We start from the raw sequence: 229305 nt of genomic DNA on the forward strand, positions 1-229305 counted from the left end.
TGAAACCACTGAACAAAAAAATCTGTGATGTATCTCATCAGAACACTTGTAACCTGAGCAAATCCTACAGCCTCCCTTCAGTCAATGGGAAAATGGGCTCTCCAAGCACAAGCAGTGTAACCTGCTGCAGGTTGCTACTTGGGACTGAGGTGACCCTGAGGTGACTGAGGTGGTACAAAAGCAGTTATTCCTCTCACCAATGGGATTTCAGATAGCAGGTATGTACTGTATGTGTTTAAAGACAAGTGAGATGAATCCAAGGTTTTTTGCTAGCAGATCTGCACTAACGGATTTTGGTGGTTGCTTTGGATGAATACGTTAAGAAGTGAGAGGAGTATTGCTGCAAACAAGGGTGGATCTGTTGGGATTTTCAACACGCAGTCTGGGAGGTAGTTTTCACTGCTCTGCTACCCAGGCAAAAAGCATTTTACAAATGTGTTGCTTTTGGCAGCTGGGGAGCTTGCAGGTGTGAGGAGTATGGAGGACTCAGGGTCAGCCTGTCTGTACAGGCCAAGATCTGCCTCCAAAGGAGGGCACTGGAGATAAGCAGCCTGTGGGTGACCCTGGCTGATCAGTCCTGCCTCTGGAGGACCTGGCCTCTTCCTTTATCTCAGTCATTCATGCCTTGTTCTATGCCCTGATGTGTGGAGTGTGAGCCATTCCCTTGTGGCATGGTCAGTGAGGCTATAAATGATGAAATCCATTGTTAAGCGAAGGTGTTAAAATCCAGCAGCAGGTTGGAAGGCATGTGTTTTCATAAGGCCAGGCTAGACAGGCCCTGGGCAGCCTGATCTGGTGGGTGGCAGTCCTGCCCAAGGCAGGGGGTTGGAACTGGGTGGGCTTTGAAGTCCCTCCCAAAACAGTCTAGGCCTCTATGATTCAATAATTGCATGGTTCTGTGATAAACCCCTTTATTTTGTCTGTGTGCAGTCAGGTACCTGCATGTCTGAGAAGAAACCAATGTCTTCTTTCCAACTACACAGCATTTTGGAAAACTACACCATAGAGAAACCTGATTTAGGAAACCTTCCACCACAGAATTACCTTTATATATGCAGTTGCTAACATATAGATCTCCCCAGAAGCTGTACAGGTAGCAATGTGTTTTGAGATATGCAACAGGTCTGGTGGGTCATATTTTGTTTGTTTTCCACTAGAAATAGGATTTCATATAATTTGAGTCAAAGAACATCAACACTTTTGATATTTCCTTGACTTCCAAAAAGCTAAGTCAACATCCTTACACGTGCATCTTATATTAAAACTGCAAGTATTTTATCTTGCGTTGGATGTGTTGTGCTGCCCTCATTTCCCTGCCTGATTAGAAATGGGCTTTTATTTCCAGAAAATATCCTTCTCCAGGAGGGAAATTAATATATTTGTATCCGAGATACAGTCCTTGATCAAGATAAGCTACAATCAGAAGCTACGTAAATTGCAGGACCCTCCAACACTTCATGATAGCAGGCAAATACAGTTATCCTATGGCACAGACAAATGCATGAGGGAAAAGAGAGCTACTGACTTGCCCAAAAGGTAGTCAATGGAAGAGGTGAAAATTACACCTTTTAAAAAATACTGTGATGTTCAGGCAATTTGGAAAATATTTCTCTGGCCTAAAAAAAAAAAAAAAAAAAGGTATTGCTCAAGCTGAAATCAAATGTGGTAGGAGCAGTGTGAAAGGCTGCCACTGGTTCTAAGAATAATGATGCCACGCATCCTGAAGATTGCTGCGTTCTTCCCTCCCTGCTTTTATCTCTATGGCCATGCCCCAGAGTTAGAAAGTGGCACCCTTCAAATCAGAACTCTGGATTTTGCAGTCTGTAGAATTCATTCATTTTTGCTTCCTGGTACAAAAGGAGGGCTGGGGTGTTTTCCTGTAAGTTGCACTGAACCCAGCTAGAAGTTAAGGAATGTCAAGGCAGCATGCACCAGATTCATAACTGGTCATGGTGCTGGGGTAGGGTGATGTGAGTCCTGCTCTGGCCTATGGGTCTCCAGGCTCCTCCAGGACTCCACTGGAAGGATCACTGTTGCTAAAACAATTCCTTCCTTTTTTTTTTTTTTTTTTTTTGTGTGTGTGTGTGTGTGTGTGTTATTGCAGTAATAAAGATTTTACATGTTGCAGTCTCCTTAAAATGGGGAAATGATCTGCAAAGTGAAGATGAATGTCCAAAGATTTTACTAATTAATTGAGAATTTACTTCATAGTTGATAATAATGATTTACTGGATATTAGACTATCGTATGTCACTTCAAGTGCTGCTAATACCTTGCTAATAAATTAGCAAGTTGTCTGCAAAACTGTTGCACTGTTTGTTTGTTTTTCAGATGCAATGCTATGGCGGGCGCCCCCCCCCCCAGACTAAAACCTGTGTGCTTTCAATGATAGTAAATACAGAATTTTAAAAAGGCTGGACATGAGTTAATAATTGTCTCATTATTAATGGAAAGTTTTGTGATTACATTGTACAAGGTGTTAAATGTTTGCTTTTTTTTCCCTCCATCTTCATTACATAGCTTTCTAAGGTTAAAAGTTGAGAAGACTGCAGGAAGCCAATTCTGCTACCCAAACTGCTTTCATTTGAGTTTCAGCATGTGGGGCTCATTTCAGTGCAGCTGCCTGCATGTTATGCACTGCTGCAGTGGAGCCAGGATTCCACCAATGTTTCAACCGTTTTAAAAAGCACCAGAAAATCTATGGGTCAAAGGAAGCCAAAATGCTTCAGCGGTCTAGTGAGGTTGACTAGAAGCAAAAATTTCAATGAAAACTCCATTTCTGCAGCACACATTGCTGTGAGTTGCCTACCTATATGATAGAACTCAGCGAATTTCTCAGGTTCAGTAGGAAATTCAGAATTAAAATGAATACGATAAAAACTGGAATAGTCTAATTGTATGCACCAAAGTCCCTGAAGCAGAGACGATCAGAAAGTTGACAGTGTAGAAGTATGGGCTAATTACTCCAAGCAGTAGAGGACTGAGCAGTCAAGGAGCCAGTAGATGTAAGTATTTCTTTCCTCCCTAGCTGCAACTCTGCACCAGGTTTAGAGCTTTGATCTTTTCCCATACTTTCACTGAGCAGAAAGGAAGTTTATCTATATCTTTATGGGACAGGACAATAATAAAAAATATTGCAATACAATGGAGTTATTTCAAAATACAGTTCCTCTCAGTAGTGAGTGGTTTCTTGCTAGAATATAAATAAGGTGTTAAATATAAATATAAATGTTCAAGAGAAAGCATTGTCTACAAATGAACATGCTATCTTGCACCTTGAGAGTGATTTAAAGCAAGCAATCTTAGTAATAGGATTCTAGCAGTAGCCTATACTACAAGCTTTTACCACTGTCTTTATGTGACAATTTGACATCATAAACACAATATTATTTATTGTAATTTGCTTTTATCATGCAGGTGTCCCTCTTCAGACCAGGGACCTTTGTTCCTGGCACTGTAAAAAATCATTAGAAATATGCTCGGAGAGATTAAGATGAGTATCTGGCTACATCTTGGCCTTGATTACAAAGAAACACACTATCAAGCCTCCTAATAACATATTTACTGATGTTCAACAGGATGCTAGAGGACAAAATTGATCACTGTGCTTAAAAATGCTTGCTGCCACTGTACAGTGGTTAAAAATGCTAGCATTCATCATACATACAGCTAACCTGTTGGCAGAACACTGGTTCCATCATCTCTCCCTGTGTTTCAAGAAGGCTCTGCTCAGCATGCCCATCCCTGCTTCTCACTGGTGCCTGAGCAGCAAGGGAGAGGAAAGCTATGAGAGGGAGAGCCCGTTGGGGCAAAGGGGGAGAAAGGTTTGGATTGCAACCCTAAGTAGCGCAGAACAAAACGTGAAGATCACCCCTGGGACAGACAACCAGGTCAGATAATCCCATTCATTAACTTAGTCTTGATTTAAAAGCAATTTCTTTTAACGTTACTCCTATTGAAAAGCAGTTCTTAAAGCTTTCTCCTTCACAGAACTGAAAAGTGTCTACTTTCAATTTTAGTCATGCTTATGCTTTTTAAGTACCAGCTTTTCCTGTCTTTAATTTTTTCACTTGTATTGAAAACATCCCCCTTCCCCTCCCACCCCATGTCCTTCTTTTCCTGGGTTGATGACCAAAGCCCTTTTTAATTAGTTTTTCTATGACAAGCTCTGTGTTGTCCTGAACAGCTCTTTCTGCGTTTGGTTGTTTGACATTTCCTGAGTTCAGGTGACCAGAACAACAAATGCTGCTGCAGATGAGATCTGGTACTGAAGATCTCTCATCCGCACTTGTTATATCCAAAAACTTTGTTTCTTTTCCATCTATATCCCACTGGTGGCCTGTGGGTCACCGTGTGACCTTCTCAGATTCTCATGTCTGTCTGTAGAGCCTAGTGTGTAAGCTCCCAGCTGGTGATGAAACTCTTCATAGCTCCCTTGTGTGCAGGCAGCCTCTTTAAATATGAGGGCTGCTCTGAAAGTAATGTCTCTTATGTTGACACACGATGGCAGAGGTAGATGTTGGAGATGTGGCAGTAGAGGTGCTGATTTTTATGAGTGCAGCATGCAAGCTCTTGTTCATCACTGGCAGAAATGCACAGCAAATGGTAGTGACTATGTTGAAAAATAAGGTGTTGAAGCTGAGAATTTGCTTTATCGAGTAATGTCACTGTGCTCTTAGTTGTAGTTTCCAGGGAAATACACAGAAGACGTTATTTTAAGAATAACCTACGTACGTTTTTATCTGCTTTTCATTACCACAACTGTCCCCTTAAAAAGACAGTTTGGTCTTCTTCTGTAGCGACTGTGACTCAAAACTTGTGCTGTTAGCATGTTTCACCAGTACAGTTGAGACAGAGGTACTGATCACAGGGGTCAGTAAAGAAAGACATGGAGAGTTGTTGGAGTGGGACCAGAGAAGGAACACAGAGATGCCCAGAGGGCTGGAAAACGTCTCCCATGAAGACAGGCTAAGGGAGCTGAGCTTTTTCAGCTTGGAAAAGAGAAGGTTCTGGGAACACCTCACAGCAGACTTCCAGTACTTGAAGGGTGTTTATATACACTAAGGAGGGGGACTGACTTTTTACACGTTCTGATAGTGATAGGGCAAGGGGGAATGGTTTTAAACTGAAAGAGGGGAGATTTAGCTTAGGTATTGGGAAGCAGCTCTTTACTCAGAAGGCAGCGAGGTGCTGGCACAGCTGCCCAGAGAAGCTGTGGGTGCCCCGTCCCTGGAGGCACTCAAGGCCAGAATGGATGGGGCCCAGGGTAGCTGAGCTGGGGGGTGGCAGCCCTGGCTGCAGCAAGGGGTTGGAACTGCATGAGCTCTAAGGTCCCTCCTAAACCAAGTCATTCTGTGATGATTCTCTGACACTGTGATTAATCACAAGATTAATCCTGGCCATCAAGGTACTCCCAATTGCCTCATCTGTGAAACTACAGTAGCAAAGCCTGCTGCCACTTCTTTTTCACCCCAAGTTTTGCATGTGTGAGTTACAATTCTGGCGATAAAGCTCTTCCCTGCTGACTAACAATTTTCAGTATGCTATTGCAACTACTTTACAATTATTAGTAGATTTGATCTAAGAGGATAATAGGGGGGAAGACATTCACAGGTCAAAGCATAAGCATGCTGTTCTACAGTCCACCTTCATTACCGCATAGCATGTTTTCAGGGATGCCTTCTCTCACGTTGTTTTTTTTCCTCTTGGCCCTTCTGAAGCCTGGGGAGAAGGCTGTGGAGCAAAGTGTTGTTTTCACCTGGTACGGCAGGTTCTGAAGTTAGCTTTCTAGCTTTGATTGTCCTATGTTTTTAAACATGCCCACTGCTACGCATGTATGCTAAAGGCAGAAACACACCTAGTGCTTAGAAAGTGCTTAGAAAAGATTTACATAGCACTGTGACCATGCTTTTGTTTGTTTATTTTTAAATTTGTTCCCTTTCTTTGTAATTCTGGGCAGCACAGGGATGTTTTCAAGGCAACGCTTATCATATCTCCACCTTCCTCTGGCCTTTGTGATGTCTGTAAACTTTGCAGCTTTTATTAATGCCCCTTTCCCAAATATTTTTGAGAATGCTGCTTAACAGCAGGCAAGGAGTCTGCTAGCTGTCTGCCATCACTGTGAAAAGAGAGCAATTGTTTATGTCCTATACTTGCTGTCTTTTCATGTGTCTCTTGTGCACATGAGAGCATGCACTCATCAATGAGAACTTCACTCATTTCTTTGGGATGATTTACTAAAAGATGTTGAACATCTTATTTTAATTCCCTGTAGGTGTTTGAACCAGATCTCCTCTCCCCATACAGAGGAACTTTTGGGGGCACTGTTTCCATTTTACGAAAGCTGCTTGTTTCTTTCCCAGAGTTACACTTACTCATTTGTACAGTGATTTTGTGCAAGTCTAAAAGTGTAGTTACCTTTAACTTTCTCTAGAGCCATGGCTAAACTATGTACCATGTTGGCTAATGAAAGTTTTCTCAAGCCCATCTTTCGATGCATTTCATCCTGTTTTTACATACATGTATATATAGCCCATCAGATAGATGTTTTTTTCTGTTTTCTTCTCTTGGATGTAACTGAAGGTTTTTATAAAATGTTTTATTTTTAACTTGATGCAATCTTACAGCCATGTAGCCATGCTCACTTTCTTTTGAAGACTTATAAAATCTCCAACATATGACCAGCCCTTGGTTGGACTAGAAGTGCAGTACAAAAATCCCAGCATAGCAAACCGCAGGATTTAGAGGCCTTCATTTTTGTTGGCCTTTTCAGCTACATGCTAAAATTTCCAAGCAAATCCATATTTCACCACCATCTCTGTGAGTGAGCATCTCTGTGAATCCTTCAGATAGAGGTGAAACCACAAAAAATTAGTCCTATTCCCACTTTCTTAATTTCTGAGTGGGAAAACTTGCATAGATAAGTCTTCGCATCCAAGTAGAAAAGCAGCCATCTCAAATAGCATTTTAGATGTAACCAAAGCTACTAATTTACAATATTAGGGAAAAGCAAAACAAAACCAGAAAAACTGAGACTGCCCATCAAGAAATTGGATCAAGGAAGCATAGGATAAAAGAGAATCGATGTAAAATAAGAAAAATGTCACAAAGCTTTCCTAAGAATTGATTATGCCACATTAGCCAAACATTAAAAAATAAAAATAAAAAAAATAAATAACCTACCTTTCCACATCAAGGCAATAAGTTGACCTAATCTGACCAGATTTCAGGGAAATATTTTTAGTATATTAGTTTGAAAAAAAATAATCAGCCACGGAAGATAGCAACTACTAAATGAACCCTAATAACGAATGGAAGTCTGTCAAGTGGTTTTGAAGAACTATCAAGGTAATGGCAGGCTTCTATTGGACTTCCTTAGAGAACGATCCTAGATAGACTATTAACTATTTTCACTGAGTACCTTAACGTAGGAATTAAGTGTATGATCAGGTGGTGACATAAATCTCAGGCACTGTTAGCAAAGGGGGAATTTCATACATCTAAGAGCACAAAACCTAATTCTGTTTGATATATTTCTGTGCATGCACTGCAGCTAAGAAAACTTGACCATTGGGGTTTATCTTTACAATGGAAATAACACGCTTAGGAGCTTTTGCTGGGTTTGGTGTGTGCCAAGTTCCAGGACACTGAATCAGGCTTATAATATGAGTTTTCTGCCCTTTGTTTTATGAACAACAGACAAAATTTTCTAGCGTAATATAATTCATGTTTTTACAAGTTATTCAAGAGTGCCGCTTAACTCTTGTGCATCCTGATCCACCTTCACTCTTACAGGCATAACCTGTAAACTGGAGATCAAAGTACAAGTTCAACAGGAAAAATACAATGCGAAATAAAGTCCATCTCTGTCGATTCTGGAGGAAAAACCTTCAAAATTTGGTCTCTTGCTCCCAGAGCTGTCAAATGAAGCCAGGGTATGGCACTGAGTCAGAAGTACTGCACGACTTTCTGAAGACTTACCTGAAATAACATACTGTGATGTGCCTGAGGTAATGTAATACTAGAGGCAACTCTGCTTCATGAGCCAAGCTAGCTCGTCTGCAAGGCCCTGCGCTATATCAGGTGCGTGTACTATCTCACGTCCATAGTTGTGCAAAGGGTAGAGAACAAATCTGGACGTGCTAGAAAACTCACAGGAAGCCTGAGGCCTGGATGAAACTGATGACACCCTTCTTATAAAAAGTCTTTTGACACCCTTGTCATGCAATACCAGTAATGGTGTAAAGTTCAAGGTTGTAAACTAGGAATGAATAACAAGAATTTTGCTATCAGTATCCATAAAAAGAAAAAAAAATAAAAGGTAAAGCAGGTGTCTCAATCAGTCCTTAAGGCCTTTGAGACACTGATAGCATGCAGGTCTGCAAAGAATAACTTGAGTTTTTAAATATCAAAATATTAGTTCCAGCAGGGATAGGAAGGTGTTAATGCTACTCAAAAGACCCTGAGAAGATTTTCTATGGAGTACTATGCATACTTCTAATCTTGTTATCTTAAAAAAGATTTATTGCAAGTGTAAAAGGTGCAAAGAAAGGTTAAAAGATTGGCTGGGGAAAGGCATCCTCTTCTGTGTCAGGTGTAGCACTGCTGTTTGGGCAGAGTTGAGGCTGACAAGGTTATGGCAGTCAACAGTGAAAATAAAGCAATCTATGAATGCCCAAGGAGTGACAGATTGAAGGGGCTTTATCCTTAGGGAGAGAGAAAGGTTATTTAAACTGAATTCAAAGATGTTTACAGAACACAAGGGCATCAGCTGATTTTGTCTACTTGTTATCAGAACTCTGTAACCATTTAGAGGAATGGAAATTAGGAGCAACGTTATGACAAAGGTACTTTCAAGATGGAGTTTGATACCTCTGCAGATAACTGGCACAGTACAACATGGCTGTCTGCAATAGCTGGGATCAGAATTGATGGCTGAGGAGTTCTTCACCCGTCTTTTCCATGTCAAGATCAGCACTGAGTATGAAAGCTTTGATTTTCAAAATGCATATCAAATTTACACATTTGCCACCAGCCAGTTTATCACCACCTGCTATCTTGTATTCAATTCTGTTACACAAGAGTGTAAATTAGCGTGGAGTGCAATCCTCATAATTATTGTAGTTGGGGGAGCAAATGGGGCTGTGCATATGCAAGTATCTAATTAGCCATGTAATGGTTGCATACACTTCAAAATACCCTGTTCAACTATGAAATCAGACCGACTGCTTCAGCTTATACAACAGTGTGTATAGTTGCCTTCCTTGCAAAAGGAGAATTAGGCCTTCTGTTTTAATAATACTGCACCATTCTGTTCAATTCTGAGCCCTTAATCTTGCATAGCAGTAGAACACTCTGGTAGCAACAAATAATTGTATATTTTTCACACTTCTCTTTTTTTAAAATGCTACCTCCTGACCTCTGTGAAATGCATACAGTGGGCTACCTTGACGTATAATTAGATTAATCTTTAAGAAGTACCCTAGTGTAGCTGTAACAGTAAAAAGAATATGATTTTACCTCCTCAGGAATTTTAATTTTCAGCCTTCCTTTCGCATGAGAGCTCTGTTGTCTTAGTATGTCACACGTAGTTTCACCAGTTCTGTTTGGTTTAAACTGAGACCTTATTAGCTTCTTCTATCCCCTTCAGTTTTGGTGGGGTCTCAAGTGCCTCTTTAGTTCCATTGCAAAAGGAAATACTCATAAACCATGTAAAGCCCTAAAAAAGCTGAGTGCAAAATTGAGTGGGTCTTTGCTCTTGTTGGCAGCATCTTCCCCTTGTGCAGTGCTGCCACGGGTGTCTAAGGAAGCTCTGCAAAGGGAAAGAGAATTGCAGGCTGCTGGCTCTCCATGTCAGAGAGGATGCATTCGCTCCCAGTATCTTTTCTGGATCTGCCAAATGTATTGCTGGGATTTCTGGAATACAACATCATCATTCCAGCACTTCTGTAATTTACAGACAAAGAACTATGAAATAGGAACGTAGCTTGGAGGACTGGGTATAGCATGAGGTCATGCTGTCTAAGGCTGGCCACATACTTGCCTTTCCACTCAATTTGCAGAGGCAAGTTTGCTCATTTCTGAGTGTTCTTTACTTCTTTTAGGTGAGTACCAGCAAGACTGATAAAAAATTGTGTGTTTTTGCTTGGAACTTCTCTCAAAAAAATGAGAATTTACTTTGCTTGTATATAGTATAAGAATACTCATACTCAATAATTAATCTGGGGGTTAATTTTACCTCTCCCCACTCTCCCAATGCAGAGATCTGCATACTTCTGTACACACACATATGCATGCTCCATTAAAATTACATCAGCATAAGTATGAATATCATGAACCAAAAGTTTGGCATCTCTACTATAGTGAAAGCTGACTGCCACCTATGGGCAGGAGTTCATGTTAACATATTTAGCTAAAATTTTAATATTGTTCTTTGTAATTAATTCAATTTGTAATTGTTCTAGTAGGACAGAGCTTCAATTCATTTGCTATATATTTGTCCACAGCAATTGCTTCTCATCCTCTGAAAACTGAATAATAAAACCAGCTTCTTTATGAAGGAGAATCAGCTTTGTGACGATTAAAAAAAAAAATGGGGTAGGACGTTCTTATTTCTGTTATCTTGAAGAAGGAATAAATAGAAGCACCCTTCTTCTCCAAGGGAAGAAAAATGACTCAGTGGTACACAGACAGGCACATCAACAAGATAATGCTGTATTTAATGATTACTGTAATTTTAAAGTTTAGCCATCTCAAGGTTGTAATATTTTGTTGACGGCCTTCTTTTACTAAATACATACAAATAGCCTGGTTATGCAGTCCCATGAAAATGTGTATACAATTAGTATGTCAGAGTAATTCTCTATTCAAAAATTTTCATTTTTCAGAGGGAAATGATGGCTAAAGCGGAGGAAGAGAAAGAAGAGCAGAAAAATGTATGGCATGATTATGTAAGCCTCGATTTTTCTGATAATCAGCGCTCATTTAGAAAAGAAAAAAGCAAGCGCAGACTGAAATGTCAAATTCATTGTATTAAAAATCCTGTTTCTAATTCAGCTTCCAAGTACTTAAAAGCAAATACGCTGACAATTCTGTATATTTGATTACAAATAAGAAAAATGCTCGACTACAGTTACTACATCGTAGTATGCTGCAGTAAGTCGGGCATCCCTCATCATTTCTCAGAAATAACATACGTAAACATAGCTGGAAAAGTTTAGCAAATTCATACATATATATTCATTTGGGAAAAGAAAAAAAATCATTCTGCTTCAATCAACAGAAGGCATTTGTAACCATAGCATGCTTCCCCTTTTGGGAAAAGGGTGCAGAATTTTTGACCGAATAGAGACAGAAATGAACTTCAAAAAGGGGAAAATATGTTAAAAGAGATAGAAACTAGTAAGAACTAAGAAAGAGTTTGACATGGTGAATTTTTCAAAATCCCCTTTTTAAAGTGCTTTTATTTCTGGGCCTTCTCATTTGTGTTCTACTCTATTAAATACGATAACCAGCCTATCTAAAAAATAAAAACCAACAACGTATTACATTCATGCTTATCTCATGCATTTTCACTAAGTTTTATTACTGAAGTTCCGTTGTAAACTTAGGAAATACTGCAAAAGCAGCATACACCATTTGGGTATCAGACGTTATCACGTCGGCATTTCATGCTTACCCTCTGACAGCATAAGCACCCTTTATCATCTATGGAATTCTGACAGTTATGGTAAAATATTTGTACTTAGTACACAAAGGGATTTTGTAACTAATGTAACTACATTACACAGCAATTTAATTCCGATACATTTTGCTTCTTACTATTGAATTAAGATTGTAAAAACAGCCCGACTTTCCTGTGTCTGACTGGTAACATTTCCTTACATTTTCAAATCACAGTTTAAACTGAACCCACTTGGTCTCCTTGGATAGAAACTTCATATCAGGCAAAAATTACTCTTTAGCACGTTTGATGAATCCAGCTTAAAACCAAAAACAGGACTGCATAAACATCTGCGACAAACGAATTGCCTCGGCCATTCTCTTCTTTCTTATTTAATCTCCCACTGAGTACAGTTTAGTAGGTTTGCTATTTTATAGTGCAGACCTCTCTCTCACCACCCTACTGCTTGCAAAAAGAATATAAAAATTTTCCATGTGTCAGAACACAACCTGAGCAGAATAGACCTGAGCCTTTTAAAATGGGTGCTAGTAGGAGAAGGGAAAGCAACAAATAAGCTAGCACCCCAAATTTCCAAGAGTAACAAAAAGGAAAAAAAAAATAGGGAAAATGACACAGAGGATTGTTAAACTAATAGATCAGTTACTAGAATATGAAAGAAGTGTCCTTTCCTGGTGATGCTTGACTGAATTGCTACTTGCATACCCACACGAGTATAAACTGAGAGCAAAATTTTTCTTAATGTAGGCAGTATTATGAATGTTGAGATATTCCTGTTTCAGTATCTTTAAATCTGAGGCCTTGTTAAAGAAGAGGCTACTTGGAAATATCTCCAAGACACTGGCAAACCCTTCTCGGTTTCTCCTGATTTTCTTCTGCAAATGATCTGTTCAACAGAGGGGAAAAATAAAAGAGCAAATAGCAGGCAAAGCACCTGATTCTTTAAAGTGCTTGTTATTAATTCTGTGCCTTTACAAAAGGACAAGGAAAATTCCACTTCCCAAGTAAAGAAATACAGAAAATTGTAACATCATAGCTGTAAAAATTATTTTTTTCTGTTCTTTACACATTGCCTGAATTTCACTTGAATGCTGCTTATACTGTGTAACACAGATTTCACTTTACATAATATTGCTTAGTGCCTATATGGATTATTTGTTACCTAATAACTGTTAGACTGGTCATGAATTTTTACTGTGCTAGGTATTTTTCAGAACTTAGTTATACGTCTGCATTTTTTTAATTATTTTTATTTTTTACAAACTTTCAAAATATTACTGTATTCTGGTCTATTTCACTGCAATTTAACACTGCAGAAGTGCATCCAGATACTCATAACACAATACACTTATAGGCACAACTAAACAAAAAGCAGATTAGCTTGTGATGCAGTGGAATGAATGGGACTTTCTTCTAATGGAGAAAAACCTGTTTGCTCATAATAATTCAATTTATAGCTGAGAAAGGGAACAAAGCACCTGGAACTGAGTCAGTGTGAATTCCAGCAATGCAATGAGCTTCACAAAAACTGTGGTTACCTTGTTTTTTAACTAACCACGCTGAGCTGACAGCTATTAACAGTAGCAAGGACTTGCATAACAAGGACTTGAAGGAAGGCTTAGCACTATCCATGCCAGAGCGATTTAAAGAGAATGAAGGCATGTATTTCTTTATGGCGCATTATGTAACAACATAGAGGGCAATTTGAGACATTTAAAAAGATATGGGGACCCACATATGATTTTACACTTGTTATTTCAGAGTGCTTATAACCTAATGCTTATGAAACACCTAACTTAGGAATGTGATCCTGTAAAATGAGTTTAAAATGTTTTCGAGGACGTGTTTTACGTTTTGTACGTGCTTAGAAAAACATAGTAGGTCCTACAATTCATTTTCTTCAAAATTCTGCAATGTATGCAATCTCAGATAAAATTGTCAAAATCTACGATAGCTGGACCTTCTGGTTCACATTAGTGTGAAGAGAAAACTGCTGTTGAGCTGACACATTGATAGATTACGAGTTCTGCTGAAGAATAGCTAAAAATGGTGATTCAATCTCGTTGCTACTATATAAAAAAAATAACAGAAGTGGAGATGTTACTCGTGATATCATGCCTTTTATCAAAACCCTAAAAGGGTTCTGGTGCATTGAACACGTTCTCCTTCTGAGAGCTTTTTGCTGTATAAAATATCGGCGTAAGTAAATGAAACTAAATTGGCCTATTAAAAAAAAAAAAACAAAACAAAACAGGATGAGCTTTTGTGCCCTAAGTTTATTTAAACAAGGAAATAAAGATTGGAATATAAAAGGACTGCCTTTTATGGTGGTGGGTTTTTTTTCCCTGTTCACAGGAAAATAGAGATTCTGGTCTTGTAAAGATGAAATGGAGAGCTGCAGGATTATGAAACAACTAAACACGAAGGGCAAATCTGACTGAAAGAGACAGAGAATATTATTGCAATTATTTAAAACTTAGCTGGGTTAGTTCCTTCACTAATTTAAATCAATTCAGTTCCCCTGATATCAATAGGGTGATAGAGATTCATCCAAAACACACTTGGTATGTAAGATAATGCGTCACTTTCTGTTAGGACATGTAAACACACGTGAAGAGGACTCTTTTCTATCTATCTCATTAACCTTAAATACTCGAAACTGCACTTTTAGAAGAGGCATTTATGTACTTCTGCAATTTTACTCCTATATCTTCATTGGTATGAATCTCATGTGGTCATTTATACTAAAATAAAGTCAGGTCCAAATGCTGACTTCAGTCCTCAGTGCTCCGTACTTATCTGTGCTGCTGCAAATCACCAGGAAGGGCTCAAGATGGCAGGGAGCCGGGGCCTTGCTGGCTGCTGTCTTCCTCCTGTGAAAATCACCAAGCGCTCCCACTGCTCATTTCTGAATCACCCAAGGCATCCTGCAACAACAGAAGGGAAACAAGACTTCATAATCCTCATCCTCACCGATTGGGAGAGCAGGTAAGGGGGAAACAGAAATATGGGGGGGAGGAGGGAGAGGGATACGGGGGGGATGCAGGGGGGAAAGGAAGATTTCTCATTGCACTCTCCCCTTTCCCACAGTAAAAGAAACCCTAACACAAACTTCATTATATCACCAAGACATAAATGGCATGCACTTCAGATTTCCTATTTCAAGGTTTTTTTGGGGGGTGTTCTTCAGATTTTTATTTTATTTTATTTTACCAGGGCCTCTCCAGTGTATTCACAGCTTCTCCTACAATAATGTTTCTGGTCGCATAGAAATTTTTATCTCAGAAAAACATCTCCCCACATAACTGTGACGTAAGCCCTGCGCTGGGTTTGGGGATGAAGGGGGAGATGAGCAGCGAGGAGGCACAAAGTTCAGCATCTCCTCCCACAGCACAGCACAGCCAGAATCCATGATGAAATCCCCAAATGCCTCAGCCCCGCTCTGCTCGCTGCCTTATGAGGTGCGCACTGAGGAATGTGGGATGTTTAGGCAGTGTGTGAAGACACCGTTGGTAGGGGGACGAGACAAGCCACAGAAATGCGCAGGGAGAAGCAGGAAGGAGAAATGTTTTACGCACTGCTGTGCCGGCAGGGCAGACACTCTCTCTGGGAGCCCGCTACCAGCCAGGCGGGCGGGATCCTCTCCACAGCCCTCAGCTCGGGGCCCGGCGCAGCGCTCGGCCCTCAGGGCGGGCTCCGCGGGCGCTCCTCTCACGGCGGCGGGAAGGGCGGGAAGCGGCCGCTGTGCCTCCCGCTTCCGGCAGCTCCCACAGCGGCGTTACCTCCTCGGCTGCGGCGGCCGGGCAGCCCGTCCCGGCCCGCTCCGGCTCAGGGCGGCGGAGCTCCCCGGCGGCCGCAGGCGTCCTCCGTGGCCGCTCGTCAGCCCCGCGGCTCCCCTCGGCGCGGGGTGAGGCGTGGGGGGGAAGCCACGGGCGCGGCTGCCGTGGCCCCACGCGCAAAATCTCCGCTGTCAGCAGACCCCCTCCCTCCCTCAGCGAGCAGGAAAAACAAAAAAAAAAAAAGTTAAACGGAAAAAAAAAAAGCGGAGGGTGGGAGGGGAGGGGAGGACATGCGGAAGGATTAAGGGAAAGAAGGAAAAAAAAACAACCAACAAAACAACCATCTCCCCGCTTCCCGCCCGCGGCTGCCGCACCGGCGGGCGGGCGGCGTGCCGGGCGCACCTGACAGCCCGCGCCCCGCGCTGTATTTCCCTCCCTTAGCGACAGGGGAGGCGCGCGGCGGCCATTGGCGGAGAGCGCGTCGCGAAGCGGTGCCATTGGCTGCCCGCTCCGCCAATGGGGAGCGCTGTATCCGGGAGGCACGGGGCTGTGGAGCTATTTAAATCCAGCTCGGTGATGTCAGCGGGGGCGGCGGTTGGCGGAGCAGGGGGGCTGCTGGGGGCCGCGCCTGTCAGGCCGCGTTCGTCAGTGGGCGGCCGGTGTTGAGAGGAGGTGAGCGGCTCCCCGCACCTGCCGGAGTGGCCCCGCGTGAGGAAAAGCGGTCAGCCTCCCACCGCTCCTTCCCGCGCTCCCGCTGAGCCGCGGCGGCGTTGGCTCGCTTGGGGGGACGCTGGAGCGCGGGGGTTAAGCGTGGGGCGTTGGCGCAGTGAGCGTTGAGGCCTGAGGCGGTGGGCTCGCCGACTGTAGGAGTTCTGTGATAAGACACGTCGGAAAACCTCTTAGACGGAGGGCGAAAGGGCTGCAGCTTGCGTTGCAACTACTCGTGCGACTGTTTGGGGGAGGGGTTACCTTAAAGTACCTTTGCGTTGCTCTGAGTGACATCCAGTGCCTCCCCATGGCCTCCGTGGTGTAGCGCATGGACCTTCGTGGAGTGACAGAAGGCCCCAAGTTGAAAGGGACCCACAGGCAGCATCGAGTCTAGCTCTTGGCTCCGCACAAGACCACGCAGAAGTCAAATGTGTGTCTGAGAGCTTTGTCCAAACGCTTCTTGAACTCCAACACTCGGGGTTGTGCCCACTGCCCAGGGCAGCCTGTTTCTGTGCCCGCTGCCTTCTTCTGAAGAACCTCTTCCTAACCCCTTCCCCTGACAGCTCCATGCTGCTTTTTTCCTGAGCTCTGCCTCATGTAACACATCCCGTCAGCTGGAGATTTGTCTGGTTTTGATCCTGAAGGACTGCTGTGAATGGAAGTGTGAATCTCAAGTGATCATGGTGGTTTAAAGAAAGGTGCATGCTTGGTACTCTTAGGCCACAAAGTGTACCAGTGTGGTATGCCCACCCGGCCAACTTCTTTGCATTTCTGACTCCTGTTACTGACAGACCCTGCTCTGTGGGTTGCAAAGAGGACTTGTGGAAGCTAAAACTTGGATGATTCTAGCTGCAAGTGTTCTGCTTTCCATTGTTCTCTCAGCACTGCAGTCACAGATGGAGTTGAAACTGTGTGATGTTACAACAAGAAAATAAGCAAAAACAAAATCCAAATGCACTGGTCTGTCTTGGCAGAAAACGTCTTGTAATTTGTTCTGCACTTCAGTATGCTCAGGGACATGATTTAGCAGAGGGTTGTTAGTTAGGGTTAGTATGGTTAGGTAATGGTTGGACTTGATGATCTTTAAGGTCTTTTCCAACCTGAGGATTCTATGATTCTATGCTGGAGACCTGTCCTGGAGCTCATTTTGTTCAGCCTAAAAAAGGCTGAGAAGTTGAATTAAAACAGCTATCTCACCTGATGCCTGTAATCCTCCTTGCAGCCTAATGCTCAATCCCTGATTGTTGCACAGTTTTTTCTCTTTTGTGTAACCCAAACTGAACCATGATGTGACCAAATTGCAAGCATCTCCCACCCTGCACTGTCATGTCCCTCATGCTAGAAGCATGCATAAACAGCAGGTGACAGGCTGCAAACGTTTCTGAATCTGTAGGTGCACATACACAGGGAGCATAGATTTTGGCTTGTGTGTGCAGGCATTTTGGTTGCTTGAAAATGGCAGTGATGTGGCTGCAGACAGACACATGGTCTGGTGACCAGTGGAAATGGTTGCATAAAAGCAGTGCTCTGGTGCAGTGGGCTGAACACATGGCAGTACTAAGCTGAACAGTGTTAGTGCCAGGGATCTGTCATAAAGAAATGATTCCTGGTTTTGATTGATTTTTTTTTTTCCTGTAGTAACGCTGATTATTTCTAGAGTGATTTGGAAGTGTCACCTTTCTCTAGAATGTCAGATCAGTGCTAGCAAGAAATGGGCAGCGTATTCATGGTGGTCCTGCAGACTCATCTAGACTCTTGGTTCCTGCATCTTTCTGACATGTGTGCAATTAATCTCATGATCAGATATGAATTGGAAAGAATTTCTTTACTAACCTTATGGACAGAGCATTTCAGGGGAAGAAAAGAAAGGGGAGGCATTTACCCTTAGCTGCCATGCAGAACATGATTCATTTTTCAAAATCACATTTATACACTTCTGTGGCATAGTCCTAGGGGACAGAAAGAAATGTGAAGAGTTCATCTGCTTGGTCCTTTGATTTTGCTACCATGTAGTAAGACCCAGTCTCCCCATCTCTTTCCTCATGAATATTCAAAGAAGATTTCCAGGAGGGAACCTCCCTGGATATCTCTTACTGTATTCAACTTAGTACACTTCTGCCTCCTTAGGTGAAAGTTTGACTCAATTTTTTTCTTTTTGTATCAACATACTGAACAGTTGTTCCCTTCCTTTTACAGTAGCTTTTTCATATTTTGAAGAATGGCACGTGTGCCATCAGTTCTCCTTTTTAAGCTAAACAAAGTCTTAATGTGTTCAAACTTTGATCAGTATTTTTTTTTTTTTTTTTCTAGATCTTGTCACATAACTCTAAAGAAGAGCAAGGGTTGCAGCAGTCTCCAACTTTCACTCCTACACTGCCAGTTCAAGAAGGGTCTGGAGAGAAAAGGCCTAAATAACATGATGAATAAAAAAGGAAAAAATAATTGCAGACACGATTGCCGTCTCCTAGGTAAGAGGAAGCAAATACTGGAAGGAAGGTGGATGATGCAGAAGTGCTTACTTCAGTTCAAAGAGGGCCATAGGGACAGTTGACTGATAACCTGACTGAATGTGGAGCGTCATTAAAAAAAATAAAATATATGCTTAAAAAAGGGCATACAGAATGATAAACAGTACTATGTCACTGTGTAAAGCAGACTCACTGGAAGTTGTGTTACAGCAGCTCACCTCTGGAGTTTCACAGGACATACAGAAGTTGCAATTAGGGCTGAGTAAACAGGGACATGGGGAAGCGAAGGTGCACACAAGCAGTTAAATTTCAGACTAGGCAAATTTGGAAAACATAACTCTTGACACTGCTTCCTTCTGACTACTCTTTAGAAATCATTCCTTCTCTAGACCATCAATACATGATGCTGTATTTATTTATTTTTTCTTTAAGAAAATGTTTTCCAGAAGGGCCATATGCAATGCTGTGCAGGATTCAGATGAATTCAGGCTGCAGGTGGGGTCAGTTGCAGTCTTCTGTCTTAAAATATCAATAAAATTCTATTTTAAACGTTTTGATCAGAAATAGTGAAGCTTTTAAATTTTAAATGAGATTTTCAATGTTAAACATTTTTTGTGGAAATCCCCTTGTTACATTATTAGCAAGTACTCTAATAATCATTGTGTATCTTGCACTTCATCTGCCTGGAAGAAATGGACAATTCTTTTGCTGCAGATTAACCACAATTTATTTTGTGATTCTGTGGTTGTTGAAAGAGAGAATCATGGTTTGTTAGTTTTTCATCCAGTTATTCAAGGAATGGACAGAAGGGTTTAACCACAACTTCCCTTCTATTCTCAGTCCCCGCAGACATTTGAGTTTGCAAAGAAAAACTGAAAATATGAAAACCAGGGAGTGAGTGTCTCAACAGTACAAAAGATTGCAGTATTGGATCTTATTTTCTGGGCTGACAGTGACTAGAATGGTTTGTTTATTTTACCTTTAGCATAGCCTGGTTCCACACTTCAATGTTAATTTTTCTTAAATGGGGAAAAAGCCATCACTAGAGTTGCTGTTGGATGAATTAGTTTTAGGCACCACTGGACACTAATTGTATTAAAACAGAATTTGGCACAAAAATCTGTTTGGTTTTAACTATTTCCTCATAGAAATGGAGTCACTAATGAGTCTTTTTATTGAGTGAAGGATGAAATTATCTGTTAGTTCATTTGGATAAGCAGGTTTTTTGTTCTTGTTGAGACTCTTTAAATAGGAGGTTGTATGAGAAGCATGTTCACAGCTCTGCTGCAGACAATTCTGTACATCTCAGTGACTCAGAAACCAGCAAGCTACATCAGCAGGCCTCCAAAAGCAACACAAAATGGTAACTGTTATGTCTGTTTTGCTTGAAAGCTGTTCTGTTCTGTCTTTGAGACAAGTTTTGAGTTCTGAGATGGTTTTGTATTTCTAGCAAATGCAACACTATTCCTGGAGGAATAAAATGCTTCAATCTTTGTGTGTTGGACCTGATGGCCTTTCTGGCAGTCACTGGGAGGCTTTAATATGCCAAAAATGCAGACGTGGACTTCTCTGCCTGAAGAAATTGGCTTAGATTAGAGAGTAGAGACAAGTATTAATTAACCAAACATATCTACAACATACAAAAGTTCTCTTAGAGTATAAGTCAACATCTAAGTACCTCCTTTGGTGTAGTATCAGTAGGTCAAAGCTGTAAACAGTCATCTGCTTAATTTCACACCTGTTATTTTGAAAGCTAATACAGTTTTTCTTATCTCTGTTACACATAAAGCCATTATTTGTGCACAATATTTTTTGAACACTCTGTGGCTCAGCTGTATATTTTGTCCACATCAGCTTCCTCTACAGTATTGCCTGGTTAGCTCTAGCAACAAGCATCTTTTGGAACCTTTAGAAAAGCTTCTTCCAGTTTGCTAGAGACAAACATGTAGGGACTGATGACTGTCTGGGATTATAAAGAGGGTGGTTGCAGTGGTACTCAGTAGAAGGGCCAGGTCACCAGTTAGGCCATCTGGGATTGCAGGGAAGAGATAAGGATTTGAATAAAGCAGATTCTCCATTCTGGCAGTCAAACTGTTGAAACACTTGTTTTCTTGCAGCCCCATTGTGGCTTGCAAAAGCTATTCCATCTCCAGAATGTTGCTGAGATTGATGCCGATGAAAATGACATGCAGACACGCTTCACCATTATGCATCTCAGTCACTATAAGGGGGCAGAATAAAATAGACCAACCTATCTGTGAAGAATGCAATGGTTATTTTTCATCACTAAGATTTAGAGGACTTATAAAATTTATTGATCACTGTTTCTAAAACTGTCTTGAATTGTAGCTTTCCTGTTGCAGCAAAGCTGTATGACTAATATTTTGCTATTCTGTTTTCTAGTAGCTTGGAACCACATATCAAAAGTAGGAATACCAAAGAATGCTATAAGAATGTTTTCAAAGTAGCACAAGGAGGAATTCTTTGTGATTTTCCCTATTTACAGGTTTCCTAAAGCAGTGTAAAATTTTACTTTCTTCTTTAATGGAAGATATCTACACATATATAACAAAGTCCGTTTCTTAACTATTGGCCTGTTTCGAAAAATTCTGTTATATTTGGAACTAAGACTATCATGGTGTGTCATCATGTCAGTAGGTAGTATTAATCTGCATAATTTTCAAAAAAGGGTAGAGATTGTTTTTAAGTTTTAAATTCTTTAAGTCTTTAACATCTTCCTTCTCTCCAAAGGCCCAAACGACAGCATCCTCAATAGCTAGAATAGAATGTAAGTTCAGAGATGATTGCTACAGTAAATTTCAACGTGACATCTAATATAGATTCTTTCCTAAAACTTCTGCTATTAAACCTACATGTTGTAGTATGCTTATGTATCTGTTGTTATTAGAGTATAATCTTTGTTGGGTTTAAGCACCACATTCCAACCAAGAAAGCAAATTCACGTAAACCACTCATCGCCTCTTTATCCTATGAGCATATCAGCCATATCATAGAACAGCTTGGGATCTTAAAGCCCATCCAGTTCCAACCCCCTGCTGTTGGCAGTTTGCCACCTGCTACCCAGAGCCCCATCCAACCTAGCCTTGAAATGCCTCCAGGGATGGGGCATCTGCAGTTTTTCTGGGCAACCCATTCCAGCGCCTCACCTGAAAAATTTCCCCCTAATATCTAATCCAAATCTCGCCTCTTATAGCTTAAAACCATTCCTGCTTGTATGCAGATACTTCTCTTATTTGTGACACTGTTCTAATCCTACATGGAATGACTTTATGGAGACAGATGCATTTTTAGCATGCATGGAGATTAACGAGTTCAAAACAGAGCTTTTCTCAGTCAAGAATGTAAGCCAGCAGAGACAGTTATTGTCCAGCTCTTGCATAATGGTCAGCCAGTATAACACTTGCCACCAAAATGAGACTTTCAGAGCTCTCAGGCAATTATCATTTACTGGGTGAGAGATATCACTCAATGGCATGAGTGGAACCATGGCATAGCTTTTTCCATGGCCTTCAGAGCTGATGTTTACCTCTGCCATGCTTGCAGGGGAATGTTTTTATGTCTCCAAGTGCTTAAAATGCTAAATTCTACTAGTTTCTATGGAATTCCTGTTTTGGTGTAAGGTATAATTTTGACACAAGAACCACAGTTGTGCTTGACTCCTGAGCAGACAGAAAGAGGAAAATCTCTCCTATATCCTTATCATAGAATCATAGAATCGCATGGTTGGAAACGACCTGCAAGACCATCTGGTCCAACCATTCTCCCATTGCCATTGCTACCACAAGCAATGAACCACATCTCGTAGCTCCTCATCCAGACGCCTCTTGAACACTGCCAGGGACGGCGACTCCACCACCTCCCTGGGCAGCCATTCCAGTGCCTGACCACTCTCTTGAAACGAGAAGTTCTTCCTTATGTCTAACCTAAACCTCTGGTACAACTTGTGGCCATTTCCTCGGGTCCTGTTTGTTGCATGGGAGAAGAGGCCAAACCTCTCCTCATCACAACCTCCCTTTAGGAAGTTGTAAAGTGCAACGATGTCTCCCCTGAGCCTTCTCTTCTCCAGACTAAAAGACTTAGATTCTCTTTAACTTCTGAGATAAAAATGTACATCTGTGCTCTAGTACACACATTCTACCACATCTTCTTTTGCATCTTTTGAATAATTTTTCTGCCACTAGTTGTAAGTCAATTGGCACTTTTTGATTTATTTAGTTCAGCATGCAAGGGAAGTGCATATCAAGTTTATGGGCTAAAGTGGAATTGTCAGCTATTCATGAAGCAACACCTCCAAGAAAGATTGCTCATGGCTTCCTGTCCTGAGCAATACAGAACTTAAAGCATCTACTGGGTTAACTTGCCCTTACGCAGAGCAAAAACCCTTGGGGGAATCCAGCACTACTTATTTGTTTAAGAGATGTGTCTATGCATTTGAGTGATGTCTTGATTTGTTTTTGTTTTTCCAAGGAGATCATAACTCATTTGCATAAACAGTTCCTAGTCCATAATGAATACGCATAACAGTATTTATGATAGATAAGTTGAGGGAGATTTTACAAGACAGCAAAGCATGCAGTAGTAGAAGGGAGAAGTACCCTTTTCATGCTGTCTGGCAAGAATGATGACTTAGAGCAGAAAGTAATTTTAATATCTTATCTAAGTACCCACATCAAAAAAAGAAAACAGGGAAAACAGGTATTCATGGGCATGTTGGTGTTACAAATGCCGTGATACTCTGTTTTAATACACTGCATTCAATATCTGATATATAACATACAAATTAAAGAATATGCCAGTTAAGACTGCAGGAGTCCTATTTAGTCATCTGTGTGGATCTCGTATGACTTCTTCTAACTTAACAAGAAGGAGGTCTCTTAAGCAAGAGCTGCGTGGAGATAGGGCAGCTGCTGCTCAAAAACAAAATGAAACTCTGGCATCTTCAGGAAAAAGAAGAGCCAAGAAGAAGCCATAGTCTGCTGCAGAGATCTAAGGGCACATGTTACTCTTTAAACTAGTTTATCAGTAAATCAGCTATAAAATGTTGGACAGGTTGTACGTGTGGGTGGAAACAATATGCACAGTAAAACAAGCTGGCTGGGTATGCAGAGAAATGTGCTGCTAGAAAATCTTGTGAGGAACTTTGAACTAGCTGAAGTATTGTAAATAAGCTTGTGTTACATGCTGTTGATTGAGCAAAATTCAAATGTTGAAGACAGCAGTCGTGAAGTCTCTGCCTTTGTGTGACTGCTGAACAGCTCAGTGTGGAACACTTAATCTCGTATTAACTTTTACTTTCTGTTTGTTGTGACAACTTAGTGCTGTTTCATGGCAATTTTGAAGTTTTTTGAAGGACTCTGGGGAAGGGGATCATAATGGCATAGAAGATTGGAGTGGACACTGCAACAAGTGGAAGACAGAAGAGGATTCTTAAGGAGAAGGGCAGAGGGATATGGAGAGAGGCAGAAATGAATGAGCATGCAAAGATGGTACAGGGGTGTACCATTATGGCATAGTGTGAGAAACTGAGGAGTGTATCAGTGCTGTTTGCTTAGCATGGCAGACCCGCTTATCTAATTATTTTATCTGTAATATTTCTAAAACACAAGTAACGTGCAAGCTGTACTGTAACATAGAAACAAGCACTAAAAGCAGTTCAGCTGCTGTGGTCTGCAGGTGCTGATGTCTGTAGTCCCTCATAATCTTGTATGTGGCTAGTAGGAGGGGATGAAGTTTACTAAAGATGATGAGAGTTTCAATACTCTTGGCTCTGTGGTTCGAACAGATATAGCTGTCAACAATGATGTTTCTGGTTTCAGAGTTACCTTTGGTTTGAGTTCTTGAGACCTACCGCCTAGGGCAAGCATCCAGGTGAGAATGCTGATAGGAATTTGCAACTTAAAGCTCCTTGGCAGCAGATGCCTTTTTTCAGTTTTTGTGGCAGTGAAGCAGGTTCCAGAGAATGGGAGGGGAAATCTCAGGGGGTGTTTGTGAGGTGCCTGAGAGAGGCATGTAGGGATGGGGAAGGAATCTGGGAAAAGCCAGAGGGGTGTCATGGGTCTTTCTCTTCTCAGTGTCTTTGTGTCAGTGTCTTTCTCTCAGCCTGCCCCATCTCTTCCTCCCCAGGGGTGGCTGCTCAAGTTCTTGTAACTTGTTTCCGAAGCCCACAGATATCTCCTCCCTGCCCCCCCGCCTCACATCTGTCTTCCTCTATCAACTCAACTCTGCCTGGAAAAAAAATCTCCTCATGGCTTTGCTGTAACTTCTAATTATTCTCTGCCTAAAAGAGCAGGATGCCAGGGGCAACTCCTGTTACAAAGCAAAGAGGAGACAGAAGGTGGGTAAGGGTCATTTAGGCCAGAACAACAAGCTCTGTCTCCCAAGATGAAGGCAATGTATCTTGCATTCTTCAGCTGCTCTTGCCTTGTCTTGGCCTACTGAATTTATGTCACTCAAGTAGCCAAGCTGACGGCAGATGCCCACAGATTGACCTTCATTTTGTTGTTTTGTAGGTTTTAAGGATGTGTTATGAAGAAAACTGGTAGAAGTAGCAGAACTAACCTTATGGGAAAATATTTGCCCAGTGATTTGCTAAACCAATCAACAAGCAACACTTCAGAGTTGCTCGCAGGGGACCTCAGGTGCATGCAGTGCACAACAAAACATTGCTGGGAAGCAATTGATGGGAAGGTGTAGAGCCAGGATCCACTCCCTCACAGACCTCATATAAGGGTTTGCAGTGGAGGTGAGGGTATATTGTTGGAGATCCTCATCTATATGAGGCCTTCTGAAGGTAAGCAGCTTTTCTGCTTTTGTTTCTGCTTCTGCGGCTGCTGTGCTTGGGCTTATCCTCGTTCTCTGCAGCCTGGGACTCTGCTGTCCTGCTGTCATTGCTGTGTTTTCCATCACATTATAGTGTTATGTGTAGTAACAAATGCGTGGTTAGTCCCTCCTGACCTAAACCACAACCTGTGTCTTTTGAGTCACTTCAAACCTGTTTTGGTTTCCAAACCAATGATTAGTTTATGGTAGGTATTTCCTGCACACACCTTCCAAAAACACTTCTCCCCCTTTCTGCTGTTTCCCCCTTAAGTATGATTTCTACCACAGTGGTCACCAGGAAAGGGTGACTGTAGGATACACAACAATCATGGATCAGTGGGAGGAGAACTGGTGGAAACAGTAGCCTTATCTCTGTATTTTTGAGTTTATGTAGAGGCTGTATGTATGCATTTTCATGCTAATGAAGAACTGAAGTAATACTAACTAAATGTACACTAGTGGAATTAAATTGAGATCTGTTTCTTATCCTGGCCAAAGTCTTGGCCAGCTTACCTTTCCATCTCCTCAATAATGATGTTCGATCTACTATCATGATTAAAACAGAGCTCTATATTTTCTCTGCAAGCTCCCTTGACTTAAGATACTATACCTCATCTCTTTCATTCAGGGGTTACCTTTGATTAGTCTCCTCAGGGTACTCATATGCATGTAAAAGTGGCTGATTGTTCCTGGGAATTATCCCCCAAATTATTCTGTTTCTTGAACAATTGAAACTTAACTGGATGTTTTCCCATTTCATAGATTTATTAGTGAAAAATAAATCTCACTGCTTTGAAGTTTTCCTAGCCCTTTCCCCTGTCTCCTAGTTTTTAAGGAGGCTGTTTTCTATCTTTGTTCAGCCAATGCTTCCATTCTGCTTTTCCTTTCTGAGTTCCAACTTGCATTTCAAAATATTTTCCTTTTCAGTGATCTTGAAAGAGAGAAACACTTTGTACAGTTGGCTTATCATTCATGTCTGGAATTCCTAGGTGTTACAGAAATCCAAATGTTTTAATATTCAGTATTCATTTTAATATAGCATGTGACTTTAGCGAGTACTTTAAATCATTTTGGTGAAATTTTCCTGAAAAGAACATAGAAAACATCAGTGACTTAGGCTTGTATCCACAAAATGTTTTTCCTTCTCTCAAATTGCCATGGGGTTCCTCATCTTACCTCCTTTGTCAAGTTTCAAGACTTTAGTGCTTAACTGCACCCCCACCAAAAGATTACAAATTGGACCAACCTTCACTGTATAAACGCTGGGATATCAGGACAGTGTAGTTTCAAAGTCTCACCTACAGTGTATTTTTTTAGGTACTTAAAATTAATAGATTTTCTAAGCTGTGTAATCTCACCAGATTCTATAAAGATGCCATCTGGCTGCACCATAAGTGTCCAAGTATACCCTCTCCCTCCCCAAAAATACAAGATTTTTTTCAAGTATAACTGTTGAATATCTTTTCACAATTAAAACAAATTTAACATTGCATTTAAAGAAGAAAAAGCATCAATAAAACGAGGAAAGCGGATTGTGTGACTTCCTCCCAGCAAATTATTTGAAAATCCCAGATCTCATAGGAATGTGGAATTTGAGAAATATTTGTCCTTTGTTCCCCCACCCCAGAGGAGTGCTCTTTTTCCTGCATTAGGGTGTTTTGGCAGTTGACAGATTCAGTGGGAAGGACACCAACAAAAGTAATAATCTTATTTTACTGTCTCTTTCAAAATAATACAAAAAATAAAGTGCCTACAGTAAGAAGACAAGGTTTACAGTAAAGAAAATGAACGAGGTAATGCTCATTACTACATGAGGTTAGCGGTAGTGATTAAGAAAGCTACATCACCAATTGCCCTAATATGTTAGGGCAAATCATTCTAATCTGCAGTTACTGGGGAGCCTCACTTACAGCAAGGATCTGGAGAACCTGTCTCAGCATCTGGGACGTTCTGTGTTGGTGCATCCACCCTGTAGGTGAGGTCTCCAAAAACTCTGCAAGCAGAGTTTATACCTTTATACCATTGGATAAAAAAATAAATGTAACAGCCAGGTGGGTTATCTGGTTTCCTCGTTCTCCTGTTGGTTTTTTCCCCCCAAACCTGGCCAGGGTTCAAGGAGCCAAGGAAGTTGTGCTATCTGTTTTGGTGTACCACAGGCCTCTTTGGCAAGACTAACTGTCTGCCCAGGATCGTGCATACATGCTTAGTCAGGTAACAAAGATTACAGCAAAGTTCTCTTGTGATCAGGAAAGATATCATTTAACCATTATTACTGCTCAAGAAGTGCTGTAACAGAGCTTCTGTAGATAAACACCAGAATATACATACTCCTCCTGCCATGGCAAAATATGGATAAACAGCATTTATATGTACAGTTAATACTACATGTATTAGATATGCTGTTAGGTTGTGAGGTTCATCTGTAGATCAACTTAGATTCAGGGCCTATCTCAGGCCCCAGCATTTCATAGGGACAAAAATCATAATGCAGATTTCTGGAAGTAACATGGAAATAACAGAGCAGGATACAGAAATTAAATATTTACTTGTGACCATGTTCCGCACTGTTCAGTGCTTCACTGAATTAGGACCGTAACTAGAAGTAGATCTGATAATAAAGATGAGTTTTCTCATCAATCTTCTTTCTGCTAAACTGTAGCTTTCCAGTATTCTGCAAGCCCACAAATCATAGCCTAAATTCTATCTGTACTGTATGAAGAGTCTGGCTTATATTAACATCCCTATTTGACATGGAAATAACTCAGTCTGAAGAGCAATCTGGGACTCTATTATAGTCATACTACATGTTACTTGGTATTGAAGATCGTCTGCAGCACTCTTTCATCTGGATGATGACTACATCCAACTTCTATGTAATTAAAAAGTACATATGTATGCAATGTATGCATATATCTATTATAAAGGACAGGTATGCATATGCATGCTTGAGCAAATGTGGGGTGAACTGCTATTTATAGATGGTCCCAGGCCAATGAACAAAATACAGTAAACAGCCCATATATAGGCAGAATTCTTATGTTTTTTTTTTAAATTAAGCGTAGTTTTTATAACCAAAATTACACAAATATTCAAGCAGAAGTCTCATTCTACTATTTTAATACCTGTTCTCAGTATCCATGCAACCCTTGAAAGCTCTGCTAAGGTGGATTTAATTTCTTTCTAAAGAATTCAAGTAGATGGGGGGGAGGAAGGTCCTATTCAGAGTGTCTTGTCTGATCCCATTTGAATGCGTAGATGAACGGACATCGTTCCCACTTCCCTCAGCTGTTAACAAAGTATATTTCTTTTGTGCCTGAGAGAGAGCGAAAGAATACTTTATTTTTTTTTTAAATATATAGTGGTGCTATTCAGGGAGGTATCCCGCACTCTTGGAGGCCATCACTCAATCTCCTTTCTCAACAGCACCACTAAATCTTACACTGGTGTGGGTTTCTTTGGAAATCCCTAATGCACACAGATGACTAAAACTATAATGACAGGAAACTACCTCCAGCTGAAGTATCAGGATGCAGTTTTGCAATTAGCCTAGGCTGACCTCAGTCTATTTTGCTGCATTCTTCTCCTGTGCTAGCTGTAGCCAGCAGTACCAGTGCACCTACATTTACGTGTTCACCTGTGTCAGCTCCCTGACAGAGGTGTTTTTTTGGCAAAAACAGATGCTTTTGGATAGGGTAGGTTTTCAGCTTAATCAGATCACCTCCCTATCCCCACAACTCCATGGGAGTCAGTCTCAACACAAAACAAGGAGAAAAACTTGGGTGGGAGGTAAAGTGGTCCATCTCTTCAGCAGTAATAACTTTAGCTGGTAAAACCTCTCGCTAAAAAAAGGTACTAGAACAAACTGATAAAAATTTGATTTGAGATGTGCAAATTTCCTGGATTTGACAGTATCTATTTTTGAATTCCTGCTAAAATACCAAAGTGCTGTCTTGCTTTTTGTGGTGTACCACTTGAATTTGCATAAGTAAGGCAATGATAGAAAGTGGAGGATCTGGGATTTTTTTTTTTTTTTTTAAGGTTTTTCCATGTGTTTGGTAAGCATAAACCAGTATATCTGATTTCTGTACTAAGAATATGAAGTAAAACTGCTACCAAAACCGAAAAAAGTGTCTGCAATAAGTGGATATAATAAGAAAAGTCAATATGGGTTTTTCAGAGAGAAATTATACTACTTAAACCTACTTGAGTTCTTTATAATGAATGTATAAAGGTGAACAAGGAGTTGAAAGTGATCCACTCTGCTTTTCAAAAGAGTTTTGAGTCCAACAGTAAAGCCTTATAGAAAATTGTGTTGATGGTGGTAAATCATGATGAGGTAGAGGAAAAAATCTTCCATAGACCAGTAATTGTAAAGCAATGAGGGTTTTTTGTTTGTTTGTTTGTTTTTCCTTCACAACAGAGATTTGCTACAGTTTCACTTGGGATTCATGATTTTATTTTATTACTAAGTGGTGTCAAAAAGGTGAAGAACAAAGCCATGAGCTTCAGTAATAATACTGAATTTTTTTAGGGTACTAAAATAAAAAAACCAGCTGTAAAATTATGCAGAAGGATTCCATGAGTAAATTGCATGAGGGGAAAAAAAAAATAATCAACAGAGTTGGGTTAATTTTAGAAAATCTTAACTTTTCAATACAGAATAATGGTTTCTAAATTAGTGTTACTACCAGACCAGACAAACACTTCTTTTTGTTTGAAGAAAGGACAACTGAGGGGGTAGTATGAAAGAGATCTTTGAAGATGATGACTGGTATAGGGAAAGGCAGACAGCGAGCAGTTATGCACAGCTTTGCACTGTAAAAGAACTGAGTGGGAGTCTGTAAAATTCTCATGTGGCAAGCTTGAAACAAAAGGAAGTTTAGTTTTCCCATAATGTAGAACTGAATGTAGAATACACATTCTCTTAGGATAATAAATATGAGTTTAAAAGAAAATAAAATCAAAGAGATCTGGAAGACAAGTACATTGAAGACTATTATACAATGGTCTAGGAAGAGTTTTCTGGCTTGGGAATACTGAGAGCTGAAGGATATGCCTTGGAAGACATCAATTGTTATGTCTAACGAGCTTTTCGTGAGCACGCCCAAGTAGGCCATTGTGGAGAAGTGGGAACTAAGCTTTGAGGACCTTTGGTCTGCTCAGGAATGTTTTAACTTCTAATTTCCAAAGAGAATAAATAGCTTTAATGAGACATCTAATATTAACCATATAGTATGAGGTTAGCACAGGTAAAAGCTATTTCAAACATTACATTTAGCTCCGTATTACCTCAATAATAGCACTGAAATATACAAGTGGCATTATTCATATGGCATTGGTCATATGCTGTGCATTATATGACTCTTTCTCTTGATAAACAGTATGCTGTATGTTTTTATCAGGCCCTAATTTGGGGGGCCTAATAAAAACGTAACCTAACTTCCTGGTTATATCAAAATATAGAACTGGAGTGTTCTTCATTTATACAAATATTACTGAACATTTAAGAGTCTCTGTCTGATAGATAATAATAATAATTAAAAAAAAAAAAGACTACGCACCAAACTTGTAGCATTAAATGGATGCTGTCTTTTTGGCTACTCGTTGGAGAGGGATTACTGTTACTGGAATGGCTTTATTTTTCAGCAGTGTCTCCTTAGAAACAGCTTCCTGTGAACACATATTTCTATTTTATTGAGAAAAGGAAATGCTGTATTAGAAATCAATGTTTTTAAAGGATAATTTAAGGAAGTCTAATCTTGGCCAATGCTAAAATATTTCCAATTTAAAACAAATAGTATTTCTGTCACCCAGTCAGCTTTTCCAAATTAGACTATTACTCCTTGATAAGTTAATTACAAAACAGAAAGAGACTCAACTAATCTAAAAAAGTGTATTATTGAAAGTATAGAGCACGTGTCTAAAAGCTGTTTTTAGAGATTTATTAGTGAAATTTTACTTTTTATATGAAAAACCTTGTCTTCAACTTATTAAATCATAGGGAAAGTACTCAATTTTTCACTCAATCACAACTAATTTCTTTACATTGCTTCAGTGATGGACTATCGTTTTTCTGAAGTACCATCCGTTATAGAAAATGACAGTATCATAATTTAAATTATTTAAAATATGGTACATTTAGGTAATTTTTTACTTCAGTATAAATATTACTGCAGAAGAAATGCTGCTGTTGGAAATAGCTGGGATGAGCTACTAAAATGGAATTGTAGCTCAGTAGGCCGTATTCCTCTGGGGACAGGAAATGAAAGATATTAGAAATTCCTTTGAAATGCAAAAAAATAAGAGAAATGAAGGGAACCTTTTTTGTTGTTTCTGAAATCTGGCCATCTTTAGTCAAATCTTAGTGCTACAGGGCAGATACCCATTATCAAATGTTGCAGAAATTTCGTGCTGCTTAGGCTCCATGCAGATGTGAAAGAGAAATTCATGCTTGTTGGATGTCAGCAATGGGAAAGATTAGGACAGACAATAAAGAGAGGGGTGCAGGAATCTTCCAAAGTATAGATTATATAAGGAGTTGTCACCGCATGTTTAAAACATGAGATGCTATTTGATTGTTGCTTACACAAATAATTTGCAGCTAGTCAACACAGGACAAGAATCCATGTGGAGCTGTGGGCTGTGGTCTTTCTGCTTGTAATGTCACTTAAGTGATGCAGTTTTACTAACTAACCTGACCTCTCTTGTTGCCAGCTACCTCCACAAAAGGCACATTTTATTTTCTGTTTCATAGCATGGAATTTCTCTCCTGTCCCATCACATATATGCTTAATTTTGTTTAAAAAATGAAACCAGATTTTATATGAAATATGTTACGGTTCTGCTGAGTACAATTTGTTGTGGAATGATCGAAAATCACCAGGCCTGAAATTCTGTTTTTGTTATGTTTGTATGTATGCTGGAAAAAAAAGAAAGGTAGTTTTGGAAGCTTGCAACTGCTACAACAGTGTACATCTGGCAGTAGCAAGAGCTAATAGTGAGAAGGGAAGGTTGAAGCATTATTCTGAGCATCAGAACTCTTTGGGGAACTCCCTGACTCCGGGTTTGTGCAAGTGTTGTCTAAGGTGCTTGCTAGCAGAGATAAGTCTTTTCTTGAATATTATTTCCTCCAGCTGTGTATCCTGTAAAGGGCTTTGCAAAAGCTTGGTGTTGGGAGCATGAGGTAATTATCAAAGCATCTTGCATACGGAGGAGGGAAGGAATGGCTCTACTGCCTATACAGTTGGCCATAAGCTAGAGAATCTCCCTCTGACTATGTCATCTTTGCTGGGGGAAGATTTCACTCTTCACATTCAAATGTAATAAAAACAACAAAATGACAACACTTTGTGAATCATTCTGCTGGCTTTGAATTATGGTCCTGGCCTTCAAGAGACGGTCAACAGAATTTCTCTGTCTTCTACTATCAGTCCTAACAAATACTATGTGATGATGATCTGTAAATGGTTAACTTATTTTCTCAAGTTTCACCATTGGAATGATTAAAAAAACTAAACTGTATAAAACAGCTTTTTTTTTTTTTTTTTTTAAGCAAATAATGCTGTGTAAAAATAAGGGCTTTTTTGAAAATAATTCCTGTACATTCTTGTAACTGACTTATATACCCAATGACTCTTTTCTCAGAGTACTAACGTTAGAGCATGATTGCTACTTTTGAAGTTCTTATTTTGTTTATGGGGAAAAACAATTGTCTAGTTAGGTTTCATATTTAATGTGTGGAAACACATGCCCCTAACAAAGGAAATTTATACTTTTTCAGGGATCAGGGTCCCCACAGAACTTTGTGGGACTAGAACAAATATTTTCTTATTAGCATTTGACGTTGCTGCAAGCATATGAAGAGAGAACTTCTTTGTTGGACTTGATGATTTCAGAATTCCTGATTGATAAACTAACCAGTAGTCAGTTTTCAAGGGAAACCCACAACTGTTTCAGAAGTGAAGTGAACTGGTTCTTGATTAATGTCCTTATTTTTGTACCTCTGGACAATAAGGCAGAATCTCATTATTCGAGAAGTTTCCTACAATCACCTTCTAAGAGTCACAAAGTTAGAAAGCTTGCTTTAAGTAAAAAAATAGAATTATTTTTCATTTTGGACCTTTTTTTTCCTGGTTGGACTTCATCTGCTGGGCTTATGCTGTACTTGCAAACAGATAAAACCCTGGAGTCCAGCCATGAGCAGGTTTTCATAATATGAAATGTTGTATAGACACACTGGCAAAAAGCTGCTAAATTCTTAGAGTTAACCTAGATCTGTGGTTAAATATGATCCTGAAGGTAAATAGATATATGAGGAAGTTGGAGGATTATTGGTCAATACCACAATAGTATAAAATGCACCAGGCTGGCTTTAGCTTGGCAGTAACTTATCTTTTGTCACATCTTTGTAGTGTTAGGGTTGCAGCTGTACAAAAAGAGATCCTTACTTGCTCTCACATTAATTAATATTATGTTGTTCTGCTTGTATCACAACAGGAGGATGTTAGAAAGTATTTTGGGGCTTACTGAATAATTTTTTTTTTCTTATGCTGGCTTGCTTCAGAAGTAGTAAGTCAATAGCTGAAGTCTAGAAAAGAGCTGTCTAAAAAATGTGATGTGAAAAAGAAGACTGAAAAAATGAAGGATTTCTTAAAACCACTCCCACCTAGCAATGCTGTTTCTTGTACCTTTAGTACATCTGCTTCTCACAGTCTGTCTTTCCAAATATGCCTACCTTTCAAAATTACTCCAGCTTTGGAATGAAAGTGTCAGCAGTTGCAAGACTCTTGAGAGTTTCATTATCTTATTTCCTGTCTGTCTACTGCATTTAAACATGTGCCAAACTGGAGAGGTCATTTTTCTACCGTGACTCTGGAGTACACTTAATAAGACTCTTGTTACTGACTGACCTCTTGTACCTGGAGAAATTAAACATCTTGGACAAGTTTTCATTGCTTGAATCTGTGCCAAATCCTTTTAACACATGAAAGACTCAATCACTTTTAAACCAGTGGTGTTGAGCAAATAAACTTCGGTCTGATGACAGGAGCCTGCTTGATTTCTGCAGTAAAGGAACAAACTTATAACCACCTTGGTTACAGCAAAAAAAAGTATCTGTGCTGATCTTTGTCAACAGTCTCATCAGATTGCTAGGAACGTCCCTTCTACCAGGTTACTTTGCAGCTGTGAATGAAAGCTCACTATCTGTGCCTAGTACTTGCCATAAGAAGCGTAACCTTAGCTTTCAAAATGAGGGACTTTTTAAGTATTTATGTTGTTGAAATTGAATCAGATCATGTTGCTGTGTTGCTTTTAGCAACTTGCACCTACTTTACTTCCATCATACTTAGTGAGGTTTTTCAGCTGCATTTAAAGACTAGGTCTAGAATAGAGTTCTGTTTATGAAACACTGAAACTATTAATGTTTCACAGCACTTGACAACTCTGGCTTTTCTGATTATATTCAACCTTGCTGAACAGGAATGTTTGCATCATTTAAGAGCAATTTTTTTTTGCACTGTCTGTATTCTGTATCTTCTCTTCAAACAAAGAGATGATGACAGATGATGCCTCAAAGATAAGTAACATTCCACTATACACCCTCTGTCTACAATAAGTTCTCTAAATGCACATGAGTTTCACCACATCATGGCATGTTACCTACTTTATTTATCCATTCCACTTGACATAGCTATTAAAAATAGTCCTTCTTAGTTGAGTCTTTTCCTTTCTCATGTGTCAGTCTTCAGGATCTATTTCTGTAACTACTTTGACAAAATTGAAGACTCACAAGCTGAATGAATGCGCTGTGTTCCCCTACTAACAAAATGTGTATCCTCTGAAAACATTCTGGTTATTTAAAAAATTCTTAGGCTAGATGTCAATTAAAATTACGAGAGGAGGGACTCCATCCACTCTTTCATACTTATTTCCTCTTCTCCACTGTTTCCGTTTCATTTATCAAATCAGCTTTCTGTTGCCAAATTTCTTTCACCCTTTTCTATGTATTGGTTTTTCCTCTTTGTCATGGTTCTATGGTTTTTTTGGACATAGATTGATCTAGTCAACTCTGTGACACTCTTTTTTACTTCACATGTGAGAAAACCTTTCTACTTATTTCCAGGCGTTTTCTGTATATAATATCATCGACGATCGTGTTGCAATCTTATTTAAATGAATATTTAAACTTATTCATCATTCCTATAATTGGAACCAAGTTCAGCATCGATAAGTGGCTTATTAGTGGTCGTAGCGTAAGTGATAGAAAAAGGAAGGCAACAGTCAATTCTTTTGCAATTATTATTACAAAACTTTGTATGCACGCTGTGTTTTTGTTGATACTTGCATGAGAAAAAAGTGACTAAATGTGACCCAGCTTCTCACCACCAGAAATGGTTTTGATTACATCATGACTGAAGACTGCACTGACAGAACCATAAAAATGTTTGCAGAACCTGAGCTTGTGGTCTAACTTTAACAATGCATCTAAGACAGTTGCAAGGTCACACAAATATAACTTGAATATCTCTGAGTATTTAATCTGCACATGCAGCAAAATGATTTATTTTTGCCAATGTCATTCTACAGGTGGTGTTATTTCTGTATATGCCACTCTCCAGATGGTTGTCCTTGTTCTAATACCTTTTTCCTTACTTTACTAATCGTGGTGAAAAAGCGCCTACCTGGGAAGTCTACTTTTTGCCTGATTTTCCCCTAGTTCATTTTTCTAGTGCAGACAAGTCCTAAAAGTATCATTGAGGAAGAGTGGGATGCTAGGATGTTCTGGGGATGCCACCTCTATATGCAGAATCCACTGCTGACTCAAAGCAAATCTGGACTATTACACAAACCATTGTCAGCAATGAAGAACTACGTTCAGCAATTTAGGAAGGATAGGCAAGCAATATAAAAGAATCCAAATAAAGCAACAAAGATGGTTAGACACATGGCTGTGTGTTTCACAAGCAATGAGCTTTCTTAAAATAACGCGGAAGGAAGAAAGAAAGAAAAGCCAGAAAATTATATATCAGCAGTACTATTTCTAAAAATAATGGTTTTCAAACTTTTCCATGTGGCATTAACAGCTCTTTAAGGGATAATCTTTATTGCTTTGTAACATACAAAGCAATAAACAGCTGCTGAGATTGATTAATAGCCAAAGCAAAGTTGAGGCATGTAATCAATCTAAAAAGCCATTTATTGTGAATATGCTACGAAGCAATAGAGATTACTGCTGTTGCACAACAAACCATAACAGAGAAAGCACGCAGACACACACACACACACACAGCAAAAAGAGTTGCTCTCTTTTCAAGGCCCTCTCTGTTATGCTGCTTTTTTCCTGAGCTTGCACATGGCAGTGCCATTGCCTAAGAAAGGCCACTGGCCCTACAGGATATGATCTGCTGGAAAAAAGTAATGCTATAAGAACCTCAGTGTCACCTGAGTGGGAAATAATACTAATGGGTTTTCTTGTTTGGTTTGTTTTCGTTTTTCTGTAACTAGAAGTGTAAAATTCCACATGTATTCAGTGTGTCTTTGGAAATGGTACTGCTATTTGTGTTACAAAAAAAAAACGAATTGGCTTACCAATTGAAAAAAAAAATCTAATTTGTGCTAATGTAGAGCATTTTTTTTAAATGGCTACTAAATGACTGTGAAGTTGATCATAGGAATATTGCATGGAGCTACTTCAGGCAACTACTTCACACCATTCTGTATATACAGCTTTTAATACAGTCACGTTTTTACCTCCTCCTCCAGTCTTCGTGGGAGGCCATTTCAGAGTCTTACTTCTCCAGCCACTTTAAGCTCTTTTAAACCCTTACAAAAAATTCTATTTGGAATGTTGCAGGTCAGCATGCCTTTTTGTTCTTGTATCAACAGTGTCATTTAGAACAAACTGCTCTTCATGTCTTTGAAATGAAGTTATGGAGAGTGCCTCTTACCCTTCATTTTGGTAGAACAAATAAGCCATGCACCATGCAATGGGCGGGTTTTCCTTTTATCAGTCTTGTGACCCTCCTCTGCACCCATCAGGATCCCTCTTGTCTGAATGCACACGTTTTGTGGGGCACCGACATTCAGAGGGTCTCGGCATCCTTCTCTCTCCAGTGACACTCTTACCCTGTCTACTGGAAACATCTTGCCCAGTACATTCAAGGATCAAATCTGCCTTTTTCGTATCCCCGTAGCATCTGAAGCCATTGGTTAACTTGGAAATCTACAAACAATTGGCGTGTCCTTGTTTCTGAACTGATGACCTTGCAACTTATGACAGAAATTTGTATTACTTCGCAAGGGCATGAATTTGTACTTTACAATATGAAATTCCATTCTGTTTCTATTACCCTAGCTCCCAAGATTATTCACGTCTTCCTGTATCATATTGCCATCCCCTTCCATATCAATGATGTCTCTCACTTTTGTGTCGTTAGCAAATGTTATTAACAAACTCCCTATTCTAAGGTAGTGAATAAAAATACAACTGAAGATGTACCCTTGTGGAATTCTTAGTAAAATAATCCCCAAGACTCAATTTCACCATTGTAGGAACTGCTTTCTTCAATTTTATATTTGCAGGAAATACAGTTCAGCCCTAGAAGAACTTATATTCGGATCTTAGAAGTTATAAACTTTTGAAGCTGTTGTCTTCTAAACTCTGAACTATTTAATAGCTACAGTCACCTAAACTTTAATAACAGCCACTTACAATAGTAGCTGATGAATATAGTGATGAATTTGATTGCTTTTTAGCATTTCACTCTCTTTGTTAAGAAAATTATTTGAGTTATTTTTAGCCTGGCAATCAGTTTTACTATTTAGCCAGTCTTTAATTTCTATTTCAGAAGAGCACAGCCTCCCTGGAGGAGATGATATCTATGCCTGAGACAACATTGCTTGTGAATTCTTATCCTGTGTGAATTTCAAAGTTCTAATTTCCCTACTTTGGGCAGCCACATCATTCTTCCTGCAGGAAACATTGGACTGAAATTCATGGCCTTGTTCATGCTTCCCCATGTCTTAACTTTTTCCACTTAAGAGAGTTTGGTGTCAGCAAAATCAAAGAAAATCTCTCAATAATTGTCATTGATATATATATTTTTTCCATCAGTATGCTATTTGCAAAATGACTGTCACTGTAGTACGTAATCTTTTGTAAAAAAAAAAAAAAAAATCCCTGCAGTTAAAAGTTTCATTTATTACACACTGACTGAAGCTTATACCTATCTCAGCTGCATTTAACGCTACATTTGTGTTGCTAATTAATTTGAGAAGAGTGAAGGCAATCTCATTTTTTCCAAAACACTGTAAATGGCCTCTTGTAATCATTTAGCAGAGAATGACCTCCTGCAAGCTCTGTTTGCTGCATCTGCACAATGTTGCTGAGAGGGAACTGCTGGTAGCAAAGAGGAAATACAGCAAAACTGGACATTTGCACTGCAGCCCAGAGAGAAGTGCTGTGTAATGCCAGTGTAACTGGAAAGATGAAGACCTCTGCAGACCAACTGTTGAGTGTCAGCAGTTCATGCTAGCAGAACTTCTGCCAGCAGAACTGCCTTCCTCTCAAATAAGGCCAGCAACAAGAGCATACAGAGAGATAGAGATTTATGGGGATATCTGTAGGGTGCTGGTGAGAAGGGCAACAGGTCTCTCTCCTTGCTTCTTATACTGCTGTTCCTGTACAAACAGCCCCAAGGATGCCTGCCCACCAGGGTCCTCATGCCTGTGCCTGGCCACTGCTGGCCTTGTTTGAACCAGAAAGTTTTACTGGCAGAAGTTCTGCTGGCATGTGCTATAGACATTGCTGTGTTGGCAGGATGCGCTCACATTTGGCTGTTTCTAAAGATGCAAGATGTCCTCAGAGCATCAGGCTTTTATCAGCAGAAGATGGCAGCATTATCAGAGGCTAACCCAGACTACCTTGTGCAATGTTTGGTAGATTGCCTTCTGGTAATTTCTTGCAGCATATTGTGGAGCTGCTGTTGTATACTGTGAGATACCATCAGTTGCATCATAAACTCTGTGTAAATATTGGGTCAGATTTTCAAAAATTTTTTGATCTTGTTCAATAACCTATTTTTACATGTGCTGTTTTCCCATATTGCTGATTTCTCATTGCCAGAAGCCCAGATTGTATCAAACAGCATCGCTCTCTTGTTCATTTAGGGCAGATGTAAGCATTTTTTCTTATCTAAAGAGCAGCCTAAAGTATTGGGTACTGGGGACAAATGGAACATAGAGACAATGAATGGTAGCTAACTATTTGCAGTAAGTGTTTGCTAAACTGCTTTTCAAGAACAACTTGAAGTTTTGAGCCATACTGTGAGGACTGGAAGAGAGGAACATTCAGGGTTGGATATTAAACTCATGCCAACATATCCACTCTGATTTAGGAGCTGCTTAATGAGGAGAAAGAAGCACGAGGTGGTGCCAACTTTTTGGAAAGCTGTGCTGATGTGGGCATTTTGGCATTACTTGGGGAGCTGTCTCCAGTGATGTACAAAAAGTTAAGTATTTCCTGCTGCAAGGTCTCTTCATGCTGGGTAATATACTGGAAATAAGAGGTGAACCTGATATGATGGACTTTGCTAGCTGTGGGGGAACAGTAAATAAGGTTTATATCCAATTCTGTCCTATCTTGTTTTGAGTACAGAAAATGAAAGTGGTGCCTCTCCATGGTGATCTCTCTAGACAGTATTTTACATCAGTGTTGCTTGGGAGAAAGCCCATGCTTGCCTCCCCATCTATCCTGTTCTCATTAATGATGTTACATAGCCAACTCTGGCAACAGAGACAAGGCAGGTTTGGCAAGCTGTAGGTAAAAAACAAAACAATGTAACAGGAAAAAATAACGGAAATATCCACCACAAAACTCTGTAATTTCGTAGTCTCCTGAAACAAACAAACAAACAAACACATAGGGTTTCACAGGGTTCCTTCATTTGCTGAGTGTAATTTTGTCCTTTTCCCAAATTTAGTGCAAAGTCAGTTATAGGGTTTTGGTTTTTCCCATGACATTTTCGGGTATTACAGACAAGTGCATTTCATAAATAGCCCTCATATACGTAGAATATATAAATGGCTGGAAAATACGTAGAGCTTAAAGACCATAGGCATGTGTGGAACCTGCAGATCTGCATAGAAAGCCACACGTAACCAGAGTACCTGCACAGTGACCTTGACGTGGTATGGACATACAGCATCTGTGGTGTGCAGGCAGGCAGCATACATCCAGTAAGTGCAATGTCTTCTGGACACATCCATTTTATGACACGTTCATGGATACTCTGCTTAACACATGCACAGAAGATCTGGCATGTCTATGTATGTGCTAGGCAGCACATGGACTGTTCTGTCTTAGATTTCATGTCTATAATTCAGAAAGTCCTAGCTGAACTATTTATTGGAAACATGCACTCACTCATTTGGAACTGCTGTTCCTAAAAATCATCTGAAGCAACTTGAGTTTGTTCCAAAGATACAGCATTTTATTGGTTTAAAGCAAGTGTGTTTTGCAAATGATGAAACTACTCACTCATTGCTTTGCATTGCTTTTTGTGATCTATGAAGTTCTGTTTTTGCCTTCTTGGACTTTCACCCAGTACTGATATTTCAATATTCTTTATATGCATTTCCCCCACCAGCAGCTGCTAGATACAGTGTAATAGGAGAATGAGTTAGGAGGAAAGACAAGGAATGCTTATTTAGAAACTTTTGATGAAGTAAACCCCATCACTATGTTAGCAGACTGGCCATATTACAGTGAATACCCTTCCTGAATCAGCTACCTGTGTTTGGAGAGCTTCCTAAGGGGCTCTGTTGCTCATTGGTTTTTACTCTAGCCATGTCTTCTTCCCAGAAACTCTTTATCCTTTTCTTAGTATCTTTCACCATGGGCTTATGTTGATGAGAGCAGTATTCCAGCTATTATACTGTCTAATGAATGCATAATCATAATGAGGAGTGCATGACAAGCTGGTCATAAAAGGAACACCTTGGAGGACTAAACTCAGGGAACTTACTGCAGGAAGAGAAACTGCCTTTTCTTCTTCTTCACCTGACATTAGATCTTATCTCTACTTTTAGGTTTTCCATTGGTTGTGGCTTCCACTACCTTACCATTCCCCTTCTTTCTGTACTGATGAAATCCTGCTGAGCCTTCTCTCCTCTAGGCTGAACACTCTCAGCTCTCAACCTTTCCTCATAGAAAAGATGCTCCAGTCCTTTAATCACATTAGTAGTCCTTTGCTGTACTATTATATATGTATGTCTGTATCCAGTATGTCCATTCCTTTCCTATACTGGGGAGCCCATGAGTGGACCTAGTACTTCAAGTGAGGCCTCACCAGTACCAAGCAGAGGGGAAGAAACATCTCCCTCAACTTACTGGCAACACTCTTCCTAATGCAGCCCAAGAGGCTGTTGGCCTTCTCTGTGGCAAGGGTATAATGCTGGCTCGTGTTCAAATTGGTGCTGTCAGAACCCCCACGTTTTTTTCTGCCAAGCTGCTATCCAGCCAGTAGGCCCCCAGCATGCTGTGGTCCACCTGTGTGGGACTTTACATTTCCCTTTGTTGAACTTGTTGAGAACTATTTCAAGCCCATGACTCTAGTTTGTCTGGGTCCCTCTGAACAAGCCAGTTATCTCATCATATAACCAGTGGTCTTTCTGGGATTGTTTAATCTGGAGGAGACTCAGGGGAGACCTTATAGCTCTCTGCAGCTACCTAAAAAGAGGTTGTGATGAGATGGGAGTTGGCCTCTTTTCCCACATAACTAGTGATAGGACTAGGGAATGGTCTCAATTTGCACCAAGGGAGGTTCAGGTTGGATATTAGGAAAAATTTATTTACAGGAGTGGTCAGGTGCTAGAACAAGCTGCCCAGGGTTAAGTCACATCCCTGGAAGGCATTCAAGAAGAATTCAGATGTTGTACTAATGGAAATGGTTCAGTGGGAAAATATTGGTGGTAGGGGGACAGTTGGACTGAATGACGCTGGAGGTCTTTTCTAACCATGGTGTTTCTATAAGTTTGTGATTCTACTCTTGACAGATCTCCCCTGCTGCATGTATAGGAGACCTTCATAAACCTGTTTGATTAAAACTTATTTGGTTACCTAACATTGGGTTTGTTTCTAAGTGCTGTAAAATGAACTGCTTCACCTGCCTTTGAAATGAGGTAGAAGTGATACGAAACACATATTTTATTTAACAGGATATACCAGCTGGTCTATGCAAAACTGCATACAAAAGGAAGATTTTTATCCAGATATGAGGTAGGGTTGTTTTGTTTTGAAAAAAAAGAAGAAAGAAATTAGGGGGAAATGGGGATTGTATTGCTGCTTGTGTTGGTGAAATTGCACTGAGGGCTGCTATTACTGGTCAGCAACAAGAAGTAGCAAGTGTGGTCAGTGAACATTTGATATGCAAAGTTTTTAACACTGTTAAATAACTTCGAATTGCATTGAAATATAGGCCGTGTATATTTAGATACTCAGATAAATTTCTAGATAAATCTAAGTTAGCTGGATTGAAAATGAGACTGGATACCAACACAAAATCCCTTTCATGATTTTCAAACATTGAAAGTAATTTCAGTGAACATGACTCAGTTAGGCAGAACTGCTCAGAACACATTGTTTATACATCGACAGTCTCTTCAGCAAAAACTGACTTTCTTAGACCTACTCAGTATATATGTTCTGTTGACACTTCCATCCTAAAAGGAGGTTACTGCAAACATGAAGATTTAATTAAGTATCTGCATTTAAAAGAGGTGCTGAGAGTTCATTCAATAAAAAGCACATAAAGAAAGGGATTTAAGTGAGAAAGTTGCTACTGAGACATAGCAGAGAAACATCAGGAGAGAAAAATTTGCTATAATTGCCAAAAACAACAACAAAAAAACAACAACCAAACAACTAACCATAAAATTAACTCTTCAATTGTTGACCTAGAAAATAGTGAGGAGAAATAATATGCCTATGCAAAGCATTAAAGAAGTCAAGAAGGATGGCTTAGTTGGTTTAACTGGGTGGATTTAAAAATTGTTTAAAGAATGATGCAATGATAATGGTAAAAAGAGATTCAAACTGACTTTACTAGGAAGCAGATCTACAGATGTTCCTGTGAAACTTCATATCTATTATCTCAATAAAAGAAAGGTTGAGAACAAAATAACATAGAATGAGCTAACTGTGTATAATCTGGAAATAGCATATGCACACACAAATGTACATCCTCATTCTTTGGGTGTTTAAGGAGAGATATAAAAAGAAAAGCAAGTACAGCACTAACAAGGCTTTAGTTAGTTCTGAGGTACTGAACTTCGCTGGAGAAGAAGGATGACTAGATATCTCATAATTGGAGATAAAGTGGAAGCCAGCAGACATGAAGGCATATGTTATGGAAACCTGATAGGATTACATGTGGAGATCTTTTTACTATCATGTTCCTGTCAGGACTGTAAGAAGAGCATTTTTGTTCTAGAAGAAAGGGGTGAAACAAGTTTTTGGCAATACTGAGGAACATGAATTAAATTTAAAATGACAGCAGGGTTTTTTTCTAACAAACATGAGAAAGTAAATGATATCATGCAGAAGCAATTAGCAAAAGAAAGTTTAAGTCAATAAGACATATCGGTATATACTAATTTTAAATATACAGCTTGCTAACTTAAACTTTATGCATAAAATGAGCTTATTTGGAGATACATGCTTTCTGATATATCTTAAGTTTATTCTAAGGGAACCAAGGAAGAACCTTGATCAGATGAAACTATTATTTTTAGATTTTTCTGTTATTCACAGATAATAAGCATTGTCACATAGCAGATTTTATATAAATTCAAAATACATTCAGAGCAAGGTAAAGAAGAGTCACAGAATTGTAGAGGTTGGAAGGGACCTCTGGAGATCACCTAGCCCAACCTCCCCGCTAAAATAGGTTCCCTATAGTAGGTTACACAGGAAGGTGTCCAGGTGGGTCTTGAATGAAAATGAAACTCCACAGCCTCTCTGGGCAGCCTGCTCTGGTGCTGTCTCCCTCACAGTGGATTTTTTAACTGACATTTGCATGGAAGTTCTTGTGTTCCTGTTTGTGCCTGTTGTCCAGTTGCTGGGCACCACCAAAAACAAAGGCTGTTCTTGTCAGTCACAAACAACATGCTTACTGTAACAGGGCTGTCTTTGTTGCTGTTACATGTGTGGAGATCTTCTGATATGGGCCATGATCACATTACCTACCTACGCCAGTACGAGGGGCCCATGAGGAAGATGCCTGGTGCAGCAGGAAAATGGGGTCTCATCAATGGGGTCTGGCTTGGGAGACAGCTTGGGGGGCACACTGCCAGCGACCCCCTCATGCCACCCAACCACACGTGCGCATGTGTGTATGGCAAAGCTATCCAGCCTGTGGGATCCTGAAGAACAGGGTATCACTGCCATATGTGCATGTGCATATGTGTAGCACAGACCCAATATGGAAGAATAGGAAACCAGTCATTTCTCAGTTTCTCAGAGAAAAAGATGTGAGGAGACGTAATAGTGCTAACTAGAAGCTGTTGGAGTTGAGTGACATGCCTAGAGAAGCTGTGGTCCCCCTTCCCTGGAGGCACTCAAGGCCAGGCTGGATGGGGCCCTGAGCAGCTGAGCTGGGGGGTGGCAGCCCTGCCCACAGCAGAGGCTGGGGCTGGTTGGGCTTAAGTCCCCACCCAAACCAAGTCATTCTGAAACTGGTGCATGAGCTGGGTTTTCGCAGATGCAGCTATGCCACGATTTGGTCACCTTGGCATGACCAATGCTTGTAGCTCCTATAGCTTACTGTGTCAAAAAGGTTTAACAACACTCGTTTCAATCAGTACAAATCTGAACTTAGAATGCAATATAAAGGCACACCTCCAACAACTTTACCTGAATGAGTAACTTCTGTCACCACTAAGTAATTTCATTGCCACCTGTTACTAGGTCCTCAGTGGAGGCCAGCACTAAAGAAGCCTAGGGAATAAAGAAGCTAGGGAATAAAGAAGCCAGGGCTAAAGAAGCGCTTCCCATCTGAACCCCCCCGCGGAGTCCTTCCTGAAGCAGGACCCCTATCCCCGCCCCTCTCCCGTGCGCGTCCGCCACAACCAACACCGCGCCGCCAGAGCGATGGCCCCGCACGCCTCAATCCACCGCGGCGTGCTGCGCATGCGCCCGCGCAAGCGTCCCGATGTCTCGGCATTTGCGGCGTCTCCCCTCCACTCCCGCAGGTGCTCTGAGGGAGCGAGTGAGACGTTACGGCTGTGGCGGGGCCGCCGTCCCCTGCCAGCGGTGAGTGAGGGGCCCGTCCGTCAGCGGCGCGCTGCCCGCGGTTCGGCGGCCATGATGTGTGCGGTTGCCATGGGAACAGCCGGCGAGCGGGAGGGGAGCCCGCAGGGCAGCGCCTGTTGCCGGCGGCAGCCGCCCCCCGCTAACTACCCCAGAGTGCTGGTTTGGCAGGCGGGCTGCGGGTTCACTCATCACCCGTGAGGACACTGGTGGCTACAGCACGGACTTTCTCCTCGCTGGTGCGGTGAGGCAGTGTGTGCTGCCTGTAACCGGTGGGGCAAAGCTCGCCGCCATACCTCGTTTTCATCCAGCGTGGTTGTTTAGTAGGCTTTGGAAACATTTTTGGTCTTCCAGATCAGGTTGGTGTCTGCTGAAGGTTATTTCTTTGCTGTGATGATTTGGTGCTTTTTTAAGCCTGAAGCTGGTACTGCTCTGAGGCACAGTGCTGAGCGTAGTGAGCGCCCAGAGCTCTGTGTGTATTTTAGTGGTTAAATGATCCCGTTTCTGAGATCTGAGCTACACGTAGCACGGCGCTGACTGCTGTCCTGATGCACTCAGCCAGGTTTTGCTGATTGACACAGTGAGTGCTGTGAGGGTGCAGCTGTCTCACTGCTAGTGATAGCTGGGTCTGATCTGGGGTTTTCTGAACCATACTCTGAGCTGGGGCTCTCTGATCCTGTACTGTTATCTGCTGCTTTCAAATCTTTCTGTACAGTAAAGACAAGACCTCTGGAGGAAGCAAGTGAGAGGAAAAGGCAAGAGACTGAGTACAGCTTTTCAGAGGCTGATGAGAGACAGAGAGGAGCATCACCTGTGCAAGTTAAAGGCTACCTGGAAAATGGTGACAGCAGCAGGGACAAGATCTGCACATGCCAGTTATGTTGATCTTGAGTCTGCAACATTGCGTTTATGTGTACCTGCTGGACTAGCGAGCAAAATGGGAATGTTGCTGGATTTTCAAAAAGAGGCACAGATAATTAGAATTATTTCTGATTTTTACCTAAGGTATTGTATTTTAAAGAAAGGCATAAGTAGAGTTTTTGAGAAGTGTATATATAGAAAATCTTACCAATAAATAAAAAACCAAATAGAAATAGTCTCATTAAAAACAAAACAAAACCAACAACAAAACAAACAAGAGTAAAACTAGATGGCAATCTAGGCAGCTGATGCTGTCATCCTTCCTTCATCCTGTGTTACTGCTCTCTACTCATTGCTTCCCACACTACTTGGAAGGAAACTGGCATGATATAGCTAGCTTAGACTACTTGCTCAGAGCTTCTGGGGTTTGGGATGGGAGAGAGCAGGTGAAACTTCATCCTGGAGCGCTGCTGCAGCAGAGCAGCTGCTTGATACTTGAATGTTTCAGCCTTAGGCATGATAAAATAGGGAATAATAATCTTTCTGTTGGCCTTTTGAGAAAGAGACAGTGGTTGTATTGTCTGTGATGGCACACCATGTTGGCACAGCAGCCAAATTCAGATAAAGAATTTCCATGGTTCTTAATTGCTTGCAAGAAATAATAACCTTTCTTATCTTATCATGTATATATACATCTAGTTTATGACATTGCTTACTTGTTTCCCTGTGCTTTATTACATTTTCTGGCTAATAATTATGGGATACCAATTAATAATACACTTGTATCCTATCAGTACTACAATTCTGAATGTGCATAATAGTACTATATGCCAAAATTAGGAAGAATTAAGCTGTCATGGGATTGGTGCTAAACTTAAGTTGTGCTCAGGGCTTCCCCTCCTCATGAAAGCTCCCAAGCCCACTGCTGTCCTTCTTGCTGGTTGCCTGAAAGCAGAGACCTGCCAGCTGCCACTCCTACAGCAGCAGAAGGGAAATGTGATACACCAGAGCAGCAGAGTGAGCTCAGTCAGGCATTCAAGATAAATCATAGGTACCCTATGAAATGTTAATTATTAAAACTTAACTCTTAATGAGTTGGAAGCATGATCCAAACAGTGGCCAAATGGTAGAACTTAGTAGTTAAGCTTATAGTTGAAAAGTTCTATTACCAGTTAAATAGATAAGAAGTGAAGACAAATAAAAATTATTATACTGGAAATCTTAATTGCAACTTACAAATGAACGTACTTTTAGGATAGATGATTTGCAGTTGGTAATAGCATTTACAGCTGAAGGTAGTTGTATCAGAGATGGTACTGATTCACAGAAATGCATCGTATCACAGAATTACAGAATCACAGAATTGTAGGGGTTGGAAGGGACCTCCAGAGATCATCGAGTCCAACCCCCCTGCCAAAGCAGGTTCCCTACAGCAGGTTGCACAGGTAGGCATCCAGGCAGGTCTTGAACATCTGCAGAGAAGGAGACTCCACCACCTCCCTGGGCAGCCTGTTCCAGTGCTCTGTCACCTCACTGTAAAGAAGTTCTTGCGCATGTTTGTGCGGAACTTCCTATGCTGCAGTTTCCAGCCGTTTCCCCTTGTCCTGTCTCCACTCACCACTGAAAACAGTCCGGCCTCGCCATTCTTCCCCCCACACCTTAGATATTTATAGACCTGGATCAGGTCCCCTCTCAGTCTCCTTTCCTCAAGGCTGAACAGACCCAGTTCACTCAGCCTTTCTTCATAGGAGAGATGCTCCAGGCCCTTCACCATCTTCGTGGCCCTCCGCTGGACTCTTTCCAAGAGATCCCTGTCTTTTTTGTACTGGGAAGCCCAGAACTGGACGCAGTACTCCAGATGAGGTCTTACCAGGGCAGAGTAGAGGGGGAGGATCACCTCCTTTGACCTGCTGGCCACGCTCTTTTTAATGCACCCCAGTAAGCCATTGGCCTTTTTGGCCACAAGGGCACACTGCTGGCTCATGGCCAACCTGTCGTCCACCAGGACACCCAGGTCTGTCTCTGCAGAGCTCCCCTCCAGCAGGTCATCCCCCAACCTGTACTGGTGCATGGAATTATTCCTCCCCAGATGCAAGACTCTACACTTGCTTTTGTTAAACCTCATCCGGTTTTTTTCTGCCCAGCTCTCCAGCCTATCCAGGTCTTGCTGAATGGCAGCACAGCCTTCAGGCGTGTCAGCCAATCCTCCCAACTTCGTATCATCAGCAAACTTGCTGAGGGTGGCCATTATCCCCTCATCAAGGTCATTGATGAAGATGTTGAACAAGACCGGACCCAGCACAGACCCCTGAGGAACACCGCTAGTTACAGGCCTCCAACCGGACTCTGCACCACCAACAACGACCCTCTGTGCTCTGCCAGTCAGCCAGTTCTCAACCCACCTCACTGTCCACTCATCTATCCCACACTTCCTCAGCTTTGTTATAAGGACGTCATGGGGGACAGTATCAAATGCCTTGCTGAAATCAAGGTAGACTACATCCACTGCTCTCCCCCTATCCACCCAGCCAGAGACAACATCATAGAAGGCTACCAGGTTGGTCAAGCACGACCTCCCCCCTTGTGAACCCGTGCTGACTACTCCTGATAACCTCCTCTTCTTCCAGTTGTCTGGAGATGACATCCAGTACAAGCTGTTCCATCACCTTTCCAGGGACAGAGGTGAGGCTGACTGGCCTATAATTGCCTGGGTCTTCCTTCTTGCCTTTTTTGAAGACTGGGGTGACGTTGGCTATCTTCCAACTGTATCTCTCAGGTGGCTTCTTAATACAACTATGGAGAACATGGGTGTAAATGCAATATAATACACATTTTAGTGGACATATGGGGATGATTGACAGTTGAGCTGGATGATCTTAGATCTTTTCCAACCATTGTGATTTGATGGTGTTCCAATGTCAAAGCTCCGAGACTTCAAGAGCTACAGAACATAGCACTCTTTAGAGATTGAATGTAAGATATTTAATCTTAAAAATTCAGCAGGACATCTAGAAATGCATGGACCAGAAAAAGAAAAAATGTGAATTTCTTCACATTTCTGATGTGTAGAATCACGCTGAATACAGTTTACTATTGTTTCTGTTCCTTTTTTTCACGTGGTTCTCGTTGCCCTTATGTCCTTACACATAAGGCCTGCAATTTGTAGGTCAAAACCTTGACTTGTTAGTAGCTGGGAGAATAGGGAATGGTGGTCTACCTTCCCTGTTCAGTGAGAAATAGCTGTATAATTGTTCCAAACACAATTCCACAGGAATTCCTTACTTAATGCTCTTGAATCATGATAGGAGGAAGAGTATGAATCGTAGCTAAATTACAGTTACAGTGAGGAAAACTAATGTATTAATTGTAATAGGAAAGATTAAAAATACTGACAGGCTCAGGCTCCTGATCTGTTCCTGTGTTTTGCTGTTCTGCATGCTGAAGTGAAAGATGTTGGTGCTGCTTAATTTGACCTTGTGTGGTTAACCTGAGGGGGTTGTATTATGTATTAATTAAAGAGACTGCCAGCATGTGCACATCCTGAAAGAAAGAACAGAAGAGGCAGCTGGAAACTTAAAATTGTGGATAGGAAGAAATGAACTAAGAAACTAGAGAAATAGGGCTTTTTCTCCATGGTTCCTTCCGGTACTTGAGGAAAGCTTATAAGCTGGAGGGGAATGATGTTTTAAGTGGCTCAATAGTGGTGGGACCAGGGGGGGTGGTTTTAAACTAAGAGAGGGGAGATTTAGGTTAGATGTTAGGAAGAACTGTTTTTACTGAGAAGGCAGTGAGCCACAGGCACAGGCTGCCCATAGAAGCTGTGGATGCCCCATCCTTAGAGGTGCTCAGGGCCAGATTGGATGGGACCTAGGCAGCTGAGCTCGGGGGTGGCAGCCCTGACCATGGCAGGGAGTTGGAACTGGGTAGGTTTTAAGGACCCTTTCCACTGCAGCCATTTTATGATAGTTCAGAAATAAACAAGAAAGCAGTTTCTGATCTACTGTTGGCTCTTTAACAAAGCGCGTGGATAGAAGATGGTGCAGAAACAAGTTTATGTTTAGGTAAGTTTGAAACACAAAATGAATTTGAATGAATTTGATCGAGTATTAAATGTGGAGGTTGGTGGCCCTGCATGTGACAGGGGGATTGGAGATTCATGATCTTTGAGGTCCCTTCCAACCCTGGCCGTTCTGTGATTCTGTGAATTTTTGATAGCTTAAAGTTCATGATAGGTTTGCTGCAAAATTACAGGAATGATATCTACAGAAACCTGCACCAGGATAGCCAGTGATTTTTTGGGGAGTTTTGAGAGACTGTTGAAGCAGGTCTTCCATTGCTCACAGCATTTGATGGAAGATGCAGCAGAACAAAAAACTGGTTGAAAGTTTGGGTTGATAATTTATGTTAGTGTTGTCTTTGTTTGGATATGCTTGGGGTCTTTGCTAATCAGTTACTGATAATAACACCTCAGACTTATTATAAAGCTTTCCTTGGTAAAATCAGTAACTTGCATTGTTTTTTTTCCTAAGTTCGTTGGAAATAAAGTTTCTCTAAAAGGCTTATTATTGAATTCCTGTTTGGACTACTATATTTTATAAATATTCAGGTGTTCAGAAACAGATTTTCTGTTGTTTTTGGGAATTCAGCGTTTTGCTGAGAAAACACTATGGTACTAACATGGAACTTTTTAGTTCCCATTGGAAAAATACATGTTCTCCATGTCATGTTGACATAGAGATTTTGGAAGGGGTCCAGAGGAGGGCGACTAAGATGATCAGGGGGCTGGAGCACCTCCCCTATGGGGACAGGCTGAGGGAGTTGGGCTTGTTCAGCCTGGAGAAGAGAAGGCTGCGGGGTGACCTCATTGCAGCCTATCAATACCTGAAGGGAACCTACACCCAGGAGGGGAGTAAACTCTTCAAAAGGGCTGATATTAGCAGGACTAGGGGAAATGGATCCAAGTTGAAGGAGGGAAGATTTAGGTTGGATGTTAGGGGGAAGTTCTTTACTAGGAGAGTGGTTAGGCCCTGGAACGGGCTGCCCAGGGAGGTTGTGGATGCCCCGTCCTTGGACGTGTTTAAGGCCAGGTTGGACGGGGTCCTGGGCAACCTGATCTAAATGTGTATGTTTGGTGGCCCTGCTAGGCAGGGGGGTTGGAACTACATGATCCTTGAGGTCCCTTCCAACCCAGGTGATTCTGTGATTCTGTGATTCTGTCAGATGCTTTCTGCTCTGCTTCTGCATTTTCCTGCAAAACTGAGAATAAAGGAGGAAAACATAGAGCCAATAACTGCTTATTTTCCCTTATTTTTCACCACTTTTTATTCTCTGATGTTTTTTTTTTTTTTTTTGTAATACCTTAAGGTAGAAGAAATATTAATATATATTAATATTTTGTAACTTAAAAGTTCCATTGGATTCTCTGCCTTCACATGTTGTTTTGTCTTCTTCCTGTACATTACTTTACAGACTAAGGCGAGCTTCAAAGAATGAAACATGGAAAAGCCAGAGCCGTTCTACAGACTTCCAGTGTCAAAGCAGAAGACCAGTTCTGAGATTATAAATGAAGCCAGAAGTGTTCTACGAACGCTAAGAACTCAGAGGCCATTTACGCCTGCAGAGGATCAAAGGAAACTTTTTGGATCTGGATCTTCACGGGCTCCTCAAAATAGACCTCCTTCAGTTTTTAGGTACTGTGACTTTAAGATTTTTCAAACATCCTTTAGCAGCATGATTTGAACCTGTAATTATGTTTCTGGTGATTTTTCTCCTGTGTTAATCTGTATTTCTAATCGCATCCTTTGCCTTTTTCTAATGATGCTTACTGTTGGTGTTAATCTGCATGTCCCAGAAGTTCCTGTGGATTAGAGCTACCAGAAGCAGTTGTTAGAATAGTTTTGTATGCAGAGAATAGTGTAAAAAATATGGTCTGTAACACACCTTTCTTTTTAAGACAATATTTTAAAAATTGAATAACCTTTATATTTTTCTCTAGAAACTGAGAAAGCGTGTTTATTTCATCATAAACTGTTTGTGTTTCAGCACTTTCTCAGATCTCTTAAATACAAAATTATAGTTCTTGAAATTAAAAAGTGCTTACCTTTAAACAGAATTTTTTGTACTGAAGTATTTCTTTCAAATCTATGTATGACTTTAGCACCTAACATGATTCACAGAATGCAATAGGTCTCTGTCTTTTTTACAGAAGAAAAAACTCTTGTATGTTGGGCTTTGGATATGATCTTTAATATTTTCTCCCCTTCTTTCTCTCTCTTTTTTTTCTTTAAATCTGTCTCCCCACTCATTTTTTAACTTTCCTTGTATGGCAATTATTTAATAGCTGTATGGAGGATATATCAGCTCTATTTGTAATGTTATGTGTGAGGCATGCCAGAAATGATGCTAAACCATGTCTGAATTGTGATACAAGTCAGTCAGTGGCCATACCGTGTTCAGGCACTCTACATCTTATGTTTCTTGTTACATAGTGTACCCTTACATAAGAACCTGAGAGTGACTTGGCTGTTCATTGATGGTCAAGTAATAAGATAGCTCAGGCTGGCATCCATGCTTGTTCTGCATGTGCTACAGCAAGGCGTGTGCTCATGCCTGTACAAACCTGAGTTTTCTGCCCTGCAGCTTCTGCAGCTTATGTCAGATAGCTTGGGTGCTAACCACAGTCGTGTTTTTACATGAAGTTAGGCATATATTGGAGAACTGTTACAGATATGTATGAAATAAACTGTACTGTGGCAAGCATGCATCTGCTTTATTAATTTATGATTAATTTCTTTATCCTAGTCTTCATACTTCCAGTTTTGATTTGGCTGAATCAAGACCTGCTTCTGGTGTTCGTCTCAGCCCATTGGATTATGTGAGTACTCTGGATGTAACTCTATGCAATGCTGACATAAAATATGTAAGAATTTATGCAGTGCAATGTAATTCTGGAGTTTGATATTGTTGAAATAGATTGGAGAGAAGAAAAGTCTGTTAGAATATTAGTCTGAAACTTAGAAAGTCAGCTTTGTCATTTTTTTTAAAAATGAAGCTGGAAATAATGTCAACTATACCAATATTACTGTATTGCATCAAAATTATAAGTGACATTAACAAGAATTAGAAGATGGAAACTGTAGTCAGCTTTCTCACTTAAGATTACTGAAATACAGAAGGTCACAAGCATCAATATGAGTCAACAATGTGCCCTTGCTGAGTAGCATTCTGGTCTGCTTTAAGAAGGATGTTGCTGGCAGATTGAGGGAGCTGGTCCTTCCCCTCTGTTCAGCGCTAGCAAGACTGCACCTGGAGTGTTTGGTCCAGTTCTAGGCTCCTCAGTAAAACAGTGGTACAGAGCCTCTGAAGAGTTGGTCCAGTTAAACCCACAGATACAATGAAGGGACTGAAGCACCTCTCCTGTAAGAAAAGGTTGAGAGTGATGAAACAGTTCACTGTAGAGAAGGCTCAGCCGGCTTCCATCAATGTGTATAAATAGCTGAAGGGTAGGGTGCAAAGTGGACAGAGCCAGGCTTTTCTCAGCCATGTTCAGTAGCACTGGTGCCAGAACAAGAGGCAGCGGGCACAAACTGAAACACAGAAGGATTCCTCTGAACATCAGAAAGCATTTCTGTGCTGGGCAGGTGACAGAGCGCTGGCAGAGATTGCCCAGAGAGGTAGTGGAGTCTCCTGCTTGGTAAGATTCAAAAGAAATATAGTATTGTCACAATTGTTTGTTCCATGTCCAGAAGAAGAAAGCGTGCTAAAACAATGAAGTATGCTTGCTGTATATATCATTTCTTAGGTGGTATTCTAAATGTGATGTTTCATGGGAAAGTAGGAAAAAAATCCTCAACAATTTCCAAGAAATGTCATCTTAGTAATTTTGATAAATAGAGTGTTTACATCAATAAGATTAAAAATACCATACCTACTTGTAGAAGAAGTGTATTTAAATTCAGATTTAAACACTGGTATTAAATTTTTGTTTAGTTTGTGTGCGAGTGGGTGGAAAAAAGGAAGGCTTTTTGCATTGATCTTATCAGTAGTTAAGCTGTCTTTTTCATACACTGTAAATACAGAGCTTGTTGTAGTTGCGGTGGCTGTGGGGTCTCACCTCTTGGGCTCTCTTCACTTAAGCTCCTGAGGGTTAAACTGAAAACTTTCAAATGGATTCTTTATTGAAGGGAAAAAAAAAGAAAACCCAAGTATTGAATGGTAATATATTTATGTAAAGCATGAAGAAAATTCTAGATGTTTAGAGTGGTGTTCATATACTCTAAGATGCAAGATACTGACCTGAATAAAATGAGAACTTGCACGTTTCTGGATCTATATGACTTGTCACAGTGTGATAGGAAGTGGTATATGGGATAGGAACATGTTTGAAGTGTTTTGGAAATGCTACTTTAGCTCTCAAAAAGAAATCATAAAGAAGGGATTTGTCTCTAGAATTGCACACTGCAGATAATGTTAAATGAGTATTTCTGAGGGAAAGAATTTCAAGTTTTAGTTACTCTACTGAACAGCTTAGGTTAGCTGGTTAGTTTCTGGGTTTTTTTGCATCCCCAGGTGTTTGCTTTTAAATGGCTTTCTGGGGTGATATTAGTAGAAGTGCTCCAGCTTTTTCAGTGCAATGTTATCTTCAGATTTTAGATGAGTTTTCTTCTCGAGTAAACCTGTGTAACTCTTACTATTCTATTCTGAATATACCTCTTTTCATGTATATATATATATATATTTTATGTTTTGCTTAAACAAAAAAAAATGAAATAGTGTTTTTATCAAAAATTTCTTTTATCTTTATGACAGAAGCCAATGCTAGTAATTTCATCTAAGGATGAAGATTCTTCTGTTTCCCTTCCAAAGCCTGCTGTGGATGCTGCAGAGATTAGGAAAATCAGCAACGCTAGGGCACAGTTATTCAGAAGAACTTCTCAGGGAGATGCCTTTCCTGCTAAAATGGCTCCACTGGATCACCGTAAGAATCTTACTTCCTACAAATACAACTATGTGATGTGTTTTGATATCGTATTAATTATCATATTAAAGAACCGTCCACTCCTTTCAGAGTAAATTTTTAAAAATACTGAATGGCTTCAAGCCAGTCCTGAAAATGATTTCCAAAAATGGTACTGGATTTCATTTCTGAAAATAAGTTGGAAGACTCTCAGACGCCTCTTTTTTCCTATAGGTTTTTAAGTAATTGAGGCTTTTTCCTGAAAGTTTTCTTCAGTGGGTTAAATGATGAGTAAATGCTGAAATATTTAAAGAGATAACGAGATGGCGTCTTTAAAGGAGATTCTTTGATGGATTCTTGAGCGTAAAAGGAAGAGTAAATAAGGGTAATAAGTCTTGACAGGTCTCCAGCTACATCATATTTAGTGTTAAGTTTCATTAGCGGAGACTTAATAAAGGTCACTAAACATGTTGCTTAAGTCATTTTCTGTCTGCAAGAAAATTACTTTTGTGATCTTGATTTCCTGCATGCAAACTCATTATGGAATGTGCTAGAGCTCTGTCTTTAATGAAGACTCGTTTACAAAAATGATAATTCTTCCATTGCCTGGGATTGTTACTTTATATGATAAATTGAATATCACTTTTAAAATCTTACTGCAAAATAAGTCTTATGCAAAAAGTATTAAATTTTACTGTGCTACTGTGTACCTCTTTTAGAAGGTCCATTAGCCCTGATATATTGATGAAGAAGTTGAGAACCTAATGTAGCTATACCTCTTATTGCCTCCTTTGGTCATTCTGGTGTCCTGTAAATGTTTATGTAGCATTTGATTTCTTCCGTTTCTTTTCATTACGGGTAGATACTGAGGTACAGGATTGCCAGTTACCTTTTACTTGCCTTCATAGTATTTAGATCCTGAAAAATAATCACTTCTTTTATGAGGTACAATCCTCCAGTCTGTAAAGGGGAAATAAAAAAAGTTGAAAGATTGAAAACATAAAGTAAAAATAAAGTTAAACCTTAAAGGAGTGATGTTCATAAAAATACTTTGAATGCTTTGCTGAAAATAGTCTCAAGTGCTCTCACTTTTCAAAGTGATGCGAGAAAATTTTGATACTATAACATGAGAAACAAGTAGTTCATTTTGAGCTCCCTCCTGTGTATTTATTGTGTAAGAACACTCCTACAAAATATATTTTCTTTGTCTGTTTCAGATGAAGAGAAGCTTGATTGTGAAGAACCAGCTATGATGAGTAGTCTTCATGGAACTAATGATAACTGCTTAGCAGAGCAAAGGGCATACACACCATTTAATTACAAAAGCAGGCAATTAATTTGTAATGAGCATAGTGGTAAACCGGAAAGGGAAGATGTTCTAAAAGGCACAGCAGGAAAACTTTTATTTCAGCTAAAAGGTGAAAGGTCAGTATTGTTTGAGTATGGTAACGTGCTATTTCCACACAACCTTTCTTTCTAGTCACTCTATTGTGTGAGTATCAAAATGTTTAGAATTGATGGAATTTTAAGGTAGCACTAAAACATTAAGACAAAACTTTGTTCACATCACTAGACAAAATATTCTTAAGTTTTTATAGTCAAAAGACTGATTTGTCCAAAAATTGTAGATAGGCAGTTGCTTTATTTACAAAAACTTTTTATTTTTTTCATCATCATCATCATCTCAAAACTAACTCTTCTAGTAATTGCATTTAAAATACTCGAGTTTAAATTCAATTATTTTTTTCCTAGTTCAAGCCTGTTGTTTTAAGATACTACATGTTCTTGCCTCATCTCTGTTGATGAGTAGAGGTAAGATTTCAGTTCTGGCTTTGAGGATATTTGTTCATACATAAAAAATAAGCTTAGACTCATTGGAAATGCAGGCAGATTTTTATATTTTGTGAGCTTTGAATTTTTTTAAAATCTTTTTTTTTTCTGTGATCAAGCAGCTGTAACAGATTAATGAGATTTATGTGCATTTAGTCTGATTTTATTGAACCTAGATTATATCCATTCTGCAATTCAGAAGTCTTTTTTTTTCTTTCTTTAACTCAGATCTGAGCTCTTGCACAGGGTGGAACGTTGCACTTTGTGATCAGTAGATGTATCGATTGCTGCAATAGTAGCTGGGCAGACAGCTGTGAATAATATTGACAGATCTAACAATCTCTAAAGTAAAGAATAAATAACACTTAAACTTTGTAACACGTCCCATAACACATCCCATAAACAATTGTTCACTGTTTCAAATAAATGTTTACCAGTAAATATCTTCTTTCTAGCTCATTATTAGGCTTATGAAGAAATTATTTTTCTGGATATTCTAATGCATCTTCTATATTAAGGAGAATTTTCTTAAAGTTCTAAAAGAAAAAGCCTTTCATTAATTTACTTGATGATGATATCAAATACTTTAGAACGTGTTGTCTGCTGAAGGTGTTTTAGGAACTGATATGTAACAGAGCTATCATAATGCTCTTCTTTTATATTAAATTGAAAGCAAAATTAGAAAAAAAAGATTCTAAAAGAAGGAGCAAACAAGAAGTTTCATGATTGTAAGGGGAGGGAGAAGGATCAAAGCTCAGAGATGGAAAAACCATGAGTGAATAAATGTAAAACTCAAAGAAAGCTTTGGTGTGAAATCATTTTCTCTCATTAAGATCAGTGACCCGAAGGACTTTCTAGCTAAAGACTGTATGAATTATCACACTACATAAGTTACTGTAATTTGACTTTTACTTAGTAAAACCGTGGCATGAAGTAATTTGGTACAGCAGTTGAAACAGATAGTTACTTAATGGTGTCCAAGCATCTCTAATAAGAAAAGGTCATTTGCTACTTTTACAAACTGGAGAGAATGACCTTTCTTCTGAGTCTTAATTTTAAATATTGAATGTCTGCTTAAATAGGTAACTTAGAGCTCATTGTGCGTTCCTTCTATCTGTTCATAAGGTATGCGCTTGTCTCTATAAGCTTGAGAGCTCCACATGTTTTTGGTTTGGATTTTTTGCTATTTGTGCTTTTCACAGTTACCCATTTTGTAGGGCATTGTGTGTCATAATCACTGTTTTCCAGTAACTCGAAGCACAAAACGTTGTGATTTTTACTTTGAAAATAGTTTAAGAGAATTATTGACTTCTGTTTTGAAGTATTTTTGTGAGTTGGCAAAAAAGGCCTGTTGCTGACAAGTTTGCTTATTGCAACATCCAGTCTTATGGCCACTTTCAGTTCAGATTCTCAGTGTAAGAGAATTTTAAGAACACAGAAAAAAATAGAAAGAGGAAAATGCTGTTTTCAGTTCTTCAAATATCCTTATGCGCATTTGAAGGATAGGTTATCAGTGTTCATTTTTCATAAGCTCCACTTGCTTAATTTCCTTATGACTTATTATGTAATTTTCTCACATAATTATAGTTAGGACGCTAATGATTCTAACCATAACAAGTGGACTTCTAATGCTTCTAGCTTGTCATGTATTTGTTCAAACTAGGGAGAATAATACTAAAGGTAGTTGAATCTAAAACATTACTTCAACTACACAGATATCAAATACAGAAAAATGTTTTCGAATCCTGTTCTAAGATTTTTCCAAATCTGTTTTCTTCAAAACAGAAGAATATCGTAACATTCTTCTATCTTTTCTGTGTTGAACACAGGGTCTGTGTTTTGGGTGTGCATGCTATCTGTACTTGAGAAGATAATTTTTGCCAATGCAGCCTAAGAGATCTGCCTGTGCAGCTTATACCCCTGTGCTGGAGGTCACTAAGAATATTTAGGAACCCATATGGTTTTGAATACCAGAATACCTGCAATACTACAGTGTGTGTGAAAATAATACCAGGTGCTTTTCCTTTAGTAAAGTACAGATATCCCTCAGGCTGTTTTCCCAACTATATCAGCCCAAGCAGTTCACGCTGTTGTATGATGGATTGGCTCTAGGTAATCTTAGCTGCTCTCATACATTTGAAGTCATTACTAAGACTTACACCAATAAACGCATTAGTTCAGTACTCACAGGATACTACATGAGCCAGGCAGACTTTGATCTATATCCTTTTCTCAGTTCAGAGATATCATTCTTCATCTGACAGAGCAGTTGAAAGCTATTGCAAATCTGTCCTTCAGTATGTTTCCTGGAGTTTCTTCTGGATACAAATTGTATCGACAAGGTTCCATTACCATAGAGGGATCATTGCAATGGAGTTTTGGTGTTCTTTCTCAATAGAACATTATATCTACGAGATGATAGCTGTGATTAAATTACAGCTATTTCTGTGTCATACATACTTAAATCATCTTGTACGAAGTTAAATGATATATTGCACGTTATATTCAGGAGCAGACTGAACTTACAGAAATGTGAAAACTTTAATATGGATGACTTTAATGTCATCCTTCCTTTTAAGCAGTTGTGTAAGCCACAATTCTATATCCTGGTGATTTACAAACCCTTGCAGGAATTAAGCATGAGGAAATACAGGAAAAGGTGTCTGAGACTCCTCATTAGGCTTTGCCTGCTTCTCCTATATATGTACCAAAATATTTTTTCTAATAGTTGTTTTTGTGTTAATAATGAAACTGTAAAGCATGCACAAATAGTATGGCAGATCCCTTTTATTAGTGCTATTACATTTATTTCAAAGGGAACAAGCAGGAAGTGCTTTGTTCAAGCAAGAGGATTGTTCACTTTCCATCTCAAATTCTTTTGTCCCAAGGGCTGGTGGAAAGAAGCAGCAGCACTGATGAAGTCACTTTATAAAGGGGCTTTAAACAAACAACAATGACAAATGAGTAACCTCAAGACTTCTTAGGGAACAGTTATTTGCCATTTAGTTTACAGTAATGTTTTTTTAAATAAACATCTAGTTATAATAGAAAAGGTATATTAATTTAAGCAGATCTGAATGTTTTGATGTGTTGCCTCTGGAAAGTAAGGAGGAACTTCTGACAATCATAAGGAAGCTGAGTTTTGTTTATATCTTTATCCAGGCATTGTGTCTTGCCATCTATTGTGATTGCTACGGGGATGAAACTTATAAAATGCTTTCTGCATTCAAATATTTCAATGCAAGTGTCACTGGGAATGGCAGATTTGCTGACCAACTGTTTCCATCCTGAGAAAAGACGAATATTTTTTTCCTCCTCCTCCAATTTCTCAATATTCTGAAAGCTTAGATGACATTTCAGGGCTCCTTAGAAACACAGACGCCTTCAGCGAGGAAGAGCTTGGTGACAAACAGTTTACTTCCAAGTGGCCTGATCTGTGCTTCTATTAATTAAAGATTTCTATAAACATCTACAAAAGGATTAGATGGTGCTGTAAGGACGATGTAGTATGCTTTATTTTCTATCAGCATCACTGTCCTTAGTGAGTATGTGTTTGACACAGTCCTAAAGTGTTCAACAACTTCTTCTACATGATTAGTTTCTCTTTTTTGTGCTTTTTAGAGTTCTTGTAAGCTTTAGTAGAAAAACAAACAAACAAACTTGTAGACAAATGAATTTTGGAAGTAATTTCTATCTGATAACTTGAACTGGCTTTAAAATATTCTTTTCTTTTGTCCTCAAGGAAGAGGAATTCTAAGGAGATAGAATGGATGCTTCTTTCAGGAAAGAAATCTGTTTTGCTCTGTTTGAATTTTTTGAATTAACGGCATTGTATGAATATCAGATTGTGGTATAGTTTAGCTGATATTGCTGCAGATTATCTAGACTTCCTTTAGGATTTGTCTTTTCTCATTATGTCTGTCCTCAACTTTTTGTGTTCTTATGAAGACATGGAAACAGGAAACCACTCTACTCCTAGACAGTCTTTTTCTAGTTGTGCTTCAGTTCCATTGGCTGTTAAGACCATTTAAGAAGGAAATAATAAAGTGGTGCAAAAATTTTCACAGGAATTTCTCAAGTGTTTGACAAAGAAAGTGTAATGCTTCCTCCTTCAAGAAGGTGTCTGTTTTTATATAGCTTTAGAAGATGTTGAGAGAAAATTGAAAATGAAAAGCTCTTTTTTTCAGAGTAGAAATTGTATAGACTGCTGAAGAAAAGAGCATGAAGCAGCAGTTACCTGTGATATTGACTCATGAACAAGTGGAGCTGAGGCTTGTTTTTACTGCCTAGTCTTTCCACTCTAGCCCTTAAATTCGGAGTAAGGTTATTAGTCTCCACTTTTGGGAAACCTAGGTCTTGAGAGCCCTTATTACTAATTGAAATTGAGTTGCCAGAGTGGAAGGGTGTGCCATGGAAGGAGTCAAGAAGGAAGGGCAATTCATAGTCTAGGTAAGGTTTTAATAGTAATGAATTTAGATTGACATTTTCTTTAGAATAAGAATGCTTATGCAAGATTCAAGTAAGATAGATGAAGATGCCATGCTTTTCGAACTGAAATATATTTAGGCTTTTATTTTAGGTGTTGTTTTTTTTTTTTTTTTAAGATTGTAATTCATCTATCAGTTATCTGCTTGCCTAAAGATACTCTTCCACAAATAGGTACTGTTAAGGGTATTTTTTATATTAGGTATAAAATGCAAAGACTGTGAAGAATAAGGAAGTCAAGGAGAAAGTGTTTTAATCATCTTCTCTTATTCTTGTAAACCATACTATTTAACACGTACACGAGGTTCTTTAATAGTCTGTATAAACAGAATGCTGTATTCTTTTTATTGCTGGAGCTGTCGTAAGTAATGGACTGTGCTCATGATTGTTTTTATAGAAGAATTGTTATTTGTTCATCTTCAGGATGACTCAGAATATAGTTGGCCTATTTGTTGACACACTCTTGCAAATTATGTTACCTTTGTACTATTATCTTTTATCAATGGTATCAGAATCTCAGTTACAGTTTTCACTCCTTTTCTTCTTTTGTCTTTTCTGGTGGTAAAATAATTTCAGGACATTTGTATCATCAAGTACACTTTTTCAATTATTTATATGCACTTGAAAATCGTAACCAAGAAACAGGACTGATTGGAGATTTATCTAATTGGTTTAATACTCTGAATTATGCTTATTTTAGCTGTCTGCAAGTAGTACATTGTCTCCTTTATGTTTACTAAAAGAAAAGTAGTCTTTAAAAATTGGGCTGTTATTCTTTTTTTCTTCGAGGCATATTGTGTTTCTATCTACAGTGTTTGTCTCCTGAGGTGACATCACAGAAAGTTTAGTAGTTGAGCTAAATAGAAATACGTTCTTATAAGTAGCTCAGTGAAGTAGCACTTTGTATAAAGTCTTTTAGGTACTATGTTATGGGTCAGGAGGAAATCACCTTGTTTAAAATAAAACAAGTTGAAAACCATATTCCCTCTCCAATCAATGAGTGACAAGACGGAAAACTTTTAGCAACATAAAATATCTGGATAGTATAATTAAGTGATAATAAATAGATTGATAGGAAATGCAAATATTAGTTGGCACGTGGGAATTTTTGCTATCAGAATGAACAGTAAAGCAAAATATTTTTTTTTCTGATTCTGCCAAAAGATAAAAACAATTCCTATTAGTTGCTTAGTTTCAAAATATCAATTGGATTTTTTAGTGAACAACATTTGCATAATAACATGCAGGTTTTTTTACATGTATCATCTGAATAGTTTCTTAAGTACCTATGTAACTGGTCTTACCTTTCAGGTTGTTTTATTATTATTTTTTTTTCTTGAATGCTTTTTTAAAACATTGTAAGGCCATCTTTGTGTTAAGACAAGAATTACAGCAGGCTAGATGGCTGGAGAGACAGGCTGAATTTCTGGTCCATTTTTTATCTGTAATATTCACAATGTTTAGATGATTGATCTCACTGTGGAGTACACCTGTTTTTATTAGAAGGCTTCAAGTAGAGTGTGTGTTTGAGTCTTGATCAAGCAAAATTGAGAGCCTTGGTGTGTGGTGCTGTGTTGTCTTGTTTTGTTGTTGTTTGTTTTCCTTTAGTGTGTTTTTGTTTTTGTTTTAATTAATTTATTTATTTTTTCCCCAGGGTGTCAAATTCTGATTGTTTTTCAGCTGGTGTGAAATTTGAGTTGAACTATGGATGTTAATCGGTGCTCTATTGCTGGAATATTGAGTGCCCACATTGGTCCCCTTGTATAATTTTCTGGTCTAGTCCTCCTGACTACTGCTTTTCTATCCGAGTGATTTGAGTAGTTTTGCTTCAAACTCAAAATGTGAAATTTTAGCAGCCATAATTTCCGTTGCAATGGGAAAACTGCATCTTAACCTCTAAGTTACCATTGTCTTCATGAAGCACTCACATTAGAAGTGTCTGGTTGGTATTTTTTGATGTTTTTTTGTTGTTGTTTTTATAGTGGATAGCTTTTCTAATTGTATATCTAAAAGAAGCAAGGATAACGATCTTGAATAGTTGGCTTGCAAACTATAATTACCCCAGTGGAAGTTAGATGTTCAGTATAACTTTAAGTGGTGCATCTTTATTGAATCTTGGGGAAAACACGCAGGACTCAGTACTTAGTTTCCCTATAAACATCAACAGCTCTAAGAGCAGTGTTGGACTGTTCAGTGTCTAACCCATTTCTGCCTTGAGATAACTTTTTGATTTAATGAATATTCTAGCACAGATGGGCTGTATTGTTCATAGCTAGTGTGACTGAGCCGTGTGTGAAATAAACATATAGCACACACAAACGCTTCTGAGTTGCTTGTTTTCTTAATGTTTACTCAGTAAAATTTGTAGCATCTCTTCTGAGTCAAATTTGCGACTGTTGATTTAGTGTTTTGTACAGCTGTAGCCCTTTAATTTTTCCTGACATCCAGAAGCCTTAAAAAAGTTACCCTTCCTCTAGGATAAAGGGGGAACATTTTTGTGTTTTGAAGGCTTAAGCTCCTTATCTGATAGAAGCATTCAGTTTTTCTGTCAGTGTACCGTGGCTAAGCAGGAAATTATGTCAGATATATGCATTGTTTATTTCTAATACTGATAAAAAATACCAGTGCTGTGTTTCATATCTGCAAGTGCTGTGCATGGATAACATAAAGAATTCATTTTTCAGCAGTGTTTTTCTTGGAGGTTTGTACAGTTTGTGGGGGTGGGGAATATCAGGTGTTTAAAATTGGTGGATCGTCTATGGTAGGTCTACAGTGACATTGAAGTATTTTTTTTAGAACCTGAGTATCCTGATATTCTGCTTGTTATACACATCAACAAAGAAGTTCTTGGAGGGAGTTTCCTATTGTCTAGTAAGGGAAACCTGTGTGTGTCTCCTGAATAATTCCAGTTCCTCTTACTCAGTAAATTATTAAAGGTAAGATGTGGCAAGATGTGGTTTACATTTGGTGCTAACATAATCTATCCTGTTGGTTTTTAGGACCTCGTGTATCTTTAAGTTTGGAGACACAGAACCCTTCCCTTGATTCAAGATGTCTTTTCAAAGCACTTGTATGCACCAAGCTCCCTGTCTCTCATTTCTGATTGTGCAGAAGTACTTCGGTCTGCTGTGAACATAGGAGAGCCTTTATTCTTAGCCTGTGCAAGAACGTATGCCTTTATCATTGGATAGGGGAGCAGAAGAGTTTCAGGTTCTTACAGCAGGTCCTTTCGTTTTCTTTAAGGACAAGACTACTTTTTTTTACTGGCTTTGTATTTTTCTATAGGAGAGTATCAAAGAGTTTATTTTTCAGAGAGTTGAGTTTACCAAAGCTATTTGTCTGTGAGGTGTTTCCGTAGGCCATATTTTCCACAATTAGATCTACTTAGCAAGTGTTAGACGTTAGATGTAGCATTATTTCTTCCTATGTAGTCGACACAAACATTTTCAAAAAGACTTTATGGCTGCTGTTGATTTGTACTAGGAAAAATGCTTTTCGACCAGGGAAATTTATTGTTGATTTGTATGATAAGAGCTCTTCCATCTCCCCTCCACCCTCCTGATTTTAGCTAAGTCTTTTCAATCACAGTGCAAGTAACTGCATGCCTGTGGATGAGTTCTGCATGGCTGTCAAGAAGTTCTGTTGTTCTGTTCATATTTTAATAGGCAGTGTGATCTTTCTGAAGCTTCACAGTGTAATGTTGTCCAGCTGAATGAAGACTCAAAGACTGAGATGCTATTCCAGATTGTATTTTTTATGCCTGTGAAAATCATCACAATATGACTCCTTTTATGAAATCACACACAGAATGACAGGCGCTCAAAAGAAGAAAACTAGTTTACTTACCCATGGATGTTCTTATTAATAACTTACTGGTTTTGTATTACTTTCACAGCATATTCTTACAGTTTTTCCATTTATAGCCCATACAGAAATTTGGAATCTTTAGTTGAAAGGGAAATGTAGACTTGCTTAAGTACTTAAATGATCTTTGTCAGTAGAAGATATGTTGTCCTGTATACTGCTAGCATTAAAAATAAACCTAAATTATAGTGTACATGTAATCTCTCCCTGAACAGATAGGTCAGTAACATGTCAAACAGTCTTTCTTAAATGGCATAATTGTTTCAGGATTTCCCATTATTGGGGGAGACAGCTGTGATCTACTCTGGCAGGATTCCCTTTGTGCTTTGTAACCCTTTTGATACCTCTGGCTTGCCTGAATAGTCTGCCAGGATCTGCTTAGCATTGTTCTGAATCTGTTCTTATTACTGAGAACCAAGAATCCTTGATTTTGGATGTAGCTGTATCAAGTCTGACTTCCCAGTGCATTCAACGTATGTTTGTTTAGTGCTTTTACTTATGTATAAACAGTCTGCATCTTATTTCATTGCCTATTCTACTTTCAGAGCTTAAGAAAAGTTTGATTTTCTTCTAGATATTTGAAGACAAGGTTTTGGTTACTGTAAGTTAGCATGGAGGCCAATGAAAGTATGTGGGTGATAAGAGATCTTTCATGTGGCAGCAACATAGACTAGGGCTTATTATCAGGAAAGAACTTCTAAAGAGGTCTACCTGTGAGTGTCCATACTTACAAGTTTTATGATGTCTTTTTGTATACTATAAAAAGTAGTTGAAGATGAGCTTTTGGACAAACTAGACAATGTTTTGTTTCATATTTTTATAACGTGTGTGTAAAATGCATGTAAATTTTAGTGTTACTGTATATTCTGCAGATGGCACCTTCAGCAGACAGTGTAGTGTTTGTCTTTCCAAGCTGTCTTCTAAGTTGCCTTTTCTGGACTAAATGTTGCTGATGTTTGAGATTTACTAATATTTTGAATGTTCTGTATGGAGCTGAGGGAGGGAAAATGTTGTTTTGTTTGTTAGTCTCCAGAAACTCCTTGCATGTTAATTTCTTCAGTTTTTGTCAGTGGAAAGCAGTTCGGTTCTTTTGAAATCTTCACACACCTCCTGCCTCTTAAGAGTTATTCTTATGCAGTCACATAGAATTCATAACAAAAGATGCTTATAAATGCAAAGTTAAAGGGTGCTCTGTGGAATCTAGTTATCTTCCAGATCACGTAAGTTGATAATTCATCTTAATTTCCTTGATTAAAAATGGAAAACAATCATCATAGTTAGAGCAAGCAAATGTATAAAGGTGGTTTCTGAATGAATGCTGCTTTCAATTCAATATATATTGTTCTACAGAGGAAAAATACTGCTGCAGTTCTCACTCATGTTCTTTTTGGAAGTCATCATAGTCTGAGTACATTCAAGAAAGCAATGTCCCTTGTAGGGAATGCTATCATCTCCCTTGTATGAGAGGGATAGAGATGAACCAGTTGTCAAGTTATTTCTCTTCTGTAAATCATCAGAGTCTGTCAGTTGATTTCCTTGATGAGTTCCTTCTCAGCTGATCAGATTTCTGCCAATTGACTTTGTTTCCAAGGCAACCACTCTCTTGACAAGCCAGTTCCCTTCAATATTAGGTAACTTATTTCTTAGAGTAGGTTGATTACATTTTAACTGCAAAGTTCTTAACAAGATCTTGCTACTTAAGTTTCAATCTTACATGAAAGTAGAAAGATAACAAAGAAGCAAAAGTCTCTGACTAAAATGGAGTTGACAGCATGGTAAAGATACATATAAGAGATTTTGTACTCTCACGAAACTCATGAATTGTACATACTCCCTGAAGATAAACAGGCCCACTAGTTTTAATGTATAGCATTTATGTATATATTCAGGGTATTCTCTTTCTGCAAATAATGAGAGTTCCTGGTAATTAATTTATGAGGACATTTCTCAAGAGTATAGACAGGCTGCCCTGGGAGGTGGTGAAGTCACTGTCCCTGGAGATGTTCAAGAAACATTCAGACATAGTTCTAAGGGACATGGTTTTGTGTGGAAATAAAGGTGGTAGGTGGATGGTTGGACTTGATCTTTGAGGTCTTTTCCAATCTTGGTGATTCTGTGAATACCAGCAGTGCAGCAATCTCCTTTTTATGCATGCTATGTCTGTAAACCTATTGATACTACTGTGTAAGGAAGCACAGGTTCCAACCAAACTTTTTTTCCTCATTTTTTTTCGCCCTCCAAAGTTCAAACTTTGATTGATATAGTCTTTCCTGGCATTGCCCATATGTATACTCTGTATCTGGTAATTGTTCAGGTTATCACATCCTTTCCTTCAGTGTCTCTTCTATTCGGCTCTTTTTATATCCTACAAAACTTGTAGGATTGTTTCTGTTAAAGTTTCTTGGATTCTTTCTATGGATTAATGTTTTAGGGGAAGAGACACGGATGGGATAAAGTTTAATAATTATTTTTTTCCTGAGGAAAGCAAACTCAGACATCTGTATTCATATAGGCAGGTAATGTCACCGTGCCTGCATATCATTGTTGTTATTCTGATTTCTGAGTATATCTGTATGAGATGAGTGAAGTAGTTATTATTATCATACTTACTTGGTGTCCTTTGCCAAGGTTATAGTCTTCATTTCAGGGAAAGCAAAACCTCAGAATGGTTTGTAGGACAACTCACGTAAATGGAACCAAGTGTTGATTTGTATTAATACACTAAATTGTATTTAACATGTCCTATAGAACTGTTTCTTAAACTATGTATCTACACATATTAGTCTGTTTTAGGTGTGCAAGTGCTTGTCTTTTTTTTTTTTTTCCCCATCTTTCAAGTGTTGCTTCCTCAGCTGACTATGGACTGCCATACATGAGGTGAAGGAATTTCAGGATAGTTTGTATAAGCATTTGAATTTTAGAGAACTTTAATATTCATGCTCTAAAGGAAAGCATGACTCACCGTTGGCCATAATGAAGTGAACGTTCCTCTGTAATGATTGCTTGGGAAATTTTGACTGATAGCAGTCAGCTTTCCAGTCTCTTTGATGGGGAAGTGATCTTACACGAGCTTTGTGTTTTATTCTGTCTCCATCTGTTGATAGGATGACTTACAGCTCTGTCTGGACTGGCAGACAGGATTTAGGCCGCAATCCAGCAAACCACTTAAAAAACAGTTTAGCTTTAAGCTTTATAGCAACTAAGTTAAAGGGTTAAAAATAAAAATAAAAATAATAACGTTACTAACATGCTTCTATTAGCCTTAGAAGGAAATTTAGGGGATCAGGTTGTGTTGGTACATGGACTATAAATGGAATAAGGAGTGTTAAATTAAACATGTGCTGAAGACAAAAGTCTTCGTCTGTATAACTTAAGGGAGGAAAGATTTCTATTTTAATAGTAAATTAATAATAAATTTACTAATATATGTAGATCAGTATTACTTGGGTGCTTAGGCAAACAGACAATACATTTATCAAAGATGTATGTAGTAGTTTCTTTTGGCCAAAGGCAAATGATATAATCAACTAGAATCATGGTGTTACTAACAAACAAACCAAAAAAGAGATACAACAAAGCATGTTTCTTTTACTAACAAAACCAGTGACCGTTCTACTGTTAGAAACAGCTCACAGGCTGAATTTACATTAAGGTCTATCAAGGAGTTTGTTTCTTTGAAAATTCTTCTAATTGAATTTCTTAGAAGTGTTAATTCTATCAGAAGAAGCAATTGTCCTTGTGAATGAACAAACCTGCAGTTTAAAATTAGTTGAGCTCATATTCAGTTAATGATACTGATGATGAAAAATCGAATCTCTAGAGTTTAGTTTGGTTAGCTTTCGGTGTTACTGTAACAAGTGGAAATGTGTTAGTTTGTATTCCTTAAGGGTGACCTCTTGTGGTGTAAAGCAGTCAGTAATTCTAAAAGAGCTTTCTGTAATACATGCAGGAGAGTGTTGTTTTTATGTGTCATTTTTAATGAGCAGGTAATTAACACATTAGTAAAGATAATGTATATTTTCCAGTTAGCAATACACAGATCTTGTATTGCATGTGAAGTAGGCATTGTATTCTGATGTACTTTCTGTGTACATGTATGTTGTTTCTTTTAGTAACCAGATGAAAAAGCATGGCATAGTTGCATCAAAGCCAAGGAGTATAGACTGGAAGACAAGATTAACAGGTATTTCATATAAAGCATTTCAGTCGCCTCTGGCCAAAAACTTTTTTTTTCTTTGTTACATCCTTTTTTTTTTTTTTTTTTTTTTTTTTTTCCCAGATGTGAACTTCATTCAAACATACATCATCTAAATATTATGATTTGGAGATATATTTTTTTTTCACTGAACAATATATTTGGTTTTCTAAATATATTGCATTTTTAGTGTTGTTGGTGTGCAGGAACAACGTTCAAAAAGTTTTCCATTAACACTTCATCAGCCTATCACTTTGTGTAAGCTGACATAGCTACTTGGAAATTAACAAAGCTTTGTCCTGCTATATTAGCTGAAGATTCTGGATTCCCTTGTAGGGATGCATTTTGCTAATTTTTATAGAACAGATTTTAAATATTTTCTGAGAACTGACATGTTTCATGCATCTCAAGTGTATATTTGAGAGTCTGATATGACAACTTGAAGTTTTCTACTTTACTGTTACTTTATTACTGTTTTACTAGAACTGAGCAGTTGTGTGATTCTGGATCATTCTGACAAAGGCTGTGATGTGCTCTTCTTCCATTTACTTAGAGTGGGAGTTGCTGTTTGAGGCTTTATTTTCTCCATTTACAAGCCTTATAATTTATTTGTACTATTTCATAGGTAGAGGTTAGACAAGAAAAATGGAAATGGTTTGACTTCAAACTTTGTCATGCTTATTGGAGGCAGGGCATATTTCAGATGTCAGGAGTTTGCTATTTATCTCCCAAAATACAAGCTGTGCTAGAAACTGTCTAACATGTAACAAAAGAATAAGAAGTATGTATTTTACTTGAACTTAAGAAGATTTTAAAAACTGGTTGTGTGAGGCGGTTAGAGTTATTAACAGAATGTAATAAGTAGTAAGAATTTTTCCCTTACTTCTCGGTTGAACCCGATCTTGTAGTGGTTGGCAATCCTGGACATAGCAGGAGGGTTGAAACTAGATGATCATTATGGTCCTTTTCAACCCAGGCCATTCTATGATTCTATGAGAACAAAGTATCAGCTAATCAATTTTAGTGTAATATTGTACATGTGGACTAGATAAAATTGTTACACTTAGGGGACTGTCTGTAGTATGGATGTTTTTAACACAGAATAAGCTGTCACATAGATACAAAGCTGAAAAACACAGTGATGTAAATGTAGTTGTTACCTTCCAGTTCATCAGTCAAATGAAACATTGTCAGCAAACAGAAACAAATCTGGATTATAGGGCAGCTTTATATATCAAAACATTTCTCCATCTAATTTTGTGCAAAACTCTTGTTTTTGAGGAATTGTAAACAACAGCAACAACAAAAGCTTGAATTGGTAGAATAACCCAGAGTATAGCAAAATCAGACAATTTTAGCTTGCTTTTTTTTTTTTCCCCTGAGCGATAAATGAAGTGTTTGTAATTATTTACTTGTGTAGAAGTTGAAATCTTCACTGAATATGCACTTCTGTTTTGAATGTGTTTTGAAGGATTAGAGGATGGTACGAGAATAGATGAATCGGAAGAGGAAAAAAGCTTTTGGCATATGAAGGTTCTACCAATTCTGCAAGAACTGGAAAGTGGTGGGTAATACTGTTCTTGAAAGTATGTATTTTCTGTTTTACTTCCTGGAGGAAACACAAGACTCATTTACTCATTTACAGAAGAATAACTGTAGTTGAACTATGTAGTCGTTTATGCTTTAATATGTTCAGTGACTTAGTAGCGTAAAATAAAAAACACTGGCTAAGAGAACATCTTGTGTAATGAAATTAGCTTGTTTTAGAGGCCATAGCTCTACCAATTTAACAGTCAGTGATGAGGTAATAGTTATAAAAATAAAGTACTTCATAGATTCACTATTTTAAGTGTGGGCTGTATTTGAAAGTCTGAACTAAGTTTAGAAAAGTGAGGAATTCTCAATGAAAATTTCCCCTTGTGCTTAAAGTGTTAGATGACTCAGAAAAGTGTACAGTGACCCAGAATACTGAAGCAAAATTGAGTTAATTAAAGAAGGCTTGGAAGACTTAACCCTGAAATCCATCTTTAAGTTTTATTTAAAAGTTGTTTTTTTTTTTTTTTTTTCAGTTTCCCAGTATGAACATTATATAGAATATAGAAGTAATGTTGTTTTTACAAGTAGTGAAAAGTAAATGTCAAATAAAAGTTTGATTCTTTACAGTATTTTGAGCAGCATTCATTGTAGTATGCTACAGACTAGATTTTTTTTTTTGCATAATTTTGCAGATGTAGATAAGTCTGGAACACTTGTACAGTTCTGAGTGATTCCCAATCTATATTGTTATCTTAGAAAGGCAGGATTCCGACACCTGTAACTGATGTGTAGAAAAGGCAGCTGTCAGAGAACATGAAAACAGCTGTGCAATTCAACCTTTCCTTGTTTAGTGCTGATACTGTGAAATGTGAGTTGCTGAACTTTCTTAAACTTTTAAACTTTTTCATAGTGACACGTTCTTTATAGGTAAGCAAAATGTTATTCAGAGGTAAAATCGAATCATGTCCTTCCTGTGAAATGGCTGGAACTAAAGAAAATCATATTTTTGACCCCTTTTCTTTTTGAAAGGCCAACTTACAATTGTTTCTGAGAATTGCGTTATCATCTTTGAAGATTTATTGGTTGCATTATTTTTGTTCTTATGCAACACATTCTTTATCTTGTTCTCCTGTGTTTATGTCTATTAAGATGCTCTGGAAAAGATGACAGTGACTATTATTTTGTGTTTTTCTCTCTTTCCCTACTCCCTTCAATTAGAAGACAACATAGAAAGTCTTTGTTTGGCTTGCACCAAACTCTATCAAGTCTTGAATGAAGGAAATATGCTTGGAAAAAGATGTAAAAGAAGAAGTATGCTTCTGAAGACATTGTATAAACTTGTAGAAATTGATTCAGATCCACTTTGCCTGAAGCTGGCAAAGATTATTCTGTCTGTAAGTTTTTCAAAATGCTATTTGATAGAATGTGAAGCTTAACACTGTGAATTACAACTTATATTTAGCTTTTCATTTCATCCTTATAAAAGGTGTTTAAAACTAACAATATGCTAGTTACAGTTTCTTGCCTTACAAATACAGCCATTCATTCAGATGGGCACCTGTTGGAGCCTATATTTTGCAGGGAAATTGCATCTGGGAAAGGAAATAGGGACTCAAAGTATGGTAGTTGGTGTAGCGTGGTTGGCATATTCCTTGTGCATGGAAAAGAGATGGTGTCCTAAGCTGAGATACATATACTGGGATTTTAGAAACAATTTAAAAAGTTAGATCTGGAATTAAAGTTTAATTTTGAATAATATATTGACTTTAAACACATTTATCTGAAAATATTAAAACTTTTTTTTTTTTTTTTTAATTAAGTAATTATAATTGTCCCTTTCTTTGTGAAAGCTGGAATAGCCAAGGACATTTTCCAAGGTCAGATAATGTTAGTGGCAGCCCTCTTGTTAAATTACACTCCTAAGGACTTTGTTATCATTTTGTATGATATTTGTATAAGCGAGCTAGGGAAACATGGTCTAAATGTAGCTGATAATTAAGGGAGATGAACATAAGCTGAAAAATTATATCCAAAGAGAAGTCATTTAAAATACATAATGAATAGAAGCCTGCAAGTATGTCAGAGATCTGAAAAGCACATTTGATAGAGACCATCAAGTTTGTCTGACATAGAGTAGACTGAAGAAAGGTACATGCTAAATCTCTTCAATTATTTTGGAAAAGAAGGGAAATAAACTGTTTTTCCAGCATGACTGTGGAAGGAGCTGTACACTAGCGTAAGATATCTAGGGTAGATATACTTAGATTCTCACTGGAGTCACAGTGTTTGATTGTGAGACTGTGGATGCCTTAAAATAAGGTTTTTAAGATAGAGCTAGCGATTTTCATTTAAAAAAAAATCAACAAAAAAAGCCAGCCAGCCAACCAACCAACCAAAAAAACTACAGAAAGAACAGGATATATCCAAAGGCACAGTCAAGTGATTTTTTTTTTTATTTTTATTTTTTAAGACAGATGTATTGGGATTGAAATAAGTAATTTTAATTTATGCTAAAACTAAGGCGTAAGATCAGAAGTAATATGAAGGTAAGACTGAATTATTAGTAGAATTTGAAGTAGACAAGTGCTCAGTTTTATAGACGTGCACTCGTGAGTCAGTGGTTTGGTAAGAGATTGTTTTGAATTCATCATTTTTGTTGCTAGCAGTGTCAGTGTGGTGACAAGTCATCTCTGATTTAAGTGTGACACAACAGATGTGTGCTTCTAAAAGCTTTATCTATTTTTCATTCACGGTAAGGTGAGTCACCATGGTGCCATGTCCCAGTAGTTCCATTAATGTAGTTGTACTTAAGAAACTGGATGGTAATATATTTTTCTGCAATATTCCATTCTGTTTAAGATTCCTTTTCTTTTTATAAATTTGTGATTTACAGATTCACAATATTTCTACAAGGAGCAGGTTACTTAGTCGTAGCATCAATACTATACATTGAAATCCCAGTGTTGCTATGTTTTTTTGTATAATCAATAGGTTAGGAGTTTAAAATTATGAAAAAATACTGAAATCAGTGCTTAGCTTTAGCTTGTGTTACGTGTATACCTGTATAGTGTGATCTTGCTTGAATGCATTTCCTTAGGAGCTGTCCTTACATCCCTTACAGACTGCTTTTTCTCCCTCAATAGCAATCTGCATTTGATTATTTGTCTGATTTTTATGAAAGATTATATGTAGAATCTTTAATAATCTATAATTTTAGGCAGATGATTTACCCTAGGAATTAGTTCATCTGTGCTGACTGAGAATTTTTAAGAACTGAATTTAGTTAAAATGTTGATGTGTTTTAAGATTTAACATAACATGCTGGCAATGTTTCCTAATAGAACTCTCACTTAAGTTGGTGCTCTTAAACCTTCTAGTTCAGCTTCTATAAAGTATATATAGATTATTACTACTGAAGTGATACCAAGTGGCATTGCATTGTAGACATATTAGTAATTTTCTTCTTTAAGTTGATATATATTATTTTAATCAGAAAATATATATTCAGATACCGCATAGGTGTTTCATGGTGCTTAAAAGAAATGTTCTGTTACAAACATTTTTTCCTTCATTTTTTCCTGTCTTTTCTTTCCTTTTTCCATCTGTTAAAAATCCTGAGCAGCAGGAACTTGCCCTTCAAACCTTCAAAAGCAGAGACAAGGAAGAGATTGCCATTAGAGATCTAACTCTTGCTTTCCTTTCTTTCAGTAACCTTTAGCATGTTGTAAGATCTTTTCTGATATCTGAGAATTACTTTCGTTATGAAATATATTGTTGCATTGGATTTCCTTGTTGTATGGCCATAGATGCAGAACCAGTGAATCCTGTGTGGAATTTCTTTAGATGAGTGAATTAGGGAAAGAAAGAAAAAAAAAAAAAAAAAAAAAAAAAAAAAAAAGTACAATCATATACTACATGAAAAGCTTATATATAATCTGTTATTTCAAAGTCAGTCTCCACAATTTGCTGAAGAGAGCATAAACTAGCTAGTGCCTTTTATTTTTGCAAACTTTTCAGTGTGGCTGTGTATCCTATCATGGTTTTAGCTGGATTTTAAGAGTTCAGACACTGCATTCTCACAGTAAAACTAGTATGCAGGTATTAGATGAGATTCTTATGATTCTTATGACTTTTATCTTGCAGATGAAAGTGGATGGAAAAAATCTTCTCGGAGCCTGCAAGCTTGCATTTAAAGTTTGCAGGAATGGAAAAAATGACTACCTCATTCAAAATGATACATTACTAGGTACGTATTTTCTTATTATTTATATCTTAGATGTTGAAACATCCACTGTCTTCTGTCTCCTGCCCCTGAGTAGCACAGGGGAATGGAGCAATTCATAACCGGCTTTCTTTCACTCCTTCGTAGTCACCTTTTTCTCCTGTTCCTCGAGCTCCTCCATGTGTCTGCATGTGGACACCTGCTCTGCACAGTGCCTAGTTGCACAGGGACAGGCTGGTCCTCCATGGGCCTCTCCTGGAAACTTAATTTTCATGCCTGGAGCACTTCCTGCCCTGCTGCTCTGACCTTGGTGTCTGCAGGACTGTTTCTCTCACATTCTCCTCTCTCCCACCTGCTGTCACACAGCAATTTTTCTTCAATCTGTTCTCCCTGAGATGCACCCAGCATCACTCGTGGCTCAGATCTGGCAGCAGTGGTTTCTTTTTGGAGAAACTGGAGCTCACTGAGATCTGGAATGGGTCAGTGATGGGTTTTGCACACACAGGCCATTCCTGCAGCATCTCTGCTACCGAAAACTTGCTGTGTAAACCCAATGCAGACAGAAAAACCTTAGAAATCTCTAATATCAAATAAGGTGGGAAAATACTTCTATTCAAGTGGATGGAACATAGGAAGAAGTATATGTAGCTTTCAGTCAGTTACAAGAAATTCAAAAGCATGATATTGGCTAGATTTGCTTATTTAAAATACACCTGCCAAATTCAGAATATCTCCGTTTGAAAAGATACACTAGGTTTGTACTAACAAGCATTCATTTAGCATTTCAGGTGTCTGACAGTGGTGTCATAATGCAAAAGTATACAGTAACTTTATCAGTATAGAGAGTAAAGCTAAGAATTGTACGGACAGACTTCAAGTGTGAGATTTGAATTGCTCATCTGTGCTTTTTAATGCTCCACGTGAGAGTCTCTAACACATTTGATTTTTCAGCAAGTAAAAAGAATAAACCCCTTTGAATGTCTCAAGTCTAATACACAAAATTCCAGGCATACATACTTTTTCAAATCTTGACTGAAGAGTTTAATGATTACCACAGTGTGTTTACAACTGATATTGGTTCTTCAAGTCTGGAGAGAAAGAAGTCAGTTCTGTTATTCATCAATAATTGTTCCTTGGTTTTGATCCAAATACCTAATTTTTCTATCCTATTTATTAGAAAAGTATAGGATTTCAACAAGAGGTTTTTTTTTTTTCTTTTCAGTTGTTAATCTTTGTTGACTGAACTATATCAAACGTTAAATTATTATTCAGAAAGCCTAAAATTAATGATTTTTGTTTTAGATTGTTTGTTGGAGGTCCTGAGAACTGAAGATCTGCAAAAAAACAATGAAGCTATCTTGTATTGCTTGGGAGCTATAAAATTTATGTCTGGAAATGCAGTGCTCCTTAATGAAATGGTCAGCAAAGGAGCTGTTGAAATGTTGCTGCAGTTAATGAAGCAGATTAATAATATAAAAGAAAATGACTCACATTTCTCCAGCTTGGGCCACCTATTAGTCCAGGTTAGCATTTACTTTCATTTCTAAAAGCAAACATTTCACAGGGAAATAAAAAACTTAATCAGAGGAGATAAGCTAACCTTGTGCGCCAGTGACAAGAGTTGTACCTGCATTTGAATAGAATTACTTTTAACAATTTTACATTAAGTTGTTCAGCACCAAAACTGAATTATTGCACATATTTTCAGTAGTTAATTTTAATGGATTTGGACTTATAGTAAATAAATGTGTTCCCTTGTAAATTCTTTAAATTGCAGTAATAAATACAAATGTATTCTGCTATGCCCTAGAAGATTAAGAAAAAAAAAAAAAAAACAAAAACCTTTATGCATTTAAAAAAAAAAGCATTAAAAAAAAAAAAAAGGGTAGGAAAACACATCTCCATTGGTTTGACAAAGTGTTTTTTGCCAGAAATAGAATTTAAGGAAAAGGCCAATAATATAAAAGCCAACAGTAGAGCAACTTTTTAAAGGCAGCAGATTTCTGGTAAGGTAATCTTAGTAAGCGGTGACTATAAAAAAAAAAAAAAAAATAGTCCTTTGCCCTGAAACTGAGTTTAAACTGAGGTGTTTTACAAAAATAAAATAAAATAAAATAAAATAAAAAATTGGTAAGTACATCTTAAGTTATGCATAGCTTGTGGGTTTTTTATGTATTTATTGAAAATTTGCCAGCTGCATTTGTGAAGTATGAGGTAAAGATTAGCCAGTGGGATAACTGTAAGCTACTGGCCCTTCACAGGGAAATGGATTAGGTGATTTTCTGAAGCAATGTTTAGAGAAATCTGTCGTTTAGTATAATCACTTACAAACATGGGATTTGGTACTTGAAATTATATGAGAAAAAGAATAGCTTATACCATCACCTTATTCTTACTTATTTTTTTTGTTTTAGTGGAGCAATGTCTCTCCATAAGTGTGTATAATCTTTATATAAACATAAACAGACCGGGTGAGTTTGCAAACTGCAAATTAATAAAACAAATGAATCACTGTTTTCAGCTGGTTGACCTGCTGTCTGAACTTCCCTGCAACTTTGGAGGATTGCCTTTTCTTCCTTTCTTTGTAATTTGTATTCTGTATGTCTCCTGTAGTAGCACAGTGATTCCTGCTGCTATGGAATTCCTCTGTGACTTTCTCATGCCATTTTCTTTAACAAATCTACATAAAAGTGCACAATTTATTCTGTGTCAATTAAACGTTCAGTCACTGTCATAAATATAGGAACTACTCCATTTTCAGGGATGTTGTATTGAAGACCTCGTCTTCAACGATCATATTTTGAGAATAAAGAAGATTTTGTGCCATACTTAACTTCTAGCAAAAGGTCAAATATGCAGTGTTGTACAGAAATAATGAACAAACATAGGTTTTCAGGAATGGAAGACAATTACAGTGGGGAAGAAAAACATGGTAAATATTCACAGTGATCTCTGAGGGAGTCTCTGCTGGCTCTAAATCCTAAAAACTCAAGTATTTCAGTTAAATGGGACTGACCCTTCGTTCTTTAACTGTATAATTGCACAATCACCAGATGGCAGTGTTATACATAATCTTGCCAGCTTGTTTTTATGGGAATAAACTTTCCCTCAGATGTCTTCATTCTTAACAAAGTATTTGTTATGCAGAAGTTCCAGAATACAAAAATAAAAAATGTTTGTAATAATATGTATTTTTCCATAATAGAAGACAAGAAACCAAGACAATCTCTGACTCATGTTGCTGCAGCTGATCATATTCCTATGAATTATGGTAATGCTTATTCAAAAGCCAAAGCTTTTGAAGTTTCACTGACAAGACTTAACAAGTACTCTGTGTTCCTTAATTGAAAAGCACTTAAAATGTCTTTCCCTTTAAAAATAGCATTTATCTGCTGTTAGATTTCCAGTTTTCATGAATTTGATCTTTCATGTGGCAACATGAGAATTAGAGCTGGTAAGATTTGCTAGAGTCAATTGTTTTGCATTTCTCCCTGAATCGTGTTGTCTGTTTGAAGAAATTAGAATAGCTCTTGAATTTGTTTGGCTGGCTTCTGTTATTTTGTGCTTTGTTACCTTCATATTTCACTTATGTGCTAGTTGTTGTTTTTGTATTACCTGCACCATCTTTCTATGCAGCTGTTGTTTCAGACTGGCCTTTATCATCCTTTCTAAGATTGTTTTATAGTTCTGTCTGAGCTTTCCTGCTGAAGTGTTAGGGGAAATGGGAGTACGTTTTCAGTAACTTTACACATATACTTACTTTTGCATTTTTCATATATTTAGTAGAATTACTCCTGGGCCATGCAGAGACTGCATGATACTGGTCACTAATAGTAAAATTCTTGATAGTTTAAGTTCATCAAGGTATTAGGCTTTGTAAATGCAAAAAGGCAACATGATTTTTTTTAATTTTTTTTAATTTTTTTTTGTTGTAATATCAAGAAATGAGTGAGGCAGAATGCTTGGAAAATATTACTAATGCTCTTTGAAAACAGGGTTTTCCATAAGCAGTAAATCTGAGGTTGTCTGATTCCAAATGGTTTGGGAACCTATGGAAGTTCATAACTTGCATAGTGATCTCTGACCATTTCCAACAGAATATTTCTGGATATTTGTAGAATTTTAGGAATGCTGTATTTGGATATTGCTGTTAAAATGACGTTTTTTCGTTTAAATAACAAAAACCAAGAATTACTCCACTAGAAACTAAAGGAACTGCTCTAATAAAATAATAACAAAATAAATGGTGAGTAAAGGAAGAAATGCAAAGTTGTTCTTGATACTTGAGCTGAGACTGTAAAACTTACAGAATTTGTGCTGCCATTGTGGATCTAGTGTAGATGAGGGCCCTGGTAGTTAAACAGCAGGACTGGAACATAGTGGATGGATGGTTATAATATGCTGATTTTTGTAGAAACCTTCCATGTTAGGTTTAGAGAGTCATTCTCACTGCAGACCGTGTGGGTCTGTTTCTAAGTCTTTTCAATTCTTACGTTTTTCTTTTCCAGAAGGCTTTCAGCCTTGGTCTGAATTGTTGTAGATTTGCATTAATTACTTGAGGTGGTGTTTCACTTCAGCTTTGCAAATCTAGAGATTCAGAAATGGTCCCTTAACAGAAGTAATTACTGTGTATCTTTGTGGAGTTTGATATTTTATTACCTTGATTTTTGTCCTGTGCTAATAAAAATAAATGGCCCATAGGATTTGAAGGGAGTGAAGTACTTTATATGTATCGATCAGTGAAGTCTGTTTTTGAACAGATTAACTTCTTGCATGTCTGAGCAAGCAGTACTTCCAACTTGCTTGCTCAACTTCAGCTACTTCTAGCAGCCCTTGAGCTCTTTCTCATTTTCTGTGCAGTCTGTACAGTTGGTTGTTGTTTCCTAAAACTTGTAGTGATTGCAGACATGCATTTTTCATCAAGTGTATTGAAATTGGACAGAAAATTTAAAAGCAGTTGGAAAATGGTAGTGTTGTGCTTAGTACCATCTGAGGAAAAGCTGCTCAAAAGCAACAATGTAACCTGCTCTTTGACAGATTTTTCTATGAAATGATGTATTACTTATCACCAGACAATCACTGCACCTCAGTGATATATTTCATTTCAAGTTTTGTGTGATTATGAGCAATTGGAGCACTTAATCTTGGCCCCACTTTAATTTTGTAGTTTCTGGTTTTGATTAACTGTTCACTTACCTGTCATTGCTTTTCTAACATTGGTATTTGAATACCCTTGTTATGGAAGAGAACCACAGCATCTCAAAATATGCAAAGCTGATTCATTGTGTATATGTATAGGTGATAGAATATTTCCTGTTTGAAACTCCTTGAAATAGAACAGTATCTTCTGAAAATATTTTGATTTCTCCAAAATAATCTTGGACTTCAGCTTTTCATTTTCTATGCTGATTGTACACTAGATTTCTCCTGGTCTAGATTAACTTTGGACTGTGTTAGTCAAAGTGAGTAAATCATATTGCCTTTTAAAATCAGTTCATCATCATTATAACTCACAGTTAACAAAATATGTGTCAAATGTCAGTATAATTTACAGGACTTACATGTAAATTTACAAGATCAGAATCATAGAATGGCCTGGGTTGACAAGGACCACAATGATCATGTAGTTTCAACCCCCCTGCTATGTGCAGGGTCACCAACCACCAGACCAGGCTGCCCAGAGCCACATCCAGCCTGGTCTTGAATGCCTCCAGGGATGGGGCATCCACAGCCTCCTTGGGCAACCTGTTCCAGTGTATCACCACCCTCTGTGTCAAAAACTTCCTCCTAATATCTTACCTAAACCTCTTCTGTCTCAGTTTAAAACCATTTCCCCTTGTCCTATCACTGTCCGCCCTCATAAACAGCCATTCCCCCTCCTGTTTATATGTTCCCTTCAAAAGCTGGAAGGCCACAATGAGGTCTCCCTGGAGCCTTCTCTTCTCCAAGCTAAACAAGTCCAGTTCCCTCAACCTTTCCTCATAGGAGAGGTGCTCCAGCCCTCTGATCATCTTATACAAAATATCACTTAAACTGTCCATAGCATTTCACTTAATTTTCGATTGCTTTATGATCATATTCATGAATAGAAGATTTTAAAATAAGTGGAAGATGATGTTTTCCTCACAGGAAGAGTCTGCATGCAGGCAAAGACCAGTGTCAATCTTTCATTTTCAAACATTCATTTTAATATGCACTATTTTTTTACTTACATGTTTCTGTTAAGAGTTATTGATAAATACGTACCTGCAGGATGTTAACAGGATATTCAGACTGCCTTTGACATTATAAATGAGACCTGAGCTTTATTACATTTTCAAAACAGTATGGATTCTGTAGTAAATAGCCACGGTTAATGAATCTTTAAATATTCTATATGCAGCTGACAGCTACTTTGCGAAACTTGGCTGACTTACCTCAGACGAGATGCCAGCTCATTTGCAGTGGTGCTGTCTGTGAGCTCTGTGTGGCACTGGAGCAGCACATGATTGATAAGGATGTGTGCACCTACATTGTCAGGATTTTCAGGTGTGTAGTGAATACAGTTCTGTTGACTGCAGCTTGCAATCAAGTCAATGTTTCTGCCTCAAGTGACCTTAACAAAAGCAGGATCAAATGCTAAAATTGGAAAATTTATTTGCATTCATTGGATTAAGTTTGATTGATTTCATATGATAATGATATCTTTATTAATAGCAATAGAATTGTTTTATTGCAGGCATACAACTTGGAGTCATTGTCCCTGGTAAAAATGTTTTGTTGCATTGTGTCACTCTTCATTCACACAGATTCAGATCTTTAAAGTACCATTTCTTAAATTTTAGAACTGCATAAGTGATTAGATACAAATCCTACTTTAGGCCATGTTTTTTAGGAGGACTGTGTAGTATAAAATTCACAAGGGAGAAAATATGATCCATGTTCATTATTTTGAACTTTTTACAGAATGTTTGAGATTAATCTGTAGGATCAAGACTTGAGTGTGCAGGTAGAAATGCTGAAAGAATCTCTGTTTTATGAGGAGCTCAGTGGCTTCTTCCCAGCATGTGCTTTTTAGTGGAAGATTGGGATGAGTGAATCACCCCAAAAGTTTTTGTAATCTGAAGTTGAATAACTCCCAGTTACCAAGCACAAACTTGCAATACCCAGTGCTAAATGGACTTGACAGCAGTCTGAGGATTTTGTGCAAGTAGTGGAATTAGTTGTTGGCTATTTAAGGAGAAGTTGGATTATAAACACAGTTTATGAGTGCCATTCTGGTTGAAATATTTGCCTTTGCTGCTTTACTACCTACTTGAGTCAGATGAGACTGAGCTGCACTTTGAATAGCAGCTGTGTAAGGGTTTCTCATTCCTTCCTATTCACAGATAAAAGCAAGTTAAGTCTGATCCTTTGTCATGTATGCTCCCTGTAAAGCATCCAGATGAGCTTCCCCTTCTTAAGGGGAGTTTACAAACAGGAGGGAGACATGATAGGACAAGGAGAAATGATTTCAATCTAAGGGGAAGTTAAGGTTAGGCATTAGGAGGAAACTTTTTACTTGGAGTGGTGAGGCACTGGAACAGGTTGCCCAGGGAATCTGTGGATGCCCCATGCCTGGTAGCATTTACATTCAAGGCCAGGCTGAGTGGAGCCTTGGGCTGCCCTTGGCAGTGGGTTGGCTTTGGATGAGCTTTAAGGTCCCTTTCAGCCTAGATCATTCTGTGATACTATGAATTGTCTCCCCAGCCCCCTGCCATCTTGTCCACTTATGCTTCTAAATTTGCTCCTAAAAATTAGTTGACTTCTAGCAGGGATCCCAGCACTTTCAGCATATTTCCTTCTAGGGAGAGAGCATTTCTTTTACTTGAGAAAATGCCATGGAAATTGAGGCTGGTTAGGCGATGGTTTTGTAATTGGACTGTAATTCTGACAAGGACATTTACTTGATCTAGAATTCAATGTGGAGCAAAAGTAATTTGTTTTATTTAAAGTTTCCTGCTGCTTCAGTTGTTTTTTGTTTTGTTTTTTTTTTTTTTTCTTCTTATGTTCAGTGAACTGCAGGTTCTCAAGGTAAAAACTTGATTTGATAAAAATCAATTTAATTAGCTTCCTGGAAATTGCAGTCTCAGGAAAAAAAAAAAAAAGTTCTATGCAGTATGGAACACAGATTTAAATTTTCTTCTGTATCATAGCAATACAGAATAATTATTCTTTTTTTCTTTCAGTCGCTTTTACACAGCTTCTCCAAAGAGAATATATTCCAATCTATTCAAATTCTTCATTTCTCCAAGTTTATAAGTCTTGCTGGTAGTTAACATCAGCACAGACGTTTGCTGGTTTTGACTACATGGGAAGTAAGACATTACCATAGTTACTGTAGTATTTCTAGTATGACCAAAGCATGTCTGATTCTTTTTTTTGTAATGATAAAAATGAGCAACGTAGGACTGGAGCAGTTAGGGAAAATGCAGAGGTAATATTGTGACTGCAGAAATATCTGATTTCTGTGTTTGGTAGTGACAGACGTGTTCTGTTGGTGCTGTTGCTAGCATCTATTACCATATGTTAGGAAGGGAGTCTGACTTCGCATTTCACCTTAAGCTTATGATTCTACTATGAGCTTGTTGTGTCATAGTGGCAGGCAGGTTGGGAAGCTCCTTACAGTTCTTTCTTTCCATTATTCACACTCTTACATAACTGCATGTGCCTCTATTAGAAGTCAAAGTATTGGCATTTATTTAACATGTTGGAAAACAGGGCTCTAAGAGTCAAAAGCGGAGTGATTTTTTTTTTAATCTTTTGTGGGGAAAAAAAAAGTGCTTTCATTCATTTGTATGTTGTTTTTGTACCTTTGTAGCAAACTTTCTTCGTACAATGACTTCTGTGCAGCTTTAGCAGACTGCTCCAGATGTTACGTCTTATTTTTAGCCCTACTGAACAAACACCAGAAACAGCAGGTCAGTTTTTTTTTTTTTTATCTCTCCATTTTTATATATTAATCCTCTGATGCGTCTGTGCATTATTGTGTGTAAGCCTGTTTTCAGTGACCTACTTTTAGGCATTTTCCAAATAAAAAATTTTAAGTGGTTGATGGCATTTTAAGTAGTAAATAATTGAAATGAAATCACTTAGATTAAATATTCAAAGCAATACAGAGGATAGACAGTTGATTCATTTATCTGTCGGCCGCATATGTCTTTTAGATACTTAATTGTTTTTTGTAGTTAAAAAAACCAAAAACTTTTAAAAGAAAATAGTTTATTTGTGTATTTGATAGTAGGAAACTGTAGGAATTTCTTCTGCTCTCCTCTCCTACAAAAGGAGGGTGAATTTTCCAGAGCTAAACAATTTCAAAGCAGAGGAAAGCTTGTTCCTTGGTAACTGCATAAGGTATCAGACTATCTCTCTTCTGTTAGAGAAAACCATATGCCTGTAAGGCTGCATTGGAATCTTGCACCTAGAAAAACATGTTTAGAGTTTGTTAAAATGCCTCATCCTACTAGCTAAAATTATACGAGTTTATTTGTTACCAGATTCATTAGAACTCGAAGTCTCTGTTGCTCAATTTTCTTGCTCTATTGTAGGGATCTTTCTTATGTTTACTGGAGCACTAGGCTCTGGGGATTTGGTGTAGGATCATAGTTTGAAAGATTGCCATGCTGGTAACAGCATTGTGCCCCATTTATGGCAAATTACACAGCTGTATTGCCAGGTGAGATTTAAGAAGAAAACTTCTTTGTAGAGCATAAATATTTCAAAAGTGGAATGAGATTTCAGAACATTGAGCATAAAGATTATTTTTAGAAGTAAAGAACTTTCTTAGCTGCTCCAGTGTCTAAACTGACTTGAGCACATTTATCTTGCCTACACAATTTGACACAAGTTTAGTAACGCGTGGTCAATTGTTGGAAGGTCCTTTTTACTGCTGTTGTTAAAGCTAGTTAATGAAGGTAATGATATCAGCTGTGCTATGCAATTTATTCCTTCTGTTGCCAAATACAAAAATATTTTCTCCCTTTCCTGTTTACCTGCCTCTGTTTTCTGTGATAGTGGAAAGAAGGAGATGATTGGAAGAAGGAGAAAGGAGAAAGATTAATTACTTTCATCTGTTGGTTAACATTTCAGCAGCATTCCTGAGTATTTCTGGGTTCAGAGTGCTTTTGCATTGTGTAGTCTATAAGGATATTCAGTGAAGGACTACATAAATAATATGAGAAACCTTGAAGATGTTATGTTTTACTGGATTTGTAGCTATACTTCCTTGTGAGCACTGTATTAAAATCTCAACAAATGTTGGTCCTATGGGAGTAAGGAGCTTAAAGCGAGTAACATCTTCCTTTCAGCCTTCATCTGTAATTGTAAAAGGAAATGTTGACTTGATAGTTTTGTGTCATAATGAATTCTAGGCTCATATATAATTTCAAATTTCTTCAGGTAATTGTCAGAATTTAGCTTCTCATTTGTCTGCTTTCTAAACTAATCACTAGATTAGCTTTAGTTTTTATATTAAACTATCAAAATATAAGTTAGAGAAAAAAGAACTTGTATGTTAGAACAAAGTAGTTATAGTATTACGGTGATTATGTTTGCAATGTCTTCAGAATAGTTATTTCTTAACTGCAGTTTTTAATCGAGCATGCAATTGCCATTTGTCAGCTTAGTGAAGCCCTGCAGAATCAAGAAGAGGGCCGTGGGTAAGGCACCATTTTTTTTCTGTACGGCGTAATAAACACTTGAGCTGTGAGAAGCAGGAGTGCTTTTCCTGGGGTACAGTTGGCACTGCTAATACTGTAAAATGCTGACAGCTAGTGAGTTATAGAATGAGGTGGTGCCTGTTGAAAAGTAAACAGCTAACAGCAGTGTGGGTAAAATTGTTTGCTGTGGGAAGAAGAGGAGAATAAATCAGCATTATTAACTCAAACCATTCAAAATCCTTGGGACTGAAAACTGATATGTTAAGAAAGAGGAAGTGTGTGTGTGTTTTGAATTTTAAGGTTGCAAAGTTCATGTTTTTTATTTACTGGCAATCATGACAGCTAGGAACATACTGGGGAAAAAAAAAAAACACCAAAAAACTTTCTCAAGTGCTGTGACTTTAAAAATAAACATTAAATATCATGCAAACAAAAATGTGAGCACTGGAAATGGGACTAATGACTTGCTCCCACACCATACACTGAATTCCGTAGCTGCCACCCAAATAGTCTCTGTTCTTCTCACCACACTGCAGTTCCAAGTCTTTTTAATTTTTTGTTCAGCTCATGCTCTCTCTTGAGTAAAGGAAGCAGAAGGAACGGGAGAGAAGGAATTTATCTCTGTTGAGAAAGACTTTGAAATTGAGTTGGCAGGACTTGCTTAATTCCATGTGTCATAATCTTAGGTAAGGAGAGGAGTACTGAGGATTGAATAAACTGGATCTGCAAGGTAGCACTCAGAAGTTCAGCAGTGCTTTTCTGGGCGTCTGTAATGTATTTTCTGTTGGACCGACTTGTGGTCAGTTTTGGAGCTTACTTGTGTGAAGTAACAAAAAAATCCTTGGTGGTTGCCAGATTCCATGAAAGCCTATCAGAAATGTTCTCGTAGAGCATCTATGTTGTGGGGTGAGTTTTGCATGCTTCAATTTCTACTCTGCTTTGTAATCTGGTGCTTTACCCATCTCCAGGAATCTTTGAACAAGGTGTTGTTCCCCTTACCCAGATCACTATCATCCATAAGCTTCTCAGATAAGCTAAATAAAGTTTAGTGTTCTCAGTTTGTGGTTGATGTTACAAGTCGTGAAGAGACTGTGCTTTTGGAACAGGGAGATTACCTAACTAGGGCAGTAGCTTCTGTCAGTAGGTCAAACGCTGCCTGAGCTTAGGTGGCCTTGTGGAGGCCTGCCAGCACTTGTTATCTCCTATCAGTATACAGTTAAGAGTCTGTTTTCATTCTTAAGTGCACAAATGCAGGGTGTCATGCTAAAATTTGCATGGAAGGATCTTGTGAAGAAGAGTCTCTTTATACTTCAGTTTAGCCTACTCTTTCTAATTAGAAAACATTTGTGAAGCATCTGCCATTACTAGATGCAGCAATTGCCTGCTAAGTAAAAGAATAATCACACCGAGTCTCATGGAAGGTTCATCCAGCCTAGTATCTATGCTAAATAGTGGAGAAAATCAGATGCCTAGAGAACAGCAAAACCAGAACAAGCCTATACGATACTTCTCATGCAAACTTTCCAAACTTTAAGCTCTTTCCAGATTTGAGAGTTCCTTAGCCAGGTGTGGTTCTCTTGTTCAAAATAAAATTCAGTGGTGTTCTTTTCCACGAAGTTCTAGTCACCCCTGCAGAACTTGTTATGGAACTGTATATCACACATAAACTTCTAAATTCCTCAGCATCCATTGGCAAGGAGTTGCTGTACTAACTGTTGCACAAATAATTTTTTTTAATTTCTTTTGAATTTCATTTTTAGTATCTTTATTTGATACCCTCTGCTTCTTGTTTTGAAAAGCTGATGAAAATTTAGTCCCTAGTCATTCATTTTGCACTACTTCTTACTTTTTTGACTTTTATCATACAGTCTTTGAGTTCCCTCTTTTCCATGCTAAAAATTCCTTGCTTGCTTAAGAGTCCTTACTTGCTTAGTGATTTCTGATATAGATTCCATACTGTTGTGCATCCATATAGTGTTTCTCTGAGCTTTTTACAATTTTTAGTCCTGTATCTTTTTTGAGATGAGGGGACTAGAAGTAGCTGTTGAGATATGGCCAGATCATATTTTTCCATGCTTGCATAAATTTGTTTCTCAGTGAAGCTAAAAATTTGATTTGCTTCTTTGACCTTCTATGAGTACTACAACTCTGAGGAGAATCCAAAAAATCTCCCTCCAGGTGGTTATGGTTGGTTCAAAGGCTGTAATTTTGTCTTGTTCTGTTTCGTTTTTATCCACATTTGAATTTTGTCTGTTATTTTATTATCAATTTATGCTCTTCAGTCAGCCTTTGTCTTTTCTATTTTGAATATCTTGCTGTCATCAACAAAATCTACTGTGTCACTGCTGCCACCCACTTTTCAGTGTTTTCTTATGAATCTGTTGAACAAAACAGGTCCCGTCACAAAACCAGGTGGAATTCTGATGGTGCTCTGCAATTGCAGGAACCATTAATTTATTGTTTCCCATCCTCTGAACATTTAGTGGTACAGAACATTCCCCTTACGGTATGACTGCTTAGTTTCACTAAGATTTTGGTGAGGGACCTTGTCAGAAGTTTTCTGGAAAGCGAAGTAGATTCTGTCAAGTGGGTCTCCTTTATATCTGTTGATCCCTTCAAAGAGCTCAAGAATTGGGTGTCAGAACTCAGGAGTCTTAAAACTGATTGCACGTATCCGACTGTTCACAAATTGGCTGTTCTTTTCAATGGTTTCTTCAAATTCATCAGACTTGAATCTCTTGGATCCCCTTCTAATAGTTGATTTCACGTTTGTTACCTTTCCTGTTCTGAGACATCAAGGCAGTTTTGAGTGAGAGGTTGCTCATCACTGTTAGTCATTAAGCTATTTAGTTAATGAGTTAGAACTCTTGAGTTATTATCTCTTCCTGGTGATTTGTCACTGTTTCATCAGTTTTTTCTTTAGAAGTTTGTGATCACTTTGGTTTTCAGCAGATCCTCCGATGACTCTTCCCTGCAGAAGACTATAGCGTTGAGATCTCAGTTTCTTTCATAGTGGGCAGGAATCAATGCAAGGAACTCATCTAGCTTCTCTGGAATTGCATTTTCTTCACTGCATGCTCCTGATCATCAGTTAGTTCTGCCAGTTCTGGCAAACATCCTGGTCCTGATATGCATGAAATGATTTCTTATTATTTTTGTATCTCTTGTGTCAGCCAGTAGAACTGCACTAACTAACAATTATAATTTGCATGTTGTTTTACTGGTTTGATTTAACAATCAATTTGTCACAATTTACTCTATTAAATGAAGAGTAGATTGAAACTGCTTTGTCATCCTCTTTAACAAGATGTCCACAGTTATGGGGTTCATTCTGCCTGGATCTGCACAGTTTTATTCCCAAGAGCATCTACCAAGTAGCAAGTATCAAATGAGTTTCGTGAGCAAGCAGACTTCAGCTTGTAAGAATTTTTTTTGTCTCCCTCTGAAAAAAAGTTATGCTTTTAGGGCTGTTGAATATTTTTTTTGCTCTTAGGCTTGCTGCAGTGGGAAGATTGCTAAAGATGGCGCCTATAAATGCAGAGAAATTCTCTGCTTTGTTTCTAGCATTATTTATTAGGGAAAGACTTATCTGTATGCCCTGATTGACCTTTCTGAATGGTTTTTTGCCTGGCTTTTGGACAACTTTGTGATGAGCTTCCAAGAACTCCATATCTGTTTCAGTCAGTCATATAACCTAATAATACAGCCAGAGACTCTTAACAAGAATCCAGTGATACAGCCATTTTTATTTCAGATTTTCAAGTTTTTTTTCTTAAATGCTCTGAAAGTATTACTGGCACTCTGCTCAGTGGCATCGTCAGAGATACTGGAGATTTTCCATTTTTTTTCTTAATTATTTCTATATTTTAGGGGCGGGAGATGTTTGTACTTTTGTTTGAATAGCTTTGTCCCTAAAGAATTGGCCATCACTGCTGTGTTTATTGAGCTTCCATGACTCGCTTTCTGTTGCTTTTCTCTTCTGTGCTATCCCTCGTTTGGGATGAGGACAGCTGTTTGTATGGCTGCATGATACATCAGCTCATAGAACCAACACAGCTTCCAATAATCTTAAAAATGGAGGGGAAAAAAGCAACGCTAAAAGGACCCCAGTCCTTTGCTGGGTTATGATCTATATCTCATTTCCCAGTCTAGTTTGATGAACAGCCACACAAATAGTATCTCAATCACAAATAGTGAGGAAACAACATGGGGCGGGAACCAAACTGCACACGGCAAGTAGAGTGGGTGCTGAAATGCTTGCTTGGCAAGGTAATCCTATGAAATGCATTTTGAGATAATGTGGCACTTTTCTGCTGTGTTTACAAATATGTATTTCATATACATATTTCATATGTATATGTAGTGTCCTGGATAATTTAAAAAACAAAACAAAACAAAAAAAAACAGACATGAGAGGGACACAGAAATTAACCACTGGAAGAAGAAAACATAAGAGTTATTTTTCACAGATTTCCTGCATATTTGTAACCAATCATTCATTCTTTCCTGAATATTTTTCCAAGAAAGAAATGTCCATTTTAGAATAAATATTATGGCAACCTGCTGATAAATCTGAATGACCACATAAGGTCTTTCTCTACAGTATAATTTTTGTGATGGTGTGCTGAGTTGATAGTTTATTTGTACCTTCCTAGTACTCTGTGATTTATAGTTCATTTATTTAGATCTGAAAGCAAAAAGAGGGAAGTAGAATGCAGAAAATGTGATATGGTGAGGAATCTAGAACTCTGTAGTCAAGCAGCCTTTTTGGTACGTACTGAATGGAAACCAAATGCTTTGGTGTACCAGAGGATGCAGCAGTGTAAATGTAGTTGCCGGATATGTGAGTGTTAGACTAACAGATGATAAGGAGATATTACTGCTTGGATGACAGATACTCTTAAAATGTGCTGAAAGCTTGCAAGCAACTCTGAAAAGAGCTATAAAAATGATGAATTTATTTGCTTAATTGTGGGGTGTTTTCTTTGGAAATCTAATAAATGCCTAAGATCAGCAATTATTAGCAAGTTGTCTATTTCATTGAATTGTAAAGGAAGACATTTTTGTTTATAAACCGTCCTTTAACTTAGAAATGTGATACCACGAAATAGTTGTTGAAGCAGTGGAAATTCAAAGTAGTAATAAGAAGCAAGATTTTAACCAAGGATACCAGTAATCATTAGAGCAATACTATGGGGGACATAGTTTTCAACTTTTTTCAGTTAGCGATTTCTGAAATATTTTCAATAAAGCATTTACCCTGCTTTTCACCAAAAGTTGTTCTGTTGAGAGAGTGATTGCTTTGTTACCTTTCCTAGATCTCCAGGTGTTGACAAACCTAAGGACATGAGCTCTTCATTGCTAAAAGGCATTAAGTGCAAATGAACCCTTATCAGAAAAGTTACCTTAACAGGTTGTAGGGTATAAAAAACTGTTGGATATTTTCCTGTGGTATGTGGTATAGAGAAACATGCATTTCTGGGCAGCCTGCTCTAGATGCTTCTGCTTGAGCAAGGGTTTGAATGCCTGTCACTGTAGTAAAGCCTTTCCTCTCTGTTCCTTGCGTCAGGTTTCTCAGAATCTTCTTAATTTGCTTTTGATACTTCTGATATATTCTCTCCCACTCCTTTTCTTTTTTCTTTTCTTTTTTTCTTTTTTAAATCAAGTTTCACATTGGGTGGTTTAACCAGGTGTTTTCACAGTCAAAATGTCACTGCAAGATGAATCCTTACTGTGTTAGCTTCAGGAAAGCGTAAGTGCTGCTACTTTGTTTTTAGACTATCAGGCTCTGCAAAGAAAGTCTCCATCTTTCTTTCTAAGGATATGTAAAAAAACAGAAAGATAAACTTGTTAATTCAATTTGAATGAGCAGTAGATGCAGTTTATACAGTACCTGAAGGGGATCTACAGGAAAGTTGGTGGGACTTTTTACTAGGAGCATATAGCAAAAGGACAAGGGGTAATGGTTATGAACTGGAAGAGGGTAGATTTAGACTAGTTACAAGAAAGAAATTCTTCACTGTGAGGGTGGTGAGACACTGCAACAGGTTGCCCAGAAAAGTTGTGGGTGCTCCCTCCTTGGAGATACTCAAGGCCAGTCTGGGTGGGGCTTTGAGCAGCCTGGTGTCCTTGTGCATGAAAGGGAGGTTGGAACAAGGTCACAGAATCACAGGGTTGCATGAGTTGAATGGGACCTCAAGAGATCATCAAATCCAGTGCCCATGCTAAAGCAGGTTCCCTGCAATAGGTCACACAGGTAGGCATCCAGATGGGTCATGAATGTCTCTATGGAAGGAGATTCCACAACCTTTCTGGGCAACCTGTGCCAATGCTCTGTCACCCTTACCATGAAGAAGTTGTACTGCTTGCTTATATGGAACTTCCTGTGTTCAAGTTTTAGGCCATTACTCCTTGTCCTATCACTACATACCACTGAGAAGAGTCTGTCTTCATCCATTTGCCTCTCATCCTCCTTTAGATATTTAAAAACATTAATCAGATCCCTCCTCGGTCATCTTTTTTCCCAGGCTGAACAGATCCAGGTTACTTAGTCCTTCCTCATAAGGGTGATGCTCCAGACCATTTATCATTCTTGTGGCATTCTGCTGGACTTCTAGGAGATTCCTGTCTTTTTTTTAACAGGGAAGAACTGGACACAGATGATCTCTAACGTCCCTTCCAACCCTTCACCATTTTATGATTCTATGATACTTCTGGGCAAATTAGTGGTTGTTTTTTTTTTTTTTTTTACTATTGCTACTGATTTTGTGTAACATGAAAAAGCATAATTCATATACAGCTAGAGATTCAGTAGGAACCCTAATAGGAGCTTCTGGCATCTTGATTTCTTGTTTCATATCACCCCTCCCCTTCTGATGGATCCAGATGGACTAGCAGGTATTTGGCCAACATGTACAGATTCTGGAATGGAGTTCCTTCCCTTGTTTATCTATCTTGTTTTAATTAGAAATTACTGATCTAATGGTTGTCCTTTCTTACTCATTAGCAAACCTGTGCTATTTGTAGGTCTGTTCATCATGATATACGAGGAAAAGCAGATACATTTTAATTGCTCAGATAAACTGCTGTCAAGTTCTGTGACTCAACAGGTACACTGAGTACCTTTGGTATTAGCACAGTACAAGGAATAGATTTTTAGAGTTAGAGAAATAAAGAAATTGTAATACTAGTAATAAAATTGTATGACTCCAGATGTCAGAAAACTAAGAGTTTGATGTTGATGGAGTAAGCGGTGCCTTTCCCCCTTTAAGTATGAAAATATTACAGATTCTTGATAGATGAGAAGAAAAGAAAATCATCACTTCTTCTTCTGGAGCTCTTCTTGACATGTTTCTTCAGAGTTGTTTTTTCCAAGTGAAGCTGTGTGGTTTTATGTATATCTTTCCCATCAAGTTTGGGTCCCTCTATGAGCAGTGCATCTCACATGAATGCCTCTAAATAAAAAGATGAAGTAACTGAGTATAATTCTCACCTGTAATTTGCCTTTCGTGCCATACATACTAATACCTATATATTATATAAATGAATGTAATAAGTAAACAAACGCTGTAAGATGAGCCAGTGGGAATGAAAATCAGCGTGGATCAACAGGGAATTTTTTTCTGAGGCTCTGGGAGAAATAGAGAGTCTCCTTCCTATGGAAGAAGGGATGGGCAACTTAGGGAGAATACAGAGATTTTGTTAGGATATGCAGGGAAAAAATCAGAAAGGCAAAAGCCCAACTTTAACTCAATTTGGTCATTGGGATAAAAGAGAACAAAAAACTTTATAAATATTTTAACAGTAAGAGATGGGCTAAGGAGAATCTCCATTCTTTACTGCATGCAGTGAGGAATGTGATCTCTGAGAATAAGGAAAAGGCTAAGGTTCTCAGCGTCTTCTTTATGTCTGTCTTTAAAAGCCAGACCAATTATTCTTAGGGTACTCTACCCCCCTATACCTGGAAGTCTGGGATGGGGAGCAGAATAAACCTCCCACAATTCATGTGGAAACAGAGAGCTACTACTACACCTGGACTGTCACAAGTCCTTGGAGTCAGATGGGATGCACATGAAGGAGCTGAGGGAGCTAGCAGAGGTGATTACCAAACTGCTTTCCACCATCTATCAGTGTTTCTGTTCAACTGGAGAGTTCTCAAAGGGTTGAAGGCCTGCCAGTGTGGCTCCCACCTACAAGTAGGGTCATAAGGAGGATCTGGGGAACTACAGGCCTGTCAGCCTGACCTTGGTGCTAGGAAAGGTTACGGAGCAGATCATCTTGAGTGCGATCACATGGCACGTGCAGGGCAGCTGGGGGATCAGGCCTAGCCAGCATGAGTTCATGAAAGGCAGGTCCTGCTCGAACAACCTAATCTTTTTCTATGATCTAATGGCCCACGTGATGGATGAGGGAGAGGTTGGTGGATGGTGTTAAATTCAGCTGGTGACTGGTCACAAGTAGAGTTCCCCAGGGATCTATGCTGGGGCCTGTCCTGTTTAATATCTTCGTTGATGATCTGGATGAGGGGACTGAGTGCACCCTCTGTAAGTTTGCAGTTGACACCAAGTTGAGAAAAAGTGTTGATATATCTGAGGGTAGAAATGCTCTTCAAAGGGATGTGGACAGGCTGGATAGCTGCGCTGAGGCCAACGGGATGAGGTTCAACAAGACCAAATGCTGGGTCCTGCACTTTGTCCAAAACAACCTCAGGCAATGCTACTGGCTTGGGGCAGAGCGCTGGAAGACTGTAGAGAAAATGGACCTGGGAGTGTTGATTGACACTCAGTTGAATGTGAGCCAGCAGTGTGCCCTGATGACCAAGAAGGCCAATGGCATTCCTGTCTTGTATCAGAAATAGTGTTGCCAGAAGGAGCAGGGAAGTGATTGTCCCCCTTTACTCAGCACTGTTGAGGCCACACCTCAAATTCTGTGTTCAGTTTTGGGCCTCTCACTAAAGGAAAGACATTGAGGCCCTGAAGCATGTCCAGGGAAGGGCAGTGAAGCTGGTGAGGGGTCTGGAGCACAAGTCTTACGAGGAGCAGCTGAAGGAATTGGGATTGTTCAGTCTGGAGAGGCTCAGGGGAGACCTTATCAATCTCTACAACTCCCTGACAGGAGGTTGTGGTGAGGTAAGCTCATTCTCTTCTCCTGCATAACCAGCCATGGGGTTAGAGGGAATGGCCTCAAGTTGTTCCAGGGGAAGTTCAGGCTGGATATTTAGAAAAATTTATTCTCTGAAAGAGTGCCAAGGTGCTGAAATGGGCTGCACAGGGAAGTGGTGGATTTATAGTCACTGGAGGTGTTCAGTAAATGTTTAGATGTTGTACTGAGGGACATGGTTTAGTGCAGAAACATTGGTGGTAGGTGGACAGTTGGACTAGATGATCTTGGAGGTCTTTTCCAACTCTTGGTGATTCTATGATTCTATGAAATGACTGCTATGTAATTTTTCTGCAAATGTCCAAGAGTCTGAAGTTCCACATGCAGCTAATACTCCAAACATTTAGAGATGCGTAATAACTTTATTTATTATACTGATTTTTTTTTTTTTTCACTGTGTACAGAAAGTCCCCTGGGCCTTCTACAGGCTTAGTCTTGCAAGCAGTTTCAAAATGCCATTCATTTTTACGTGCATTTTTTTACAGAGCAAACCTAAGCTGGTGTTAGCAACTCTTACCCTAAGAGCATTTTAAACACAAAGGGCAAAAAGTAGTATGAACTTTAAAGCCTTATGTTACTTGAGATAAGTTGTATGTACTTTTCTCTTTGTTCTAGTTAAATTGTCACTGGAAGATAAGGAAAGTTCAGTAATATGCTATTAAAACCAGATGTGCGTGGCTAGAAAGAAGTTATATTCTAGAAGTTTGTTTTGCTAGCCTGTAGGTGGAAAGAACAGTTGAGATCACACTTCTCAAAATATCGGTGGATTGCTGTACTATACCTGTTTGTCTGTTTGCTGATTGGGTAGGGCTGTTGCTGGGCTGATACTGTTTTGACCAAAATTAGAAAGTCAATATAAACGAGTCAAACGAGACTGCCTGCTTTTTTTTCAGTTCTCTCTTCTGATTCATCTGTTGTTTGTTTCAAATTCTTACAGCCTTTGTGAAATGGGGGCTGTGCCAGCAAAGGTGAAAGCTCTTAGTGGTTAGTCAGGAAGAACGTGCAGAAAAATTTTGTCTCAATGACATTTAGAAGCTAGCAAAAATATGATGCCTGGTTTAGAGGAAAAAAAAGAAAAAAAGTGGAAGTGGGTCCTGCAGAGTGGTCATATTATACAGAGAGGGGAAGAGAGCTCACGTCTCCATTAGGAGACTGCCTGCCTCTTGAATTCAGAGATAGCATTTGTCTTTACCTTAGGTTGATGTTCTTGTAAGCTTCTGTGGCAGAGGCTTGGGACCTGAAATTTGCTCATGAGGGCATATGTGAAAAAAGGATTGCTGCTTACACATCTGTTTTTCCTTAAGTCTACTTCAGTTGGAGTGTGTCTGGTTAACTTGTATTATTAATACCATCGAGGGTTAGAATGTGATTATAGCTATTGCATCTGAGGAAAATGATCAAAATACTGGGTTAATGCAAGCACAGCAGTCTAACAGGTATAAAATGCTGTCTGCACTATATCTGAAGAAATGCTGTTCTTTTACCTGTGTTGATACAGCTCTTTAAAAATAAGCAGGTTTTGAATAATATGTTCTAGATGTTTTAGTTAGTTTGTACCTGGCTTAGTTCAGATTTTCAGAATCTTTTTTTCTTCTCCCATACAGGTGGGTCAGAAAGAGATGGGGGAGTGTTGAATAGCACTGAATTAAGATCCACTCATTTTGCAGAAAAATAGCTGTAGCTCTGTCTGTCCAAAATGAAGCAGAAAGAGATGCAATTCAGTATCCCACTCAAGGGCAAGGATAGGAAGTGCTTTAAGAGACCAATTTGGTTAAATCATGAGATCTCGAGATATATCTAAAAACAGAAAGTAGGTCTCATTTAGCGATGATAAAAATAAGAGGGTGGCAAGAACATTTAAAATCAAAATCAGAATAAACCAGCACAAGATGAGAAGCATCTAGAAGGGGACATAACAAGAAGCACAAGAACTTACTATAGAATATTAACTGCAAGAAGACAATAAGGAAGTAATTGCTTCTGTGTTCAGAAGATAAGATGAGAATTACTGGCGGATGACATTAAGTAGTGAAGCATGGAATGCTCTTTTTTTCTTTTCTTTTTCTAAAAGATCTAAGTATGATCAAATGATTAATCTCTATTCCAGCCTGAGTTCTTTTATCACTGAATAATGAGCTAGAGTGTATTTAAGTGTCTTCAGACCAGGTGGACCTCAAGAAATTTACTTTCTGGTTCTTACAAGAGGGCAGAAAGGGGTAATGTCTCGAGTTCCTGAGAAGTTATGAGGGATGACAAGGCCATAGGACACCTCTCTGGAAAAGAAGAGAGGGGGAATTGGAGAACAACAGACTGGTCATATTTTTGGTAAAATTCTGGAACAAGTAATTCAGCAATCTCTAGACAATTGAAATTAACAAGGGAATGATACGGATTTAACAGTAGCAGAGTAAGGTCCAGTAGTTTAACCTCTGCAACGGGTAGCAGGCCTAGAGAAGAAGGGAAGTTAGCAGTCTTTGGCCATATAGCAGACATTTGCTTGCTTGTAAGATTAGTAAGATCTAGCTCATAGGATTATTCTGGGCTATAAAATGATGTTTTAAAATTACTATGGACTTGTTAAAAACAGGTTACAAAGCATATTCCATTATTGATTAGTGACCTCAATGCTGTGGTAGATCTGTGAGATGCTTTATAAAATTTTCTTCTGTAAACTGATTTATGAAAGATGGTAGCATAACAGTTGTCTTCTATTTGTTGTATTTGGCATTGTTTCTATGTTTTGGGACCTGCTATTAGATAAATTCTGAAACAAATTATTGCCTTCTATTTAAGCAGCTGATAGCTTCTGATTTTTTTTTATTTAAATACGGTTTGTTTACTTTATTGCAGGACTTGGTTATCCGTATCATCTTTATTCTTGGTAATTTAACAGCAAAGAATAACCAGGCCCGTGAGCAATTTTTTAAAGAAGAAGGAAGTGTTAACACCTTGATGTCATTGTTCCAAACCTACCATGAACTTGATTTGAATGAAGAGAAATGGTACCATGAAAGAGGAAGGGAAGAAAAAAAAAAATCCAAAGCATCCTTCCAAAGCAGAAGATGTTCTGATAAAACTGATACGAGTGCTGGCCAATCTGTCCATTCATCCTAGTGTAGGAGCAGCTCTGGCAGCTGCCCATCGTGTTGTAGAATTACTTGTTACAGTACTAGGTAATAAAATCTATGTTGCATGTGTTAATCTTCATTCGATCTGCAGGAAGAGTTTAGGATTTTTCTGCTTAAGCTTTTTATCTAGATTGAGCCATACCTAAGTGGATTCTGTTGCTAAAATAAGTCAATTTTCTGGTATTCATAAACTGTATTATATAAAATGCTGTTTGAGACAGTGAAAGCATTGGCTTTTCAGTGTTTGTGCAAAGAAGTTGTAGAAGTGCTTCATTCGGTGGTAAGTTTCGCAGACTTGATCACTAAAGAGAAGCAAATTAGAATTTTAAGCATGTCTGCCTGTGAGACTTCACTTATAAGAAGATCCATTGTTCTACTTATTTTTAACATTCACCATTTTTGTCGCTGTTCTGGGGTTGGTTTTACCACTTACTGATCCCTTTGTGAATCTAAATGCAGGCTAGAACTGGGCAGACTGTTCTCCCACTAACATAGTTCAGCAGTGAGGAAATATATTTCAAATAACTCAATATATTTTAGCGTGTGATGAGAACAGTAAGACTACATAAACACAATCAGCCTGTTTATATACTAATTTACCAGTCTTATCTACCACAACTGGCATTTAGAGACAAGAAGACTCACAAATTCATCTGCTCTGTCTTAAATCCTGTAGGAGCTACCAGGGTTGGAACTGTCCTAATAACTGTGTAAGCACCTTTGAGCTTTAAAGCTTCTCTCTGACCCTCTCTTCTTTTCATGAGTGCTCTATCAGTTTACCACAAAATTTTATTTCCTTCACCCTTGGTTTCTGAGGGCAGAAACCTCAGAAAAATTCAGACTTGCTAGCATAAGAGGAAATTGCACATCAGTGATATTGTCAGGAGCTCTTAAAGAGAGAGAATGTCTCAGATACTGTTAAAGACTACTTTTTTAATTTTAATGTGTCATAGTAGCTTAGTAGTAGTCTTTGTTCTCTTTGTCAGCAGTCTGATAACTGTAATACAGGCCTGTTTCTGCATGCAAATCCTCCTCAGCCCCATCTCAATGCAGTAAATAGGATCTGTAATATGTTTTAACTAGATTTTACATAATGTCATGTTAGTCACAATCATTTCTATAGATGAAGTCAGAAAGCGTGACTTTGTATTGCCACTTCTGCATCAGCTATTCCTGTTAGCCTCTACCCTTTTAGTGAAAAATAAAAATGGTCTTTAGTAGTGACCACGTTAACTGCAATTCAGTTCACTCTGAGCTGTGCTTCTAAGTTATGTGTCAGTATATGTATGTATGCTTTCTTTACGTACATTAGAATATAAGTCAATTGAAGTCTGCGAGGAGTTGGTGATCAATGCTGCAACAACAATCAACAATTTATCCTTCTACAAAGTGAAGAGTTCTGCAGTTCAAGACAAGAAGCTACGCATTGCTGAAAGTAAGGGCTTCTAAACAGTGCCTTTTGAAAGTGAAAGTTATACATGCTATGCTTTTTCGCTACAGACAATGAAGACGCTGATAGGATATTGTGGCATTATATTGCAGGAATATGCAGATGATAGGGCTAAATTATTCCCATAGGGATTTCTAATTCTTTTGGACATAATCATATAACTTGTGTGAAAATATTTAGGTTGTGACAAAACCCCTTCTTTTACTCCCCAAATGAATTTGCTGTGATGTTTTCTCTTTAGCAGCTTTTGCTAGGCTCATTCATGCCAAAATAATAATTGCTACCTTCTAGACCTGCAAGATTTGTTATCTGAAATTGTTTTGTTTCTGGATTATAAATCTGTTGCCAGTATAGGGCTTATGTGGTTCACTCCCCTCTGTTAGTATGGACAACAGTCATATTTTAGTGATGTGAAGGAGCTGCATGTGAGTTCTGGGATTTATTGTATTAATCATGTAGAAAAGGCTGTTGTTATACAACAAATCTTGCAAATGTTACACTCTAAATAGACAAGATATGGAGGAAAGGCAGAGTCTGAAATTTATGCAAAGGGCAGAATGAGGAGTAGGAGAAAGTATTATGTCTGTCCACATAGTGCCCTGACTACTAGACGTAGTTTCCTCTCTAGGTTAACAGTTCTGCTATTCTGTCATGAGTGATTTTATTTCCCATAAGCTAGCTCTCTCTTAATGCTAGTCAGAGAAATGTGGAAACAAATGACTTCTCTTTCAGTCCTATCTGCTCTCCCTCTCCTGTTTTTATTGTTAGAATGGGGAAGCAGTCCCATTGCCTTTCCTCTGTGAGAAATGAGGAGAGATGAAACCTTTTAACACAAGACCAGCACGCTTCCTTCAGGAGACATTTTGAGAATATTTGCTGTTTGATACAAGTGTGTGGATCCCAGAGATGCACGCGCAAAAAATAAAATCATTTCTGTTGTCTCTTTAAGGCACGTTCAAGGCATGTTCAGTGTTGTAACGCTCCAAGAAGGAAATAATGGGAATAAAGCCAACCTCTTTTCTCATTTTGTATTTCTCAGTTTTCTGTGGTGGAAGGGTTACTGGTTCACCGATCTGAGTCCTTTTATGTGGTGCGCTGATTTCGGTGATTCACTTCTTCCTCACAGAAGACTGATAAATGCACTTTCTGTAGCGCCATTCCTTTGCCACATCCCAAAAATCTAAACGATGGTAACTCTTCCTAGGAAATGCTGAGGGTCTCATTCTATCTGCTGAAGATTGATGCTAATTACAAGTGAATCTGCTAAGCAGGAAAGCAGCAAGCAAATAAATGTTTCAAACCGGGGTGATATTAAGTAGCTATTCAGAGAAAATGTATTTGCTTGTTGGTGCAGCGCTGACTGAAAATACAGCTAATGTCAGAAAATAATTTTTGTTTAAAGAGGCATCCCACCATAAGACCATCTGTTCAGGATCTAAATCAGTTTTCTTAAATATTACAGCATTTTTTGTTCTGTCTTTCTGGATTGTCACATGAGCCCACTCAAAACTGTACAGCAAGATCGGTTCCCATTATTACAACTGTTTTTAGGCTATCTTCATAACTCCTCATCTGTTCCTTTGCATTTAGTCCCATATTGGAGCTCTTTGTCTCATCTTCAAAGCCTTACACAATTTAGCTCTTCTTCTACCATCTGCTCATCTCCTTCACTGCAACCAGGCTGTTAGATAGATGTTCCCATTTATTACGTGTATTGCTGTTACTTCTTGCATTCTGATATTTATCGATAAAAAGCCAAGCGCATTTCTGATATACAACTAATTGTTTTTATTTCTCTGCAAATCTGTAGTGCTTTTGAAGCTGTTAATGAGCAACAATATGGATGGAGTTGTGGAAGCTGTCAGAGTCTTTGGCAATCTTTCCCAGTATCATGAGATCTGTGACTTCATCGTACAGAAAAAGAGTGAGTTTCGCATTTGTAGGAGTCCTGTTTTTAAATGTCCATAGTTCTAAAAAGAAAAAGCTTATTAATGAGCTGTCTCACTTAAAGGGCAGAAGCAGTCTTATCTGAAGGTTTGCATATCGTGCCAATCTTAGAATCCAGCAGTAGTCATTATAAAGACCATTTTATTTCAGTTTCATTAAGACAGAAGTATTGGAGTAGGAAAAATGTGCCATGGTCTACCTTCACAAAGGCAGATACTACAAAAAAACCCTCTGTTTTCCCTAAAGATTATGATTTTGAATTTCCCTTCACTCCTTCATTTCCTGAAGTCATACAGGTTTGTAATGATTTGATATAAAATGAATATCCAACTTAACTCTCATTTAGCTTCATAGTCTTATGATTCCCATGTTCAACAGCTTGTTAGTGCTTTGTAATATGCAGTTAAGATGTTTGCCTCAACAAAGAGGCTTCCTCTTTGCCCCTGGGTGAAGTAGAATACAAGTCTTCTCAAGTCCTTTTGCTTTGGTGCCTGAAGAGCTTTGGGGAAAAAAATGGCAGCTCCTTGCTATCCAGAGAAGGTGCAAAATCAGTTTAATTAAAAAACAATTCACTGAAAATATTTTCCTATCTACCTATCAGTGCTCAAAGTGTCTTGGTCAAAGTGTCAAGGTGATTTGCAGCAATATACAATCCCTTCTTTCAAGGATGAATATATAAAGGTTTGTGGTGGTGAAGGTATCTGCAAAGGAAGAGCTGACACTTAGTAGCTGCTTGCTAACGAGCTGTCTCAGAATTTTACGTCTTGGCGAGAGCATGGTGTCAGCATGCCAGGTTCAGGAGGAGCTGGGAGTCTGCCTTTACTCTAGGCAGGACTGACTCTCTGGTTGAAGTTGCCTTCCACTGCTTATTGAGTTTAGATTCAACAAGCGCTGCGAGATGCTGCATGCCCAGCATCTGCTTCCTGAAGGAGCCCCAGGCTGCAGCAGTCCCAGCTGGATCTGATGCAGTGTGAGGCAACGCTGCCTTGCATGGAACTTCCTTCTGTGAGTGCCAATGCTAAATCCTAGCGGTTTATGCTGACTGTGTGATTGACGTGAGAGTGATACTTTTAAGAAGTAACCTGCAATTCGGCTTGGTCAACCTTCTGACTTGATTTTCACAATACTTTGGTGTAGAATTTTGTAGGTGTTGTGTTGAAGTATCTCATGTTGAGCTTGCGCTAATGACTTTGATCCTGTTCTATAAGCCAAATGCAGTAACTTCACACTACTGTGCTACAAGGTTACAATTCTGGGTTGGATATCCCGTGTCTGAGCGTTTTCTGACTGTGTATACTGCCATTTGCATGATTATCTTCTCAGTAATGCTGCTTTTTTTCTTTACAACCCAGTACACAAGTTCGTGATTGCTTTACTTGATGCCAGGAATCAAGATGTCTGTTTTTCTGCCTGTGGAGTCTTGCTCAATCTCACAGTAGATAAGGACAGACGAGCTCTTCTGATGGAAGAAGGAGGAATTGGGAAGTAAGTTCCTGACTATATTTTACCTAAAGTCACATTCCAGTAGTTTGGCCAAAGATCTTTAATGAGATTCTTTTTCATTGGGACCAAGAACTTGTTGTAAGGTTGCAGACTATTAGGGATGTAATGGGCTTCAAGAGAAAATCTTTCATATCCTTCAGTATGTTTTTTTGCAAGAGCGTCAGAGTGCCTTAGCCAAATGCTGCGCCAACACTAGTAGAATAATCTTCCAGAGATCCTCCTGATCTACACAGGAGCATACAACACAATAACTAAGGCGTGGTTGTACAGTAGCCACTTATGCTTGATCTAACTGAATCCTATGTGAGTTAAATGTACAATTAATAGACACCTTTGATAGGTACCTGTGAAAGAAATGGGGTGCCCCCCATGGTGTTTTGTCATTTTGGTAACTGCTTAATACTGCAGAGAGAACAATCTGAGGTATCTGTGCTTGGTATAACAAAGCTGCTGTGTCTCTGAGAGAACTCTCTCTGAGAGTTCATTGTTAAAGCACTTCTACTGTAAGTGAAAAGATCTTGAAAAACCACTGTGGATGCAACACTTGTGGCTTTGATGTTCAGATAATAGCGGATCCAGCTTAATTGGAGCAACATGAAAGATCTTGTTCTTACACTTGTAAAGCAGCTGATACAACCCACATCTATGAAACAATATGCCAAACTTTGAAATGCTTTCCTGTTCATACATCACATAATTATTTATTTTATACTGTGTAAACAAAACTTTTTGTCTGCTTATCTTTCCTTCCCGTGTTCTGGTTAACTTTCAAAATTTGAAAGCTGAAAAGCGGGAATAAAAATGAATGACAGGTTGATTGAAGAATGAATGTGAGAAGTGTCTGTATATGTTCCATATATGGAATTTTATATAAAATGGAATTAGTAGAGTTTCTGTTATGTAGAATTGTATAAAATACAGAATTGCCTGTCAGTTTGAGAAGCAGGAAGGAAAAGCTAACAATATGGAATGAATCTAGAGAATACACAAGTGGTTACACAGTCAGGATGACCTCCTTAAGAAAATCAGCCCTATGGATTTTTGAAAATTAGGTTATTGTACCTATATATAGTGTTCCTAATAAAACAGGAAATTGGTTTCATCAGAGGGATAAACTTAAAAAAACAAACAAACAAAAAAAAAAAAATAAAAAGTTAGAGCATGATCTTTTGGGTTTTTATCAGATGCTGCCAGTTTTCTGCAAACCTCATTTTAGTTGCTTTTCAGTTCCTGGTGTTTTCAGCCACATTTGAAAGTGCTAGATACCCTGTAGTTCCTTTCCTCATCACTGGATTATAAAGCTCACAGTGAAACAGGGAAGTGAGAGAAAGAGAGTGTCATAAGGTTGAGGAAGAGAACATCAATGAAGGATTAATGTTAGAGAGCTCACTAGGGACAGCAGGTGAAAAAAAGCATTTACTTCTGCTGCCCTAGGACTTGTGAACAATGCTGTTTGGAAATGGGAACTCTGGACATGTACTGTGTGTAAACTGGTGGAAGCAGAAAAGTTATAGCTTAATTTCAGTGTCCTGTATGATCTAGCCTGCATTTCTTATCTGTGAGGAGGTGAGACTAGAAGAAAGGCCAAGAACCTAACGGTCCTTAATAAAACTGGCATTTCTGAGAGGAGTCTATTGGGCAGGCTAAGAAAATACAAGAAGGGATGAGATCTGCAAAACAGTCAGACTTCACTGAATCTAAGAGGTAAATCTGTGAGCTGTGGAAACAATTACTTCAGATGTCTTCAGGTTAGATCCTCTGATGTATAATAAACTGTAAGCATTAACAGAAGATTTTTCTGCTTTCACATCATCTTCCCAGGTGGATTCTTGGTGACTGGTAAGGCTGGTTTGCATTGCAGCCTTGGCTGTAGTGGTAGCTACACATCTGGAATGGTCACATATTGCTATGAAATCTGTTGGAATTGAGCATCTTTCATTTGATTGTATTTGTGACATGTAAGATTGAAATATTTCAATTGGATTAACAACTTATTTGATGTGGTCAGATTCAGGTAGGCATATGCACTTACATACAAGCAAAAGGCTCGTTTGCATCCTTGGGGTATAGACTAAGTGAAAAAGAAGAGAGTAGCATCAGGAGTTTATTAATGTAGAATTTTCCTGCAATCCCTCATAGAATCTGCACACATTTCTAGACTACCTAGATCTTAAAGGACTCCAGAGAAAACTATATGGAGCAAAAACACTGTTTGTGTTTGTTACTGACAGGTTAGTTGACTGCTTACGAGACTTTGGGCCAGCAGACTTGCAGCTGGCTTGTTTGATATGCAAAACCCTCTGGAACTACAGTGAAAACATCACAAGTGCGGCCTTGTGTTTTGGAGAAGATACTGACACGTTGCTGATGCTGCTCACATCACTCTTAGGTGAGAGTCACATTGTTGATGTATTTTCCGTAATAAGTGAATTAGAAGGAGCAAAATCAAAATGGTATTGTTTGGATGGGAAGTCTGTCATGGATCTATAAGTGGGTTGGCCAGTATAGACTGTCCAGGAACACAGTGGTTTATTGACATACAGCACATTTCCTGAGATTTTGCAGATTGCCAAGATGAAGTTGGCCACTGCTAGTCCCCTCTTTAGCCTGTCTAATCAGCATGCCACTCGTGCTTTTCACCAGCTGCTCTTTGGCCTGCTTGAGCCAACTGTCAGCACAAAACATGCTTTTCTCTGGATATGAGCCCTTCTGGCCTCAAAGGTATCACAGAATCACAGAATGGCCAGGGTTGAAGGGACCTCAAGGATGATGAATCTCCAACCCCCTTGCCACATGCAGGGCCACCAACCTCCCCATTTAATGCTAGACCAGGCTGCCCAGGGCCCCATCCAGTCTGGCCTTGAACACCTCCAGGGATGGGACATCCACAACCTCTCTGGGCAGCCTGTGCCAGTACCTCACCACTCCCTCTGTATAAGAATAATTTCCCCCTGACATCCAACCTAAATCTCCCCTCCCTCAACTTCAAACCATTTCCCCTTGTCCTGCAGTTATCAACCCTTTCAAAGAGTTGATTCCCCTCCTGTTTGTAGGCTCCCTTTAGGTACTGAAAGCCTGCAATGAGGTCACCCTGCAATCTTTTCTCCAGGCTGAACAAGCCCAGCTCCCTCAGCCTGTCTTTACCTATGAAGATCATCTTCGTGGCCCTCCTCTGGACCCTCTCCAGCAGCTCCCTGTCTTTTTTGTACTGGGGGCTCCATGCTTGGACACAGTATTCCAGATGGGGCCTCACAAGAGCCGAGTAAAGGGGGACAATCACCTCCCTGCTGGCCATCCCTCTTTTGATGGAGCCCAAAGAGTGAAAGAGTAATTGCAGCTCTTTACAGAAGCAGTTTGGTGCTGCTGCATAGAATTATAGAATCATAGAATCACCAAGGTTGGAAAAGACCTAAGAGATCACCCAGTCCAACCGTTCACCTATTCCCAATAGCTCCCACTAAACCATGTCCCTCAGCACAACATCCAGCCTTTATCAACCAGCATGGCACATGCTAGGCTTTCTGGGGAATGTGGCTGTCCCTTCAGAGGCAGAACTGTATGACAGGGGTCCCTTACTGCCTTGCTTTTCTCACCAGGATCTCCTGAAGTGCAAGGACAACATCCTGACGATTTCTTTTCTGCTCCACAAAGCTGGGGAGGGTGTGCTCCTTCTCCACAAATACATATACTGGAAGGTGCCTGCAAGTGAATGTTAAGGCCTGAACTCATTTACCCAGTTGGATCTTTGCATCTGCATGTTTTGTTTTTTTTTTTTTTTTGCTTCAGATTTTACAGTTTAATACTGTTATTTTTTCTTCTTTACTTTATGAGCACTATTTTGACTGTGTTTTTATTAGAAGTAGGTCATTTGAAATTACCTTTTAAAAAATCTTTAGAATGTAAAGAAAAAAAAGAAAAAGAAAAAAGAAAAGGAAAGTGAAGCAGGCCTTAACTAGTTTTGATTTGGTTTTAGAGGGAAATGAAGTAAAGGGCCACGCTTGCTGTGGAGAAGGCTGCATGTGGACCCAGATACAAAGTGAGATCCCTATGATCTATTTTGTTTTGGACAGTGGGTGGTTCTTTGAGGATCTTCTTTTCCAGTTACAGCAAAATTACTGTAATTCACCTTTACAAGCCATTGCTTTCATTGGATCCCTTGCTATGATATTATAGCATATCTTAATATGGGCAAGAATTCCATCTATTTACCTGAAAATACTGAGTACCTCAAGGTCATGAGTGCTCTATTTAACGTACTGCAATGGAACTGGAAAATTTAAAGCCATGATCATACTTAAATTTTCCGACATGCAGCAATGAAAGTATCTTTGTTTTGGATAATTCTGAAATATTTCTTCCTCTACATTTAACATTGCTTATTCCAGCAATAAATTTGACTGCAGAGTCAGGCTGTGTAGCAGTTGGAACTCTCATTAAATAGTACAGCTTTCAGGGTCTGGACGCTCATGTACAATCACCATTCCAATTACAGAATGTAGCAGCAATTAATTACAAATAGGTGAGAAGTAAATCAGAAGGCTGGTCTTCCTGCAAGCTGTAGTCAGAAGAGTAGCTTTAGGAAAAAAAAAAGCAGCTCACTGGATCTGGTTCCTCTGCGTGTTAATATCTTAACAAATTTTTTGCAATAGCTTCTGGTTACTATTGTCCTACATCTTCCTCCTCCCATTGTGTCCAGTAACAGCCTTGAACTGTCATCACTCTGATTCTATCATTCAGGAAGCAGGAGGCAGCTTCTGACAGGCAGTGGACTGTACTTCAGCATTGGCACACCCTCAGGAAGCTGAACAAGTACTGCATGGCAAAGCAGATACCTCTGTTCACCTGCTGTGCCTCTGTATTTCTCTTTTCCATACCTGGAACAAGATGACAGGAGATTGGAGTGAGCCAAAGGGGAGTGGAAATAGCATGAAAAGATGTGAGGACCAAGAAAGTGGAGCAAAGACATCACTTCTCCTTTCTCCCTGCCTATTCCCAGCAGCCTGAGCTGCCATGGCACTGCTTTCCAATAACGCTGTCATTTGCTTTTCTCAGCTGCTCTCAAATCTTGTGTCACTCTTTTGGCTCAGAGCTCCTTGCAATTGGCTTTTCCTGGCCCTGTGCAGTGGCTTCACCTTGCCCCACTCCCTCAGGATTAGCAATGGAAATGAGTCTCCATCCTGGGAACATCCTTCTGTCTGATCATTCAGTGAAGCCTCCTTTCTCTCTCTCTTGTTACAGACATTTCTTCTGCTCACTTGTACCTCCCCTTTCAATTCCAGGAGGTTATTTTGGAGTCGTAGTACCTGTGAATTTTTACAAGGCCAGTGCTCCCAGCCCCTGACCTGATGGAGCCGCAGGGATGGGGAACCCTTGCAGACCAGAGACTGTACACTATTTTTCAGCTTTCCCTGTGGCATGTGGACCCAGTGTGCATGTCCTGTTCCTGGGCGTGCAGCCAGCTCATATGCTGTTTTGACCAGTATCCAAATTTGCTTGTTTTGAGGAGGGTCGTGGGAAACTTCTATTATCTGAAGATGCACAGCTTGCATGTGGGACATCGGCCCTCACTGATCCCCCAGCATTACTCGTGTTCTATTGTGAGAAATTTACTGTTTTGTTTTAACACTTCAGCTTTGGAATGATTCTGCCCCTTTTTGCTCTGGGCTGGTATCACTGATTCCACGTTTTAGACCTATAAAGACACAGTCAGCTTCTGGGTAGGAAGTCATTTCAGGAGTAGGCAAGGCAATTCTGCCTGAAGAGAAGAACCCTATAATCCCCTATTTTTCTCCTCAGGATCTCTCACTGCTCGTCTGCAGAGATTCATTTTGCATATGCTGGGCTAACGGGCCATTAGTAAGGCAGGAGCCAGTGGGCACAAGCTGCAATAAGAACAATTCCAATTAAATATTAGTTAAAAAATAAAAAAAACTACTCTGTCAGGAGCCAAGCAGAGGAACAGGTTGCTCATAAAGACTGTGGAGATTCCATTCTTGGAGATTCTCCAAACTCAGCAGTAGCTAGACCAGAACAATGGGATCTAAGGTGCTCTGGTTGGGGCATGGCTTGGCCCAGGTGTCCTCCAGAGAGCCTGTCCAACTTAAATCATCTCATGGTTCCACCAAATACAGATCGGATGCCTTAGGCTGGATTTTATCTCTGATTACAGGGTTTCTTCTTGCAGAGATGTGATGTTTTCCTTCTTGAAATAATGAGGGTTTTTTTTCCTCTTTCTTTTTTTACGTTGTCTTAAGTGGCATCTTCCTTCTGTGTAGAATGCCATGTTAGACTAACATCTCCTTCACAGTCAGCACGTCTTAATTTTGATCATTGAGAAACACCGTAGTGGCTTGGAAATGTAATATTGTTTGCTGTTACTGGTAACTTCTGTGAAATGGAGCCATCCCCATGCACGAGTAACACAGTTCTTACAGCTGTTCCAACTCAGGGTATCTGCTCTGTACCAGCAGCCTTTCTTTTACACATGAATAGTTGCTATTAAAGTGTTATCTCAGTGTGAGTAACCAAAGTTTCTCTCCAGCTCCAAGCTGTCTTTTACTGCTGTGAGAGTGCAGTAAGCTCTGCTTAGGTTTAAGAGATTGTGAATCTGCTGCTTTCACCATCTCGGACCAAGATGAATCATGCTGCCCATTAGTTGGAGGATTACGTCTTCATTTTTGGCCCGTTTGTGGCCTAAGTGCTGTCAGATATCCTCTCTGTTAAGTTATGCTGAACTCCTGGATGGAAACGTTTGTTCAGTGTTATCAGTTGTGTTTGTAGATTCCTGTTGTAGGTGTATTCTACTGGCTGCAGACTCGCTTCTTTTTTCCTGTAAGGATTTGTTACTTTGTTACATGCAGGCAAAACGGAGGGGGAAGAACACTGGATGATGTTTTCCTTTCATTCCTAACATCACTTGTCTCCGTTAAGACTGCCCAATTATTTTATTTATGCAGTTTGTGAGTAAGGGAGGCCATCAGTAATATATTGACTGGTGTGGTTCAAATGCTTTAAGTACAGTAATGGGTATGGCTTGATAAAGTCTTCAGAAACCAGATTGGCAAAGAAATTTGTGCTGCAGGGAAAAAAAAACAACCATAGTTAAATGAATAGGATTACTGGCATTAGCAAAATTGCTTTGGGTAATGCTAAAACTGATGTAGTTTCCAGGCTGATAGTCACAACAAATGCTTGGGCTCAGAGCCACAGCTGAGCTGTGGTGTTGAGAGAAGATTATAACCTGCTATGTGCTTTTTGCCATTTTTCTGACTTCTACATCCTTTATTTCCAAGTAAAGCTACGTCCTTCAGAAAGTGACGCTTCATTTTTTCTTAAGTGTAGAATTGGTTTGAAGCTGTGAACATAGACAACTGCTAAGCTGTATGTGCTGTGGTCATAAAATACATCGTTGGGTGAGTTCAAAACTGATGATGATGTTTTCCTTGGTTACAGATGAAGAGCTTGCGTTGGGCTACAGCCTTGACAGAGGGGACCACCACAAACTATACTGGGAAACAGAGTTCAAACCTGTGGCAGAAAAACTTCTGGACAGAATTCAGAGCCATCGCTCCTCTGTTTCCACTGCGATCATTACTGCATTTTAATCTGTTTGGGGCTTTTGTTATTTGTGGATTGTACAGATATACTTTTGCAATGTATGTTGCCATTGGTAAGTGTATTGGACAGCACAGGAAGTTAATGTTTAGAAAGCTGGTAAAGCTTAGTATTTATATAAGGGATACTATCTTTTTATGGGGCTTGCCTGAAATTTTTGCATTGTAATTACATTTTAGAATATATTTGAGTTTCTCAAGCACCCATTCAGTAAGATTTTTCTTGGCTGGCGAAAAGAAAGAAAACTATTTGCTGAATCTCTCATTTTAAAAGGGGAGTTATCAGTGGATACCTGGATCCTGTGTCCCATAAAGGAATATTGCTCGTTAGAAGCAATCTGTTACCCAAAGACTTGGACGCACTTTTACTCTATATGAAATTCTGCAACAGAATAACCCAAGTGCCAGGGTGGGCATACTGGAGTGTTACATCATGGGATTTGCTCTTCACACTGAAGGCTCTCACAGTCAGTAGGAAAGTTGCTCTTCTGCGATCCCCCTTTCTTTACCTGATGCCATGTCTCACATCTTTCTTTACCTTATGCCATGGGCTCACATCTCCATCCACGGGGCAAAACCAGGGCAGCCCTTTACATAGTTCGCATTCCTTATGAGGCTTATTAGGCTCTTGCCCTGTTCACTGGCTGTGTGGTCGCCTCCATTGCAGCAGTCTACAGAATAGAGCTTAGTACGGTTTGGCTCTGACAGCAGTTCTGCTGAATTCAGAAAGATCTGTTCTTATCTTTGATCTGTTCCTTGTTGTTCTTTCTTTTGCCATTTTAATTTTAGCTAAAGTTGAGAGATAAACAGCTTCAATGCCCCGTTTGCTCCTTGGCCAAGAGTGGATGTGATTTTCAGGCATATGAATGAAGGCACGATGGGTAAGAGAGCACTGGAGGCGTTTGTTCTTGGCATTTGCACCAAGGCAGATTGCAGGAGAACACCATGCTGCGTGGTGCAGGGTGGGGATGCAGCAAGCAGACCTCGTGGCTAAGTCCTGTCAGAAGCTCTAATCAGAACTCAGAAATCCTCAGTGTGTCTGTCAGAAGGCAGACGGAAAAAGACTTCTTGCTCAAGTCCTTGTGATGGTAGAAATGTAGGCAATTAAAACGAGTTCAAAGAAAATGTTAGTTATTTCAGTAAATGCAAGTTATTGCAGTAGTTCAAGCAACTGAACTGTAAACAGCAGCGTAGGGTGTCCTGTAGCATAGCAGAACAGGATGTCCCAAACTGGAGGGAGAAGCTGGGACAGCCCATGGGTGTTACCTCTGTCCCTGTGTTAAGGGTTTGTCCTGTGACAGGACAAACAGCCTCTTAGGAAGAGACACGCATAGGAATGCTAAGGAGGGCAGAGGACAGCTGAGGCCTCAGAGAACCTGTGGAGCCTCACAAGTCTTGTCTCTTTTTCTGAGCAAAACTCTTAATAATAATAGTGAGCTCCAAAATGCTGAATTTCTGCTGTATTCCTATGGCATCTTTTACCATGTGGTTGCGTTTATGACAAACCTCAATGCAGGAGTTCTTTTGTGATGTGAGGAGCTTCTATTTAGAGACCAAGCACATAGCCTCTTGCACTGTTGTTATTTTTTCTGCCTTGGGAGAGTATGTTCTCATGCACACGTGCAAAGTTTTGATCTGAAACTGTGAAGATGTAAAGCCAGGGGCTGCTGGGGAGGACTGTGAATTGCCCATGGGCAGATGGGTCTGTCACACTCCTATGTGTGGAGATAGAAAATGCTGGGTTTGTTATTTTACTAGTGCCTCACGTGGGCCCATGCAGCAGCCAGCCATTAGCTCCCACCCCTCCTGCTATCACAGGCTGGGTGTGTTCACGCTGTCCTGGGAGGAAGGCCACAGCCATGTGGCCTTTTGGATAGGTTCCCCCGCCTACATCTTGTGGATTGAGTTGAGTTGCTGCCACTACTTGCCCACGATGAATGGGGAGCACTGAGGTGTTGTTTCTGCATGCACAGAAGCTGCTGCACTGTGTGGCCACGGGCTGAGGCTCTGCAGGAGCTGCTCAGGGCTGACAGCCTGCAGCAGCCACTCACATTAGTGTTCGCAGAGGTGTCGCAGCTTCTTCCTCACCCCCAGCATCACACACAGCTTCTGCTCCGTGCAGCAGGAGCCAACTGCCACTTTCCTGGAGTGTGACTGTCACCGGCACCTTCACCATTTTCATGTGTATAAAGATGCTGCTGCTCTTAACAGCCTTGCTCCTCTTGTTCTTAGGACCTCAGATTCCTCAACACCATTCATGGGAAAGCCCAAATGTTTTCAGACCCTTACTCTCGGGTAAGCAGCTCTGTGTGTAGTTAGCATTGGCTGTGAGCACTGTTTGAAAATGTGGCAGGAAGAAGCCCTTTGCACACACAGTTTGCTCTTTGAAAAGGAAGAGGGTGCTTGCATATGCCAGCTTGTGGCTGGAGATTTCATGCTGGAAATGGACAGGTGAGGCTTTGTGGAAGACTATATGTCTACCTCTGAGCTGACAAATGAGCACCAGGAGCAACAGATGCTGCAGAAAATCAATTTCCAAAGTGGGAAGACACTTTTTGTTTTGTTTTTGTACATCTTTAGGCTTAGCTTGGTTTTGTGATTTTTTAGACAGGAAAGTTTTGCACTGTTTTTGGAACATCAGAAATCCTGTATTTTTAGTTAAGAGGAAATAACAGATGCTTCCTGTTAGTCACGATTTTTGACAGTTTATTAATCTTTCTCCCCTAGATCATTTAAAATGTTTTAGCTTCTTGGACTACAAGCCTAAAACTGTTGTCAGTGTCCTGCAGCAGCAAAAACCAGTTTGAGCTAGCTCAGTTCTACTGGTGGGACTGGGTACATCCATTTATTTCCTGCCCTACTATTGTAAGTTTTGACACGTGAGGTTACTAGAACCCCATCACAGCCAGCTGCAGGAGTGCGTCCAAAGCGGTTTGTCACAACTCTGCGTCTTTCAGTGAGGCCTTTGAAACCCTCTCTCCTAGTGTCCTTCTGGACACACTGTCCAGCTATAAGATAAACCTGTGAGGAAAAAGAAAACCCCATACAGCAGAGCAAGCCTGAATAGCAGGTAGAGAACTAAGGGAAAGAATGAGGGAGGATAGTGGGCAGATTGATGACAGGTCTTCCCAGTATAGTGAAAAACTTCCTCCCCCCCTCCTGTTGGAAAAGTCACGGTACTTTCAGTACCTCTGCTCAGTTACTGTTTCAAGCATTTAAAACCAGGCTTTAACAGAGCGAGCGTGTAAACCAGTAAGAGCAGAAATGCAAACTTAAACCACAGAAAAACACCAGGAGGAAAAAGTTGTTATCTTTATTTAAAAAATACCAATAATACTGACATATTTAAAAAGCAATTCACACTCATACAAAAGTATTCATGTGTTCTCCAAAACCACTGTATATTAAATGTCAGCATTTTAATCATGTTTTGATTTACTAAAAATAGATGGTTTTTAGCCTAGTTATTTAAGCAACTGCAAAAAAATCAGTAAGACCAGCGTTGGGCATGTAACGCAGTAGGACTGTTTGGCAGCCTCGAACAACATTCCCATCCCTTATCACAGCCCCTGAGCAGGGAGCAGCTCACCCTGAAGAAGCCAGACGAGGGGCTGAGTGACACCAGCCGTGGTCAGATCTGTACAGAGCTCTACGGACCACGTCCTCTTCTTTCCATTGCACTTTGGAGCTCACCAAATAACGCTGAACGAATGTCCTACAGCATTTTAAGGCTATACTATTTGAGAAAATTGACTGCTATCTTTCAAATCATCAGTGTGGACAGAGGAGGTTTAGTTCTGATTAAAAATAAATCTAAATAACAAGGCTTTTTGGAAACCACGCACAATAAAGGCTCAGACAGTAGCAGTGCTCACTTTCACTTTGAGCTCAGCTGGAACAGCCTCTCTGTTTGCTCCACCAGCACAAATAGCAGCATCAAGATTTTCTAAAATTATTCTCGTAGGGAAAGTAAATGTTACCAAGTCCCACTTCTTTTCACGCTCCAACTCCTGTTGCGTTTGCCTGACAAGATCTACATAGCTGTGGTTTGCGATATTGCCACAAGTCCATAGAGCGCCCCGTGCTGGCTGAAGCCAAACCGCCCCCATGGGGCAGCACTTCGGCACAGCCCCGTCTTTTCAACCGCCAAGCGTTCACTGCCCCTTGGCAGCGGTGACGTTCCAAACGTGGAAAGAGCTGAAACTAAGGGAGTTATGGCACAACGGGCATCTTAATTTATAGCTACCATTGGTCCTGAGGCTTCGTATCTTCCTCTGCCATACTGCAGCTGCGCAACATTCCAGCGTCGACAGGCAGCCGGACACATCAGGTCATATAGCGAGTAATAGCTCTCAGAGCATAAAGTAGTTCGGCTTGCATCCGAGCTTCTACCAGAAGCAAATTTACATGGACCTTTCAAAAGGAAAAGGAGTCACTCTTCAGCAAAGTGCTCACAGAAACGTACTTCAGTAAGAGGAAGCCTGTGGGGCTGTGGTTTTCAGATTAGCTTTTGCCTTAGCAGTGGGGGAGAGCTTTGCGTGCTTCAGCTACCCAGAAAACTAAATTAGTTCTATCAGTAAAGCTTGCCGCAGGAGGAAAGATTTAAGAGGTGCTCCACTGCTGCAGCACAACGCAGCAGCAGAGCACGGGGGCGTTCAAGTAGGGCCAGGGTGGTAAGAAGAGCTGGGTAACCTATAGCAGGCCAACTGCTTTAGCTGGGAAAAAACCAGACAAGCTTTCAAGCACAGAAGCCCTTCAGCAGTAGCTGACTACGTGCAGCTTGGAAACGACTGTGGAAGTTTAGCTTGATTTAGTTAATTAGTTGAAGGCAAAAGGGTGGTTGGTACCTGTGGAGCGGAGGGGGTTGTTAGCAAAGGAAGAGGTGGTAAGGTCGTTTGCCCCTGTGGGTCAGAGAGAGAAACACACAGCTAATTACACACAGGTAATTATCGCCTGGACAATGAGGGAGTGGGGAAGCAGCAGTGAAGCACGGGTGGGAAATCTTAACATGCCGTAGAGCTATTGCCTCTGCTGAGGGAGCGGCTCCCGGCTGCTACCAGAGGCAAGAAGTTGGGTTGCCCAGCCCATCTCTCAGCGTAAGCACTGTGCTTCTGTGGAGGGGAGATGAAGAACCATGTGGTGGTGGGGGATGAGAAATGTTTGGCTGACTGTTCCGGCTGTAATGCCTGTGCCTGGCTTCCCTGGCATTACTTCCACAAGGATGGTGGGAACAGCTGCTGAGTGCCCGCAGGCACACGTACATTTACAGGCTTTGGGTTTGGGCACGGAGATGCAAAGTATGGGCTTTAAAGAAGGGTTTATGTGCTTGAAAGCTTGTAAGTCTAACAAAAAAAAAACCAAAAACCAACATATGAACTATTTTCCTTCCACCCTTACATCATCATTTATAGTACCCCTATTACAACTGGGTATCTCAATTATTTTCACAAGGAGTTAAACTATTATCTAGCAAACATTCAGCATGAAAATTATTTCAGTCTGGGGAGTGCTATTTCCTGAGTGTAAGCAGAAGCCCAGTACCAGCGTTAGCCACATGCTGGCTGGGTATGTGTGCTGCTAGCAAGGCTAACAGATCTCCCACCCCTGCCCTTCAGAACGCACACAAACTGTACCTTCTCAGAGTGTTCAAACTGCCTCCAGAAGCTATCATACATTCTTTTTGTGGTCTTTTCAGGAGTGCAAACCACAGTCTTGATATAAACTTTAAAGCTGCGGTCCAACAACTGATTAATTTCACCATAGTCATAATCATCGTATCTGTTCGGAATTGAAAGAAACACTTTCATTTTCAAGAAGCAGTTATTTCACTTACACTTTTTTGTAGCTTCCTATGAGAAAAATCAACTGTTGTATAATTTGTACCACTATTCAAAGTTTAAAAAGAAAACAAAAACCAAAAAAGCAACCAAACATGAACGTGTTTGCTTAATAAGAGTTCTGCTTCAGTGAAAAATAAAACAAAACAAAACAAAGCCAGTGGAAGGACATCTGACATATGTAAAAGAAAGGAATAAAACTGACCTTATTCCAAACATACAATGAATATAGTTCCAAATAGCTCGTCTTAGCATTGAGGTATCCACATCTTTGTGCATGGCCATTGTGTTGTAAGTCAGATTATAAGCAATGTGAAACTTCTCATCAAGTAGCTGTCCCACATCTGGGTAAAGACGATTAACCAAGGAATAGCCGTGGTCTTCCCAAGAGTAATCCTTAGAATAAGAACAAATGCAGACGTGAACTTGTGAAGGTCTGGTGCTTTAAAGACATTTATCTTAGGGCAGGTAACTGTAGGGGTTTTGTTCACTTGCTCGCCTTCTCAGCCATGGGGCAGTAAAGTGCAGCACAGCGATTTCTGGGTCTGGTGTGTGGCACACCAAGCAGAGAGCACTTGAAGCGTCCTGCGAGCAGCTCCATCCTGCTTACCTGAGCTCGGAAGGTGGGCACGTGCATCCCGTGTCTGGAGAAGTCCTTGTAACCATAGCTGGTGTCCTCAAAGTGACGAGACACATCTCTTGTTGGTGCCGATTCTTCATCTTCTGTTAATTTCAAACAGAATTCCACACAATTTCACTAACAGCAAACCACGATTGGAACTATTACAGAAAAATGGCAGTTTTTGTGGTTTTTAACATAAATACAGTTTCACCAGACTACCCAGATTAAAAATCTTTGGTACGGCTTAGTATGACTGCACCCATGCTTCCTTAGAGGAAGCTCCTTGAAAAACATCCAGATTCTTTCTTACAGACAAGCATCTTTTTCTCCCTTCTTTTGTGTACATATCATCAAACCTGGCACTACTTTGTTTTTTGTTTTTCTAAAGCATTTGCAAAACAAAACCAGGTGCTCCCAATCTCAATCCCTTCAATGTAATGGTACAGTGTTTGTGACATGTAACAGCTTTTTTCCCTCTGCAATGGTATGTATGTCTTCAAGCAATTTGGAACACTAAAAACATGTATACACACTACATCTGCACTACCTGAAGAACACACAAACATGCTTTCTCTCTTCTCTCTTTCAAAACGTGTAGCCATCTCCTCCTGGCTGGCTTCCTCTTCATCTCTGCACTCCTGCAGTTGCTTCATTTTCTCCATAAGAGCTTCAACTTCACAGACAGACTCTGTAGTCTTGAAAAAGAGACACAAACATTTCATTTCTTTGTGTAACAAAAACTGACAAGTATGGCAGAAATCATCAAGCCAGAAAATTTAAGCAGTTGTGTCCTTCATTTACATCTCTAAATACTGATTTCTCTAGGAAACCAGCTCTTGAGAGAAATCTGTATTGACTTAAGAGTTCACATTTAGTCATCACCTTTTCTGTCAGATCCCTGGTATTTTTGGTAGATTTTAAGAGTCACAGCTTTTTGAAACAGGCGGTTGTACTAAAATTGAAATAATTTCTCTTACTTAATCTAAATGTCTAACAACTGAAAAACGAGGGGCTGTAACAGAAATCCCGATGGAGGAAGTAACCACAATTTACTGCCCAACTGTTACTTTTTCTCCTACCCTGCTCACATATTGAAGAAAACATTGAAGAGAACAGTTAGAGTGAGTGTAAATGCATATGCAATGAAGTCTCAAAGGCAGGACATAATCTTATTTCACAAGAGTTGTTTTGTCACCGCCACATTATACCATTAATTCAATATCTGATTCTGTAAAAATCCACCTGTAAAGAGCAAGATGAAGCTATCTTCAATTCATACTGTTTTCCCCATTTCCTCTTTGCCTTTTGCAGTCAACTTGCTCCTTCAGAAAACCAGCAAGGTCATCAGACAAAATCTGAATGCCATCTGCACGATTACAGTCAAGTCTCACCCCGCAAGGAACCCATGCTGAAAATATGTTATCAGTGCACTCACATCATGCTTCTCACCAACTGGAAGCAAGCACACATCAGTGAGCACAATGCCGCAGGCAGGAAGCCCTGTTTTAGATACAGGGTCAGAAAATGGTGAAAGATCTGGTGTGCGACGCATCACAAACACCTCAAGGCATCAAACGCTGCACTCGAAGGAAGAGCCAACTTTCCACTGTGCACGTGGAAAAAAAAAAGCACTTCTGGTCATGGCTGCTCAGGCCGTGCATCGCAGTCTAGCTGAGGTCAGCAGCAGTCATTCAGTTAGGCGAACAGATGAGACACAAAGAGCAGACAACAGAGATTGTATCTCTGTCTCTTCCTTCGGTGGCTTCCCATAGCGTCACTTCAGCACCTCCTAAATGTCTCTTTTCAACTGGTTGCTCTTCATCTAGATTAGGCTAAGCCATCCCACTCCCACTGAACAGAAAGGCATCCTCGGTGTGTTTGGTTCACAAAGAAACTACTGCTACTGAAAGAGATTGTTTGTTCAGACAGACACTTACTGGAATACTTGCAGCTGGGCTGGCATGAATGTCATCCACCCCGTGGTAGCCATTTGTGATATCACACAAGCAGTAGCTGCTGACAGAAGGTGGCCTGAAGGTGTGACCGCCTTCGCAGTCGATCTCTGGGCTGATTCCGCAGCCAAACGTGAAGGAAGCAAGGGAGTGGTAGTGTGTCAGCAGAACGACAGCGTGGATCAACTCTGCCAGGGACCAGCTGTTTTCTTCTGTCTTCAAAAGTTGCTTTAAAAATAACGCAAGACAAAAGCACGAACTTTAAAAAAGGGTTCAGGTGACTCCACCTTCATGCAATTTATCAACACATTTCTTTGCCCGCTAAAATTATTTTTCCTATATCCACAGTTGCTTCCTAACTCTCTGCTGCTGCTAGCATGCTCTTGTCCCAGCTGCAAGTGACCTGGTGTTAAGCCACACTCAGATGACTTCTCTCCCCTCTCCAGCCCCCAAACAGCTACTGAAACCGCTGCAGTTTCTATTTAGCACCATATGGTTTGCACCAAAGCCAGGCCAAATTGTGTTGAAATCTCACACCTCTAATGAAAAGGCAACCACAAGAATTGCATATTTCTTCTGCTGGTCCTTGGAGACTTGGAAAATCCTGGCAACTCCTGGCAAACCAGCAGTGTTAAAGCCTAGCACCAGGGCTGGCCTCCCTCCGTCTCGTCCTTGTAGGTGGAATGCTCTACATTTGGTAAGAAGCTTCAAACCCCTACTTCCCCTTCAGGCAGGAAAGTGTGGGAGGTTTGGGGCCTCCTGGCAGAGCGTGCATCCTACCCCCAGCCTGCTGTCATGCCCCTGCTCTGCACCTGGCAGGCAGCACTCAGCAAGCACCAGCACCTGCCTCCTCTGTGTTAGGGGGAAAGGGAAGGGCAGAGAAGGAAAGCTGCTCGAGCAGCCACTGTCAGGACAGAATACCCCTCACCCTGTCTGGCTGAAAAACAAGCACACGTTTGCATTACTCGCTGAAAAATTTACCTCGATGTGCTCCTTGGTGATGAGCCAGGGTCGGTGAGCCAACATTTTGTTCAGTTCTCCCAAATTCTGCAGTTTTTGCGGTGCATTTTCCAGACCGTTCAACCATTTGGGGTCTCCACCAACATGCAGGAAGTCATTCACATGGAGGTTAACAAGGTAAGAGCACTGATGTCTGGCTGCAGCCTGGAAGGGAAAACATGATTCTGATACAGAAAACATAGTAAGTTTGCACTTAAGACAATTACTGTAAGTCATCATTTCCTCCAAATACTCAAGAATAAGACTTGCAGTGTTCAAAGATTGAGTTAAAAAAAAAAAAAAAAAAAGGAGGGACATCTGCCCGTTTTGAGGATTGTTCTCCCAATATAAATATTCCTCATTTGTATACACTCTAATGATGCTGGCCACAGGTGCAACATGTCTACACCCAGGGAGAAGTACAAACACAGACTCTCTGCACTGCCATACTGCACAGTGGGCTCCAGAGTGGAGGAAACAACAGTGCTTCTAGATGAATCTTTGCCAGCTAGAATAAAAGCAGGTTTAAAAGCACATACAGCAAGAACAACTAAAGGGTAACTATGCAGCAAAGTGTCATCTTTTCAAACAGTAATGCTCTTCCCCTCAAATTAAGCTGCAGCCCAAATCTTTAATGTAACTTCAGCAGCTGAAGGCCACTGTGCTGTCAGACTGGAAATGAAAAATTCAATCACTTTGGACAGATAACTTTCTGAGAACAGATTCATAAACAGAGGATGGGACCACGATGTCAGAGGGAGGTACATTTGATGGACCATGCACACAAAAAAGCTGTCTTGAAAACCAGTTTCTGAGATACTAAGGAAACCAAAAATAAGCAACTGTTTATATTTTTATAACATTTTTTTGCTTCCTCGCATTCGCACTGAAGCTCTGAACATCAAGAACATCAAGTACCGGTCTTACAAAACAATTTATACAGCAAACAGGAACAAACCTACTCTGTTCTTCCCCTCAGCTTCTACCGAAATGCCTCACCAACAAGAAAGTGCAAAACACAGTAAGAACTGCTAGTAAAAGAGATGAGAGATAACTGCCCCAGCGGCCTCTTCTGCTTGCTGCCGTGTGCTCCAGCATACCATTATCCCGATGTAGTGCCGGTAATGAAGAGGGAGCGGGCCGTCCATCTGCAGCAGATAGTGCTGAGTTTTCAGAAAGCTTTCCAGATACTGTGGGTGGAAAACCATCACCAAGGTAACGTTGTCCAATCGGCCCAGCGTAGCGAAAGAGTCCGCGAACAGCGTGTGCATCATGGCGTCTTCGCTTCCCACTTGAACGGTCTGATTTAACAGAAAGAGCAATTAGCAATGTTGTCTCAGGAGCGCCAGGAAAACAGTAAACAAATGTACTGCCACAGCACCCAGAGCCCCGGTGAAAGGAATGACATGAGACAGCTGTTAATAGCATTAAATCAGCACGCATACAGCCAGGCACACAAAATCCCAAACATTCATACCATCAGCAAAGGGAGACTTTTGCCTTTTTTGCTTTCTCTAGTGCAAAACTAACTTCTCATTTCTAACCCTCACCGTCACTTTCCCGAATGCCCCAAATTCATCTGAGCTTTCTACAAAAATAGCAAGCTAGCTGAGAAGAAAAAATTTCACTGAGAGGAGAAAAGAAGGAAACAAGAAGCTAGCTAGGACAACAAGGGAGAAATAAAGGAGACTGAAGTTTAAGGCTCAAGAATTCCCAGAAAACCACAGGCATATCACCAACTTTTCCTCTGCTCCAAATCCTCCTACCAGCTGATGAGAAGCACCAGAAATGCTCAGCCACAGCACTCCGAAGTCTGACAGACAGAATGGCAGTGGCAGCTCCAGAAAAACTAACCCCAGAGCAGAGGGGCAGGTACCTCGTGGACCAGTAGGAAACTGCATCCAGACATTCACAAGGAAACAGACACTCCTCCCCAGAACAGTATTGGGTTTCTCTACTGCTAGACAGCAGAACAGGATGTTTTGTAACCATTCCAGGGCTCACTGCTTTTGCATATCAGAGCCGTGGCCAAAATCTCACCAGGACTGAATGTGAACACAAGTGAAAATGTTCTGCAGTTCAGCAGCTGTCCTGAAACCAAGTGTGGGTTACTACTAAAAGAGTGTTCCTTAAAAGCATAAAGTTCACTGTGTACTTGAAAACACCACCGCACCTCCTTCTCTGGGATGAATCTGCTTGGTCCGTGTCCCAGTGGTCTAGGAATTCTTATGCCGAGTTCCTAGAAAAGAAAAACACACCATCTCAGCATTCAGTTATAAACAGCTTTTAGCTGCGGTTGCAAGAAAGGAATATGTCATTCAGAGCAGAGCTTATTTGGGTACTTTGGGTCCTCTGCCATGGGAACTTTTACTGGTACCGCTTGTACAAATGCTGATTATTTTCCTCCAAGTGCTTTATAAGTAGCGCACTTGTTTACAGTGCACAGTCCCACTCCAGCAACAGAGAAGTGCAACAACAAAGGCCCTGTCAGCTGCAGAAAACATACACAAATATACATATGCACACATGCTCCAACCTGGTTCACAGCAAAGTTGCAGAGCATTTTTGGCAGGGTGTCCAGGACAAGCTGTTCAGTACACAGCCGGCCGCTGTGCGGTTGTGCCACTGATACAGAACGAGTGCGGTGCTGTGCATCTGTCAGGAAACCAAACAGCTGTAACCCTCGTCAGATCGCTTTTTCCCCAACCTCAAACAGGTCCTAAACTGCCAAAAGTACCTGATCTGTGTTTCCATCAGCTTTCTTTTTGTGATAAGTGGCTGCTAGCAGAGGAAGGGGTTGTTCCCTGCATGCTGCTGTGGCTCCATCCTGCTCCCAGCTGGGGCTGGACCCACGTGTGGCACTGGGGCACTCTGGGCACAGCAGAGCACCCACAGCTTATCCAGGCTTTGTGCAAACAGAACCCCCAAAAGCTGCCTGCCACATCCAGCTTCAAGCTTTGCTGCATTTTCCCCACGTAGATAAAGGCTGTTAGAAACAAGCAATCCCAGTCTCACTCACTGTTGCATTTTTTTCTCTTTAGCTGAGGTTTCTATTTGCATGAGCAGAGACGTTATTAATCAGTTACTGTCCCCTGAACTTTCCCCTAAGTTTTTAATCTTCCAAAAGCTCACAAACACCAGTGCATATCCACGTCAGAGCTGCCAAAGCCTATTGGACTGCAGTGTCCCCCAGCCAGGTGCCCTCACTTCTCCAATCCCACTGGGATAAATGGAGACCGCAAGCAGCTCCTACTGCGACCTCTTCACCTTTCCATGGGACTGCGAGGCCTGTGAGGAAGTTTTCCTCCTCAGGGTCCTGACATTCACAAACTGCTTTTACTAAGCTGCTGGCAAGGCCACTTGTCCCTGTGGAATGGCATTTAGAACGTCCTCTCTGCAGAGCTCTGGTACAGCTCCTTCTCCCAGCTGCTATGGTACCAGCAAATCAGGGATATCTCACATGCAGACTTGAAGGAGACATCTGTGCACACGCTGCCATTGAGCAGGTGGGCTGCAGCATCTGCCAGCTTCAGCACTCCAAAAGGAATACCTTGAAATTTGATTCCTGACAACTGCATTTTGCTCCTCTTCTGTCCCAGAGAAGAGGCCAAACTACAACGATTACGCTGCATGTGACAGCTCCATCAGGAAGGTTGAAGTGAAAGCACCCCCCCCCCTGCCCCCTCCCCCCAACTTCCACAGGATGACACTGTGCTTTCTGGGGGGGCTGAGGAAGCCGTCTTGCTTTCTCTCTGGTCCACAGATCCTGGCACCAGCTCAGCTCTCAGGAAGCGCTGATCCACACTTCCATTCTGGAAGGGATGTGGCAAAGGATATGTGAATGCTGCACAGCTCACTGCCTCGATTTCCAACCAGCAAAACAGGGGTGAAAAATCTTTCTTCCTTGAGTGCTGAGAGCAGAACTATACCTCTTGATACAGGGCATTTTGCTGCCACAGCCATAGGGCGTACAAGATCTTGCCCATTAGAAGTCTTCTGAAAACAGTCAGTCATAGAATCATAGAATGGCCTGGGTTGAAAAGGACAGAATCACAGAATCACAGAATCACACAGAATCACACAGAATCACATAGAATCACACAGAATCACACAGAATCACACAGAATCACACAGAATCACCCGGGTTGGAAGGGACCTCAAGGATCATGTAGTTCCAACCCCCCTGCCTGGCAGGGCCACCAAACATACACATTCAGATCAGGTTGCCCAGGACCCCGTCCAACCTGGCCTTAAACACGTCCAAGGACGGGGCATCCACAACCTCCCTGGGCAGCCCGTTCCAGGGCCTAACCACTCTCCTAGTAAAGAACTTCCCCCTAACATCCAACCTAAATCTTCCCTCCTTCAACTTGGATCCATTTCCTCTAGTCCTGCTGTTGCCAGCCCTTTTGAAGAGTTTACTCCCCTCCTGGGTGTAGGTTCCCTTCAGGTATTGATAGGCTGCAATGAGGTCACCCCGCAGCCTTCTCTTCTCCAGGCTGAACAAGCCCAACTCCCTCAGCCTGTCCCCATAGGGGAGGTGCTCCAGCCCCCTGATCATCTTAGTCGCCCTCCTCTGGACCCTTTCCAAAATCTCTATGTCTTTCTTGTACTGAGGACTCCACACCTGGACACAGTACTCCAGATGGGGCCTCACAAGAGCCGAGTAGAGAGGGACAATCACCTCCCTGTCCCTGCTGACCACCCCTCTCCTGATGGAGCCCAGGATCCCATTTGCCTTTCGAGCTGCCAGAGCGCACTGCTGGCTCATGTTAAGTCTCTCGTCCATCAGGACCCCCAGGTCCTTCTCTGCTGAGCTGCTCTCAAGGACCACTCCTCCCACAGTGATCATCAAGTTTCAACCCCCTGCTATGTGCGGGGTCGCCAACCACCAGACCAGGCTGCCCAGAGTCACATCCAGCCTGGCCCTGAATGCCTCCAGGAATGGGGCATCCACAGCCTCCTTGGGCAACCTCTTCCTACAGCAGACCTTTCAGAACCCATTTTCCACTACTTTCACATGCAGAATCAGCATTTAGCCATGCTCTTCCCACACTTGCGAAACACCAGGCACCTCCAAGTGCTCCGAGCATCCCAGCATCTCCATACAATAGCAGCAGCACAGCAGTAACTCTGAGCGCTCCTAGAGGCTCTCCCCTTAGTTATACTGCATTCCCACACTTCACAGCTGCTCTTCTAAACGTGTTCATCCCAAGGAGCAGCATTCCCAGCCCCCCCCCTTCCCAGGCACACTGTGGCCAAGGCAGGGTGCAGCACCCAAATCTTCCCATGAAGATGCAACCCCAAAAGCACCCAACCAAGTAAGGCTGAGCAAACAACCACTATTCTGCTTATTACAAAAGCGTAAGCGACTCTGATGTTGTTCCGGGCCATCTGGTTGCACACCAAAGTGGCACCTCTGGAGGGAAGTGAAACTTTGGCTGTAAAAATGCTGTGAGGCCAGAAGAGATCACCTCAGAAATCAGAGAAAAGCCACCCCCGGTAGCTTATGTGATGCAGTTCACATCTCTGTATTGCTACTGTTTGTATTTCCACAGGAACCACGTATGCTGGATGCTTGACATTTCTGAATCTCCACATCAATCATCACTGCCATATCTGTGCATCTCACCTATTTTATTCATGCAGCATTTCTGTGAGATAAGGCATGTGAATGATCTCCTATTTAGAAAACAAAAAAAAGAGAAACAGAAAGGCAAGGTGTTTGAGTGAGGCTGCTACAGGGAGCCCGATGGCTCGAGCTGAGCTCTCTTGAGCTGCAGGCTGACTTCCTAACCAGCAGACTGTGCCTGCACAGAGACTTCTTAGCCAGGAGATGTGTGTTCTATGCAAATTCACACCAAGACACAGCACTTCTGAGGGGAGATGCAGAAGTAACGAGACAAGTCTGCAAACTGCACCATGCTTCCCTCTTACTCACCATGCTTCCCTTCTCTCTCACCTATCTGGCTCACTTCTTACATCCAACTCCGCAATGCCAGAACTCTGCACAGTGTGCACGCTTGTGCTCAGAAGGCAACTTATCCAGGGGCATCCCCTTTACTTACAGCTTTTCTGTATCTTTAAGACTGTGAATTGAGCCCATTTCCACGGAAACTTTTGAAGTATCTTGTCAGGAACAGCATTGCTAACAAATTTAAGGCAAGTCAAAGTCCTGAGATGGAAAACTGAATGGCAAAGGCTTAAAGGGTGTATTTAATAATCGAAGAACAACGTGCTTCAGCACTGTTGGTAACAGAACATCATCAGCTTTGGTTCTGAACGTCTCCAAAAGAAGTGCCACTTTCGAACAGACACCTGACGTCAGAGATTTCACCCTGAAACATGGAAGCAGGGATGCTGGGCTCTTGGAACGGGCACAGCTGCTGCTCCACAGCTAAGCCTAAAACACTATCTCAGCTCCCAGCCCTTCCCCATCTATGGCTCCCAGCAACCGAGGCCCTTCCTTCTGTCACAAAACCTCTCCCAAAACCCAACTACTTGGTTGGAGGGGTGTGACGATGGCCACCGAAGTGCAAATTTTCAGTGCTGATCAGGACACACGACGTTCAGGCTGCCCTGGACTAACACTGTGAGTCACCCTGCTCTCCTCACCTACAGTCAGCAACCAGTATCCTGACGCTGCACCTCCCTGACATCCCCAAGGAGCAGGGAATCATCTCCAAGGCTCAGCAAGCCGGCACTGCCCTTCAGGCAGAAGGCGGCACTCTTCAGCCCTCGCTGCCCCCTCCGCGAGCCGCCGCAGTGGCGCGGACCTGGAGTTTCCCTCACTTCTAAGGATAAGTTGCTGTTTCGATCTCCCTCTACGTTTACCACCTCCGGGCTGACAGGCGCTCGGCTTGAAAGCCGCACTTTCGGTCGCGCGAATACGGCAGTCCCGGCGGCTCCCCCCCTCACAGACGGGTGGCTTTGGGAAATAAACAGATCCGGAAACAAAGAGTATGGATTAAAGACCGTAACTTCTTCTCTAAGAGAGAAGAAAATATTCCTTAACACCTACATCGTTTCTAAAGACGGGGCTAGACAGAGCCGCTGGTTTGTCCTATTCTGTTCATTTACCTACACTCAAAGCATCCGCGGCGGCCACATCCCCGGAGCGCAGCGCGGTCGCTACGACGGCAGAAAGCGGTGCAGCCGCCCGCCCCGCGCCCGCCCCGGCAGCAGACATGCCCGCACATGCACGGACACGGCCCCAGAGACCGCGGCACCGACCCTCCGGCCCGGCGCCGGTGCCGAAAGGGCAGACTCAGAAGGAAGGTCCGCCACCTCCCCGCCGCGAGCAGCGATGAAGCCGGCGCTACGTGCGAGGCGCAGAAGGAAGCAAGTTTAACCGAGGCGGTCACGGCCGCGCGATGCCGAAGCCGAGCAGCCGGTGCTCCGAGGCGCCGTCTGCACGGGGCAGCGCCGGCAGCAGTTGGAGCATTCGGAGTATGGTAGAATAAAAGCCCCGACCTGCCGAAACGAAGGATTTCCCAAACCGGGCTCGAAGGAGCGTTTATTCCTTCCCAGAAACGACGCTGTCGCCCAGCCTAGTTACGCCTGCAACGAGCTCATCTCGAGAAACCCGAGGCCACGTCCCCTCCCCACTCCCTACCTGCCGCTGGGGGCCCGGCCTGCCCACCCTCATGCCGACTCCTCGGGCCGGGCCTCACCGCGCTCCGCACAGCCCCGCTCGGCTCTGCCGCACCGCCCGCCGCAGCCGGGCCGCCCGTCTCGCCGGGCGGGGCAACCCCGGCCCGCCCCGGCCCGCCCCGCCGACACGACCCCGCACCCGCCCCGCGTGCCTCCTCAAAGTCCCCGGCGCTGTGCGGGCAGCGGCTGGGCTGCTCGTCCTTTCTTAGACCACCGCAGCTCCTTCCCTCGTTTAGCAGAGGGTCCCCGCCTCCTGTCGCGCACCGACATCGCGACGGCTTTTAAAGGGCGAAGGTGCAGGAGGCCCAGCTTTGCAGGTAACTGTGTGACTAAGCACGCTGCTGCACAGATCTGGCCCGGCGCCCGATCCCGAGATCGCGGCAGCTCTGGGCAAACAGACGTTTTGCAATGCCGTCAGCAAAACATTCGGCCTTTGTTTGCAGCGCTCCGTGCCTCTGGTCGACCCCCGGCGCTGCCGGCTCCTACCTTGCAGGCCTGGGGCTCCGTGACACCCTTTCACACACAGGGCGGTGATGCACTGGAACAGGTTGCCCAAGGAGGCTGTGGATGCCCCATCCCTGGAGGCATTCAAGGCCAGGCTGGATGTGGCTCTGGGCAGCCTGGTCTGGTGGTTGCCGACCCTGCACATAGCAGGGGGTTGAAACTGGATGATCATTGTGGTCCTTTTCAACCCAGGCCGTTCTATGATTCTATGATGAGTCTCTGAAGCAGACCCCAGCATTTTTTAATCTCTCAAAGCAGTCTTTGATGTAGAGGCAAATTCTGCCAAACCGTTTTCTATCACATATTTGGAATTAAAGTAAAATGATGGAGTGGTTTGGTGGGTACCCCTGAAAGTACACATCTAGGGGAGAAAGGCTTCTTCCTGTGATTGGCATTGCCACAGAGCCAATCCCAAGCCTTCACAAGCTGTGGTGTAGCAGCAAAGTGGGGAAATTCCACAATTCTGAACTTTACACTTCTGTAAAGTATAAAATTGAAGGCTGAAAAGCTTCACAGGTGGCTACAGGTGGACAGATCTTGCAACCAAATACAGAAAACACTGAGGATGGTACTGAAAGCACCAATGTGGCTCAAAGCACTGATTCTGCACAGTTTTAGTGTTAAATCTGCTCTAGGGAGGCCTCATTGCAGCCTTCCAGTACTTGAAAGGAGTTTACAAACAGGAAGGGGACTGACGTTTTACCCAGGTACACAGTGATATGACAAAGGGGAATGGATTTAAACTGAAAGAGGGGAGACTTGGGTTATATGTTAGGAAGAAATTCCTCACTCAGAAGGTGGTGAGGCACTGGCACAGCTGCCCAGAGAAGCTGTGAGTGCCCCATCCCTGGAGGTGCTCAAGGCCAGATTGGATGGGGTCCTGGGCTGCTGAGCTGAGGGGTGGCAGCTGGATGATCTTTGAGGTCCCTTCCAAGCAAAGCCATTTTTTCTTGATTTTTTCTTTCCCAAATACCACCACCTGTCTGAGCTGCAGATTTACTCTGTGGAGAAAAGGGCTGTTCTGCCTCTGAAGGCTTTGCTGCTATGCTAAATTACCTGGAGATGTACAAGTGTCACAGCTCCATGCACACAGACTCAGCAGTACACTGCTCAGTTTCTCTAGAAGTGAAGTGTGCTTTATAGCTACTTGCACTTCATAAAGTGCTCAGCAGAAGCATGGGAAAAAAGAATGTGATACTGGCAAGGAAGGTTCCATTTGGTGAGCTAATAAAACAAACGGATGAAGAGCATGGTTTTAATTCCCACTGGCTACTTTCTCATTCCTGGCCAAAACATAACAGAGAGACACAGAATGGGCTCTCCCTGCTACACAGACAGAGGGCTGGCTTGGGCTCAGGAAAGCTGTTGAAAAACAAAGTCATTACCTGAAAAGTTGAAATGCAAGAAGATGCCTGGCCCTAAGAAACCTTCCTGGATGTTAGATGAAGTGTTATGCCCTTCAGTGAGTTTGTTAACATCCTTGGAAGAACAAAATAAAGGGCAGCACTGAGCAGTCTGAAGTGCTTTTCTGTTTCCCCACAGTGGCTGACTGCCCTGCCTGGACATTCATGAGGAAGCCTGTTCACACACACAGAGACTCAACAGATGCAGATTTTTCTCTACTGTCATCCCAGGGACATTTTCTCCCACCAAACAGCCAACTCTACAGCAGAGTTCTACCACGTTCTTTGCTTTCTGCATCAGGATAGATGAGGGCAGGGACATGTCAGAACAAGCATGCACAAAGGGAAGAGGAAGTCGTGCAGCTGCCACAAACAAATAAGGGTGTTCTTAAAAGCTCACCCATAGACCCTGGGTCCACAAGCTCTGCTCAGGCCCAGGTTTGTCCCTGCGGCAACTTCTCAGCACCCTTCTCTGCTTCGTCCTCACAGTGCTTGCACATCTGTTTCCAAATTGCAAGTCTCCTAGATCAAGAAATGGACAGAACCAAGCCACGTGCTGATCTGTAAATCGCTATGCAGCTGCACACTGAGAGGGCTTCCCTTTCAAGGCTACCCTGTGTGACCTGGGCAGTGTCAGGAGGCATATAGCTGGGCACTGGCACAAGGCTTGCTTGGGGATTGACAAGTGTGGCACCCCGTGCAGCTGGGGACATGGGACAGACCTATGGACAGTTTGCATAACTTGAGCTCATGAGCCATTCTTCAGTATGTTTGACCACGTATATATGCAAGTATACAGAGATCCAGTGGAATGCTCATGAAGGAAAAAAACCAACATTTTTTTTTTAACATGAAAATACAGATCATAGAAAGGCCTGGATTGAAAAGGACCACAATGATCATCGAGTTTCAACCCACTGTTATGTGCAGGGTCACCAACCACCAGACCAGGCTCCTGAGAGCCATATTCAGCCCGGCCTAGAATGCCTCCAGGGATGGGGCATCCAACCTCCTTGGGCAACCTGTTCCAGTGATACCGAGTTTCCTTTGAAACAAAGCCCATATGATAGATATGCTTATGAAGTCACCTCAAGCAAACAACACCTAAAGCAGGGAAACTTACATAAAGCTTTCATAAAAGTTGCTTGTGTAAAAGGATGGTGTTCAGCATCTGTGTTCGCTAGGTTAAGACATCAGAAATGCAGCCTTTCCTTATCGTCACAGCAAAAGAAACGCAGAAATGAAGCTAAAAGGAGTCAGTAAAATGTGAGAAGTCTCATGCTGCACACGTCTTCCACTTACCCTCTGTCACTTGTGAGTGGTGCCATTTCAGCCTAACAGTGTCTTTTGGAGTAAAGTTCAGCACAAACAGATGACTCTGAAGAACTGGCAAGCCAGCATCTTACATTCTTTCCATACAAAAGCTATCCAAGCAGGAGCACTTAAATGCCTGTTGCTGCAATGCCCCAGATATCACATCAGTATCTCTGAAGATGATCAGATGATTCTTCCCCTCAAAGACTTAGAAATAAAAACAGGTGATTCCCTTGTACTCTGAAGTACTTGATTTAGTTCACAGAATCACAGAATGGCCAGGGATGGAAGGGACCTCAAGGATGATGAATCTCCAACCCCCCTGCCACATGCAGGGCCACCGACCTCCCCATTTAATACTAGACCAGGCTGCCCAGGGCCCCATCCAATCTGGCCTTGAACACCTCCAGGGTGTTCTTAGAAATGCATTTCTCTCTATAGTATTTTTTCACACGGCAGTGCTCGCTTTGGCAAGATGCTGTGAGTTCAGCAGCATGGATCTAAATGCCAGCATTTGAGGCCGAGTGCCCTTGAGCCCCGTGCTGTCTGGAGGCTGCGGATGGTGCTGTGACCCACACACAGCTGCACCTGCTGAAGGGTCACTGCTTCCTATGGGGACTCTTCCCCTAAGAGCTCCTGCTGGGAGCAGGACGCAGTGCTGCATTTGGTCCATGCAAGCCATCCGGTATTTGTTAGCGGAGATTTGGTTCCGTTTGTTTCTGTTTTATTACTCTTATTTCTACAATTGTTTCAGCTCAGTCTGACTAGTGGAGGTTAGGCACTCCTAACCACAAAAAACCATCCTGGGGGACAGTGACTGTTAGCAGAGCAGCAGGAATAAAAGCATGGGGGCAACGATCTCTTCAGCCATAAGAGCCGGAGCAGCCCCACCTAAGCTGGCGCCCCGATGAGCTCACCAGGTGCTTCAGCTGTGACTAAGCAGTCCCACACCAGCAGCTGTGAACCTTTCCTGGTGGATTCTTCTCATTCCTGCCTGTCCACAGCCACTGCCCTTTTCATAACAAACTTCTCACCTCCTCTGTCCCTTTGTTATTCACTTATTTCTAAAATAGCAAAAATGTTTCTCATGATAACAACAGGGGTGGTGCAGCAATTAAACCATTAATTACAGTGATGAAAGAATTTAAATTAAATAGAAGAATATCTCATTCCATCAACGGGTCAAGAAAAAATTACCAGAATTTCAAAGCATTCCTTTTTATATAATCTTAACAATCTGATCTGTCAGTCTTCAAAAAGTGTACTCTATTATTAGGATCAGTACATAACTCCAGGGAGGAGGGTAAACCATATGTGATAGATATACCTAAGTCTAAATTCTTGTTCTGTGTGTCAAAAGGAACCAGCTCTGAGGAATGGAACCGCACCTGACACTCGTACAGCAGGGACAAAAACAAGTTGTTTAGGAGGAAAAAGGGCTGAAAATGGGCCACGTTGTGAGGTAAGTACAGAGCCGCACATAGAGGTGTTCCATCTCACAGTCTTTAGGACTGCAAGGCTGGCTATGACTAAAACTGCTACAATATTAAGAGATGATATTGTCTCTTCTTGTAACCATATGCCTCTTTGAAATGCAATTTTTTTCTGTGTATAGCTCTTACTCACATGCTGCTCACTACTTACAAGGCAACATCTTCAGTTCTGGAGGGCAAATTACATGCTAATAATCAAGGAGTTTTGAGTAATTACAAATGAGGCAATTCCTAGCCCACTTCAGCCCCCCAAAGATGCAGCCTCTTTTCTCTCAGAGCTGGAAGAGGCTGTAAGGCTCAGTTGTCATGTCTGAGCTGCTCTCACATCTGTCTGACTTCAACTCGCCAGGCTCCAGCAACTCCAGTGGCTTTATCTGTTCTCTGAACTATCTGGTTGGTCACTTAGCTTGTTCTGCATTTGTTTAATATTGCTACAGCTCTCATCTCTAAACCACGTTGTTTTGTTTTTTTCTTCCCCCTCAAACTCTGCTCAAATTTAACCTCCCCTTCTGCAATTATTAGGTAGCAGAAGTATGAGGTTTAATTTATGGAGCTACAAGAAGTAGAGATCTTGAGATTATTCACACTTTGGCAAAGACAAAAACAGATTTATGATTTCTAAGACTACTCCAAATAGGCAGATTAAAGCTTAATAGATTGAAAGAATGCCTGACTAGATTATTCTTTCCCTTTTTTTGTGAATGTATACAGCTCCTCTGATGCTGATAAATAGCAACTGAGCTACAGGAGTTGTTTGTCTGGCTTGCTGTGAATATTCCATGTCAGAAATGTGGGTACTTCTACTGAGAAGGGCTTGTGCATTACAAAGGAATACTCTGGTTAACAACCCACCCCTCAGACACGTCTCTCCCAAATGGAAAGTCTGTGTTAACTGGTTTCAGAACTGACCTTGCTAACTCACTGATAACTTCTGATCTTCCAGTGGATGGAGACTGCAAGGAGAAGGGATCAGTTGTCCAGCAGATTGCCATTCTCTGGGAAATGGAATATCTGCAGGCTGCCAACCACCCTGCACTCTCTCTCAGGAGTAAATAAACATTGAGATTTAAACAGCCCCACATACACATTTTACCTAAGTTTAAGAGTGTATTTGGAGTTTATACAATTTTCCTTTTCTTAAATGAAATGCATAGCTGTCCAGCACTGGTTTAGCCTACAGATGTCTCTGGTCTCCCCAGACTATCAGGCCAGGCCACAGAAACACCCATGGCTCTTCACACACTTGGAGCTGGGATTCATTTTGCTCTTTCTCAGGCACTTTCTCCCTGAGATGAAGAATGTAAGGAGACAAAACCCTTTCTCGGTTGAATGAAAATTCACCCTTGGGAACTGTCTGTATCTCCAAGTCCTTATAATTGTTTCAATTAAGAGCAAGGAGATAATGCAATACCTTATTTGCTACACTATTTGGAATGCTGTCAGACTGTTCTTCACCACTGTTTGTGTGAAGATGCTGCTGGAATGCCTGTCCTACATGGATAGAAGTTGCCTTATCACTCTGGGCAATCTACTGCAAACAAAACCTTTCACACAGTGCAAATGTGCCCCTTCAAAGCAAGAGGAGGCCAGCTGAATCATCTCTATATGAATTTGTTTCCTATTTCTTTAGAACTGCATCTGACCCCCAACAAAGCCTCGTAAGAAAATGGAAAAGAAAACAGGGAAACACAGCTTACTAATAGCTTCTCACAGGAATCAGACACAGTGGCAAGCACTGGGGAAATAAACAACAAACTTCAGGAGTACTGGAGCATTAACCTGGCTTATTGGAATTGAGTGCAACCAAAGCGACCCAGAGCTGCAAGGTTGTGAAGTTACAGTGAGCATGCAGGAGATGCTGTGTCAGTGTCCTATGAAGAAGTTGCTGCAAAAACCTGCAGCACGTACAGGTATACAACCCAGTTGTTGTTCTCCTCACTGGATATCATCTTTGCCCTTGTTGGGGCACAGGTGTGGATCTGGAAAATTGCTTGGAACTCTGAAACGAGGCTCATACCTGACTGTTTTGATGTTAAAGTACAACAAACAAAAAGCTTACTTCTGCAGAGCCTTCGCAAAAGAACAGGCAGAACAGCAGTTGGAAAATGCTTTGTTACAGTTAGAATTGAATTAACCCTTAAACTCACATATATCCACAGTACAGCCAAAACCTAAGTGATTTTCCTTTTTTAAATAAATTCGGTGTTTTTCCTAAGAAAATAAAAATGACAAGAACAGAATGCAGTGAAAGAATGTCACATCACCTAACACACTTCTGGATCCTCAGCTATTTTTCTAGAGTTTGGTTGTTAAAGTAAGATAAAGTCAAATGAAACACTACAAAACAAATACGGGAAGTACTCCTAGAGGTTCAGGGACCCTTAAATCAGTAAGAGCAGTTTGGGGAATTGTTCTGTGGCTTTCAGACACTTTGCACTTTCAGGCACGTGTCTTAATACACCTGAGATCAGTTATTAATACACCTCAATCAGTTATTTTGTTTTCAGTTTCCCCATCTAGGTGTGAGCCAAATAATATGTGGTATTTATCTAAGTCTGTGAGCTTGGGAAAACCATCAGACCTTTATTAGGAAAAAAATCCCTATGCCTGTAAAGCTGTATTCTCCTAGCATCCTCTGACCTATCTTGATGTTGTAAGGTTCTAAGTTCCTCGAGACCGATTGATTCTATCTCTCTATTTAATATACATAGCCAAGAACAGTAATACCATAGCATTTATCAACTCCTTTAGAACATTATCTTGGCAAAAAAGCGCAAAATGAAATAACAATCCTAGAAGACTATCCCACATCATTTATCTAATTACCGCAGTTAAAAAAAAACAGATCATCCTCCACCCATCATTTCTCCAGGTCCCTTTGGGCCCAGCAGGGAGCTGCCCCCTGAGGACCATCCCTGCCCTGCTCTCATCAGAAGTGGCAACTGAGGAACCCCAGGGTGGGCACAGAAGGCTTCCAAACACTACTGAGGAGCGCTTTGTTATAGCGTGCCTCAGTTTAGCACAGCAGTGCTTCAATATCTCTGTAGATCCTGGAGTTCTGTGGAGCTTGGAGCTTGCCCAGGGTGCCCAAGACAACCCAGCCTGTCACTGAGCTGCATGCAGAACCACTTCTTTGCTCTCCTATATAGACTGCCACCTCAGTCCTCTTCTACTGGCCACAGAGAACTACAGAATCACAAAGTATCCCGAGTTGAAAGGGACTCACATGGCTCCTTAAGTCTAACTGCCAGCTTTCACACAGGACCGCTCAAAAATGAACCCACATTTCCAAACCATTCTCCAGATCCTCCTTGAACTCCGGCACTCAGGGCTGGGCCCACTGCCCCGTGCATCCCATTCCATGCCCACCGCCCTGTGGTGCTTTATGTCCCTCTTACACCGTGGCACCCAACCCACACCCAGCACTGGAGATGAGGCCACACAGAGCAGAGCAGAGCAGGACAAGCCCTCTCCTCCCCCAGTGGCAGTGCTGGGCTGGTGCCCCTAGGGTATGGTCAGCCCTTTGGGCTGCCAAAGCACACTGCTGCCTCATGTTCTACTTGTCCTCAGCCAGAACCCTCACAAACAGTGCCTTCAGGTCCCTGCAGGACAGACCTAAAATCACGGCAAGCTGATACTTGTAGCTGAGCTGCTTGGGATCTCAGCAAAGCCACAGACTTTGCTGAGCTTTGCAGTGCTCCCCGCAATGATGGCATTTAAACATTGGAGCTGCTAGTTCCTTCACCCACTTACCTTCTCCAATACGTATTTACTATTGGAACTAAGTTAAAACAGTCTTGAAACCAATTCTCACGCACTTTCTGCTCAAACACAGTGAAGTGTCTTTATTTGTGGTTGTTTTTTAGTTTAGGGTTTGTTTTTTTTTTTTTTTAATAAATTAACCACATATTGGAACTTAGCTATAAAACCACTGTTTGTTAACAGTCATCATTTTAAAATAACCACATGCTATATTGTAAGAGGAAAGGCCACCTACCACTGTTGGACCACCCTGGCTAGTTACTGTACAGCATTTTAAATGATATACTTCACAAGTCTTAAAGGCCAGCACTGTACGTGTAGCCCCTCGGACTCAAGTATGCTGCAACCACACAAAGTGCATACAGCAGACATACCACAAAAGACACAACACCCTTAGGTTTTGATAGTAAAATCAACATTTTTGCTAACTATCGTTAAAGCATTATAGCATTTTCAACTGTCAGAGGAATTACGGCACAATTACAACTAAATAAATACAAATGCCCACACACAATAGTAAGCACGTACAAATTTTACTACGAGTATTAAATGGGGATGGTGTCCTTCAAGATGGGCTCTGGTGTTTATAGCTGACATTTGAGCTTATGAATCTGTTATACAGAATACGAAGCAATAGCATTCAAACACCTCCTCATGTTGTCAGTAAAGCTACAAATCTATGCCTGCCCTATTTCTCCCCAGAGTGACATCTGCCAGTGTGTAACTACTCAGCAGGGCTTCCAAAGCAGCAAGACTGCGCGGCAAATGAAAACTTGGACAGGCCTGGACCAAGCTTGCACTGCCAGTGAAGATGCAGCCATGTTCACTGAAGTCTATACCCTAAACTACTAGCAACAAATCTGGTTTGTTTGCTGACATGCCTGTATTACTAACAACAGCAGAGAAGATTTCTCATGATTGGGGTGTATTTATCATCTTGCTGAGAATTTCTCCTCATGGGATAAACTACCACAAAAATCATTAACTTCTTTATTCCAGAAAACGAGCTGGCCCTAAGTATTTGCAATTACTCATGTAAATGTATTTTCTCTTTTAGAAGATAAACTCTATAAGAGTTGCAAATTTGACTTTAAAAACGTAGACATACTATCACACTCTTCTGAAGTGGGAATGGCTGAGCCTAACCCAGATTAGGACAGCAGCCACCAAAGGCTAGAGACTGACTCCTAGAGCTGTGGCTAATAGGGAATTGCTTGGCCAACTTAGTTAGAATTAGAATTGTGAGGGATCACTGCATGGTGGTTAAAGCAAGACTGAGCTGAGTCCAGGAGAAATCACTTGGGTGGACTTAGACGTGGGGCTCTCAGAGAAACCAGAGTCAGGGGCCTGCACTGAAATTCAAACTGGCAATGACTGACAGGTCAAGCATCAGGCTTGGGATAAAGTGAGAACTCCCGAGGATAGTTAGAAACCTGGCTAGATTTCAGCTTGAGCTTGTATGAAGTCATTTTGCTAAGGCAAAGTGTTTGAATGCCTGCAGCCAGCAGGTGAGGTTCAGAGCTTGTCCCACCAGGAACCACAAAGGTAGGAAGGTTCCTACCTCTGCGGTTCATCTGTGACAAATGAGAGAGTCCCTAAGGCACAGTTCTGGCCAGGACAGTTAACTTTAAAGAGCAACAACTTCTTGTTAGCAGCCATGCACCCATCTGATTGTCATACCATGACTTCTGACCAGCAGCGAACTAGGTCTGAGTTGAACTGGTGATTTGACATGTTTAAAAAATAAAACTATTGTGTGTGATGTTGCTGAATGTTGTTTCCCAGAGGCTGATTCTCTGCTCTGTAAGAATAAATGTACAAAGACCCACATCTCCTGAATTCATATTGCAATATGATCTATATTCTTGCTTTTCTTTCACATGTAAGGGCCATGTTTTCTACAGTAAATTCCTTCTCAGGGCTATGGAAGCCTAATGCAGCATTACACACCTACACAGGCATTTTCTTAATGGTTGTCTTGCATTAGTTCTTTTCTTGAAATATAATCAAGACAGTACTGGGAGGAAATGTTATATACCAGGGCCACTTGAGACTTCAGGTTGTTTCTGGCAGTACACTGTCCTGGTTCAAAGAAAGGTCTCATACAAGCCATGAAAATTCATTGTCTGACCACACCTGAGCTGACCTGAACAGGAAAGAAAGATATCCCCTACATAAACTTGTACAGCAAATATATTAGGAGTGATGGACTTTGCCCTATTTCACATATATCAATTGGACAGTCTCCACATCTGTGAACCTTTCTTAAAAGTAGCTGCTCTAAGTGACAGAGGGAAGAAAACAAGCCAGGGGCAAGCTGCTTCCTAAGAAGAGACTCAACATAAAGTCACTGGATAGAGGCATTGTGTTTCTGGATGGGGATGGAGGCACAGCCCAGGCAGCCAAGAATACATGATGTAGATCAACAATCTTTGGGAACACAGAAGCCACAAGAAGTAACTCCACTGCACGCAGAACACACCCGGCTCACTGGGCACAGCCTATACATCCTGGTATCACATGTACAGTAGGTCTGTGTGTGACACACAATCACAGAACAACTCAAGTTGGAAGGCATTCATGAGTTCAGCTCCTGGCTCCACGCACGACCTCCCAAAACTCAGACCGTATGTGTGAGACTTTTGTTCAGACCACTGCCCTGGGCAGCCTGTTCCAACCACACCCTGGTGAAGAAACTTTTCCCAACACTCAACCTGACTCTCCCCTGTCACAGCTCCATGTTGTTCCCTTGGGTTCTGTCAGTCACCAGAGAGAGATGATCAGTGCTGTTCCTTTGTGAGGAAGCCATAGGCCTGGGTGTATGCACACAGCAGTCATTTCAGAGCCTTGCTAATGAACTACCAGAAGCCACAAGTGATCACATTCCTTTTTCTCTGGTCTATACAATCCTCTAGGAGGGGAGGAGAAAGCAGGGGCAGAAGGGACAGGAATGTATGTGGGTTATGTCAGTCCTATTTATGGGGTCCTAAGACCAGACCAACTTTCTGTGAGGGCACTTGCTAGTGAAAAAAAACAACACGACCGTCTGCTCTGCCTTATAACAAGACAGATGCTCTCATAAAACAAAACATACATTTAGATTTTTGGCTCAATGTTCTTGCCTCTGAATTGTTGCTGTATATATCAACAAATGATCCTTTGTTTTAAGAAAGCCTTACTGGCCACAAGTTTCCCAAGAGAGGAACGCTACAATCCTCAAGCACAGACAAGCCTGCCTGGCAATAAGCAACCAGCATGTATGGGATAGATGGCAGGAGTCCAGGTCTGACTACAGAAGAATCACAAGATTCCTCTCTAAGAGAGGGCAAGTTGAGAAGGCATCTGCGTATAGGAATGACAGAAAGGTGCAGGCTCCAGTCATCCTACAGCCCTGCTATTCCACTGCTCTGCATGCCAGCTTTTTGACATTTATGCTGCTCTTAAAAAAGAACAGCCACAAACAAGTCACTATGCAAAACTTTTACAAAAAAGTATGCCAGTAAGGAACAGCACATGCAAAGGCATTCAAGCCAATCTTCAAGCAATCACCTTCATGCTGTGAGTTACCGACCCACAGTTCTCAGCTAAGAACAGCTGCAGAAAAGCCTCAGCACCTAGGGCATGGGCAGGACCACAGCCCATTGAAAAGTCAGGGATATTACCAGGAGTGCAGGAGAAACAGAAGTCTGAAGTTGGCAAGCAAATGCCTCCTGTACTCCTTTTTTATATTTTCTTTGTCAAATAGTGCAGTATCATTAGATGTTTATTTGCATTTACTGTTCTATTTTGATTGTCATCAAATTTGCAGAAATACAGCTGCCATGTACTTTTCCCATATGTATTATACAAGCCTCTTTCACTAAAAACACCGTTTTTCTCCTTTCCTCACAAAAACATGAGGGTCTGCTATTCCAAGATTCTACTGTGAACTTGCTGATCACACCAACCTTTACCCTGTGTTGTTGTTCCCAGTTGTCTCATGGGCAAAGGGAGTGGGCAGCTGCTCACGGAGTTTGTAGCCAACAGTGTGTTGTGAAAGGATCATGGAGTCAACAAAACAGAAGATTTAAGTGAGCTGCCAGGAGAAACAGAGCATATTTTCAGTCTGGTAACAATGTCCAATGTTACACGAGTGCATGCGTACATTACCCTGGAAAGCATTCAGGTTGTGCGGTGGAAAAACACTTCACCTCTGTGGCTTGGTGCTTATCAGGAGCAGTTCACACCAAGCAGAGGAAGCCATCTTAGCTGCCCTTACCCCAGCCTGAACGCTTACTGAACTGTGCTACAGTGGGTGTGGGAAGGCCCAGAAGGAGTGTTTCCAAGGTTTTTGGTTAATTTCTCTGTGACGCTTCTTCTAGGAATTAGCACATCTGTTCTGTGCTTTGAAATTATTTTCCAGCTTTTGCCTTTGCTCAGTATTGCTGAAAAGTGCCTAGTACAGCCAAACACGGAGAGTGAGCTGAGAAGAGTACAGAGTGAAAGACATTTCAGCAAGACTCTGGGTTTGTGACCTATTTTATGCAATCAAAAGTTACACCTGCTTAAATATATATCAAATGCAGATAATGGAACACTATGTTTAGATGATACTGACCTATGCACGTATCCCTTAACGCATATGTGCTGGAAGGGCTTGCACAAAGTTCTTCCTTGTTCAGCAAATGTGGTCACAAAATTCAGAACAGAAAAGACGGTTCATGAAGTAGACACTTAAGAGGGATGAAAACCTCCAGAGGATAGCTGGGCTTTAGGTTCAGATCAGTGCATGCTTCACCACAATTCAGTCATGAGCTGACTTCCCTCTCAGCTCTCTCCTCCCTACCTTATCCCCTCCTTTGCTTTCACCTTTCCTTCCACTGCTTCTCTATTGCTGTGAGCACCAGGGGTTACGTGGTAGTGCCACGCTAAGAACAGAGGCTCTCCTCTCTGCAAAGCACATCTGAGTTTCAGTGAGCATGGAAATGTAAAGCAATGCTTGGTCAATCAAAACCAGGCAAAACCAGCAGAAATCAGAATAACATTTATCTGATGTTTTATGGTCTCAGTCTCTCTTGCCCTTCCTGTCTCCTGAACGAGGGCAGCTCAGCTCTTCCATGACACAAGAAGTAGAGCTGTGAAAGGGGATGAAGTGATATACTAGAGCTTCAGTGTCAACAAGCAAAGCAGACCCCCAGTACCCCTCTAAAGTTCACCTTGTTTCAAGGTATGAGAGGCTGGTGTCTGCTGCGCCACAAGTTGCTGCTATTGCTGTGAGGTTTCGTGCACTACAAAAACAGGTTATTATTTTTTTGGTGTCTCATCATCAGAAGCCCTCAGAAAGTGAGAATGTCTGAGGTGCCCCAGAAACACAAAGTCTGGCAGAATTTCCCTGGCTTTGAGCACGTTATTGTGAATCTGAAACTGGCATGAGGTCACTAAGTGCAGACTGAGTTTCAGCCAGCATCACACCACAACTTCCTTTTGCCTCTGAAGGGTAAGCTTAGAAACTTTCCCTGTGCATTCTGTACATTTCAAAGAAGAAATCAGGCTGGACTTCTTGTCAGCGCCTGGCATCTGGATCCGCTGGTCAATGAGGGTAAAAGGCAGATTATGAAACTGAAGGATGGGGAAGAGTGAGAAAGAGCATCTTTGCTAAGGAATCCTCAGGAAAAACATTCCTTTACCTGTCTGACTTAGGGATAGCCCACTCCCTTAGTACAGGGACTGTAAGCTCTCACCAGAACAGAAGCTGCATGAGTTGTTATGCCCTGTATCAGCAGTTGATGGAAACTAAGCATCTCAGACTGGAAGCATTTGGGGGGGCAGGGGGGGAAGATGAGGTTTGTTATGTGATTGTTCAACAGAGCAACTTCACTCAAGTTTCAGATAGTGAAAGTTTTAAGATAGGGGACAGGGACCGCACAAAAAGCAAGCTGTTATTTGTGTGACCAAACTGCAACTCAATCCTTCCCAGTAGCCTAAGAGCTTTGCTGTGTAAACTTTGCTAATAGATGCAATTCTTAGAACTGAGCTCTCAAGTTTTGTTATAAAGCAGAGCTGCTAGCAAACAGAAAAGCACAAATTCAACATGAAAAAAAGTGGCAGCCTATCTATTCCTTGCACTGTGGCTACTGTATTTGTTTTTTTCTCTTTGGGCAAACACTCACCCAAGGTTGGAACAATTCCTGCTGGTTAATCATGGGTTCACGCAGCACCGGCAACACAAAAATACAGAACAAAAAAAAGGCCACCATCTAACACTACAGGCCAGTGATAAATGATGTAGCTGTACCTGCTAACACCATTTAACATTGACAGTTAAGTCCCCAAACAAAGATTTTTGATAGGCAAGAAGCAGTGGGCAGCTGGCAACACCAGCAGATCTAATGAATACAACAACAGTCTCGAGCAATTTGAAAACTGTCTGCTTGGGTATGGCTTAGTTATTAAAAATTGTCCATTTATAAACAGCATTGATGGAATTTAAAAAGCTTTTATAAGAAGGACTAAAACCAACCAGAGCCTGCACGGATAAAGACAAAAGAAACAGTGCCCTCAAACTCTGCATGTGTATTCACCTTATCTGTGATTCATTCTCCTGGCACAAAGCAAGGATAAAACAGGCTGCCCTATGCATAGCTGCTGAGGTGGGCTCCAAGTTAGGCCTGTTTAACGCCTGCGTGATGGTTTGAGCTGTACTGTCCCCTCCCTTTCCCCCTTTAAAGCTACTCAAAAATTATCATTTAGCATTCTCATCAGGATCAGATAGCGAAAAGAGGCATAAATTGCAAGAGTCTGTCCAGGCATGCCATGAAACTCATGAAAGGAGGTGTTTTCCCTCCTTTATGTAACAGATGATCTTGCTGTTCTCTGCCAGATTTCTCTAACTGCGCACCCTCAACAGAACTAGTTTAAATATTGACACTGGGGGAGGCAAGTGGGGATTTCTGGGAGGAGGAGCAGTGGGTAGGACAGAAGCAGGCTTCAATGTTTTTTTTCTCTTGTCTCAGAAGTGCCCCTTATCGTTCAGCTTTAGACAAAAGTTGCTACAGCTTTCAATTTCTGCATCACTACTTAGAATTAAGAAGATGGGAACATACAACTAGTTCTTTTCGTTCTTTAATCCCTCCACTATTCTTTCTCATCTTTGCTCCAAACTCAAGCCTGTTCTGGTAACTGAAGTTGCCTATTGCTGATGTGCCTTTTGTAAGACAGCCAAAACTAAGGAGCATTCAAGGTGAAAAGGTACAATACCACCTCTTGTCTTGCTTTCCATAGCCCGTAACACAGCCTAGCATTTCATTTGCTTCCTTTGGTCTCATCCAGGGTACAATAAGACCTTTATGAAAGAGCCTTGAAAAAATCTGGGCCATTGATTTGAACACAGACTGTTTAGCCACGACACAGAGCACTGAGAAGCACCGCTCAGTAAGTGGACCCTGCAAGCAGCATCCCATTTCAGGGGAGTGGTGCAAGTCAGCAAAGCCAAGCTTCTGGGACCCGGGGTTATCCCTGTGCAGCCCTTCCCTGCACCGACCTGCCTGCCAGAGCTAGTGCAGGTGCGCCCAACACAGTACCACAAAACACGCTGTAAACATATTCTGATTGCTTATCTGTGATGATTATCATCTGATGCTTTTTTTTTTCCCCCCAAGGGATCACACAAATAATTACATAAATATAACCAGAATATTGCTTATGGAAGAATACAGTATTCCACTGGGAAGTGGAGTCATATTTAAGAAACAAACAAGCTGTGGATATTTGTGAGTACATTGCATCCATGCAAATCCAGGCGGAAATGAAGAACATCAGTGTACAACAGCCCTAGGGAGATTCAAATGGCTAATCAGCTTACCTACTGCATTTTGGAAACCACAGAAAACATTCAGATTCTGATGGAGATGTACTTCCCTAACTTTGATGACTGCAGAGCTAATCCTTTAAATGCAGTTTTACTGTAAGTCAGCACACCCCTGCTTCCACTGGTCTGCTGAAGCGTGAAACTGTTGTGTTAGCAGGAGTTTCTCTCACCTCCCATATCTTCATGTAGGTGAGAAAGAAAAAGCTCTTGTCTAATATTGTTGGATGCCTCCTTCAGCAGATTTCATCACACAACTGTTATCTAGTTACTGTGTACCCTTGGCATTCATGAGTGTTAATCGTTGCGTTTTACAAGTACAGGTTCATATCCTGCAGAGTAACATTGGTGTGGTCATTCAAAACATGTTTGTGACTATTCATTTTGCAGCAACATGTTCAAAGTCCAGCTCTTACTCTGGAGGACAGACTCAGGCAATCTACCTTAAGGAGATGAAAATAAACGTAGCAAAATCAATCCCTCCATAGTGATATCCATCACTCTTTTTTAAGAGTTCCTGCTGCTGAAAAAAGAAGGATTTACTGATACTTAGTTCTGTTTGGCTGCAGAATCAGCATAGGTCAGGTAGTCACATCTCTGTTTCTTAGTGCCTGCACCTGTTTATATGGCAGCAAAAAGAATGGGATTGCCATTCTATAAGGGATATGAAAGGTGATCTAAACCTTAAACACTGACTTGCATTTGAATGCACTCAGGCAGCTGCCTCATTGAAACTCCTTATAAGTATTAGTCACAGGCCCTCTGCCTCAGTGCACGTAGTTAAGAGGGCTATGAGCTAAAAAAGTGCAGTTTGGCTTTGTCACTGTGACCTCATGATGTTGTTTGGGCTTTTCTGAACAGTCCGATCTTCATGCAGGAGAGCTGCTAATAGCAGGGCACGTACTCATCACACAGCACAGAAGTGATCTCACCTAGGCAGCTTGAGTAAACACAGCACGGACATAAATATGACAAGCTTTTGACAGTACTTAAGGTTATTCTATGAAGAATATTTACTGTGTTGCCCAGAAACACACAAACAGGGCTTGTGGAAGCTCTCTTTCTTTTTTTCTCAGCCCACTACAGAATTTTCCATAATCAAAATTTATGGAAAGAACAAGAATTCCATCAAAGAAAGGTTTTGCCATTGTGGTAGATTACTATCCCATACTCTGAAGAATAACTTTTCTAAACAGCGTTTCCCAAAACACCAACTTTCCTTTTCAAGTACCTGTTTCCACTTGGAAATACTCCACTGTCAGAAACAAGACCTGCCAGCACTCCAGAGTGTCCCGCTTGAACACATGGACGCTGCTGGAACAAAAGACGTCCTCTCCACAAATGCTATTTAGAAAGGAACTACTTATACCTCCCTGGACACAAGAGAGAAACTGAATTCAACAAAAAATATTCAATTCCTCTAAATATTCAAACCCTTTAGAAGAATTATTAGAATTTCTGGACATCCTTTCTTAAATCAATGGATGCAAAATTAACAGGAGAATTAAATCTTTGCTTATTCACAAGGTCTACCAGGGAGTCACTAAAGTCAAGGAATGAGTAGATTTAACTCTCTGGTGCTCCCACAGAGAAATGGCCAAACCCTCATTTAGCTCAGATTATCTGCATTTAGTCTTCACTATATCATGTATCCCATCAACAGTGCTTAGAGCGGGACTCTACTTCACATGGAGCTGTGTTACAGAATGCAAATCTCAAAGGAGTAAATACAAAGACCACTGCCCCAGGAAGACAGCTGATGGGAGAAGAATCAGAGTTGACTCTAGGAAGGATAAACTGCATTTGTTCCATCGGGCAGAGTCTACTGAAAGTCTGTGAAAAATGAGGCTTGCATCAAGCTCAGAAAATGCTGTAAGCCATCTTTGAAATGCCCCATTTGTTAGGAACTCAAAAAGTTGGGCTTTAAAAGCTATGGCTATTCGGCATAGCTTATCTCCCAAAATACAAAATGACATACAGTGCCCAAGAGGTGTGTGGACATTCACGTGTGGTTACCTTGTCATGATGAAAGGTAATAAAAAGAAATCTCATCTCAATAAAAATAATAACAATAATAAACATAAATTAAAAATTAAAAATAAATTAATTTTTAAAAAGTCTTCTAAATATAAAATAATTGGTAAAAACTTATTTTATAAACCATATCCAAATTCTTCACATTTATAACAAAAGCTCCCAAACCCAAACTTTTTAAGTTTGGGCTAAAGATCTCTAAGAGGGCTATTGAATTAATCGAGCCTCTCCTTTAGCAACCTCACAAAACAAAGTGCAAGTTAGCTGTCTAGAAACACCACAGCAAAGGCATGTTTTGCTAAGTGTAATCAAGACTTGAGATCCTACACTGAGACTTCACTGTGACAGATTTACAACCAAACGCCTGTGAAAACAGTTGGAAGAATGTGAACTATGGCTCAAAATATCTTTAACGGGCAGCATTTCTTAGAAAACAGAAGCCACCTCTCATGTTCTTATCCCATCCTGATTTATGATCCTTAAAACACATCAGTTCCATCACTGGTTATGAAGTTGCTGGTTTGAAAAACATCTGCGACAGGTAGAGAGAAAATAATACCACCTGGGAGTAAATAAGGTTTATCAGAAGAATTCCATTAGGCCAACTAACGTAGCTGGAAAACCACGGGGGGCAAGCTCTGCTTCAGATCAGGCTTAAAAGCTTATCTGCTTTTCCCAATTGTATGAGCTGATCTAAGAAAAGCCACTACCTCTCTCCGCAAGTCTGGGCTGCTCTTATCACAGCTACAACACTACTTCTATTTAAATTTAAAAAAAAAAAACAACCACCAAAACCAGGCTTACAACATTTGCTAAAAGCTTTCAGATGCTTTTTTTCCCTATCAAGACAGCAATTAATTATTTCCTTGAAGGCTGCACTGCTATACATACCGAAGCAGAAGAAATACTATTTTGTAGATAGATGCAATGGATTAAGTAGGATTCCAGAGAAAAAACTTTGTGCCAGCCAAGTGATAAAGAGCTTTAGCCAAGGGCGTTGCTATTTTGGAGGTAACATAGGAAGGTGAGTGGCTGTTTAGTTTCAACATACAGTTATTGAACTCTACCTGTCTTGTCTGATGGGAACACAAGTTGACAGAAGAGTATTAGGCATTTGTCAATGATTTAATCTGGGTAGCCACTAGTAGAAGCACATCTAAAAATTTGTAAAGCACAGCTTTAGGGAAGAGTCACAGATGAACTACCAAATTATTACAGCTGTGGCCAAAGGTCAGAGAAGACCCGTAATGGCAGCTCATGGCAGGCCAGCCTCCCCCTCAGCAGGATCCACCACAGCTGTGCCATCCTGCCAAAGGTTTGCCTGACTTGAGGGCCTCCAATAGTAGACGTGCCTGGCCTCTCAAAGTAATCAGAGCTTCATTATCCTTATCATTAAGATTTAATTGGCACCACAACCTGAATTAATCTGTGAGCACAGGATGACTCTTCAATGATAAAAAAAAAATAATAATAAATTGTTTTTCTAAATGCTGAAGTTCACTCACTGCCAGTTCTTTTTCATTGCCACAGTGCATACTGCCAAGACTTCATCACACCATTACTGACTGACTACAACGCTATTTTCATGCAGATAAAGCGAAACAAATGCAAGTCAGGAAAAAAGCAGTATCAACCATAAAGCATGATGGAACAACAGTTGATAGCAGGTATTTTAACTTAAGCATCATTGCGCTCACTTCTTTTATGGTCAAGGTGCATTTGTGACCAAGAAGCAGGGGGACAGGGATAAAGGGTGATTTCAAGTTTCTTAACAACAGCCTGCAATGCAGCTTTCAGAGCAGGCAGGAAGGCTATGAGGAAAGGCAGCAGCTGAGCCTTACTGCTCCTCAGAACTAAAATCCCCAGTTAGAGCTAAGCACGTGGTTTGAGGTAAACATCTATGAAAGATTCCAAGCACTTGGATTTATGAAAGCCAGGGTAAGAATAAAGGGAAAGAGACAGGACAGCTTGCTGAGGGGAGGAAATTGAGGGTGACTTAGCTGAGCTTACACAGTGCTTCTTGTCAATTGAGAAAGCCTTTGTTACCTTAAAAAAAAGTTGGGCAGCCTGATACTAAAGAAGAGACACACAGCAAATCCCCAGAGAAGCCATCAGCTCTTTTTCCTTCAGTTTGTTACACCAAGTGGCTCTGTGGTGTGTTCTGTTATGCCATTAAGCCATCCTCATATGGCCAGTGATCGGTTCAGTTTGTTAGCTGCTGCATCCTGGTTTGTTACCAAAGAACAAGTGCAGATCAGTAGAAATGGATACATACCAGGGTGTGTGTGCTCATCTACAGGGATATTCCAAAATGCCACTGCAGTCTCAGGAAAATCAAGGACACAATTCAGTACGCATCTCCTATGCTCTTTGCCTGAATATTGTAGCTCAGGGATGCTACTGCTTCCTGACCCTTTACATAATGACAAAATCAATCTTACAGGAAAAAAAAAAATCCTGTCAGAGAGTTGTGTAATGGAGGTGAGTTCCAGCATAGCCCTGGACTGATTTATGAACTTTTGCTCTGGAGAGAGGATACATGTACAGTGGCAGGGCAAAGATGGGAAAAGAACATGCTCAGAAATCTGGAGATCTCCTTAACACAGTGTTACTATTCTTCCACCTCCTCCCATCATATCAGTAACCTGGCACTTCTGCTACCTTTCAATAATTCCTTAAATTAAAAAAAAAAAAGTGCTTATTCTGCTGCAGTAACGTGCTGAAGTCCTACTTCCCCTTTTATCTGTGAACCAATGCTTTGTTAAACTGGCTATTTGTTCATCATTATGGCTCAGAATTTCTGTTAATTGTAGAACCGCTGTTTGAGGTGATGGTCAGGCACATCAATCTACAAGGAATAACTTCCCATGAAGATGAAGTCTTAGAACGACACTTTTTTTTTCTCCCCTACTTACAAGCTATTGGTCTCATCAGAGAATAAGCATCAGAGCAAAAAGTAAACATCATGCTGGAGAAGCTACCACAGTGGGAACCCCATCAATGACTGCAACGTCTGGAAGCTGCTGTAATATAGCAACAAATGAATGCCTAGGGAAAATGACTGAAATCTGTTGTTTGAAAATGATAATATGAATTAGCATACTAATCCACCACGGAAAAAAGCTTACATATGTCATCAAGCTCAGTGTGAAATCCCACTGTACAAATATCTGATAAAGATTTGTTACAGTTATTGTCCTCTAAATATGTTGCTTTTATTTATCAAAGTGCTGTATCTAACTGAAACTAAAAGTTTATCATCAAGAGAGGCAATTCTTTTTTTTAGTTGTCAGTTTGTGTTTGAAAGATTTCTTCTTACTGCTTTAAAATGTAATTTTGTTCAAGCAGCATTTATTAGGTAGCCCTTGCATTACATCTCAGTGATTCCATATGACATACACCTAGCCCATAAACAAAAGTTCTTAAAATTGTTTTTAGACTTATACTGCTAGGCTTACCAATGCACCTGGTTCAAAAGTCTGACGGGCATGAGGCATGTCTGCAGAGCAGTCTGACATGTACTGTGCCAGTGCAACAAGGTGCCTGAACACAAGCCAGATTAAACCCTAAAACTGTACAATCACAGTGCTGCTGTCACCATTTCAGAGCTAATAAACCGTGTCTCTTAATGTGAGAAACAGGCCTGCACCTCCTGGCAGACACCCAACCATAATGAAGGTCAAGTCACAGCCCAGACCCATACTTGCAATATCACTCTGTTCAGTTCATTAGCAATCATGCAATCTAAAAATGGTATCTGACTACAAGCAACTCAGCTGGCTTTTGCCAGTACTTCTCACTCCTGTCCTACCACCACCCAATTCACTCATACAGCTGACAGAGCTAAGAGGAGCTACAGGCAGTGAGCATTCATGTGAGTTGCCGTGCTCAGCAGATAACTACATGGTGAGAGGAGATGAGATTTATTGAGAAAGCATCCTCTTCCCAGCCTTAGCTGTATGCAGCCCTTCTAGTTAAACTGCCACCAATTATTTAAAAGTCGTTTGGTTAAACTGTCACAAACTGCGTGTGTCTTTTTAAACACTATTTACAAACGGCTTAAACAAGAAAGAGATAAAACTAAATCAATAAGAAGCTTTTACAAGCAAGTGTACATGTATTTACGTCGGGACTTAAACTAGCTTATATCTTACCAACAAGTTGGGTATGTACGGAAGACCATTTGCAAAACAGACTCCTACAGAACACACGCTGTCTGTTGTTCGTGCACTGCTGTCAAGTCAGCCTGAGAACAGCTACTGCTGCGGTTTCCTTGTGAAAGCGTAAGCATTTTGTGATCTGATAAGAGACACTGTAGGAGTATATTATAATAAAGGCATAATTCAGTTTCAAATCATCATTCTAATGAATATGCCACGAAAACAAAAGCTCTGTGTGACATAAGTGCCAGTAACTCAGGGCTTTCAACAAGAAAATGACAAGCTTGAAGCTTAAGTATATGAACTTGACTCTACCTACCAATACTGAATAAGCCAAACATTCCAAACCTTGGTCCCTTTCAGTGTCAGACAATGAGTTTATGAAAACCTTAGCTTCCAAATTAGCAAATTAGTATACACATAATCCAAATATCTGCATGTTGTTTGATTGTGATCCAGGCTTACTGAGCAGCTCTCTGTAATGGCATTCAAAAAATTCTGCTGATGTCAATTTATTGTTGAAATGCAATTTTCATACATTAAGCATAAATGGGAGAGGACAGGAAAAAAATACAAGAGTCCACCACTCAGTTATTACTCAGGCAGCAATAAAATTTGCTGAAGGACCACCTCCCTTATTTCTCAGATACAATAATACGTGCTCTAATACAAAAAGCATATTACCTGAATTGGAGTAACAGTCTCAGGGGGATAGGTAAGAGATATACGATGGGGAATTGGCTCTCTCCACTGTGTTTCTTTGGGTATTGCAGAATCACAGAAAGGCCTGGGTTGAAAAGAATCTCAAGGCTCATGAATGTCCAACCCGCCTGCCACACACAGGAAACCAACCTCTCCACTTGATACTAGACCAGGCTGCCCAGGGCCACATCCAACCTGGCCTTGAACACCTCCAGGGACGGGGCAGCCACAACAAATAACAATGTCAAAACAGAAGCAACTTGCTTGCTGTACAGCTTGTGTGATAACAGCTTGAAATTATATGGTAAATTTTGGTATATTTTGTAATCTATCATTGGAAAAATCTGTCTATGATAAATACTTGTGAAATAGAAATACTTTGAAGCATATAACTTTTCAAAATTAGCAAAGAGACATCTGTTATATTATTCAAGAAGAATGTGCTGCATTGCTCAGTGAGAATAGTTTAAAGCAGTGGAGATAGTTTATGTGATGTGTTCTTCTTCCCCCATTTAATAAGTATAGGAAAGGTTAAAAGTTTTAATTGCTAAGCTTGGAAATTCAGGTCTTGTCTACCTGAGCTGCTAGAGAAATAATACAATCACGCTGCAATTTTAAACAAATAAAAGTGACTATAAATTATTGTGTACATAACTAAGCTTGGTCTGACTCACCCATTTTGCCACTGTGCCTTAATACTGACAAGGCCATGCTAATCAGCCTGTCTCCAGGAATACCATCCTTTGGGCACATCTGCCTAATGGTTTTGGAGTAGAATTTCCCTGGTTGAAGGAGCAACCTCACTGACAAGGCCTCCAGACTCGTTGGTCCTCTGATCCAGTTTTGGGCCGCACAACTTGACTGCTAAAGAATATGACTCATTTGGATATGCACAGGTAGAAAAATTGCCATGGAGTAGATAAAAAGGATTTCATTCTGGATAAAAATGGGATTTAAATGAATGAAGTAGAAGATAATTGTTTTTGTAGAACGCACTCAGCTCCTGTTAAGAAAGGGCCTGCAGCTGCACTGTGGCGTCCTCACGAGGGACGGAGCCAGAGCACAGTAACTGTCAAAGCACAGAACTTTGGAGATGAGCAACATCCAGAGCATTTCTGTACTTCAGTCAATAAATGGAAATATGTTACAAAGAACAGAAGCAAAATATACAGCTTACATTTTCCTGTGTAAATTAAATCCATTCCTAGTTTTATTGAGAGTTTAAGTTGCCCTGATACAACCACTCCTTCATAAAGGAAATTTTTTTGCTCATTTTGAACAGGAAATTTCCTTTTCCTCTTAATTAGGCCCAAACTGTCAAGTGGTCTATTACCAGGAATTTCAGCTGTTTTTCTGAAACAAAGATTCACCTTTTCAAAACGTGCCTGCACACACACACACACACACACACACACACAAAAGCACCCTAAATCTTTAAATTATCTTAAAATATTACTGTAGTTCATCTAACTGTAGAATACTGGGACTTTACTATGCAAGTCACAGCTGTTTGGTAACTGTAGAGATTACTGCACTGGTTAGTTTACATTTAAAGATCGAGAAGTCCTTTCTCCATAAAAATAGCTTATATTACAGAAGTGCTTATACTTTAAATATAAATATTTTGTATTCAGGTTTTTAACCTGTTAAGCAGTCAAATATTTTTGTGTTAACTATATTAAAATGTGTATGTGTGCACACTGCATATATTTTTAAAATAAAATAAAAGCATTTTCCTGACAAGGAAATTGGTCTTGGCAACAAAAGCCATCATTGACTTCCTGCTCTTTCATTAGATTCAAATAAGTGAAGGCAAATAAAGTACAGATTCCTGCTTCTCCAGGGAAACACTGGTACAAGCCACCTAAAATTCAGCTAAAGAGTTCAGGTATTGAGGCCAAGCTAACCTGTTATTATCCCAGTCAGCCTCATTTGCATCTTCTGTCCATTCTCCAATTAGAGACGTTATTATTGTTTGCTTATCTTCTTCTGGTCTATATTGTTGATGGTAAAAAAAAAAAAATCACTTGGGTTGTTTGCCGCAGCTGCTATTTTGACTAACATACACAATTGGGACTTACCAAGATGTTGTGATGTAGGCAACATCATTTGTATGGCCATATCATGAAATACACATTCATATAGCCCCAAAAGGTGATAAAATTTGGAAAGGTGCCAAACACTCAAATTCATCAGGCTCAGTATTTCAGCTTCTCTTGCCCTCCTAACCTGGAATTAAAAGCAAAAGCTTTGAAATTTGGCAATGAGATAATAAGTAGAGTGGAAAATAACAGGGTAACATTACTCATAAAAACCATCTGAATTTCCATTTTTTAACCACCAGAGCTCTACATCAACATGAAGTGTCAGACTAGAAAAGGGAAAGTCAGGCTAGAGAGAATTTAAGTTACATCTTCTTAAATTGACTCAGCTTCATTAATTACACTTTTAAATGCATAGAGAACTGACTGAAGACAACTGGCTAGTGAAATCAGCATTGGCCAGTAATGGTTTCAAGAATCTACAGAAGATGGAAGAAGGATCAAAAACCAGAGAAACAAGAAGCAGTGCCTTTATTTAAGGAAGAAAACAAAAAAGGAACCAGTTGAATTTCAATTCCTTAAAAAAAAAAAAAAATAAAACTGAAACAAAACAAAACTGACAAAAATTCTGCAAAGCAGTTTGTAACTGCCTAAAAGATAACACACAGCTGAGTGAAAGCCAAAAATCAGTGACATACACATGAGGATAGCTCCTCAACAAATCTTTCTCAGTTGTCTTCTTCAACAGGATAGCAAGTCTGAAAACAAGGAAGAGCTAGCACATTAGGATCATGATTTCAAGGCAGCTAAGGAAACTTTTTCATGATGGGGCTGCTGCAATTGGACAAAAAACTGTCTTATGCTGAATAAAGTCATTAATAGCTCACCACCAATACAGAAAGATGTAGCAAGTGGGACTGCATAGGAAACACCCCTAAATCTGGTTCTACACAGAATGATTTATGGAATCAAGAGAATGCATTAATGATGTAAGCTCAATATGCTCACAAGGGTTGTGGGAATCTGAGAGGACAAATGAACTTCTAGAGGTTCTTGAAAACTGGAGAATTGTTCTGTACTCATCTAAAAAAAAAAAAAAAAAAAAAAAGGAATAACAAGGGAATACCATTATCATGAAAGAAATACATTACTCTTCAGTAGAAACTATCTACTTACAAAGACAGGAAGGGGAAACAAGATGCTAGAGATGCTCTGCTTGAAGGGTGAAACATCAAGGATTATGGCATGGTGAGGTCAACATGAAAAAAAAAACCAAAGTCCCAAAAACCATACCGTGATTCATACAGAGTAACTTATCTTCCAAGACAGAGGAAGCGAGCCTCTGTTGTGCTCAGCAGGATACCCTGTCATTTTGGTCAGTGTATATCAAAGATGTGAGCTGAATACAGCCCCCTGTACTCTCACCAAGAATAGTCAGAGGCCTAGAAAAGATGAGGGAGAAAGATCAGGAGCGGGGAGTAAAGCCAAAACACCACAGACATTTTACCTAAGGAGGAGGAGACAAAGAAGAGAAAGGAGATTCTGTAGTCTTGACAGCTGGTAGTCTTAAAACCAGTCAGAGGAACTTCCCAAGCATGGCCTAGATACCGTAACTGAGTCTTCCCTGGGGCATGTTGACATATCTAACAAATCTCTTTGGATCCTTTCCTATCTTATTCTATGGTTCTACAGAAACATTATTTAATATAACAAGCTATCCCACACGTAAGGAAAATATAACATGTACACATGGGAAAGTAATTTGGAAATCAGACTCCCAAAAGAACATTGGGAACTGCCAATCAGACTCCACTGTGCATTTAAGCACAGTTCAGCTGCTCAGAAGGTGAGTTCGATCTCAAATGTATAAAATAGGAATATCAGGTAGAACAGAAACAACCTGTTCTCCACACACTAGGTTGATAAGATCATTTAAGAGGATGGCGACTTTCCTGGTGTCTCAAATGATCTGGAAATACTGGACAGATAGTTAAGGCTCCAGTTGGACTTGATAAAGACAAGAGGCATCTTAGTACACAGCTTAAAGCAAAATTATGATATAGAACGTCGAAAGAGAGCTTGATTTTTGGAGTATGTATTTACACATATTACACATTGGTACATACACACAACTCCTAGTCTTATTAAGATTACAGAAAAAGAAAAAAGATTGAAAAAAATTATATCTTTCAGATTCATAAAACCACAGAAAACTACAGTGAATGAAACTGATATTAAAAGTTCTGAATGGAAACTGATATTACAAATTCTTCTTGAAGTACCACCATTTCCTAGCAGCAAACATACACCGCAATCTCTTACTATGGAAAAAGGACCACTGCTTCAATTTATTAAAGCAAGAGAACTTTCAGAAAGCTATGCCTGCATTCAGCTGCTGGGAGAAAAACAAAACTCCATGACCTACATATACAAGAGATCAAATCAGATTATCACAGTTATCTAACCTGGCCTAACACAGCCTGAACACCTATTTCCTTCAGCTATTCTACATGATGCTTCCTACTCTCTGCATTTTGCAGCAGAAAAGAGTCAAAAGGACTGAATGCAAAAGCAACCTGATGCAGAAACAGGTAGAAAGGATACTGTTTCAGATCCCTCAAATGTCAATAGCCGCAGATGGACCACTCCTTAAGTTCCACAGAGAAAGAAAGGAGCTGTAAGCCTTGGCAAAGTAGAAAACTCAAATGGTCACAAGGGGAGGGAAGAAATAAGGAGAAATATGAACGTAGCTATCCACCACGGAAGGCAGAAGTGGTGACTTTCCTTCTAAAAAGGCTCTGGGCATGAAATACGTGCAAAGAGAAGTGAAACTCATCTTCCCCCAAGGACACAGAGAATTAAAAAAGACAGTCTGCTGTCTCTCATGGCTTCCTGCCATGCTTTGTGTTAATTGTATCTGAGGCTTCCTAGCAGCCCCTTATAAGCTGTGAGGCCTGGCAGAACAGTTCAAAGTCACTCTGCTTTTAGGGAAGTCACAAAAAGCAAGGCTGCATTTCATTGTTACTGTTGCACCGATTAATCCATGTCTAAAGCTACACTGTAAATCACACACTGTCAATGTTGACAATGTTTAATTACTGTATTAGCAGTTCCAAAGGAATCTTTCCCTTTCCTATATTAACAACCAGGAGGGAATTTTCCAACAATAGATTAAGTTTCCAAGTGTGGTTACTGTCATAAGGACTTAACCTTCAGCCCATCCTAACAACTGCTGCTAGAACAAATTCTCCCCTTGGCCAACGATGCATCCAACAGTGCTCCAAAACACTGTCAAGGGCTGCTACTGGATGTTCAGCAGAAAACTTCAGCAATGTAACTAATTCATGGCACCTGTCTGCTAGAGAAAATTTATAATTAGTAGTACAGCTGGTTCTTTTCTGTGATGGCAAAATAACACATTTGACAGGCTTGTAACTTACAGCTCCCAGGGTTAAGGTGTCAAGATTTTTGCCACCATGTTCTCAAAAACAATAAACTAACCAAACCAACCAACAAAGCCTAACAATAATGAAATCTCATGTCAGTGGTTGGAAAACAGAATGTGAACTTTACTTAAAGATTTATTGTGTTGCAAACACATAAATGACTGCAGAGCAGGCAAGGCAAGATATTTACTCATGAAAGAAGAAGGGGGAAATTGGGACTTTGTTGCTGTTTTAGAAAATATTTTGCAATAAATTAAGTGAGAAGAGAGAGAGAATACAGTCAAGCTCTCTAGCTTAGAGTAAGTGCATTAGTGACATTTGAAAAAATAAACGATTAACCACGATTGGACAGGAACACTTGGAAAGAAGTCCTAAGGGATGGTGCTGTGAGGACTGGAAAGTCCCTGAGCAGCTGAATGGAAGGATGTGACGTTACAGCAGCCTCCAAAAGCTTGAGAACCCTAAGAGGCAAAGGGAAATGCAAGAGAAACAGACAAATTAAGTAAGTGAGGTACATGTTAGACAAGAAAACAGCGACAGACAGAAAAAAACTTTGTGATCTGGAGCTGTCGTGTGCAGAAAAATAAGAAGATATTGAGTTTCTTCAGAAATCATGATTTCATTGTACTAGTTAGAACTACAGTTTTCTTACATTAGTCTCAGTAATAAAATAATTAGGATTTGAAAACTTTTGTATACGTACCATACCATAACACCAGGAGTGCTGCCTGTCCAAGCTTCCTCAGATCACAGTGTCATATGAAAAGGTTTAAAAAGTACAGTTCTCATGGGACAGAAAAATAAATCCTGTTTTACACATTGCATGGAAGCTACAGAAAATGGAAGAGTTTATATCTGTGAGGAAATACATAAATCAGGGAAGAAAAAGGAATATACAGCTTACATTACAGACTTCAGTAGTGAAGAGAAGGAAAACATAATCAGTGAGACCTACAAGAAAAGAACAAGCTGACTATGTTAAAGCACTGCTGGAGCTAAGCCATCTAACAAACACGGGAAACATTCTGAGAAAAAAATGCTGCACTAAGCATACTGAGACAATGTTTGGTCGTGAGTCAGGGGTGATTTTTCACATTAGGTAGGTTCTGCTCCATTTTTTAATCTTTTGTCTACCTTACAGTCACTCAAACAACTGGCAGTTAAATACTGTGTTCTTATAAAACCGCTAAGGTTACTTAAATATCTAAAATCATGATTTTAAACGTCCACAGCATTTGAATTGATCTTTGAATGCCTTACAAACAGTGCTTGCTACAGAGAAGAACAAAAAGCCACAACTAAGTCAGAAACCTGAGTAGCAGCCTACCCAATCAATGACAGTTAAACAGAACCACCACCTTCCGAAAGCATTTTGGAAAACAACTTTCAATGTAGATACTTAACACTAGCTAATATTTCCTGAGCCCCTACCTTACTGTTTAAATATCCATTTTTAAAGCTGAATGTGAAATTCAAAGCTCCTGCTAATTTCTTATCCAAGGGCTGCTTTGGCAGCAATACCTCTGTACTCTTACATCACGCTATTCGTTAGCTAAACAAATCAAAAGTCATCTGCTTTGGTCAATACTTATAATTTTGGATGGAAGCTAAGAGCACACACATCCTACCTAGGAAGAACCACCTTAAACTTGGCAGAACAGTCAGGCAATGCGCCCATTTTTTACCCCAGTATCTGTCCCGATACCAGTAGTGTATAGCTCTTTCTTAGTCAAATTGCTTTAACCAGCCAATACAAAATTCCTGGGACAGATCAACTATGCAGTTGTGCAGAATCTGGAGCAATTTGTGTTTTCTGCTTAGTGTTATATCAGTGTTATGAAGCTGTTGCTCTGAGAACCAAACTGAAAAATCCTCTTTTTCCTAATTCTGAAACTATGGACAAGGAAGTGCCACTCACAGACTTGTATTTTAATTGCTGTTGTGGAATTGTTCACCCCACCATTTATCGTTTCGTAGTGCTCAAACAGTCCTAGGAAAGGTTGTAACATTTACATTTATGATTTTCATATGCAAACTATATATTAAAATTGGGTTTAATTACAACTTAAATTTCCCCTTCTCCTCCCACAATAAGGAGATACAGCACACAGCTCTCACTGCATGATAAAACTGATGAAAGTGATTAAAACAGAACATGCTGTAAAGCTGCTCAAAACCACACTTGTGCTTTCTGCAGCTTCAGCACTTCCAGAACTTGCAGGAAGGCATAAATAGACTACAACAATGCAACAGAGTTCCACCAGAGATCTGAGACAATGTAGGCAAATACAGGAACTTCCCCCTTTCAAATCCAGATATTACCTGATCCACATAATATCCTACATCAAAAAATTGAGAAGATGTAAGTTGGGCACTAAGAAATGCAGAACTTGCCTTTGACTAAAATTTTAATCTGCATTCCCAGAATTTAATCAGAGAGTGGCTGTGCTGAAGATCACATTCAGCACATAATTTACTGTGTCATGTCAGCACTTAAGGGGACAGAATTCAAGGTGCATAAACAATTTCAAATACAAACAGCACCCTGCAGAAATTCTCACTAAGCAGCAACCCTGGAAGCTTTGTCACCGTGGCACAGTGCTGCTTCTGGTACCCTGGGGTGCAGGGATAATTTTAGTCATGGACAGAAGCTTCTTCACTCATCACAAACAGTTAGATACTAGCGAACAGCAACTCTTATGTCCTTCCTCCACTGCAGCTCTAGAGGAAAGATAATCTATCAGGGTTAACAGCTGGCAGCTTTGAGGGCAGAGCCCACTCTGACATTCCTGTACCTCCCCCTGTCATACGTGATCTGAAAACTCCCTCCTGCTTCCACACAACACCTGGAATTACTGCAAAAAGAGGTTTAACTCTGCAAAGGGAAGTCCTTCTTTTTAATACTTACATCCTGACAAATCTGAGTGGCAGTCATGGGACTAAGAAAAGGACTCTTCTGTACTTCAGCTGCTTCTGACAAAATATCTGCAGCAAAAACACACAGTCAAGGCTTTCTCAAAGGAAAGGTCATAACTATCCTTTCCAAGGAAAGATTAGGTCATATCTGTGCAGTGTGGGCTTGGTTTTTTGTTTTTTTTTTTCTTTTCTTTTTTTTTTTTTTTGTTTGTTTTTAACACAATGCCTCAGTAATACAAAGCAATACAAATTTAGAAAGAAATATAGCTGTAAAATCCCCAAATGTAGACACAGTAATGTACAAAAGTACTTCTATTGCTGTATTTATGGCTATGGGTAAGATGGAGAAGAATATTTCTGAGCGGCAGCATTATAAAATGGAGGGAGGGGGAAAGGGGATGAAGGAAAAAGCCCTGAAAGGTAAAAAAACAGCAAACAAAAACCCCAAACTTATGTTGATGCACACTGCTTTCTATGTTCTATTTAACATTCAGGCCAATCAACCAACCCATTTTACTTAATTATGCAGCTCTTCCCCCCAAATTAAACTGTACTCATTATCTTCTCCAGCTTTGATTCAGTGATACAGGTGTTAGATTTGTCACCTGTAACCCATCCTTTTGTTTCAAGTCCTTCTTTACTCTTAAATACATTTACTTTGGGGATTTCTCTCTTCTTCATCAGCTTTTCAGCAAGGTGAGCTTACAGCCACCTGCTCACATAAGTAAAGACAGAAGGGAGGGGTTTTAAGTATCTTTTCAGTCACTGTAAGATCTCCAAACTGTTTGCATATTTTTGCCTTAGTTTCCCCTTGAAGCAGAATGTTCTAACACAGCCAAATCCCTGCGTGCTGGTGCAATTATTTATCAGCTTCCTTTTGGCAAAGATTTCTTCTACCTCTTATTTTAAGGCACTGAGGGTACCAAGGTGTTTCCTGTTCAACCATTTATCACAGCAGCTTATGATTTATTTTAACAAGAAACACAACATAAAAAGGATATCACAGAAAGCATACTGCCCCAGAGTGCAGGGAATACAGTTCTAAAAACCACCCAGATAATTCCCAGCTATGAACATTTTCCCACCAAAGGCAAGCATTGTTATAATGTATGTTTAGCCATGACACTGGCTAAAGTATGGATTTCAGGAATTACAGCCTCTTCCCCACTCCCCCACATTAGACTGTTCACAATACCAGCAACAGGTTACATCAAACCCTACAGAGATCACTGACACACAGATGTATACACCCTAACACCCTACACCATGTTACTAAAATTCTGAATTTCCTTTGCCAGGACTCACCATCTAATATGTGTGGTACATGCAATTCCAAAAGGTCCCATACAGCTTCCACTTCCACTTCTAGATTAAGATATATCATTGCAAGCAGCTGATGAAGTTAATACACAGGACCTCTGAAACCTATACTAAGTTCCTTGAAGTCACTACAGATTTGTCAAAATCTATTTCTTTATTTAGCTTTTAATTGCTGACAGAACAGACCATGTTTCTGCTTCCTCCAGGAGACATGTAATTTAATCTCAGAATTCACTAAATGTGCTCTGCCTATTCCCTGGGCTGCATGACAAAAGATCCTGGCCAAGCATAACCTAAGCTAAACATTTCCCTCATTCAAGGGTAAACTTTTGGCCTATTTTAGCTTCTAAAAAAATCCAACCTTACTTAAAAAAAAGAGACTTCACTTTTTCTTTAAAGACTTAACAAGAGATGCTTGTACACAAAAGAAGTTTTCACTTTTTTCTCTTAAATTTACTTTTATCATTTATAAATTAGTGTTCTCTCAGCATAAGGAATTAATGAGTTATTTGCACTGCTCAACCAGTCTACTTTCCATTTTCCCAGCCAAACATCTGTAACTGTCCTCCTCCATCTGTTCCTTTCGAAGCAGTTACATTACCGTCTTAATTGCCGCAGCTTCCTTTCCAGTTTCACCAGACAATGGATTGGTGCTTTCCTGAATGAGGATGCCTTCCTTCATTTCTATCATTCCATCTTCTCCCCTTTGCTAAACAGAGGTGATAAAACAAATCATAACAAGCAGAGGCTTGTCCCTTCTGCTTGAAAAAGAAAAATTGCTTTTGTTTCATTCTGAGTAATCCATCCACATTAGCTGCTCCAAGATTAAAATGAAGAGACTGAAGAAAAATAAGACAAATTCAAAACGAAGACAAGAGTAAGATAAATAGACACATTTAGAATCCTATCTAAAATACAGGTTACATTTTGTCTAAACAGGCTGGAGAGAAGGCCTGTAAAAGGCTGTTCACAATCCATGTGAACATGTTCCTATAAAATACTGTAACCACTGTTAAACATTTACATGTTTTTGCTTGTGTTCAGTGTTACTCAACTGGCCATTTTATTTAATATAGTCAGTGTGATGAAACGCTACACTACTCAGTGTTCTCAACTTAGTCCATACGCTATGCAAATATTGCCCAGGTTGTAAGAAAATCTGTAAATGTGAGAATATTAAAGAAAACAAAACAAATCTGTAGAGCAACAATCCCTCATGCTGAAGAATCAGACGGTAATGTGCAAAATGTACAATCTATTTCTGTATGTCTCACATCACAGGGACTAACAGATCAGACTGAACAACAGAAATTTCTCCACAGCATACTCAGCAGCTCTGAAACCAAGCCATTTCATCATTTTATTGATCTAGGGAAAAGTGTAACTTAAAAGAACGTTCATAGATCACTGCTAAACAAATTAAGTAATTCCCCGGGTCCCTGGATCTAATGGATATAGCTAAAGGTCTAAAGTGCACTTCTTGGGTTTTTGTTTGTTTGTTATTGTTTGAATGGTGTGTATATAAATGGAACTATAAAACTCATACAGAAGGTTATTTTCAGATTGATCTGACTCAACAAAGTACACTTAAAGCCTGCTTACACAGATTTTGTGTGGGATCCTCTTTTGCCATTATCAGCACATCAGTGCCTTCTATACAGCTAGCTGTATGTAAACGTCATTCTGAGTTAAGAATTTAAACAAAGAACACTGACTTGCGTCTCACAATTTTAAATATATTCCCTGGTAGTTCCTCCATAAATACAGGTGTTATTATTTCCTCACCACTTCTCTCCAAAAAGCAAGGAATCTGAATGGGATCATTTGAAAACTTATGAAAACCATCACTAATTATGCAGATTTAAGAATGTAATTAGGGCTAAGCTATACCAATCAGAACTAACATAACAAGGCAGGCCGTTCGAAAATCTTGATGTTACATCAATCCACGTAAGGATAATAGATTGTTATTCAAAAGCAAACTAGCAATTATAGCATCAACAGCTACAAAATTTACTCACGTTTAAATGGAAAAACAATTATTTAGGGGAAAAAAAACCCAACTAGCTTAGGTTTAAAGAACTTTCTGGAAGTTTTCCTACCTTGCTTATAATCTCTCCCCCGATCCCTGTTTCTCTCCTCATCCTCCTATGCATCTCTGCCTTCTCTTGAAGGCAATTACCTCTACAAGTCAATATTCCTGTATTTAGTGTCCATAAAAACTTTGATTACTTGATAAATATGTTAGTTCCCCTTTCACAAACAAGCATTTCACAACCTCCTGGTTCTGAGTACATCTCATTTGAACCACAACAAAAGTAGTACTTATTTTCCATATTGTTGGTCTCCTTTGGTTAATGAGTCCTGATGTATTGAGTTATGCCAGATACTTGTTAGAACAGTCGTTACAGCTGATCAAGTCTCTCATTCAGTAACAACCTATAGAAGTGCAGGGTTTTAAGTCAACTTTTCTTTAAATTAAAAAAAAAAATAAAAAAATCAACAAAACAAACAAAAATAAATGCAGATCTATTTAAATTGATTTCAATTAAAAAACAAACAAACAAACAAAAAACTATAATTCATTGAAATATGACCAGGAATAGATACTAGGCATTTGCAAAACAAAGAAAAAACCACAATTGCAATTGCATACAGAACATTACAAAAGGAACATAAAATAGCCTTAAAAGAATAACTCCTTTCACAACAAGCTGAAGTCAGTACATTATTATGAAGCCTGAAAAATAGTTTCAGCTGTAGTAAAGATGCAAACAAGTTATTTAATATCATGTATACCCACCCATTAAAATGTGAACAACAGATCTAGACAACTCACACAGGCCTCATTGTGCTCAGGAGAAAAGCCTGAATTCATTGCACTCATTTAGCTAAGCCTTGCAGCAGTTCCAAAGAGGTTAACTGTTTGCTCAAGCTTATTTGGCTATTGAATGCAAGATAAAAGATTTCTAAATCAAATGTTACATATTGTACCTTATTTTTAGGAAATGAGCAGATTGCAGAGGTGTGTTCCTAGTGGGCCAATCCCAAGGCTGTGGCAGAGAGCTGTTTCTCCTGGCCCCACAGCAACTTTGAAGGGAAACTCGTTGGGCTGTTTGTGTCGACAGCACTGCTGATGGATGGCTGCTTCAGGGGAAGAGATCAAGCTGTGTGGTAAATCTTTCTATTTGTCCCATCTGCTTTTCTATTTTAAACAGCTGCAGTGGTCAGACAGGCACTCTACATTGACTACACATGAATTGCATAAGAGAAAACATTTATGTAAGTGAAAACATGGCTTCTATTCTTAAACTGAACATGGGAACTACTGCAAGCAATTGAGGAAGTTTACCATTGTTTCCCATCTATCTTTAGGAAAGAAATGACCTGGCCAACATGATTTCACAGCTATGAGGAGGTCACTGCTGCAGTCATAGCAGGTTTCCAGATGATGGCATTCTCCACCCTTCTTTCTGCTTCTGCTAGCCCCACTTTGCAATGAGACTTGTAAAATGGCAGAAGTAATAGGCAAACAGAGTATGTTTATTAAGATACACCCTTCAAATATACAAAGGCACAACACAAACCTTACTTAGCCCTGTAGCAAAGGACTTGGAGATTCTGGTGGATAGAAAGCGTGACATGAAGCAGCAGTGCGTGCTTGCAGCCCAGAAAGCCAGCTGTGTCCTTGGTTGCATCAAAAGACGGGTGGCCAGCAGGGTGAAGAATGTGATTGTTCCCCTCTCCCTTACCCTCATGAGGCCCCACCTGCTGTACTGCATCCAGGCCTGGGGACCTCAGCACAAGAAACACGTAGAGCTGTTGGATTGGGTCCAGGGGACTGTGATGAGAGGGCTGGAGCACCTCTGCTATAAAGAAAGGCTGAGGGAGCTGAGCTTGTTCAGCCTAGGGAAGAGAAGGTTCCAGGAGACACCACTGCAGTTCTCCAGTATTTAAGATGGAGCTTAAAACAGCAGGGAGACTGACTTCTGTATACAGTCAGTGATAGGACAAGGGGGGGAATGGCTTTAAACTAAAACAAGGGAGATTAGGTTAGAAGGCAGGAAAAAATTCTTTAACACAGAGGACAGTGAGGCTCTGGCACAGGTTGCCCAGAGAATGCCCTACCAATTCAAGGGTTTCAAGGCAAGGTTGGATGGGTAGCCTGATCTGATGGGTGGCAGTGGAGCTACATGGCCCCTAAGGTCCGTTCCAACCTAAGCCAATCTACAATCTTACTTGTCTTGCAATTGCACTATGGTTGTGCTAGCACAAGGCACGTCCATTCAGTTTTGCTTCAAAGGTCCTCATTTCAAAGGACTGCTGTACAGGCACAGATTACTACCAAACACTAAGTTGAGGAGGCTGCAAACATATTGAGACAAGCAAAAGTTTTTTTTTGTTTGTTTTATTTTCAAAAAAGGTGATTAAGTTAAGCCAGGTTTTCTGATCAGATTCCACTTTGGCCAAATCCTGCCTTCCTGTACACTTTCGGTATGTTACTTTTTGTATCATAAGATACTGTGGATTTCTATTAAACAGCTTCCTTACTTCTTAAATCTAGCTACATTGCCACAGCAAGAGAGAAAAGCTCAACACATTAAAAGATGAGCTCCTCACCATTCTAAAAAAACAAAAAACAAAACAGTCTTAGGGTTCTAAGGAAAGAAAATGCAGGCATATGTGGATGCAAAGGCTATTTAAAAAAGTTGCTTTCAAGTCCTATTACTTGTGCTCTCTTCTTCTCCCCCAGCTTATTTTTCCTTTGAAAGCTTGAGTATGTTTGAGCTACTTCTGAATTACAGCAAATTAAAAGTTAAGAATGAAATGAAATGGCAATAGTGCAAATAGCAGCATTACAGGTTGCCTGTTCATGGTCTTAGGAGAGATTACATCTCTTGGGTATAATGATTTCCACTGTGTTCTATCTAAATTTAAATTTTCTTCACATGCATGTTACACTGTAGAAGCTTTCTGAAGTGCAGTATTGTATAAAAGTTAACTGGAAATACTGCTCCTTCAAATAAAAATATCCCCATAACTTTATCCTAGCAGTTCTTCTGCATAACTTAAAATAGTGCTTATGAATAGTAAGAATAATTTCCATTTTACATATAAGCAAACTGAGATGAGGCAATAACTCATCTGCCCCCTACCCAATCCCAGAACTTCTTTGCTTCAATTTCACTAAAGAAGGTGCATTTTAGACAGAAGCGCTAGATTTCTTTGTAAGGAGTCTTGAAAAGTCACAGAATCACAGAATGGACAGGGTTGGAAGGGAGCTCAAGGATGATGAATCTCCAACCCCCTGCCACATGCAGGACCACCAACCTCCCCATTTTATAACAGACCAGGCTGCCCAGGGCCCCATCCAGTCTGGCCTTGAACACCTCCAGGGACGGGGCATCCACAGCCTCTCTGGGCAGCCTGTTCCAGCACCTCACCACTCTCGTAGTAAAGAACTTCCCCCTGACATCCAACCTAAATCTCCCCTCCCTCAACTTCAAACCATTTCCCCTTGTCCTGCAGTTATCTACTCTTTCAAAGAGTTGATTCCCCTCCTGTTTGTAGGCTCCCTTTAGGTACTGAAAGGCTGCAATGAGGTCACCCCACAGCCTTCTTTTCTCCAGGCTGAACAAGCCCAGCTCCTTCAGCCTGTCTTCATAGGGGAGGTGCTCCAGTCCCCCGATCATCTTCGTGGCTCTCCTCTGGACCCCCTCCAACAGCTCCCTGTCTCCAACTCCAGCTCTCTGTCTTTCTTGTACTGGGGGCTCCAGACTGGGACACAGCACTCCAAATGGGGCCTGACAAGAGCAGAGCAGACAGGGACAATCACCTCCCTGTCCTGCTGGCCACTCCTCTTCTAATGAAAAAGTCAAAGAACTCAAAGAAAACACTCACTTGTCAGCTCCTTGAAAGATCAAAGCCTTATTATATTTCCCTCCACTCTGTGAGACAAACCAATATTGAAAGAATCTTTCAACAGAAGAACACATGAAGTTGGTAAAAGCTTCAGAAGTTAAGACATGATCTTAGAAGTCATCCACCATAACTTTTACTGGCAGACTTTGAAACTGACAAGTTCATAGTTCCACTGTAAAAACTTCTCCACTATGACAATTCAACAACAGAATAAATAACTACATCTCAGGATTAATCTCCTACAGTCAAATCAAAAGTTACTTTATTAGAAAACTGGCTGTTTGTACAGCTTATATTACTTCAAAAGTCTCATTTTAGAGTAACTTTTCATCTTTAAATCAGTTTGAGGTTGTTAGAAAAAACTTGCACCTTTTACAAAGAATTCTGGGACAGGGATTGTCATCTTCTATGTTCAGATGGACCCAAACTAGAAATCTTGAGTAGTAATTCTAATGACAATATAATACAATGCTACCACCAGAAAGCACTGGGTAAATAATGCTAAAAAGTACAAGCACCTTGAAAGAGACGTATTAAAGTAACCTACAAGAAGTCACAACACACTAGAACAGTGGATGCCCCATCCCTGGATGCATTCAAGTCCAGGCTGGATATGGCTGTAGGCAGCCTGGCCTAGTGGTTGGCAACCCTGCAACATGGCAGGGGGATTGAAATTAGATAATCTTTGAGGTCCTTTTCAAACTAGGCCATTCTATGATTCTATGAAAAACAAACACACAAAAAATTACTACTTACCTACTTTTGGCTCTTAGTGCTGTACCTTAGATTTATGCAGATGATGCAGACTCTTTTGACAGAGTACTACAACTTAGCAACATCAAATTGTTACTGCCCAGAGCCTGAAAGTTTTTTCTTCATTTGTGATTTCAGACAGCTAGATGCTATTTGCCTTATATCCTCACTTCTCTCTGTTACGCTGTCACATGTCAGAAGCGCACATTGCTGCAGACCTGCATGCTGCATGATGCAAGTATGTGCTATCAAAAAGGACAGGTACTGATACAGGCTCAGCACAGAGCACATAGACACACCAAGTGACACACATCCTGTCTGTGCAGTCAATACAGAAATCAATAGTTTCATGCTGTAAGCACCAGTGGAACTAAACATAGGTTCTGCATATACAGAACAAACAGCACTATCAGTATAAAAACAGTAAGATAATGGAAAAAGTTGTAAGCAAAACCAGTGAGAACACTGAAAAACATAATGAAAACTTGGGAAGAGGAAGACTCAAGATTTCAAGACTTGCTGGTTGTTAGGCATGAAGTGTAATAATGAAATTGGTCTAGGCAGAGTTTAGACCAAACAATATGCAAATCAGACACCAGGAGATTATCTACTTCAGCCTACAGGGAACACATTGGTACAGAGTAAGTATTTAGAAGGCCATAAGAGCATATCACAAGCTCAGTTAACATGGACAGAATTTACACAAGGCCACAGCCATTAAAAGAAAACCCAACTCAAAACTGTTTTTAGCCAAGCACAGAGACATTTATTGAATAGTTGTTACCATTCACATTCCTTTTGTTTCCAGATTCTACCAACCTAACATTTGTAGGTTCCACTCTTCACTCATGATAGCTGGCTATTGAGCTGTGAAATGACTGATTGCTAACTGCCAAGTATTCTTTTGTTTTAGCAAGATATATACATATCAGCACGCACACACAACCTACTTTGTTCCAACTGTATACTTTCACAGCTGACATGAAACTGGTGTGAATGACATGTTTCATTTTTTGGTTATCACAACAACCCAGCACAGAATGAACTCCCCATCATTTGGTAATCAGACTATTAAGAATCCAAAACAAGTAAAGAAAATCTTGTCTACCAAAACCTGTACACTCCACAGGACACTCTTCATGAAAAGAACACCCAACAACTGGACAAAGATGGATGCATTTCAGGGAACATTTATGATATTACTATTAGCTATACTTTTTCCCCATACTTTTCCAAAGAAAAAAAGCACACTGATGTGAGATGACTCAACAAGTTTCAGAAATATCTGCCTAACTTCCCAAGCTACTGTGTTGATCCCCGTTAGCCAACATACGGTTCTTTCCCACTCCAGAAATGGCAACCAGACTTCATCTCTTACTTCAGCTCCATCTTCTCTGGACACAGCAAGGAGCATACATTACATCTCTGTTCTGAGCACAGCTGGACAGAGCTCTGCCCACTCCAAACCCGCATGAAGCAGCAAGCTCCAATACCTCAGTCCTTCTAGAGGCTGGATCTTGTTGCCAGAGGTTCAACTGTTAGATTACCATTAACTCAAAACCTTACTTTATATTTTTTTACTTTGAGATTCTTATTTCATGGAAGTCTAATATCATTTATGTGTGTGTTCTCTCCTTCAGCTTGTAACTTTATATTTTTTAAAAAGTTCATAAACTAGCATTTGGACAATGGAAACATAGGAGCCCAGAGAGCTTGCCACTCTTTTGTAATATTCCTGCTATTCCTGGACTCGCTTTGGTCCGGGCACAGAACCAACAATCTCAAAGCTTCTATACTAGTCACTCCTTTCCCATTCAGCTGAGTCTGATAAGTCCAAAGGGCCTGGGAAATGTACCATTGTGGGCCTAAGACATTCAAGTCATTGTGGCATAGATTCATTTAAAAACATACAAAATCCAGGATAAAGAGATTCCCAGCATGGAGAAATCAAACACTAGCTGTGTGGCACATTACACAAGCAAAATCTCGCTACACACAACTCTGCACAAACTACTGCTTCCCCTGGTTCCATACAATCAGTACAATTCACAGTAAAGAATTGAACAGTCTGACTCTCCTTTCAAAGAGGCTGATAACTTCACCTTAAAAGGAAAGCTACCTTCTTTGTTTTTGTTTTGTTGCTCATTTCTTCATTTGATTTTTTGAAGATTAAAACTTCAAAAGAGGAGGAGAGGAACTACCCCAAAGGCAGCCTGCTAACCTGACCACAGGTCAAACTTCATTTTAATACTAGCTATTAAAAAAAAAAATCTGAAATATTCACACAATTTTGAAGTCCAAGATTTAGATGATTATTGTGGTCCTTTTCAACCCAGGCCATTCTGTGATTCTACGATTTTCAACTCTAGGCTTCTGACATTCATAAGAGCTAGTACTACTAACACATACTAGATATTCACCCCAGGAATTGTGTAGCTAATTCATGTCACTTAGCGGGTGTGGGGGATGACGGGAGAGGGGGGAAACTTAGCCTGGTCTCATGGGAAAATTGGGAAAGAAATGACCATGGTCTGCCATCTATAATCTTGTGCCAAGAAACTAAACCAGTAATCGTCTGCAGCATCACTTTATGTTTAGCTTGTTCTAGATCTTCTTCCTTTCCAAAATCTTTTGAGAAAAATATAAGATGATGGAACATATGCCTTAGCATGCAGATGTGCTTTAACATGAAAGGCAAAATATGCATTAATAAAAGCTCTTATCAGAATAAGTTCACACAACTGCAAACAATCAATTCACCACAGCCATGTGAGTTAAATCTTGTCAGTTCAGCCACAGGAACTGGCAGGATATTCCCCCTTAACACATTTTACACAGCAAATCAGACAAGTCAGCTTTACAGATGAGTTACTCAGAACTTCATTAAAACACTGTAGTTTAGTTCACATGCACTCAAGCAAAGAACCTGTAAATCAGAGAGCCTGAGAAGGAAGGCAAGTATTGCAGCATACCCTGTGAGATCAGTCTCAGAGAAAGACTTGGTTGTTCTTCAGGTTCCAGATTTTCACAGCACTTTTAACAGAACCTCTGGTTCCATATTGCTTGCAGCTATCCACTGTAAACAAGACTCAACTGCACTCAGATCTGTGTTCAAACGAAATTCTATTAAACAGAGTTGAAGGACCATGTCACTAAAGAGGCATGTATTTCAACTCCTATTGTTCAGTATAATTAGGGGGGGTGAAGAAACAAGAAGGCCTCTGCACATTTAATATATGCTATTATGTCATCTAGTTGCATGTTTGCTAGAGGCTTACTTCATTTGGCCTGAATATAAACTTGGAAGAACTTCAGGTTCTTTTAATGGTAATGATCTAGTTCATGTATAGTACAGTCAAACAAAAAAGCTTGGCATGAATAAACTTAAACAGCAACAAGAATATACTTTTGTCTTCAAAAAGAATTTGAACTTCACCCTGTATTAAACTCTCTGCAGTGTACAGTACTTGTTGACATGGTTTTGCTCTTCCTCCAAACCTCCCTCCCTGTTCTGTAACTTCACTTCAGCCACTCAGCTGCATTAGTGCAGGTTACATATTGACATCTTGTTGCACCTGGGTTTCAAAAACAAGTTAAAAGTCCACTAAGGAGGAATTATTTCCTTTCCAAGTGCTAAACTGTACAACAGTCATACACAAACAACACTGAAATGCTGAAGCACTGTTCTTTTCTAGATCAGAACATGTTCCTCTATAACATATCTATAAAGATAAAGAGAGAAAACTCAAAGGAAAGGATTCTAGAGACACTCAATTCTGGTTCAAACCTCCACTAAGACCTTCTACAGCCATTCAAGGGTAAGAGAGCAATGAATCTATAGTGCCCTCAAGCGTGAGGGAGTGTGAAGTGGAAGAAGGACAGAAATATTTTAGAAATAGAAAAGCTCTTGAGCCTTTGGAAATAACCTTGGCTGATGGAAAAAGGTACTTTCTTGTACCAAAAACAAAACAAAAACAACTGCACCTGTCCTTATAAGTTATAGACTGTCCAAAACAATTTACAAACCTCCATTATAACTGTCTTTTCAAATGCTTTTGCACTGGAAGTTTCATGTTCATTCTCAGCATAGCAACAAAACAAAGAAGTTACCTGATGCAGAAGCCTTAAAAAGTATTTAAAAGGAGGAGCATCTTAGTAGAGAATCAAATTTTATACTGCAAGTATGTAAATACATAAAGTTGGACAAGTTCAGTGCTCCTCTAGACAACACTCTCAGTGCCTGGACCTTACAGCACTTTGGTCTATCACCAAGGAATACAAAAATAATATTGCATTTAAGTGAATGTTGTCTGAAGTGCATTACCCTCACTAATATTCACAAAATACTGCAAATCAAGCCAGCAGGGAGCACTGAAGAGAGGAGTGTATCTCTCATAGCGATGGGGCTTTCTGCCCACAGGCATCTATTCAAGAACGCAGCCAGAAGCCCAGAGACTGGTTCATTCACCTCAGTGGTCCGGTCATCAGGTTGCTTAAGAAAGACAAGCCAAGTTCAGGTAATTAATCAGCCCAAAGTGATTTCAGCTTCTCCGCCCTAAAACACAAAGTTCAGCTGCTTAATGATGGCAATACTGTCAGCACTTTATTCTGCACTAGGCCTGTTTTACATGCAGTTCTTAAGCTGTTCAATGGCCCAAAAATGAGAGCAAAAGCCAGTACAAAACACTCATCTCGGGAGCACAGGCATGTACAAGGCAGGACTTGGAATCACCTCGGGCAGGAAAGGTACTGAACCTCGAGTCCACCCTCTTTGAGAACACTCTCACCACTAAGCTGTTTTTTGGCAGTGGGAGAAGTAGCTGCTTTGTTTTGTGCAAAGCCCATCTGATAGGCCTGCTATAAACATGCTGCAAGAACACCGTGTTCCCTGAGCTCTGAGACGAGATAGAGAGGGAACCATTTAATCTATGGATCCAGGGCGAGTTTGAGCATAAGCATGAAACTACTGCCCCTTTTCAAAACTGAAACACACACGGGTGAATGGCTGCTGAGGTTCTGCATAAGTGCTTGCTGACTTTTCTTGAAGGGCAAGAAGGGTGATGAGCTTTGAAGAACTGAGTTAAAGCACGAACACAAACCTTCAAGAACTCAGCTCCTGTCTTTGGGCTGCTGAGTTCTCTTTCAGTGACTCAGTATACTAAGACCAGGACCTTTGTCCTGTATGATGATAATTCAACCAAACACAAAAGTTTCCCATGTTGCTGACCACAGGCGCCACAAACATTAAGACTTCTCACTCCATTTTATAGAAGAAACTATGCTATAAACCCACCAATTTGGAAAAAGCAAAGCACTCTGGTATTTCCTTGCATAAGAACTAAGTCTCCCTAAATTATTCCAACTTTCAGCCTTTAAATTTATGTTCTGTGGCACAGAAAACCTTACTTTCAGCATTATCTCTTCCTAAAACCTGTTGAAAATCCTCACTTCTTTCACTGTTATTGTGAGCTAGATAGTGCAAACAGAGCAAGGACAAAGCAATCAGTGAAAATGAAGAGTCACAGTGATGATATAAACATATATCAAGCGTTTGAATTACCGCTCAAATCATCTTCAGGAGGCTAGGCAACACCCAGAGCTGCAAAAATTTGTACCGCATTGCATATGGGAACATCTGAAAAATATGGCTGTGTAACTTTCTTTAGCACACGTATAATAAAGGAATGGAAACAATTGGAGGAGTATTTAAGTGGCCATTACAAACTCCTACACTTTTTTTTCTTCTTTATCTAGAAATAACACCTAGTTTCTGATGCACTAGTGTCCAGCGGACACAGTCTGTCGGATCATGGCCATAGCTGGGGCTCAGCTACATAGAGCACCACTCCAGATGGAAGAACATTTGCCATCAAGTCATGTGGCAGGAGGGAAGCCAAAACACCGCGCAACAGCCAAGAAGTGTCACCTTGCAGGGTCACTTTGAGCCCATCTGAGCAAGACCTACGTAATGAAACACAGTCACAAAACAAAATCTAGCTCTTTCCCCTGCCAATGAGAAAGAAATTCTATCTTCCACTATCTTACTTTGTAATAGTGGAAGATCAGGCATTTCAGTAGAGTTTTCTAAAACTCAGACTGGACAGTGCAGAAGTAGTTTTGCATAGCTTGCAACAGATAAAAAAGAACAGCAGAGAGTAGCATGCGACACATGATTTTACAGATAACATAGTTCAGCAGTTTTGTTTTAATATGAGTTAAGCAGTCCCAGAGCATTAAATGTCTGCCTTATCACCAACTAACTGAAGTTTACTTACTGTTCTGTGATTTTCCAACTAAGAAAATTTTAGCTGCTTATCTTTAATTAAAATTCTTCCTTGTTAGGTTCATAATTTAAGCTAGGAATCTAGATAGTCACAAAAATTGTCTGCCAGTTCTCTTTCCCTCTCTTGCTGGATTCTTTGGAAAAAGGAAACAGACTGATAGCTATTTTTTTTTTTTCCCCCCTGGTACCTACATTATTATTTTCTGATTGCATTTGGAAAAGTCTACTCCATGTCCAGCAACAGAAGACACTGCCATATCTTCTGAGAAAACTGATTTTCCCAATCACAACAGTTTCAATGATGAAAACATTGCTGTAGTTGGGTGGGGGGGATATTTTTTTTCTGGAGGTGTGGAATTTTTGTTTGTTTAAATATGAAGGAAAACATATCTCCTGCATTGAGAAGAGGTTGATACTCTGTATGTGTACACCTTCTTTATTTTCTTTTAAAGATATACTGGTGCAAAGTATGGATCGACTCAAGGGAGAAAATCCAGAAAGTTCCAGCTGAAGATAAATTCCCTATAATACTGAGATGCTGAAAAATCTAGAAATAAAACAGAAGTATGCAACTAATATAAGTGCTCATAACTGTAAGATATGAAGTGCTACAACTACCTGGTTCTCCCACTATCACACATTTTTATTCGTACATAATCTTCCCTTTCCTCAAAAAGGTATCACTCATCATTGCTTTTGTAGCTAGGTAAAGATGAAAGTCAGTTACTATCATATAATTCTTACAAACTTCGGTAAGAAATGACCACAAAAAAAAAAAAAAAAGAAAGAAAAAACCACCTTAAAAATAGAAAAGCAGATGCCTCTTTCTCAAGGACCTTTCAATAGCAACTATTCTGTAACCAGAAATAGTACAACAAAATAAGGACAGAAGTTTCATTTTTCGAGAGCTTCACAATAACAGGCCTCAATTCACAATGATGTTGCTTCAAGCAATCAAAAACTGGAAACAAAACAAGACATGAAGACTCCCCCAAGTGTTCCTCCAAATTCATTACATCTATTTGCAGCGAGTGCATCACGTTACATTCATGCAGATTACCTACAAGTTAAAACACAATACATGTAAGAAACAAAAGGATATAGATACCATTCAAAGAAAACAGTTTGTCCCAGTACAGATAGGAATCTGAGCAACTACTACTCCAGTCTCCAAGAAGAGTGACAAAAGTGAACAGTAGCAGGCTGTCATTTTAAGGCACCTAACTGCTATGAAATCCTTTTTGTGTGGTATTCTGATGCAAAGCACACCATTCGGCAAGAGTTTGCTTAAACTAATTTAAATGTAAGCACTGGCTTGGGTTTATCTATTTACTGCTATGGCAACTAACGCACCTGGTAGCTCATGGTCAGTGAACTAATTTGGTCCTGCAAACACTGCAGCTGCATTCACATGACATTGTATTTAACCTCCTAGGCTCTGCTAAAAGGTTTGACACCACAGAGATAGGGATACTATGCTTCCAGGCTCAATGCAGCACATCCCCTAACTCCTTCCTTTACCAAAACTCAATTCTTTGACCAGATTGTAGCCTTCTGTAAACAATTCCCATTGCAAATGTGACCAAAGCAGCCAAAGTACTATTGCTATGACAACCAATATTCCAATTCAAAATGAAAATCTTCAGGAAAACAAAACAAAGCATAGAGAGTGGTGTACAACAGCCCTCTAATTAAACATTTTTTATTTTTATTTTTTAATATCATAAGGGACATCATCTGAATAAAAGAGGAAAAAAATGCTTTGCACTTCTGGTACAAGAAAATACTGACCTATTCCTGTAGCACAACAACAACAAAAATATTTTATATTTAAATTTATTTATTTTAATTTATAAATTTTATATATATTTCCCTGTATATATATTATTCCCTGTAGCTCAGCTTTAAACAAACAAGCTATATAAACCTATCCTGGTTTTCTGAAGTTATAAATACTTCAGTGTTCAAAAAAAACTGCATGGTGTTCACATACTGAACATTACGATTGGCAAAATAATTTTATCACATGTCAGACTTAACCAAAACCTTTTTTAAGCTCACCTCATTAATCTTAAAACTATTACAACTACTTGGTTGGGTAAAATCCACAGTCCCACTTCAGAAGGCCTTAGAACCTTCTTCACCACTTAGGCTTTGCTATAAGGCACTTCTGCACTGAGGGAAATCTATTTTGAAACAGCTGAACAGCAGGTATTCTCCTCAAACCCAAGGAAGTTCTAAGGCCTCAGATACTTATTTCACCATCTGACATCCTGTCAACAAATGAGACCTTCCAAACTGAGTTAGGTCTCTTATCTGAAATGAGAAAGACCAGGTTTTAAATTCCTGTTCAGTCCAGATTCTACTTACGCTTAAAATGAGATACTCACTCATGCAAGGCAAATGCTCTAAAAAGATAATTACTGTTTAAGAGAAAAACATGCAACTCCTACTGCTTGAGATCTCCTCTGTCTATTCAACCGCCCGCTGCAGTCACTGATCTGAGATAGGCAAAGAACACAGTGAAGGTCACTCTGGCAAATGACTAGTGGCATCTGACCCATTTCATCCAAGGAGTCTTGCTGATGACTTCTGCATGCAAAGAGGAAATAAGAGATGAAAAGTATTACTACTGCAGAATGTCCGCAAGCAGGTCAGACTTCATTACACAAGACAGAGCCAGATGAGCTATGTTAGCAAAGAATGACCTGAGATAAGTCTGTCACAAAGCTGTATCTTTAGCACAAGGTGGTAGACTTCCACAGAAAGAAATTGCTTTGATCCTCCCATGCCAGGATCTCCAATCAAAGGCAGATGTACCACAAATGCAGCTTATGACTGCCAACTGAGACAGGCCAGTTTAAACTGCGGTTAAATGGAGCAGGCACTGAAAAGTCATCTGTCAGCGATGCCTCAATAAGCTTGCAGCATTACCCTGGTTTATCAAGAAAAGGTAAATAGAATCACAGAATCACCAAGGTTGGAAAAAAGCATCCAATCCAACTGCCCACCTATCACCAATATTTCCTCACTAAACCATGTCCCTCAGTACACCTGAACATTTCTTGGACACCTCCAGGGACGGTGACTCCACCACCTCCCCAGGCAGTCCTTCCAATATCCCACCATTCTTTCAGAGAATAATTTGTTCTAATTATTATTATTTTTTATAATTATATTTTTATTATAAATTAATATAATTAATATAATATAATTGTATATTATAAATTAATCTAATTATTAATATAAATTAATTATATTTTATTATTATAATTTGTTCTAAAAACCTGAACCTGCTCTGGCACAATTTGAGACTACTCCCTCTAGTTCTATCAAAGTACTGACGTATTTAGTCCAGCCAACTCTGAACAGAAAAGTTTCCAAACAATCCCCAGGTAGCACACCAGTATTCAACCTTGATAGCATTCTTATTTATTTAAACAACACTAACTGAAGGACATATGCCACTGCTGCTCTACTGGGAGGTAAATCAATACCAAAAGTTAAAGTCCAACAATCTTTCCTTCTTGACCAAAGACACTAACTGGAAAAGAATTCTGTCCTTGTTTCATATACAGCTTATTTCTGAAGATACAGAACAGCTCCATGTGGCCTATACCCCCTGCAAAATATCTAATATTATATCTCACAATACATTTCTTCTTGAAATCATCTTTAAACAGTTTGTGTGCATACATCCAGAGAAATTCTCAGTTCATCTCCCCACCATGAACTGCTTTAGTAGTCATCATTCAAATCCCAGCTTCCATGTAAGATTTTCAGAAGAATCTACTTGATCATCTTAGCATGCTTTTGTGCACATACATGAATATCTGTAGCAGTTCTTACTGCTGGGAACTGATTTTGGCTACCCTATTCAAAAAGATTTTGCATTTGGGAATTGCAGTGCTCTAGAAACACACAAAATCGTCGCAAACTTTGCATCACAGGGTCCTCTGACTCTTTGCATCACAGACCTCTGACTCAAAGAGGTGGAATGTAGGTACACACAGATTATAGATGCTAAATTAATTTTTGCATTGGAGCACCATGAAGCGGTCACATTTCCCACTGCTCATAAAAGTGAATACCTATCTACTCTCCAAATTCTGAGTGCAGGAGGGATGCACTTTCCCCACGTCTGCTTACGAGTGTGAACAGAGAACACTAAAGAGCAGAAAATACACAGAACAGTGTATGCTTCCACATTGGGTATTCACTGAACACTTCAGTGAAAGAAATTAACCACTACTTTCAGCACCTAAAATTTGAAAATATCTTACATCGTGCAACACAAAGAAATAACTTCTACATAAAAAGAGGCAGTATCTATTCCTACTGAAACCGTACTCAAAAACGTGAATTCTTCAACAAAAAGACTTGACACCAAGTAATGCAAAACAACATCTGACCTACCCAATTTAAACATACTTTTCTTCCAACAGATTCCAGAAAACATCCCTTGAGCAGAGCTGCCATTTTCTAAACAGTTAGAAAAGCAGAACGCTAGAAGCCCAGACACCAGTACGGCTTCTGAAAGCCAGACAAAAAAACATTTTTGTTTGGCTGCTTTTCCTGTATACTGAAACAGACCAGTAGCAGTAGAAATGTCAGAATTAAACTTTTCTTACAGAATGTGATCTCTGCACAAATTTCTAGGTAAATATAAGCTACTGTTATAAGTTCTGTGTTTAAAAAAAAAAAAAACAAAAAAAACAAACACAACAAGAAATTAAACTGCAATGGTTCCAGTTCTCTTCTGTATCACGTGGAAAGGGCAAAATGAACATACGTAGGTTGCTCCAAAAGTAATGCCTCCTATTTATTTGCATGGAAAGTACAACAGCTCAAAGACCACGTTAACACTATTTGATAGAGCAAATTCTCACTACAAAAGATAGTTTTTCAATGGAGTCATCACCATTAGCTATGGACTTCCACCAGCAATGAACAAGAGCCGGCATGCCACGCTTGTAATAATCTGCCCCACTGTTGCCATCGCCACAGCTGAAACACACCACCCACCACCTCACTGTGCTCACATCCACTGTTTGGTCTCCATCATTGTTCAGCAAGAGTCAGTGAATGTCAGTGGATGTCATTTTTTCCTGCATGGAGGAATTCAGTGACACACCTTTGCTCCATCTGCACTTCCATGTCAGACACCATTTTGTCAGACCGCCTCTCTGTTGCCGTCTGTCACACAGCAACAACACGTAACAAAATATTGGTGGGAAGGTTCAGTTTCTGCCATCAGACCACCAACATCTGCTTCTGATACATAATAAAACAGGAAGCATTATTTTCAGAGCAGCTTTGAAAGCATCTCAATCGTGCCCTGATAAGGACTTATCTTTACAGCATGATGAGCTGCAGGAAACACTAAGTGCATGGCAACTGCTGAGTGTTTACTGTTTAACAGTACCAGACATAATTTTGCACTCAGCTGAGAAAAGAAGAAGGTTGGGAAAAGCTTTTTCCTCTCCTCCATCTTTCTTCTACATGGAAATCAATGCAAATCTAAATTAGAACTAAAATTTAAACAAACGTAAGGTCCAAACAAGCAGTTAATCTGAGTGGAATGTGCTGTTGGCAAATGAGCTGCATTTTGCTGCTAGACAATTTGTTGCACCAGAACACCAGAAACAGTGGAGACTCAGCAACAAGCTGCAATGGAAAAATCTTTTGGAAAAGAGGTTCCCCTCCTCCTTCAACAGAAAAAAAGAATATAAAAGGGTAGACAAGATGCTTTAGAGCTTTAAGTAAGTTTCCATTCTCAGGTTTGTTCCTGCTTCAAAACAATATATTATTTTGTGTTTACTCTCCAGGAGTTACAGAATCCTTAACTAAAACACTCATTTGAGAAGGAAAACCATTTAAAAACAATCCAACAGCAAGCAACAGCGCCCAAAAGGAGGAAAGGTATAATAATGTCTTTGTTAAACTTGAGTCTCAAAACTTAGGCTCACAGTGCCATGAGAAAAATCTTACTGCTGACTCAAGAAAGAATTTTAAAAAGTAAGGAACAGTTCTAATTCCTAACACATTTTCAGTAAAAATTAAAAAAATAAAAAATAAAAAAATCCATCAACATGCTTTCAGAAGCACTGTGCTCTCTTTCTCACAGTGCCTACACTGAAAACAAGCTCTTGTAGATGCACAGAAGACTTATATCAGATTACATGACATAATTAGCAGTATGCACTGTCTCTATTTTTAAAATAATACCAGCCCAATGTATTTTGGGGTAATAGTCAGGCACTAGTAAACAGCACTGGATATTCTCCACTCAAAGCAACTTGAAAGAAAAAGTTCAGTTCCTACAGAAAGCTAGGGTAATGAAAATGGTCAATTGCTTACTCAGCTTCAGCAGAAGTAAACTGGTTCACCTTCCCAGCCCAACTTCTGGCAGGGATATAATCCAAGCTTTCCAGAAGAACACAAAGAAAAAAAGTCAAAGTTGTTGGAAACATCAAGAAAGTGGTAAACAACAAAAACCACCACTTAACTTTCTGGATTTAATTCACGTATGTAGGTCCAAGAAGATCTGAAAAACATTTGAGTTGATTTCTGGAGGGAGCTCTATGTCTTTTTTTTTTTTCCCTTTTCATCCTTAAACTGTAAACAGCTTACTGGAACATGTGTGACAGCAAATCATATTTTGGGAAGTTTCAACACTTGGTATCCACAGGAAAATATACTCAAGCCTTCATAACTATTTTCTGACCCACAATGGTATATTCAGTACTTTTCCATGTGTTTATTTTAAAAAGGTGAAACCCCGACCTGAAACAGAGACAGAGCAGGAGCCAGAATTGTAACCATTTCTTCAATGCTCATTTTGTGGCAGTGACAATGAGACTACACAACTTTCTTTTAAACAATCCATTTCAGTCGAATTCAGTGAAAATTTGTTGCTTCTCTTTGCAAAGGAGCCCATACTCTCATTTTATTTTCTCTTAATACTTTGCACATCTTATGTTAATTTCTAAAAAATCCCAAATTCTTAGCATTTTTCACTTTGATCAAACATTTCCTTCAAGACAGATAAAATTTCTCCATATGCAAGTAAAGAAGCATTCAAATGCAAACCAACATCCCAAAATGAAGACAAGTTGTTTACATTTTAGACATGGAAACTCAATTACAAAAATCTTGAAGAGAGATGAGAAATAAGTTGGCTTTTTTGCAACTTAGAGCAGAACCTTTTGCAAAATCACAGTAAAGGTACAAAGGATCACAGCTACCCATGCATTTGCATAAGGTTATGAAAAGTAACTGAAGATAAAGGCCTGAACTGACACTAGAATACATCAGTGTAGGCTGGAAGAGATTGTTTCCAGTTAGGAGTCTAAAGGCACAGTCAACTTCTGCAGTAACATCTAGAGAGAAAAGCAGAAGCAAAAAATAAGTCTAAAACAGAGTTAGTGTGACTTAACACCTGCTAGATCAGAAAAGCAGATGCTCTTACTTAGAGAATGCATTCAAGCTCAATTATTTCTGGTTCTGCAGATCTCTACATATTACCTCACACACAAAAACGTAGGAAACAAAACTTTATTCTCCCCTTTTTGTGTAAGCAAAAAATGCACTCCCTTACTTCACCACTGAGGCTGATTACCTCAGTAGTAAATAAAGATGAAGTGCTTGTGTTCACGTTTTTCAGTTTAAAGCATTTCAGTTCATTCAGAAAATTAAAACCCATTAAGCCAGCATCAAATGACTGCTTCACTGCACACTTCTGAAAACAACACTTCCAGTTTGATGTACTGAAGATCAGAATCTCATAAACCTGTAAGTTTGCAGATTGAGTTATCCCAAACAACTATAAGAAAAAGCTGAGTAAGCAAAGCACATTCCCATGCAAGAAGAAAGGTATACAGCTAGCATGGAAAATTATGGAAGGGCTCCAAATACAACAGAAGAGCATTAGAAGTGACCCAGATACCTCACTTCACATCACTTTGGGAAGCTCTACTGTATTCAAACAACCCTTTATTCCAGCCAAAGACATTCTCAGGGTCAGGCAATTTTGCAGTTGACAAGCTGAACAACAGAAAACTTCCTTAAATCTCTCAACAAGCAAATTAAAGCCTTCAAAAGCAGGCCAGTAGGAGGAAAATCAGAAAAGGCTAGTAATCTAAGCATTATTAACAATTCAAGTTCTAAAAAATATGTTCGCACCCCAGCTCAGAACATTCCTTGACAACTGAAGATTAGGGCTTCTCCCTTAACTTCTCTAGGCAGCCTTGCCAGGCACACACGATACAGCCCCACCATCAGAACATGTTTATTATGAGCACTGCTGAGCTACCGTTCTTAAAGGCTAGCAGAAGTTGTAAATAAGACTTTTTTAAGTGCATCATATCATGACTTAAGTTATTTCTCCCAATATTGAGAAGAGCAAGAATATGTGAATGACAAACAAAGAAAGCCAAGAGACAAATATTTTATAAATTAGCAGTGTGGCAGAGCAACACGTGGCTTTTGAAAGGAGTACCCTGCAACACATAATTAAACCCACTCCACCTCATGTCTGGAAGAAACAGAACTTTTACACTGAAGTGAATTCACAACAACAACAAAAAATGTTTTCACTTACTTTACATAGGAGTCCTCTGGGAAACAGAAACCCATATGGGTATTTGCATTATGCAAGAAAACCAGTCAGCTTCCAGATGGATCATATCCATCACCAACAGTTAGGAAGCTATAAATTTATAGCCTTGAACAGTTGATAAATTTTGTCTGAGACACCTTTCTACAGCAAATGACCAACAGCAAGCATCACAGGAAAACATCACTGTCATGCAGTAGGGCACAGTCAAATAGAGCAGACAAACTCCACCACCGAGTAGACCTGCCTAACACTTCTCAGCTACAGATTTTCAAGTTGACTAAGGAGTTATTTCAGGAAGACTGAAGACAAAATTATACAGCCATTTACCAAAGACCCCAGATCTTTTGTCTGCTTTTGGTATCAAAGTTAGCTTATCCTAACAGCCATCAGGATAAGCCATGTGAAAACAAGAAACATAGTTGAGTTTCCAAGAATACATCAGAGAACTCAGTGATGGCACACAAAGCAAAGAGACAGCAAATTCTTATGAAAAAAGTCTAGCAGTGAAACATAAATGTAACACCCCCTTTGTCCTTTATGGAATACAAAAGGCAAAAATCACCTTCCCTCCTGGCAGAGGCTTCCTTTGTCCCACACACATAGAGGAGCGGGGGCAGGACACCCGCCCTAGCTGTGACTAGACAGCTCACCATCTTTCTCAAAGCTTACTTCATCCAAATTCATACAAATATTTTGCCTAGATTTGGAAAGGGAAGAGCACTCTCATTCATATGCTCTGCCATGCAAGCCTATGTCATGGCACGAGAGGGTACTTAACTGGCTGCTGCTATGTCTCATCTCCATACAACCCCCTGTATAAACAATGTGACTGCTACACTCATTCTCTAAAGCAGCAGACCAAAAAAAAAACCCAATGCCAACGTACCTGAAGTCCTTCTAAAGCCACCCTCTGCTTTTCACTAGGAAACAGAGCATCCAGGCCACAAGTACTAGCACTACACATCTGGTAAGTATGATCTTGGAGAACCAAGGGAAAGCCCTTAGAGGATCCCCCAGCATTCACAAGCACAGAGAAGTTGGAAGTAAAAACCACCCAGTTAGTAATATTCTCCCCTTCCAGGGAGATAACAAATCAACATATCACTTCCAACTGATGCTTAAGAACAGTCTGGACAAGTTCTAGAGATGAATGCGATTCTTCTGCCTTGACAAGCTGTGCTATTGCTTTAGTTCCTTAATTCTTACTATTCCGCCCCCCCCCCCGAATGTCTAACCCATGCCTTGCTGAACTTCAGATCACCATCTTCTTTGCTGCAGATTCTTCAGCCCCTTCCACCCACCGTTTGTCTGGGAATGTACTACTTCAGCCTCCTGTTCAGCTGACTGTATCACCAATTCCTTCAACCTTTCTTCACAAAAATAAAAGAAAAAAAAAAACAAGATCTAGAAGATACACTACAGCTCCCCCCTCCAATATTAGCATCACTTTAAATTCCTTGGCTGCTTTCCAGCATTCTCACCCTCCCTGTCAGCTTGTAATCTTCGGTCAAACACACACACATCTTTGTTCAGTGAGGTGGTGCAGGGCAGAACCTGCCCAAACCACACCGAGCACTTGCTACCTGACCTTGCTCTCCTTCTGAGGATGGTTTTCCAGCTAGCTTTGCTTGCTGTACAGTACTTACTAGATCATAATTCTCCAGCTTGTGAATGATAATACTGCATGAATATTGAGGACTTCGGTGTATCAGCATATTAACGCTATAAACTCTCAGCACCACAAGGCCAGTTATTCCATCACAGAAGTAGTAAAAACTCTAGATTTAAAATAATTTATCCTGGTTAATAAGTATTTTTGTTGCTCAACGTTTTTCATCACTACTCTGACACTTTTTCTTCACAGCTAAATTAGGACCCACCCATTCCTACCTCATCTAACCCCACCGAGCTCCTCCTGGAGAGGTACACGCTGTTACTCTTCTCCAGCCTACTCCTCCTTTCTGCTGTCAGGTCTGAGATTCCTTCAGCTACATTTTTCTTAAAACACATAGGAATGAATGCTATTATGTCCTAACAGTCTGAAACAAAATCCACTGCTTATCTAAGCAATCTGCAGTCTTTCCCCTAATCTAGGCCAAGCACTGTTTACCATTTTGTCCTGGCTATTAACTACACTGGCTGGATTAACCATTTCAGAGAACATTTCAATCACCTCAGCATCATCTTTTAATCCACTAATCTGTGGATCTTTTCATTCTTACTTTATTCCAATACCCCTTTTAGCTGCACCTCACAGTGCGTGAGCAAAAAGAGGACAGCCAAATACTTCCTATTACACTTCATGGACATCCTCAGCAATTTGTGGTTTCCCATTTTCTGTATTTCTTATGTTTGATGTCAATGAAGCGGTCACTGGAGAGCAATGTCCTTTCTCATTACTAATATGCCCCTTCAATGGAAGTGCTTAGTGCAATAAGGTTACTTCTCAAAGAGGTTGAGACCAGTTTTATACACCAAATTCTGAATTTTAACAATCATGCATCAATACCTTCTATTGCTTTTCAACCCCCATGCTGGTATGCAGACATCTGGTGGAACAAGCCACTATTCTGCAGGAGCAACATGCTATAAATAGATGCAAAATACTGTATATGCAGGAAGTCATCAAAAAACCTGTGATATATCTGGGGGTTTATTTCAAAAACCAAGTATTTTTAAATATAAAAGCACTTAAAGTCAAGCTTTTTAGTTGGTTAAAACACTGCAATTGAAATAAGTTGAAATTACTTTAGAAGTTGGGTAGAAGTGACTTTATCAGCTTTATATCATGAATAAATGCAAGAACATCTGAATTAGAAAAATGGGGGCCAACATGCTGCTGCTTTCCCCTCCCCGGACACACTCAAGGCCAGGCTGGATGGGGCTTTGAGCAACCTGGTCTAAAGAGAGGTGTCCCTGCCTATAGCAGGAGTGTTGGAATGAGGTGATTTAAAGGTCTCATCCAGTCAAAACCATTCCATGATTCATTCTGATTCTATTTTCTTGGCAATAATTCTTGCAAAAACAACTTGTCTCATCAGAATGAGTAATTAGTTGCATTCTCTTACACTAAAAACCTGTTGCTGTATATGCACGCAGTTAGGCAGCACCTATACTAAAGAACTCACCACGCTCCATACAAGCCAGAGAAATAGGATTTAGTTTTAAGCAATTATTAATCTCCTATAGCGTCTAATAGAAACAATGCTACTATCAGAAACAAGGAAGAAAGCTGCACACTTAAGATTCCACCGTACTTCAGAGTGATTTTTCTCCAGAAAAAAAAAAAACAAAAACAAAAACAAAACCTTAACAAAGGCAGACTCAGAGGATGCCAAACCAGGATCCTAAAAAGGAATCATGCTGACACAGTCTGCTGCCAAGCCTGCAGCTCACACTAGCCACATGCTATATGCCACCAGCCTTGCTCCAGACAGAAATCCACACAAAGACAAGCAGCATAGCTGCTCATAGATAAATATTTAGTGGTTACCCCAACAGGCAAGAAGGCCCTAGCCCCAGAAAGAAATATGGCACAAGGCTACATGGAAAATTCAGATCTCCAACTTCCTCACTGATCTATCCTAGATGCGGGGCAGACGGATGAAGAAAGCAAAATTCCCAAGTCTGCATTTCAACAAATCCAGTTTGGGCTCAGACTACAAGTCTGACACAGAGCGTCCCACGTGAGGAGGGCAGCACTGCTTCACAGGAGAACCTTTGGGTTCAAAGTTGCCTCATCCTGTCCTGGGCTCTTTGTCCTTTGTAACTCGGTACAGAATTGGCTGTAGGCAGCAAAATGATATGTACCATTGTGGACTTATTTTTTTAGTATCCCCACACAGAGAGGTTACATAATTCAACTGATTCCTCAAACTAATGTCACTTCTGAACACATTGCACATTCATAATTTTATTAAGCTATTCAACCTTTAGAATCAGCACTGAAAGTTCTATGGGGTAATTACATTTAATTTAATAGTTCTCTTATCTGATATCCTCATTGAAGGGATTTGAATAAAATTCCTCTGAAGCCAACAGAAAGCCATTTTGCAGACCCACAGTAGTCTGCAGCATCCAAAATGGAATATGTGCACTGGATTACTTCCTCCACAAATGCAGATTCAAAGAGTAAAATAAACATTTACATTTCAGAGTTCAATCTCAAGAATTAGAGTCTGCCACACTGTAATCATATCTAATTCTTCTTTTAGATCTCCTAAGAAGAAGAATTACAATAGCAGCTTCTGAAGACTTAAAGCAATGCTGTACTTGATTTCCTTAAACTTCTAGAAAACCTTCACTGCAACTTGTGTATATGCAATTAGTTTTGTATTCATGTACTTATTTTGACAGCCATAAGACTTGGACTTATGCTCGCTGTATGGAGAAGCAGTGGACTTGATTGTTTACTGGAACTGTTTGGCCCATCTAAACAAGCCAGAAAGAAGTTTCTAATCAAGACTTGTAGTTAAACATGCCAAGAACTTGACACTGATACAACTGAAATAGAGACATCAAATCACATAGTCTGACCTCCAAAATTTAGGATAGAGATAGTCATGTTTTCAGCCTTTGATTAGACTGATAAATGGTGCCTAATAAAAGCAGGTCTTCCTTTTGCAGTCTGTTCCAGTGTCTCATACTGTCCTCACTGGGAACGGGTTACCGTTCTTCCCATCTGAATCTTTAACAGGGAAGACACTGATGAAAAGGCACCAGACAGAGCTTCCAACTTAATAAATAAGGTTTTATCATGGGTTTCTGTTACTGTTGTTTGCTTTTAAGAGAAGCATTATAAATGCCAAGTCTTTCCCATACATATCGCACACACGTATTTGCAGCTCTTACTGGTCAATTTGCCTTGAGAAAATGCCCCCATACAGCCTAAACTGCGTAAGTTCAAGTTTCCTTTATTGCACATTAGTGAGGAGCTCCGCAACTTAAAACAGAGCCTATCACCCTGAGTAATCCAAAGCCAGAATTGCTTTGAACCAGTTCAAAGTAGGACAGAGCAAACCACAGAACTACATACAAGTTCATTCAAAAATAAAGAGAAATAAATAAACATTTCTCTTCCCTAAATTCCCCTATATTTAGTCTGTTAATGTTCAGGGAGAAAAAGCACAATAGTGGGAATCGGGGAGCTAACTCCAGGCACGGCTCTATGCATGCACTCTGAGCAAAAGAAACACCTTAATTTCCTCTTCCTACTCTGTAGTATTTTTAGCAGTACTGCTGCGCTCCTTTGATGGAAGCCTCAGCTTCAGGACTTTTGGAAAAAAACCTGGTGAGGTGAGCAAGAGAATTGCAGCGTCAGTAACTATAATTAAGCTGTAACAGGAGAAGAGTACAAAGTAACACTTCTATTTGTTAGCTCAGGCGGTTACTGGGTAAATCTCGCATTGGCTGGACTATCTCCGAGCTGGACAGGAGTTTGAATCTCACTGATTCCAATGGAGGGAGAGAAAAAAAGAAATGAAAAAAGAAAAAAAAAAAAAAAAAAAAAGAATTTTGACAGGCTCTGTTTAAATAGCATTGAAGGCGACACAGCTATTAAAAGCTCAGAAACCTCCCACATTGATATACAATTTCAATTGGTAACCACGTTCGTGGTTATCCCCCAGTCCCTCCTGAGTTTGCACGAAACAACCCGGCACTACCGAGCAACGCAGACCCGAAGCAGAGCACTAAAGCTGTCAGTTCAGCCCTTCTCCCGGCCGCCCCCGCCCAGCACTCACCCCTCAGAGCTCAGAGGTCGTCCCCCCCCGTCGCCCACCTGTACGCTGCTCAGAATGGCCTCGCTCCTCTCCCTCACGTCGCGGAAGGGACAGCGCTTGGACAGCATCAGGAGGCGGACCAGCGCCTCGCTCAACCCGTCCCGGGCGGCGGCAGCGGGCAGCCCGCCGGCAGCGCGCCCGGGAGCGACGCTCTGGCTGCGGCGGAGCACGGCTTGCCCGACGTTGTCCAGCGCGGCGGCGCGGGTGGAGGCGTCGCGGCTGCAGAGCCCGTCCCAGCGCAGCTCGCCCTCCCGCTCCTCCATGGGGCCGGGGCGCGGCGCCTCCTCGCCGCCGCCTCAGCAGCCCCGGCGCGGCCGCCCCATGGCGGAGCCGCGCGGCCGCGGACAGCCGGCCCGCCCCCCCGAGAAAACGAGCCCAGAGTCGGTGGCCCGCGCCGCATGAGGGGAGGGCGGGCGCTCCCTCAGCCCCGCCGACCGCGAGCCCAGTCGCTGGGGCTTCGCCTCAGCCGGCGGGGAGCGGGGCGGCCACCGCCCCGCGGTGCCGGCGGCTCCTCCTCCCCGCCCCGGGCATGGAGAAGAGGGGAGGGTACGGTCCCAGCCCTGCCTTTCCCCCCAGGCCCCAGCGCAGGGCGGCCCCCTCAGCCCGCCCCACCGTGCTCCAGCAGGGCCGGGCCGCCCAGCCAGCCCCCCCCCTCGGAGAACCCCTCGCCCACGGGCGGCCCCGCCCCCGAATTCGGGGAGGACGTGATGGACGTCCCTACCAGCCAATCGCCTTCCAGCGCTCCCAGCCAGCGGACCGATGGAGGCGAGGAGCGGCAGAGCCACCAGGGAGGGCTGGGATGCGTAGTCCGGCTGCGGGGCGGCCCCGCGGCGGTGAGCGAGGCGGAACTACGCGTCCCAGGAGGTAGCGCGACGCCCGGTGGGGCGGGAGCGGCTGGGGCTGGATGGAGCCCGGCCCGCAGCGGGGTGTTGGTGAGAACCGGTAAGGGAGAAGTCAGTGCTGAAGAAGGGTCTTTTCTTACCTTTGTTTTGGTTTATTTTTCCTGTCACCTCAGGTTTTTCAAAAAAGAGACTTGCTAACAGTAAAATAATTAAAAGAGTTCTGGCGGTAGGATTTACTAAAGGAACGTGTATTGGCAAAACGCTTATCAAATGGGCTCCTCGGGCAGAGCCTTTGGTGTAGCCTGAGTGAGTGTATCAGCAGAAGGGAGGAAAAACAGCCCTTGCAAATGAAGTTGTATGGGAACTGCTGAGTCACGGCCTGAACCTCTGATTAATCACCTGAGGTGAGCCTTGAGTCAGCCAGAGGAGCACAGGTGAAGGCAATTCACCTGTGCTGCCGGAAGGGGTGGAGCCAGGCTGCACCCCTCCTGGACCTATTTAAGAGCTGGCTACCAGAGGGGAGGGATCTCTTCTGGAGATCCTCCTCTTTTGGTATCTTCTAGTGAGCTCAACCCAAGGGTAAGCTCTTCTACTTATTCTCTTTTGTGATCCTTGTTTGGTTTTGCCTTACTCTTTTGATTATATTGCAATTATAACATCTTGGTTATACAGAAGTACAGTGACCTTCTAAGCTTCTAAGTAAAATGAAAACAGTCCCTGGGATATTCCCATCGAGCAGCCACTTTGCAGGGTTGTTATCCAGGCCCGGTGCCGAGTGGGCTAGTTCTGCTGATCCCTGGCATGCAGGCTCCTTCCTTCCTTTCTGCAGGAAACAAGCATTTTGGGGGAGATTCGAGTTCCATTTCAGCCAAGTCAGCTCCCTGCTCTGAGCCAGCCCTGGCATGGTGCTGGGGCTGACAGAGAGGGGGAAGAGTGCAGGCCAGGGCAAGGCGAAGTCAGCAAGATGTGAGCTGTGTGACCTGACACAGTTATTTCATACTTCTCACAATTCAAATCCCAAACTCAAAGCTGCAGTTGAGCACAGAATCAGCCACCTGCACACCACAAAGGGACTGAGGGATCCAGAGGCTCCAGGAGCCATGCTTGGGCTGCTCACAGCTACCAGCCACCAGCAGCTCCTTCACTGACAGTCTGACTTCTTCAGCTGGCATTCCTTTCACCCTGGCACAACTTCTCCACAGCTTGCAAAAGGAGCATCATTCTGTCACTACCTGCAGCTCTCAAGGTAGACCAATCTCCTTTTTTCCTTTTCCTCCTACAAAAGCCTTCTGCAGCAAGGCTGCTGCCATTGCTCATAGTGTGTGCAGGCCTGGGCTGTTCCACACAGCTGCTTCCTCTAGGCCTTTGGCACCTATGTGAACAAAATATCTACCAAAGTCATCGCTACCTGTTATAAACATCAGTCTTTGCTTCTCTGAGCACTCGGGGCCTCCACCCATCATAACTGGTGGTTTCAATGAAAATAACACAGCTAGTGCCTTTTAAGTTTTCTTTTTTTCTTCCTTTTTTTTTTTTTTAATTAGCTCCCACTTCAGCTTCCTGTCCTGTTCTGTTGCCACTCGTTATGGTCTCCTAGCTTTCCTGTGCACAGGCATGTCACGAATGCTTGCTTTATTTCCATGTAGATTTTGATCTGCAGAGGTTGGATATGTGTCGTTTTTCCCATGGTAAGCTTGTACTTGCTAGATGTCTCAGACAATGCCTACATACATCAGAGATCAATAAGGCAAAATAAAATCAAAGCTGAAGCATTGCTGTCAGATGTTAGTACAGTTCATATTCCCACACTGAGTGCTAAGATTGATTGAAAGTCACTGCACTGCCTTTTATCTTTTAGAAGTTGTTTTTTCCACTGACTGCAAATGAACTCTGGCTACAGGAAACAGATTGTGAAACTGGCTCCAAGGCCTAAACTTCAAATTTCAGCTCTTTGTTTGATAGACTTTAATGTAGCGCTTTGGTAATGGAGATGAAGGTGGCTTTATTTTTTCCAGACCAAATCTCTGTGGTTTTCCGATACTGGGTCAAGCTTCTGTATTCACTGCAAGACACTGTGGAAATCAAGGTCAAAGGCTATAAGCAGAATTAATCAGAGCCTGAAGTTAGGGGAATGTGTTTGTTTGATTCGTGTGTTCGCTGGCTGAAGTTAATATGCTTGTTTTTGATCCCTAAAGAACGGATAAGAGAAAGGCAGAATTATGAAGGAAACAATCTGGCAACTCATCCAGAATTAGAGCATTTGAGTTTTTAAAATGATAAGCTGAAGTAAAATTTGTAGCTGTTTTAAATCTTGGTATTTCCTTCCTTGATTGTTTATCAACTTCCCTCTATTTTAATTACACAGACTTTTATAGCTATATGCAAATTATATCCAACTGCAGAATTAGAAAAAGTTCTGAATTTTATTTTATTTACTTTTTTTTCTTACCAGTTTCTGCATGTCACAAAAATCACAAAATATGTCACTTTGCTGCAATGTCTGTTTATTCAAGTACTGCAGAAATAGTACTATTAACACAGTAAAACCTGTGCAATTCAGAGAGAACTGCTTTTTAAATTAGATTCTTTCAAATGCTTTCCTTTACATCCATGTTCACTGAGGCTTATTTAACTCTGACTAGTAAATACTTAGTATGGGATCTCTCTGTTCTACAAGTCCTGTTTACTAGAGAAGCACCACAAGACCAGGGGGTACTCTGGCACCATCTTTGAGGTGAGGCCCAAGCTACTTCCTGGCAAGCTGGCCTCGCTGATGAAACAATGTATGATGTGGAAGAAAATGTGGCCTCATTCTACTTCTGAGCAGTGCTTGTAGATCTACAGTGTGTTCTGCCCGATGTGTGTTGCGCTGGAACCAAACTCTGCCAGCCTGCACAGTGGTCAGCAGTACAGCAGGGATGGGGAAGTGAGCCATCACTTCTTAGGTGTCCAAATCCTCTTGGTAGAAAGACTGTGCTGAAGCCTGTCTTGCTTTAAGAGTTTGGCTCTCATTAACCAGAACTACAGACCATGCAAAGTCATCTTGTATTTTGTCAACTTGCTGACTGTTTGCCATGTAACCATATGAATGCAGCCTGAAAGACTGAGGGTTAGACTTCAGAACTAGAAATTCTGCTCCAACTAACTCCTTTAGTCTGTTTTTTGATAGAAATGTCCAGATTTGCACCAAGCTGTGTATCGTGATACCTATCTGCTCTTTGTGCCCACTTGTGGTTTGGGTAGTAGGTAGAGCAGCTCTGAGCGAGGTCCCAGTGCAAAATTCTCTGAGCCCAGCAGACTCACTCCAGTAAGGTCAGGTTCTTTTGTCAATAGCCACTGCTAGTTTTGGTGCCCGTTTGCATTTGGCAGAATACTCGCCTTCAGTGTGACAACACAGTGATGAGAGATGCAGCTTTCAGTTCAGGGGGATTTATGTCAACACCTGGTAGCTCCTGGGAGAGTGTCCTAGGTGTTCAGAAGGATTGCAAGTGGAAGGGAAGTGTTTATCCCCTCATCACTTGAAATTGTGTCCCTGTCAGAGAAGATGGCAAACATGTGGCACTGGTGTAGAAGAGAAGGAAGGGGGTAGAGGGGAGGGAGTGTGGTGTTGTAGCCATAGGTGCTGACCTAGGAGAGGAGATCCCTGGTGGTTGTTCCCAGGCCAGTTCTGTTTTATCCAGGGACTGTTTACTATAAGGATGCAAAAATAAACCCAGGACTCTCTTCCAGTAGAGGAGAGAGATGCATCCTTGTTTTACTTTGTCTTTTGCGTCAGCTGCCTTCTCCTTGCCCTATACTCTTCTGTGCTTGTCTGAACAGGGTCATAACTTCAAACGAAAAGGTGGTGACTCCCTGCTTCCTTCCTGCTCTTCCTCTTCCTAGTCTACCATGGTGGTCAGGGATGTGATATGAATGCTTCCCAGGAAAGCCATTAAACTCCCACTTCCTGGCCAGTGCTCTAACTGCTGGGCGACAGCATAGAGAAGTTGGACACTGCTTCCTCCAGCTATGCTTTAAAAGAAAATGAATGCTGCTTACTGGGAATTTTTTATTTGCTGACAGCCAAATAGGACTTTCAAACACCTTTGGGCTGTGCAGTTATACAGACTTTGGTATTTTCCAGGAATAACACAAAGAAAAATGCTCTGGCTAGCAGCCATTTGAAATGAAGACACAGAGAAGCTACAGGGACTCTTTATTCATTGTTTTAAAGACCAGATTTTGGCACTCACCACTAGAAGAGGGCTCCAAATTCGGAGTCCCAAGAGGAAAAAGGTGCCAAGCACCAGGGTGTGACTTCACACACATCCATGTTCATAGCATTTCCCTGCAATAGCTCTTATGAGCTCCCCTGCTGAGTATACTGCTTGTTTTGGCCTTAAAACTGCACCTTCTTTACATGAAGGGAGTGTAAGCCAGTCATAACCAAATACAGGATTCAGCCCTGAGGCTGAAAGGCTGAGACATCTATCCTGTATCAGTCCTATCCCTTTGTGATTTACTAAGATCATGTAGAACACCAGGAATTTATCATGTCCATAGAGATCCACAATTGCAGTCTAAGTTGTGTTGCAGCCAGAAATTGCATCAGGTGAAAAGAAAGGAAATTTCTCTTAATTTATAGTCAGTTTATATGTGCAACATTGTGCAGGATTTCGGAGCATCGTACTCAGATTTTTCCTGCATCACTGAAGTGATGGAAATTGAAAAATATGGATTATGTGACACAAGTGTCCTGCTGGATTTCTCTGAATGTTGTAAGTTTTCCCAGGCAACTCAGGACAGAAGTAGTTACACACAATTTTTGCTTTTCTGGGTACTTACTATGCCATTCTATATGCAAACTCTACTTTACATTGATACTTAGGATATTATATCTACTCAGGGTGCACAACGTGGATGTATAGTATGAGTTTCTATGCATATCCTAAATCATATAAGTAGATAATGTCATTTGAAATTGATCTTAAGCGTAATAGATCTCAGAAAGAAAGTTGAGGAGTTGTTCTTATACTCAAATCTGCTTGCTGTTTTTCTGCATCTTTAAAATAACTGTTGGTGACAAAAGATAACTTTGAGAATTATTTCTGGCCAGGAAGGAAACATACTTTCCTTGTTAATATCTTTCTTTTTTTTTTTTTTTTCTTTTCATTCTTAGGTTGCCTGCTGTACAAATGGAAAATAGAATTCTTGTTCCCTGCCATCAGTACCTTGTATCTTGTATCAGTATCTTGTACCCAGCTATCAGCAGCACAGAAGTGTATGAAAAAAGCAGGGGTGGCAGTATGTAAAAGGAGACAAATCCTATGAACAATTACTCTCTTTGTGTTTCTCAGCTCATCCCTGCCATGATGTTCTGGCCAAAAATCTACTTCTTACCTCTTCTCCATACTAGGCTGAAGGATGGGTGGATGAAGATATTTTCCTGAAAAAAACATATTGGTAAAAAAATGGTGGGGACACAATCAGTCTGTTTTATCTACCTAGAGGGCAAGTTGCAACATTCAGAAGCATCTTTCAATGGTCCCATCAAATGTTTGAGATGTAAAAGATGAAAATTATCACACAGTAAAAGGTGTTTTCTGTGAATGAGTCAGTATCAAGAGCAGCTATCCCCTGCCTTATTATATTTCTTCATTATAATTGTCATTTCCACCCACATATACATTTACCCCACCCTACCCTGTCTCTTTTTTTTGTTTGTTTGTTGTTTTTTTTTTTGCACTTGCCTTTCTAATCTCTAATAATTCTGCCTCTACACAGATACATAGATTTCTATACTGGAAACAGTTTCCCTTGAAAACCTTCCTCTTGCACAGCAGCCAAGTCTTCCTCTTTTGAATCAAGGGTAAATACACAGTGTCTGTAATTTCCTCCTGTCTTCTTTTGTTCTCTGAAGAGCTGCTTTCAATCTAATGAGTAAAAAAGTGGATTTTGGCAGGGTAAAGTGAAGCGACCAATCTTAGCAAACTATATATGGAAAACAGTATGTGGCATCAGCAGCAGAAAATAATAGTGGATAGAAAAAATAGGTTTTTGCATTTGTCGTGGACACTTTTGAGGAGAGCACCATCAATTTCTTCATCAGTCAAGTATACTAAAAGCAAATACTATTTGTTGGAAATGGATCCTAAGTATGAAAGGAAGAAACTAAACAGTTATTCCTATGTGGAAGAAAACGTCTTTTTAACTTTCTAAAACAAGCCAGAGTTTAAGGCTAGAAAAGGGGGTGAGAGAATAAGAAGTCCAAAGGGAGAATAGCAAGGAACAAAGGTATAAGATGGTATAAATACAAGGAAAGAGGGGCAATGAGAGAGAAAAAGCAACTGTAGCATGGGGGTGGATGAAAGGAAAAGATAAGAGAAACTGAATTACTAGGGAATTGAGGAAGTGTACTAGTGACCATTGATAATATTCACTTTTGCGTTTGAAGTTTACTACAGAATGATTGTATTTAATTACTTTGGAGTGATTAAAGGCATGGAAATGTAATTGCTTTGATAACACTCTGTTCCAGGCCACATGTTTTCATGCTAACATATCAGCTGTTACTTGATAGGAACTTGCAGTCTTGTTCCTCTGAACGTTAAGTTCAGTTATCATCTGCACGTACAGATTAAAGCAGTTCACACTAGCTCAACTTCCCCACAAAGGTATGATTTCATCATGTACTTATGACCAAAGGTCCATTTTAATGAGGATTTGGGTCTCCTGTGCTGACTGAAGAAAACAGGAAAGCTCATTATGACACGATTGTTTCACATACTCTCACGTTAGAACCTTTGCCTTAAAATAAGAAAATGTTTCAAAAAAGCTCTGTTTTTTTCCTCACCATGTTATTTATTTACTTATTGGCTCAAAGTACATTTTCTTTATTCCTCTTTTTTGTTCTCTTTTATCTTGAGCAAACAAGAACTAGAGAAATAGCAGTATGGATGTTTACAGGACTGACGCGATGGAATTTTGTTCATTAAAGTACTAGGTTTTACCATACTTTACAGTACATGTCATGAGAAAACACAGTGTAATTTCTTTTCTTGTAAGACCCAAAAAAGATACTGTATGAAAGTTCTACACGAGACTTGAAGTTCAGGAATGGATAGGTTGAGACTAGAAGTCTCAAAGAAGAAAGTAGGCACTAGGCCTTTATATATCAAGTTCTTAGACTTTCCTTTCTATCTCACAAACAGGAATACAACAGCTCCCATGGATTTACCTGAGTCAGCTTTTCAAAAAAAATCACACGCTGCCAACATGTTTCTTAACTCTTCCAACAAATTTTAGTTGCTGATTCTGAACTCATTTTAAGTGAGGCTTGAGTGAAGTTAAAGACAGGTTGAAATGCTTTATCGATTCAGTTAGCTTTTCCCTTCCTATTAGTTTTGCAGCTGTCACCATAGCGTTTCTAGCTTGTTTAGATCAAAGCAGGCACAGGAGTACCAGTTCCTTAGATACGGCCTGAACAAGGTCATGTGTTTCGAACTGATTAAAGTGGCTGTGTCAGGATGCTAGACACTGGGTGTTCCCAAAACAACAATGCAGTTTGCCTGCAACTTTATTTATTTAATTTGGTCAGTGGAAAAGCTGTTCTTTGTCTGTCAGGAATGAGGCTGAAAGAGCATTGCGACACAGCCAGTACAGCTGATAGAGTTTTTTTTCCTGGTTCTTGAAGGAAAGCAAAAGGAGAAAAAAATACACTAATTTGAATTGTGTCATTACAATGGCCTCTAACATAACCTTTTGCCAACAATACTTGGCTCAAATAGACAAGGCAGCAGCCAGCATTTGGCGATTTTCTTGGTATAGCCTGTTTTAGGGCAGTTTTTTAGCATTTCTCTTAGAATGTGTCAGGTAAACAGAGAATCATTCCTTAGTTCATCTAAGCCTTTGTTTTCCATTAAGGAAAAAACATCATGAATTGCGCACGTCAGAAGTTCAGGTCAAAACGTAGTTATCTTTGTATTTCTTTCCACATTTGTTCCATTTTTTTGCCATCTTTGAATCTGTTCTGACAGCATCTCTTTTCCTTAGTTCTAAAAAATTACTCTTGTGGCAATCTGAATAACCCAGGACCTCTCTGAGATAACAAGTGCTGGAGAACTTAGTGGCATCCCCTACATTGTCACATTATTCCTGCAGTGTATATCTTTTGGGAAAATGTTAGGCCAGCATTATTTTTTGGGCCTGTTATTACAATTCAATCCTAACATGCTTTTTCATGTGCTGCTCTGTGGCATGTGGCATAATTGTATATGTGGCAAAACATTTTTGGACTTCAGTAGAAATTTTTTAGAAAATAATTTAATGCCAAAAGTTGAAGGGTGGAATGGAGAGGAGGGGAGAATAAGAGTAAGGAAATCGTAACTGGTCTTTCTGTAACATTTGGGATTTACTCAGTAAATCCCTTCTGTTCACATACTTGGGTAAGATAGCAGTAACTAAAATTCCAATTATTTATACAGCAGCCTAATCCAGTATTCTGGGATTCAATGCAGGCCATATTCAGCAAAAATAAATATAGATAGTGTAATGATAAATCACATTAGTGCTTGGATGACCGTGAGAAAATAGTCATCTGTTTGTAACAAAGTCCAACTTGTTTGCCCTCTTCTGGCGTATGAAAGTTGAAGGGAATAAGGGCATGATCACCCTCCAGCAACCTTTATGCAAGCACACTGCTGCCTGCAAGCTGACAGCTGACATCCAAACATATTTTGGGTACTTAATTATTTTCTCATAAGCTTCTTGTTCTAGTGGGGCTGAAAACGTTCATTCTGTTTGCTGTCTCACTGGTGTAACTGACTTGGTCCTTTTCTTGATCTATGTCCTCATCTGGGGCCTGAAGCATTGTAGATATTGCACCTGAGTAGAATGGGTATTATAATCTAGATCTACCTCCTAAGATATTGAAAGGCTTGTCTACACTAGAGCACCTCTTCTGAAGCAGTTGTGTTGCAGAGCCTCCAGACGCTATAGCAACCATTCCCTCAAACTATTGTATCCTCTGCGTCTGAGAAGCTGTGGTAATCCATAACTATGTCCACAGCAGGGGTTCTGCAAACATCACTGTCTCAGTTGTGCAGTGTTACCTTCCTTCACAGCCATTGCCAAGTCCCCACTCTTAGAAGTGGCCTGGGGAGCTCTCGCAGCCAGTGCTGCCCTAAGGTGCACATTACTCTCTGCTGTGCTGGTGAAATGGTGGATGTGCATGCTGAAGCCCATACAGGATTGGCTAGGTCACTATCACTTGGCTGCTGAGCTGGCCTCGTCCCTTTCACTTTCCTCCTTCTTCACCTGCCAAACGAAAAGGTATTGTTCTCTTCCCTTTTTCCCAAATAGGTCCCCCCACCTTTGTGTTACTGGGCTCGATAGAATTTCTCAAATTTTCTGGTGCTTTATTCCCTCCTTCTCTTATTTGTTTTGTTTTGGATCACTGCCCTTCCTACAACTGCCTGCATACCCATCTCCTTGGAAACAGCAGAAGTTGTTTATGGGAAGGCAATAAGGAAACTAATTGATTTGTAGCAGCTGCGGACTTGCAAGAAAGCATGGTTCCTTGCAGGGAAGGATGGCGACTCATGAAGAAGCAAGCTTTCAGTTGTGCTGATTGCTGAAGGGTCAGATGGTAAAGACAAAAGTGGTCTTCTTGTGCTCTGTTTCCAGATTGCGTTCCACTGTTAGCAGCAACAGCAGGCAGTTTGTTGTGTGTGTGTGTACGTGCACATTTTTATGGACCATTTTTGTTACTCTTTTTCATCACCAATGTGTAGGAATTGAGAAGCAATGGAAGGGTAAGTGTTGCTTATTTTGTACTCTGTGCCATTATAGGTACTTTGTGAAAAATCATGCTGGTACCCCACACCATGCCAAGCTGGTTTTACCTGTGGCCACCAGGTGGGACCTCTTGCCTATGAGGGCAGCATGCCCCCATGAGTCAGCCACCAAGCCCCAAGAGCCAACTGCATGGTCTTGCTGCGGGCAGCCAGCACAAGACAGTTGTGAGCCACCCAGGGAACTTTCTGGAAAAGGCCAGTGGTACATGGGTCACTGGTAGGGTGAATAAGGGGGGTTGTGCTGGTGCTGGGTGGACCACCCTGAAATGCAGGATCTGCCTCAGGGGTGCTAACATGCAAAAGAAGCAGAGTCTGGGAGGCATGAAGACAAGCAAGCCCTGGCAAAGAGATGCTGATATTAATGCATCTGTGATGACAGCCTGGGGGAGAAGGAAAGTGTTTCCATGTACCTCTTGCACGTCTTGAAGAGGTGGTGTGGATGGATGTGATTTTTTTTTCTATTTTGTATGTATTCTGAAGCAGTACTGAAAGAGCTGTTAGTGGAAAACTGTTCCTTCACTGAAAACTTTCTTCCCTATCCAGTAGGAATGAATTTGCCTAGGGTGTGCTTTGTCATATCTTATGGTCATATCTGTCCTATGGTTTTTGTTAGGATTTCTTCTGTTACTAGATACCTTCTTTTTGTCACTTTTGGGAAATCAGCACCTATGAATATCTGTGCACGAGGAGCAAGCTCTCTCTTTGGAGCTCTCACAAAGAAGCACGTCCTGGGGGGGCCGATAGCACCACTGCTGCTCTGTCAGAAGAATTTGCTATGTTTTAAACTTGAGCGGTACCACAGTTGTATCACTGAACCTTCACATAAGCTGCTTTTCCAGCAACTGAAGCTGTACACAACTTTTATTTTTTAAAAATTTTAGATTTATCAAATGAGGTGCTTGGTTTGGTGCCTAGTTTGATAGGTAGCCATGATGTGCTTAAAAGGTGCTGTAACTTCCTTCTCTTGGCATTGTGTTTACACTTCCAACTACTTGCAAGACCTGGTAAGAGCTTTCAGAAGTGAATGACTCCTTCTACTTGAAACATGTGAATTGGTAGGACCTTTAATAAAGGGCAATGAAGTTTGTACTTCAGTGAAAGCATTTGTGCAACATTGGAATTGGTCTCTGCTGTTCCTAAGTAGAATTAGTAGATGAGTAGAAGAGCAAAGAGTACAAAAGTAAAGCTAATTTTTAAAGTACCAGTAAGTCCAAACATATTAAAGATATCTTTAAAACTAGTTTCTTTTCCACCTTTTCTCCTAAGATGACCTATAGCCTTTCTTTGTATGACCTATAGACCATGCTTGGTTGTCATAGCATTCCCAATGTAAACAACAAAATGAGGCTTGAATGACTTGTCATAGAATGTAGATGGACTGATCTCAAAGGGTCTGCTTTCCTAGAGCTTATACTATACCAAGGCACTTTGTGCAAGTTTCCTTGGTCATGTCTTGAGTATCAAGGAAAGCCACTGTTCGACTAAGCATGAAGAGGCTTCAAATGTGCTTCTGATAAAACAAAGAATGTGAAAGGGTAGAGAGGAAAGGGAATTAATACATAAGTTTAATAATGGTGAGAATGTTCATAGTAATCATGAGAAGGTTACATGTTTTACATGTTAACTATCCTTTTGTTATTTCAACGCTATGTCAAAAGCCATGTCTTTATTACATAATAAAGCCGTATGTTAAACAAAAACAACGAACTCTGACACTATTACAATGTACCGGAACAATAAGGAGCCTGTACAAACAGACTGTAAAACTTGCAATGCTTGCTCTGCAGAGACCACTGAGAGGCATATGCTAACTTCTGTAAAATAGATGCTACAAAAATGTTTTAATCTTTGGCTTTTAGAAGGTCACTATTAAGTTTAGAAAACACAGAGGAAAAATCTTAGAAAATTTTGGCTGTTTGAGGATAGTTGTGTTTAGTGTTACTGAAAACATTGTTTTGGAATTGCATTAACATACACAATACCTCTGGGTATATGTGGCTTTTTAAATTCTTATTTTATGCAAGTGATCTGGCTTAATATAAATACAGCCAGGGACTGCTCAGTGAGGTGCCTTGAAAACTGTTACATAGTTCATTAAAAAGCTAAAGTCACTATAAAGCTCTCTTTTTGCAGGCTATGGATTCTGAATCAAAGGACAGCTTAATAGGAAGCTTTCTTCAGCCTCCAGCTAAAATGATTCCTGCATCCTTTGTTTGTGGAGAACCAAAGAAGTTGGCAGTTGCTGGTGACAGTGGGCCTTCTATCTGCTATAACCAAGGTAAGCCAAAAAGTGGTCTTTTAAATTGTTTCTTGTGAAATCTCGTGAGCAAAGTCTCCGTTTTGTTTTACCCAGTTCAATGACTTGCTGCAATTATCAGTCAGTAAGACAGGATGTATATGTGTCCAGAGGGAGTAGTCTCCCTGAAGTCGTACATCTGGAATGGAAACTGCTGCAAGCCTTCTGACATCCTTATAAACTTTGGCTTTGAAAATTGTTTAACTTAAAGATCGTCAGACTTCCTCTAAAAGCAAAGGAGAAGACTTCAAACTCAACAGAAGCTGTTCATGCTTTAAATCCAGAAAAAAAAAAAAAAAAAAAAGACATGACGGTACACTGACTTGAAATTGGCTTTGTGCTGTGCTATTCAACTCTTTCTAGCTTTAAATCACTTCTAAGCTTTTTTGTGTCATCTGATGTATTGGGAGAACTTGCGAATAAAACAGTAAGATAACTTACTCAGGTAAGTTATCAGCATATTTGTCTATGTGAAACATGAATCCACTATGATTATCTGGTGTCTTAATCAGTGATTACTCTCTGGAGCTCACGGGACAAATGCTTGGTGGTTTAAGTTGTCCAGATTACTAAGCAAATCACAAGTTTACCATACTTGGATTTTATTTAATATAAAACTTTGCAATACTGTATAGACATAATCAGTGTGTATGTCATCATTGTTCTTTATTTTGTGGCTTCTCCAAATGAAGAATAGTTTATTACAGAATTTACATAACGTCATATAGAGTTTGGACTATTTGGATCAAGACGTTCAGCTCAATATTGTGCAGCTAAATGTTTAAATGAAGAAATGTTTGGTATCCTAACAGAAAGATGTAAAAAGTGGCCCCTTCTGCTCTCTGGGACCTGTTATTTATTTACTTATCTTAATTAGGCTAAGTAAAGCTGCTTGGAGTTTTTATGGAGCTATTTTATGGAGCTATCCAATATTTGCTAGGTATTCCTCTATCAAGAGAGTTGGTATAATGAAAATATCAAGGCTTATGAAATGTCCAACAAGAAGCTGAACTTGTTTGGGAATGTGTCTTAAACTTATAGCTTCTTGGAGAGCTAGCAAGCAGCTGTAAGTTATTTTCAGAATTTTAACTCTGGAATTGATTTAAGGCTAAAAGCAAAATCTCTGATTATTATTATTATTATTTTCTTTTTAATGTTAAATGCAGGAAATGAGACAGACAAATCATTCACTTTTGAAACAATAATGTTTTTAAAATGCATCTTCTGTTAAAATGTCCTGTTGTATCTGATTTTTTCCCCCCTGCCTGGAATCTTTTTCTTTTTCTTTTTTTAGTCTGTCCACACCAGTTGCATTGCTCCAAAAACTTGGATACCTAACTTAAATACCTGTGTTCCCTGCTCCTCTGTAGACAGATACAAACAGGTCTGAGTTCCAGGTTTTGCTGTACTTGATTTGGCATGATTTCTTCATGCTTGCCAACATTTTGACTGAAAATAGCTTAATAGCTTTGCTATTCTGTTCTTTATTCTCCACCTATGCAGTAAACACATTTACTTTCTCCTACGTATATTCTGAGTGTGTAATTGTATGGTTGGAGAATGTCACTGCTTTTAGATCTGATCCTAGAAGGAAAAGCTAGGTAGTAGTTTTCCATTTGAAGCGTTTTATAAAAATAGTAGGAGGAACTGTGTTACGAGAGCTGAGTGTAACTGATGCTTTATTTTCTAGCTGTGGTGGCAGCCCTGAGAACTCTACAAGAAAAGATCCACTATCTAGAGCTGGAGAGGTCACATGCTGAGGAGAATCTGTGCAGCCTTTCTGTAGCAGCTGCTCAGTATAAGAAGGCTTTAGACCATGAGTCCTTCAAAAATGACACAGCACATCACAAACTGATGCAACAGAGGAAAGGTATTTCTCTGAGTGATAAGGTGTAGCCACACCAACTCAAAGACTGCATAATCCAGGGAGTGTTTGTTTTGACAAACAGCTAATTAATTTAATGCAACCTCCTTTTTTTTTTTTTTTTTTCTTCAGAAGCGTGGAAGGCAGAAGTCTGATAATTGTGGATAAAGTTTAGATCTTTTTTTTTTTTTTTTTTACACATCTTAACCAGATATTGTATAACTCATAAGACTATTTTAAAGGTAAACAGATTTCAGGTGGTGTGTTTAACTGCTACAATAAGTTAGCATCTGCTTACTTGTATAACACTGCTAACTTGAGAAAAGTAAGTAGAAGGGAATAAACTAGATTCTGCTGATATAAATCAACGTAACAGCAGAGCTCACACCTTTGGAATTCATATTAGAGTCTGTCTCTGGAAAAGCATCTTGATTCTCTTGTCATATACAATATACATTTAACCGCATGACTTGTTCAGACTAACAAAACTATTCTTGTCTCTTTTGAAGATAGAGAATTCCTCAGAGAGATGACAAACTAGTTAAACATATAACTCCCATTGCTGTACTGAGCATCTTTGCTTCTCTTTGTAGATGTAAGTGTGCAGTTAAATGCAGCACAATCCCGCTGCTCCCTGCTGGAGAAACAGCTGGATTACATGAGGAAAATGGTTGAGAGTGCAGTACTGGAAAATAAAGTGATTTTAGAACAACAGGTGAAGCTCTTTAACATACTAACAAAGTGGTAAAGTAGTTAAAAATATAAAAATGTATTCCTCATTTTTCCTCAGCTCTGTGTAGTGTGACAGATAGCAAATGGAAGCAATTTTCTGTCCGGCTGGTTGTTGACAACCATTCAATGCATTGTAAGAAAAGACTCCCTAGATGTCACTCTAAATGAGTAAAACCATGCTAATACTTGCACATTTGATAGACAAAAAGACTGCTGGAAATGTAAGTCTTCTTTGTCTGCCTGGTATTTTTCATCACTTTGCAATTTTAAAAATACGAAATTTAAATTATTTAAACAACTTTACTGTAGTGTATGGGGGTTTCTTTGTTTTGTTTTTTTTGGGTTTGGTTTTTTTTTTGTATGGTTTTTTTTTTTCAGTCTGAAATAATTTTAGTCAGTTGCCAGCTTTACTCTGGCTTATGTTTTCTGACCCATCCTCAGAAAGAGAAAAATCAGAACCAGATGGAACTGCATGCAAAACTTGAGAAACTTGAAGTGCTAGAAAAAGAGTGTCTTAAACTTACTGCTACTCAGAGAGTTGTAGAGGTAAGTAAACATGGAATTAGTCTGAAAGTCATTCATTTTATATGAGTTATGTGGTATACTGTTAATAGTGCAAACTTTTGCAAAAGTTTTCTCTGCTGAAGCTGAGATCATCAAATACACCTGCGTGAATGCTTGGCTTCCTTGGCTTCTTTTACATAAATTGTTTTTTTTTGTTGTTGTTTTTTTTTTTTTTTCCCATTCTGGGCCTTAAAAATTCCATCCATTCCTATTTTATCCCAGATTGCAATTACAAACGACTATAGGTTTCTGAATTCAATGTGACAAACTGAAGTGTGACTAAGCTTTCTTGCTTTCAAATTCAGGACAAAATCAAACATTTAGAAGAAAAGCTTTGTAAAGAAGAGTGTCAGTACAAGCTAATACAAGACAAAGCTGCTCAGGTAGACTGAAACAGTTTTATTTGATCTCATTTTTTGTTACTGAAGGAAGCTATTCTCTCTGTCCAAGATACCTTTTTAATAACATTTAAATTCTATATATTTAAATCCTAGAGTACTGGCTCCTGGAAAACTCCTGGAGTACTAACTAGACTAGTCATAATTACATGAGGGAAAATTTAATGTGTTGTGTTTCTTGATCAGGAAAGATTCTGCTTGGTTTTGTGTTAATGAGAATTCATCAGCCTTAAGGCTGTAATCGGGGATCTAGATAGAGTATTAATTTCTAGAGAAACTGCAGCTGAATCAGATAATCTCATTTTAAGGTAACTAAAAATAGTCATGTAAGTACCCTCATACCTCAAGTAAGGTGGTCGTTCTCTTTGTATTCCTTTTTGTTAAGATTTGCTGAAATTTAATGTAATGAATGTAATGTTGGAAGACTCTTTAATGGTGATACATTGCTTATTAATAGAGAGTTTGTATAATTAGTTGTTCTGTGAAATCACAGTCAGTTTGTTGGGCCATCACCCATTTCAGAGAGGAATATTTCTCAAAGTGAGCAAAATCAAAGAAACAAAGGAGCAAATTAGATTCAAGTATTCTGAACCTTCATCAAGAGGTAGCAACCATTTTGAAAGAGTTGTTTGTGGTGACATTCCCCAGAGTGGGGCGTGCAGAGCTGATGAAGAATCTTGGAACAGTGCATCCGTAAGTGAAGCTGAAAGCTTAAATTAATAAATAATTGGAGGTAACTTTATATCTCTTTTAAGTTCAGTTTGCTTTCATCAGTCCAGGAACCTTGCAGTAGGTGGCCCAGATATTTGATTACCTCCACAATACAGCAGAATGGCACAGTTGAAAACCTGCAATACTGGGGGATTTCTTTCTTAAACTGCTGCTTCTGCTGAAGAGCAGAAAGCCAGCTATGAAGACTTTATGTTCTGAGTAACATTAAGAATAACTCCCAGAACAAATAATCTGACCTTAGCAGTAGTATAAACATTTGCTCAAGAAGGGAGGTTAGCACAATGAATTGGGTCTTTACTATTTGTCCCACCTTGATTCACTGTAGATCGGTTTAGGTCTGTTGGATCTGAGTTTGGAAACACAGGGTGTGGCACAGCTGATTCAGCTTCCTTTTGATGACAGAAAAATTAGAGTAATCTCAGTGCAGTGATGAACTTCCAGCATTGTTTAGCCGGAAGTGCTGCGCATGCCAAAACAAATTTATTGTCCTTTTGGTTTGGGAATGGCTATTATCCTGTTTATCATGGGCCTTTATATCAACTTTGAACTTCAGAGTAATGTGTGGATTGTCCAGTAGGCTTGACGTCTATGATACACAGATGGATTCAGCTCTTTTTGTCTCCAGGCTGTAAGATCCCAGTGTTCACATTCTTTGGATTTTATGATCAGATCCTTAGCAAGCAGCAGGATTGTTTTATTTCAGTTACTGGGTGTTATAGTGGAAAAGCACACCTACTGCAGCTGGATGTGAAAATGGAAACTTGTTAGACAGTTATGTCTGATGCCATACCATCCCAGTAACCTGTTCGGTTTTTAAGCATAGGTTATGCTTTCCAAGCAGAATAGTTAATAGTGCCCTTAAATGGCTCTCATTCATGTGTGAAAGAATTAATTAGACTGTGTGATTTCAGACTTCTAATGTTGTATTAAATAATTGCTTTCTTTTTGTTTATGCACACAGCTTCAGACAGAATTTGAGATAAACCGAATTTTGATGCCTTTGGATTCATCTGAAAGTGAACTTAAAAAGAGAAGCAAGAAAAAAAAAAGCCCTAAGAAGGTAACATGAAGTTTTTCATTATCACAGTTTCACTGATAGCATCTGACTCACACAGAGATTGGAATTTGTGAAAAATGGTAATGTAAGAGCCACTTGATTTGTCTGCTGCACTTTGTTCAGTTTCCAAAGTGAATAACAGTGCCCAATACCTCCATTTTTTCTTTTTAATTTTTTTGCTTTTGGTAACTAAAACTGGGACAGAGCTGGCAGCACCTCATTGGAAAATGTTCCTGTACTACCATGGCAACAACCTTTGTTACAGTTTTCCTCCCCTATGTCCTACCTTATCTGCTTTTCAGTTTATCTGGCGAAATTAGCTTCCAAAGTAATTTTAAAGTAGGCCATCCTAAGATGGCACGTTTTAGAGGGATTGTTGAAATCAAGAGAATTTTGCAACAAATGTTACAGGTCAGCCAAAATTTTGCAACTCTAGTTTTGCTTAAGTAAGCAAAGCTCAATTTTTTAAAATGTCTGTCTAATTGCCAACGTATCTACTAAGTGAATCTGGAAGATAATTTATCTCAGCTGTTATTGTTTGAAAATCCTATTCCTTCTATGTACAGTAGGGAAATGTTTTTAAAAAAACATGAGGGAAGCTGAGCTGATGCGTTTCACAGCTTCTTTATTTGAATTTTTGTTATTCTACAAAACAAAAAAAGATCGCACTGTTGGTTCAGCACACTGAAATTTCTTCTTTCTTTTTCTGTTTTATGGCAGAAAAATCCTATGATGAAGGAAATTCATCTCCCACAATTTCACGTACAGGCAGGTGTGCTACCTTTTGTGGTTGGGAAGGTGAGTGAAACCAAAAATTCTCGCTAAATTGGCATGTACCATTTCAGTTTCTTTGCTGTAATTGTTAGTCATGTTTGTAGACAACTTACTTGTTCTTCTTTAAGTCTGTCAGCTCCAGCCATTCTCTTAGTGCAAATGTGCAAAGTGTGTTGCATATTATGAAGCATCGCAATCCACGTATCTCATCACAAAGACAAATCCGAAATAGATCTGGAATTTCAGGACAAACAACTCTTTCAAAATCTGTATCCTCATCATCTGCTGTCACCAGAAGACTTTCTGACTTTCTGTTGGGAATACAAGATGAGCTGAGCCAAATGAGCTTGTGAGTAGTCATCCTCTGTATTACGAGTAAAAACGACTTCAGCAATAGCCCCGTGAAGCTGTGGGTGTACTATACTCAAACCTACCAAATGTAGGACTACATGTGAGAATTTCGTGAGCAAGCCTAGCTGGTAGGATTTTTCTCATTCAAAAACTTCTTTTTGTCCTGATGTTTGACTGATCTTGTAAGTGAGCAAAATACTCTTTAGTTGAGTTTGTTTTCCTGCGCTTATCTGCTACTGAAGTAAGAAACACAGCAAATAAAAGAATCTTCCAGGCCTGGGATTTTTAGAAATTTGAAATATACTATGAGATCTATAAAATATACCAAGAATGTTCTCGTGTACAATACTTTAAGAAGGTTGAAACATACTTTCCTGCCAGAAAATGAGCGGAGTGTGGGAAAAGCCAATGCTCTAAATGGGTCTGTATGTATCTTGCCATACAAATAAATGTGAAAGAAAAGTTGTGTTTTTAGGCATTTTTATTTTAACACAAGTTTGTAGAATTGTGAGCTAAAGCTATGCAGCTGGTCGTATAGACGTCAACATGATGAGCTGAGGTTTGAACAGGGGAGGGCGTGTTGATTAAACCAGTTTGGATGTTGACACTGGTTTGAAACATTTGATGTGGCAACATTTAAACTGGCAACCAATCTCTTCTTCAAAAAATAATGGTTGATTTAATCATAGCAGTTCAAGGACAGGAATATTTTTCTTTGCAGCAACAACCAGTTGTCCCTGTTAAGTGTCAAGAACCAACAGTTAGTCAGAAGTTAGAAAAAAAGCTTTGAGCTGTGGAAAAAGATTACCTAACAGAGCCTATGCTTTCAGTTTGTTCAAATGTCCATGTATCAAGCGAGTCTAAAGCATTCATTTTAATTAACCTGATTAATGTAATTAAACAACACAATTTGCTGCTGATCTTTTTGAGGAGAATATTTCAATTTGAATAGTCTGGAAGGAGAACTAACTTGAATTACTAATTTAAAAAACACTTTTCTGTATTACAGTAAGCTTTCAAAGTCTGCACTAAGTTGGGCAAGAACTTCATAGCTGCTGTTGTCCTCTGTTTACTTTCCAAACTCTCATCAGCTACAAATCTGAAATGAGAATCAGAGCCCCTGGGGGGAAAAAAAAAAGAACACCCTCTTTTCTAGAGTGAATATATTCCAGATGAACATGTATTGTGTAAGGGAGTAAATAATGCTAAATTGCTGTACTCTAGACAGAACAGCTGGCAATTCATGCAATACAGTGAAATTACTGGAGGAAATCCTAGAGGCTATATCATGAATACTTAACTGTGCCATTTTTGTTTTTAACAGTGAACATCAAGTACTTCTGAAGGAGATCCAGGAGACTCAGGACTCCAAAATTCGTGAAGATCTAGAACAGAGGCTGAATTCCCTTGTAAAACAAATGAACAGTAAAGGAGAACAAATATCCAAGTTGAAAAAACATGAGAAAAGCGTAAGAAAAAAATGTAAACTGTCCAGCTAGCAACACTCTTGTTAAATGGCTCTACCTTTTGTTGTCAGTAACTAGAATGCCACTGGAATGCTTAAGCTAGGTTGTTTCAGTATGGGTGATTAACATTAGGCTGCTAACTCAGTGTTCTTGTACCTGCAATTCCTCCTTTAAATCATAAAATGGTGCTTAGAATTGGCAGGTAGATATGTAGACCAGTGAGAAAACTTCCTGTCCTGTGGCAGTTCTTCAGTATAGAGCAGAGTTGCTCAGTCTGTCACTTTCACTCCCTGTATAAAGATGGGCTGTTGAGATTTCATTCCTTTGTGCCCTTTCTATCTGGAGAATGAGAAAATAGAAGCTATATTTCCTGTACAGACAGGCTTGAATGTCTTGTATTTTACTGAAAGATTGAAGTTTGTTATTAACCAAATAGTTTACTGACTGCAACTTCTCTCAAAAATCATAGCCAGACAAGCCTTTTAGGTTTTTTTTTAACCCTTAATCTATACACATGCTGTCAGTATTTTCTGTAGGCATAAAAAACAACTACATGTCCATAGAAAATCACGCTTCTGTAGATGAGCTGCTCAGCCTGCTTGTAGCAATTTGCTTTGGAACAAAATAAAAAACGCAACCTATAATTCTGTCAGATATTTTTCTGTTCTTTCATCTTATTTGGTAGGATAAATAGGCTCCCATAAGAGCTTTACTTATGTAGGAAGCAAAACAGAACTCAGTGTGAGACCTTGTGGAAGGGGAAAGTGATATTTAATTTAAGTGCAACCAACTTCATTTATATTCATTCTTTGATAGATTTTACTCAGTTAAACTTTTAATTATCCCATATACTTACAAAAACACTTATATCAAAGTCTTGTCGGGGTTGCATTTGAGAAAAGTGGACTGCTGAGTCATTGCTGACTCTCTTGGCAATGTCTACTGATGTATAGGTTAATATCTAACATTCTTGAGAAGCCAGCAGTTGGTGTTACTCTTTGCCTTAGAATCTTGGTAACATGATCCTCAGAAAATGGACAACAGCACCTTTACTTTTTCATTTTGCATATCTTTATGGCTACAACCTGCCTTCATTTGGGAATGATGGGAAGAAGAATGGCACATTTGTTGTGGTGCAACCCTGTTGTCCTTCTTGAGTGTTTGAGAGTGTAGATCTTTTGCTGGCAAGTTGTCTGTGCTGTGGCACAGCCTTATCAGAGCACATGCCTTACAGTCATTATGTAAATAGCATATTCTTCATGCTTGTCTGTTTGATTACCGTCCATCATACCTTGGTTATCAATACAGGCCACTCCTGTAACATCTGGTATCTGTTGTTTTTTTGGCCTTTTTTTGTTGTTGTTGTTGTTGTTTTCATGGACAGACCTATTTATTTGAATTTCACACAGATCAATCTTAATATTTCTGGTACATATTTCTGCATTTAGAACCTGTCATGTTAAAAATACTGTAGTCATCTCTCTGTTTCCCACTTAATAATATACTTTAGAATGCAATTAAAATTAATTTTTTCAGAAATGGATTAATAACCCAAATTGGTGTATGGAATGTTTCCAGCTTAATTTTATCTTAAGGAGAGATATTTTCATGCCAAATGCAAGTCAAGGCTTTATATTTGACATCTAAAAAAATATTCTATAGCAATCAACCATACTTATTTAGTTTCTTGACTTTGTTGTGAGGCTTCAAAGTAAGCTGTCAGATATGGTGATTCATAATAAGCTGTACAGGTTTTATAGCTTCTTTGCTGTTGTTACATTGGTACAATCTGAAATGGAAGAAGACCATTGTAAATATAAATTGGTTACAGATGGTGTTCAGGCTCTTTTAAGCAAGCATTTTTACTTCACGGAGTAACAGGGTTCAGCAGTCTTTTGAGTGTGGATGAGGTCAGTTTTCTATAATGTTTTCTGTAATACTTTTAGTTTCACTAAGACAACTATATGCAAGATTAGTAGGTTTTAATGATTTTTAAAAGTCCTTTGGATGTCTTCAGTTTGGAATTTGGTAGAAATTTGGTAAGCAGTAAGCAGTAGCAAAGTGAGTAATGTTCTAATTAGTAATCTTTCTTTGTAGGTGCAGAAATTAAAGCAAAAGACTCAGAAATTGAAGAAAGAGGCAGCTCATGTTAAACCAAAATATGATAACCAAAAGGAGGCAAAGGAGATTGCAGGCACTGTAAGGGAAAGTATGTCCAAATCTCATGCTGGGCAGAAAAGCAGAAGCTCCCTTCAGCTGCTAAAAAGTGTACAGAAGCTTCAGTCAACACTGAAAAAAGACGACATTGTGTGGGAACAATAATTCTAAAAATAAAGTTTTTGAAGTTGTCTGACAGCTAGTAAATATTGAATTTCACAGAGTAGCTTTTAAAAATAAAATAAATATAGCATTTCTCATTCTAAACTGTCTAATAACTGGTAGGTCAGTTTGTTCACCTCTATTAACTTTCATGTAGCATAGCTATAATTCCAGTACACTGAATTGTAATGAAATGTTTCAACAGATTAATTAAATGCTTATTAATTAACTTGTCAAATAAGCCCATACCCTTCTAGGCTTAAAATAATATGCAATCTTTGGTGTCCTGCTCTTCACCATCTCCATCAGGAAGATTCTTTGAAGATTCTGTGACATAAAACATCCTTGTCTCTAAATTGGAAAGACGTGGATTTGACTGATGGATCACCCAGCTGATAAGGAATTGGCTGAATGATCATACTCAAAGAGTCGTAATCAACAGTTTTATGTCCAGATGTAGACCAGTGGCATTCCTCAAGGATCAGTAATGGGACAGGTGCTTTTTAACATTGTTATCTGTGATGTGGTCAGTGGGATTGGGTGCACCCACAGAAAGTTTGCTGACAGTTCCAGGCTGTGTGGTGCAGACAACATGCTGGAGGAAAGGGATGCCATCCATAGGGACTTTGACAGACTTGAAAGGAAAAGGACTTGGGAGCATTCCTTCACAAGAAGCTCGACATGACCTGATAATGTACTCTTGCAGCACTGAAAGCCGATCTTAACCATGGCAGCATCAAAAGAAACACGGCCAAGAAGTGGAGGGAGGTAATTGTCTCCCCCTGCTCTGTTGCTGTGAGGTCCTACCTAGACTACTGCGTTCAGCTCTGGGGTCCCCAACATAATAACAAGGATGTGGAGCTGTTGAAGCACACCCAGAGCAGTGCCACAAGAGTGATCAGAGGGCTGGAGCAGCTCTCCTATAAAGACAGGGTGAGAGAATTGAGGTTTTTCAGCCTGGAGAAGAGAAGGCTGTAGAGAGATCTCAGTGCAACCTTTCTGTACCAGAAGAGAGTCTACCAAAAGAAAGCTGGAGAGGGACAAAGACTCTTTATCGAGGAATATAGCAATAGGACAATGGGTAAGGGCTTTCACCTAAAAGAAGTTAGTTAAATTAGATATAAGGAGGAAATTATTTACACAAAGGGTGATTGGAACAGGCTACCCAGAGAAGGGCCGTAAGGAGGATCCGGGGAACTATAGGCCTGTTAGCCTGACCTCGGTACCAGGAAAATTAATGGAACAAATCATCTTGGATGAGATCACACAGCATGTGTGTGGTGTCCAGGGGATCAGCCCAGCCAGCACGGGTTCGTGAAAGGCAGGTCGTGCTTGACCAACCTCATCTCCTTCTATGACTGGGTGACCGGTCTGGTAGATGAGGGAAGGGCTGTTGATGTATTCTACCTAGACTTCAGCAAAGCCTTTGACATGGTCCCTCACAGGCTTCTTCTGGGGAAACTGGCTGCCCATGGTATGAACAGGTATACACTTCTTTGGGTAAGAAACTGGCTAGAGGGCCGTGCCCAGCAGGTAGTGGTGAATGGAGTTAAGTCCAGCTGGCGACCTGTTTCAAGTGGTGTCCCCCAGGGGTCAGTACTTGGGCCCATCTTGTTTAATATCTTTATTGATGACCTAGATGAGGGGATTGATTGCACCTTCAGTAAGTTTGCAGATGACACCAAGCTGGGAGATGGTGTTGATCTGCCTGAGGGTAGGGAGGCCCTTCAGAGGGATTTAGACAGGCTGGACTGCTGGGCTGAGGTGAACGGGATGAGGTTTAACAAGGCCAAGTGCTGGGTCCTGCACTTTGGGCACAACAACCCCATGCAGCGCTACAGGCTTGTGGATGAGTGGCTGGATGAGTGTGAAGAGGAAATGGACCTGGGGGTGTTGGTTGATGCTCGGCTGAACATGAGCCAACAGTGTGCCCAGGTGGCCAAGAGGGCCAATGGCATCCTGGCCTGCATTAGAAATAGTGCAGCCAGCAGGAGCAGGGAGGTGATCATCCCCCTCTACTCAGCACTGGTGAGGCCGCACCTCAAGTACTGTGTGCAGTTTTTGGGCCCCTCACTACAGGAAAGATGTTGAGGCCCTGGAACGTGTCTAGACAAGGGCAACGAAACTGGTGAGGGGTCTGGAGCACAAACCTTATGAGAAGCAGCTGAGGGAGCTGGGATTGTTCAGTCTGGAGAAGAGGAGGCTCAGGGGAGACCTCATTGCACTCTACAACCTCCTGAAAGGAGGTTGTGGTGAAAACGGGTTTGGCCTCTTCTCCCAGGCAGTGAGCAGGACACGGGGAAATGGCTGCAAGTTGTATCAGAGGAGGTTTAGATTAGACATAAGGAATAACTTTTTCTCTCAGAGAGTGGTCAGGCACTGGAATGGCTGCCCAGGGAGGTGATGGAGTCGCTGTCCCTGGCAGTGTTCAAGAGGCGTCTGGATGAGGAGCTGTGTGATATGGTTTAGTGCTTGTGGTGGCAATGGTGAGGAGGAGACGGTTGGGCTAGATGATCTTATAGGTCGTTTCCAACCTTGTGATTCTACTCTATGATTCTGTAGATGCCTTATCCCAGGGAGTGCTCAAGACCAGGCTGGGTGGGATCTGGGCAACCTGGTCTAGTAGAAGGTGCCCATGGCTCTGGCAGGTGGGTTGATTGAATGATCTTTAAGGTCCCTTCCAACTTGAACAATTATGTAATTCTATGATTCTATGACGCGCTAGTACTTCTGTTGAAAGAAAAACAGTGTTTTCCCTTTTCACTAAATAACTGAAGATTCAGTCGCTGTAACTGAGGCAGAAAAAGAGGAATTGTTTCTTATTTATATACTTCTTCTTTTTTATGTTACTGTTACTCATAAGATTTATCAACAGTGCTAGCATTAGGGAATGCTAAGGGTTGGAAGCACAATCAAAGAGTTATGCAGCTTTGCATGTATAGCCCTCCAGATCAAAAAGCTGACTGTTTCACGATAGCTTCCCATAGAGCATCCTGTTGTTTTGATATGTTTGAAGTGGCTCACTAAAAAACTCTGAAGAAGAATAAGCAGACTTAAATAGCTTTCCTTGTGTCTATGAGTAGAAGTTTGCACAGAAATGGACATAAAGCTAATGTGACCCTGGTGGATACTGCATCAATGGGATCAGGATTGGTGATAGTGAATGTGGACATGGAGAAGGGAATAGGAGGACATAAGGAGTATGGGTAGGGAATGAGATGGCGAGAGAGATATGAGAGAGAAGGTTCGTTTGCTTGCCTTTCCAAGAAGTTATAGGTCTGTAACATTTCTTTTAGCCTCCAGGATGAGGTAATGTTGATGGGGGTAAGGGGAGAAAAAAGCCTTTAAATTTTTTAATAAATGTTCTGCTACGGATCTCAAGTACAAAGAGAATGCAGTAGGCTTTTCAAGCCCTTCTACAGGTAACAACGAAAACTAGAGATGTGGTCTGTTGTTCAGGGCTTTGAATGAAGGCTAGCAATGATGTATTGTCCTCATGGGAAGTTAAGTCTTCAGATCAGAGTAAGTTTTCCTATGGAACCTGACCAGAAAATGGATTGTGACAATCTTTGACAGAAGTGTGTGCAAGCTTTATGGGGCAGGTTTGGGTATGCTGGTGAGGAGTTTATAGACTCTAACCATTTTTATCAGGACCATGGAAGGTCATGCTATTCAGCTGATATGTGGGGATGATTTTCCTCCATTTTACACATTTTTTCTTATGGACTATCTCTGCATTAGAAAAGAACATTTTGTGCTTAAAAGCACTTAAACACGTTTTTAAAAGGGTGCTTTCCTGTTATGGATAGCAATGCTGAGGTAGGCATCTGCATTTCTAGGTGCTGGAATTGCTGATTATGGAGACGAGAAAAATGAGTATCTCTGCTATTAACATTTTCAGACTATGTGTATTCTGTTGCCACAAGATAAGCCTGTGCCATTCCCAGAGTTAGTTAAATAACCTCTGAAACTCTGTCCATGCGAGAGAGCAAGCATGAAGGGCCATGCCATGTTTTAAGGAACCCAAAGCATTATATTTCATCTGGAGGTCCAGCCCGAAATAAAAATCATCAGACATTTGAAAGAGCGAAAAAAATTGCCATTATTTTGCCTCAGTTGCATAAAAATGGGGAGGAGTGAGAGCAAGAAGCTCTGCGGGCTTGCATCTGAGACCATTGCAGCTCCAGTGGCTTGGCGTTGCCATGGGGAGAGCTGGGCCTGCCTGGGCAGGGAGCCCATCAGCTGTCAATAAGCTGTGACCTGGCGTTTGTTGACTATAGAAACCCGGGGAGAAGGAGCCATTTTCTGCTGGATCTGGAGAAGGAGGCCCGAGCTTTTCCTGCTGTGGAGGGCGACAGCTGTGAAACAGTCAGCGAGGTATGGGATGGGGCAGTACTTGATGAAAGTACAGTGATGAAAGCATTGAATAGCTTCAAATGCACCTGGCTGCCAACAGAGCCCAGAATCTCTTCTCTGTTCCATTTTCTGGGGAACGAGGGATTGGGGGGAAGGGGAAAACTGCTAAAGCTGCTCCTGTCAGCAGCTCAGCAGGGAAGTGCAGGAGGTCAACACATGCCTTTATTTGTTGGCACGTTCAGTCTGAAGCAGTTGTCAACCACATGAGGTAAGTCTTCAAAGTAATCCACAGTAATAAGTGGTGATGTAGAAACCACAATGATGAAGGGAACCTTGTGCATAAGTGCTGGCACAGCCCAGGTCCCAGGAGGTTCAGGTCAGTGGGATCTGAACGCTTCCCTTCTTACACTCTAAAGAAGTGCTGGCTTTGGACTCCATAAACATCATCTATTTGGAGAAAGTGCAGTGGTTAGAGCAGTCTTTTTATAAGAACAGTATGTTTTGGCTTCGTGAGTGCTTGCTGTACTCTTTTACAGATCCTCGTTTTTGATTTATATCTTGAGCGTTCTTGTTTCTCTTCTCAGATGAAGGCTATATATTCCTTTTCATTTTATAAATGTTTTGAATCTAGCTATAAAGGGCAACACATGAAAACACACAGTAATGCCCCCAGAAAGATGAATTGGTTTATTAACTCAAAATCTTGGCTCTTTTTTGCTGAGTTGCACAAAACTTGTCACAGAGAGAATTATCACTGACAACAGGTTTGGTTGGTATTTTAATCTAGGGCCATATTTTGTGGCTAAACAGTACAGAAATTAGACAAACTATGAAGGTCAAGCAGTATAATTAAAAATACAGAGCAGCAAATTGTATCCAGTAATAACTCACTTTCCTGCTGCTAATGAAATATGCTAGCACAAATTAATGGCTTGTTACTTAAGCCTGCTGGAAAGACTTCGTCCCAGTACAGAAGGCATTCAGCCTGAAAATGTGTGCATAACAATCTTCTAACCAGCAAACGAGAGGTTGGACATAGCTATAAATCCAGCGTGTTCTGGGAATAGAAACTGGCAAAAACACTCTTCACAAAATATCAAGGCAGGATCTCACTGGGATTTGGACGGCGGCTGATGTAACAGAGTGCAGATGTTTATGTGGACTGAAAGACATTCCCAGAATAAGAATATCATACAAACACATGCTGATTTTTACAGCAGAAAAACAAGGAAGTGGGGATAATAGAGCATATGTTCTTATTTCTGATGAAGCATTTGTTGTTTTGCTCAGTGTGCCCGTACTGGCAAGGCAGCCTCTGCGGGGTCTGCAAGTCGTTTGGGTTGTGAGTCTGGGCCTGACCAAATGTGAAGACCTTTCCTCTGATTTCTAGGGAACTTGTGTTAACTCTTCATGGTGACAGAAGTACTGTGTAAGTATAGGGCTGCTGATGGACTGTGGATCCTATGCGTGACACTGCATGCAAACTTTTGTCCGGCCGCTTTCATGACAGCCTCTCATGCTTTAGCCTAAGTGTGGATCCCCTTTCCAAAACCACTCTCATCTCGCTTTCCCATGAAGAGTAGTCTCACTGACCCAAAACTAGGAGACAGGATCTCACTGGTCTGTTGTTGAAGAAGAATAATGGAATATTGTCAGGCCTTATGGCTTATTGAGTCCTTTCCTTTATTACCATACAACTCCTCATTCTCCAATTTTCTTCAAAGACCTAGAGGGTTATATATGAAACTAAGCAGGCTGTTTGTCATACTCAAACTCTCTTCTCATATTCATATTCACTTCTTATACAGTTGTACTTTTCTGATGCTCAAGATATATATTTTTTGTAAGTGGAGTTTATTTATGGCCAGATTTACTATTTTGCCAGAAGTTTTGCTTTATCTGGTGAAGTGGCAATTTATTTTCCCACTGCTTCACTTCCTTCAGCCAATTCAACCTTATTTCCATTTTCACTATTGTAGCCCATTCAGAAAAATCTGAACAAAGTAATTCCCATTAGTTTACAGCCATATCTGAATGATCTTCATCTGAGTTCCGCTGCCTTCAGAGTGGCTTCTTCCCTCTTGCTTCATTCTTTTTTAATAGCTGTAGGATAGCCTGCTTTTTATTTTTGTTAGCAATGTTTAGCTTAACTGGTATTTTTTCTTTAGCTCCAGGCTGCCCAGTGCTCCCATTTTTTTCTTTTTCTGCTTTCATTCTCTACTTATGCTCAATAACTCATCGGTTGGCTTATCACCCTTGCTTACAAACCCTTCCCCTGTCTTTTGAGTACAAGTTTTGGTTAGCTTTTTACCACTGATTTAAAGATTCTCTAGTTTCTCTAGTGTTAAAATCTTTAGGGATATTTGTTGAATTTGACTTTTCTAATTATATTTGTTAATTTCTTTAAATTTGTCCTTCTGAACTTGATATACAGGTCTGTTTTATTGTTCTGTTATAACCTAGATTATGGTCTCTAATATTTTCACTGCTTACTTAAAAAGTCACAACTCTCATTTTAGCTCAGTGACTGTTTGAAGGCATTTGTAAAGCATGGCAAACTTTATTTTTTAGTACTACTCTAGTAAAAATCTTTATCTTCATTCTTTAAATTAAGTAAATCTAATGCAAATAAATTCTCTTTAACTTGTGCTGGCTATTCTTAAGTATAAATTCATTAAAATACCAGACTATCCTATCACATTTACCATAAATTCAGTCTTTCCAAAATATCTCACAACCTGCTGCAAAAGAGTGATTACTCTTTTGCCTTTTTTATATGTCTTATGTTAGAGACAGATATGAGAGTTCAGGCTCTCACCTAGTGAACTGTTGTAGTGCACAGACTGATTTCCTCCCACCCATTTTGCCCAGTTTCTTGTCCGGGTTCAGTAAAATCTTGTACTTCATTTTTTTGTCAACAGTAACACTTCCTTTCTTGCTCTTTTGCCATCCTGTCTCCTGTCATTTCTTTGTGTCCTCTTTTATCTGAATTTCCTCTTCTTTCACATGTGAAGCCCAGAGATCTGAACTGTCCAGTTCCCTCCCAAGGTTTCTTAGTTTGCAACTCTTATTATCAGGCCAGTCCAGTGGCAAGAGATGAAATTTACCCTAGGTGTTAGGATACCATCAACCAAGGAGGTACAAGGACCAATAAAGTACATACTACACTTGTGTTTGGCCTTGTGGCTGCCTCTTGTGCTTTAAATTAGACATTGTAAGTCTAGTGATCTGACTAAGTTCGCTAGCTATTTTATTTTCAGTGGGTTTTTGTTTCTTTGTTGTTGTTTTAAGAAAAAGGCAGAAACCATACGCCCACATCTGCCAAACAGATTCTGCAGACCACTGAAAAACTGATGGTAGAGAGCATTGCTCAGAAGCTGGCTACGAGTAACTTACCTCTTCCTTCCCTTTGCTCTCAAGAAAGAAAACTCAAGTCTTTCTGCAAAGATTTGTTTCTTCCTTTAAAAAGACAACTTTTTTTTTTTTTTTAATTGATGATGCACTTGACAAGTGAGCAGAATGACTGTAATTCCAGATGTGAAGAGAGCACAAACACTCCAGAAATTCTCACAAATCAAGTGATTTTGCATCACAACTGAGTGGTAAAAGTGGATTATTTATAGACAGTACAGTTGTCAAAAAGTGGCATTTCTTTCAAGTTCTTTAAATTTTGGTCTATTTAAATAGTAGTTTTGAGTGAGAGAAACTGGGAGAACAGATCTTGAGTGTCAGTATATTTTGTTCCTGAAAAAAATTAAAGCAAAAAGTTTCAATTATTTTCTTGTAAGAGATTTTGAAACTTCGAATTTCATGTTTGATTACCTAAGCTTTCTAGAGTGCCCCTGACAAACTAAATGAAGAAAGGAGGGGATATCATTTGTTAGTGAAATGCAGGGGGATGGCGTTCTTGAAAAATTTTGGCCCATTATGGTTCCCTCCTGTTTTCCTCAGGCTAGCAATCAAAATGGGAAAAATCACTTTCACCCTGTTCTGTTCCAGCTATTAAAGAAAATTCCTCTCATTAAAGGAAATGCTGAATAATTAGCTCTTTAATGAATATTCTATGTGTTGTTTATATATACCTTATATATAGATATCTATAGGACTGGAAATTTATGCTATTTACATGAACAGTTCTGGTCCAGAGTTCACAGCTGATTTATTCTTGAGAAGGAGCAAGATGGATGAAGTATACCACATCTCTTCTACTGAGAAGGTCCAGCAGCTGGAAAGAGAACTAGCAGCACAGCTGGCAGAGCTGAAGGCACAAATAGAAGACAATGGGGTACTTCAGGGAACACCAAACAGGGCATACAGGTACCAATAGTTTCCTGGGGAATGAGGGAGAGAGTGAGATTGTAGCAATGCATTGTCCTCTCCTCACTGCAAATGAATGTCATGTGTCTAAATATTCATTTTAGAAGCCTGAAGGCCCCTGTGGGAGCCAGGAATAGCAGCTTTTTCATTGTGAGTCTGCCCCAGTGTTGCAGCCGAAATGGAAGAGAATGTGAAAACATAAACTAAATCCCATTTCATGTCATGTATTGCAAACAAAACGTTCAATCTCCTTAGCACGTCAAGTATTTCCTCCTTATGGTGAAGAGGAAGTAGCTTTAAATATTATGCTGGGATGTCTAAACAGAATGGTTGCAAGTAAGACAGCTGCTCTTGCTCTCCTCAGCCATGATGAGATATTAGATGTGACAATGCATCCACGTTTGGCTTCAGGAAAGCTGTAGACCACCTAGAGAATATTTGGAGGAAAACAGAGGTCAAGAAAGTTTGACTAAGACACTTAAGACAAAAAGGAAAGCAGCTGGACTTGTGTCTCCACTGAGTTTTGTCTGGATTATAAATCTTCAGACACATGGGAGAATTCCTGTAAAGATGAGGGGAATAAATTCCTGTTTCCTCTTACGAATAGAACAGAAATCATGGGCTAAAATTCAAACATTCCCAAGAGAGTATTAATTAAACACTGATGTCTAGGTGAGGAGTTTGCTCTATCATGATTAGAAGCCTTTAAGAAAAAGACTGATGAACACCTGTAAGCAATAAATATGCTTTTCCTGCCTTAGAGCAGTGGGAGGGCTTGGTGATCACAAAATCCTCCACAGCCCAACATTGTTGTGGTTCTAAACTTTTCCATTTGCACCTGTCGAGTATTTTTTTTTGGCCAAGATTCAGAAGATGTTTTTACTGATCCAGTTTTCATCTGTGTTTTTAATTTACATGCATTCATTTTTGTACGTTTAACAAAAAATTTGCAGTGTGTACTTGCTATAAGTATGTAGACACGTGAGAATTAGAACAGTTTTCTTCCAGAATTTTTCACAGCTCCTTGTCATGCAGGCATCTTAGGAAGGAAGCTGGCTAAATGATGAAGGATGATTGTCAGGGAACTCTGCTACATAGCTGTGGGCTGTCACATGTACCCAGAGAATTGATAAGCATTCAGATGGATTATTAAAAGGCTTTGACTTAAAAATTAATAAATAAAAATTAAAAAATCTTCTAATTAATCCAATCATACTGCTTGAATGTAAGTTTTTATGCCATTAAACTTTCTTACTGTTGATCTTGCCATTTGAGTTGTGTTGTGCCTGACCAATATTTGCTTTCCACCAGTTTGCATGTAACATCTTGCTGAACCACTTTTTTCCTTGCAGTTCTGTTCCAGTTCCAAAAGATGCAACTTATTTCAGAATAGAAAGAGAGAGAATACTGAAGAGAGTCTTACAGGTAGGTAGCTAAAGCCTAAATCAGCTTAAAAAATTCTCTTTGCTCTTAGAATCATAGAACAGTTTGAGTTGGAAGGGACCTTTGAAGGCCATATAGTTCAACTCCTCTGCAATGAACAGGGACACCCACAGTTAGATCAGGGTGCTCAGAGCCTCGTCCAGCCTAGCACTGAATGTAGCCAAAGATGGGGCATCTGCCACCTCTCTGGGCAACCTGTTCCAGTGCCTCACCACCCTTACTATGAGAAAAACTTCTTTCTTACATCCAACCTAAATCTCCTTTCTTTTAGTTTGAAACAATTTCCCCTTATCTTATTACAACAGACCCTCCTAAAGAGTCTGTTCCTGTTGTTATAGGCCTTTACCAAGTAGTAACTCAAAGTAGTAGTAATTCAAATTGCAGAAATGGATATGTTTTGTGAAATGAAGAACAGTCTGAGCCTGTAGCATTTGTTTATGTGATAATGCCTAATAAAAGACTTCTCTTTATTTAACACTATTTATTTTCAATGGCCTGAGAAGGAGATCTGTTCACCACCCGCTGTTTGCAGGTGGCAGAAGCGAAGCCCCTTGTTATTCAGGCTGATGTCATGCAGAGGGAGTTAGAGAGCTGCTGGACAAGGGAGTACGCAGCAACAACCTTGCCGCTGCTGCTGCACCAGGTGGGTTCGTGCTCGCTGCATAGCTCGGGGAGGCTTCCCCCAGCCCTGCAGGCTGCACTGTGATGTTAAAATAGGAATGGTGTGCAGCTCCTGCCTGAAAACAGGCACGAAAGCGTTGTATTTGCTGTATAAAACACTTCCTTCTATGATGTGAAAAATGCTGCTCTTCGCTTCTTTGAAGAATGGGAATCTCAGTCAAATCAGATGGGTAGGAGCAATGTTCATGTATTCCCCTGATGCTTTTGCTCTATTCTATTACAACAGTGTTGTGGATTATTTTTATTCCCTTTTTTAAAATAGAGAAATAGTGCTCAAATTGCTACGTCCAATGGATTGAATTCTGCCATCTTCCTTAAGTGCTTTCTTCATTCCCATGATAACACTTTTTTCTTCTTTTTTTTTTCCTTTTTTTTCTTCTCACTAGAACAACTTCTACTTCATAGTATAAATGTATACAATATTTATATTGTGAATAATAAATATAAATCACTGTTTTTGGTGACTAATTACCTATTCTTTTGGTGTTACTCTCTGATGCCAATGATGATCTATAAACTGCTTAAGCTTCCTGTGGTGCTAAACAGCTGTTTTTTTGTTTGTTTGTTTGTTTTTACTAATATATGGTATGTTTGTTATTTTTTATTTTATTCAAGTTTTTTACAGACAGAATCACTCAGCTAGTCCAGAGTAAATATTTGCACATGCTCAGATGGAAAAGATTTTGCACGCACAGCAGTGTTATTGAGCAGCTTTATCCTCTCTATCAGGTAGGATCCCAAATCCAACATCTAACAGGAGTTAACAATGGCTTTCTTTTCATCCAAAGGAAGAACTACTAACATTAAGGATAATGTATAAAACTTGGAAGTCTTTAGATTTTATTATCTGTTACAGCAGCATCTGTAGCACAGATTAATATGGTTTCAAGCACTGCAACACTTATCTGGAATATTACTCCCATCCCTCCTTACACCTGACAGTACATAATACAATTATATATATATTAGGCATTTAATTCTGTTTAACTTAAGGTGCTATGGTTTATTGAACAAATGTGAACAAAAGGAAGATAGGTTTTAACTTTTTACGTCTACTTTTTTTGTTCTTATTTGTTGTAAAAGCAGTCTTTTTTTTTTTTTTTTTTTTTTAAGTTCAGTACCATTGATATCCCAGAATAAGCAGCTTTTTCTGCAAATAAACTGAGTTCTCTTACAGCTGAATATGTTTTTCTCTCTTCAGACATGAATAAATGTCAAGCAGAATAGTTTACGTAACTGTCTTGCCACTATTCTTTAGAGTTGTAATTCACACTCGTTGATTAAATCTTCTATTAAATCATCCATTTGTCTGTATTGTCAGTGACTGTATTTTCTATTGGGCATGGTTGTGTCAGCATTTTCAGTAAAACTTTCACTCTTTAGGTGGTTTGAGCTTTCTAGAGGTCATAATTGCAGGGGATCGTGGTGGTAGAGCTTGGTAACGAAGACAATAAAGAGATTCACCACTTTCCCACATGAACTTAATGCCAAGAAGCAGAACTGCCGCTTGCTATTTGGGAAATGTGTGAGCTGAGGCTAGGAGAGAGAGAAAAGATTCTCTGATGTAAGCAGGAAAGTGGCAAATGGCTGTGTGCGTTGATTACTAGGCCCTGTGCTATTAACACTACCATGGTAACTCATGCCATTATTGATAGTTCAGTAAAAGGAAAATGTTGTGTAGAAGATGGTCAAAGTGCATTTCCAGTTCCTGGCCAGTTCCAGATTGACTCTAATCAGCATAGATGAGCATTTAGATGTGTGGTTCCCTAATGGGAAGTTTTCTTACAAGGTCAGCAATATGTGCTTCTAAAAAATTGCACTTCTGCTCAGTCTTTTAAAGGAGCAAGTTGAGGAAACTAGGCATTTGTATTTGAAAAGTCTTCAGGTAGTGCCTTCTCTGGTCCTACTTGAAGAGTCTGACTTATTTTAGTGGATAGGACATGAGAAGATCACTACACGTTCTTCACTGTTATTAATCTGTCTGCATTCACACTGATGTCTTGTTATACTCTCATACTGTCTGCTCATGGTCAGTATTAGACATTCAGAAATATTCACTATTTAAACTGAAATTCACTTTAGTCCTTTGGAAATATAGTTCTTCAGCATTTAGGATGCAAATAAACCTTAGAGGCTACTTTCAAACTGAGATTTCTTAAGGAATGCAATGACCTTCTAGCTAATAAGAGAAGAAGATGCAAGTGTGCAAAAATGATAGCGTCTCTTCTGTGTACCTAAACAGAAGCAAGTTAGTCACATCATGGATGAATACAATGATGCAGTTCAGAGGGCTGCAAGGCTTTCAGTGGCAAGGGAGAACTTCCTGACAGGAAATAAAAATGCAATGAATGTAGTGACAAAGGAAGATCTGCTGATTTACACCCAATGGTTAGTGTGCCACCTACACTCTGTGAAGGGCATTCACCGTTTTCTCCAGGTAAGATGAGCATTTTGAGCAGTAAAATGTAATTATACAACATTCAAACCTTAGTAAACTGAGGAAGATAAAAGTCAGTGCAAAATCTAAGGGTTTGATGGTACTAAGCCAGACTGCATACATTTGACTTTCAATTCTTTTAGCACAATGATTTTGCTGGAAAGGAAATATGTAAATTTAGCTTTGTAATCGTTGTAAGTGAAATAACGAGTTCCCTGGCTGCAGAGTAGACGGTGCTGGGCTGTGTGGATTTAAGGAGATCCAGAATGAGAAGAAAACTTGATTTTTTTTTTTTCCATACTTGTTACTGTGGTGATGTTTTGATAGAGCAGAATGTTATGAAAGGGTTGAGTCATCTTGATGAATAGTCTGTAGATTTGAGGATTATTTGTTTAAGTATCACCCTTTGAAGACAAATATGAACACATCCTTATTTTATATAGTTGCTTTAATATTTTATTACATGAGTGCTACAAGTCATCGACAGTGAATGATCTTCTAAATTCATATACAATAGATAATTATGATTTTCTTTCTCTTTCTTGTGTTTAATTTTATTATTTATTTTGCAGCTGAATAATTGCATGGCTTCTAGCTGACTGAGAATAACAACAAACATGTTTTTAACTCCAGGTTCTCCAGCATTTGCCTGTTTCTCACAAACTGAGTGTGGTTGATGAGAAATGTCCTGACGTGATCCAAGACAAATGGGACAAATTAAGGAGTGCCTTTGACAGACATTCAGATGTTTTTAATACTGATGTGTTTTGCTGTTCAAAATTTTTAAGAAATGGTGAGAAATGGTCAGCTTTCCTTTAGAAATCCTATGGATAATGCATTTGTTTATGTATATTCTTCAAGACTGGTCAACAGTGCAAATCTGGGAAACATTGAGTGCTGTGTTTGGGTTGTATGCTTGAAAAATTTGGAGTGTGGCTTCTACAGTCAGCAAGAATCCTGGAAACCTGGTGTCCAAATTCCAAGGGGTGCAGCCTTGAATTTGCGGCAGTCACTCCTCTGGCCTTGCTGTGCACTGGGCTGCAGAAACAGGCAGTTTAGAAGAATGCTTGTGGGATCGGCTCAGTGGAGAATTCAGGATGTTGTCCTGATTATGCCAAGCCCTGAAACTCACCCTTTTAACTTTCTGCAAAAATATTATTCAAAATATTTCAGTGGGTGGCTGGTTTCTGGAGAAACTAAAACAAGAAGAGAAATGTTGTTTCAAGACACATAATGAGGTATCTCCAGAAAAATCTCCTTGTGGTCAGTTTCAAGTTCCCTTTCCTTTTGGAGGAAGGGAGGGAGTGATACTGCTTGTATGGAGTTATCCATGTGAACAGCACTTAAGGCAGCATTCCTGTTGCAGAGTATTTGACTCCAGTGGTTAATTCTGTGCTTTTACTGAGTGGGAATGATGTCGCACTGCAGGATGTCATGGAATGGGCTTGGAAAAATGCAGCCCTGGCTTCTATTCCGGGGATGAGGCACGCTGTTTGCCTCCTTGAACTCACAAAGAGCAGAGTGGAGGAACAAAGAGGGGCTGTGACTTGCCCTCCCTCTTCTTTCTGTCCACTGTAAACTTCTACCGCAGAATGTGGGCCTGTAGGTCTGCAGGGGCCTAGAAGTGGCACCTGAGGGAGAGCAACGTTGTAGGGGATGTGATGGAGCATAACAATAAGGAAATGTACATTTACCTGGGAAGGATAAGGGACCTTCAGTGCTCAGTTAGTTGTCATACTAAGGTCTAACTGGTCTTGCTGGTGCTGCCCTCTTTCACTCCTCAGCCCAAAAGCGGTGCCAGGTATGGTTCTGCTCTGCCTCAGGAGTGCAGTGGTATCAGGGTTAAGGCACAGGGAGAGGCAAGTAATGTTTCTTTCATGAGTGGGCTATGAGAGGGAGGGACAAGGAGAGGGCAGATCTCCAGTGTATACAGTTCATCTGCACCATTAATTTTGCAGAGGAACAGACAGTTACTGTTATTTAAACAGCAACTCAGAAGTGACTTAGCTCATTTTGATCTTCAGTATCTACTTATCTAATATTTGAGGTACAGTATCATATTACCATCATAAGCTCCATTCATCTTCTATCTGGATCTGAGCTTCGTAGATGAAACATCAGAATGATTAAAGAAGACATGAAAAGCAAAGATGAAGTGAAGCTAAGATGGAACAAAAGAGCAGATGGCCCTTTATTGCTGAAACAATGAGATAATAAATTAGATTACCTGTAGTTCCACTAAACCCCAAGAGTTTTGATGAACTTTAGCAAGCAGTAGCTTTCCTATTAGTATCTTTGTGTGTATAAGCAGTATCATCAGTATAGGGTAAAGGAGAATGAACTGGCACTTTTTTGGACTTTCAAAGATATTTGGAAAAAACATGGCAGATAAAATGCTACTGTTTGTTTTGGCTTGGTGTGAGATGGAAACCAGGGAGTTTGAACAGTGGTCACTTTTCTGTGGAGAAAGATGGTGGCACAGGGCAAATGGTTTCTGCATTTAAAAAAACAACAATCAATCAAACAAACAGAAACCAAAACTGTGTAAAACATTATTTTCAAAGCATTGAATAATGCTCTTTATGAAAAGATGACAAAATCTACAGGAACACAGTAGTTTTGGCTGTTCAAGAATGAAGGAATACTGATATTCTCCAAGGCCTGAACAAGGTTAAGTAGGAGAAAATATTTCAGTTTTTCTAAAAATGGGTGCTATGTCACAGACAGACTCTTCAACACATACCCTAAGCTCCTCAACCATCCCTAGTACACTCTTGTTTCAGAAGTTTGTGATAGCAGCATCATGCCAGTATCAGGTACTGGAGGAGTGATAACCCTTAAATAGCAATGTACTTGAAGTTCTTATGGCGTGACCTGGGAGGTGTGTGTGAGAGAGAAGAATGTTGTATACCCCTGAGCTATTACTTCTTGTTCAAGCAGCAGGATCTGTTACTTGGCATCCTTTCAAGGCATGCTTTCTTCCAAAGGCTGTGGAGGTGTCCTGAGCTGCAACAGCTGGTAGAATTTAAGGGTGTTGTGGAAGGCCCTTTCCTAAAAGTAAAACAAAAATCCATACAAGTGTAGATTGTTTTTCATTCTCTCTCCTGCTTATTTCTGCTTCTGGATGAAAAAATGAAATTACATCTTTGTGTGGATGCAAAGCAAGACGCACTGATAGTACTGCTTTCAGTCATGTTGCTTGAAACGTTGACATTCTCCAGCTGATTATTATTATTGCAGAATCTTGCCACAAGGACACTGGATTCATTCTGCCCTGTCACAGCACTGAAACCAAGGAGCTGAAAGCCCAGCTCCAACTTCTGCTGGCTCACTTTGATATTGACTACAACCTTAAAGATCTCAAGGACCCAGCTGATGAGATGAAGCTCTTTTATTTGGTAACTGCTTTTTGATATTTAAAAACAAAAAGTAAGAAATATCTTTAAAAGTATGGAAGAATGTTCTATTTATGATAAGTCAATGTTTTGTGTTATGGAAAAAAAGCTTGTGGGAACTTTGGATCTTTACAGAAAGCAGCAGAGAGGCCTGGATTAGTCTCATTAGGCTGTAGCAAACACCAACAGTTTTGCAGAGTTTATACTCTGTGTTATTGCTTGAGTCTGCACCTTTGCTCTCCCAGCTCAAACTTGCACCTTTTGCATGCTTTTTTTTCTGCCCCTGTGTTGTGCATCCCAGCACTGCAATACTTCCACTAGAGGTCAGCTGATGCACATCATGACACAGGCAAGCAGTGAGTAGCTCCTCAGTTCAGTAATTAACAGCAGGAAAATTCTGTTTTTGATCCATTTCACCAACCACAAGGCAAAATATCTAAACCTCCGTCTTTTGTTCAGTGCCCAAAAAAGATGTGTAGATGTAAATAACGTTGTTTTTAAATACTTGCCTTGTCTTATAAATTGTGGCCTGTAGTAGTGCTGGTGGTACAGAGTTGGTTACGTAAATGGGTCTGTAAGTCTGCCACAAACACAGCGTTTGAAATAACGTAGAATAACTTCATTGTAGGCCAGCAGTGGCTTATTAATTTTTGAACAGGCTTTTCAAAGTACCTCCTTCTTTTGGCCAATGCTATTCCTAGCATAGCTGATGACAGTAGATTTGGCATTGACTGAAAGACAGTGTGAGTTGTTGAAAATCTCATCTTCTTCTTAGGTGCTTCAGAGTTAACTGCAGGGAGTTTTATTATGTCTGATGGAAAGGGAAAAAACACAGGACCAAACTGTCTCCTTTGTCACTTTCCTGCTTCAGTTATTTATT

At 40.2% G+C, this 229305-nt stretch overlaps 4 protein-coding genes and 1 long non-coding RNA gene across 13 annotated transcripts; 3 read left to right on the plus strand and 2 right to left on the minus strand.

Moving 5' to 3' along the window:
* Positions 1–13936: 13936 nt before the first annotated feature.
* Positions 13937–15368, minus strand: LOC122190974. The gene is made up of 2 exons (XR_006182269.1): positions 15259–15368; positions 13937–14607 (listed from the first exon to the last, which is right to left on the minus strand). It is a non-coding gene; the product is annotated as an uncharacterized LOC122190974 (long non-coding RNA).
* Positions 15369–16057: 689 nt separating this feature from the next.
* Positions 16058–111345, plus strand: ARMC2 (armadillo repeat containing 2). The gene is given in 20 exon segments (XM_042891152.1): positions 16058–16131; positions 18478–18635; positions 52114–52334; positions 53446–53518; positions 55453–55621; positions 56818–57025; positions 69892–69962; positions 71446–71538; positions 72729–72904; positions 75654–75756; positions 77035–77255; positions 82115–82260; positions 84572–84671; positions 98418–98603; positions 98605–98740; positions 100008–100130; positions 101956–102069; positions 103445–103577; positions 105827–105984; positions 111048–111345. Coding segments are annotated over 18 exon segments (2556 nt in total). The 5' UTR covers positions 16058–16131; positions 18478–18635; positions 52114–52140; the 3' UTR covers positions 111200–111345.
* A 3157-nt stretch (positions 111346–114502) lies between these two features.
* SESN1 (sestrin 1) lies at positions 114503–188839 on the minus strand. 6 transcript variants are annotated; one of them, XM_042892904.1, is made up of 12 exons: positions 188568–188635; positions 176622–176760; positions 122792–122857; positions 121719–121919; positions 120601–120783; positions 119605–119847; positions 118215–118362; positions 117656–117768; positions 117251–117441; positions 116842–116986; positions 116056–116109; positions 114503–115621 (listed from the first exon to the last, which is right to left on the minus strand). In XM_042892904.1, exons 2-12 carry the CDS (start codon positions 176730–176732, stop codon positions 115535–115537), a joined length of 1542 nt encoding a protein of 513 aa, XP_042748838.1. In that variant the 5' UTR covers positions 176733–176760; positions 188568–188635; the 3' UTR covers positions 114503–115534. The 6 variants fall into 6 exon arrangements, with proteins under 6 accessions (XP_042748838.1, XP_042748825.1, XP_042748847.1 ...); XM_042892891.1 differs by lacking the exon at positions 176622–176760 and having other exon boundaries at positions 188568–188839; XM_042892913.1 differs by lacking the exons at positions 176622–176760; positions 188568–188635 and adding an exon at positions 161812–162024.
* A 594-nt stretch (positions 188840–189433) lies between these two features.
* Positions 189434–211830, plus strand: CEP57L1 (centrosomal protein 57 like 1). 4 transcript variants are annotated; one of them, XM_042884044.1, is made up of 12 exons: positions 194753–194852; positions 195174–195258; positions 201377–201521; positions 203230–203409; positions 203997–204118; positions 204577–204681; positions 205005–205082; positions 206791–206889; positions 207607–207684; positions 207789–208009; positions 209336–209480; positions 211575–211829. In XM_042884044.1, the coding sequence occupies exons 3-12, from the start codon at positions 201380–201382 to the stop codon at positions 211797–211799; spliced, it is 1395 nt and encodes a 464-aa protein (XP_042739978.1). In that variant the 5' UTR covers positions 194753–194852; positions 195174–195258; positions 201377–201379; the 3' UTR covers positions 211800–211829. The 4 variants fall into 4 exon arrangements, with proteins under 4 accessions (XP_042739987.1, XP_042739978.1, XP_042740005.1 ...); XM_042884053.1 differs by lacking the exons at positions 194753–194852; positions 195174–195258 and adding an exon at positions 189434–189510 and having other exon boundaries at positions 211575–211828; XM_042884071.1 differs by lacking the exon at positions 205005–205082 and having other exon boundaries at positions 211575–211830.
* An 8502-nt stretch (positions 211831–220332) lies between these two features.
* LOC122194263 (putative uncharacterized protein C6orf183) lies at positions 220333–223985 on the plus strand. Its single transcript, XM_042895206.1, has 5 exons — positions 220333–220469; positions 221822–221894; positions 222445–222555; positions 223209–223322; positions 223977–223985. Exons 1-5 carry the CDS (start codon positions 220333–220335, stop codon positions 223983–223985), a joined length of 444 nt encoding a protein of 147 aa, XP_042751140.1.
* Positions 223986–229305: the final 5320 nt, after the last annotated feature.

Source organism: Lagopus leucura, unplaced genomic scaffold (assembly GCF_019238085.1).
Source record: "Lagopus leucura isolate 7727_CA_CO unplaced genomic scaffold, USGS_WTPT01 Super-Scaffold_73, whole genome shotgun sequence".
Taxonomy (NCBI): domain Eukaryota; kingdom Metazoa; phylum Chordata; class Aves; order Galliformes; family Phasianidae; genus Lagopus; species Lagopus leucura.

Coding starts and splice junctions, on each gene's coding strand:
- LOC122194263 (XM_042895206.1), top strand. CDS start 220,333: ATGGATGAAGTATACCACATCTCTTCTACTGAGAAGGTCCAGCAGCTG. Junction 220,470..221,821: donor ACACCAAACAGGGCATACAG/GTACCAATAGTT, acceptor TTTTCCTTGCAG/TTCTGTTCCAGTTCCAAAAG. Junction 222,556..223,208: donor TGCCGCTGCTGCTGCACCAG/GTGGGTTCGTGC, acceptor ATTTTATTCAAG/TTTTTTACAGACAGAATCAC.
- CEP57L1 (XM_042884053.1), top strand. CDS start 201,380: ATGGATTCTGAATCAAAGGACAGCTTAATAGGAAGCTTTCTTCAGCCT. Junction 201,522..203,229: donor TTCTATCTGCTATAACCAAG/GTAAGCCAAAAA, acceptor TTTATTTTCTAG/CTGTGGTGGCAGCCCTGAGA. Junction 204,682..205,004: donor CTACTCAGAGAGTTGTAGAG/GTAAGTAAACAT, acceptor TTTCAAATTCAG/GACAAAATCAAACATTTAGA.
- SESN1 (XM_042892891.1), bottom strand. CDS start 188,831: ATGGAGGAGCGGGAGGGCGAGCTGCGCTGGGACGGGCTCTGCAGCCGC. Junction 117,769..118,214: donor CATGTTTGTGTGTTCTTCAG/GTAGTGCAGATG, acceptor TGAAATTAACAG/AAGATGAAGAATCGGCACCA. Junction 115,622..116,055: donor CAACCCCCTCCGCTCCACAG/GTACCAACCACC, acceptor TCCTTTTGAAAG/GTCCATGTAAATTTGCTTCT.